General features: G+C 39.6%; 4 protein-coding genes and 1 long non-coding RNA gene across 16 annotated transcripts; 2 read left to right on the top strand and 3 right to left on the bottom strand.

The window, feature by feature from the left end:
• Positions 1-3553: 3553 nt before the first annotated feature.
• Positions 3554-121712, bottom strand: fastkd1 (FAST kinase domains 1). Of its 3 annotated transcripts, XM_035410006.1 has the most exons (15): positions 121447-121712; positions 98678-99189; positions 98430-98498; positions 98185-98310; positions 97637-98035; positions 88159-88269; positions 87942-88073; positions 87133-87619; positions 86312-86426; positions 51208-51336; positions 41340-41471; positions 41148-41261; positions 33858-33999; positions 22959-23073; positions 3554-5590 (listed from the first exon to the last, which is right to left on the bottom strand). In XM_035410006.1, exons 2-15 carry the CDS (start codon positions 99022-99024, stop codon positions 5498-5500), a joined length of 2511 nt encoding a protein of 836 aa, XP_035265897.1. In that variant the 5' UTR covers positions 99025-99189; positions 121447-121712; the 3' UTR covers positions 3554-5497. The 3 variants fall into 3 exon arrangements, with proteins under 3 accessions (XP_035265897.1, XP_035265898.1, XP_035265899.1); XM_035410007.1 differs by lacking the exon at positions 41148-41261; XM_035410008.1 differs by lacking the exon at positions 51208-51336.
• Positions 121713-128010: 6298 nt separating this feature from the next.
• On the bottom strand, positions 128011-139784 carry LOC118223457. 5 transcript variants are annotated; one of them, XM_035410017.1, is made up of 7 exons: positions 139652-139726; positions 131467-131628; positions 129326-129453; positions 129090-129150; positions 128495-128623; positions 128231-128338; positions 128021-128140 (listed from the first exon to the last, which is right to left on the bottom strand). In XM_035410017.1, exons 2-7 carry the CDS (start codon positions 131626-131628, stop codon positions 128057-128059), a joined length of 672 nt encoding a protein of 223 aa, XP_035265908.1. In that variant the 5' UTR covers positions 139652-139726; the 3' UTR covers positions 128021-128056. The 5 variants fall into 5 exon arrangements, 3 of the variants coding, with proteins under 3 accessions (XP_035265909.1, XP_035265908.1, XP_035265907.1); XM_035410016.1 differs by lacking the exon at positions 139652-139726 and adding an exon at positions 139017-139127; XM_035410018.1 differs by lacking the exons at positions 128231-128338; positions 139652-139726 and adding an exon at positions 139017-139127 and having other exon boundaries at positions 128011-128140.
• On the top strand, positions 137455-245173 carry ppig (peptidylprolyl isomerase G (cyclophilin G)). 6 transcript variants are annotated; one of them, XM_035410010.1, is made up of 14 exons: positions 137455-137651; positions 139695-139731; positions 151557-151636; positions 154150-154224; positions 164407-164514; positions 164605-164649; positions 178281-178368; positions 178525-178554; positions 179429-179568; positions 210804-210990; positions 211256-211429; positions 211553-211640; positions 226491-226633; positions 242544-245173. In XM_035410010.1, the coding sequence occupies exons 3-14, from the start codon at positions 151576-151578 to the stop codon at positions 243532-243534; spliced, it is 2130 nt and encodes a 709-aa protein (XP_035265901.1). In that variant the 5' UTR covers positions 137455-137651; positions 139695-139731; positions 151557-151575; the 3' UTR covers positions 243535-245173. The 6 variants fall into 6 exon arrangements, with proteins under 6 accessions (XP_035265901.1, XP_035265900.1, XP_035265906.1 ...); XM_035410009.1 differs by having other exon boundaries at positions 139695-139735; XM_035410013.1 differs by lacking the exon at positions 137455-137651 and adding an exon at positions 138077-139454.
• Positions 245174-248732: 3559 nt separating this feature from the next.
• On the top strand, positions 248733-255758 carry LOC118222325. The gene is made up of 3 exons (XR_004764267.1): positions 248733-249052; positions 249150-249496; positions 249735-255758. It is a non-coding gene; the product is annotated as an uncharacterized LOC118222325 (long non-coding RNA).
• Positions 255759-275792: 20034 nt separating this feature from the next.
• Positions 275793-279493, bottom strand: LOC118222772 (E3 ubiquitin-protein ligase ubr3-like). The gene is made up of 7 exons (XM_035408596.1): positions 279296-279493; positions 277781-277955; positions 277133-277266; positions 276800-276886; positions 276642-276690; positions 276123-276293; positions 275793-275797 (listed from the first exon to the last, which is right to left on the bottom strand). The coding sequence occupies exons 1-7, from the start codon at positions 279491-279493 to the stop codon at positions 275793-275795; spliced, it is 819 nt and encodes a 272-aa protein (XP_035264487.1).
• Positions 279494-288358: the final 8865 nt, after the last annotated feature.

Genomic DNA, 288358 nt, shown 5'->3' with positions numbered 1-288358 from the left:
CTCCAGGTTCAGAGGAAAACCACAAATAATGCATGCAGGGCAGGGTAATATCTACTACTAATTAATATTCAGAAAAGAGTAATCAAATTTTGGAAACATTTAAAAATGAGTGTCTCCTACTGCTATCATTACAAAGCTCTAAAGCCAAGAGGTGAATATAAAGAAAATTCCCCTTAGTCAACTGGTCCTGGGACTCACTGAAGTAACTACTAACACAACTAATAATAGACAGTCCCAGGACAGTTGAGAGAATATGACCAAACACAATTATAATTGAACAAAAAGAAAAATATTTGACCTATTAGAAATAAAGGAGATAAGGGGATCTGCCAGTAACCTGTAGTTAAATCCAGGGTCGAAAAAATTGGGCTGTGCCTAACTGATCCAGCAGCTCGTCCACCTGAGGCATAGGATAGGTATCAAATTCCGAAACTGCGTTTACCTTTCGGGAATCCACGCAGAAACCAACAGCCCCATCAGGATAAGGAACAAGCACGATAGGGCTACACCAGTCATTGTAGGATTCCTCAATTACTCCCATGTCCAGCATTTTGCCTAATTCTGCCTACACCAATTTCTTTTTGTGTTCAGGTAGTCGATATGGGCAACTTCAAACTACAGTGCGTATGTGGTGCTCTATAAGTTTTGTTCTTCCTGGTAGGGGGCAGAAGATGTCAGCAAATTCCTGTTGCAATCGAGCTACATTTGAGGCCAAAAGTTACACCTAGGATAAAAATATTCAAACTCAGTTTTTCATAACTCCACAAAGCGAATTGAGATGGTAGATCTGACGTGCCCCTCCCCTATCAGAACGAATAACCTCAGTCTACATCCCTGACACGCCGTGTGACCTCAAAACTTCCTTGCCATTTAGCGAGTAATTTGGATGCTGATGACGGGAGTAACACTAGGACTTTGTCTCCCGGTTTAAATGTTCCCAATCAAGCTCCCGTTGTATTTCCATCTCTGAAGTTCTTCAGCCTGGTGTGCAATTTTACCAAGTGAACGTAGCTTTTCTCGCAGGTCCAACACATATTGAATTTCGTTTTTACTTTGGTTTGGACCCTCCTCCCAAGTTTCTTTTAACAGGTCCAAAATTCCACTGGGCCTTCGCCCGTACAATAATTCAAAGGGGGAAAACCCTGTGGAGGCTTGGGGAACCTTTCTCACTGCAAACAACAGGGGGACAATTAGTTTGTCCCAATTTCATAAATCGGTGGAAATGAACTTACAAATCATTGTTTTCACGGTCTTATTGAAACGCTCTACCAGCCCGTCGGTTTGAGGGTGGTAGACGCTAGTTTGAATAGACCTGAGGTCCAACAATTTGCACAGTTCCTTTAGTGTCTGCGACATAAATGAAGTGCCTTGATCTGTGATAATCTGGATTTCCACACGGAATAAAAAATGAAATAGGGCCTCCGCAATAAACTTCCCCTTTCATACTCAGTGGTATGAGATACGTCTCTGCTGGAGCGGGGAAGGATGTGTGGCGCGCAGAGCATGGCTTCCAATGTTTACTTCCATCAGGGGACAATCTTTTCGAATGTGCCCCTTACGTCCGCAACGCCAACAACCCAGCCCCAATGTTTATGATGCACTAGTCTGACCTGAAACTGGAGAAAGGGGGTTAAAGAAGGGGGCCAAGGGTCATGTGGGTCGAGGTGAGGCTTTAGGGAAATGGCTTGGGGCAGGGGTTGAACGGGGAACTGGGCGAAAAGGGGAGGGGTGGGGAAGGTTTTTAAAAGGTCTGCTTCTTGGAAGTTTCCCCCCTGTGCCCTCTCCGACAGACAGATGGTTCTCTGCCAGCTGGATAGCCGCACTCAGGGAGGTTGGTTGGTGGCACCGGAGCCAGTCAGAGGTCCCTTTTAGGAGCCCCATTATGAACTGCTCCAGCGCCACTTGCTCCATGATTTCTTCAGGAGTGCAACACTCTGGTTGCAGCCAGCTTCGGCAGGAGTCGAGGAGCTGTTGAGCATAAGTGAAGGCTGCACCTCTCCCCACCCCTCCCTAGCCTATAGTTCAGCTCACTGTACCTAGTTAGGATAATATGATTATGTTAGTGTATCTGGCAGGATTGTTTTTGTCTGATTAGGTGTGATTAGATGTGATTCCAGTGCTAGTTTGTACTTGGTAGGATTCTTGCTTGCTGAACAAGCTTACTCTACAGGGTTGGAGTCCTGATCGATGTGGTCACTTCTGGCACTACGATCCTTACTTCACTCTAGTGTTTCTTTTGCACCTCTACATCATGAACCTATGCACTTGTTGTACGTCGCTCTGGATAAGAGCGTCTGCTAAATGCCTATAATGTAATGTAATGAAGGGCTGACCACTTCAGCAAGCAAAAGTTTGTGCAGCTTTTCCGGTGGCCCTCCGGCTTCAGTCCCACCGGAGGGTTGCATAATCAGCCAGTGCACCAGCCGGAATGTTGCGGGCAGCCATTTGCTCTTCCCCCGAGAGCAAAGTGAGAAGGCACAACGCCCATTCCTCCACCGGCCAGTTACACACCATGGCCGTCCTCTCAAAAAGATTGATAAATGCATCCAGGCCGTCCTCCTGTCCCATCTTCTCTAGTTTTAGGTTTGCCAGGAGGGGGGTCGGGGTGAGACTGGCTGTTCGCACTTTCAGCGACTCCGTCAGGACAGCTCGATCCGCAGTGTGCGATGCAGACATAGCTTGCATTGCTTCTTACTGATGTTCCTGCAGGCTGCGGAAAGCTTGGTGTTGCAACTCCTGCATCTGTGCTAGCTGCTTCGCCATCTGCACTAGCGGAGAGCTTTCCAGTCTTTGAGACTCCTCTGTCCTGGGTTTTGGCACCAAATATGTCACAAGCCTTGACCACCCTGGCAGGGACAGAAGAGCTGGACACAGGGAGATGCAGAAATTCCAGATATTACATTACATTTAGCATAGATAACTCTGGTGTTTTATTTGGAATAACGAGAGTGCGTAATTAGCCACAAACACAAACGGAAAAACCTTCACCTGTCAGTCTCACGGGATCTGGGCAAAAACAATAAACTAAAATAACAAAGACAAAATAAATGAAATCATACGGACGCTTTTCAGCCTCTTTTCTGCCTGTACATGCTCTCTCTCGCCATTGTGGGGGATCCCCGGTCTCAGACGCCTACTGTGAAAGAAGCACACTTTTATATCCTGGACTTATTTGTAACATCATCCAGGTGTGTGCCTACTTAACCAGTAAGCGTGGTCCTCCAATTACCCTGAATTCCTCTCGCAGACTGAGCCCTGCCACACGTCTTTACTGAACAGAGCAGGATTGGATGAGTTGTGGTTTCATTATGTTTTAAATACACATATTTCAATCATTTATCTCCCGATTCCAAATCGGCACAGGTGTGACTTGTATTAGGACTACTCACACATAGACATTGCCAAGCGACAAAACGGCAAGTTTATCTACATATAGAATTTAAATAGAACAAACATATAAAAGGGTATAGAACAGGTAAAATCAGGTTTCCACCTCACACATGATTAGTAAGTAACTGGCCAACAAATAAGTTAAAGCCTGCAGAAAATCAAGATTTGTTGAAAAAGGTTTATTCACTCTTCCCTACTGACATGACTACATAGACAAAATAAGAGTACAGTATATATAACATAGCAAAACCAAAAATCACCTAATCCCACATACATACCGTTTTTGGCAATAAATGAAAAAAATTGGTTGCTGGTTTAAAAACCCATGCACAGTATGATCTTTTCAACCAACAGTGTTTTGTCCAGTATATATTGCAAATATGAACGATTTATTTTGTTATTTTTCATTGTTACTATGCTGCACCTGTATTTCAACTGTCCTGCACGTTACGATTGTAACATCGGACGTTAAACATTTGTTTAAATTGTATACAAACCATTTGTGATCACATCTAAGTTAATGTGACTTCTTGTAGCTGACAAGTGCACACTCTTTGTAGTGCAATTTCACAGCTATTGAGTGAACTACTTGAAAGTAATTGAGTAAAAAGTGAAAATTGTCACAATTTTGCTGGTTCTCCCCAGTTCAAAATTTCTTCTTGACCACATGCGTTAATGACATTCTGTGATCAGTAATTTGAAATAAAGTATACAAGCCAAAAAATGTTAATTTTTTTCTCTTTATGTGAATATTAGCATTTTATGTAGAAAAATACTGGACAAAGCAATACATGTTCAAGCTGATTAACAAATCTTACTGGTAGAAATTTTACAAACAGCTCAATTATGTTGGTATGAACTAATACATACAATAATTCATAATGATCATTACTTGTTTAACTGAAAGGCTAATTATTTCTACATTTTCATTTTATGTTCAAATTATGTTCATTATATTTTACATTTATTATCCAAAAAAGCAATTACTACAAAATACTGCATTAATCATCAAACTGTTTATGAAGGAAATCTATCCATAATTTGTGCCAGTGCTGTAGCTATCATTTTAACTACAGTCAATCAAAATGAAAAGATTGTTCAAGTTCATTCTTCTCATTACAGATGGGTGTAAGAAAAAGAATGACACAGTACCCCAAGGACCACAATGCAGGCTGAAGAATAGCCATACACAATTAAAAATAGAAATAAATACAGGAATTAAAATAATCAAAAAAGAGACAATGAGCAATAAATGCAAAGTATTTTTTTCTGCTTCTGGGATTTATATGAATGTCAAATTAGACCGCATATGATCCATGAAAACCATTGATAGCCTTTTGAATAGGTTTACGCCATAAATGTGGTCTGAGCTGGCAGGCGGAAAATGACACAAATTGCATTGCACTGCAACATAGACTGACATATCCCCAGAAGGTCACCCCTCCCACTACGGCGCAGTGCAAGTCATGAAATTACCAAAGGGAACACCATTTTGACGGCTCTCAACACGCCATGGCCGGAAAATAGAGCCTATAATGTAATAACAGTGTATAACACGCTAAAGTTATTAGCCTACATTATGCGCTCAACACTTATTACATTGTAGGCAGATTATTACAAGAGTCTGACATTTTTATTATATTATGCACAGCTATTATGCACAGTTTTTACATCCCGGTGCTTCAGAAAATGTTATTTCTCATGCTTTATTTTAACAAACTTAAACTTGTGTTTAACTAAAATACTTTAGGACTAGGCTTAATCAATCTCTGAGAAACTGGATCATAATGCATTTTTTAAAAATAGACAAACATTTGTAAACTGCATTGTGTTCTCAACAGAATAGCCACGTGACTTCTGGAATATTTAACAATACATGTTTGTTATCCTTGTGGTTGAAAATAACAAGAAAGAGTATTTTATGACAAATATTTTATTTGCAGAGAAAAAACTACAGATATTGTCAGAATCAATATTTTAGAAACTAAGTCACCTCTGTCATCCATTGCAAAGAATACACAAAAATGATAATGATTCACCACAGGGATGCCAGGATTCACTTTCATAATTGTTACTGAATTCGATTTTTGTTGAGTTGATATACACATTAGGACAGCTCTGTAAAAATCTTCTTTCTCAAGTAATCCTTCCAGGCATCCTTGGTGGAGAGCTCCATTGAATTCCATTCAAAATGAGGAACCTGTTGAAATGACAGTCCCAATAGTCATTATTTTTACCAAGAAAAAATTCCCCCTGTACCATTAATTGCATTATATTGTTATTATTATTCTTATTTGTATGGTTATTGTGGTAGGAATACATAACAAATGTATTTTACAATGATAAATATTTTAGAATACTGCCATGGCAAAATCAGTCAAAATCATTTTAAAACAGATCCCATTAAGAATGTCATCGACATCTCAAACCTTGTCTAATAAGTCTTTGCAAAGAACCATGGCAGCCATGTTAATTCTTGGAATGGTGTTGAATTACAGCACATTACAGTTCATTTCAAGAACATAATGATGCCAACGTGCTCAAACAGAACACATACTCACACATGCACAGTATATATAGTGATGTGAAAAAGAAATTACACCCGTTCAATTTGATTGAATTACATATTAGTCTTCACCAAGAGTAGATTCATCTAATGTCATGTGACAAATAACACACGACATTCGTTTTTAACAGAAGATTCAACCAACAAAAAATTCACCCCGTGATTCAGTAACTTGTAGAAACCCCATTAGCAGCAATAACCTTAAGTAGTACTTAAAGGTCCAAGCAGTGAAGCTGCTGGAACCTTATTATTTTTGTGCTGGTTTTTATTATTATTAGGGGTCCAAGCAGCAAAGTTGTTGGAACTCTATTGTTTTTGCGCAGGTTTTTTTTTTTATTAATAATTTATTATTTATTTTTCTCCTGAAAAAACACTTATATCTCCCAAATGGTATGGTGAAAACTTTTGAAACTCGGTAGACATGTTAGGGATGTGTGTACTTGCGATTTATTAGAACATGGTAGCTATTAACCTAGTGGTGGTGCTATAGAGCACATTCAAATATTTAATTAAATAGTAAACCGTTTGACCTACAGTCACGCAACCAAGACTATTAGAAGCCTGTTCAAAAAGAAAAAAGATTATTTGGCCAATAAAATGCGGTGGCCTACATTTTCCGATATTTAAAAATTTCGCAAAGAAGAAATCTTCATATCATGAACCATCAATCCGGTCTGTGTCAGGTTCGATGTGAATCATGCTTCGAGAGTCGACTGGTCTCCCCCACCTCTGTGGTCCAGCCCCTCTTTCGTCATTGCCTCCACCCTGCTCACATCTGTCGCCACCTGCAGTTCCCCATCACCGCCACCCGGCCCCACCCATCTTCTGAGCCACATTATAAACCCTATAAAACTGACTGACATGTCGGTCACCAGTCAGCACCCTGAGCCGACCAGAGGAGGATGGGTCTCCCCCTTGAGCCTAGTTCCTTCCAAGGTTTCTTCCCATCTGCCACAGGGAGCTTTTCCTTGCCACTGTTGCCTTAGGCTTGCTCCTGTGGGGGTTTAGGCCAGGGTTGTCTGTAAAGCATATTGTGACAACTGCTGTAAAATATGCTATACAAATTAAATTTGATTGATTGATTGATCTTTGTACTAGTCCCTAGCTAAATTGTGAAGCCATCCACTGGAGATCAGTCGGAGACATCAGTCGCTGTTGTGTATGCTCTTCGCCTCTCAAGAAAAATAATATAAATATGTATAACATTATAAGATAATACGGACGTTTAATATGGACGTTTAACATTTTATGCCTATTTTCGATTATAGTTGATGTTTTATTTATTTATTATATTTTTTGGTAATAAAATAGACCTAAACACTAGACCTAAAGTTTCGGCTAGCTCAACTCCTAGCCAAGCGGTACCCTGGTCCATTACCTCTAGGGGAAAGCGCAGGGGCAAGCGCCTCTCTCTCCCCTCTCCACTAAAACACATCCTACTGGAGAACAGATTTAACATCTGGGACTTGCAGAAGTTCCCCTCTTTGGCTGGCCAGACCCAACTTTGCCCCAATTGTCTGTAGCCAGGCGTTCCCCATCGTCCACAGCCCGGCACTCCGAGCTGTCAAAAGGCACCGGCCCCTAGCCCAGCGCTGGCCACTGCCCATGGTCCGTTGCTCTGAGCCACTAGCTCGACCTGCCGATCACAAGGTTAGGGCTACGGCTAGCTCCCGGGGTCCATCTCCACCGCGGGAAACTAGGTCGCAATCCTCACCTCCTCCAAACGCTCATCATCGGTGACTCTATTATCAGGGACAATAAGTCGAATTCGGCAACGACTTATCAAACATTCGGTGCTACTGCAACCAACGTGTGAGATAAAAACAGAAACGCGTTGTTTTAGTTTCATTAGTAGATGACACACGACAACTATGCCGAAAACGGAGTTTCGCAGCCCCACCATTGTCGCTCTGGTCATTCATTTAACACGCACCCCCTCCCTGCAGTCTCATCTAAAAAACACCCCCCACCCTTGACATAATGGACAATATTGTCTATCTTGGCATTCATAAAAATATTCTTTCACCACTAAAAAATCGTATTCCGTCATAGCAACAAGATAAACCCGACAATAGCCCTAAGATATGCCTATACAGCAGTGAAAACGCTGCTCACTGAATAACGAAATAAACGAGAAAAAGTTATGATACCATGTCATTCTACAGTCAATATCTGGGACTAAATATTGAAGAAATATAAAAGCTTACTGTTGGTTTTACGTGTAGAGATGTCCCTTTTGAGACCACGTGGTCATATATTGTCTTGAACAATCCGTTTGGGAAATATACGCGTATCTGTGACGCCTGGGTATCTTACAAAATAGCTGTGCGTAATACCACACCTGTTGTTTACGGCGTCGTCACCCTTTTTAGTACAGTCTGGCTTGATTGACAATTCATTTATTCAGTAGGCGAGAGTATAAGCTTTCTAACGATGTATAACATGTCTAATTCTGCTTTTGGAATAGCGTTTTATAGGTCAGCGTAACAGAAAATATTCTTAGCATCGCATTCACTTACGCATTCACTCTGTTAGCATACAAATACGCTGCACCTAACGAAACGTGTTCAAGGATATTTCGTAATTTCTGGGAAAATACTATTATTGTTTAGCCAGCACTGTCTAGCGCTGGCTATCAAACTAAGTGTAAACGCTGTTATTACGGTTTTGATTACTACTAGACCAAGCAATCAGCACTCAGAACATACTGTAAGTACATCAAACCTAATAGCTGTTCCTCAACAGCCCATAGTGTCCCTACACTCTGTTACTTAACCTCTTAGCGCATTGCCCCTAGTGGTGGGCACGCCCGCGTGCCTAAATTACTAAACTCAAACATTCGGTGCTACTGCAACCAAAGTGTGAGATGAAAACAGAAACGCGTTGTTTCCGTTTCATTAGTAGACGATACATGACAACTATGCCGAAAACGGAGTTTCGCAGCCCCACCATTGTCGCTCCCGTCGTTCATTTAACACACACCCCCTCCCTGCAGTCTCATCTAAAAAACACCCCCCACCCTTGACATAATGGACAATATTGTCTATCTTGGCATTCATAAAAATATTCTTTCACCACTAAAAAATCGTATTCCGTCATAGCAACAAGATAAACCCGACAATAGCCCTAAGATATGCCTATACAGCAGTGAAAACGCTGCTCACTGAATAACGAAATAAACGAGAAAAAGTTTTTAAAAATGATACCATGTCATTCTACAGTCAATATCTGGGACTAAATATTGAATAAATATAAAACCTTACTGTTGGTTTTACGTGTAGAGATGTCCCTTTTGAGACTGCGTGGTCATATATTGTCTTGGACAATCCGTTTGGGAAATATAGGCGCATCTGTGACGCCTGGGTATCTTCCAAAATAGCTGTGCGTAACACCACACCTGTTGTTTACGGCGTCGTCGCCCTTTTTAGTACAGTCTGACTAGATTTACAATTCATTTATTCGGTAGGCGAGAGTATAAGCTTTCTAACGATGTATAACATGTCTAATTCTGCTTTCGGAATAGCGTTTTATAGGTCAGCGTAACAGAAAATATTCTTAGCATAGCATTCACTTACGCAATCTCACACTGTTAGCAGACAAATACGATGCACCTAACGAAACATGTTCAAGGATATTTCGTAATTTCTTGGAAAATACTATTATTATTGAGGACTTCTGAACATAGCTAAGCCATATGTTTGCTGATAGACCTAGCTGACATCGTTTTCTGGAGCAAAACAGAAGCGAATAGAACAATATAATTGATACTGTCTCTCTGTCTCTATCTACTGAACATAGAGGAGATTTCACCATTGCTATGTAAGTATTATCGTTCAAAATATTTCGGTTATATACGTTCTTTTTGAAATCGAGTATTTTTAAATAGGTTAGTGGTGTTATATAATGTAAATATTTCACACTGTAATGTAAGCGTTAGACGGAAGTGTAATAGTTTTTGTGAAGCATGCAACAGTGATGACGTCAGAGCTGGAACATTGCCAAAACGTGGTGGACGGGTGAAAATTGTTTTCATGTTGTCTCATCCCCATACAATAAAACATACGAGAGTACAGAGTATAGAAATACACACGAGTTAATTATTACACATTTAGGTACTGTACAGCATTGTGTGACAATGTTTTTGCATTATTTTTTTAATCTGATAGCAATGTTTCATCTTAAACCCTCATAAGGGGCTCATTTATATGCTTTATAATGGACAAAAAACATTTTATTCAATTTTGGAGAGATTTTGGATATGTTTCTGGACACCTAGCTATTTTAGACCACTGTACTGACTGAAAGCTTGTAATTCCCATTTGAAAATTATGCAACAGTGATTTTCTTGAGTCAAAACAGTTGATTTGTAGTGAAATACATGGATATGTTATGATTTACAGCAATGCATAATTTAGACATTTTGGATAGATTTGGAGATGCTGGGTACACTGCTTAGTTTTTGCTTCATACATCTATAGTAGTTCTACATATCCACCCTTAGATTTTATGAACTTGTGGTCAAGAAGTTTTTGACCTAGCACATGTATAGTTTAACCTCCTGCATATATTCAATCTCGCAGTATTTCATTGCGAACTTAAAAAGTGCAAATTTATTTTGGATTTTTTGTCAAAACAATTGCATTTGTGGCACTTTATTTCTTCCAAAATTATGAATATAAACTAATCTGTGTTAGTTTTGTAAATTGTACAAATGTCTTGCTTCATTTAAGCCATTTTTCAAGTCTCTGTGGTGTTCACGTCTGCAGTTATAAAGCTTTAAATAGGGTACCCCCTAAATGGGCAAGGATTGGCAAAATTTGGCTTGTTCCTTAAGAGGTTAAACCATTAAAGCGGCACTACTTAATGTAAGATCACTCTCAAATAAATCTTTCCTAATCAGTGACCTGATTATTAGTCATAAATTAGATTTTGTGTTCCTTACTGAAACTTGGCTTGATTTGAATAACAGAGCGGTTGTTCTTGCTGAATCAGCACCCCCAAATTTTAACTTCATTGATGCCCCCAGAGTTGATAAGAAAGGGGGAGGAGTAGCTGTTATTTTTTCAGATGTATTTCAATGTAGTCAGGTATCATTTGGAGACTTTTCATCGTTTGAATATCTTGCTGCTATACTGAAATGTTCCCCTCGTGTTTTACTCCTGATTGTATACAGACCGCCAAAATATTCTAGTAGTTTCTTCGATGGGTTTGCTGAACTACTGTCCATAATCTCCATGGAATATGACTGTCTATCTATATCAGGAGATTTTAACATCCATGTTGACAACCCCAACGATAACAATGCCAAAGAACTAAATAACTTACTTGACACCTTTGGACTGTCTCAACATGTTTCTGGGCCCACCCAAACCAAGTGCACACCTTAGATTTATTTATCACAAGGGGTTTTAAGTCATCATTTGTTACGGCTATTGTTGTTGCTCTGATCAAAAACAGTTAAAAAATGATATATCAATGAGAATACCACTGCACTGTTTATGGAAACTATTTCCCTGTCTCTAACCTCTGACTCAGCCTCTGTTAATGATCTCTTAGATAATTTCAATTCTAAAATTGTAAACGTTATTGATGTCATTGCTCCTGTTAGGGTGAAATCAACTTCTGGTAAGCAAAAAGCACTGTTGAGAAATGCTGCATCTGTAAAGATCCAGAAAAAAGAGTGCCGGAAAGCTGAACGTAAATGGTGAAAAACTAAGCTCCACATTCACTATGACATCTATAAAGACAGACTTGATTCCTACAATCTAGAATTGAAAAGTGCTAGACAATCATTTTTCTCTGACATCATTAACAAAAACTTTAATAATGCACACACTCTTTGCCAGTGTTGATAGGCTGACCAACCCCTCGGCACAAATAGCTCCTGAACTCCTATATGCCGATAAATGCAATGTGTGTACCTCCTTCTTTAGGGATAAAATTCAAAACATTAGACAATCTATCAATAGTTCCATGCCAAACAAAAATGTATCACCATTACATTCATACAAAAGTAACTTGATAAACATGACCCAGTTAATGCCATTGACTACAAAACTCTTGAGGAAACTGTACAACATCTTAACCCCTTAGCGCACATAACAAATCTGGCCATTCCTTGCCCATTTAGGGGGTATCCTATTTAAAGCTTTATAACTCCAGATGTGTACACCACAGAGACTTGGAAAATGGCTTAAATGAAGCAAGACATTTGTACCATTTACAATACTAGCTTAGATTACTTTATATTCATAATTTTGGCATAAATAAAGTGCCACAAATGCAATTGTCTAGGTGAAAAATCTAAAATAAATTTGCACTTTTTTTAGTTCGCAATGAAATACTGAGAGATTGAATATATACAGCAGGTTAAAGCATACCTGTCCTGGATCAAAAACTTCTTGACCACAACAGGGTTTCCGCCAGTGTATTGCAAGCCCGGCAGCCCGCCGGGCCTAAATTGACCCCCCGCCGGGCCTAAGCATCAGGGATTTTAAAAAAAATGTATTTTTAAGATGTTTTTTAAACTACAGGTACAGTGGGGCGGCTTGGTTGGAAAGCTCACCAGCGACATCTGTTGGTTAAAACATGAACGCACTATAGGAAAACAGCAGGTCTGTTCTTTACCCTCATTGTGCATAGAGTGACGTTCAACACTTATGCTTCCAACTATCCCAAGCTAACGGTACCTAGCAAGGCACCATTTCTTTAGTAGGCTAACTAACCTCGTTACAAACTGTGTTATCACTTCATCTCGTTGGTAAGTACATTCTTTTTACATTAACTTAAGCAGTGTGTAGGTAACGTTTAACTAGTAGCATGAATGTAACGTTCGATACATTGTAACATTACATGATTTATTAATCGCCATCTAAATAACGACTTCACTTGTTTATTAATAACGTTAGCTTGGTGACATTGATGTGTACGACAACGTGGTCATTTAGCTAACTTAGCTAGCTAGCCAAACAGTCAGTAACACAGATTCCAAGGCTGTACATTGTTGTAAGATTCAGTAGCCAATAAGTAGGCAGTGTTGTGCATATCCCGCTCTTACAGATCGTTTCCAGCCCAAACCACTGCAAAGACAGCAAACTTTTTTTTTTTGTCAGTGACATTTCCTTCTGACATCTACGACGGCAATCGCAAACACAACATTTGTTTTGCCTTTTTGTACAGCTATTTCCATGGATAAAATCACATTTATTATTATTATTTATTGGTAAAAACATTTAGTCTACTTCATATCCAGGGAGATAGCCAACTACCTGCACGTTACATGACATGTGTAGCCATGCAGTAATACGATCGCATTTCAGGCTAGAAAATAACCCGTTAATCCAGAGAAATTGCTGAGTTGTCTTAGAATCTTTATCGCAACAGAATGTATCAAGGCAGCCCGGATCAAATTTGTTGTGACAGCTGCCTCCAAAACAAACACCTGAGAGAGGCTGCCTGCGTGCGTGCCTCTCCAAGGCGCTACGTCATTGTTTTGCAATGTGCAGCTGTCGTAAAACATGCTGGCTTCGACAAGCGGAATCGATAAGCTCGGAGCCATACGATTCCAATGAATAGGACAACTTGGAACAGGTTTGCGATTCCCATCCCTATTTAAATGTGCCCAGCATTCCAAGGCTGTAAGAATCAGTAGCCAATCAGGACTTTTTTCAAGTTTTTTGTAGAGTGCAAAAACTTTGATATTATTTATTTTAATTTAATTTAATTTATTTTGTTGTTGTTGAAAACACAGCATTCCAAGTCTGTACATTGTTGTCAGATTATTTGTAACAGATTCTTTGTAAGACTATGCTATGCTGTAAATAGTTGTAGATTTTTTTAAATGTGTGTTGAATAAATGACTTGTATATAACAGCATTCACATTACGTAGTTATATTTTCAAATCTCCAGTCAGCTTTTAGCACTGACTTAATGTAGGGCCCTATGGAATCTGTGTTATAGCTTTTTTAAATTCTCAATTCCGCGATTCCATCCGTGATTCTGTTATCACAGAAAATATAGGGCCCTACCTTAATGCTGCCATCAGTCTGTCGCTGGCCCGCGCCGGCCCCCATCAAAAAAGACACTTGGCTGCCGGCCCACGCCAGGCCGCCGGCCTCCGTCAAAAGATACTTGCCACCGGGCCTAACAACTTTTCTGGGGGAAACCCTGCCACAAGTTCATAAAATCTAAGGGTGGATATGTAGAACTACTAAAGATCTGGATATGTAGAACTACTAAAGATCTATGAAGCAAAAACTAAGCTGTGTACCCGGCGTCTCCAAATCTACCCAAAATGTTCAAATTACGCATTGCTGTAAATCGCAACATATTCACGTATTTCACTACATATCAACTGTTTTTACTCAAGAAACTCACTGTTGCATCATTTCGAGTGGGAATTACAAGCTTTCCATCATTACAGTGGTGTAAAATAGCTAGGGGTCCAGAAACATATCCAAAATCTCTCCAATAATGAATATAATGCTTTTTGTCCACTGTAAAGCATATAAAGGAGCCCCTTATGATGGTTTAAGATGAAACATTGCTATCAGATTTTTAAAAAATGCAAAAATATTGTCACACAATGCTGTACAGTACCTAAATGTGTAATAATTAACTCTTGTATGTATTTCTATACTCTGTACTCTCGTATGTTTTCTTGTACGGCGATGGGAGGACATGAAAACAATTTTCAACCGTCCACCACGTTTTGGCAATGTTCAAACACTGTCGTCATCACTGTTGCATGCATCACAAAAACTACTGGACTACCAACTAATGCTTACATTACAGTGTGAAATATCCTCATTATAAAATACCACTAACCTATTTAAAGACACTCAATTTCAAAAATAACGTATATATAACCAAAATATTTTGAGTAGTAATACTTACATAGCAATGATGAAATCTTATTGTTTTCAGTAGATAGAGACCGAGACAGGAAATCAATGATATACAGTACTGTGCAAAAGTCTTAGGCACCTGTAAAAAAAAATGCTGTACAGCTAAGATGCTTTCAAAAATAATGAAATGAAAGGTTATATAATATAATATAAAGAGCAGTAAGTAGTTAGAAACTAAATAAAATCAATGTTTGGTGTGGCCACCCTTCGCCTTTCAAACTACATCAATTCTATTTGGTACACTTTCCTGCAGTTTTATAAGAAAATAGGCTGGTAGGTTGTTCCAAGCATTTTGGAGAACTTGCCACTGTTCTTCTGCAGATGTTGGCTGTTTCGCTTGCTTCTGGCTCTCCAGGTAATCCCAGAGACCCTTGATCAAGTTTTTATCTGAAAAGTAGTCTATTACTTAAAATTAGAGCCTGACCGATGCCAGATTTTTGGGTCCGATGCCGATCCCGATTTTGGAGAGTCCTAGCTCACCGATTACCGATGTTTTGACAGATATTTTGTCAAGAAGTGCAACATTTTCAAATCAATTTGAAAAACTTATATTTTATTAAAGTTTCTATATTTAAGAACATTTAACTTATAAGCAAACAAATAGAAATAAAAATAAACACACAAAGAACTTTTTAGATAAAAAAATGTAAAAGATGATATTAAATTAAATATATATATATTAACACCATCTTTAGGTGTGTGAAATCAAAATAACTCCACACCTTGCTTTTACTCCTTTCTTTTCCAGCCATCTATAAAAAAATAATTTAAAAAAATCAGTTTTCCAGTTTCAAACATGTATTTTTATGAATATTATTATTATTGTTGTTGTTGTTATTAATTTATTATTATTTCTTAGTATCTATTCTCAGTAAATTAATTATATTTTCTTATTTTATTCCTACTACATGATCTCAAAGAGTAAGACTTTATCTAGCGAGCTTCTCTGTCCATAAGAATTCGGTGGTGAAAATAACTACAATGCGCTCTGACGTGTGACTAGATGACACACTCGCTCGCAATAACACGTTGGCTATTGACACAGCATCATATAGTAGCTAATATCATTATCTCAAATAAAAAAACAAATGTGTGATGCATTCAATCACCATTTTATTTTGGCTGGTTATTTATTTGAGAATACAGTGATGTCCTCTGTAAATGTAGATCCTACGCTGCTTATGTGCTCACTGCCACTTCAGAAAGGCTTGCTAGCCAGCTAGCTTGCTAAAGTGAACCAAATATGTTAGCTAGCTCGCTCGCTTGATAATGAGGATTGATAAACATAGTGGTTGTATAAACGCATTTAATTAAAAACTTTCACTAAATATATATACCTTTATTGCGGCAATCGAATCTGTGCAGACAAGTCTTGCAGTGGAGAATACTGGATGAGGCACGAGTGACAAACGTCTTATTACAGAAGGAGCGCGTCAGCTGCTGCAGTTCACACTTGTATTAGAGCTCCCTCTACTGGATAATTCTAGTAAATAGCAATTACAACATTCGAACAGACAAGTACAGATAAATAATCAATGTTTTTTTTGTTTATTATACTTATTTAAAAATCGGGACACATCGGCTGCATAACTGCTGACCCCGATGTTGTCAAAAAAGTCAAATAATGGCCGATATATCGGCCAAACCGATACATTGGTTGGGCTCTACTTAAAATATAACATTATTTAACAAAATACAAAAATGTATCTGTAAAATTTCATTTTTTGTAAAATTCATGTTTGGAAATCTTTTCTACTGACACACTAATGCAGAAAACAAAAAATAAACATCTAAGACCAAATATATACTATATATTATATTTAAAAATCTAGGGTGCCTAAGACTTTTGCACAGTACTGTAGTTCTATCCGCTTCTGTCTTACACCAGAAAACGATGTCAGCTAGGTCTATCAGCAAACATATGGCTTAGCTATGCTCAGAAGTCCTCAATAATAATAGTATTTTCCAAGAAATTACGAAAAATCATTGACAATGTTTTGTTAGGTGCAGCGTCTTTTGCTTTTACTTTTTTTTACGTAAATGAATGCGATAACGAAACGTTCGATTACGCTGACCTATAAAACGCTATTCGAAAAGCAAAATTAGACATGCTATACATCGTTAGAAAGCTTATACTCTCACCTATTGAATAAATTAATTGTCAATCAAGCCAGACTGTACTAAAAAGAGCGACAATGCCGTGAACATCACAAATGCACGTATATTTCACAAACTAATTGTCCAAGACAATATATGACCACTCAGTCTCAAAAGAGACATCTCTATGCGTAAAACCACTGAAGCTGTCAAAAGTGCCATGAAATTGAGTTCGAATATTAGCTTTTGTAATTAGAGTTCGAATATATTCGAATATCATTTGCCTATAATTCACAAAAATAAGCTGCTTATTGTCGGGTGCAATATGCACGTAACGCTCCCTCTAAACTGGCCTGAGCATTATTTTCCACAAGCGGCCAGTAGAATAGAGGACTTCAGTGAACTTTCATACTAGGTTGCTACATCTGGGGCTTCATTTATAAAACGTATTTTAGATCAACTGTGTGGCGTGTACGTAGAAAATCACGTCAAAGTAGTGATTTATAAAATTTCAACATGACTCGATTTGACCGTGGAAACGGTTGTAGCTCTATGTCAGGTGTTCACTTAGCGTATTCACGCAAGTTAATTTTATAAATGAGCCCCCTGCAGTTTCTATAGCCAAATGCGCAAATGAATAAAGCACTTTCTCGTGGATGTAATTTGGCACAACTTTTTTATTTTATTAATCATTTATTAATCACAATGAAATGATTGTTTATAGGAAATCCCTGTTTATTTGTTAACACAAAAACTATTCAAACGGCTAATACCTGTAGCCTAAAACAACATAAATTACTTACTGTTTAGTTTGTTTAACTTCTTTCATCATCCAATTTTATCAAAATCTTCAGAACAGAAAGGAAACATAGCCTGCCATGGGAACATTATTTAGCCTAAATTGTTAGCTGACCAGATCTGTTGAACAAAGTGAAAAGAGAGACTGGCTTGCGAGGCTACCAGTAACGTTAGGTGTCCATGGAGCTGAAAGTATCACCGGAGATACTGGCAAGGAAAACCAGACGATCCACTTGTTCTGGGTCCAGGGCAGGACGTTTTTTGTTGACAGAGGAAGTAACGTTAGCACAGGAAATGAACCTTGCGTGCATGAACATGATTCGCCGCATAAAATTAAAGCCTCATGTTAATTACAAAATGCGGGATCCAAAACTAATATTCGAATGCTCAAATTTAGGTTTGAACTTTAAAAAAAAAAGATTTTAGAATAGTTTTCAAACTTCGAATATTTAGGGCTCCTTCAGACTGGAATAACTTACCTTCAAACATATGATCCTTGACTTCACTTCACATGTTTAAAAAAGGTTTGTCTTCTTATTTTCAGTTAAATTGTTCATGTTTCAGATGATGCTATACCCTATAATAATATACAATTTACAGTAGCTTATACTCAATACTGCTTATTCTTTATTAGGCTATATCTTTGCTGGGCAATTAGGCCTACTTGTTCACGGCCTCTTTGTGGCCATCAAGTGGTTTTTTACAACGGCTTGGCTGAATACTCGATTCTGATTGGTCCAAAGGGTGTGCATTATTTCTCAGTAAAGGGACACCTCAGGCCTTTTAACAGTTCTAAAATCAATGTGCTACAAAATCCAGCATTCTAAAGCAGTTAAAACAGCAACATTATTCTTTCGGTTTTCAATTGTTGTTACGTCCCCTCCCCTTTTCATTGTCCAATTTCGCAATTTATGGCAATGATGAATCACGGTTCTAGTTACTGGCTTCATTTAGGAATGCCAACAATCCGACAAAATACGGAATCGTCCCTTATTTTGACAGTCGAATAGGCGTTCCGTATTTAAGTAATGGCTACGGGACGCATTTTCATCCATACCGTTGTAAAGGATTGCGTTTGTAGTAACCGCTGTTATGAATACAATTCAATAGTTGGCTAGCTAGCTAGCTAGCCGGGATAACAAGCATGCTGTGAAACCACTCTGGCTTAAAACCCAGAATTTTAATATTGGCTAGGTGACAAGTGACGGCGAAACTATTATAAAGCTAACTGGCATCAAAACCCGGTTTCATGGAGTGTCATAGAAAAACACAATGTCTACACTGCGAGACTGCACCATTTTAAAAAGCAAGACAGAGCTAGGGAGATGAATTTGATTGAGTTATTGAGTTCATGCAGTTTTCTTAAATAATGTAATGACCAAAATTGGTGCTAATTGTATGGTATAAAACGAGGAGGAACTATTTTTCTTGATGGAATCGTTTTCATAGAATTAATGACCAAAGGTTTTTGATTAACAACGGTGCAAAAAGAACTACCAACCAGAGTTTTTGCATAACAACGGTCCAAATAGAACAACCAACCAAAGTTTTGCTTGACAACGGTAAAATAATATGTTCAAACGGCCGCGGAAGAATATTTCATTTTCAGCCGATTAAGTCGATAAATATCAATAAATATTAAAGTAACCATATATAGTTATTGTTGGTAACCCGTTGTATAAGTGGAATAAACCCCTCCGGGCTGTCCCATTATTGGAAAATAATGTACTTCGGGGCTGGTCACCACCCCCGTCGTACATTATTTTCCAATAACGGGACAGCACGTCATGGTTTATTCCTTACGTATTCACCAACGTACTCATTTATCTGATGTTTGGTGTAGATTGTCTTAGTAGCAGTGTGACTGTGGAATTGTTTATTGTTTTTGTCTCTCTTATTACTTTAATATATTTGATTTGTTTCTTGTCTTTTGCTTGTATTGTTTGGTAGGACCCCCTCGAAAACGAGATCTCAAGGGGTTTATCCTATTGAATAAACTTGTATCATCATTCGCATGAACACTGATTCCGGCAAAATTTCAATCCTAGTGTCACTGGATCTTAGTGCTGCTTTTGATACTGTCGACCATTCAATACTACTAGACAGACTGGAAAACTGGGTTGGACTCTCCGGCACGGTCTTAGATTGGTTCAGGTCCTATCTGCAAGACAGGGACTATTTTGTTTCCATTGGTAACTACATATCTGAGCGAACTAGCATGACGTGTGGGGTACCTCAAGGCTCAATTCTGGGACCTCTTTTATTCAACCTCTACATGCTCCCGCTTGGCCTCATTATGCAAAGAACAAAATCGCTTGCCATAACTATGCAGACAACACTCAATTATACATAGCTCTCTCATCAAGTGACTATAGACTCACTGCATCTATGCATTGACTAAATCTTTGGTGCTAAAAAAGAAAGGCTGAAAGTGGTGGCTCATCTTGATTCCCTTTCTTTAAAGTCCAAAAATCAAGTTAGAAATCTTGGTGTAACTTGTTGTCTTTTGGAAACCACGAGTCAGAAACTTTACGTCCTGCAAGAGTGGCCAAAGAAGGTTTTTTTTTTGCCACTATAGACTTTCTTCCATCCTATGAACCCACTAGACTTCTTAGGTCAGCAGGGACCGGGCTGCTAACTGTTCCTAGGATTAAAATAAAACATAGTGAAGCTGCATTCAGTTATTATGCTACACATAGCTGGAATAAACTTCCGGAAGATCTTAGATCTGCCCCAACTCTGGCTACTTTTAAAAACAGGCTAAAGACTTTTTGCCTTTAATTGCTACTAATAATGGCACTCTGATTTTCAAATGCACTCTGATTTTTATACTTTTACTTAATATTTTTTATGCTCCTTCCTTTGAATTGCCTCTGTGTATGAAATGTGCTATACAAATAAACTTGCCTTGTCTTGCAATAGCCAATATATCAGCAAATGGCTGAATGGTGAGCCAATCTAATTGACCCATATTGGGTGTGTCCATTAAAATCACTGTAATTAATTCCAGACATGGTTGTCGGCCTTGAAAAACATTCTGAATGGAACGGCAGGTTGTTCTTAACATGACAAAACCTGGATGGTGTTGCTAGCTTGAAAAACATGGCCGTTATTTAAAAAAAGGATATTTTGCATTATTACCCATTGTTCCATCTGAAAAAAATTGTTTTGAAAAAACTTATTCTCATGCAACTGTCAGCAAGGTGAGGATTCATTTGAAATGAGTTTAATTTTCTGAACCCAATAGTTTTAACCGTTAACACCCTCATTTGACGTCCGGCACTCTGAATACCGCATACAAGTGCATCAACGGGTAAAACACCTCACTTACCCAACATGTAAAATATATTTATTAGATTTAATTTGGTAATTATTATCAAAGATATGAATAGTCAATAGAGGAAACTTTGATCAACCTTTATCAAAATATACAGTGCCTTCAGAAAGTATTCAGACCCCTTCACTTTTTCCACATTTTGTTACGTTACAGCCTTATTATAAAATGGATTAAATTAATTTTTATTCTCATCAATCGGGTTCAAGTTCGGGCTCTGGCTGGGCCACTCAAGGACATTCACAGACTTGTCCCGAAGACAGTCCTGCATTGTCTTGGCTGTGTGCTTAGGGTCGTTGTCCTGTTGGAAGGTGAACCTTCGCCCCAGTCTGAGGTCCTAAGCGCTCTGGTGCAGGTTTTCATCGAGGATCTCTCTGTACTTTGCTCCATTTATTTTTCCCTTGATTCTGACTAGTCTCCCAGTCCCTGCCACTGAAAAACATTCCCACAGCATGATGCTGCCACCACCATGCTTCACCGTAGGGATCGTATTGGCCAGGTGATGAGCGATACCTGGTTTCCTCCAGACGTGACGCTTGGCATTGTGGCCAAAGAGTTCAATCTTGGTTTCATCAGACCAGAGAATCTTATTTCTCACAGTTTGAGAGTCCTTTAGGTACCTTTTGGCAAACTCCAAGTGGGCTGTCATGTGCCTTTCACTGAGGAGTGGCTTCCGTCTGGCCACTCTACCATAAAGGCCTGATTGGTGGAGTGCTGCAGAGATGGTTGTCCTTCTGGAAGTTTCTCCCATCTCCACAGAGGAACTCTGGGGCTCTGTCAGAGTGGCCATTGGGTTTTTGGTCACCTCCCTGACTAAGGCCCTTGTCCCCGATTTCTCAGTTTGGCCGGGCGGCCAGCTCTAGGAAGAGTCATGGTGGTTCCAAACTTCTTCCATTTAAGAACGATGGAGACCACTGTGTTCTTCGGGACCTTCAATGCTGCAGGCATTTTTTGGTACCCTTCCCCACATCTGTACCTCAACACAATATTGTCTCGGAGGTCTACGGACAATTCCTACTTCATGGCTTGGTTTTTGTTCTGACATGCACTGTCAACAGTGGGACCTTACATAGACCTTATATAACAGTACAAAATGTGAAAAAGTTCAATTGGGGTGAATACTTTCTGGGCTTGTATTTTTTCAGCAGATGTTTTTGTGGGAATATTTCCTTCAAGCTGGATAAATATGCCCCATCATTTTCACTGTTTATTTTTAACCATGTGCAACTTGTAAATAAAAACAGATTGAGTCACAGATATTCAAAATGATTAAGTCATTTTTAAGATTAATTAATAAATAAAAAAATGTTGTATCTAAGTGCTGCACTATTTTAACATTTTATTTTACATCCCTTTTGTATCTGCATTTAGGATTTTGCATGATTACACTTCATAAACTAAACTGATAAAAAAACAACTAAAATTTCATCTGGAACTGTGAGAATCTACAATGCAGGACACATCAGAGAAGAACAAGTATATTACAGCATCTTACAGAAGTTTAAAAAAATAAACTGAAGATGACTAGGCCGGAGGATTTCTTTAAAGGTCCATGCAACTGGATTAAAATTGTGGCTATATTCCCCAAAAGTGACAAGTGATTGTCAATATTTATCCTTAAGACATCATATGTAAACCATTCCTCATCGCTAGCTATGTTAGTGCCAGTTAGAGCAGTAACCTTACACTACCAGACAAAATGAAAGAAAGCAACATAAACTAGGCTATACTATCATGTAGTTAAACCTGAAGATTATTTCATGTGTAATAACGTTGTAACACTCAGCTACTGTACGCTAATATTAGACTCTATATCAGTCTGAAACTTTGAACATTGGCCAAGCATAAAGAGGTATGTCCACATACTTGTATAACAGAGTATCCCAGGATCTCCAGATGCCTCTTCCTCATCATTACTTCTCCCTTTACATGATGTGAGTTCTTGCAGAAGGATTTGGAATCCAAGAAGTCCACAGCAATGCTGCATGGATTGCAAAGGGAAAAATATTTTTTCTTTAAAATTATTTATTCAAACAAATTTGTGAGAAAATACACATGGCAGATTTGTTTGAACAGACAAACAATGAAACAATGAAAAATAGGCCAGTTTTACAGTGTTTTAAAGTATGTGAACGATACAGTGAAATGCATGGGCGTAACCACGCATTCTTTGGGGGGGTTGTGTCCCCCCCAATACTGAGGAAATACCAATCTGTCCCCCCCAATATACAGTAGAAAATGTTAAATGTCCTTTTATGAACCCTGTCAACAGATCTGCCTCTTGTTATTTCCTATTTATTTTCAGTTTATTTCCATTTGTTAAGGAAAACATAAATGTGTGACCCCCCCGCCCTCAAATTGTACACTTGGTTATGGCCATGTTTACAACGTACTTGTTGCACCGGCGGCAACTTTCACAAAATACTCCCAGCAGCAGCCTGATAGCAGGCGAGATGGGAAAGGTGTGACGTAGGCTAATTGACAACAGTGATAATAATGTAATGCCAAGCAATCTAACCCAAGTTAACTACCATGTTATTTTTAATAAAGCTACTTTTCTCAAAAATTGGCTTTTAAAAAGCTAGTATGCAGAGGTGGGTAACCCGGCTTCAAAAAGTAAAGACTGACCATGTATTAGCACCACCAACATGCACTAAACCAGCTGATTACAATAATTAGTTCTCCTACCATGGTGAATGGAGTTATGCTAATTAGAATCAGCTGGTTTAGTGCATGGTGGTGGAGCAAATACATGGTCAGTCTTTTTACTCTTTGAAGCCGGGTTACCCACTTCTGCTAGTATGTTCACGTATTACTGATTTTTCCCTAGGCCTTAAAGTACGGTGACCAGATTTCTGAAATGACAACCGGGGACATTTCCAGTTTGGCGGTCAATATTTAATTAAAATATCCAATGTTATTATCTATGAAATTAAAAAAGGGGGACAATTCCAGTTTCATGTATTTTGACCACGGTAACTGTTGTACTGTAATAAACTATGGCCGAGCTTTCCACAGCAGTTTTCTCTAAAACTAGCACGAGCAAGTAATTAGTAGAAGAGGAAGAGTGATATGAAGCTGCTATAGCAAGCAGCCCCGTCTGTTGGCCAAAACAAGCACAACGCGATTGAGACGTCAACTGGCAGCGGTCTTTCTTGCCACGTAAAATATTATTTCACTTTGCGCATTTAACGTTTAAAACGGAAACATTTCGGGGACAGCCCCCGTTTTTGGTGGCCTGTCCCCGGAAAACGGGGACGTTTGGTCACCCTATATTACTGTCTGTTTTCTTGTGCTACCCTCGTTAGCTAACTAGCTAGCAAGCATGATACAGGACAGTTCAGAGAAATCACTTTTCCTTCAAATGTGAATTCAAAATGGTAAATGCAGTCTGACTATGTTCTAAATGTGTGAATTTTCATATATAAATATAGAATTGTGGGAAATGCACTTAAAAAAAAAAAAAATTCTGGAGGAGGGCTCTCATTTGGACCCCCCCCAATGTCTATACCATGGTTACGCCCTTGGTGAAATGTATTATTTTTGCAGTATACTTAAGGGCTTTGCAATTTGAGATCAAAAGATGAATGAGACAATTCAGCTTTTATTTCATGATATTTACATATGTTTTACCATTTTACAGAAATGGCTGTTTTTGTGTTGAGTCTCCCCATTTTCAGCCGTGCAAAAGTAAGTTTGACTGACAGGTGTTAACTGTTGCTTGCGTGTTTCCATTTGAATGGATTGTTCACACAAAAGAGCAATGCGTGTCCAGTCTTGGTTTTAGCCTGTTATCATCTGTGGAGATTTTTGGAGTCAAAGACAAACACCATCATAAAGACCACAGGATTACCTATGGCTGAAAAAATGAATCTAAGTTGAGAGGACAGAAGGCTTAATTTAGAAGGATAGCATAGAAACTGGGTATATCAAGTACAGCAGTTTAGAAAGTCTTGAAAAGAAAGAAATCACCGGTGAACTCAGAAATAACACCACACAGGTCAGCCAAGGAAGACAACTGCAGCTGATGACAGACAAATCCTAAGAGCTGTGGAAAAAAAATCTGGTCAATGGTCAGGGACAGTAGAACAATGGTCGGGGACATAGGGACAGTAGTATCCAGAAAACAGTAGCGAAAATAACACAAGCCACTGTACACTTCAATGCAGTATTATAGAGGCTACACTGCAAGATGCAAACCTCTAATCAGCAGCAAGAATCAAAAGGCCAGATCAGAATTCGCCAAAAAATACAAAAGACAAACCAGAAAAGTTCTAGAACAAAGTTGTATGGACAGATGAGACTAAAATAAACCTTTCCCAAAGAAAGGGGGAAAGGAGGGAACAGCCCATGATCCAATACACTCCCCTCATCTGGGAAATATGGATGAGGTAGTGTCATTGCTTGGACATGGCTGTTTCTGAAACAGGCTCACTCGCCTTAATTGTTGTTGTAATGGAGGATGACAGCAGCAGCATGCATTTGGAAGTGTACAGGCAAAGTAATTCTTTTAAAGCGCTTCATTCTGCAGCAAAACAAGACCCCAAACACAGTGCCTATACAACCAAAGCATTCATCGATGGGAAAAAGTGGAAAGTTTTGGACTGTCCACTTCAGTCACCTGATTTAAATCCAACTGAGCATGCACTCCTCTTGACTTTCTGAAGAGGAGACTGAAGATCAGCTGAAAGCAGCTGCAGTGAAGGCCTGGAAAGGCATTTTCAAAGAAGATACCAAACAATTGGTGATGTCAGTGGGTCATAGACTTGGTGCACTTATTGAATTTAAGGACTATGCAACAAAATATTAGATTTGCTTTGATTTACTTCTAATTTTATCTGTCAGCTTAATTTTGCACAGCTGAAAATGGTGGGAATCAACACAAAAAGAGCCATGTCTGTAAAATGGTAAAACATATACATGTAACTTCCATGAACTTAAAGCTGATTGTTCTGTCTCATATTTGTCTTTTGATCTGAAAACAAAATGCCTTAGGTATACAGCAAAAATAACTAATTTCACTGTACTGTTCCCAAATATTTGGAGGGCATTGTAGCTCCTTTGATAATCATTAATAGTAGTCAACAGTTATAAAACATATAAAAATCAAATTACATTTAACTTGTGGCCATATAAGTACTCTCCATACATTTCTTAAACAAAAGAATAATGTTAATGCGGAGACACGTAAAATCCCCACTCGGTCACTAAGAAACACTCTAGGAATAACTTAAATTAATTAAATTAATTAAATTTAATTAATAATTAATTAATTTAATAAAATATGAAAAAATAAATAACATAATTTTAGGATGTGATCTCTTTTTCAGTATGCTTCTTCAATGACAATGGCCAACCCTACCACATCAGTAAAAGCCTGAGTAGTGCACTGGTCTCCACAACTTTGTTAAATACAGTATCGCTGTTCAAGGACATAAATATGTCTTTTTCAGTGGCACTTTACCGGGTTCCCTACCACAATGACCATAGACTCTAAGCCCTTAAAAACATTAATTTCTGTACCTTCTGACCCCATTTCAACAGACAGAATTCACGAACAATTTCACACATCTACAAAATAAAGCCCCAAACTTAGGGGATTTCGCAGTTTTTCCTTCCTCTCATCTCCCCATTGGCCTTTTTTTAAAAAATACACCAACCAATAAAAACATTGAATACACACATGAACATAGTTTGCACAATTTAAAACAGTTAAACTATGCACCTCTGACGTTTACTTCCCTCGTACAGGCCCGGCGCCAGCGGAGTACCGAAGAGGGGGGCGTTTGAAATACCGTAAGGGGGCGATGAAGTAACGCAAAGTATTCCCAGCTAGAAAAACATATGCAGCCCAATTGTGGCCCAGAATTTGCGTTTCGGAACATTTTGTCGGGCCGGAAACAAATGTGTTGCTACTACAACCAACTAAAACTATTTGTGAGCTACTTACAGATGGCAGAGTATTAAACAATCTTAATATGAAAATATATTACTAAATAAAATAAAAAGCAAAATACATCTTCAAACACTCGGCTCATCGATAGGCTATGAAGTCTGTCTTTCAATGGCTGGAGTAGCCACCATCACAAATATAAATGATACGTCTTAGATACACCAATTCAGCAGTTTTACCGTGATTACAGACAAGTTACAATGACACCGCCACTAAGTAATTCATTGTGCCTTCTTTACTAATATAACGCTCATTGTGACCCGTTGATTAACAGATGCATAATAATACGCTAGGTTAGAACAGCCTATACCGGTGACACAAACAATAACAATACAAATAATGCAATAACTAACTACGACCAATTATCTAGCCCTCAAAAGCATGGGGAATTATTTCACCCTACCTTTAACTACTCAATAGAGCTGCAGCCTTCTATTCGATGATTGGAACCTCCTCAGCAGTATCTCCTTCCATTCTTCTTTGAATTTTCTACTGAGGTCATTCTCAAATGCCAGCTGGATCAGATGGGCTTTCCGTCTATGCAACATGCTGCGCCTGTGCTCGCACATAGCAGATGAGGCCCCAAATGTCAGTGCGTGTTTGAACGCAGTCAGCACCACTGGCATGGCATCGAAAACGCTGGAGTAATTTGAAACAAGTAGGCCCAAAGTCGCTTTCTCGTCGTCCCTTGCAAAAACTGACGTGCAACGGTGAACTGTGACTCAACCATTTCAGCCCTTGTTAAATCTAGTAGTGGTTTCACTTTGCCGGCATCCAAAAAATTCTCACTGCCAGGGTCCAATGCATCCAAAGCTGCCATATACTTGCTATTACGTTCGCTGAGATGCACGGCCATTTCACCGAGAATAGAGTTGATAATGCCAAAAAACAGTCGCTTGCACTCCTGTTCAATGTTCACTTCGCGCTGACCAAGGCTCTCATCCACTATGTAGTCTTGTAGAGACTTGCTGGCCTGTCGCTGCCATTTTGGAGGAGCAGGAACCGCATCATCTGCACCTACACTGTTAGCCCACAGTTTCGCAAATTCAGCATCCGATCGTAAATTTTCAATGCAAGAGGCACTTTGAATGAGCCGAATTGCAGTCATTACATCCGTTTGTTCGGCTTGCAGCATCCTATTAGGTGGGTCCATCAGCCCCAATACTTTGTGCATCACACAGGCAAGAAATTAGGAAGTCCGTTCTGTGATGGCTGTGTGAAGTCCAACAGCTTCAATTTTCATATCAGCACTTGTTCTTGTGGTTCCGATTTCTTTCAGGAACTCCACAAGCGTGGTGTGTGATTTCAGCACTACGGACACCATGTCAAGATGTCCAGTCCACTGTTGATCCAGTAGCCTTTTAAGCTTCTCTCCATTATACTGTGCAGCTATAGAGGGCTTTCTCAGAAATTTATAAAGTGAATTGCACACGTCAAAAAATCCCCAACTGCACTCTGATGAAATAGCATGCACGACCACCAAATGTAATTGATGGTTAAAACAAAGAATGTAGGGCACTTCTCTGTTTAATTTATTTTGAATAAAGCCGTCTTTACACTGCTGAGCCGGTTTAAAATGCTGTAGCAGACCCGGGGTAGAATTAGTGATGATCAATTTCCACAGACGTTCTTTATCCACCTTTTGCCCAGTATGAACATCTTTACACTGCAGAGAAGAATTTGCGGGATTCGCTGTGGCTCGTACAGTTATGTATCTCGTGCACACTAAACAGTCTTTCTCGTGAATGATTGTTGTGTGATATTTTTGAAACAACTGCCTTGCAAAATGTTACCGCTGGTGTTTCTGGTTTTGCTAGCAAACTGTTCGAGAATAAAGTGGAGCTGGGTGTTAAATTAGCAATCAGAACAAGAATAATAAAACAAAAACAAAGGAGATTTCATCAAAAAAGGGCAAGGCTGAAGGACCATATGAGGAAGCGTAATAAAATAAGAACGCTAATCCATACTGCTGTATTCTTTTGTTTAGTTTTCTCCGGTTTGACATTTTACACTGAAATCAGACTTGGCTCTGCTCCACCTATACCCCTGATTAATGCTCTGTGTAAAGATGGCTTTATTCCGATCATTATAATATACTGATGAAATTGATGGCAATGTAAATAACGGTAACGTTAAGGCCAATTCAGATCAATGATTCGCAACGAGCCGAAACGGTTTTAGAATGTTGCAGAGAAAATTGCAGCGGTGTGAACTAGTTAGTTGCAGAGCGTCTGAAGCCGTTGCCTCAAAAGACCCACCTTGTCAAATCACCAAGTGCAGTTAGAACGTTTACAATCAGACGTCTTGGAATTTTGCAAGTTGCATCCACAGTCTCGTTGAGAATCATTGATCTGAACTGACCTTTAGTTAGCTACATTGCAACGTTGCAACAAGGTAGCATTGCATTTGAGAGACGTTTTGCGAGGTCGGTACCAGTCGGTAGCATTAGCTAGCGTTATTTCTAATTGTTAGCTGACATTAAATTGTATTAATTACATTAGCTAGTTACCTGATATGAGAGATGGATACTGTGCGCAACGTTGTCTAAACTAATGTTGCCTTTCTTGACATGATCCGGTAGCTAGCGTTAGCTGTTCAAATAGCTAGGCTATGTAATTTAGTAACGTTACATTGTCATCAAATGTAATACGAAATCTACATCAACAAATAATATGACCTCTCATGTTACACAAAAACTTTTTAGGGTTCCATAACCCCCCCCCCTTTCTCTGTTATTGTAACGCTAGCAGACACCGGAAAAACAGTACACCGCTCACACACAAGTGAGTTGAAGAGCGAGCCTGTTGCGTTAGCTTCGCCTACCCTCTCTGGCGGACCAACGACTGATGGGTGATGGAAAACGCGTCACTAACTATGCGCCGCTTGTGATTTTTCCCCTGGAATGTCGCCACAGACACCCAGTTCTTTAATCATAAATTATTATATTAATAATATAAATTAATATAATAATAGGCTCAATCACCATTGTGTTACCTAATTCGGCGATAGATAGTGACTTAACAGACATTTATTTTAATGAAAATCTTTGAGATTATTACTTTAACATATAAAACTCTAAATGGTATGGCCCCTGACTATCTTAGCGAGTTACTTATTCCTTACTCTCCTCCAAGGTTAGTTCATTCACAAGATGGTGGTTATGTTAAAATTCCATGTCTATCAATGGGCGGTAGGAGCCTTCTCTCATACAGCTCCTGTTTTATGGAGCAATCTCCATATGTATGTGCGGGCTTCAGACACACTCTCTGCCTTTAAGCGTAGGCTTAAAACTTACCTCTTTAGTCAGTCCTAAAGTTAGCCATTTCTATAGTCCTATAATCCTGTCAAATAGTCATTTATATTCATGGAGTCTATAAATTAAACACTGATGTCTGGACTCGGTAGGGACCTTAGCAATAAACTTGTCTTCTCTGTTTCTCTTTCTCTTTCCATGGGGCTCGCATCCCCTACCTTGCCCTGAGTCCAAAGACCACTCAAGCCTATTTCCTCAGACTGAATCCACAGGATCGCTCCAGTCCTGTCCTTCGCTCAATGGTCATGGACTGCTTCAGTCGTATTCCTCCCCTGCCCATGCCTTGATGCTGTCTGGAGCTCCAGATCCATCATCCAGCTCCTCTAAACTGCACTATTCTAACTATATAATTTGGTCTTCTACTATTCCTGTTAGCTTTCACCTCAGCTGTAACCTGTTCAACCCATTGTATTTGCTGCCTGCTACTTTACACCAGGCTGGCCAGTGGAGGATGGACTCCCCCTCTATAGCCGGGTTCCTCTCGAGATTTCTTTCCATTAGGGAGTTTTTTTTCTCCCCACTGGGAGTGTTTTACCTTATGTACCTGCTATTTAGGGGTCCAGGGCTGGTGTTTGCTCGGTTTCCTCTTTTTGCTCTGTCTCTTGCCTTGCTACTCTGTAATGTATCTTTGTGACATTTCTCTGTAAAAAGCGCTATACAAATAAAGTTGAATTGAATTGAACCAGTCTCTTTAGTGTAGTCGGGAACAACAACACTGGACACCAGCCCAAAGAACTTTGGGGAGGCCTCATAGTTTTTTTGCTCCAGTTTAGGACATCAGGATTTTATATGCCGTAGTTCCCTTCTGCTGCACAAACTCCAAATGAGATTCGCCGACTTTCCATTTTAAACGTTTGGAAATGCTGACAATATGCCTCTGGCACCAACTCGTAGCTCGGCAAAACCAATTTTTTTATTTCCCTGTAGTCAGCTGACTGCTCCGCATCTAAAGAATACACATCTTGCGCTTTTCCCATAAAAAGAACCTTGAATGAATAATGCCAATATACTTCAGGCCACTTTAGGCTATTGGCTACATTTTCAAAAGCGAGAAAAAAGACCTTGATTTAATTTTCAGTGAATTTAGTAACTAGTTTCATATTTTTAGCCACATTTAAACACTTCACCATTTGAGAGCTGGCGAGATTGCAGTTCTAACATTTTTAGTTCCAGTTCATAATTCAGTTGCATTTCTTCTTGTTCCAATGCAAGGCATTTTGCCTTAAACTCAATTTGAGCCTGTCTGTCCTCTTGCTCTGTGATCTGGCGCATTCTATCTTTTTTGACCTCCATCCTTTCCAGCTGCAGATGTGTAGCATTATCCAGTGGCTCCCTGCCTGAATCACCTTCAGTTTCCTTGACTGACAATTCCACAAGCTTGCCCTTGTTCATGTCAGCCTGGTAAGGTATATTTAGACGTTGCTACCATTTGCAACTCTGCTTTCTTTAGTTGACACCAGTCTCTGAGCCACAAAACACTTCCATTTCCGAGAAACACAGCCGGATTGAAGTCAGGGCTTATCCTGCTACAATATCCTCTGACTATAACCTGATGTAGGCTACACAAAATGAGTTAGGATTGCTAAATGCACAGGCAGAAAACTACCAAAATATTTCTTATTTCCGAACAGTACCTGCAATATTTTATAGGATGATGAAGACAGCTAGACAGAAATCAAGATTACTCGCTTATTCAGAGCGACTTCCAAAACCACCACAATACACAATATTACATGGCAAACAGTGAAATCAGTCAAAAAAAACAAAAACAGAAAAAATAAAAAGGAACATATCCCAGACAAGAGCCCCCAATTGTTACAAGCTGAATAAACCTGGCCAGCCACCTAGCTGCCTAGCTATAACCTGAAAGTTAGAACTATAATTAAAGCTAGATTCTTATGGCTTAAGATTTGTACCCTAACCTGGTGTATGTTGTGTGGTGAAAATTGTGTGCAGAAACTAAACAAAAGAAAACCGAAACAAAATGCAGATGTGCATGTAGGGCTGGACCAGTACTGCCTCCAGGCCGGCACTGTTCCGTCTTCTTTCTCCTTTCATTTATCAGATTTTTTGAAAATTAAAAGAAACAAATAACCAACTACGAAAAAAATTACGAAATTCACGCAATGGCGAGGCAGCGCACTGATGGAGAAGAGTTCCAGACACAGAAAAAATTGTTTTAATAAAAAATAGCTTATGAGGGGAGCGATGCCTCCAAAAGGCCATCAGGCCCACAAAACTGCCTGTAGGTCTCTAATTTCGTGACACTTTTTCCCCAAACAGCGCAATACAAAATAAACACAAAATGCCTCCTCAGGCTCTTTAAATTTTGCTGCCCAAATTCAATTATACTCCGCCCCTTTCTGTCGGATGGTCTTTTAAACTTTATGGTGAGGGGAGGGACTGCTGCACATTGTTAATGATGTAATGCATGCTAAATCAAAAAAACAAAATATAAACAAATATGTGTATGTTCGAAGTGAGTAGGTGACCCTATCCTAACAATCATGAAGTTATAGTAACAGTAAGTAAGATCGTGTTGGCAGATGCTAGTACATAACTATAGCAAGCAACAGATTATAAAGTTTGATTCACAAAACCAATAGTCAACATTAAATATACTGATAAAATGCACTTTTATCAGGTGAATGTCTTAAACCCAATTCGCACTGAATTAGAATTACCTGGGAACCTCAATGAGATTGGCAGAAGGAGCTAAATGTCCAATGGGGAGAATCATTGATTGTGGTACAGGAGCATTTGTGATGATGTAATTGGCAGGAAGTTGTTGTGTGAATGTGTGAAGATGTTAGTGAATTCTGCATGTTTACATGAGGTCAGAAGGTACAGAAGTTAATGTTCTTAAGGGCTGAGAGTCTGTGGTCATTGTGGTTATTTCTGTAGGAAACCCTGAAAAATGTCAAACTTTTGGTGCTGTATAGGTGTGGGGCATTCCCCGCCAAGGCATAACATGGCGGATGGCATACAAGCCATCTCAATCTCACTTTGTCCAGCGCAACAAGAAATGTTAGCAAACATAACTAGCAAAAGCTAACCTTAGTCAACTTCAGGCTGTTTCATTACAATAGGGAATGAAAAATATTGAAGACTGTTACCTGGTTAGCAATATAATTCAACAGTACACAATTTCAGCTTAGGTCTAGATCAATTTATGCAGTTGTATGGTCACCCACAAATGCATTTTTATTAGTTGGCTAACTCTTTTTTCCTTCTCTGTCACACAACTACCTGGAATACAATGAAATACAGAGGGCTGAGTGCATGCTTTTCCGTCCTGTTAAATATGCATTCTCTGCATTGATTGAGTGTTAACTACTGTTCGCATGCACACTGACACAAAATGAGAAAACATTTTTCTTTTTTTTCTCTTGTGAGTGGGTGGCCCATTTTTGATGTGGAATGAAAGAGTGAAATGCTCAGATTATTCATGACCTCATCCACTAGACCCATCCTGCTGGCATCATCCTGTCTTGCTTACCATTGTGCCCCCAGTGACAGTTCACACTTCTTCACCAGAGAGTCAGACTCCCACTGGACCTTCCACTCCTCCATGATATGCAGATCGTTTGGTTCCACATATGGAACTGGCCACTGGTGTCTGTCCAGCACACACTCAAAGTCTGTGGAGACAGGGATCATGTTATAGTCTGCACACATCCAGATTCCAGTCGCAAGATATGGAACACTGGTGCACACTACAAATCAGAACTTTTGTCTTATACTTCTTCAGGGCTGTTTTATGCAGAGTTAAAAAGAGAATGCCTGATGTTACATTTGTAATTAGTTATTTTATCTAATTGGAAAAAGTTGAGCTTTCTGGCAAACAGATTTGGAAGTGTACACCAGGCATTCAGTCGAACAAACCAAGCACTCATTGAAATTCATTGTACTGAAACTGGCCCTGACATGAAAAGTCCATAAGATTAATAAAATGGCCAACAGAACCTTGGTTTCCCTGGGACCCACTACAGGCAGCCATTTTAATGAAGGAATGTATAGAGAATAACAGCACTCAATGTAAGATAAGGTATCACCAGATATGGTATCATTTAAAGCAGGTATCTTATATAGGGCCACCAGTTTTTCACCACCTGCTTTCTCACACATACTTGTCCTCCAGCAAGAGCTTGATACCCTTTTTGACAAAGCCATATGTCAAACATTGATCTTAATTGCACCATGCCATGAAATGTGTAATCAATGTTAGTTTTATGTTTGTAGTGGGAAGCATTCACAAAAAAATGAGAGCTGTTAACTTCAACAGAAATTGTTCAATGATATAAATAAAACAAGTTTGCAGTAGGCATATAAAAAAATAATTTAACCTCTTAGCGTAATCCCCCTAGTAGTCGGCACGCAGGTGTGCCTAGATTAGGGCTGTCAAATTTACGCATTCATTTTGATTAATTAACTATAAAATGGGGAGTTATTTTTTTAACTCAAATTAACGCATATAATATTATTTAATGTGCCGATGTTACTGTAAGTTGCTGCATGTTGAATAACACTACCTATGTTGCCAAATAACCCAACCGTCGCATTTTTCCACACTGTCAGCCATTATGGGGTTCATACACTCTGACAAACTGGCCCTTCAGCTGGAGCGGTCGGTGTGGTTCTGAGCCTCTGAGAGCAGCACTAATTTTGTGAATTTACGTGAATTTACGAACGCACCCTCACCGTGCGTCGCACAATTCCAACGGGTGGTGTGTTAGTTGCACATGTAAATATTATGTTAAATAGTTAAACAAGCACGAAACCGTGCAGACCCACGACACACCTGTGCAAAGTGTCATGAGTAAAACTTGGCTAACTATATAGCTAGCTAGCTATGGCATGTCCTCACGTCTGTAACAGTATTTATTGTCCTCCGTGTGTCCATACATCTGTATCGGTGGTACGCGCTATGTAGGTTAACTAAAGTAGGCGAAACGCTAACATGTTAAAGCTGTGCTTAAAAATCTTGTGCCGTTCAAAGTGGTGATTTTGGGAGATGCACCTGCACATGCGGCCTATTAAATCATGTAATTAATTCGATTAAAAATTTTAATCTATTGACAGCGCTAGCCTAGATTGCTGAACTCAGACATGCATTACTCCTGCAACCAAAGTATGAGTTGAAAACAGAAACTCTGTGTTCTAATTTCATTAGTAGACGATACACGGCAACTATGCAGTTTCGCAGCGCCACCATTGTCGCGCTGGCCGTTCATTTAACAAGCACCCCCTCCATGCAGTCTCATCTGCAACTACACCCCCCACCCATAACATAATGGACAACATTGTCTATCTGGGCATTCATAGAAATATTCTTTCACAAATCGTATTCCGTCATAGCAACAAGATAAATCAAACAACAGCCCTAATATACGCCAATACAGCAATGAAAACACTGCTCATCGAATAACAAAATAAACAAGACAATTAAAAAAAGAATTATACCATGCCATTCTACAGTCAAAATCTGGGACTAAATATTGAATAAGTATACAACCTTACCATTGGTTTTACGCATAGAGATGTCCCTTTTGAGACTGAGTGGTCATATATTGGCTTGGATAATCCGTTTATGAAATATACGCGCATTTGTGATGCCTGGGTAGCTTCCAAAGTAGCTGTGCATAATGTTGTTTACAGAGTTGTCACCGTTTTCAGTACAGTATGGCTTGATCGACAATGAATCGATACAATAGGTGACAGAATAAGCTTTCTAATGATGTATAACAAGTTTACTTTTGGAATAGCGTTTTATGGCTCAGCATAACTGAAAGTTCTCTCATAATTGCATTCACTTATTATTACTTATTATTGAGGATTTCTGAGCATAGCTGAGCCATATGTTTTCTGATAGACCTAGCTGACATTGTTTTCTGGGGAAAGACAGAAGAGGAGAGAATGACTGGAATGATTTACTGTCTCTGTCTCTATCTACTTAACACAGATAACATGTCATCATCGCTATGCAAGTATTACTGCTCAAAATATTTCGGTTATATACCAGGGATGGGCATGAGTACTCGAGTACTCGATTTGGACATCAGTATTTGTTCAACGTATAGAGTAATCACTTTTTTTCTTTGCAAAAAAAACATATATACACTGTAAACGTAAATTTACCCTGTTCTATATTAAAAGTTTACTTTTTTTTTTTTTATGGGACGCAGCGATGTAACTATCTATGAATATCTGCACAGATCCATATAGCAAAAATGACAGATCTGCACAGCCACAGATAATGTTTTTTTAAGTAAAAAGAATGTTCAACGTTTTCAGTCAGACATCACTCGATTTAACGTTACAGGCAGAATGGCGACCAGGCATAAGAGTGATTGGGAGTTTGGAAGTATTTCAACAAAATAAATGAAATGAATGTGCAGTACAAGCTATGTAACATTAAACTTGCGTATCATAAAACAAATAGTTTGATGATCAACCATTTGCGCATTAAGCACTAGGAGAAAAAAGCGGAGACAGATGACAGGCAATCTTGCATCACCTCATTTGCTAACAGTGTTAGCACTGTTGTGCCATTGTGATGCCACCAGGCCCAGGGCAGAGAAGATTAGCTTAAACAAGGTTATGGTTAATTTATGTAAAGTTTTGTTGTTTTTGCTAGTATTATTATTTTTATTATTGATATTGTTTTAACTTGAACATGTATTCACGGCTCATGCTTCCCAATAGCCGTGTTAGAGTTTATTGGCTGTTGCCCAAAATTCCGTCATTTAAATATTAACTTTTTAATATTTTTTTCTTATTCATGTTAACTTTGAATTTCTGGTTTAATTGGATCTATCTGGGCTAATTGGAGCCTGGTTGTTCAATAAATGAATTTCAAATTGCACAAATTTTCCGTTGTTGGCCAGTTTACATAAATGTGAAAGCATTAGATAGTAATAGCCTAGATATTCTTACAGGGTATAGCCTAAAAAATGAACTGTTTAGCTATACAGGTCAAGGTGGCTGCAGATGAAAAAGTAAACCAGCCACAGCTTTTTTTTTACCAGCCAAATTATTGAATTATTGAAATTATTGCAACATCTTAATGTTTGTGGATATGGTTTTTATTTATGTAGGCTAATCTCTACAGTCTGTGCAGCGCAGAAAGGTAGGCTTATTGGGATTTTTAGACGTGTCATAAATTACCCACTTGAAATGAAACAGTCAGCCTAACATAAAACAAGTGATGATCACGTTGCGAATATGAGCACTGCTCATCTGTTTATTTTTTGTTTAGGCAATGACTGCAGATTAGAATCCAGATCACACAAATGTAACGGTACCCGTCCCGCGGTTATAATGTAGTGCACAAACTAAATTCAATAAGGTTGAGTCGAGTCGACAATATCAAACAGTTGGCGCGATGGCTATCTGTTTTTGAAATAAAGTAGGCTACATCAAAACAAATACGCAGTTAACATTTTACAAAAAAAAAAACAACCTCGATGGCAGGCAATATGAGCATTGACAGCGATATCATTTACACGGGTAAAATTCTCATGCAGATTCTCAATACATTGTTCAGTGAACAGTTTATTAATAAAACGTTTACATGCATAGGCTGACTTACACCCAACATACAGTATATTGTCAGCTGACAGAGTGAGCCAAAAGTTTGAGCCTAGCGTGAGCAGATTTGAGAAAGGCTGGTGGCGTGTAGTCTAGGCTAGCCTACTGTGCAGACACCAAATCAGAGCTGACGCGGCGCAATGAATCATATCGGTTTTTTAAAAATCTACCCGCATTTTTGCTTGGGTGTTCATTTCGGACCCTATTCTTACGTTAGAATTTTTTTTTTTTTGCAAGTACTCGAGTACTCTATAATAATTTTATGAACATCCCTATTATATACGTTATTTTTTAAATTGAGTGTCTTTAAATAGGTTAGTGGTATTATATAACGAGGATATTTCACACTGTAATGTGTTTGTTAGTAGCTTAGCAGTTTTTGTGTTTGATGCTCAAGATATGATGTGAATGTTGGAACATTTCCAAAACGTGGTGGACGGCTGAATATTGTTTTCATGTCATCCCATCCCCATACAAGAAAACATTACATACTCTAGAGTACACAAATAAGTACAAGAGTTCATTATTACACATTTAGGTACTGTACTGCATTGTGACAAAGTTTTTGCATAATTTTTAAATCCGATATTAATGTTTCATCGTAAACCTTCATAAGGGACAAAAAAATTTAATCAATTTTTGGAGAGATTTTGGATATGTTTCTGGACCTCTAGGAATTTTAGACCACTGTACTGATGGAAAGTTGATAACTCCCACTTGAAAATGATGTAACAGTGAGTTTATTGATTCAAAACAGTTGATTTGTAGTGAAATACGTAATTATGTTGTGATTTACAGCAATGCAACATTTTGTATAGATTTGGAGACACTGGGTACACTGCTTTTTTTTGCTTCATACATCTTTAGTAGCGCTACATATCCACCCTTAGATTTTTACCTTGTGGTCAAGGAGTTTTTGATCCAGGACATGTATAGTTTAACATGGGGTATATATGCAATCTCTCAGTACTTCATTGCAAACTAAAAACGAGCAAATTCTTTTTTAGATTTGCCTAGACAATTGCATTTGTGGCACTTTATTTCTTCCACAATTATGAATATAAACTAAGTTAGTATTGTAAATGGTACAAATGTCTTGCTTCGTTTTAGCCATTTTTCAAGTCTCTGTGGTATTCACATCTGGAGTTATAAAGCTTTAAATAGGGTACCCCCTAAATGGGCAATGATTGGCCAGATTTGGCATGTGCGCTAAGGGGTTAATAAAAGTGACAGTTCAAACAATGACAATGGCAGTTCAAAAGACAATTCATGTTATAAATGGCAACATAATTTTATAATGGTCAGTTCATCAGTACTTGCTGTGAAAGTCATTATGCATCATTTCGCTTTTTTGATCATTTAAAAAAAAAAATTTCTTCAGCCATATCCCAGAATTCAAGCAAGGGTATCATAGTGCCATATTCTTGTGCAAATAATCTGTAATTGCCCAGATTGGTTCAACACTTCTTTTGACAACCTGGAATTCAGTCTAGTAGAAGTGTTGTCACATTGATTCTGGACACTTGCTTTGTATCAGAAATCTATAATTTATGACCTGTGTACTACAGGGTTGAAATACATTGTTTCTCTCCAACTTAACAGAATATTTGGATGCATTGATGTTTCATTGTTTTGTCTCTGCTGTGTATCTGAGCCAAGCCATTGGACAATATTCATTTGGTTTTGATATCCCAACGTTCAAACAAAGGGATCATGTCAAACACACTTACCTTTTTCAGTGATAACAAAATGTACCTCCAAATTCTTATCCCTTAATGTCTTGATCTCTGCTAGCACAACAGAGCTCTTATAGCACAACTATCAGTGTTTGGTGTGATATCCATCTTAATTTCCACAAATCTGGGATAAAAAATGATTCACTTTGAATTGTACACTGTAACAGAATGCCAATTGCCCCATCTGATTTTACATGGTTCAGGGGGAAGTTTTATTGACCGAGAATAACCTTGCTCTGTAATTGCACTCCTAATTTGCTGTGCACAGCACATTTTTCGAGCTTAGGAAAAAAGTTTGAGTTTGGCTATGAGTTTATTATTTTTCATAAAGATTACTGGGCCTAACAATACTCGCCAATGCCACCATGTGAGCACTTCAAGTTTAATAGACCAAATTTGACAAAAAGCTTTTGTTCTGTGAATGTGTTTTTGGGCTTTTAACATTAACTCACAATCGGCCACATTCACAAAACTTTTCTTAAATTATTCTTACTTTTGTTCTTAAAAATATTTCTATGAAAAACCAATATGGGATTCACGACGCATGTGCAGACCACTGTTTTTGTGCATATCCCAAGTGTATGAGGTGATGAATGCTGACTGTTTGTAAATTTTATGCGCAATCCTGTTCATGTGACTAGCATTAGGAAACAGCCATGAGTACAGATAAGAAAAAATGATGAATGCCGAATTGTTCATGGAAACGTTCTTATACACAGTTTACGATCAAACATGATCGCTCGCATGTTTTGTGAATGCAGCCCATTGTTTGGCACAAATGCAATAAAAAAAATGCATTTAACCTTAAAATCGTAAAAGCATTTCTAGATGCCAACTGCAGCTAGTAATTCACAGCAGTATGGAGTAGTTTATCATAAAAAAAAATTTAAAACCAGCTATGGAGTATGTAAAAGTTGATGATTTGTTTGTCCCTACAGATATGCTGTCAGTTGCCTTAATCAGTCTTTGTTTCTATTACTGTCAAAGATGGAAAAGCCCTGCTGTTTATTTCATGCTTGTTCAGAATACACATTATTTAGGATTGTCCATATTTTGTTGTGGAATATTTGAACTGAAAAATGCATCTGTTAAATCTTAAGCCACTGCACTATACCCCTGCTGACAAGTGGAACTTGTTTATTTTAAATTGTTGGTAAATCTTCTTTGCATGATTTATTGTTAAACTGCAAGTTGTGTGTGCAAAATCTGTGTGCATTGTACTGTTGCATCCATTCACTCAAAGACATGCTTTTCATAGTGCATGCATTTTACGTTCCATCCATGTTCATTTTCCTTCATGGCACTGTCCCTATATAAGGTTAAACTAACAGTTAGATCACAATTAGCCACTGAATTGTACAGCAACCCATGGACAATTGAAATACAATTTTAAATCGCTGTGGGTCTTATGATAAGAGACAATGTGATGGCCCTGCTTATGAGCACACAACTGCTCAACTCACCTACTGTGTAGAAATAAGGAGTAAGCACAGCCATTCTGACATAGTTCATTCCTCCAAGAAGCTCTCCCAGCATTTTGTGGATCTGTTGTTGAACGGGACTAATGGAAATGGTGCCTGCAACACAGTGCATTTTAAATTGTACACATAGACCAGATTCATATACTCCCTGGGTACTCAACCTGGTGTACTCACCTTTTCGCTGCAGCTGCTGGCAGTAGCGTTCATGGAACCAGGGAACCTGGAACTCAGGGCACTCCAGACACACAGCCCTGTTCAGCTCCATCAGGCGCAAACGTATTCGCATGTTCAGCGCATCTGGCAGGGCTGTAAAGGGTGGGTGGGGGTGCAGAGACTTCACATGAGGGTTGAGTTGAGTAGGAGGTGGGATACTTTAATCAACATGCCACTCACCCTCACTTATTAGCAACTATTTTATACCCTTCAGGCGATGTAGTCTAACAGGACTACCTTAGCTGTCCAGTAATACTATATTAAGTGTGCAAAACAGCCACTAGCAAGCAGGCGCGTATATCACAGAAGTGCAGCGGCCAAGAGTGGCAGTGGCACTAAAGTCGACACCCTTAATATGCAATTAATCACTAAAAACTATGTTTAAGTGAAATGTTTGCATTTGTGAAGGTCTGAAAAGACAAGAAATGAAACTGATCAGCCCTAACGCTGACATCAGCCTGTTCCACATCAAAGTGCAAATACTGTTAGAGTACTGCTGTGTACAGTATATTGGTGTACACGCCATGCGTCAGCCAGAAAATAAAGCCCACAATGTCATTCTGCAATGCAATCTATTAATGTGAAAGCCAAATATATCTGATATTTCCATTGGTAATATGTTGTTTCCACCAGTTCGCTATACTGCGGAATTTGATGTTTATGCGGCTATACTATAAAGGTAAAAAACCGCAGACTTTGCTTTGATTATGACAAGAAATCTCAAGCCTGTCCATGGCCGTTTTTCTGTGGTGTAAAATGGTACATTTTAGTTTTATTTACAGAAATTGACACTACAGACAGAATCAATGCTCAAGTAGAACAGACAGACGTCAAATTTAAAAAACAAAACAGTCTAGCATAAATACACAAAGTCCATTCGCAGTAAAATAGGCTACATTTAAAAACGGGCCAAGTGGTGAGTTTACCTGTAGCTTTGCTTTCTTTTAAAATGTGCTTTTAAAGATAGAAGTTCTGGAAAAATGGAGTGGGCGTACCTTGGAGTAGGCAGAAGTGCTTCATTTTCTTCCAAGGATTAATTTGTGAATGAGGTTTAGTTTTATGTTTTATCCACAGCCTATACTTTTCCTTATTCGATTCTTGATTTCGAGGAAAGATCACATCCTTTGTCTTTGGACAATAAGAATCACTTCAGCAAGTTCTCCAAACGCACCGTTTGACCATAATCACAGTAAAGTAACAGCGAGCCAACAAACAAGAAAGCTTTACAGAGATCCACTGCCTAGTAATGGTTGCGAGGCAACTATTGGACGATCACCGCTCAAATGATGCATTTAGCAATGAGGAAAATTATGGGTGCTTAATGTTATTTATTAAAAAGTACAAAAAAGGGCCAATATAAAAAGGTTTTGGTAGCAGAAATGAGTTCTTTTGAATACAACAATAAATAAAAGACAAATGTATTTATTACTGCTTTTTATTTTATTGTCCTATTTAGATCAATGTAATATATTAAAGCCTAAATGTGAAGGATCACGGTAAACTCAGTGCAACGACGTTAACCCACGGGGACGTGCCAGACGACCAGTGATTGCCATTCTCCATGAAACTCAAATTCAAGTGGTTATTCGAGGTATTGCAGTTCAGTAAGCCTCTGGTGCCAAAAGGCTCATTTCACCATTGAAATCCATTTGTTACGCCTCTCCGCGTCAGGTGGGGGCGCTGGCCGTTTGGAGGCCTGTGTTTTCTTGTTTCAGATAATTGGAAGCACCTGTGGCGGTGCCCATAAAAGGAAGCCTGGAGTCGGCTTCTCAGGAGGGGGCTTTATTTTCTCCTCGCCGTTGGACCACAGCCATGTCTGGATTTCATCTTTTATGTTTTACAGTTATTTTGATATTTCGTATGGTGTTCTAATAAAAGTATTGATTATTATTGGGAAACCTTGGTGTCGGCATCGCTTATGTTAGCGGGTGTGGAGAGCAACCGTAACACCATTCAAAACAACAAATTTACCTGAGCCAAATTAAATTATTTAGGAGAGTACTTTCAAACTCTAAAATTTCTTCTCACTGAACTAACTCTCCAGGCACAAGTCCCACAGAAGATTTAATTCCAATTTTTTTCCCGCATGGTTTACACCACAGTGCACGCAACTGCTTCCACGGCCACACCCACGCACAAATGAGCATGAGGCCCTGACTGACTCATTAATGTTGAAAATAGTTGAGCTGTGAGAACTGCCTACACAGAACAGATGTATCAAAATGCATAGAATATTAAAACTTGACCTAAGATAGCATTAATCCACTATAATTATTTTTTTTATTTTTATTTTATTTTTATTTTTGATTTTATTGTTATTTTGATATTATTGCTATTAATATTACTAATATGCACATTGTTCATGGTGATTAATTATGATGAATAAATAAGTAATAAAGCTGGCATATGCGGCTCTTAAACTACAGTTGAGGCCAAAAGTTTACATACACCTAGGCTAAAGACATTCAAACTCAATTTTTCCCAGCTCCACACATTTCATGTTACCGTACATTTCCTGTGTTAAGTCAATTACATTACATTACATTCATTTGGCAGACGCTTTTATCCAAAGCGACGTACAAGAAGTGCATTTTCATGATCGTAGACAACTGCTGAACACGGGTTCAGTAAGGTACAATTACTTATTTTGTACAGCTATTTCTAGCTGAGAACAATGAACACTATCCTGGTCTAACATCTGCAAAGCCAAACTAGGCAGAAGATTAAGCTAGAGTATTAGGACAAATACAATTTACCAAGAAGTGCAGGGATGGGGCAACATGTAACAAGTGACAAGGAAAAAAGGGTTTTTTTTTTTTTTTTTTTTTTTTTTTTTTTTAATATATATACACAGCATGGTGGTGGTTATTCTAGGTATAGTCTGAAGAGATGAGTCTTCAGGCCACGGCGGAAGATGGATAGTGAGGGGGAGGTTCGGAGAGGGACGGGGAGTTCGTTCCACCACTGGGGAGCTAGGGTGGAGAAGCTCTGTGATCCCTTTGGGCGGGTGGGAGGGGTTACAAGACGCCCTGCTGCTGCAGAGCGGAGTGGTCGAGCAGGCACATAGAATTGAGTTACAAATTATAATCTATATTATTTCCATAAGAGGTCATTTCAAAATAATAGATGAGACAGATATAATCCTCCTTCCTCATAATGCCATCTATTTTCTGATGTGCACCAGTCCGTTTTCCAGCAAAACACCCCCACAACATGATGCTGTCACCCCCATGCTTCATAGTTGGTATGGTGTTCCCTCGGATTAAAAGCCTCACCCTTTTCCTCCATACATAGCGCTGATCATTATGGTCAAACAGTTCAATTTTTCACCGATCCTTGTGGGACTCCACTTCTAACAGCTCCCTGCTAAGATAATGTACCTCCTACTAATACTCTTTGTGTTCTACCCTGTAGCTAGTTCCGAATCCACTCTGAAATACATCCTCTAATTCCTACTGTCTTCATTTTACTAACAAGTCTCATGTGGTACCGTATCAAATGCCTTTTGGAAATCTAAGTAGATAATATCATACGCCTTGCTATAATCAAAACACATAGTAGCTTCTTCAAAGAATACCAAAAGTTTAATCTGACCAGAGAACAATCCTCCAAAAGGCTGTGTCTTCATCCTGGTGATCACCAGCAAACTTCAATCTGGCTTTTTTTATGCCAGTCTTGGAGTAGGGGCTTCTTCCTTGTGCAACAGTCTTTCAGGCCATGGTGATGTAGAATTCTCTTAATGGTGGATGTAGATACTTTGGTACCTGATGCCTCCAACTCCTTCACAATTTCCTTTGTTGTTGTCTTAGGGTTCAGTTGAACCTTTTAGACCAAAGTTTGTTTAGCCTTGGGAGTTCATTTGTGTCTCCTTCCTGAATGATGCAGTGTCTGTGTGGTCCCAAGATTTTTATATTTGCATACAATTGTTTGTACAGATGCTCATGGTACCTTCAGCTATTCAATTGCTCCTGAGGAGGAACCAGACTTGTGGAGGGCCACCATTATTTTTCTGAGGTCTTGGCTGAGTTGCTTGGATTTTCCCATGGTATCAAGGGCAAAAAGGCAGTGGCTGTAAAGGTAGGCCCTTAAATACAGCCACAGGTGCCAAGTAACTCCCAATTAACTCCTAATTATGACAATTGGCCAATCATAAGCTTCTAAAAAGGCATTACATCAATTTGGAATCTTGGAATGAAATGGAATCTTCCAGACCGTTTAAAAAAACAGTCAACTTGATGTAGTAAACTTTTGACCCACTGGAATTCTGATATAGTGAATTGAAGCTGAAATAAATCGGTCTCTAATTGAGTGTTTTAAAATTACCCCTGATGTGAACAAAATAGATGCCCTAATTAACTTGCCAAAAGAAATGTATGGTAACATGAAATGTGCGGAGTTGTGATAGAATGAGTTTGAATATCTTTAGCCAAGGTGTAAATGGTGTAAACTTTTGGCCTCAACTGTAAGATGCAATTATGCTGATTCCACCATTGCCATTTTTACTACATTACCGTTTTGATTGGACTACATTGCTACTTTGATATTGCTACTAATATCCTACTACCATTAAATATGTTATTAGTTGTAGCATTTCTGTCTTTGCATGATTATGGTGCTGATGATGAAGAGTAATAACGTATGAAAAATAAATAGGCCAACATAAATGAGAATTGCTATATTTAATTTGCACTTTTGCACAATTTTTTCAGATGATGCTATGGTGCTGATTAAGGTGAAGTGGTGATGATAATTTTTTTAAATTAAAATATAGTCTTTATTAAAATATAGTCTACATTCCATGGAACATTTGGTGCATGTAGCCTAGTCAACTTAATATACAGACCTATTTACATTGTGATTATGCAATGGTTTGTTTACCAGTAGCCTACTTATGCTAAAATATGTAGTTTATTAAACAATATAACCTACTTGTGCTAAATATGTATACAATTCTTGGTGGTGTCTTTTTACCCAAGAACATCTCCTTAAGGCCCGTTTCTTAATCCTCTATTTGAGACGTTTTTGCATCATTTTGGTAAAAACAATTACATAGATATAAGATGTGGCCTATTATTTTTTTATTAAAATATAGTCAGGGAGGGAAAAAACACACCTCCACAGGCACCATTTATGAAACAAGTTAACCAGAAACTTTCTGGGGTTTCTATTCATGCATGGACATGATTATAAATCACTTTTTGGCAGAAGCATCCAGGGGTATATACTGGCTGTTTGAAAACTTGGAAAAAATATGTGGCAAGACCTCGCTACAAATCGAGTAAGGATCCTGGACTTGCCAGCTTTCTAACGACTGTCTGTCTGAGCCTGCGCCTCAGGCCACTGAGCCCAGGTCTAAGTATTTTTACTCCTATCACTACAACTAACTTAGATTTAAAAGAAAACTCTTTTCACATAATCTGAATTTAGCCTACACAGTACGGTTTCATGCTTTGATCTATAGACAACGTGAACTTGTATTATTTATTTATTTTTGAAACTCGTCACTTGTTTTGCAAATTTAACACATGTTCGCTTTGTCAAAATCTATTTTCACTAAAAACTTTTTCAGGCAATGCAATGCTGTGTCGCCTACTCACAGCTTGCATAGCGAATTGACGGAACCAACTAACTCGCATTTCAATACACACTTACAATAGAATAGACGGATGGTGTTGCAAACAATAAAAAAGTTAAAACTTGCACTTTTACACAAAACTCCCTTTTTCATATGCGTTTCATAAACACTTTAAATAACACTCTCCCCTCACAGAACCTTTCACACTTTTAAAAAACCCGTTAAAAAAATAAAATGTCAAAACATGTGGTACGCACACACATGGACCATGAACCCCCAAAATAAACACAACAAAAAATGAACAAGTCATACATTTTTTTAAAAATTCATTAATACTTAACTGACCTTATTGACCTATTAGCCATCAATCAAATTTTGTTATTTGCCACCACCCATCATCTCTCTCTATCAGTATAGGGGTCTATGAAATCTAAGGGTTCAAAACCTCTCTGAAAATGAATAAAACACTGTCCATTAAGCATATAAAATTGCCCTCTTATGATGGTTTAAGATGAAACATTGATATCACATTGAAAAATGCTATGAGTTGAGTGTAACTGATTGTTGTCTGTCTCATACTAATCATAGGCTATGTGCGTAAAATGGTATTAGTTCATTCATAATGAGTTTCTGTGTAGGGATACCCAGCAACCTTGTTGAGAGAGCGTATCACTTATGAACCCTAATACTAATACTATAACGTCTGACTAGTCAATACATTCTACATTATGTACTGAATTGTATCGTGCTATATTGTGCCAGTATCCTATCCCTTTTTACAACCATACTTCTTAACTTATAATAACAATTATTGGTCATTAATTGTTTTTCCTGTTTTCCTCTCTCATGCTGATGGAATGATCCACCAACGAAGTCAAATAGAGACATTTGAATTAATAAGTGCCGGGGGTGAATTCCCTCTAAATAATTTTACGTGTTGAGGTTGATAAAGGGTGATCTCCATTTATTCTGGGTTCAGTATTCAGTGCTGTGCCATTAACAGGTTAGCTGAGAGTGACCCCCTAATTAAATCTGAAATATTAAATTTGAATTAATGTATATTATTTTATTAACTCGACTAAGTTCTATCAACCTCATGACACCATTTATGTCCCCTTGTTCTACTAACAGAACTGAACCTGAAGAATATCTTGTAGTTCACTTTGTAGATGAATTTAAAAGCCTCAATCAAATCACTCCTGAGTCTCCTTTTGCTCAGCTTGAAGAAGTTAAGCATCTTAAGTCTTTCCTCATAGCTTTTATCTTTCATACCAGGAATCAATTTAGTTGCTCTTCTTTGAACTTTTTCCAGAGCCTCAATATCTTTCTTGTAGTACAGTCCCCAGAACTGCACAAAATACTGTATGTATGGTCTAACAAATGTACTGTATAAGATAAGTATAACTTCCTGGGATTTATACTCAATACTTTTGGCTATATATCCCAGCATCCTGTTGACCTCTTTTACTGGTACAGCACAGTGCCTAGAATCAGTCTTTTTCAAAGCACATTCCAATTTTGTTCCTCCCATAATGTAATCTGCTTAATGTTTTATTTCCCACATGCAGAACTTTACATTTGGCTATAATAAATTTCATTTGCCAGGTTTCTGCCCACTTCTGGATTTTATTTAAATCTTCTTGGATTACTTTAGTATCTTCCAAACTATTAGCTGGGCCTCCCAGTTTTGTATCATCTGCAAATTTGACTAATGTACTTTCTATGTCCCAAATACCAAAAGGCTTGTCAGACAAGACCATCCCTTACGAAAACCATGCTGGCTATCCCTTAGGATGTTGCTATTTTCAAGAAATACTTCCAACCTGTCTGTAATGATAGATTCCAGTATTTAACATATAATGTAAGTTAAACTTACAGGCCTGTAGTGTCCTGGATCAGCACGCTCCTCTTTCTTATATATTGGTATTATATTACCACACTTCCAGTCCTCAGGTATTTCTCCAGTCTAAAAATACCTGCCAACGGTTTAAAAATGACCTCTGCTAACTCTCGGAGTACCCTAGGGTATATGCCACCAGGACCTGCTGCCTTGTTTGTCTTTAGTTTAAGTAATTCATGCAGTACTTCTTTATCCTTTATTTCAATATCTGATAAGACTTTGAGTACCGAATATGCCTTCCAGTCTATTAGTAACCTCTTCTCTAGTAAAACTCTCAACAAAATAACTATTCAAGGCATCAGCAATATCTTTATTCTTAGAAAGCAATGCTCTTCTTCATGTCTGATGCACCTGATATCCTCTTTGACTTTTTATTTTCCTACTACAGTATTGAAAGAAACGTTTAGGATTACTTTTTGCATCTACAGTAATTTGCCTTTCAAAGAGCCTCTTGGCTTCCCGTAGTTCTCTTTCAACCTTAGCACGCATATTAGCTACAACATTCAGCCCTATTACCCTCAGTGCTGTCATTTTTATATATCTTATACAGTTTTGTTTTGTTCCTCAAACTCTCCCATATGGCTTTGTTCATCCACTGGGGGGGAGAGCTTCTTCATTGTACTTTTCCTTACCTTTGGAATAAATTTATTTTGCGCCTCAAAATATCTCTTTTGTACATACCCCACTTTTCATTCACAGTCTTGCAGTTAAAAAGTTTCACCCAGTCAATATTACTTCAATTTTCTCACATCTTGTTGAAATTAAAATTTTAAATTTTGGCCATAGAGGCGGCCTTGCTAATTTGCCGTAATACTTCAAATCTAACTGCATAATGATTGCTAGTCCCAAGTGGCTCACCTCTATGCCACAAATTCTGCCCGGATTTCCCTCTTGTGGGCTGATTGACATACTGTGCCTAAAAAAGGTCATTTATAACATCTAAAAATTCTTAATCACTTTTTCCTTGACCTGTCATCATTTCCCAATTAATATCAGGGTAACTGAAGTCACCCATAATAATAGTCTCACAATCCTGACAAGCTTGTTTTATTTTTCCAATTGTTTTATTTTTCCATTTTTCCAATTGTCTGAAGCTGGCGACCGGTAACACACTCCTACCATAAGGCCCTTTTCATGTTTCCCTATGAGCCTTAACCAAATATCCTCACTAGGCACAATCTGGTCAATTTCTGGAATTTTCTGCACATTAAAATTTTCTTTTACATAGAGAGCTACCTCTTACTAGATCTATCATTCCTAATGAGTTTGTACCCTTTAATATTATATTCATCCCCATCCTCATCTCCAAGCCATGTCTCTGTAATCCCAACTATGTCATAAACCCCCCCCCCATTCATTGCAGCCACAAATTAAAAAAATGTATTTGTTATGCTTCTAGCATTTAAGCAAAGACATTTCAGATTATTACTTCTATACATCCTCCCCCGTTCCCTCATCCCCCACCGTCCCAAGCCACTCTTACTTCATTAGTGTTCACACTATTATAGGAAGGCCAGACAGCTTCCATCCTGGCAGTCTGCACTTCCCTACCTTTTTCACTTTCTGACCTCCCTGCCCCCAAGTCCCTAGTTTAAATAATCCTGTGCTACCTTAACCCCTTAAGGCACAAACCAAATCTAGCCAATCCTTGCCCATTTAGGGGGTACCCTATTTAAAGCTTTATAACTCCAGATGTGAACACCACAGAGACTTGAAAAATGGCTTAAATGAAGCAAGACATTTGTACAATTTACAATACTACCGCAGATTAGTTTATATTCATAATTTTGGAAGAAATAAAGTGCCACAAATGCAATTGTTTAAACAAAAAGCCCAAAATAATATCAAATACACACTTGAAGGCACAATACAATCCTGTAACACACTTTTTCAAATGCTCCTCACTCTTTCCACCACAAACAGGAAGTGCGTGACAGACACAACTAATCAAGCAGAGAGCAGCAGCAAAAACACATACAGTTCAGTAGGATATCCTTTGGCCAGGCCACTTATGTCTAAAGCACAGCTCTTAGGCGCCGGGAGTAAACGGCTGGTTTGCTTTTGAAGTACTGCCTTGATATGAAATCAGATTTTTACATTTATAATTGCCAAGAAATGCCCGCATGTATAGTCTCTGGAGACATACAATGATTGTACAAGCTGCTTTTTAGTTATATAGAGTGCATTTTCATGGCTTTAAACCACAAACAGTTTCAAATATTTTCAAACATGTTCTTAACAGGAATAAAATATTATAAAATGATTTAATCCTGTCATGCACATTCCTGTTGGTCATCTCAAAAGACTCACAGAGGAGCCAGTTATGATTCAGTTTAGAAAACTTATGAACTTACTCTCTAACTGGCAGTCTAGCTTTGTCAGGAAATCCACACTGAAAATTTCACGGATCAATGCCTCAGGGAAACAGTTAGCCACAGCCAGGGAATAGGCCAGCAGCACCAGCAGGTGGGGGTCGAAGGAGCCTGCAAAGAGTAAGAAACTTCTGTTGATGCCTTTCGTATCATATTAGAAAGAACACAACTCACCAAAACGGAACTACAATTAACCAAGGAAAAGCGGTTGGGCCTATCAAGTAGGGGTGCAATGGTTCACTAATAACTATGGTTTGATGTGTACCTTTGTTTTGAATCACATTTCAGGTTCGTTTTCAGTTCTTGTTGTATGAACAACTAAATAAGTTGAACTTGATGAATGAATGAGTGAAGTGGCATAACAGACATGAAGACATGCTGATGAAATTCCATCACAGTAATCCACATGTTGTGTTCAAGTAAAGATTTTAAGATGATTCTAAGGTTCGAAGGTTTATTGGCTTGATTTAGTTTACAAAATTAAGGGGTCTGCATCAGGCAAATGTGGCCGAAGCCCACCTAAGCCCAACGTCTTTATAACATAACATAGTATAGCATAACGTAACGTATAACATAACAGAACATAATGACAAGATATGTATATCCTTCTTGTAGTAGGGTCCCCAGAACTGCACACAATACCAGAAATGTGGTCTAACAAACATATTGTACGAGATAAGTATAACTTTCTTGGATATATACTATATTCAATATTTTGGCATATATCCCAGCATCCTGACAACCTTTTTACTGCTACAGCACATTGCCTAGAACGTCAAAGGCTTTGATCAACTATTACTCCCAATTATTTTAAAAATGAGCACATTCCAATTTTGTTTCTCCCATAAAGTAATCCTGCCAGGTTTCCACCCCCACCCACATCTGGATTTTAAAAAATCTTCTTGGATTACTTTAGTATCTTCCAAACTATTAGCTGGGCCTCCCAGTTTTGCATCATGTCCAAAATTGACTAATGTACTTTCTATGTCCCTGTAAAGGTCATTCATATAAATTAGGAAAAGTATGGGTCCCAGTACCGATCATTGTGGGACTCCACTTCCCACAGTTCCCAGCTCAGATAATATATTCCTACTACTCAGTGTTCCACCCTGAAGACAGGTCCCAATCCACTCTGAAATACCTCCTGCAATTCCTACTGTATTCATTTTGCTAACAAGTCTCGTGTGGTACCTTATCTAATGCTTTTCGGAAATCTAATTATATAATATCATAAAGAATATCAGAACGTTTGTCAGGCAAGAACTTCCCTTGCAAAAACCATGCTGGCTATCCCTTAGGATGTTGCTTTTTTCAAGAAATACTTCTACAGTAACTTTTCTAATGATAGATTCCAGTATTTTACATGTCATGCAAGTTAACCCCTTTGCGCAACCCCCTAGTGGCCACGACACTCGCTTCCTGAGATTGTTCAACTCAGACTTTCAGTGCTCCTGCAACCAAAATATGAGTTGAAAAACAACACACTGTGTTCTAGCTTTACAAGTAGACGATTCAGGACAACTATGCCAAAGGAGTTTCTGAGCATTCAGAAAAATATTTCCACCACTAAATATTCATATTCTGTCATAGCAACAAACTAAACCCAACAACATCACTAAAATATGCCAATGCAGCAGTGAGAATGCTGCTCACTAAATAATGGAATAAACAAGACAAGTTTTTCTAAAATTATACCATGTCATTCTACTGTCAATATCTAGGACTAAATACGGAATAAATATACAACCTTACCATTGGTTTTGCGCGTAGAGATGTCCCTTTCAAAACGAGTGGTCATATATTGTCTTGGATTAATAAATAGACAATTAGTCTATCCAATAGGTGACAGAATAAGCTTTCTAATGATGTAAAATATGTCTAATTGTATTATTGGAAAAGCATTTTATAGCTCAGCGTAATTGAAAGTTTTGTCTCATTAACAACACATTACGCATTCTGTCTGTGGTAGCAGTAAAATACACTTTACCCGCCTTAACATTATTGATGCATTTTGTCATTTCTTGGAAAATATTATTCTTGACAACTTCTGAGCATGGCTAAGGCATAAGTTTGCTGATAGACCAGGCTGATGTACTGTTTTCTGGACTAAGTCAGAAGAGGAGAACAGCAGCATTGATTGTGTCTATCTACTAAACAGAGATAAGTCAATAGTCAATATGTAAGTGTTACTGTTGAAAATATTTCGGTTATATACATTATTTCTGAAATTGATTGTCTTTAAATAAGTTAGTGGCATATCATAATGAGGATATTCCACACTGTAACATAAGCATTTGTTGGTAGCTAAGTGTTTGTGTTTCATGCACCGGATATGATGTGAAAGCTGGAACATCGCCAAAACATGGCGGATGGTTGAATATTGTTTTAATGTCATCCCATCCCCATACAAGAAAACATTACATTCTGTAGAGTACAGAAAAACATACGAAAGTTAATGATTACACATTTAGGTACTGTACCATGTTGTGTGACAATGTGTGACAAAATCTGATATCAATGTTTCATCTTAAACCTTTATAATGGACAAGCATTTTATTCATTTTTGGAGAGATTTTGGATACGTTTCTAGACCCCTAGACATTTTAGCTATTTTTACATATTTTGCTTCATAGATCTTTAGTAGTTCTGCATATCCACCCTTAGATTGTACGTACTTGTGGTCAAGTACATTCATTGCAAACTAAAAAAAAAAGCATATTCATGTTTGCTTTTCTGGCTAGACAATTGTATTTGTGGCACCATTTCTTCCTAAATTATGAATATAAACATCAAAGCTAGTAATAGTACAAATGTGATGGTTGATTTAAGCCATTTTTCAAAACTGTGATGCTCACATCTGGAGTTATAAAGCTTTAAATAAGGTACCCCCAAAATGAGCAAGGATTGGGCAGATTTGGAATGTGCGCGAAGGGGTATGCTAAATCTGCCCAATCTTTGCCCATTTAGGGGGTACCCTGTTTAAAGCTTTATAACTCCAGATGTGAACACCACAGAGACTTGAAAATGGCTTAAATGAAGCAAGACATTTCTACCATTTACAAAGTGCCACAAATGCAATTATCTAGGCAAAAAATCTAAATGTCTTGCTCTTTTTTAGTATGCAATGAAATACTGGGAGATTGCATATATACAGCAGGTTAAAGTATACATGTCCTAGAGCAAAAACACAAGTATGAAACACAAGTTCATAAAATCTAAGAGTGGACATGTAGAACTACTAAAGATCTATGAAGCAAAAACTAAGCAATGAACCCAGTGTCTCCAAATCTACCCAAAATGTCTAAATTATGCATTGCTGCAAATCACAACAAATTCACATATTTCACTACAAATCAACTGTTTTTACTCAAGAAACTCACTGTTGCATCATTTTCAAGTGGTAATTACAAATTTCTGTCAGTACAGTGGTCTAAAATAGTTAAGGGTCCAGAAACATATCCAAAATCTCTCCAAAAAGGAAAATAATGCCTTTTGTCCATTGTAAAGCATATAAATGAGCCCCTTATGAAGGTTTAAGCTGAAACATTGACATCAGATGTAAACATAATGCAAAAATATTGTCACACAATGCTCTACAGTACCTAAACGTGTAATAATTAACTCTTGTATGTATTTCTGTACTCTCGTATGTTTTCTTGTATGGGGATGGGACGAAATGAAAACGATTTTCAACCGTCCACCACGTTTTGGCAATGTTCCAACACTCTCGTCATCACTGTTGCATGCATCCCAAAAACTATTACACTACTAACTAACGCTTACATTAAAGTGCGAAATATCCACATTAAATAGGTTAGTGGTATTATATAAAGACACTCAATTTCAAAAATAATGTATATAACCAAATTATTTTGAGCAGTAATACTTACATAGCAATGATGAAATTTTATCTGTGTTCAGTAGATATAGACTGGGACAGTAAATCAATGACAGTTCTATCCACTTCTGTTTTGCTCCAGAAAATGATGTCAGATAGGTCTATCAGCAAATATATGGCTTATAGGGCTATGCCCAGAAGTCCTCGATTTCCAAGAAATTATGAAAAATCTTTGACGTTTCGTTAGGTGCAGCGTCTTTTACTGCTACCACAGACTGAATGCCTAAGTGAATGCGATAAGAACATTTTCGCTTACGCTGACCTATAAAATGCTATTCCAAAAGCAAAGTTGGACATGATATACATCGTTAGAAAGCTTATACTCTCACCTACTGAATATATGAATTGTCAATAAAGCCAGCCTGTACTAAAAAGGGCGACAACGCTGTAAACAACATGTGGTATTATGCACTGCTATTTTGGAAGGTACCCAGGCATCACAAATGCGCGTATATTTCACAAACGGATTATCCAAGACAATATGACTACTCAGTCTCAAAAGGGATATCTCTACGCGTAAAGCCAATGGTAAGGTTGTATATTTATTCAATATTTAGTCCCAGATATTGACTGTAGAATGACATGGTATCATTTTTTAAAACTTTTTCTCATTTATTTCGTTATTCAGTGAGCAGCATTTTCACTGCTGTATTGGCATATCTTAGGGCTATTGTCGGGTTTATCTTGTTGCTATGATGGAATACGATTTTTGAGTGGTGAAAGAATATTTTTATGAATGCACAGGTAGTCAATATTGTCCTTTATGTCATGGGTGGGGGGTGTAGTTGCAGATGAGATTGCAGGGAGGGGGTGTGTGTTAAATGAACGACCAGAGCAACAATGGTGGCGCTGCGAAACTCCATATTTGGCATAGTTGTCATGTATTGCCTACTAATGAAACTAAAATAAAGCGTTTCTGTTTTTAACTCGTACTTTGGTTGCAGTAGCACTGAACGTCTGAGTTCAGCAATCTCCACTAGGGGCTTTGCGCTAAGAGGTTAAGTAACAATCTCCCTATGTATGTGCAGGCTTCAGACACACTCTCTGTCTAAGTTTAGGCTTAAATCTTACCTCTTTACTCAATCCTATAATTAGCCATTCCCGTAGTCCTATATCCTGTTAAATAGTCAAGTACAATCATGGCGTTTGGTAAAAAAAAAAAAAAAAAAAACCCATTTCCTATCACTTGTTACATGTTGCCCCTTCCCTGCACTTCTTGGTAAATTGTATTCGTCCTAATACTGTAGCTTATTCTTCTGCCTAGCTTGGCTTTGCAGATGTTAGACCAGGATAGTGTTCTTTGTTCTCGGCTAGAAATAGCTTTACAAAATAAGTAATTGTACCTTACTGAACCCGTGTTCAGCAGTTGTCTACGATCATGAAAATGCACTTTTTGTACGTCGCTTTGGATAAAAGCGTCTGCTAAATGAATGTAATGTAATGTAATGTAATGAGTTTATGAAATTAAACATGACTGTCTGGGTTGGGTAGGGAGCTTAGCATCAAGTCTCAAGCTTGCTTTTACAAAGTGGACATGCTAGTTAGCATAGCTTCAAGGATCAAGATGGCCTTTACGGCTGTGACACACTAGATTGCTTAGCGTCTAGTGTCGAGCTTGTTTTTACGGAGCTGACATACTAATTAGCTTCGCCTCGTCAAGCTGGCTTTTAAAGAGATGACACACTAGGTAGCTTAGTGTAATAGTGGCATTACATAAACATACACTCACATAAATTTACTCTATGTTTTGAGAGCCTTTATAGTGCCTAATCTTATCTTCTGTTCCTTTTTTTGATTTCTCCTTCCATGGGGCAAAGACCGCTCTAGCCTGTTTCCTTTCCCTGAGTCCACGGGATTGCTCCAGATCTGTCCCTTACTCTGTGATCATGGACCACTTCAATCCTGTTCCTCCCCTGCCTATACCTTAGCCACGTTTCCACCAAAAGTAACCAGAACTTTTAGTCCCAGGAACTACTTTTCAAGGAACCAAAAGGTTCCTTCAGCCCATTGTTGTCTGCGTTTCCACCGCGGTCTAAAGTCCCGCGAAGATTAGGCAAATTAGCCCACTGACGTATGAAAAAGCGACGTTGTCGTCGGTCCATCTGTCCTATGATTTCTTCTGTAACCCCATACTACCACCAAAGTAGCCTACATTATTTTCTAATAACCGGGACAGACCGGAGGGGTTTATTCCACTTATATACAACGGGTTACCAACAATGATTATATATGGTTACTTTTGTATTTATTGATTTTTATCGATTTAATCACCTGAAACTTAAATATTCTTCCGCGGCCGTTTGGGCATATTTTACCGTTGTCAAGCAAAACTGTCTTTGGTAGTTGGACTTGGACCGTTGTTATGCAACAAATAGGATATAACAGGCCAATAGTCAGATTGTAACTGTTTTATATATCCTCTCAAACACATTCATTATGCTTTTATGCGAACATTCACTTTCATGTCTTGACATCCGAGGCGACAGAATGCATTCACATTCTACAAATAACTGGCAACAACAGCAGAAAACATGCACACGTCGTACAATTTGCTGTTGAATTGATTACTTTCTCATCGTCAATTCCATATAGGCTAATCGCAAAATGACAAGAATAGAACGAAAACTCGGACTTGCGTGAAAATTTGAATTAACAGTGGTACAGCCACCGTTTGCTTTCCTTCAAAGTTACTGCTAGCCGAGCAGCGAAGTGTGCCCTCCAGATGCGAACCATGCACCATAAATTTTAGTCCATAGTCTTCCTGGTCTTTTTGTGGAATTGAAGAATGGCAGAGTAAAATTATGGCAGTCTGAAAAAGCAAAAGGGATGATTACTAGAATTAACCTGTTATTTTACCCTGACAAAAAGTGCGGAAGGTGATTTCCAGTTTGCTTTTACTGTATCACCAATGTAAATTACACAGAACTACTGGATACCTCACATTCCTGTATCAAACGTTTTTAGTCAATTACAACGGGCTAACAAAGAAAATCCGGAAGAAAATATTCAGCAACCGAATTAAACCGTTTGAATGTTTTGGTATGTAATATGCTGTCCCAGCACGAATGCTTAACATTTTATAAAACTAATACTAAAGCAAGAAAAGAACAGAAGAGCACACATGTTATAATTCCAAGACGTTGGCAGGCTATAACCAAAAGTAGGCTACTGCGCCGCATAACATACAAGTTTGATTTCAAGTTATTATGAAAATAAATCGGTTTGCGGCTGCAGATTTTTTAAAATGGCGGTTGAAATAAAACACTGCGTGCCGTCGACCAATCAGAAATTTTCAGCGCTTGCGCCCCACCCCAAGAGTTCCGGTGCTTTTGGAAAGTACTACCCCCCGAGCAGGGACTTTTTTGGGGGTTCCCGGAACTTAATTTAGACCCTAGTTCCTGGGGTCGAAACGCGGCTCTTGATGCAGCCTGGGGCTATCACCTCAACCATAACCTGCTTAACCCATTTTATTTGCAGTGATAGATCCCTTATAGCATTTCTGCTACATTCCATTCTACCGCTACTTTATGCCATGCCGGACAGTGGAGGATGAGCTTCCCTTCTATAGCCGGGTTCCTCTCAAGATTTCTCCCCACTGGGATTTTTTTACCTCATGTCCTTGCTATTTGAGGGTTCAGGCCTGGTGTTTGCTTTGTCTCTTGTCATGCTACTCTGTAAAGCATCTTTGTGACAGTTCTCTGTAAAAAGCCCTATACAAATAAAATTGAATATAACTGAATTAATTATCTGAATGAATTTAATGCTGGTTTCACTGTAGATAAGACAATAAGATTTTTCATTTGGAACACAGCACTACAAGCTGCCTGCTTGACTACAGCAGTTTCATTGTAAATGACTGGGCTAATGAAACAATTAAGAGCAGAAGTTCACATTAAATCCAGAAAAAGATATGACCCCCCCCCCACCCCCCCGTGCCCACCCCTGATCACCACCATAAAAATACTGCTTTGCTCAGACCCATGTGCATTACTAATCCATACAGTTTTCTAACCAATAAAGCAAGTCTAAAATCAAAGTGCCTAATTTCTGTAAAAGAACATAAATGCAATTGAACACAGCAGCCATAATTTTTCACATAAACCATATGTTTACAGAACTTTAAAAGAGAACAGCGCACAGGACAAAGGAGATACCATTTAAGGGTTTTCATTTTTTCAAAATAGTGAAAATGATCTGCAGTGCAAAGGCCCAAAACAAAAATGTGGCATTCGGTCTGCCAGGGAAGTGGATTGGTCTCAGCAATGTCGGCTGGTGGAGAGAGCACCTAGGTTGCGTTAACTAATCCGCCCAGGTGTGTTTCTCTCCACATTTTGGGGGCCAAGATCGGGAGCACACACCGAGAGAGCGAGTTAGTTTGAGTTTTGTTTTGTCGAGCACAAAAAGAAATAAAACCTGCCGCTGAAAAGCAGGAAGAGCTGGTCAGCTGAAAAGCTGGAACCTGTGAGGGGGAAGGGTGAAGATGTTTATTTCATTTTGTGTTTGTGTGAGTCCACTCTCTCTCTCTCTCTCTCCATGGGGCAACCAACGGCACTCCTGGAACTGCCACATCTCCCTCCCAGGGGTGTCACGCTGGCATGTGACAAAAACCTTGTTCTTTGTGAGGAGATGAATGGCTTTAGAATTGTGCCTGTATGGCAATGTGGTCAACAGTTACAGCTGATTAAATATTGAACATTCAATTCATTGCTATAGTGACACCAAGTGGCCAATCAGTGCCAAACGTTCTCGCACACAACTCCACATAACCCTTTACAACAGTGGCAGTTATTTGAAATGGTCAATATACCAAAAATGAGCAAAGAATCAAAATGTAGAATAATAGCAATTAACCCTATCCACAGTGGGACCATCGATGTCCCAATTTTTATACTCAACCTGAGTCCTGCAGGCCACAGTGTCTACAGTATTTGCTCCAACAATGTACTACAGCACATGATTTCACTAATTATTTTGCCACCTTGGTCCAGGAAGCAGTGGTGGCTGCTGAGCTGAAAACTGATGGGGCAGAAAAGTTGCCCTAAAACTAATTATTGGTCTCAATCTGTTTTCAATAATTTCCTTTGATTAACAATACAACCATCAGATATAGCCAGTTCTCCCGAATTAGGCTATTAAGTGAGTAATAGAATTATTTTATTTGTATCTCAACCTTTTTATCCACATTTTATCAACATTATTTCTAATTGTGCATGCTGTCAGGGAAGAAGGGATTAAGTGAAATATGTTTGATTTTCTGAATTTAGCAGTTTTAACCAGTTAACACCCTTGTTTGACATTCGGCACTCTGAATACCGAACACAAGTGCATCAACAGTTAAAACCTCTAACTTATCGAACATATTAAATAAATTTTGTCACTAATTACTTTAGTCACATACATTAATTTGTTCATTGTTACTAAAGATATCAACAATTAAACTAAATCGCCAAATTTGTTGATAGGCAGAGCAATCTGTTGAATTGTCCTTTTCAAACGTACAACACAAAACCAAATTAAAATAAAGAAATTTTGGCAAATATTCACGTCTAATCTAAACACGACGTTCAACTACTTTAACTCCTTGAACCTGGATGATGCCTATTGGTGTCATAAAACACTCCCTTTAATCTCTGCTGAATAACTCTTACTTCTCAACGTAGGATGGTTTTCTTTTCTTTTTTTTGTTATGTAGTGGAGACGTGCGTCTTGCAAACATGTCAAAAATTGACCAACAATAAAACCAGATTTGCTTTTGAAATCCACAACTTTATTTCGCCTGTTTCCTCACCAACAGTACTAGCTGCTGAAAACACACACTGAGCACAGAGCACGTAGCACTAGTAGTTCTAATACTTCAGAAACATTTCAGAAATAAACTTTATTAGCAGAACTACCTCTTCATGGCATACTTCATTCTAATGATGAAGATGATTGTTTCTGCAAGGACGTTAGTGAAAGTGCACTTTCTGGGAATGGGGATGTTAATTTCCATGAAATTCATGCTATTCTAATAGGTTACGTGTTGTTTTTACAGTTTGTGTAATGAAATACAAAGGTTACTATGCGTACATTCTGCTACTATATTGATGATTATAACTACAGGAATATAACCATTGTTTTACAGGAATTACAAAGCCAACAGTTATTCTGAAACAGTTTGTAACATCGGAATTCTGTAGGCTGTTTGTCACCTGCATCAGTAGCTTGTAGACTAATCCTCCAATTTATGGCAAAAAAATATTTGTAAAGGTATTTATTGTTGTTTTATCTCATAGTTAAATATAATGTAGATTTATTATTGTTTGAATTGTTTCCAGTGTTATCAAAATAAAACGGTTCTATTTAACCATTTCAGTTCTCTAAAAATATTTCTGCCAGGTACTGTGCTGACATTTCTGTACATTATAAATCAATGGTATATCCTATTGACATGGCTCTATGTGGTGACTCCATAAAACCAATTAATGCAATGTAAGATGATATACCTGAGCTGACACTTTTGGTTTTGAAGACATACAGTAGAGATGTCACAATATACAGTGGTTACTGGTTTCAGATGACGCTTCTGCCGCGAGAGATCTCCCCGGCAGCGGCAAATTTGCATATATTTTCTTTGTATTTCTACAGGAACTACTTTTGTTCGCAAAACTACCACCAGGTGGCAAATGTGAGCACTCAAAACCATATCTGGCAGTTAACAATTCAACTGTGGCACTCACAAGCAAAGTAGAACAGTGTTATTGCCGCTTTTATTTTAACGGGAAAGGAGAGGAAAGGAAAATATATTTTAAAGATAAGCTGAAAATAGGGACATGCTTGTTACCCATAACATTTTTGTGTGTATTTGAGTGACATTTACGTCTATAAATGGTTATTCAACTAACTTTGTGGTCAGACTGAAACTAATAGTCAGATAATTTTGAGCGCAGTCTAAAGGCATCCATAGCCGCATTTCCACCTCAGGAACTTTCCCCAGGAACTAGGAACCTTTTGAGGAACTCAGTGCATTTCCACCACAGGAACCAGGGTCTAAATTAAGTTCCGGGGAATTCATTTTACCCCCAAAAAAGTCCCTGCTCGGGGGGTAGTACTTTCCAAAAGTTGGGGCGCAAGCACTGAATATTTCTGATTCGTTGACTACTCGCAGTATTTTATTTCAACCGCCATTTTAAAAAATCTGCGGCCGCAAACAGATTTATTTTCATAATAATAACTTGAATTCAAATTTGTATGTTATGCGGCGCAGTAGCCTACTTTTGGTTATAGCCTGCCAACGTCTTTGAACAGATGAGAAATTAAGACTGAGGATTATAACGTGTGCTCTTCTGTTCTTTTCTTGCTTAAGTATTCGTTTTATAAAATGTTAAGCATTCGTGCTGGGACAGCATATTAGGCTACGTACCGAAACATTCAAACAGTTTAATTTGGTTGCTGAATATTTTCTTCCGGATTTACTTTGTTAGTCCGTTATAATTGACTCAAAACGTTTGACACAGTTATGTGAGGTATGCGGTAGTTCTGTGTAATTTACATTGGGGATACAGTAAAAGCAAACTAGAAATCACCTTCCATACTTTTTGTCAGGATAAAATAACAGGTTAATTCTAGTAATCGTCCCTTTAGCTTTTTCAGACTGCGATTCTTCAATTCCACAAAAAGACCAGGAAGACTAGACATGGACTCTATTTATGGTGCATGGTTCGCATCTGGAGGGCACACTTCACTGCTCCGCTAGCATTAACTTTCAAAGAAAGCAAACGGTGGCTGTACCACTGCAATATTAATTCAAATTTTCACGCAAGTCCGAGTTTTCATTCTATTTATTCTTGTCATTTTGCGATTAGCCTATACTGGAAATGACGATAAGAGTCGAATTAATCAATTCGACAGCAAATTGTTTACGACGTGTGCATGTTTTCTGCTGTTACTACCAGTTATTTGTAGAATGTGAATGCATTCTGTCGCCTCGGATGTCAAGACATGAAAGTGAATGTTCGCATAAAAGCATAATGAATGTGTTTGAGAGGATATATAAAACAGTTACAATCTGTATATTGGCCTGTTATATCCTGTTTGTTGCACAACGGTCCAAGTCGAACTACCAACGAGAGCTTTGCTTGACAACGGTAAAATATGCCCATACGGCCGCGGAAAAATATTTCAATTTCAGGTGATTAAGTCGATAAAAAGTCGAAAAATCAATAAATACTAAAGTAACCATATATAGTCATTGTTGGTAACCCGTTGTATAAGTGGAATAAACCCCTCCGGCTGTCCCGGTTATTGGAAAATAATGTACTTCGGTGGTAGTATGGGGTTACAGAAGAAATCACAGGACAGATGGACAGACGACAACGTCGCTTTTACATACGTCAGTGGACTAATTTGCCTAATCTTCGCGGGTCTTCAGACTGCGGTGGAAACACAGACAACAATGGGCTGAAGGAACCTTTTAGTTCCTTGAAAAGTAGTTCCGGGGACTAAAAGTTTCGGGTGCTTTGGGTGGAAACGCGGCTCATGTTAGTTTCACTTAGGATATAGGGCAGAGTTTGTACAAATGTAACGCATCATAAATGTAACACGGTAAATAACTTTTTGTTCACCGCTGCTAGTTGTCATTTGAGAATTGTATGCACAATTCAGTCCTGTACCAAATTGTTAACATGTGATCTCATACGTTATGCGTCTTGGTAAATGCGCTTGTGCTAATAAAGACGATCTCTTTCTGGTTTACCGGCAACCAATGTGAGCAGAGTGTTTTATTGCCTCCGTTAAAATAAAAACATAATCGGTTTATCCCACACGAAAAATGGGTGCGCCAACAGGTTATGGGCCCAGACGGGATGTTGGAAACCGATGGAATAGGCTGTGCTTTGATGGAGATGAAAGACCATGCTAAATGAGCCCGCCACAGACGACGAGGAGGAGGACACCAAGGAAAATGAAGCAGCATATGCTGAGTTGATTCAGTTTTTAGATGACAAAAGACTATCCCTAGTTATGAGAGAAGCAGCAGATAATAGAAGAAAAGCTATTCAGATATTAAGGGACTATTATGCAGGTAAAGGAAAACACAGCGTAATGAAAGAGAGTGCCTCAACCCCGGACTGGAGGGGGAGAGAGAAGTATGTAGGCACAGACATTATATGCTATAACTGTGGTGAAAAGGGACATAAGGCCTGGGCATGTTCGAACGAACGTCAGAAAAGACCGACACAATTGTGTGGGTACTGCAAAAGCTCAACACACAAAGACTCATTTTGCAGGCGCAAAAATAGAGATAACGTGAAGCAAGTGGCTGACGAAGAGGGTGAGGAACACGCATATGCCTTCAAAGCAAGTGACTGTCAGCTAAATGACTTGAAACATAAGGGGCTTATGGTCGACACGGGAGCAACATCGCACATAATCACGGACATCCGAAAGTTCAAGAAATTCGACGACACATTCCAGCCAGAAAAACACTTCATGAGTTGGCCGACGGTACAAGGGAAAGCAGCCTGGCGCTGAAGAGGGGTGACGCTGAGGTGAGCCTAGTGAAAAGCGAGGGAAAGCGGGTGAAAACACTGCTGAAGAAAGCGCTGTATATTCCATCGTATCCACAAGACATCTTCTCCGTTAAAGCAGCGACAGCCAACGAATTAAAGACATTAAAGAATACAATAGACTTTATTACTTGAACACTGTAAATGATGAAACAGATGATGGTTGTAACGGCTGTTATGATATTCAAACTTAGCATGAAATCCTTGGTCACTGCAATTATGATGATGTTCCCAAGTAGCAGAATGTTGTAGAGGGAATGCAAATCAAAGGTAAAATTGATAAGTCTAAACTGAGTTATGAAATCTGCACACAAGGGAAATTTGTTCAGAGCAGGAACCGAGAACCAGATGCACTGGCAAAAGCAGCACTTGAACTAGTGCACACTGATTTGGCTGGTCCTATTGACCCAGTAGCTAAAGATGGGTTCTGATATGCTCTGGCATTTACTGATGATTACTCAGGTACAGTGTTTGTGTACTTCCTGAAAGCTAAGAGTGACACTGTGAAAGCTACTGAAAAGTTTCTGGCCGATGTAGCCCCTTTATGGGAGTGTGAAGTGTATTAGATCAGATAATGGCACAGAATTCACAGGACAGGAGTTTCAGTCATTGCTTAATAAGAGTAGCATAAGACATGAGTCCTCAGCGCCGTACTCGCCACATCAAAATGGCACGGGTGAGAGAAATTGGAAAACCCTGTTCGATATGGCAAGGTGTATGCTGTTAGAGAGCAACCTACCAAAGGAGTTGTGGACGTATGCTGTAATGACTGCTGCAGCAATACGCGGGACTAGTATTACCTGGGGACCTCTAGTAACTTGTAGTAATTGCGGAGGTCGTCTGTGATCTTAATCCCGTGCGAATCTGCCATGTCCGTAATTTGTAAGTAAAAATTCCACTGCAAATTACCTACCATATTTCGGCAAACACAGGTCATGTGATAATATTAGTCCCGTGCGAATCGGCATCTCGGTGATTTGGGGTTGTATTTTACTGTTGTTACTGAGCCTTGACATTTTCAATCATATCCGGGGGGATAATGTCAGTAAATTTGAGTAAAATAGACTTTGCTTATCCCATGCAAATGCGCCGCACGAAACACAGACGTGGGGGGGTAATTTCTAAATCATATGAGGTCCCCAGGTAATACTAGTCCCGTGCGAATAGGGCTTAAGTCTCCATTTTCACCGTAGCCTGACTTGTTTCTGATATAGCCTTGCTGCGCGATTGCTGTGGCCTTTGAGTTAGATTTCTGTAACAAAGTGTGATGTGCCGATACGCACCTGTCCTAATATCCAAGCTCTGCCACTGGGCAGTGGTTAAAGAAAACATGTTTTCACGTGTGTAGTGATAGGTTCCCAGTTTTATTTAGTATATATATATATATACATATATTATATTAGTATATTGTGTTTCCTCTTCATACCATTACTGTGTCTGTAGTTTGCATGCTGCTGTGTCTAGCCCCTCTGTAGTGTGTCTCAGTATAACACCTCTAGCGTCTGCAGCAAGGATGTCACACTCCTATGCTAAATGGCTGCGAGGGTTCCCAGGGAGGGACATGGCTGCGAGGGTTCCCAGGGAGGGACAAGACCATTTGTTTCCGGCCCGCCAATTAACTCAATCTTTTGATATGTATGACCGCAAACGGTATATCCAGACACCACACAGCGTGATCGGCAGAGACTTGCTTGGCGCACTGCCCGAATGTTCTGAGTTTGTCTCTCCATTGCGCATTGTAATAAACATCAAATTCTCTGAGGAGACATCATCAGCATGTTCTTCATCGTCCTGCATTTGACTCCACGGCGAAGGGCAAAATAATCTTAACAGTAGTGATTTTAAAAGGGTAATACCTCCCTTATCGCCTATATAACAAAAACGCTATTTTTCAGAAATACAACTATTGGAATTGATCCAGCTGTGTACTTTATTTCAAGAAAATAGTTTTGCAACATAGACTATTGTTTTATAATATGCATGTTGTTGTGGGAAGTAACAGAAGTAATAAAAACAGCCTTTTAGATGTTTAATGACCACATATTTGTGTAAAACCTATAGAAACATTTTTTATGTTCTATTTGCTCGAAGATTTGTAAGAAAGCAAGTGAAATCTCTGTTCACCCGGCAGGTTCTTTCTGTTTCGCAAATGAGTAATTAGAGGCGTAAATCGGACAGTCTGTCATCAAAGAAACTGATGAAGAGTGTTACATTAGGCCATCTATCGGTCATGGTCATTACGTAGGCTTAAGATCATGTCTGCAGTGTGGTATAAAGAATTTTAGTTTTACAAATGGGTGTTTTTTATTTTTATTTTTTAATTACGGTGAAAAGGAGACTTGTCTTTTCGATTCCCAGTTCCCAACCTGCTGCCAGTGTGAGATGATGCAAAACCCTGAGATCAAACTGATTTTTCAAAAAACAGAGTTTGACAGTTTATTTTTAATCCATAATAGCATAAATGCTACAGTATAATCAAATAATAATATATAAATCACTGACTTTCCAGAACATAAGAAAATAGTTGTTTCCTTTAATACGATGTTAAAAAATTAGCTGCTTCCCTCGGCAAGTAATAACTATCATTGGGGAGAAAGGATGTGTAGTTTTTGGCCAATCGTTTTCAGGAAAAGAAATTAAAAAGCAAGAAATTACTGGGTGTTCGATATTCATTTTGAAACATAAAATCGAAAAACAAGAATCAACTGACTGATATTAAACATACAATTACATAAACTGAACTAGCTCTTGATTTTAAAGTTTATGATATTATGTTCAGCTTTTATTATAACAAAAAGGTTAGATTTTTTATATAATTACCCAATTGACTTTGGTTCGTATTAAATCGTATTAAAGAAAACAGCTGTTATTTTCTGATAAGTAAGGTATTTATATGTTGCTATTTGAGTAGCATTTATGAAATAGTGAAAAATAAACCGTTTGTTTGCTGAAAAATCGCCAAAACGAGTTTGACATCCCTGTTAGGGTCTTAAGAGTTTTATGTTGCAAACTGTTGTAATAATTTTTTTAAAAGAGAGTTACCAGATCCATAGAAATATTTGAATGGCTTCTATGCTGATACCAGCCCAATATCAGCTGGTATTAGGGCTTTATTTTTCCCAAGTACTAATGTTATCTTAAAATCACAGAGCTAAACTCATTTTAAGATTGCGAATCACCCCGAAATGCAACGCGGTGTGACATGAAGTACAATGCAGGATAGTGGAAACTGTCCTTATGAGGAAATATTACACTCTGCTGCCCTCTACTGTCAGAACCCCGCATCTATTTCCTTCTGGCCGGCAGAACAACAGAACAAACGCGTCATCTGAAACCAGTGACCACTGTACTCAAGTGAAAACATTTCACTTACAGCAAGTAAAAATTCTTTTTTTTTATGCCTAAAATTGGGTCTACCAACTAATCCATATCATACCCAGGTCTAAACTTCGTATATGCAGATTGGGACAAGTCTTATCTATTGAGTAAACCTGTTTAATCAGTAAAAAAACAGGGTATTTAAAAAAAGTCACCATAGGGCTGGCTCAAGGAAATAAATACATACATGGGGAGGTAACAAAAGAAATTAATGAAAGAAAATGCCAAACCACAGCTTAAAAATAGTCACAGAAAACCAAGACCAAAGTCCAAAAACCAAAATACTGAATATTCCAAAAAGCCAAGGATGAAAATATAAAAATGCCAGGTGAGCTATAAGAAAAAAAATGTGAAAAACTTGTTTTCCTTTACAAATGCAGGAAGTAGACCCAGGCAGTTTAGTGTCGAACTCGAGGATGCATATCATTGCGCGACTTCTGATGTGGGCGTACCTGCAGACAATAACATTAGGTTGGTCGTAGAAATCATAGACACATATATATATATATATATATATATGTCTACGGTAGAAATAGTGTTGTATGACCACTAGCTAGCGAAACCAAAAATGTCTGAGGATGAAGGAGATTTTGTTTTTGATCAAGGGATTGTTGTGCCCTATTGATTCGAGCCGGAAGACACAGAAGAGCTGGCTAATTTGCAGGCTGATCGTGCGAGAGCGAGTCAGGAGCGGGCCGAAATTGAGGAACCACAGGCTATTCCCAGGACAAACGGCAACTGGTGGTAGACATCCTATGTATCACAGACAGACGCGATAGCGTTATCCAGCCCGCATAGAACCTACCTCGAGTGGTTTGAATAACGATGGGAAAACGGTGGGTACAGCTCCAGGCTTGACGGTTGCTTTAGTAGTCGGTGCCTTCAAAGTAGTCGCTGCATACCCTTAGCCCTCGTTTGCGAACTTCTTCGGCTGTTATGTTGGGGTGTCTGATTACATCCAGCCATGTCTGACACAAAGTTGCATCGCGTGGAAAACTATGAAAATGTGCTTTCAAGGCAAGTTTAACAGGGGCATTATAACAACCAGGTACAATGTACCTCATTATTACACCGATATCGCATCAAACAAAAGCTAGCAGACGTTAGTTTGTTCGATTTCAACGCTAAGTTAACGGAATGTTTTGCATCGCTTCTTCTCGATTTTGCTGTGAAATTAAATCGAAGAAAAAACCGTAAACCGTACTATTATCTGGACTTGCAAAAAATAGGTCTTTGTTTCTAACGTTTCTAAGTAGACTGCCTGGGTCTACTTCCTGCATTTGTAAAGGAAAACAACAAAACAGCGTAAAATAGTAACTTAATGAAATAACTAATCGAAAAATGAAAGGTAACACATTCATTAGAAGGACAATATCAGTCATGAGAAGAAGTGTTATAAAGTGTAATTCCCCTTGAATGTAATAATTATGTTTAAAATTAGAATTATCAATTAAATCACCGTATTCATTGATAGGTCAGTCTACAATGCACTGGTGGAATCAACCAACAAGTCAAAACAACCTCTATACCAGGTTAGAAGATTAAATAATTGAATTCAATAAGAAGCAGTCAATTATATTAATGAACAGAAAACATACATTCTTTATTGAATGCAGGCATACTACTTCTAAATTACACAACAGAAGACATTATACAAAACATTAAACAATTAATCTAGAAATACCAGAAAAGAGAGAGAGAGATGGATAACCCACTTCCAGTATAAGCACCACAGGATGAAAGGAAACCAGCTAAAAACAAATACAACCAAGGAACCACCACCAAAATAAAAAGAGGAAAACTCTTCTTCTTCCAGGCTCCAAAACCAAACACATCACAACCTTTTTCCTGTGGCAATCTTAAATACCTTAGCCAGCATGGCTTGAGGAGGTTTTGCCCTGATTGGGTGATGCCGAGTTAATGTTTAGGGGGGAAGGGAACGGGGGTCAGACTAATTTATGACAAGGACTGGCCTACCTAAAGATTGCATTCAAACTTAAAGTAATGGGAAATGTTAGGCATGTAGGCATGCAGGGTCTCCGACCCCTGATATGGTGTCCTGTGTCATCTGGCTTGTCTCTTCAGAGGTGAGACCCATAGATTGTCTGCCTAGATTAGGGATTTAAAATTTCCCCAATCACATTTCCTTTGATGCTTGTGACGGGGAGGCCAGGCCACATTCTTATTCACTGTTTCCCTCTCTTAGGCCAGAATCTAAACACTACATATCCTACAGGGTGAACACAGGCCACAGAAGTCCACAATGAAGTCCACAGAAGGCTCCAATTCTCTCTGCGCAGTGCCCAAGGTTCCCCAGGTTCAACAAAAGAAGGAGGCGGCTCCAGAGGGGGCGGTGCAGTATCCTGTTGGGGCTAGGCTGCCAAAATCCAGAGCCACCCCCAGTGGGGGGACGTGAGGTGTCTTCAACGGGGATGAAGCTGCAGATCTCTGTTGGCTGGGTTTTGCTCCTCATGTAATCCAACAAGAACCTTGCTCTTGCTGGCTCACTGACCTCCATCATGGCATCTATTATGTCCTGGAAAAGCTGCTGCACTGGTATTTCCAGATCTGAAGGCCATGCGAGGAAAGGGAGGCTGTCCCAGTCGCTCCACTTTTGTACCTTTGTGCATTGAGGTCCATGGCCACGGGGGTGTTTCTAGAGGTATTACATCAGCATGTTGGCTGCAAAAAAAAGCCAGACCCGAGTGGAAAATCGCCCGGACCTAAGTGGAAGATCTGTGCACATCCAAAGTTGTCTGGACCGGAACCCATCACAACCCCGACTTCAAGAAATTATTTCCAGAGTCTGCCACAAACCCTGGGACGCACTGATGAACTGATGCATCATATAATGGAATTCAGGACTGGCCTCCCTTTTCCAAATTCCACCTTGATCCCTAACCCACAACACAAATTAACCTTCATTAAATGGTAGTAGTCTTAACCTCTGTTTAGCCGTAGCAGAATTATAATTTCCTCTGATTAGAATTGTATATTATTCCTCATATTATGCAAATGATTGTTTTCAATTAGCCCACTCACGTATTCATTATCATAGGCAATAAATATATATCCTTTGTTTACAAACCATTGTCGTGTCCATGTTATTTCTCAAAGTTGGGCTCTTCAGATGTAAAGAATTGTGATTGGTTGTTGCACTCCATTGTTCTGAATAAACCCTGACCAAACCTCACTACATGGGCATTCATAAAAATATTATTTCACCACCAAATATTCAGTCATAGCAATAAGATAAACCCAACAATGGCCCTAAGATATGCCAGTACAGCAGTGAAAACGCTGCTCACTTAATGAAAAAGACAAATGTTTCTAAAATTATACCATGTCTATCTACTATCAATATCTGTAACTAAATATGGAATAAACATACAGCTTTACCATTGGTTTTATGTATATACGTCCCTTTCAAGACTGCGTAGTCATATATTGTCTTGGACAATCAGTTTGTGAAATATACACTCATTTGTGATGCCTGGGCACCTTCCAAGATAGCTGTGCGCAAAATCACACATTCTGTTCAGTGTTGTTGCCCGTTTTTGTACATTCAGGCTTGATTGATAATTATTGTATCTAGTAGGTGACAGTATGTCACTTTTGTTACTTTTAAAATAGCATTGTATAGCCCAGCGTGACCTAAAGTCTTGTCTCATCATTGCCGCCTTACACATTCACTTCGTGATCGCAATAAAATATACTGCAACTGGCACGATGTAATCGTTGAGTTCCGTCATTTTTTGGGAAATATTATTATTCTTGAGAACATCCAAGCATGATATATGTTTGCTGATAGCTGATATTGTTACTCTGGAGTAAGTCAGAAGAGGAGAGGAACAGCATTGATTATCAGGAGGAGGAGAATACCTACAAACACAGATAAGATTTCATCCTTGATATGAAAGTATTACTGCTAAAAATATTTTGGTTATATACTGTATACGCTAGTTTTGAAATGGAGTGTCTTTAAATAGGTTAGCGCTACTATATTAGGAGGATATTTGACGTGAAGCTGGAACATTGGTGGATGGTGGAATATTGTTTTAATATCATCCCATCCCCATGCAATAAAACAATAAACATACTATGGAGTGAATGTTTTGCATTCTGTTCTGATATCTGATATCAATGTTTCATTCAACACCATCATAAGGGGCACATTTATTTGCTTTATAATAGACAAAAATTATTTAATTCATTTTCGGAGACATTTTGGATATGTTTCTGGACACCTAGATATTTTTAGACCCTGTACTGACGGGAGATAGAAATTTCCACTGGGAAATGATGCAAGAGTTTTTTTTGAGTCAAGTCATGGTAGATACCCCCTGGCTCTCTGATGTTACTGGATAGTGTAGGCTGGAGAGAGCGGGGGTGGGGTTAAGTCCTTAGGGGAGGGCATGGCCAGATTGGAATGGGTGTCATGTTTATGGTATTTTTATGTGTGTTTATTAATGGGTTATTGTATGTGTTTGGAATAAGTGTCAGCTGAACTGGAGGAGATATTAAGGGTACCCTTATGTTCATTCATTCATTCATCACCCAAATGCAATAAATAGCTATTGGTCATGCCAGTGCATCAGTGATTGGCACCTCATCTTATCCTGTTAAACCCATCCTCCATTGTCAGATGTTTGTGTTCAGTATGTGTAGGTGTCCATGTGTGATTGGTCCTGATTAGTTTAAATGTAGGATTGTTTGATGGGGGAGAGGGCCGATGGACACAGTGGCTGCTTGTCTCTTGCGAGGACCAGTTGCTACCGGTTTTAATGCACCACATCTTTTTCTAATAAAGTGAATAAAAATTACAGTCGGTCTCCCTGGGCCCTACTCCCTACTGGAGCAGCCTGTGACAAGTCAAAACAGTTGATTTGGAGTAAAATACATGATTATGCTGTGATTCAAAGCAATGCACAATTTAGAGATCTGAAGACACCAAGGGACACTAGGGTACACTGCTTACTTTTTGCTTCAGATCTTTAGTAGTTCTTCATATCACCCTTAGATTTTGCACATTTGTGGTCAAGGAGTTTTTGATCCAGGACATGCATAGCATAACACACACACATATATATATATATATACACATATATTGCCATCTAAAAAAACAAGTTCATTTTTTTCATTTTGTGCCAAGATAATAGCATTTGCAAGACATAAGGATGACAGAAAGGGGAAAAAAGGGATGGAACATGAGTCATTGGCTTGTGGTTAAACAATTGGTGGCATGCTTCTCTAGGAGTCACTCTATTGCACAGGTTGAACTGTTCAGTTAGTTACATATGGAAACCCAGAACATACAGGAAACCAGAGAGGGGGGTGGAAAGGAGAGGAGGATCTTTCGCTAGCAGGACGATTCCCGACACGCTCATTTTAAATTGCAGATTAAAAGGGCGCTCTGAAGCTGTAAGGCTCCTGAAGGGAGGACAGTTTTCTCTAGCATAACTAGAATTGTGTGCAACACTAAACCTTGCAGCAAGGCCCCTCTGTCACCAGGCACCAAACCTCCCAAGGACAACCACAAGTTTGAAATATAGCCTATAGAGGGTATGCACGTGAAGTCACAGTAAGTGGAAGTCACTGCGGTTACACCCACTGAGTGGCAGAAAGACTACTGATTGGCAGCGTTAGCATTCAGCTTGAATGCCGCGAAAACAAAAAAACATCTAAATGGGAAAGCGCTGTTGTGCGATTGACTGTACAAATATATTCAACAAGAAATTGGAGCTATCTTTTTACAGACTGCCAAAAGCTAAAGAAAAGAGAAGCAAAAGGATTGCTGCAATTCGCAGAAACAACTGGAATCCAGGCACCGAAACGTGGATTTGCGGTTGTCATTTTGTGTCAGCCAGGTATGTTGGATTTTTGGGTAAAATCATACCTTAAGTTATGTACTGGATTGACTACTCATCAATTAAATATTTAGCATCTTTCATTTATATTCTGTGTAACTAAAGTTTTTGTCAGCATTTATTAAAAAACATCCATGATGATGAGCCTTGTGTTCTACAAACAAAGGGGGGATTTTTAGATATTGTTAGCTAGCCAAGCATATAAATGAAAGTATGATTTTATCCAAAAATCCAACATACCTGACACAAAATGACAACCACAAATCCATGTTTCAGTGCCTGGATTCCAGTTGTTTCTGAAAATTTCAGCGATCCATTTGCTTCCCTTTTCTTTAGCTTTCGGCAGTGTGTAAAAAGATAGCTCTGATTTCTTGTTGAATGTCCATGGACCACTGGTTCTTTGGTAAGTTTTAAGGATCACTTTCGAGTCCAAATGCCTTTAATTTAAGCAGATAATTGTTTGTTTTACTCGTGGTTTTGCAGTTTCCCCTACTAAAGGCAGCCATGTCGCAGCATGTTTTGCCACTCAGTCTGACTGGGTGGGCGTATTCCTGTGGGAAAGTGACGTAAATGCATACCCTCTATAAGCCTATAGCCGATAAGTGTGTCTGTGCACGTGCGCGTGTTTTTCTCCCTGTTTCGTGCATTTCTAAACTGGTGAGCTTGGCCTTCCTCCTTATGCTCCCCCTGCCATCCTGCCAGGGTGGAACTGGCTATGACACCATGCTGCCCAGGACTCCGAAAGCAACTGTAGGACAACTAAAATAAAATAAAATAAAAAAGAATTCCTTTCTTTTTTCTGTTCTCTCTTTTTCCCCTTTTCTCTCTCTGAGGACATAAAACACCATATCCCTTTGTAAACTCCCAAACGAGCCTGTATCTGTTAATTCCAACATTACAACCTTATCTACTACTTCCCCTCTGGATCTCTAGATCTCTCATGCCAGACGCCCATAACTCAGGAATCAAAGGTTATTGATAACACCGGGGGGCTTAAAATCTGTATACATACAGTGTTGTGCAAGTTCACACTTCACAAGAGCAAGCTCAAAGTTCAGTTCACACATTAAAATGAACTAGTTCACGTTCATAGTTCACAATTTTGAATTTTGAACGAAGTTCACAGTCCCAAATATGAACTAGTTCACGTTCATTTCTTCCGTTTTTTAAATTTTATTCGATTCTTTTTCAGTAGAACCTCCTCCTACCCATCCACCCCAAGCCCCCAATCATTGCCACTGCTCACTTCCCAAACTAAATTAATTACTGTATACTACTATAGAAACAAGGTTACTTTTAAAAGCCAAGAAAAAACTATGAGTATATGTTTTACCACTTAAACAATAGGTCATATTAAGCAGAATATTAAACTTAAACAAATGTCATATAGCCAAGTTGGTGTTTCTGTATTCTCTATCCCCTCACATGCGCGCCTCCCTGTCACCTACTAACTCTACGTGCCTAGATCCCCTTGTGTTTAAGTATACTGTATGTCTTGTCCGCACTGTCTTAGCTTTTAATATTTTAATACTTTAACAGATTGTGTTATATTACCTTAACCGCCTGTGTGTGAGAACCATCTATAATCATATTGTGTTTAGATCTAGAATAGTACCATCTGTCCTTCTTGTGTTACCCTAGTTATATGCTTTCATATATTGTGTGTCGTATTAGGTTTGTGTTTTATTGTGTAACTTCACTGTTGATTGCTGCTGCTTCATTTCATATTAAATTACTGTATTGGTAAACGCTGAGTTGTGGTTTCTCTCTCACGCTGACGGAATGATCCACTAGCCAAGTCGAATAGAGGTATTTGAATTCATATCTATAAATATATATATCGGGGGAAAATTCCACTCGAATATAAATTCAGTGTTACGGTTGATAAGGGTGAACTGCGGCTGCTCTGGGTTCAATATTCAGAGCGTTGAGCCGCCCACAGGGCAGTAATCCCTAAATGGTTATATTCATGATAATTAAATCTAGAGCGAGCATAAATTAATTCTTAAACAAATTGCAATTAATGATCAACCCACCCAATTTATCAATCTGACACAACTGATAGATTAAAGACTAAACAATTATTTCTGATTCAAAACCTGTTTAGACTAAGCGGCCACCAGGTGCTTATGTAGTATTTCATGTTAGTATAGACACAGCCAATCACTTCCTTTGTTAAATCTTACTCTATGCTTATTGTTAAAACATTTTTGCTTATAAAACTGCTTTCTTCAGTTCAGCCTTATCCACCTTGTTGTGTGTAAGTACCAGACTCTTTCTGAAGAAATAAATTCTATTTCTTATAATACACCATGTCGTGCCTGGTTATTCAAAGGAGGGTATTTTCTCTGCCCAACACTCCAAACATCAAAAATAAAACAGTGAGTCTGGAGGGAATAGGAGCGGCGTATAGAGTCAATAGAGAAAGACTGCTCACCGGGAAATTAGTAGGCTACTGATAATAAAGTGAAAAAGACGAGACTGAATGGGGGCAACGTGCGACAAAAAAAGAGAAAATCGCAGCTCTCTAATGGAATCACAAGATCAGAAGACGAAGAAAAATAAAACTCAACAGCAAAAGGAACAAAAAGGACCAAAAGCACCAGTAACTAGCTTGAGCTACCTTTATACCTTTTTTAAGCTTGTGGGTTTGTCTTGTCCCCGTTGGTTGCTCAGATTACTTCCTACCCCCCCCCCCCACTTATGAAGTAGAATATTGAAATTTATGTTATTGCTTCTTTCTGAATCCATACTAGCTAGCTACTAGCTACCACTGTATGTTGAAAAATGCTGAATGCGAGCATACCAAGAATGGCTAGTTAGGATTGCTCTTCTTATGCCTGTGTTCATTGATAACTGGATGTGATACTAGCCAAACACACACCAGCTTGGCGCCACTCAGGAGCTAGCAGTAATGTGAAATATGATGAAAATAAGTATTATGTTAAGTTATTTAAATGATTAGTAAATCCCTTAAGCCATTTCATAGTGTCAACGAGAGGGTCCACAAAAAGGTGGCACTGTTGATCCACTATGGCAATGAGAAGGCAACCCAATTGTGGTCTGGTTACTGTTTTATCTGATAAGAGTCTCCTGGTGCCAGATCTCAATTTGTGTCAATGTTTGCTTACATCCAAGAGATTTATCCGGTTCAAGTCTGGTGTATGGGTGTTAGAAAACAGATGCTTTGCAGAGCCTCACGCAGATTCTTTTTGGGGAAATTAGGGCTAGAATCAGGTTCCAACATTCCAAGTGTTAACAGCTCCACGTGAGAGGAAAGACAAAGGGGGGAGACAAGGACAGGCGCCTAAAAGGGTTAAACATAAACTATAATATATAATGTAATATATAATGTAATATAATAATATAATATATAATGCCATCAACTGCCCAACAATACATGTACTAGTCTGCTCTCATTACACAGTCATTTGTATGAGTAAGCAGATAGTGAATAGTTCCAATTAAGTTCCAGACTCGTAAAATGAAGTTCCAGTAGATCTTTAACTGGTATGATAAGTCATTGTAAAACTGCATAGAAATCACAGAAATAAAGTTTGTTACAAGCTTGTGTTCATGTGTTTCTTTTTTCATATACACTCACCGGCCACTTCATTAGGTACACCTGTTCAACTGCTCAATAACGTAAATATCTAATCAGCCAATCACGTGGCAGTAACTCAATGCATTTAGGCATGTAGACATGGTCAAGACGATCTACTGAAGTTCAAACCAAGCATCAGAATGAGGAAGAAAGGTGATTTAAGTGACTTTGAACGTGGCATGGTTGTTGGTGCCAGACGGGCTGGTTTGAGTATTTCAGAAGCTGCTGATCTACTGGGATTTTCACGCACAACCATCTCTAGGGTTTACAGAGAATGGTCCGAAAAAGAAAAAATATCTGGGCGAAAATGCCTTGTTGATGGCAGAGGTCAGAGGAGAATGGCCAGACTGGTTTGAGCTGATAGAAAGGCAGCAGTAACTCAAATAACCACTCGTTACTAATGAGGTATGCAGAAGAGCATCTCTGAACGCACACCACGTCAAAACTTGAAGCAGATGGGCTACAGCAGCAGAAGACCACACCGGGTGCCACTCACGTCAGGTAAGAACAGGAAAGTGAGGCTAAAATTCGCACAGGCTCACCAAAATTGGACAATAGAAGATTGGAAAAACGTTGCCTGGTCTGATGAGTCTCGATTTCTGCTGCGACATTCAGATGGGGATATTTTCTTGGCACACTTTGGGCCCCTTAGTACCAACTGAGCATCGTTTAAACGCCACAGCCTACCTGAGTATTGTTGATGACCATGTCCATCCCTTTATGACCACAGTGTACACATCTTCTAATGGCTACTTCCAGCAGCATAACGCGTCATGTCACAAAGCTCAAATCATCTCAAACTGGTTTCTTGAACATGACAATGAGTTCACTGTACTCAAATGGCCTCCACAGTCACCAGATCTCAATCCAATAAAGCACCTTTGGGATGTGGTGGAATGGGAGATTCGTATCATGGATGTGCAGCCGACAAATATGCAGCAACTGCATGATGCTATCGTGTCAATATGGACCAAAATCTCTGAGGAATGTTTCCAGCACCTTGCTGAATCTATGCCACGAAGAATTAAAGCCTGATTTATACTTCTGCGTTGAATCTACGCCGTAGGTACGGGGTAGCCGCATTCCCTACACCGTAGCCTGACGTGCACCTCCCCAGAAATGTAACTACACGTTGCGGCGACGCAGACTGCAACAACTGTGATTGGTCCGCTTGGTAGCACCGCATTTCCTCCTACACATTTCCAACTAGGTTTTGGCAGTGTATTGCAGAGGGACGCAGACAGACCAGCGCACAAGTATAAGTGCTCACAACGGCGTAGGCCACTTGCGTAGGCTACGGCGTAGGCTCTACGTAGATTCAACGCAGAAGTATAAATCAGGCTTAAGAAGGCAAAAGGGGGTCCAACCCGGTACTAGCAAGGTGTACCTAATAAAGCGGCCGGTGAGTGTATACACTACCGGTCAAAAGTTTTAGAACGCCCCCATTTTTCAAGTTTTACTGAAATTTAAGCAGTTCAAGTCTAGTAAATGACCTGAAATGGTGCTAAGGTAAGTGGTAAACTGCCAGAGGTTTAAAAAAAACGTTTACGTTACCCGAAACTGAAGAATAATGTAAATTTCAGAGTTATATAAAAAAAAGCCTTTTTAGGGAACAAGTAATGGGTTAACAACTCATAGCTTTTCTGCAGCAATGGAAGTAAATTAAGCCTTGAAAGTTGATGCAAACAATTCCTACAGGTGTCCCAACTTTTGTTGATTACTTACAAACCCTCTGTCTGTATAAAATCAGTGTTGGAACAGTCTGTGTTACTACACCCTCTGAAGCATTATTTGGACAATACTGCACTGCAGGAAGTAGTATATTGCTATCATAATGGTGAGAAAAAGGCAATTAACAAAGGAAGAATGACAGACCATTACAACCCTTAAAAGTGTAGGTCTTTCCTTTAGAGAAATTGCAAAGAAAGCCAACGTGTCAGTGAGTTCAGTTTCTTACACCATCAAAAGACACTTGGAAACTGGAGGAAACTGACAGGAAGAGGTCCGGCAGACCCAAAGCTACAACAGAATCAGAAGACAAGTTTCTTAGAGTCAACAGCTTGCGTGGTAGGCGGCTCACAGGACAACAGCTTCAAGCACAGCTTAACAGTGGTCGAAGTAAGCAAGTCTCAGTTTCAACTGTAAAGAGAAGACTTTGAGCTGCAGGTTTGGAAAGTCGAATGGAAGTACAAAAGCCATTGCTAAAATGGCAAAATAAGAAAAAGAGGCTTGCCTAGGCCATGAAGCACCAGCAGTGGACTACTGAAGAGTGGAAGAAGGTTTTATGGACCGATGAATCAAAATGTAAAATTTGATTCATCACGCACGGTTTTTGTACACCGTCGAGTAGGTGAAAGAATGGTTCCTCAGTGTATGACACCAACTGCCAAACATGGAGGAGGAATCGTGATGGTATGGGGCTCTTTTGCTGGGTTCAGAGTCCACGACTTGCACAGAGTGACTGGCACCCTGAACCAAAAGGGCTACCACAGCATTTTGCAGCGCCATGCAATACCCTCTGGTCTACGCCTAGTTGGTCAGGGGTTCATCCTACAGCAATATAATGACCAAAACCATGACTCCAGGCTATTTCAGAACTACCTTACAAGAAAAGAACAAGACGGTAGGCTTCAAATCATGGAATTGCGAGCACAGTCTCCAGACTTAAACCCCATCGAGCTGGTTTGGGATGAACTGGACAGAAGGGTGAAATCAAAGCAACCTACAAGTGCAACACATTTGTGGGAACTTCTGCAACAGTGTTGGGAAGAACTTTCTGAACAATATTTGACTTCCATTGTAGAAAGAATGCCACGAGTGTGTTCAGCTGTTGTATCTGCAAAAGGTGGCTACTTTGATGAGTTGAAAATTTATACTTAATTGTGTTAAACAGTACGGTTCCATGATTCTTTTTTCAATCTCCAATTGTTTATGTGTTCTATGATTTAATTTCAGAGTACATTGAGACAACTGCGTAAATTTCAATAAAAACTAGAAAAATGGAGGTGTTACAAAAAACCGAGATGGGAGTATACTAACTAAGTTTAAAACAATAATACATGGACAGTCTAAATTGTATTAGTTATAATGTTAAGGGTATAAGCAGTCCAATTAAGAGAAAAAATTTTTTTTAGTCAACTTAAAAAACTACATTGCTCTATAGCAATGATCCAGGAGACCCATTTGTCAGAAAAAGAATACTTAAAACTAAAAAGAGAATGGGTGGATCAGGTATATAGTGCTTCTTTTAGAAATGGGAGGAAAAGGGGAGTCGCCATCCCGTTAAATAAATCAGTCTACTTCAACCTTGAAAAAACAATTGATGAAAAAGAGGGTAGATATGTGATGGTAACAGGGACTATTGGAGGTACTAAAATAACAATGCTCAATCTATACGCCCCAAACAAAGACTGTACAGATTTCTTTAAGAACATAGCATCTTTATTAGCAGACAAAGCAGAGGGTACTATTTTGATAGGTGGAGACTTCAATTGTGTTCTGAGACAAATAGGCTCCCAGTGGAAGTAGGCTCTCTATCCAAAAAATCTACTACCCTTCTGGCAATGATGGGTGAACTGGGCTTGGTGGATATTTGGCGCCACTTACACCCAAGAGAAAAGGACTTTACTTTGATGTCGCAGGTGCATGGCAGTTACTCTAGGTTGGATATGTTTTTGTTATCTGGAACAGACATCTACAGGACTACTGAGTGTGATATAGAACCAATTACTATATCAGAGCACACCCCTGTCACCTTAAAGATAAAAATAGGACTAAGTAAACAGTTTAAATATTGGAGACTTAATGTCTCATTGTTAAATGACGAAGCCATCCAAAAAAAAATGCGTAAAGATTTAACAGAATATATTACCTCTAATGATAATGACACCGTTTCCCCCTCTATTCTCTGGAAGGGGGGAAAGTAGTGATGATATTTTTGCTATTTCTTCAAGATTAAAAAAGCAAAGGCTAGCCCAACAAGTTGAATTAGAAAGGGAAATTAAGAGATTAGAGACAGAGCATCAACAATCAAAAAATCAGAAAATATTGGGCCTATTAAAAGAAAATAGACAAAAATTAGATGATCTGTTAACTTACAAAGCAGAGGGAGCACTGCGATTCATAAATAGGACATACTACGAAATGGGTAACAGAGCAAGCCGCTTGCTGGCTTTCCAGCTGCGTAAAGCCCAATCCAACAGAGTAGAACACAAGATAAAATACCCAAATAGTGACCAGATGTTAACCCAACCAAAAGATATTGCAGAGGCATTTGCTACTTATTACAGAAAGTTGTATAAAGAGTAAGATGAGCCTCATAAAAAAGAAAAGATTGAATCCTTTTTTAATTCAATTAATCTGACTAGATTAACAGCAGATGAGGCCAATATAATGACGTCTCCTATTAAAAAAAAAAAAAAATCAAAGAAAGTATTCTCAAACTTAAAAATAATAAATCTCCAGGGGTAGATGGCTTCCCTGGAGAATATTATAAAATATTTGTAAATGAGTTAACCCCAGCTTTATGCAGAGTCTATAACTATGCCCTATGCCCAGAGGGGAATCCGCCTGGGTCATGGTCAGAGGCAGTAATAAGTGTTATACATAGACAATAAAGACCCAACTCAATGCATGTCTTATCGCCCAATCAGCCTCCTCTGTGTAGACAGGACCTCCATTGTAGCAAATAGAATACAAAAACATATCAATAAACTTGTAAAGCCAGATCAGACAGGGTTTATTAATAACCGACAGGGAGCTGACAATGTCAGAAGAGCCTTGAACTTACAATCAATTGCAATCAGGAGGGACACCCCGTCAATGCTTCTCAGGTTAGATGCTGAGAAGGCATTTGATAAACCCTATCAAATGCATTCTCAGCATCTAAGCTGAGAAGCATTGACGATTGGACCTTTTTAGAACAGACTCTCAGCTATATGGGCTTTAACAATACGTTTGTTAAGTGGATTAAAATGTTTTACAAAAACACTAGATCTAGAGTTAGGGTAAATGGACATTGCTCAGAATTTTTCCCACTGGGACATGGTACACGCCAGGGAGACGCTTTATCACCCTCCTAGTTCACACTCAGCATTGAATCACTGGCTGAATTAATAAGAACTAATCCCCTCATACAGGGAATAGCTGATGAAGGAAATGATCAACATAAATTAGCACTATTCGCAGATGACATTATAATTCTTAGAAAACCCCATTACCTCTGTCCCCGCCCTCCTACATGGCCTTAATGAGTATAGTGCAGTGTCAGGGTATAAGGTCAATACAAACAAATCTGAAGCCATGATGATAGTCAGGGACTGGCCTTCCCAATTAGATGACCTGGTCTCTTTCAGAAGACCCAAGCAAGGATTCGGATATCTTGGTGTTGTTCTTACACCTAAAACTACACAATTATTCTCCTCAAATTACAACAAATTGATTGAAGAAATTAAAAAGGACCTAAACAGATGGGATGTGCTGCCCCTGTCACTTTTTGGCAGGACAGAGTCAGTGAGAATGAATATTCTACCAAGAATACTTTTCTTATTTCAATCCTTTCCTGTCCTAGTACCAAAATCGACATTTAAGTTGTTAGAAAAACAAATATCAACATTTATCTGGCAAAACAGGAGACCAAGAATCCGGTTAAAATTATTGATGTCAACAAAAGAGAAAGGAGGTCTGGGTTTACCCAACTTAAAATTTTACTACTGGGTGGCCCAGCTCCGAGCAGTGGTGGCCTGGAGTGTCAAGGATTTAGAGACTGGATGGGTTTCTATTGAACAAAATTCCCTACCAGGAATATCACTATCTACTCTTCCATTTCTTAGTCGTCAGTCTCGTAAAAAAATTTTTATAAATAATATATGGATCAAACACACACTCAAGGTCTGGACCAAAAACAAGTAAAGGGAGTTTCTCCCATCCATGTGTGATAATGCTTATAAAAGATGGGCTGAGAGTGGGCTGAATACAATTAACCAATTGTTTGATGGGAATATATTTAAATCTTTTTAACAACTCCAAGATAAGTTTGCCTTACCCTCAAGTGACCTATATAGATATTTACAAATTAGACACTATATCACAAAAAATATAGACTGGGATAATATTAAAAGAAAACCAACTAATATAGAAACCCATTTTATACATCTGTTTGAACACCCCGCATCAACAAAAAAACAAATATCCCATATGTACAAAAAGCTAATGCTGGACACCTTCTGGATTCCTTCTGTACAACATCAGAAGGATTCGACCATACCTGACGACGCACTCTACCCAGCTGCTCGTCCAGGCTACGGTGACCTCTCGCCTTGATTACTGCAACTTTCTCCTTGCAAGCCTGCCAGCTTGTGCCATATAGCCACTACAGATGATTCAGAATGCCGCTGCCCGACTCATCTACAACCTTCCCAAATTCTCCCACGTCACTCCTCTGCTGCGATTACTCCACTGGCTACCGGTCGCTGCCAAGATCCGGTTCAAAGCCCTGACCCTTGCCTACACTGCAGCCAACAGGACAGCCCCCATCTACTTGCAGGACATGATTCGATCCTATGTGCCTGCTCGACCACTCCGCTCTTCGGCAGCAGGGCGCCTTGTAACCCCTCCCACCCGACCAAAGGGATCACAGAGCTTCTCCACCCTAGCTCCCCAGTGGTGGAACGAACTCCCCGTCCCTCTCCGAACCACCCCCTCATTACCCATCTTCTGCCGTGGTCTGAAGACTCATCTCTTCAGACTATACCTAGACTAACTACCACCACGCTGCACATTTCACTCTAAATCCACCCCCCCCCCCCACCCCCCCACCCCCCCTTCTATGACACTTGTTACATGTTGCCCCATCCCAGCACTTTTTGGTAATTTGTATTTGTCCTAATACTGTAGCTTATTCTTCTGCCTAGTTGGCTTTGCAGAGGTTAGGTCAGAATAGTGTTCACTGTGTGAACTAAACTGTGTTCTTGGCTAGAAATAGCTGTACAAAATCAGTATTGTATCTTATTGAACCTGTGTTTAGTAGTTGTCTATGACCATGAAATGCACTTTTTGTACGTTGCTTTGGATAAAAGCATCTGCCAAATAAATGTAATGTAATGTAATGACTCGTCAGATAACACTCTACATATCAAAGGACAATAGGAACTGGAGCTGAATACAATAGTGGACGATGACGACTGGGAAAACCTACGTTCTGGCTGTCACAGGGGGGTTGGGAGCCAGCTATGGAAAGAATCTGATTGGAAGGTTAAAATGAGGTTCTTTAGGACCCTACTGACAGTTAGTGTCTTTAAAAACAAATCTACTAAATGCTGGAGAAACTGTGGTATGGTCGGAGACCATGCTCATATATGTTGGGACTGCCCAAAAATACAGGCATTTTGGAAAAATGTCAAAGAAGAAATGGAGAAAATTCTGGAAATGGACATTCCCCTGGACCCACTATTGTTCTTATTGGAAGTATCGCCTGAACATCTGTTTACCACAGATTAGTGTTATATACTGCATATTTTGTTGATGGTTGCAAAAAAAATTATTACTATTAACTGGATGAAGCTTAACCCTCCCACAATTGTTCAATGGTTACAAAAAGTCAGACATGTTTACATGATGGAACACATGACTGCCCAGCTACAACTAAAACTGCCTATTTTTAAAAAGAGATGGACATCAGTTATACCTTAGTGATGTAGCATTTTTGTAGGTATATATATAGGTGGAAGTATGTGTGGTCTATCCCTTACAGTGTTATTTAATCTATATGTGCATGTATGTCAAGTGAAGCCCAACTTCAAGGTGACTTTGTTTTGCAACGTTAATTGCCTGTTAATGTGTGTTAATGGCAATAAAGTTAAAAAAAAAAAAAAAAAAAACCTGAGCTAAATTGGAGCTAACCTAGTCTATTTATGTCAAAACATCTCTCAACCTCAATTTCCACTAGATGTCTAGATTCCATCCAGATTCAAGCTTGTGCTCACTGGGTCACATCTACGAGTATGAATCCACTTTTTACTCCACATTGGCTCAGTCTATTCGCATGGAAGGGCATAAAAATTTAAATTGGTATCCTTGGCTTCGTTATTTGTACAGCTCACCACACAACAACTTCAACATTTTTATAATCTTGTAAACCCTCTGAGTGCAATTACTAACCCTACGGAGCACGACAGTTCATTTTCCCGCATTGTGGGGACATGGACTATTCTCGCACTGCCTGGATGATCATAGCTGGCCCCGCCCCTTCCATGTTGACTGACAGGCTGAGTCTTTTTGCTATAAATATGCAATTAAATAAATACGAGTGAAAATAAATATGCCTTGAAGTACATACGTGTAGAAATAAAACTCGATGAAATAAATAAGAGTGGAAATAAATGTCTTCAAATAAATGTGCATATAGCAATAAAAACATCATGAAATAGGAAGCATAAAATTAATTAAATATATTTAATTCATTGCTATTTCATTGCTTATTTATGTCATTATTAATAATTAATTAATTAATTAATTAATTAATTAATTAATTTAATTTGGTCACATATGGCCTTCCATTAAAAACAGCAATCACGATCTGACATAAACAAGGGGAAGCTTCTGTCGGTGGGAAAAATAATAGAGCAGAGCTTGGTAGGCTTAGTGATGATTTAAAATACTTAAAGCTCAAAATTAACTTAATGTAAAATTAAATGTGCATGTTCAATGACAACTGCTCTAGGAACAGTTCAATGAGCTACTGACCATTTTTCTGAAGCAGCTATACTGATTTTAATTCATATTAAAGAACACTTACTCAGGTGAGGAGAGAAGTGTTGAATGCATGTATTGAAGAACTCATCTCCACTTGGGGGATCATAGTTCAGCATTGTGAAGGGGAGCAGGGTGGCATATGTTGCTGAATAGTGCATCTGCAGAGAAATCATGAGCACACTATGGGAAAATCATTCCATTTACATAACATATGAAAACATGCCTTTGAGGGACACAACCTAACTGTCTTTAGAGATAAAATAAGAAACTAACATTAACAGGAGATGGTTTGTCCGAAGCAAGTAAACATTTCAGTCACAGACCCAGACGTATGTGAGTTTCAGTAAAACCAGTACAGTTACTGCCAATTAGAGGATCAGTGCAACTCTCAACGATGCCAACAGGTAACCAGTAGGCATTGTGTAAGTAGCAATGGGATGATTATATAAAAGTTGTCTTAGAGCCAAAATGGTCAGATATTCAGAGCTGAGGACACTCATTTCTACTGTCTGCAAACAAAATTAGGCCCACCTTCAGTGAGTTGAAGGTGACCTATTAGAAAATGTTGGTTATGTCTCAAAAAGTAGGCCGGCTTATCAATTAATGATTCTTAATTGTTTCACTGTGAGTTTGAATGGTTTTTCCTGAGTCCTGGAGGATTACCCCCATGATGTGGTTTGTAGGAACGTGAGAACACGGCATTTGCTCCATGATCCATCTGAAAAGGCTTGAGATCCCAAACGACCTCCACTCTATAGCCTGAAAATTGACTGCAACAGTAAACCAAACCCCTGCTTATGGTGATCTTACAGCATAAAACAAAAACAAGCCAATTACCCACCACTGCCTCACTATTCATGGTACCTTGTGGATGTTCTCCATGACAACAGCAGCGATGTGGTCCAGGACTGGCATGCACAAGTAGTTGGTCTTGGTCAAAAAGAGGGTCAGCTCAGGCACATTGGTCCAGGAGACCTGCCAGAGTAGCCTTTGGAGGGCAGCCATAGTTTCCTCCAGCAGCATCTCCTCAAACCACTCCCCCGACATGTACTTCAGCTCCTCCAGCAAGAGGTCCAGGTGGTCGGCCTTACGCAGACGCTCCAGCCCACAACAATTTAGAGTCTGAAGCAGTCGGACATACACACTGGGCGTGCTGTGGCGGCAAGAGGGGTCGTTGCGCATCCACTTGGCGATAGCCATTGTGAAAGTGTTGAGGTCACTCAGGTTGCATTGGGACAGCACAGCATCCACCCGTGATATAACAGTCTCATCTAGCCGCGAGCAGGGCAACAGAGACAGAACCCGTATCAGCGTAGTCACTTCATAGGGGAAGACGCTGACCTGCAGGTGACTGTGATCCCAGCAGCAGTACAATGTCAGACCCATGACAACAAAACAGATATTAATGATAACCCAACAGTGAAAAAGACCATAAACACTCAACATGATAAAATACATTAACTTGACACAACAGAGAAATACATTCTAATAGTGTTCCAGTCAAATGGCCAGCAAGATGCCTCGTCAGAACTTCCATAAAAGGCAGAACACCTTTTCAAACGGAGCAGATGGAGTAACACACTTCAAAATCTGAGGTTTCCTACTTTGGCTGTCATCAGGGTCTGGGTTCATAATTTTTGTGAGCCTGTGCCTTGTGAATTGACTCCACTCACCACATCATTATGTTCCTCAGCTTGGTGAACATCTCTGGATTCTGGTAGTGCAAACAAATCAGGGCCTGTGTGATCCTGGCTACCTCCATAGGCGTGTACATGTCCAGGTTCTTAAAGATTATTGACCCAATCCTAGAAAGAGAACACATAAGGGTGTGTGAGCCAAAGACCTTAGAACAAGGAGAGTGAGTTTAAGTAGTGAGATTAATCGACTTACTTATTGATCAGCTGCAGGTTCTTACTCTGAATCTCCTCCAGAGTCTCTGCTACAGCAAGGACCTGCTGGCCATTCAGCTTATCAGCTAATAACAGCGCAGCACTCTCCAAGCTGTGATAACAAATATTTACAATCAATACATTATCAGTGATTAAATAATCTCCTCTAAAGTTAAATTATTTTAACTATATAAATTATATTAATCTGTCAGGTCAGGGAAATCCTCAGTGAAACCAATCTTCCTCAATTGACTATTTTCTTAAAAGTAAATCAGCGACACCTAGTATATCCAGCAACCATATTCATCCTTTTGAAAGACGGTTCATTATTGGGGCACAGACTGTTGGAGCTTCAGTCTCAAAGACGGGTCAACTGGCAAGTGCTTCAATAGGAACAGTGAATAAAGTGACATCTGCATTTAGATCTATGGGAAAGATGTCAGTAAATAGGGTAGAAAATTGTGGTCGAAGGCACACATTCGATGACCGTGCTTGTGCAAGGAAAAACAGAAGAGCAACTCTTCTTCAGGTGACTGAGAATGTCAACGCAGAACGTGATCAGACTGTCAGCAATAACAGACCATCCACAACTACACAGAAGGATATTATAGCAGGGTTTCAGAGCAGAAACTCTTCATTACAAAGACGAATACACATTTGAGAGTTCAGTGGTGCAAAAACCATAGGAGTCATATGATGAGTCATCCTTCACCATATTCTTGCTAAGTGGGCAGGAGGGGTCACTGAATGCTTTGATGAGTATGAAAACGATGTGAATCATATGCTATGGCATTCAAAGTCTAGATCTCAACCAAACTGAACACCTATGGGAGATTTTGAACCGGCGTGTTAGACAGCGCTCTCCGCCACAATCATCAAAAAACAAAATGAGGGAATATCTTTTGGAAGAATGGAGTTCCAGAGACTTCTTGAATCTATGACAGGGCACATTAAAGCTGTTCCAGCAGCTTGCCCAATACCTTACCAAAACACTATGTTGTTTTTAGCTGCAACCGGCAGCTCTCTAGCTCTGTCCGTTGGTCGGTCGGTACACAAAAAGTGTTCCACCCCACAGCGGCCACAGTTTTCGCCCCAGGAGGCTGAAATTTGGCATGGACGTTGGTCATGACCGGAAGGTACAGCTGAGTAACTTTCAGGCCGAATGACGAAGAGGGGGCGTGGCGATGGCCGTAGCCTATTACAAAAATGTGCATAACTCCCGAATGGATTCACAGATTTGCACAATTTTTTGTGGAAATTTTGGTCATGAGCCAAAGAAGAGGTCACGTGTTTGTGTGAGGGTGTGTGAGGGGGCGTGGCGATGGGCGTGGCCTACCACAAAAAGGTGCATAACTCCCGAATGGATTCACAGATTTGCACAAAATTTTGTGGGAAGGTTTGTGTGAGTGCATGGATGCATGCACACATCGATGCATGCGCGTGTGCGGTCGCAGCTATCGCGGATTTGCTTGTTTCTTTAGTCACCCATCTGTACATCACATCTTTCAAAATGCACTTCACTCAGCTTTCAAGACCTGGTGCAGAAGTATTGCATCGATAAAGAACAATATCTACATTATTAATTCCCTAAAATCAGAAATAAATACTACCAATAATAGCCTTCTGCCACCTCTACTCCTACAACAAATTATCTCCATAACAGATTCAAAAAGACAGCTATCACAGTTATACAAAATTATTTCTAGAATTTTCCACTCCCCATCAATCAATGGGAAAAGCATCTATTATTCACCACTGATAAACTTCTGGACCCAGATTACACAAATGAGCTCATCCAATAAGATTCAGTAAATACAATGTTCAAAATGGGCTTCGCTGACACAGATTTCTGCACACATTGCTCCCTCAACACCCCAGACACTAATCCCATGTTCACACAGCAAGAAACTTGGTTGACCAGTTGCTGAAAGTCGATTAATTCTCTATTTCTGAGCGACCTCCAGTGTTATGGTTCCCTGACCTTGTGCCCTAGTGGCTGCTTGTGGTGTTGCAACATTTGTTTTGATTGTCTTCCTAATAGGAAATTGGTGTCACCTGGAAGGGGTCCTACTTAAGGGGCCCTCTGGCTGATGCTCTCTCTCTCTCTCTCCATTCAGAGGACAACCTGCAGTCTGGCTACACTGTGCATTTTTGTTCTTTTGTAGTGTTCTTTAATTAAAGATATTTTGGAATTGCGACTATTTTTGAGTGATCTCGTTTATGTTGCGACTGGCCAGGGGCTGATCGTAACATAATTGGGGGCTCGTCCGGGATCTGCTGATCCGGTATGTATTCTCTCTAGTTTGTATCTCGCTTGAGCACAGTTTTGATATTAAAGTTCTCCGCGTTTGCGTGGTGCGGTGGTAGGTTGAGTCAACTGAGTGTTATTGGTGCTACCATTATGTAATGGTTGTATTCGTAGCGCTAGTCACATAATGCTAGTGTAGCAATTTTGTGCATCGCTTGTAACTACTTTGTAAGCTTGTAAAATTTTGTAATATTTTTACATCGATGCCTTGATATTGGCTGCTTCATAGTGGTTGTTTGTGTGCGGTTGTCCCTGCGCTTGCGTTTTGTGCTGTAGCTGTAAAGCTGAATGGTTAGGCTACTTGTTGTGATACTGTTGATATTGTACTGTAACGCATTTTTCTTGTGCTTTGGTACTTTGATTAGGATAACAGTACTTGTTTTGCCTTCCTATAGCCTTTTGTGTAACCTGTGGTATTGGTAGTTTAGTGTTGATTGCTACACTATTACTGCTGTTGTGGTGCTGGGGCACTGTTCCAATTCTATTTTTTAGCCTCTTGATGCGTTAGAGTTTTCTTAGGTGAGTGGTTCTGATTGTGTTCTAGGATTCTTGACTGCATTTGTTTGGATTATATCTTAAGCTGTCTACTGTTGACATTCAGACGTTTTTTGATGATCCCTCTGAGGACCTGCTAGAGGAATTTACTAAAGAGCAGCTGTTTAAAATTGCAGAATATTACAAAATTGAGATTTCTAGTAGTGATAAACGACTTGGAGCCAACGTTGTTAACACTTTGAAGGCAATTCTAACTGACATGAGGGTGCTTAGAGCTAAACAGGAGTCCCCCTCGCGACTCACCGAGTCTGAGGTTACTTTGAAATTACAATTACTTGATTGGGAATTGGAAATGAAAAGGCTAGAATTAGCAGCAAAAGAGGCAGATTTGGAGATGAAGAGGTTAGATATTGAAGGCAAGAAGACTACCTTTCCTGTTGCATTTGAGGTAGGTAGGCATATTCGTATGGTTCCTCCGTTTTCAGAAAAAAGAGGTAGAGGGGTACTTTTCTCATTTTGAGAGAGTGGCCACCCCTTTAAAGTGGCCGAAGGATGTATGGACTTTGTTGCTGCAATGTGTCCTTACTGGTAAGGCCCAAGAGGCATATTCAACGTTATCATTTGAAGACAGTGCTGATTATGATTTAGTCCGGGCTGCCATCTTGCGTACATATGAACTGGTACCTGAAGCATACCGACAGAAGTTCAGACGCTATGCTAAGCAGGATAAACACACTTATGTGGAGTTTGCAAGGGAGAAGGGGCAGTTGTTTGATAGGTGGTGTCGATCTCAGAAGGTTGAGACTAGGGAACAACTCCGTGAGATGATGGTTCTGGAGGAGTTTAAGAATGGTCTACCTGAGGCCATTACCACTTATCTCAATGAACAAAAAGTAACCAACATGTCAGAAGCTGCCGTCCTTGCTGATGAATTTGTGTTAACCCATAAGATTGTGTTTGGGGAAAAACATCGTAATGAGGGCAAAGACAGACATCAAGGGGGTTTTCGTTCCGTAAAGCCCACTTCCACTGGCCCTGTGCCATCTGTGCCACTGGCTGATAAGTCTAGCCCTGTGGGTAAATATCCTGATGGAGTCTGTTTTTACTGCAAAAAGACAGGACATAGGATCTCCAATTGCTTTAGTCTCAGAAAAAAACAGCAGGGTGCTAAATCTGTTGGCCTGGTAGCTTCTTTGACTTCTTGTGACGTTGCTGAACCTGAATTCCATGTCTCACCATCCAAATGCTCCAGTACTCAAATGGATTACACACCATTTCTCATGAATGGCTCTGTGTCAATACCTGGGCAGGGTGGAAATGCACCAGTCTGTATCCTCAGAGACACAGGCGCTGCTCAGTCCTTCTTATTAGAAGGAGTTTTACCCCTGTCTGAACAGACCTCCACTGGCACTAGTGTTTTAATTTTAGGGCTTGAGATGGGCTTTGTTGACGTGCCCTTACATCGCGTTGATTTAATTTCTGACCTAGTGACTGGCAGTGTCGTAGTGGGAGTGCGACCGTTCCTCCCCGTGCCTGGTGTTACATTTATTTTGGGGAATGATCTGGCAGGTGGAAACGTTTGGAGACAATCTGACACTCCACCTGAAGTTGTCTCTGTGCCATTGGTGTGTGAGGGTCCAGATGAGTTGGAACAGAAATATCCTGATGTTTTCCCTACATGTGCTGTCACTCGTGCTATGGCAAAGCAACGTGATGCTAGTGACTTGCAGGACGAGGGTTTTTACGACCTTTGTGACACGTTTTTTGGGCACCCTGAAATGTCTGACTCACAGTCTGTCTCTCTACAGTCAAGACATCTAAAGACCTTGTTCCAGAGAAGGGTGATACTGTGAAAACCACCATTTGTGACATGCCACTATCTCGAGCACAATTAATCTCTGCTCAGAAGGCTGATCCAACCCTTGTGTCTCTGTTTGAGTCGGTGTCTCCTGATCAGGAGATTGATGCTGTGCCCCAAGGATATTTCCTTAGGGATGGAGTGTTGATGAGGACATGGAGGCCGCATGATGTTCCTGATGGGTGGAAGGTAATTTCTCAGATAGTAATTCCATCTAACTACAGAAACGAGGTTTTGAGTGTGGCTCACGATGGTTTGGCCGGACATCTAGGGATTAATAAAACATACAATCGCATCCTTCGGCATTTCTTTTGGCCCGGCTTAAAGCGGGATGTGGTGAAATTCTGTAAAACGTGTCATGTCGGTCAGGTTACCGGGAAACCTAACCAGACCATTCCTCCTGCACCCCTTTACCTAATCCCAGTAGTTGGAGAGCCCTTTGAGCATATAATTCTGGATTGTGTTGGGCCTCTTCCACGGTCAAAAGGGGGCCATCAGTACTTATTAACAATCATGTGTGCTGCTACTCGCTTCCCAGAGGCTGTCCTTCTGCGGAAGATAACTGCAAAAGCAGTCATAAAAGCATTAATCAAGTTCTTCTCTGTTTTCGGCCTCCCTAGGGTCATTCAAAGCGACCAGGGAACCAACTTCATGTCACGTGTTTTTGCCCAAGTCCTTCAACAGCTCCAAATCAAGCATCAGTCTCCAGTGCTTATCATGCTGAGAGCCAGGGGGCCTTAGAAAGGTTTCACCAAACCCTTAAGACTATGCTTCGTACTTACTGTTTGGAGCTCAGGAAGGATTGGGAAGAGGGCATTCCCTGGTTGGTTTTTGCATCCAGAGAGGTAGAGCAGGAGTCTTTAGGGTTCAGTTGAGGGACCAGTGGCTTAAGGAAACTCCTCAGCATAATTTGTTGGAGTACGTCAGCAAATTTCGCTCTCAATTACACCGAGCCAGTGACTTGGCCAAGCAGAACCTAGAAGTTGCTCAGGGGAAAATGAAACACTGGTTTGACCGTAAAGCCCAGGTCCGGAAGTTCGCCCCCGGTGATGAGGTGTTGGTTCTGCTGCCCATTGCTGGTTCTGCTCTGCAGGCACGGTACAGTGGTCCATACGTGGTGGAACGTAGGGTATCTGAACGTGACTATGTTATCATCACCCCTGATAGGCGACGGCCTACGCAACTGTGTCACGTCAACATGTTAAAGCCCTACCATGGGAGGGGACCTACTGCAAAGCCTGTATCACTCTCCGCTGTGCTCCCACATTTACCTTCGCCTTCCTTCACCTTCCCAGGGCTGACTGTTGCCTCGTCTCCACTCCTGGAGAGGAGTGTTGGGGATGTGACTGTTCATTCCCAGGGTAGGAATGTTGCATTGACCTCACTCTGGGAGGAGAACGAGGAGGGTGTGACTGCTCCATCTCGGTGTGTGATAGTCGCTTACAGAATTCTGAGATGTTTTCCTCTTTTCCTGATCATCTCCCTCACCTGTCAGGTGCTGAGAAGGCTGACATTGTCGCTCTAGTTCAGTCTTACCCTTCTCTTTTTCCTGATGTGCCCAGTTGTACATCTCTCATGGAGCAAGACATTGATGTAGGTTCTGCACTCCCCATTAAGCAACATGCGTATCGGGTCAACCCCTTGAAGCGTGAGCTCTTGAAAAAGGAGGTTGATTATATGTTGTCACATGATATTGCTGAACCGAGCTCAAGTCCATGGAGTTCTCCATGTTTGTTAGTAAACAAACCGGATGGATCGTATCGTTTCTGTACAGATTATCGAAGGATTAATTCGGTCACTAAACCTGATTGCTATCCCCTACCGCGAATGGACGATTGTGTCGATAGGGTGGGATCTGCCAGATTTGTCAGTAAATTCGATCTTCTGAAAGGCTACTGGCAGGTTCCATTGTCCGCTCACACTAGAGAGATATCTGCATTTGTTACGCTGGACTCTTTCCTCCAGTACAAGGTAATGCCATTTGGCATGAGAAATGCGCCTGCAACCTTCCAGCGTCTTATTAACTACGTTTTGTCTGGTCTTTCCAACTGTGAGGCATATCTGGATGATGTGGTGGTTTTTAGCTCCTCGTGGTCCACACATTTGGGTCCTATACGGGAGCTTTTTGACCGTGATAAAGACAACGTTCTAGCTGATGCGTTGTCGAGGGTGTAGGGCGACTCCCTCTTTTTGGGTCTCTTGTCCTCTCTCCATCTCCTGGTCGCTCTCTATGCCTTGCTTCTCCCTTCTGTTTCAACTTTCCCAGGCGCCGGGGTCGTTGGACGTGTTGGGATGGAGATACGGGTCGGTGAGTGGGCACTGGTTGGTGGGTAGTAGTAGGGTCTGAGTCCCTGTATATGTATGTTTAGTTGTATAATAGTGTATTATATATTTTGCCTGTGATTTGTGACTGTTTTGGTGGCGACTGGTGTCACCATTTGGTGGTGGGGGTGTTATGGTTCCCTGACCTTGTGCCCTAGTGGCTGCTTGTGGTGTTGCAACATTTGTTTTGATTGCCTTCCTAATAGGAAATTGGTGTCACCTGGAAGGGGTCCTACTTAAGGGGCCCTCTGGCTGATGCTCTCTCTCTCTCTCTCTCCATTCAGAGGACAACCTGCAGTCTGGCTACACTGCACATTTTTGTTCTTTTGTAGTGTTCTTTAATTAAAGATATTTTTGAATTGCGACTATTTTGCGTGATTCTCGTTTATGTTGCGACTGGCCAGGGGCTGATTGTAACATCCAGCAACCCGAGCAACTGGGAAACTACCAGTCTGCAGCCAAACAGAATTTAGGGCTTCCAATTACTCCAACTGAAATAATACCATTTTGTGAATTATTGCTCAGTGAGGAAAATTGGAGGAACAACTTATCATTAGGTTTTTTTTTTTTTTTTTTTTTTTTTTAAGAGTACAAGGGACAAGTTTCTAAAATAATGACACTTGGATGGCAGTTTTAACTTGCTTGCTAGCGAGCTAGTTGGAGAAATAGAGAGATCGTTAACTAGTGAGAGAGAAAAGTGGAGAGATCACTAGCTAGCTAATGAGAGGGATAGAGAGGTCGCTAGCTAGGTGGCTAACTAGTGAGTGAGATGGAGAGATACATGGCTAGTGTGATAGCAGTAACAAATATTTTTCAGTGTCCTGACATAACCACAAAAACTGAAGTGGATGATATGTGGTTTTATGGCAAATACACAGTACGTCGTTTTTGATAATGCCGTTATTTCTCTTCAACAATATGTAGCTACAATATGTAGACCACTAAGCAGATACAACGGGACGCCCCGGCCCCTCCCTCAGCCTTGTATACTTGAGCAACCCATCAACTGAGTTGCTCGCTGTGTGAACGCAGGGTTATATTCAGGCCTCAGCCCAGACAATGGCTAGATTTTCTTGAAGACCACATATCACCGTAAAAAATGACAGTCCTTGAAAAAACGAATTAAAAATTTCAAAACAACTTGGGCACCTTACCGAAGTAACTTACCCATACAAGTTTGCCAGTGAATTAATGCCACTACCCTGCCTGACCACACACAGATGCACACACTCATGCACACATTCATACACAAAAAAGCACATACACAAGCAATCACTAACTATAGTTAGATTCACAAGTCCACATAACAACACCAGTTAAGATAACAATAATTTAGTTTTTTTTTCCTATAAACCACTAATATTTATCATTTATTTATTTTTTCTGCCATTATTATCATTGTTATTACTGTTATTATTAACTGTTCATAATCACTATTCATTATCCTAATGTTCTGCCTTCACTTTCTTAAACATATTTCCCAATTTTGTAAGGTTTTATTATTTTTTCCAAAAATTTATCTAATGTCCCCTGTACCCAATGTAATCTAACTGTATGTTTGTCGAGCTGTTTGTCTGGTTGATGCCACTTTACCTTTTAGTTGATTTGTCTGATTGTCTGTATTGTCTACCTATTATTTCACTCCTCACTAGGTTTGGGGGAAGGAGGGTTTATTGCCATTTAATGTATTTACTATTTTTGCCTCATTTTTGTGTGTTTTGGTTACTGTAGTTTCTTTTCTTTTTTCTTTTCCTTTTTACTTTTTTATTTGTGTGGGGTTGAGCAGCTTCACTTGGTGTGACAAATAAGATTGTCCACAACAACAACAAAAAACTAAACAATACAGACCAAAGTTGGTATGAAAGATACTTGGATTAGGTCTGCCGTCCATGACAAAGAACATAGTACTACGATAAATCTTGGCAGAAAAACAATTACTTTTCTGATAAAACTCAGTTCAAACAGACTGCCTTCTACCACTGTCACTGAAATAGCTCCCCATCCCACTCCCACATTCACACCCTTGAGAATAGCTGTAAGCAGGCATACAAAGCCCCTCTTCCCACAACTGGAGTGAGCTTTGATATACAGCTATATTTCGTTTTCTACAAGTATGACAGCCTTGCAAATTGTACAATTCTTTATTTCTAGAAATAAATAACAAAATTTGGCTTTTTGAGGTAATAACATCCCTGACCCTTGGATTACATCAAAATAACAATAAATACATGTCTATATTCATTATGACATTTTATAAAACACTTAAATGTAAAGGTGATTGCATGTCCAGATGACATTAAATTATTTCCCAGCACGAGTTACATCTAGAAAACTCAGTTTTCAGTGAATTTCATATCAGTGAAATTATCTGGATGGATATAGTTCTCTGGATAAGGGGAAATGTACCTTAATTTCATTTTTGGGTGAACTACCCCTTTAAGACACAGCATTGTTTTTTTTGTTTTGTTTTTTAAATAGAGAAAAAAAACTATTTACCCCTCTCTGGCCTCCTGTTTAGCCATTGGTCCAAGAGCAGCAAAGAGCTTGGTGAAGGACACTGGATCGGTGCAGCAGTCTACCAGCTTAATCAGCCTCTGCTTGGCGGCCAAGCGGAAGTCAGAGTTGTTAAACTGCAGGGACTGGTACAGCCCTAGAATGATACTGATGTTCTCAGCATCCAGATGGGACACATTGTGCAGAAAAATGGAATTGCACTTCTCCAGCAGTGGGCGGCAAATGTGCTTGACGTTGCGTAGGAACTGGACCACCCTCCTGGGGCTGTTGAATTGAGAGGAGCCCGAAGCATCAAGGAGGGTGTCTGCCCTCTTGACAAGGGCATCACGCAGTTGTGGTGACACCAGAGCAGACACACTTATCATCAAGGTGGAAAGGACCCTAAATAAATAACCAAGGGATTAAACAGACAAAAATGTTAAAGGGACTGACCTTGATTCAATCAGCAATTTTAAACGTTTGCCATCTTGCATATTGTCCTCAGAGGAACATATCCACATTTGTCAGCTTGCTGTCATTTTCATGCATACCTCACATCTTGTATGGTGTCAACTTTTTGACTTAAAATCTCTGTGATCTGGCCCATAAGTGGACTGTGCTGAAGATGCTGATCATTTAAGCAAATGGCAAACTTAGACAGTGCTGGCATCTGGAGGCTGCATTTAAAAAAGGAAAGAGGATAAAGGCTTACAGTACAAAAAATATACACACAAATGACTCTGAAATACAGATTCTGTGCAATTAAAAAAAATAGTTTTTATAAGCCAGGGCTCACCTGTGTAACCTAAGCCATGCCTCAGCGACTAGCTGCTGGACAAGAGTGTCGTGAGGTTCAACATTGAGCCTTGGGGAGAACAAATAGGTAACTATTCTTCATCGCATGAAATTCAACCAAAGGAATCATTATTGCAGTTAAAGACAATGAATGAGATAACGTAATTCCAAACTGTCTTTCAAAGCACACACATTGAGGCAACACTTCAGTTACCCCACTGAAGATGCTCGGTTATTTTCCTGCCATACCGAAGGACATTGTAGAGCACGTCCACTACAGTCATGTCATCCATGAGAGTAATCTTGTTTTCAGCCAGCACACGGAGAGTGATGAACTGTGGGTGACTCCTGATGAACTCCACTGTACGCAGTATCTGAGGCTTCTCCTTTTGGAACTTCCACAACAAGTCCAGAGCATATGCCACATGACTGATCGACAGCTTAGTCTTGTTCTTGCTGACCACATCAAACACCTGGTCCTCAACAGAGCACACACGAAGCAGCTCAAGTACCTGGTCCTGGTTTGCTAGCCAACTATGGAGCTGCCTGGCTGGCTTGGAGCAACTTCGCACAGCCAAGAGTCGAAACATGGCCATGGTGTAACCTTCAGGACTCAGGGGAAGGCTGGGAAGATGTGTATGCAAGTCTGCGTTTTCAAGAAAAGACACACTCAAACCTGCCTCCAGAGTTTCAAATCCGGAGAGGATATGTTTGAAAACGACAAATTCCTGTAGGCATCTGTTAGAGGGGAGGATGTGCACCTATAGACACAAAACAAATTACACAATTTAAACAGTTACTGCCAGAGACACAGAAACCGATCATGTACAGATAAGCAGTATTCAGATAGGGTTTAAAAGAGTATACTGCAGGGTTTAAAATCTTCATACCAACACCACCTGAGAGAACATACCTCAATGTGGTTTTGTGTCTCATGGTTCACTCTACCTGCTCTATCACTGCTCGATCACCAAAACAGCAACTTAGACTAACACTTAAGTAGGCCATATTGTGGAAGAAGAAAGAGAACTTGAAGGAGAAAGAAAAAGAGGAGGAGGTGGTTTTAGGATTGGTAGCACTAGCATTATCAGTATACCATAACATTACAGTGTCGTTAGACCTGTCCAAAACCAAATGAATGACAACTAGCTGACAATTTCAAACTTTTACAGCTGGTTTATATAATTATACTTAACCCTTGGGTTTTGTTTGGGTCAAATTTATCAATTTTAAATAGGAATGCACCAATATGAAAATTTTAGATTTTCCGATTCCCGATTCCAATTATTTCAGTGGTTCAGTTTTATGAACAACTATTTAAAATCTTGCCATTCTAATAAACACAAATTTTAATTACATGACTTTAAAGTAATAATCTCGAAGATTTTCATAAAAATTAATGTCTGTTAAGTCACTATCTATCACCAAATTAGGTAACACAATAGTGATTGAGCCTATTATTATATTCATTTATATTATTATTATGATAATTTATTATTAAAGAACTGGGTGTCTGTGGCGACATTCCCAGGAAAAAATCACAAGCGGTGCACAGTTAATGACGCGTCTTCCATCACCCATCAGTAGTTAGTCCGCCAGAGAGGGTAGGCGAAGCGAACACAACAGGCTCGCTCTTCAACTCACTTGTGTGTGAGCGGCGTACTGTTTTTTTTTCTGGTGTCTCCTAGCGTTACAATAACAGAGAAGGGGGGTGGGGGTTATGGAACCCTAAAAGGTTTTTGTGTAACATCAGAGGTCATATTATTTGTTGATGTAGATTTCATATTACATTTGATGACAACGCAACGTTGCTAAATTACATAATTGCACAGCTAATGCTATCTACCGGACCATGTCAAGAAAGACAACATTAGTTTAGACAACATTGCGCACAGCAGCCATCTCTCATATCAGGTAACGTTGCGTTAGCTAGCTAGCTAATGTAATTAACATAATCTAATGTCAGCTAACAATTACAAAAAACGCTAGCTGACGCTACCAACCTCGCAAACCATCTCTCGAATGCAACGCTACCTTGTTGCAACATTGCAATGTCGCTAAATGTTATTTACATTGCCATCAATATACTATAATGATCGGAATAAAGCAGTCTTTACACAGAGCATTAACCCCAAAGTATAGGTGGAGCAGAGCCAGGTCTGATTTCTCTGTAAAGATGTCAAGCTGGAGAAAACTAAATTTAAAAAATACGGCAGTATGGATTAGCGTTGTTATTATTTTATTACGCTTCCTCATATGTTCCTTCAGATGCCCTTTTTTTGATGAAATCTCCTTTGTTTTTGTTTTATTCTTCTTGTTCTGATTGCCAATTTAACACCCAGCTCAGCTTTATTCTCAAACAGTTTAGCTAGCAAAACCAAAAACACCAGGGGTAACATTTTGCAAGGCAGTTGTTTCAAAATATCACACAAAAATCATTCATGAGAAAGACAATGTTTATTGTGCACAAGATACATAACTGCACGAGCCACAGCGAATCCTGCGGATTCTTCTCTGCAGTGTAAAGATGTTCATACTGGGCAAAAGGTGGATAAAGAACATTTGTGGAAATTGATCATCACTAATTCTACCCCAGGTCTGCTACAGCATTTTAACCTGGCTCGGCAGTGTAAAGACAGCTTAGTTAGCCTAATGTTAGACAATGAATGAGTATGTACATAACGTTACTTTTATAACAACCATTTTTTATTCAGTAAATAGTAGGCTAAGTGTTATAGTTACCATGGCCCAGGTGCCAACTGACTGACGTCACACAGGCGACACTGTCTGACATAGGTTGGGAAGTGAGGTCCAAAAACACACCTGCAATTACCGCTTTTCGCCATTGGTACAGCCAAAGAGAACGAAGCAGAGATCTTCGAGATTGTAACTTTAAAGTAATGCAAAAAAAAACATTTATTTATGACATTAATTCACATTCATCCAACTGAAAGTGCATTCCTGAAAAATCAGCGTTTCCCCCAAATTTTTTTCCTGGCCTGGTGGTACGCACTGAAAAACCCCTAAACAGGCGCGACATGTTGGGTGGTGTATTGACATGGTAGGATGGTGCAGCAGGCCGTCTGCAATTAACATTTGCTTTCAAATTTCTGTTTGTCCTCCATATTCAAGACTTAAAATGATCACAAGAAAAGGATAACTCAATACACTGGAATTATTGCATAAAAACATGCTGTGTAACCTTGGCTAGGGAGGTCAGACCTGTTTTGGCGATCTTTCAGAAAACATATTTTGACAGTTAATTTAAATTTTTTAATTTTTTGCATTATTTCATAAATGCTACAGTATAGTCAAATAACAACATATAAATCGCCAACTTGCCAGAACTGTCGCTTCCTGAAATACGATTTTAAAAATGAACCGCTTCCCTCTGCATGCAATCAGTCTTGGAGGGAAACGCATCATCACCTGTGCGACTTTTATAGTGGGTTTATCTGTTTTCCTTCAACAACATGAACCAATATTTTGTGGTATTTGTACAGTAAAACAAATATACTGTACACATTTACTGGTATGTATTGTTACGGGATGCGTCATTTTATGAAGTGCACTCTCAAAATGCAATACCTGCCAAAATGTCTCAATTTTAAACACAGCGGCCCCGTGGCTTCAAAATTCCATTCTAGTTGGGGACTGGAATCAAAAAAAAAAATAAAAGAAAAAAAAAACACCAATTCGTAAAACTAAAATCATTTGTACCAGACTGTAGACACGATCATGGAGAAAAAATATATAAATATTGTTGTTCAAAAACATGTTTTCCTGGTGACCTAGCCACTAGAGGGTTGGCGCATGTCTCCTTTTCACCCTAATTACAAAAACCACCCATTTGTAAAACTAAAATGCTTTATGCCACACTGTAGACAAGATTTTGACGAAGAAATACATGTAAGGATCCTGTTGTTCAAACAAGTTTGTATAATTCCTGATTTCTAAGTTAAAAAGTAACATCGGTGAACTATCAGTGCACTTTTGAAACAATTTAATTGTTCTAACTACTCCAATTTTGTATATTTCCTTGTTAAATGACCTGTTAAAGTGAGTCCAGATGCCAATTTTGTTTTATGTTTGTGCATGGAACTCCCATTGCAAGCAGAGTGTTCGACCTCCCTACCTCTGCCACATTAAAATTAATAATTAAGACTCCACAATTGCACAAAGAGCATCTCTAATAATGTTACAAACGTGACAATATTTTTAGAACATTCAGTAAAAATATATTACATCAAATTAATTTATTTTAGATTAAATTAACCGCTTAGCGCACATGCCAAATCTTGCCAATCCTTCCCATTTAGGGGGTACCCTATTTAAAGCCTTATAACTCCAGATGTGAACACCACAGAGACTTGAAAAATGGCTTAAATGAAGCAGGATATTTGTACAATTTACAATACTAACGCAACGTTTAAATTCATAATTTTGGAAGAAATAAAGTGCCACAAATGCAATTGTTGCACTTTTTTAGTTTGCAATGAAATACTGAGAGATTGCATAGGCTATATACAGCAGGTTAGACTGTACATGTGCTGGATCAAAAACTTCTTGACCACAAGTTCATAAAATCTAAGGGTGGATATGTAGAACTACTATAGATTTATGAAGCAAAAACTAAGCAGTGTACCCTGCGTCTCCAAATCTATACAAAATGTCTAAATTATGCATTGCGGTAAATGACAACATATTCACGTATTTCACTGTAAATCAACTGTTTTGTCTCAAGAAACCCACTGTTGCATCATTTTCAAGTGGGAATTACAAGCTTTCCATCAGTACAGTGGTCTAAAATATCTAGGGGTCCAGAAACATATCCAGAATCTCTCCAAAAATGAATAAAATGCTTTTTGTCCATTATAAAGCATATACATGAGCCCCTTACGAAGTTGTAAGATGGAACATTGCTATCAGGTTAAAAAATAATGCAAAAATAAATTGTCACACAATGCGGTACTGTAGCTAAATGTGTAATAATTAACTCTTGTATGTATTTCTATACTCTGTACTCTCGTATGTTTTCTTGTATGGGGATGGGACAACATGAAAACAATTTTCAACCGTCCACCACGTTTTGGCAATGCTCCAACTCTCACGTCATCACTGTTGCATGCTTCACAAAAACTATTACACTACTAACTAACGCTTAGGCTACATTACAGTGTAAAATATCCACATTATATAATACCACTAACCTATTTAAAGACACTCAATTTAAAAAATAACGTACATAACCGAAGTATTTTGAGAAATAATACTTACATAGCAATGATGAAATCTTATCTGTTTTCAGTATAGAGACAGAGACAGGAAATCAGTGATATAGCCTAGTTCTATCCGCTCCTGTTTTACACCAGAAAACGATGTCAGCTTGGTCTATCAGCAAACATTTGATTTAGCTATGCTCAGAAGTCCTCAATAATAATTGTATTTTCCAAGAAATTCCGAAAAATAGTGGACAACGTTTCGTTAGCAGCATCTTTGTTTTACTGCTACCACAGAGTGAATGCGTAATTGAATGCGATAAGAAAATTTCCGCTTACGCTGACCCATAAAACGCTATTCCAAAAGCAAAATTAGACATTATACATCGTTAGAAAGCTTATACTCTCACCTACTAAATAAATGAATTGTTAATCAAGCCAGACTGTACTAAAAAGGGCGACAACGCCGTAAACAACAGGTGTGGTATTACGCACAGCTATTTTGGAAGATGCCCAGGCGTCACAAATGCTCGTATATTTCACAAAGGGATTATCCAAGACAATGTATGACCACTCAGACTCAAAAGGGACATCTCTACGCGTAAAACCAACAGTAAGGTTGTATGTTTATTCAATATTTAGTCCCAGATATTGACTGTAGAATGACATGGTATCATTTTTAAAAACTTTCTCGTTTATTTCATTATTCAGTGAGCAGCGTTTTCTCTGCTGTATTGGCATATCTTAGGGCTATTGTCAGGTTTATCTTCTTGCTATGACGGAATACGATTTTTTAGTGGTGAAATAATATTTGTATGAATGCCAAGATAGACAATATCGTCCATTATGTAATGGGTGGGGGGTGTAGTTGTAGATGAGACTGCAGGGAGGGGGTTCATGTTAAATGAACGACCAGAGCGACAATGGTGGTGCTGCAAAACTCCGTATTCGGCATAGTTGTCATGTATCGTCTACTAATGAAACTAAAACAACGCATTTCTGTTTTTAACTCATACTTTGGTTGCAGTAGCACCGAATGCCTGAGTTCAGTAATCTCGGCATGCCGGCGTGCCAACCACTAGGGGCTTTGCGCTAAGAGGTTTAGAAAGCATGTATTCACTTAGCAAATCAATAAACACATTTATAGGGAGGTCGAATGTTCTGCCTGCAATGTAATCACAATGGGAGTTCTACACACAAACATAAAACAAAAGTGGAATTTTGGCTCACTTTAACAAGTCATTTAGCAAGGTAATTCAAAAAAATCTGAAGTGCACTGACAGTTCAGCGATGTTAAGTTTTTACTTTAGAAGTCAGAAATTATGCAAACTGTTTACGAGCATTTGTATCTGCACAGAACGCTTCACCAAAATCAGTGGGGTCATTATAAAAAATCTAACCACATTGAATTACTCATTTCACCACAAGAAAAACTCACTGTGAAATGTTATTATTTGTTGATCCGTTCATATATTTAGGTGTCTTAAAAACGTTACAGCTGCCAGCATCCTGAGGGATTGTTATTTAAACTGTAGCCAACCCCTGTCTTGACATCATCCTGATTGTTCAATTCCGATTCGTCCAATTTATGCTGGGGAAGAGGCCCTATGAAATGTTTCCTGACATGGCTAGACAGCTAAATCTTTTTGAGGTCTTATCTACAGTGTGGTAGTATGCAACAGTTAGCCATGACCTCCTGCCAGTGTAGATGTTTTCTGGTGGCTAAGTCACTGGGAAAACTTGTTTGAACAACAATATTTTTACATGTATTTATTCACCAAGATCTGGTATACGGTGTGGAATAAAGCATTTTAGTTTTACGAATGGGTGTTTCTTGTAATTACGGTGAAAAGGAGACATGGGCCACCTTCTGGAATCGTAATCCCCAGCAGCTAGAATAGCAAGCTACAGCTAGCCATGACCTGCTGCCGGTGTACATGTTTTCTGGTAGCTAAGTCACTCAAGTACCACTCACTACAGCCTGTGGGAAGGGGCGGGGTCGGATATTAGGAGTCAGGGGGGCAGGAAGATCAGGGGGGCAATGACAGAAGACAAGACATGGATCTCTAAGTCACTCACACTGGGTGTCTGCTAGATGCTTGCCATTCTTTGCAAGCTACGTTTGATGAGAAGCGATTTTAACAACCTTAACATCAAATTCATCTTCTTAATTTATTACATATAATTTAACACACGTGCTGGCTAGCATGCCTTCAATGTGAAATCATTTCTGTTTTCAACTTATGGTTTGGTTGCAGGAGCAATGAATGTCTGAGTTGAGCAATCTAGGCATGCTGGCGTGCAGACCACTATGGGGTGTGCGCTAAGTGGTTAAACAGTCTGGAAGATAGGGTTGGGTTGGTTTCCGGTTTTGCCGGTCCGGTCCGGTGTACTAGCTTAAACCGGTTTGATTTTATGTGAACTGACTGAACTGGCATTTTTCATTATGAGACGTTCTGGCAAATTAAAAAGTAGCCTACATCCTCTGCCGACAGCGCTAAATCTAACTTGTATTGCATTAGTAATAAGCAATATGACAACGTGATTAACATAATATTATGTTTGTTTATAAACGGAGCCACTAGCGTCTGAGTGCAAAATTTAAAAAAAGATTGACAGGCCGTGCGTAAGGAGATCAAATTTCAGTAGACCAATCACAGGTGGGTGGGGGGGAAGATGATGCGCACAGCGCACGGTGTGTTGTCCAGGAGGTTCATGTGTTTTTTGGGGTGACGAGACGAGACATGGCAGAGTTAGTGCCAAAGAAAAGGAAGTGTGCCAATATGGCAACATTTTGGATTTGAAGCCGACGAAAGAGGTGCCGCTACACTCTCATTCATGGGCTCTCATTATGTGCAAGGAGGCCCAGAAACCTGACTGAGTTACACTAGTTCTGTCAGGAGGAATGGGCAAAAATTCCAGCAAAGTATTGTGAGAAGCTTGTGGAAGGCTACCCTAAGGGTTTGATTCAAGCGAAGCAATTAAAAGGCAAGGCGACCAAATACTAACAAAACAAATTTTTGACCCACTGAAAATCTGATATAGTACATAAAAGCCAGTGTGTTGTAGTACTCGAGACCGGTCTTGGTCTCGAGACCGGTCTCGAGACCATATTATGATGGTCTTGGTCTTGTCATTTTTACTCGGTCTTGTCTTGGAGAGAGAGGACTCGGAATTTTAGGTCGAGACTGGCCGAGACCACAACTACAGTGACACATTACCTGCCTGAACTTTATTTTATTTTTATTTTTTATTTTTCTGTGATTAGATGTAAAACTTCCCTCTTCAGTTGCAACCAATAACTTGGCTTATTTTATGTATCGCAGGCACCCACCCCTCCTCCCTGCACGCAGGAGACAGCGAGAGCTGTGAGTGTTACCATCCAAGGACGTGCACAAGGCCGGGCTAAAGTTGCCCGAGCAACAGCCCATTTGCCCTCTTTGGCTGAGCTGCCCCTCTGGAGGGGGAAAATTTTTTATTTTTTATTTTTGCTGTTGTGGCTGTGTCACGCCAATTTTTATCTGGGCTGCAAAAATGGTCCGGGTGACGCAATGACATTCTAAAAAAGCTGATTTATCCATTGTGACGTCGTTAACGTTTCGTTACAGCATCTGTCTCTGTTGCGATAAAGATTCTAAGACAAGTCAGCAATTTCTCTTGTTAAACGGGTTATTTTCCAGCCTGAATTGCAATCGTATTAGTAAACAGTTACACATGTGATCTAACTTTCAAGTAGTTGGCTACCTCCCTGGATATGAAGTAAATGTTTTTACCAATAAATAATAATAAATGTAATTTTATCCACAGAAATAGCTATACAAAAAAGGCAAAATAAATGTTGTGGTCGCGATCGCCGTCGTAGACGTCAGAAGGAAATGTCACTAACTAAAAAAAGAGTTGGCTCTTTCTCTTTTCCAGCAGAATAAACACCCCGAAGTGAAGCACAACATTACCTACTGATCGTAGATAAGATGGCTGTGAGGTTGCTTTCCATTGAGCTGCATACTCCTGTATTACTGAAAATGCTGTAGAGGCATACCGGCGTATGAGTGCTGTGTGCATTGTGTTGATGGTAGCGTAGCGCTGGCTAGCGCTAGAAGCTAGCTAATTGTTAAATACTCTACTTAGCTACACCACTATATCAATACATATTATATGTATTGATATAGTGGTATAGATTTTGGGGGGGGGGGGACAGGGGATATGTCCCCCTCAATATTTAGAAGACGCCAATAAAAAATATGAAAGAAGCATTTTTCAGTGGCCCACAAGGTCATTTATCAATATCGCTTAACATTTCCAAAAACATATTTGATTTGAACCCTCCGAAGACGAGCGTACCGCCCTCTTCTGGAGGGTCTAACGAGTTTTAACGCTAGAGCGAAGATATGGGTATCATATGAAACTAGAGACCTAGAGGAATCTGGACATGCCAGCCATTTCATGTTACTGGGAAAGTGAAATTACGCTCCAAAGTCGCGACATTTTGACAAGGAAAAAAATTGGTAAGCTGCAATTTAAATATCGTCATTTATATACTGAACCACAGAATCACCATAAAGTCACAATTTGGGTCTACAAATATGCAGCACAGAAACAACCACGCATACAGACCCGTGTCACTATACTCTGGCCCCCGACATAAAATACATTTTTCAAAGTGGCCTTCCTGGCAATAAAGTTGAGTATCCTGCTATACATTATGATTAAGATTGCTCTTTTGATGTGATTGATGTGATTGATGTTCATATTACAATCATATAGATTATTCCTCCGTGTACTTCAGGTTCTTGGAGTACAAGGCAGGGCAACGGACAGATGTCGTCACATCTCAGCCAACTGAAAAAAATTTAATCTAGTAAAAATCTGTATTTTGGTTGATTAGAGACTTACCTTTCAACAGTGTTGAGGAAACTACTCTAAAACTAGTTTACCAAACTACGAGCTACTTCACAATGGAAAAATAGTTAATCTAAATCTCAACTTTTCACCATTACAGACATTGTGCTAAAATATTTTTGTTAAATTGTTGTTATATTCTGTTCTATTGTTAAATTATTATTTTTTTACTACAGGCCAACAGTAAACAAATTTAAATTTAAACTTGTTTCAAAATTTTGTTGAAAATTGAAATTTCAAATAAATATATATGTTTAATATAACTACTATAAACTAATGTTTATTAACAGCACCCTCTCACATACAAATCCAGGGTTCCTGCACCCCCTCGGTCTCGGTCTCGCCCCCCCTTGGTCTTGGTCTCGGTCTCCCCCCCTCAGTCTTGGTCTTGGATTAGGTGGTCTCGACTACAACACTAATAAAAGCTGAAATAAATCTCTCTCTTAGCTATTATTTTGAAATGACCTCTTATGGAAATAAAGTAGATACATTTTATTTGTTAAGTCAATTAGGGTATGGTAACATCAAATGTGTGGAGTTGTGAAAAATTGAGTTTGAATGTCTTTAACTTAGGTGTATGTAAACTTTTGGCCTCAACTGTAAATAATGCATTTTCAGAATACACCTTTCATTAAACGTCGCATCCCATAACAATACATACCAGTAAATCCGTACAGTATATTAGTTTCATCATATGAATACCACAATGTATTGGTTCATGTTCTTGAAGAAAAACATATAACCTCACCCAAAATGTTGCACAGGTGATGATGCGTTTCCCTGTGGTGACAGGGATTATATGCCGAGGGAAGCGGATAATTTTTTAAATTGTATTAAAGCAAACAACTGTTATATTCTGGCAAATTAGGTATGTATATGTTGTTATTTGATAATACTGTAGCATTGACATTATGCATGAAGGATAAACTGTCAAAATATGTTTTCTGAAAGATCGCAAAAGAGTTTGACCTCCCTAACATTAGTGATACCGGTTAAGTTTTTGGCTGGACCACAACAGCGGGGCCAGCCCTACAAACGCGACTGTCTGTGACTGAATGACTGAGTGATCTGACTGAGTGATGAAGTTACACCATTGGTCGGCCGGATGAAGTGTGTTAGGTCCAGCCATATATTAGGGCTGAGTCCCAAACTGCAAACTTCCATGCTCCACACTACCGTGCACCAGAATATGCACTCCAGGCAATGCTTGGGACTACGCACTCCGAACCATGGAAGTGCAGTAGCACGGTGAAACAGGGTGTTTCTCAATACCAAGAATACAAAGAACAGACTTGTGTTCTTGGAAAGAACGTTCTTGCTAGTCAAGCTCGGCAAGCTCACAAGGACAGAGAACACCGTTATATGTATTTGAGATACCATGCGTGCTTGTGACGTGTGGTTACGCCGACAGTCACTGTCCTCGGTGTATTCTAGTTTCTTTCAAAGGCTGCTTTACATTGGTTTGGGATATAGTTTTATTTAAATTGTAAACTAGCGTTAATTGTAGGGTACTTAAAATATTAAAGTGAACAAAACGTCTCTTTTATCCTCTGTTCTCTAGCTAGTTAATACATGTCGGTTGCTTAATTCACAATTGCTTTCTATAGCGACAAAAATCTACCTAGCACTTTCAGCAACAAGGGCAGGCTTGGATAAACCGAAGCAGCCAAACAAGCGTCAACAAATTAGCCGAGCCATTCCAATCATTTAAAATTGCTCTGTACCAGCGAACAACTACAAGTCAGCGTTTGCTACAGCACAACTCCACTTGCCTCTGTTGATGCACCCCCTACAACAGAGGCTAGCTACAAGCCGATTCTTATTCACAGAAGCTGTATTTAAAATAAGTTAAAATGCAGCTATTTTTAACACCTATTTCTCGCCTCATTTTCATTTGTGGAAGATTTTAAATGAAAACTAAAAAAGTTTAATTCGGCTCGGCTAACACGTAATAGGCTACTATCCTCTGGCTATGAGTTGGTCTCTAAGGTAACAGATTAAACTGAATTAGAGCCAAATTAAATGTTTATAGTTATATGTTTTATGGTTAAAATGAGCTGAAATTCAGTTATTATAACATATATTTCTTGCATCATTTTCATTCTTAGAAGGGTTTTTGTAACATTTATTAGTGAGATGAGAAAACAAAAAAAAAATTGTGACCGTTCAGTGGTCTCGTCTGCCATCGCGCAATGAATGCTGGGATATGTGTTGTCAAGTTCATACAAGTTACCAACCGATGCATCCTCGGTAAAATGGGCGTGTCAAGAACACTTCCGGGAATTTTAACCATTCTTGGCGAAATGCGAACTTGAGTATTGGAACAGTACTTGGGCCGCAAAAAATGACGTTTCACAAGGACACAAGAACACAAGTACAGACAAGAACGCGTATTGAGAAACAGCCAAAGTTAAATTCGGATTCACTTCGTGACGACATCTGACCCATAACCTTTAACCTTTGCCCGTAACTATCGGTTAAATTCTGGTAATAAACCTGAGGGGAATAACGTGAGAGTGAGAGGACATATTATCGACCATCTGAAATGCTCTCGTATTTATTTCACATTTATTCAACCAGACTGGACGCTGTAAAAATTACACATAACTGTCTAAATGGAAAAAAAACCCAACTTAATACATATGCATTTTAGTTATACTGATACGACCACTTTTACAATATCAACTTTTAGACTAATTAATTCCTTAATCGCAACCATTAAGTACATTGGTGCAAATGTCGCTTCACAGTTTCCAACTGTTTCCCTAATGGCTATTTTGCTTCCTGTGACTTGGGTTACAACTGTGAATATGTAATGGATCGCTACAAATGCTAGGACGGACCAGGCTTTTTCATATTATCGTGAAATACACAAGACAGGACACTTCTACAATATAGCAGTATTTAAAAAAAAAAAAAAATTTTAGTTGTAGTAGTATTTTTTATTCAGTCATCACACACAATACAATATATATAAACAGTCTAGACAGTATAAACAAGTCAACAATCTATGTATTAGGTAGTGACTGAAAAGGCACAGGCAGAAGCATAATGCCTATATATGCCTATCCTACATTCTTATCAATTTAAGCTACCCTCCAAAAATAAAACATAATAAAATAAAAATCATTCACAATTGTAACCCTCAAAAATAGCTTTATAAACCATTCTTTTGAAAACCAAAAGCGAGTTACACATTCTTACATTTATATTAGCATTATTCCATAATTTAACCCCAACAATAGAAATACATCTCCTTTTCATCCCTTTTTTAGCTTTTTGTACAGTAAACTTACAAACATCTCTCAAATCATATTTGCACTCCTGTATTGAAAAAAACCTGTACACAATCTGGGAGTGACTTTGTTTTAGCTCTAAACATAATTTGCATTATTTTATAATATACCAAATCATTAAATTTCATAACATGGGATTTTATAAACATTTGATTAGTGTGATCATCGTAACCAGCCTTATTAATAATACGTTTGGCTCGTTTTTGTAGTAAGACTATTGAATTTATAGTCGTTCTAAAGGTCGACCCCCACAATTCCACACAGTAAGATATAGGCCTATAGGAAGTATAAGTGAGCAATAAATTATATACAAGGCCTTATAATTTAATATATCCCTAGATTTATACAGGATTGCTATTGACTTTGAAATCTTTCCTTTAATATAGTCAATATGTTGTTTCCATGTTAATTTATGATCAATCACAACCCCTAAGAATTTTGTCTCAAAAACTCTTTCAATTTCAACATCACAGATTTTTAATTCAATTTTTAATTCCCCATCAATTTCTTTTTGATTACCAAAAACCATAAATTTTGTTTTCTTAATATTGAGAGACAATTTATTAACATCAAACCAAGTTTTGAGAATTTCCAGCTTCCTTTCAATAGCATACAAAAGTTCCTTTAAATTTTTCCCAGAGCAAAATAGATTTGTATCGTCTGCAAAAATTACTAATTTTAACATTTCAGTAACATTGCAAACATCATTAATATAAAGTAAAAAAATGTTGGACCAATCACTGATCCCTGGGGTATCCCACAGGTGACCTTCCTAAATCCTGACACAGTCTCATTAATTTGCATACATTGCTGTCTATTTTCCAAGTAGCTTTCCAGCCAAGAGTAAGCTATACCTCTTATTCCATACTTCTCCAATTTTCTCAATAATTGGCTGTGATCTATAGTATCAAAAGCCTTCTGTAGGTCAATATAAATACCAATAGAACACTCATCATTTTCAACTGCCTTTGTTATTTCTTCTACCATCTCTATGACTGCATATGTAGTAGTTCTATTTTCCCTAAATCCATACTGGTGTTCACTCAATAATTCATATTTACCAATGAAGAGATCCAATTGTTTCACAAATAATAGTAATTTCTCTAATATTTTTGAAAATTGAGGAAGAAGGGACACCGGTCTATAATTATCCATGTAGTGCTTATCTCCATTTTTAAATATTGGTATTACCTTTGCTGATTTCATATTATTAGGAAAAACACCTCTTTGAAAAGACAGATTACATATATAGGTCAGAGGTCTTACAATAAAATCAATTACTTCTTTAATAATTACCATGTCAATGGAATTTATATCAGTTGATGTTTGTTTGATCAGTTGTTTTTGAATTTTCTTACAATTTCAATTATATCCGTTTCATTTACCCCATTATAGTAAAGACAAGTTCCATTAATCTCTATGGGGTGGTCGACACACGTCCCCTTAGCAAATAAAGCTAGCACTGGGCAAACTCTGACATATTTGCCGGCACAGAAAACAAGATCAGGTTAAAACCTAGTATATGGCTGGACCTGAAGGCTAATTTATGCTTCGGAGACAAATTGTTGTGCGACATGTCGTGAGGCACGACACACTTTTAGAGGGTCGGCAATGGGTGTCGCGTACCTTCTGATTTTTGTAAGGTTGCAGACGCCGTCATAAGTGTCGCGCAGTTGTGATTGGATGGCTGAAATGAAGGCAAAAAGGTTGCCGTGGCGACGTTGCTAGTTTACTACTTACTTGTTTTTATGAATGAAGACTGTTTTGCATTGCTAGCTAGCTAGCAAAATGGACGGGTTTGCTGGACAAGCAAGTATTCGCCCTCAATCTCCCTTGTTCTGTTGAGTGGGCGTACTGACCACCTTCTTCTCCTCTCCCTTCTTCGTCTCAACAAAACTAAATTAAAAATGTAAACAAATCTCTGCTGGGCTTGGCATCTGGTTGCTATAGTAACAATGGGCACTGTCGCTGAACTATAAATGCAAAACGTTGTGCGACAAAGTTCTATCGGCCAACGACACTGTTGTATGACACTGTCTCCGAAGCATAAATTAGCCTTGACACACGTGATCCGGCCGACCACTTGTGTAACTTCATCACTCACTCATTCAGTCACTTACTCAGTCATAGACATTCACGTTTGTAGGGCTGGCCCCGCTGTTGTGGTCCAGCCAAAAATCGCGAAAGTACTGAAAAAATTACCTCCGGAGGATAACAAGGACGGTTTTTTTTTCTACATAACTAGGTACAGGTTGTTACCTATATTTTGCCTATTTTATATAGACTACAGTTTCAAATATTTTATATTAGTGCGCTGTTTTACTATCATCCTGTGATTTTACATTATTTCTTATTTTATTTTTTACTTTGTTTTATTGTGCCTTCTGTGAAACACTTTGAGATCATCTCTGTATGATGTGAAAGCGCTATATAAACATTTATTATTATTAATAATAATAATAATAATAATAATTCTGCTTACATTTTCCCGTCTACCGAACGAACCCGGTCGATAGATGCTCACACTCTATATATCTAAGTAGTAGGCTATATATTACTGAAATATTATGATCTAATAAATTAATAATAAATTTTATTTATAAAGCACTTTTCAAGCAGTATCTCAAAGTGCTGTACATATTGTGAGGTCAATACACAACAAAACAGTAGTACACTTTTTAAAAGAAAGAAAAATAATCTAGAAATGATCTAGACTAACCAGTAAATATCAGCGAGCTAGCCACTTCAATTGAATTCTCCTTTTTGCTGTCAGAAGAGCAGTGGAAGTTAACGATAGCTTGGAAAATATTCATTGCAGTTTGGATAGCTTTCAGTTAACTGTCAACCCCATAATAAAGTTGCCATTTCACTGTAAACAGTAGTGTCTGTTTTTTCATTATTTTCGCGCTGTATACCAACTGTGCGCAAACAACTGGGTACTCAGGCAACAGATATGGAGCCTGTCATGCTTGTGGTGGCTACTCCATAGGCGGGGGGTGTATTTTAAATTAAATGAAAAGAAAATGGGCAGTGGCGAGGATAAGACGGCAGTTTATAATTCAAAATGGGACTCGACAATCAGCACCGATGTAGTCAATAGAGCTCGCTATGCTCGTTAAAGTACATATCTTTAAACTAAAAAAAACAACTGATACTTTACATATTGTGTTATTCATTAACACTGTACCACTTTATTTATATACAAACTCCTCACTGTGTACCATTTTCCTATGACATGATTTCAGTTTCTAATCCGAGAGAGGCAACGACCGCACTAGACTACTGTCATCCGTCATTGCAGTTTTCTCTAAAGGAATTATGGGATTTTTCCCAGTTGGAGAATGCACGGACGCACGCTTCAAATTTTGATCAAACAGAGTGCGCATTCCGGGTACTTTATCCATGCTCCGCACTACCGAGCTTCGGTTTGGACTCGCACTCCAAGATGCTCGCTATGCACACTGGAAGTATGCGGTTTGGGACTCAGCCTAGGTTTTGACCTGGTCTTGTTTAGTGAAGTCAGCTAACGCAAATAAACCCTGGGTATTTTAGCTAAGCTTCCTTCGTAGTATACCCCCATGGGATAAAGTTGGTTTTATATGGAATATTTGGATTCCAGCTTCAATAGCTCACAAACGAAACGTTAAATAATCAAACAAATCACAAATTCTGAATGCGGGCATAAAATACTACAAGCTACAACCTTCGTATTTACCAAAGTCTTTCCTATATTCATATATTTGAATGAACTTCGACAGAATTTAGCTATCTTCAGCTTCTTGCACTTCCGGAGATTTAAGGGACCATCGAGGAAGTTCACCGCCGGAAATGTATACCAGAATCAAATCAATTATACCTTTACCTTTACAGTCATCCAGATGTTTCAGGATTTCAAAAAATGTCAAAAAATGTAGAAGCAGTCATTTTAAACACACTATAAAAAGTTTTATACTTTATAATAAACATCTCTACATTTGTTGAGTCAGTTCCCCATCTTTATAGTAGAAAAGTGAAAAAAGATTATAGATTATTTTAAATTGATGTTGTTCAATCACTTGTGATTATCATATGTTTTTGTGCAATAAATGGTTAATATATTTTTTAATGTTTACTTACATTGTTTTACTCAATAACATGACTTTGTTTCCTGAATGACATTAGACTTTTTGGTAAATCATTTTTGACATAATATTCATCCGTCCATCCATCATCTATATCCGCTTACCCTGAGTAGGGTCGCAGGGGGTGCTGAAGCCTATCCAAGCGTGCATTGGGCGAGAGGCAGGAATACACCCTGGACAGGCTGCCAATCTATCGCGAGGCACACACCATTCACTCACACACTCATACCTATGGGCAATTTCAGAGTCTACAATTAGCCTACCTGCATGTCTTTGGACTGTGGGAGGAAACCGGAGTACCTGGAGGAAACCCACACGGACACGGGGAGAACATGCAAACTCCACACAGAAAGGCTCCAAGCCGAGATTTGAATCCTCGACTTTACTGCTGTGAGGTGACAGTTGTACTTACTGTACCACCGTGCCTGATATAATATTTACTACATTAAAACACATCTAGATTCAAGGACTTAAAAATTGAGGAAGAGTTAAACCCCAGACAAACATTAAACACCATTTTTTATCCTTTCAGCTGTATGTGAGGATTGAGTAAATATAGGAGGGTGATCAGTCTGGCCAACTCGATTCCTTCTGCATTAACATTTCTTTAACCTGCTTTTACCCTCACTAATAATTGTCTACTACTTCTCAATTATTGCTTTTGCACCATATCTACCCGCCGTTCACCGAACGTATACACTGAATTATGACATACCGTCTGCACGTTCAGTTATTAACCGGCTACAATATTGCAAAGCCATATGGATTCAACGGGAGCTCTTCTGTGCTTACTGGCCTGTGTTCTTCTTTAAAACCACGGACAGGTTTGCTAATGCTATTTCACGCATTGCATAGCTATGTCATGGTGCTGCACTAACAAAGTCACAGACTGGTAAACCTCCGGTTGAAGGATTGAATCCCGCCTCGCCCTCAGGCAGATAATTTCCCCTTTTACACCAACATTTTCTTACGCTTATATTTGCTTTACCAAAACTCACTCTCGGCCACCCATATGCATTTCATGACGGCAAATGTATTCCTTTTATTAAAAAGTTACACCAGTTCACCACTGTGTCATTTCTACTAACTATATTTCTCCACTTCAATGTGTTCCATGAGACAATTCGAAATATTTGACACTTTGATCTGACACAAAGTTTGCATGACATTGTAAAATGGTAAGATTACAAAACACAGGGCCAAGTGACTTGAATGAATTGAGGAAATATTGGGTAGCATTGCTTTGGAATACATCTTATTTAATTTGGGTGAGGCAAGACAGCCTATATTGTTTGTAGTACCGTAACTTGGCGTCATTTTGATACCAATACTTTTAATGGCAGGCCTGGATTTTGGCAGTCTGAATGAATGAGTTATAGACGGTGTATGTCTTGTATGTGTGAGTAACTTGGCATTTTTGTATGTTGAAAACTTGTTTTTTATGAGATAAATATACCTAAAGGCTATATGTATGAAGTTGGTTTTTCACATTTAGACAGTTTATTATGTGTATTTTTACAGGACTTACATTTTAATAGGTAACAATGTCCAGTTCTCTCTTATAAATTACGAAGTAAATACAATAGCGGTTCAGGTGGTCAATAAGGTGCTCTCGCTCTAACGTTACTTTCGCTAGAGAGGGGCTCAAGGTTCTTAGCTATGCCCCAAAGTTTTGTAGGGAAAGAAATGCCTTCTAGTTCTAAAAATGTTCTAAAAAAACCCAAAATGTCTAAAGTATGCATTGCTGTAAATCACAACAAATTCACGTATTTCACTACAAATCAACTGTTTTTACTCAAGAAACTCACTGTTGCATCATTTTCAAGTGGTAATTACAAGCTTTCCGTCAGTACAGTGGTCTAACATATCTAGGGGTCGAGAAACATATCAAAAATCTCTCCAAAATTAAATAAAATGCTTTTTGTCCATTATAAAGCATATAAATGAGCCCCTTATGAAGGTTTAAGATGAAACATTGCTATCAGATTAAAAAAATAATGCAAAGATATTGTCACACAATGCAGTGCAGTACCTAAATATGTATTTTAACTCTCGTATGTATTTCTATACTCTGTACTCTCGTATGTTTTCTCGTATGGGGATGAGACGACATGAAAACAATTTTCAACCATCCACCACATTTTGGCAGTGTTCCAACTCTCACGTCATCACTGTTGCATGCTTCACAAAAACTATTACACTCCTAACTAACGCTTACATTACAGTGTGACATATCCACATTATACAATACCACTAACCTATTTAAATGGTGGCGCTGTGAAACTCCATATTCGGCATAGTTGCCGCGTATCGTCTACTAATGAAACTAAAACAACGCGTTTCTGTTTTTAACGCATACTTTGGTCGCAGTAGCACTGAATGTCTGAGTTCAGTAATCTGGGCATGCCGGCATGCCGACCACTAGGGGGCTTGCCCGAAGGGGTTAATAGATCAGAAACGTAATGTCCACAAGGGTTGACCTCTTTTTCGAATTCACGGTTTATTAAAAACCTGGTTTATTAACAACCTTTAAGTTGAAGCCTGTTCAACATATTAATAAGCATAGGCCTATAGTGCAACAACACTAAACAATAGAAAAATATATTAAATATATTTCAAAAATTGTCAACTGTACAATTGTAAACTAAATAATCTTTAAACAAGTCTTTCACTTTTAAATAGATCTAAAAACAACACATTTTAATAACAATACAGCATCTTCCTATAATAAAATATTTCCAAATTAGTACACCTATTGCTACTGAAGTGAACTGAATCAAAGCTTGCCCTGTATCAACGAGGATGAATGCACAAGCAAACGTCACTTGACTTCGCTACCTTAGTTGCTTCTGCCATCTAGCGAAGATTCTACCAAATTACACCTTTCATCCTCTCAATCAGTAATGCGGGAGACACGTTGCCCTGCGTTTTACATTTGACCTAAAAGTACCGAACGTCGGAAAATTCTAATACCAAACCGTTTTTTTTTTTGTTTTGTTTTTTTTTTAAGTACCAAAAAAGTGCTGAAGTTTCGGTATACCATGCAACACTACGTCAGACACGTATTCCAATCCATTGCTCAGCTTAGCAGAGAATGCACATTTCAGAGCGCCTCAGAGACAGATAGAATAAGAATACATTTTTCAAATAATAAATACGACATTGAAAAAAACATGCTACCTGCGTGCTGCCCGCAGAGTACTGTATTATTTATTTTGACATTGGCAGACGACAGCCTAAATTGCGTCTTTTGTTTATATTCAATATTAGTAATTGCAGCGAGAAACTGCAGCTGTAGACACAAGAAATTGTCATATTATGGTAGCAATGGAACGTAGCGGACTATATGCTATATTTACCGTCATTGTTTTATTATAACAGCATGTTTTTGCGCGTTTGCAGAGAAACTCAAATACAATCGATAAAAATAGTTCAGCTATTTCTCAGCATAATGATGGACAGGGGTGGGACGATATGAAAACAATTTTCAACCATCCATCATGTTTTGGCAACCTTCCAACACTGTCATCATCACTGTTGCATGCATCACAAAAACAATTACACTACTAACTAATGCTTACATTACAGTGTGAAGTATCCACATTATAGAATACCACTAACCTATGTAAAAACACTCATTTTCATGTCTCGTTTATTTCGTTATTCAGTGAGTAGCGTTTTCACTGCTGTATTGGCATATATCTTAGGGCTATTGTCGGGTTTATCTTGTTGCTGTGACGGAACACGATTTTTGAGTGGTGAAAGAATATTTTTATGAATGCAGATAGATCACATTGTCCATTATGAAGGTCAGACCCTCCCCTCAGTGATAAAAACTAGACCCGACGGTGTCGGATTACTTAGCTGCGTTGCCATGGATGTCTCCTAGCTGCTTGCTGTAAAGGCCTTCACTATGTCGTAACACTTAGATCCCGGCGTGTATGTAGAGCTGCAGCACTTCCACTAAAAATTGTTATGGCGGACATAGGTAGTCTCAATTGCAAAGTTGTAGAGCACATTCAGATGCACAGGTCGATGAAGTTTTGTGTTTATCTGAATTATGGTGTGGGAGTAATGGCCTTTTAAGCATGACCCTTTGTTATAGCTCCACCATCTGGCCGACATAGGTGATGTGTACTACCTGAGTAGTGGGGGGCCATAGGAACCCACCTAGAAAATTTGGGTGGTCTAGGACTTATGGTTGCTGAGCCTCAGACACTTTTAGCGGAGAAAGCTCCCGCGCCGCAACTAAAAAGTCAAAATGGCGGGCAAACAATATGGCAGACATAGGTGGTCCCAATAGGTGGTCTGAGCCTCAGACACTTTTAGCAGAGAAAAATAAGAATAATAATCCTAACAAATACAATAGGGTTCCACCAGCTTCACTGCTTGGACCCCTAATAATAATAATCCTAATAGATCCAATAGGGTTCCACGAGCTTCGCTGCTTGGACCCCTAATAATAATAATCCTAACAGATACAATAGGGTTCCACCAGCTTCGCAGCTTGGACCCCTAATAATCCTAACAGATACAATAGGGTTCCACCAGCTTCGCTGCTTGGACCCCTAATTAAAACATGGCAAGATTTCCAAAGCTAAAAGCTGTAATGTTGTCAATGGGATGCAATGCAATGGGGTGCTGATTTTAATGCATCCCATTGAACAATTGATAAAAATTATACAAAATTAATACCAGCTTATTAAAAAAAAGTAATCAACAGATGCAAAACGTCCAAACCTAAAAGCTGTAGTATGGTCATCATAAGTTTACTCCACCGTCCAAGAAAGTAGTATACACGTTGATCGATGGCTTTGACATCTTGCAAGTTTCTTGCCGCTGTACTTTGTAGACGGCTCCTAAACACACGGTGCGCCGACGGATTTCCACAAAGATCAATGTAATTTTGTCGAAAAAGCGGTTGAAGTTGACTGCCTATGTTGCCAGGGTTAACCATTTGGCGTTAGTATCTTATTCTGACGTTTCGTTCGACAGCTATTGAAGCAGGAAGTCCGAATATCCCAATATAAAACCAACGTTACCAGGTTGTTTTACCACATATACATGTGATCAAAATGTATTTGATCACATGCATATAACAAGTAGTGTCCTGTAAGCTCATATGGGCTGGGCACCCTATAGGGTGTAAGACACTGAAATAAAATAAACAAACAAACCAGGCGTTAGTGCTATTTATTTGTTTGAGCACTATCTAGTACCCCGTGAACGGAATAACACTATTCGTAGTAGCAAATTCGTTTGTTATTCAGAGAGCCTGCTAGCTAGATACAAAAGTTTTGTACTGGCACCAACCAGTTATCTAGATAGTTTGGTTAGCAAATCGTTTTGGAGTTATTCTGATAGTTTGTTTTATACTCGGGTTAAGCTATCGTTATTTTTGCTGCAGTCTATAGTTAGACATTAATGCACAAAGTAATTTTATGAATAACGCGGGTTTATCGCAACTGGTAGGTAATACTTACAACTGCAATGTCTGGCAGTACGGATGGTTTGTCTCAGTAAATGTTGGTCATCCTCTGGATACTCGCTAGCTAATTACGGAGAGGAAATAGCTTGGTAACGGCTGTCTAGCTAGTTCTAGTCAAGGCTTAGAATGGTAGCCAGTTCTTTGTTAAAGAGTAAATGCTCGTTCTCGAACAACTCGTTCTTTCTGCACGAATCATTTACGTGAACTAAATGAACTTCAAGCTCTGCGAAGCTGGCAATTGGTGCTGGCGGCAATTGGAGACTTCCGGTTATGGTATTTCAAAATAAAAGCTTCTTAAATGAAACGGTGTAAAAGTGTAATTGTGTCGTTTTTCTTCTTATAGCTAATACACTTGGACTTGCACATAGTATGCTCATATATTTAGAAGATTATACCGTAATTCATGTGAAATGAGGCTCCCAGCAATTGTTGCAGGTGTTTTAGTGTAGCCCGAGCATGCATTGCTATACATTCTCAGTTCAGTACCAAATGAAAGGGACTATAGGCCTACATTTAATCTAGCAACATTTGCTGGGAACGTGATTTCATAGAAATGACTGTACAATCTTAAAGATATGGATCTGTAGATGAAATGTACAACCCCTAACATTTTGTAACAATTTTTAGTAATCAGGTGTGCAAATGAGCTGGTACTGAACTGACAGTGTTTGCAATGCATGCACGAGTTACATTAAAACAATATCAACAATTGCTGGGACCTGACCGCATATCACACCTTGCTGGCCTTTCCACAGGTGACTTTCTGGCCGCCTTCGAAGGAATTAAACCTCAGAAGAAAATTAAATAATCTCAGTTCGACGATGGGAAAAGAAGAGAAGGGTCCACAAGAGAACCTGCCTGCAGAAAGCTGGGCAACCTCCACCAGGAGCTTATAGAGGAACATATGCCACGTTCCAGACACATCGGGAACATGGAATTACCCAGTTCCAATTAGGAAAAATGCACTGGAACGCCCTTCCATCTCGGAAATTCCAAGTCGGGAACTGGAGAAAATTTTTAGGCCCCGAGATTCCGACATACCGTCATTTGACGTCACATCCAACCTGGCTGACTACACAGTAAATGGTAAATAAAATAACTGTAACATGTTTTGAAGCTTTTGAGCTTTTCTGCATGGAATGTATTTAGATTAATTAGTATAGGCATCTGCTGGTGGGTTGAACTCATAAAATTACTAGTTAGTAACTTGCTTTTTTAAAGCACATAACAGCTTCGACATTCACCCATGGCGGAAGAAACTGTCGGGTTGGCCTACAAAAATATGTCATCTACGATGTAACCACTGGGACGCTCCAAGTTCATAAATCCGACCTCCCAAGTTGGAGCTATGAGTTTCTGAGTTTGTCTGGAACGCAGCAATAGAGTTTAGTGGGACCAGAAGCACGTGAGCCAAATGTGAAGAACAGGGGCTGCGTCCGAATTGTCTTTTTTGCTTAGGAAGGTTCCTAACTGAGTGAAATGACCCAGAAGTATCTAAGTGGCAGCCATGATAAGAGCTGTTTGAATTCTCTAAATGCTAAGGAAAGGTGCTTCAATGCTTCCTTTCTTATCTCCTTTAGCACAGGGGACACTGGATCATCCTTTATTAAAAGAAAGGAGATAATTCCAACCCACAATTGCTTGCAGCAGCAACATTTAAAGCGACGCGCCATTCAGCTGTTCACGAAAACAAACGATCAACATGACTGAGTTGTGTGGTGGTTTTTAAGCTATTATATGCATAGGCTTATAATCAGATCATAATCAGCATATTAATCATAACACAGTAATCTGTCTTTCGAGAAAAAGGGATGTGAGGAAGGGATATTTAGCCAGATGATGTTTTTAATTCAACGTGTTTGAACCGTAATGATGATATGTACAGTAGTAGATTTGTAGGCCTAACATGTTATGCTTATCTTGCATAAATCTTGCGATTTTTTTTCATACAATCCTACTAATTGGGATTCATGTCGATAAATATGAGTGGACAGGAGGGTGAGCATGAGAAACCATTCTCAATGTGACAACCATTTTGTTTCACTTTTGTGACTGGTAGCCTATATTCCTTTTTTTATTTCAATTCCAACCTTGGGAATGAAGTAATATTTTTCACCGGGTTGTCCACGTTTATATAGTCTGCATGAAACAACATGGAAGAACGCATGGGGCAAAGTATCTAAGATGCGCTTTTAGTAGTCCATCTTCAAAACATTGTAGTTTCACCACGGCAGACCCATGTCAATAACATCCGCCGTCGCATAATTACGTAGCCTAATGTAATGGTGCATTGGGTCGGTCCTTGTCAACTCGGTTATTTCCAAGTTTACCACCACGAAGTTGCACTCAAACGGCCGACCAAGTGGTAAATACCAGTAGTAAACTCGGGCAAGTTCCATGATACCCGAGTTTACGAGTTGTGACGTTTCACTGACCTCACCTTGCCTTCAACACATGGTCAACAACTGGAAATTTATTCTGATACTGTTTCATCTATGAATATAAGATGTTAAAATGATCTTTCAATGTGATCAACTTTAATATATATTTTTTCTATACAATGTATTGTAACATTGAAATATGATCAATAATTTTATTTATTTTTTTTAAACTGGAAATTTATCATGTGACCAACAGTGGGTGATCTCATTGATCCACCTCCTTTACATCCCTAGGGGACATACGTATTGTTCATGTGATAAATTTATCAATTGCCATGACCGCCGAAACGCAAACACCTCGTCAATACGACTTGGTCACGTGATAAATTTCCGACTTTACGAGTTGACGAGTACCGTCCAAATGCACCATAAGTGCAGTCGGATTCTCTTAGCACCGTGCTTGTCTTTTTAAATGCGGCACCTTGCCGCAGGGTTGTGCGGCGGTGTGGGCATGTCACTGCATGGCCCATTTGTGTGACGTCGTGTTGTGAACTTAAACCCCCCCCCATTTCCTGTCCGCTAACTCAAAAAAAAAAATAAAATAAAAATAAATAAATGGACACAAACGCAAACCGAAGGAAGCTTCTTGTTATCGTTATTTTGCAGCGTAGACTGCCAGCCAGACGCAGACGTTGAAGCTGGGTACACGAAATAAACCAAGCGAGGACACAACTGGGAGAGTATCATCGTTTGGTCAATGAACTCCATAGTGCAGAGAACATCCTGGTGGAGCAGCCCACTCCACAGAAAGCTGCTCGTCCTTCGGTCGGGGTGGCCAACTGCGAGGAGGAGGTCCGTTGGGCACGGCCACCCCCTCGCGGGCAGCGAGCAACGGGACGGGAGGGCCACTGCTACCACTGCAACAAACCGGGGGACGAAGCACACGACTGTCCAGCGCCGGCGCCCAAACCTCCCCCCAGCGGGAAACAAGTCTGGGATGGCCCAGTCAGGAATCCGCCGCCCTGGGACCCAACCCTCCTCAGTCAGGCGCAGACCCCTGCGCCCAAACCCAGTCCAGCCCTGCCCACCAGAGCAAAAGTTCCAGCCGGGGGCGGGCCGGCTGGGCAAACCCAGCGGTTTGTACCTCCACTGCTGGTTGGACGGGCAACCCTGCCAGGCCCTGGTCAACACAGGGGCCACCATCTCTCTGGTGTGGCCGGGGACGCTCCCGAAGACCATGGGCCCACTACCCAGCACTTGGGCGCCGACTACCACTTAGCTACTGTCAGTAACAGGCGAGAAGTTGGACATGTGAGGCCGGAAGCCGGTCCACGTGAGAGCTGGCGACCGAGAGGAGGTGCACGAGTTCTGGTTAGCTGACATCCAGGACTCGTGCATCATTGGCCTGGATCTTCTGACCCGCTGGGGTGCCAGTGTCGATGTGTCAGGGCCCACCATCTCCCTCGGCACAGAGACTGTGGCTCTCCAGAGGAAGAGGAAGACAGCCTGAAGAGCCCACCGCCGAGCAGCTACAGCCCAGCTGCGCATCACGCCTCCTCAGCCCACCATCACCGAACGCAGCTTGCCTGCCCCTCATCGCCCTGCCCCTTTACTGCCACAGCCCACTTCACCTTCCATCGAGACGGCGAGCGCCGTCCATGAGCTGTGGCAACGCAGCTGCGGCGGCCTCGACCCCCACCAATGTCACTTGCTTAAACGCTTGTTAGACGACAATGCTGACCACTTCACTGCACACGATGAGGAGTGCACGCAGACAGGGTTAGTGCAACATGCCATTGACACTGGCAAAGCTGCCCCCATTCGTCTGCTCCCTCACCGGTTGTCGCTAGCTAAGCGGCGAGTGGCCGAGGAAAAGGTAAAGGAGATGGCCGCTGCCGGCGTAATAGAGCCATCAAGTAGCCTGTGGGCGGCCCCGGCCGTCCTAGTCCAAAATAAAAGTGGGGGGTGGAGGTTCTGTCTGGACCATAGGCGTCTCAATGCAGTCACGCAGAAAGACTTTTATTGTCTGAAAAATTTATTGACTTTATATTTCCTCATGCAGTAGCCACTGGGGTAAGGCTTCACTCATAGAGGCGAGTTGTTGCCCCTTGCGTTATACTCAGTGAGAACACCGCACCGTTTAAAGTCACTCCACACCGCTGGGGTGTGAATAATTACGAATCATTACGAAGCAGCTATTAACCAGGGCTGGAATCTCGCCCAGACCTCCGTCCCGCGGCTACGCCATGGATGTATAAATAGAAGGGCTATGTGAGATCACAACACAAAACAAAAAGTTTAAAGTGTTTAAAGTGGCTTTAGTTTATCTAGCTATGCAAAAGAAGAAAAAAAGGCGAAGGAGATGGTACGTTCGCCCTCTAAATCAGAGTAGGATGGAGAATGGAGAGTTTTGTCTGTACATTCGGCAAGTGCGGAGTTTAGACGAGGGTGTCCACTTTCTCTTATTTCTCTTATGTGTGCTAGGCATTTTGATGACTTGCTGAAATGAGTAGCACCATATCTTTGGTAGCACCATTCATCAAACATGCGGGAACTCACAGAATTCCCATCTCTACAGAAGAGAGATTGGCGTTGACTCTCCGTACATTAGCATGTGAAGTCTGCCGTCTGAACTCTCAATTGTGACGTAACCAACCATGTGATATTTGGACCAATAGCTGAGAGGGGGAGGTCGGAGAACAAGAGAGAAGTTTTCCAAAAGTTCTCCCTGGAGGCTGTCGCACACTGCACCGTACAAGCCCACAACACCGCATATTTTTGTTCTTCAGTTGTTCTCATTGCTTTGTTTTGCTGTTTCTTACGAAGTATGCTGCCTACTTTAGTGCTCCATACTACATTACATTACATTTATTTGGCAGACGCTTTTATCCAAAGTGACGTACAAAAAGTGCGTTTCATGGTCATGGACAACTACAAAACACAGGTTCAATAAGATACAATACTTATTTTGTACAGCTATTTCTAGCCAAGAACACAGTTTAGTTCACACAGTGAACACTATTCTGACCTAACCTCTGCAAAGCCAACTAGGCAGAAGAACAAGCTACAGTATTAAGACAAATACAAATGATCAAAAAGTGCTGGGATGGGGGAACATGTAACGAGTGTCATGAAGGTGGGGGTGGGGGTGGATTTAGAATGAAATACACAGAGTGGTGGTAGTTAGTCCAGGTATAGTCTGAAGAGATGAGTCTTCAGAACATGGCGGAAGATGGGTAGTGAGGGAGAGGTTCGAAGAGGGACAGGGAGTTCATTCCACCACTGGGGAGCTAGGGTGGAGAAGCTCTGTGATCCCTTTGCTCGGGTGGGAGGGGATACAAGCCCCCCTGCTGCTGCAGAGAGGAGTGGCCGAGCAGGGATATAGGATCGAATCATGTCCTGCAAGTAGATAGGGGCTGTCCTGTTGGCTGCAGTGTAGGCGAGGGTCAGGGCTTTGAACCGGATCCTGGCAGCAACCGGTAGCCAGTGGAGTGATCGCAGCAGAGGAGAATTTGGGAAGGTTGTAGATGTAGATGCTAATTATAAGCCACGCGTAATGCTGGCTTCATGGGTTTTAATGTATACATTATATATAATGCATATTTTAATGACTGTTTAGTTAAATATACATGTATTCACTGTAGCCTTACAGTAGGCCTATAATTCGTTTTAGAAGTGTCTCGGTATGCTGCGACCCTGAGACATCCCTGCCTGCCCTCGCATCTACGATACCATTTGTTTACCTCAAGGGAGTTGTCATCTCTTCTCTGGAGACACTCTCACACCTGCTTGTGTGCATTTACGATATTCCAGTCTGGTGTTTCTCATGTAGTACAACTTTAATGAGTTGATACAATTTAAGTCTTCCTCTCTAATGAGGATGTTTTTTCATTAAACTCATTCTAATCTTACCGAAGTCTCCCGAGTATAAATCTCACTCCTGGATTAGATGCACTAACGCTTATTGAATATACGCTTTCTTGTAAAGCAGATAACGATTGACCACATTCAAACTTTGAGACATAACTGTGGACACTTAAATACCAGATGTAGTCATACACCAAAGATTCACAATTCCTCATGAAATTTTGCAGCAATGAGACATGACAAAATTTGAATAGGCTTTAAAAAATGAAACAAAAACCACTTATTCCAATAGATTTTTATTTAATCAAACATCCAAATAAATAATACTAAATAAATACAATCAAATTTCTTCAGCCATTAATGGTGAAATTCACTGGCCATGGCATATTTTGCCCAATAGCAGCTGAAGCACTCATTCTTTTCCAAGATCCTGATGATGACCTTTAAAAACAGAAAACACATGTCACTAGCCACTTATTGTTTATCATGTAACCAATATCAGTCAGCAATAACTCAGCATTCACATCTTACCTCTTGAAGTATTACAACAAAGAAGTAGTCCATCATGCTGAATTCACCTCTGTCAATTTTTTTGTCTTGTCCGGTAGGAGATTCTATCAGCTTCATAAGCTCAACAGTCTAAAGATTTAATACATTTACATATTTAAACAATCTGACATAACTTCTTTTGTATTGTACTTTTCAAAACCCCGGTTACAAGTGCTTTACATTTAGATAATATTAAAGAAAAATGTTAAGCCTCACAAGAACAGAACAAATGTCAGATTAATTTACCTGGTTCTCATCAAAATGAAGCATATTTGGCTTCAATCTCAGTTTCAGATTCAGGGATGCCGTGGGATTCTCCCACAGGCACATCCTGTTGGACCTCTTGATGCCTGTTTTTAATTGCTCATGCAAGCTCTGGAATTGAAGTGAGAATAAGATTTATATTCATCAGAGTCAAAACATTTTATAACAATATACAAGGAAGTTCCTTTTCTATAAAGCAATGGCATGCCAACACATTTTATTCTTCACTCATTGCACATTCCATACTGTATAGAGAACACAAGACATACAGTGGACAGAGACTATTTAGACTTGACAATACAGAAAGAAATAGTCAAAAATTTGTAGAATGGTCTATGTCTATGACATGGCTGTATAGAGGTAGCCAGGGTCAGATAGAATATTAATCCATTGTTCCAGGGTTAATGGCATTACTAGGGAAAATGCAAAGACAGCCTATTGACATTATACATATGCAGTACTTATGTGTATATATTTAGTATATTAAGTGCAGATGTCCAATGTAAACATGGTCCAATTTTTATTAATTGTTGATTTATTTTTGACACAAGGGTTCATGTTTAAGAATAGGAATCACCTTTATTTCATCTGCGGATAACAGACCCTGGATGCCATGCGTGTGCAGCAATTCAATGGCTCTGAAACAAGAGAACATTGACCTTTGTTGTTCCAATATAAAAAATTCTTATACAATATAAAACCACCTAGACATTCCACAGACCTTCCCAATTCTCTCTCTCTTTCTCTCACACCCACACACACACAATCCCTGTGCAAGCTCTGAATGGCATATATGAATGTATACATGGTCACCTATTGCAGGCGTCGCTAGCTTCACGTCCACAACAGAATGTCCCATCCCTCAAATGAGGATAGGATGGACCAGCACAGTCTGTGTGGGGCCACCCTTCACAGTTGTAGCATTGCACCCATTCAGTGATCTGCAAGTCAGGATACAGCAGCCAGACAAAAGATAAAAACAGTCACTATATTTACATGCAGGCTTGAATCGGACTATCAGTATAAGGAGACTAAAAAGGAGTTGCTCGTTTGTACCCAGTGAACAAAATAGGCTAATTTTTGATATTAGCAGCAAGGCCTCTGGTGGAATGAGCCACAAAGTCCTTGTTGAGGGGATGGACAGAAACACTGGTGGATGAGGGGGCAAAAGGAGATGGGTGGAGGGGAAGTTGTGGAGGGGGGCCACAGGGTTTTTGGTGATTTGCTCTGAGTGGGGGAGGTAGGTATGTGCTCTGACGAGGATTGTCCTAGCTAACATGCAGGAAGTGGTCAGGTATTAGCAAACTGCAAACAGAGAATGCATATCAGGCCAGTGCTATATGTACCATAATTAAACCACCAGTGCAAGCCCAGTGTATACTGATTTATTTATAAATCAATGACAAACTATGTTCTACAGCATATCCACCAATTTACCAACCCAGATATAATTTCTGATTAACAATGTTGTACATTTTAAGCCCTCATAAAATGCCAGTAGTACGGATTCTGATGTAGTCAGCTGAAAGGAACTTCTTAGCTTACAAAGGAGATGATGGAGTAGAATGGGCACATCCAATTTGTTCAGGTGCAGGGCATAAACAATATGTAGAGGAGAAAAGAAAGTGTCTCATGTTTGAACAGACTAGGCAGAATTTGTGTCATTTCAAATAGATTGGAATATGGGTTTAACATCATTACATTACATTACATTATAGGCATTTAGCAGACGCTCTTATCCAGAGCGACGTACAACAAGTGCATAGGTTTCATGATGTAGAGGCGCAAAAGAAACACTAGAGTGAAGTAAGGATCGTAGTGCCAGAAGTGACCACATCGATCAGGACTCCAACCCTGTAGAGTAAGCTTGTTCAGCAAGCAAGAATCCTACCAAGTACAAACTAGCACTGGAATCACACCTAATCATACAAAAACAATCCTGCCAGATACACTAACATAATCAAATTATCCTAGCTAGATACAGTGAGCTGAACTATAGGTTAGAGAGGGGTGGGGAGAGGTGCAGCCTGAAGAGATGAGTCTTCAGTCTGCGTTTGAAAGTGGTGAGATTCTCTGCTGTTCTGACCGTCACGGGGAGGTCATTCCACCAGCGAGGGGCCAGGACAGACAGCAGACGGGAGCGGGAAGTGCAGACGCGAAGAGGGGGAGGTGCCAAGCGTCCAGAGGTGGCAGAACGGAGAGGTCTGGCTGGTGTGTAGGGTCTGATGATCCTCTGAATGTACCCTGGTGCTGACCCCTTAGCTGCCTGGTATGCAAGCACCAAGGACTTAAATTTGATGCGAGCCATAACAGGCAGCCAGTGGAGGTCAGTGAGCAGGGGGGTGACATGGGAATGTCTGGGGAGGTTGTAGACCAGACGCGCTGCAGCATTCTGGATGAGCTGCAGGGGTCTGATGGCGGATGCTGGCAGACCAGCCAGTAGCGAGTTGCAGTAGTCCAAGCGGGACAGGACCATCGCTTGAACCAGGAGCTGGGTTGCGTAGGTGGTGAGGAAGGGGCGGATTCTCCGGATGTTGTACAGGAAGAACCTGCACGTTCGACTCACCGCCGTGATGTTCTGGGAGAGGGACAGTCTGTTGTCCATCACCACTCCAAGGTTTTTTGCGGTGGGTGATGATGACACCACAGTGTCCCCCAGGGAAATAGAAAAGTCGAGAAGGTTAGAGGATGGAGCAGGGATGAAGATCATCTCCGTCTTGCCTGGGTTCAGCTTAAGATGGTGGTTATCCATCCAGCTCTGGATGTCCCTCAGGCAAGCAGAGATGCGAGCAGAGACCCGAGTGTCAGAGGGCGGGAAGGAGAGAAAGAGTTGGGTGTCATCGGCATAACAATGATAGGACAACCCATGGGCAGAGATTACAGGACCAAGAGATTGGGTGTACAGGGAGAATAGGAGGGGACCAAGGACAGAGCCCTGGGGAACATCAGCATACCTTTGAAATGCACTGTTTTGCATGTGTGTCCACGCGTCTCTGAATATTTGCCTTCTTAGTTGGTTTGAAGGTTGGGCACAGCAGGCAGTGGAATAAGTGTCCACAGCACGAGTTGCATTCTTTAATTGTTGGAGAGCCAGCATTTGATATGGATATATGCATCTAAAACAGATATAGATTTAAATATTACTTTTTCAGTAACATTTATGTGTTCCAGATTGTAATTACAAGGACAGTGATCATAATATCACTTCACAGCAAGGGGCTTAATAATTTGTTTAGATAGTAAAAATATGCTTGCTAGCTTTTAAGTTTGGATTAAAACCAAGGACGTGCACAAGGCCAGGCTAAAGTTGCCCGAGCAACAGCCCATTTGCCCTCTTTGGCTGAGCTGCCCCTCTGGAGGAAAAAAAGAAAAATTGTTTTATTTTTGCTGTTGTGGCTGCATAAATACGAGTAGCCCATAATTGCTAAAGTTGGACCAAATTAAATTGCCATATCATCCAAACCTTTATTACTTTTGATAGGTAGATGGGGCGGCCCAGAGCCGTAAAAAAAAAAAAAACCTGACGCAAAACGATGCCCTATGCCCTCTGTCATGTGACACTGTAGCATCCAAACTTGGTATTGTTGACATTGTGTGAGGGCTCCGGGTGAGTCTTTTGAAGTTGTGGAAATGATTAACGATGAATGGTATAACCAATGGGATTCCCTATGAATAAAAATCTCCACATATGCTTCTGACCTTTTTTCAGATTAGAGCAACAGCCCCTCAAAATGTCTGCGCACGTCCCTGATTAAAACCAATGATTCCTAACCAGGGGTCGTTTGTTCCGTTTTTCTTTATTCATTTCGTTCTTTTCCCGTCATCGAACTCTACTCCAATGAACTGTATAAAAACAGTTTGTTTGGGTTACGTGAGTTCGTGGTGTAGAGGTTATGTGAATTCCGGTCCTTCCAGTAGTTTATTGGGTCGGCTTGTGATTTCTAAATTTGGTAGTTAGTTCATTTGGCTAACTACAACTATAAACCATCAGAAGCTGTGTTTTTCGCTGGTTTTCCAAAATCGTTTCCTTGTCTTTTCTTTGGTTAGATAATAGGCTAATTGTTTTGAGAGGGGGGCTAGTTTAGACCATTTGTTTATGGCCATGGCCATGGAGGGAATGGGGAGTGGGAGAAAGGCAAAAAGAATGGAGAAAAAGCCGGGAATAAAAGAATGGCTTCAAGAGAGAGACCCGATATATCAGAAGAAGGGGAGGGGAATAAGATTAGGAAAACTACAATCATCTGAGAATTTAAAGTTTTGTTTAAACTGAAGGATCAAAATGGAACAAGGGGATTTAGAGCACTTAGCCCCTTAAAAGTAGCGGACTCGTTGAAAAGTGTCGGTGAAGGAATAGAATTCTATCTACTGGAATGCTAATGGTGATCTGCAAAAGTGCTGATCAGCAAAAGAAAACTTTGAAGATAGGAAAGATGGCTGGGAAGAAAGTAGAAGCAATCATTCCAGGTGGGAGGGAGGGAGCCATGGGTGTTATCTATGGAGTTTGTGCCGATATATCCGAGACAGAGATAAAGGAGAATATCAAGGGAGGAGAAGTGAAGGAAGTGAAGCGATTTCAAGTGCAGAATGGTGGAAATCCTGATGCGCCTGTCTTGATTACTTTTGCGGGTGATAGAGTTTTCTTGGGATGTTTGTCTTTTCAAGTGAGGAAATATGAGAGGCCTCCGCTTAGGTGTTTTAAATGTCAAAGATATGGGCACGTTGCAGCAGCATATCGCAGAAATTGAAGATGTGCTAAATGTGGGGGGGAGCATGATCTGATGAATTGTAAATTGATTGTTCCAAAGTGTTGTAACTGCGGAGGCAGTCATATGGCATCTTTTTGGAGATGTTCTCATTTTGAAAGGGCAAGACAAGTCCAGGATGTTAAAGATCACTATAGGATTTCATATGCAGTGGCTCTAAAGAGAGTAGTAGATCGAAGGGATCATGCAAGCAGTTCTCAGGTGTCCCCACCTCCACCCCCACCTGACATTATTAGATCGGTGGCTGAGGCAGCAGGGAGGTTCTTGGGAATGGGAAAGTTTGGCTCCGAAGTCCTGCATGAGTTCATGGGGGAAGCAAAAGAGTCCTGCATCGCAGGAGGAGTATGAGGAGGAAGGAGGGGATATTGAGGTTGACTTCCGGGATGATGTTGAGGATGTTTAGTTTAAATTTCATATTCTACATTTTGCAATGGAATGCAAGGAGCTTAATTGCAAATGGACAAGAATTTAAGAGGTTTGTTGCTGTTTTTCAGGATAAGCCAGGCTTGTTGTGTGTACAAAACCATGTTTAGATTTTGTTATCCCAGGATATTAGATAGAAATGGGGGCGGGCGTGCTATGTTTATCAAAGCAGGAGTACAGTACAAATTAGTTGATATATGTTCAAATCTTGCGTGTGTTATTGCTGAGATATGGAGTTCACAAGGTAGAATTACAGTGATCAATTTATACAATCCATGCAAGCCGTTATCCCTGTTGGAGCTGGATGAAATTATGGGAAAAGTCAGATCTCCGGTTATTTGGGTTGGAGATTTCAACGCTCATAATCCTTTATGGGGAAGTGAACAGAGGGATGGGAATGGAGTAGTCGTAGAGGAATTTTTGGACAGACATGGTTTGATAGTTATTAATGATGGAAGGCCCACTAGATTTCAGATAGGTAAGGAAAAACTTTCTTGTATTGATTTAACTATTGCCTCAGCAGGATTGGCTAGGGTTAGGGAGTGGGATTTATTGGCTAGATACACTATTGGTAGCTATCATTTCCCTATACTGAGTGGGTTTGGTAGAACTTTAATTGAAGAAGTTGAATCAAGGCCTAAAGTATTCGATTTTGCTCATGCTCATCGGGAAAAGTTTGAGGAGGAGACAGCAGCTGCAGTGGGAGAAGTAAACAGTGATGGGTCTATTGACTCTTTCAATAGTTCACTATGTTCAATAACACTTGACGTGGCATCAAACTCAATTCCTATAAGGGAGAGCCCAAAAGACTGCTTAATTGTCCCTTGGTGGAATAAAGATTGTGATTTTGCTGTTAGAAGTAGAAACAAGGCCTATCAAAAATTGAGGAAATACCAAACACAATTTCATGCAATAGATTATAAATGGTTAAGAGCAGGTGCAAGGAAGGTTATTAAGGAAGCCAAAAGAAACTGCTGGAGGAAGTACTGTGGTACAATATGTCCTGATACTCCTCTTAAACAGTTATGGTCAAGAGTTCATAGAATGTCAGGTAAATATGTTAGGTATATAATGCCAGTCTTAAATGGGGTATTTGAGGCTGTAAGCAATAGAGAGAAAGCATGTATGTGTGTCAAAGTGTTTCAAGCTGTTCATAACTCCACCGCGCTGGGAGAAGAAGGGTTGAGGAAGAGAGGTGAGGTGTTAGGGAAAGAACAATGGAAGCTTAACCATAGTGAAGTGAATTGTGATCCGATAAATATATTCTTTTCACGCAAAGAACTGCAAGATGCAATTCAGGCTGGGGCAAATACCCAGGCAGAGATAGATTGTGTTATGAGTTGTTCAAACATTTAAATTATGTTGTGTTGGATGAGATATTAACTTTATTTAATATGGTGTGGGAGACGGGTAGTCTACCAGCAGGGTGGAAGCATGCAGTGGTGGTTCCAATTCTGAAGCCAGGAAAAAATGCATCAAGCCCAGATTCATATTGTCCTATAGCTCTGACATCAGTATTGTGTAAAATTATGGAACGTATAGTAACCAATAGACTTGTTTATTTTCTAGAAACTAGAGGTATTTTGTAGAATTCCAGAATGGTTTCAGAATTGGAAGAGGCACATTGGATTCAGTGGCTGTTCTGGATCTGGATATTTAAAAAAGCCATGGCCAACAAGGAGGCTGTAGTTTGTGTATTTTTAGATATTGAGAAGGCCTATGATTTAATGCGGAAAGAGGGGTTATTAATTCAATTTCAGAATGTTTAACTGGATTAAGGGCTTTCTTAAAGAAAGAACAATTCAAGTGAGGGTTGGAGGAGCTCGCTCTGAATTTGTGAACATAGAAAACGGTACTCCCCAAGGATCAGTTATTAGTCCAGTTTTATTCAATATTATGATTAATGATATTTTTCAAAATGTAGGGCAAGGATTTGGTTTGTCCCTTTTTGCAGATGATGGTGCCCTCTGGAGGAGAGGTAGAAATATTGAGTTCTTATTTAAGAAAATTCAGAAAGGGTTAAATCAAGTTGAAGAGTGGGCAAATAAGTGGGGCTTTAAAATTTCAGCCTCTAAGAGTAAGTATATGGTTTTTGGTTTAAAAAAAAAAAAAAAAAATTCCTGATATAGGGCTGTCTATGTATGGGGCCTCACTGGAGAGAGTCAAAGAATTTAAATTCCTTGGAGTTTGGTTCAATGGAAAACTTACCTGGAAAGTTCATATTGAAAAAGTGGTTAGTAAATGCGAAAAAGTGTTAAATGTTCTCCAAAATGTTCTATATCAAGCAATGATTAGATCAGTGTTAGATTATGGTTGTTTTATTTTTTGATCTGCTGAAAGTGTGTATTAAAGAAACTAGATTCCATTCAATCAAGGGCCTTAAGAATTTGCTGTGGGGCTTTTAGAACAACACCTATCCCTGCTTTACTGGTGGAAATGGGAGTCTCCTCTGAGGTTAAGGCGTGGAAAGTTAGGGTTACACTATTGGATGAAGCTAAATGGATTCAACCTGAGTCTCTCAGCCAAATGTCTTCTCAAAGAAAACTGGGAGTTTTCTGAAGGGGGGAAAAAAGAAAATTTTCTGTTATGTGTTAAAGAGCTGGCTGGAAGATTAGGATTTGGTATGGAGGAAGTGATTGGTGCATTTCGGTCAACCGTGCCATTTTGGTTTCTCCCTGAGCCTAATGTTGACATGACATTATTAGACAGATTACAGCAGGAAGATGACAGCAGTTCAGATCTTGAAGTTGAGGATTATATAAAGCAGTAATGGGGGGCATATGTACAGATTTTTACTGATGGGTCAAAGGATCCAAAAAGTGGGAAAGCAGGGTGTGGAGTATATGTGGTGGATCCTCAAATTCAGCAAGGCTTACGAATAACAAATGGGGTATCAGTCTTTGCCACTGAACTACTGGCAATAATTTGGGCCTCATGGTGGGTAGAACAACTAAAACCAAACAAAGCTGTTATCTGTTCTGATTCAGCTGCTGCCTTGCTGGCTTTGAGGAGTGGGACATCTAGAGCTCGGAATGATCTTGTTAATGAAACTCTGGTATGCCTATACAGAATTGAGAAAATGGGCTGTGAGGTTGGGTTCGTGTGAGTCCCAGGGCATTCAGAAGTTGAGGGAAATTAAATTGTTGACATGACTCTCTTCAAAAAGAGTATATTGATGTCAAGGTGTTATTGGGCAGACCAGAATACTACAGTATGATCAGGATGGGGCTTGAAAAGGATTGGCAAGAGGAACGGAAGAACGAAGAGGGGGAGACTTTATTTTTCAATTCAAGAGTCTGTAAAAAGGAAAAGTGTGTATATGGGGGGTGACAGAAGAGATGTGGTAAAATTGACTCGAATGAGGTTTCGGCACTGTGGGCTGGCTAGTTGCTTGAGAATAGTCGATAAACACCCAGATGGTTTATGTGAGTGTGGCAGTCCAGAGACTTTTCAGCATGTTATGTTTACATGTGAAACATACAAAGCAGAAAGAGAACAACCGTTTAAAGAATTAGCTGATTTGGGGATTTCTTCTTTTAGTTTTAAATCTTTGTTTTGTCGGGGAAAGAACCATCAAGCTGTTGAAAGAATAATTTTGTCTTTTCTCCATAATACTGGCCTGTACCCTCGGATATAGGACTATAATGAACTGGATTTTTTTATTGAACGGTGGAGGGCAGTAATACGCCTTAGCGTCTAGACAACCGGAAATCCATTAGAAGAAGAAGAAGTTTATTGGGCCCGTCACATGGAGGTCACGTGCTTCCGGTCCCCAGCGTGGAGGTCCTCCTGGTGGAAGTTGCCCAGTCTGCTGCAGCTAGACCCTTCTCGGTTTTAACCGGGGAATGCATTCATTACGTTTCTCACAGCGCCATCTTTACAATACAGCCAAGGAAAACTCTTATTCCCCTTATCTCTCTCGGTTTTGAAGAGTGACCTAAGGAACCTCTGAGGTAGCCATACGTTATCTTCTTTTCAATGTTCAAGTATAGTATGTTTGTGAGGCGAAGATGTGTGCTAGTCAAGCTAACTTTGCTTGACTAGTTGTTGGAGACGCCGCAAAGACTGAATGAATTGTGTTGTGGCGAAGCGAACAAAGAATTATAGCTATATTACAAGATTAAGGGAAACATTACATTTCAAAACGGACTGTATATCGGTCCATCACAGAACGAAGACTAATCTCTTAACTAGCGAGCATAACGCTAGTCTAGTAAGGGCCCGATTTAAAAAAAAAAAAAAGAACGTATAAGGCATAATGCGATAAAAAAAGACACTTGTCTAAATTAGCTAGTTTAGTGGTATTATCCGCGTGTCCACGATTGATGACGAACTAGCTAGGTTCAGTTGTTTTCCCAGACTGGCGCTTAGGCCATTTGTCATTTTGCGTCGTAAATTGTGTTAGGTCTGTATAAAATTCCGCTTCGAGTGCGATAAATATCTACGGAGAAAATGTGGAGTAGCTAGACTATGTGCGTAGTCTAACGTTATTTAGTTGAATCTGCTAGGTTAAGTGAAAAAGATGGCTAGAAGGCAAGTTATCGCGACAGTGTAGACTAAACTAGACTAGCATAAAGCAGCAAAGCAAACAAGTAACGTTGATGCTTAACATATCCCATGCGGGCGAGGCTTACTTATGGAAGATTTTCAGTGAGCCTATTAAATGAAATCGCTACAGCGGCACAGTGAAATGTACATAGTACCTCTTGCATTTGGTCCGTGTACGTTGGGGATATTTTGATTTTCTTTTCAAAAACGAACTCACGTTATTTCGTTTTTTTATATAAAACGAATTAACCGATAAATGGCGTGTTTATTCCATTTCTAAAGTTTCCCACCGGTAGTTGATTCAGATTTCAAACCGTAATTCATGTTTTACATGTACATTTGTATACGTTTTGTGTGTACGCGTGGAACTAAAAAACAACTAGCCTACCCAAAAAAGAGTTTTTAAGGGTGAAATGCGTTTTTGTCCAACCAGGAAGTAGCAATCAGCGCGATTCGTGATAGGTCACTCCCAGAGTGGAGGAAAAAACAGTATTTCCAAAAAAATTGACTATATTGTGAGCAAAATAGTACATTTGTGACAGGTTTGGAGATAATACCATTGATTCCCATTCAAATCTCAGAATGCTAAATAGCTTCAGAATACTAAATCGTTCTCGCGGACACAAACCAACGGAGTCGGCTATCTCCATCTTTGACATAATTACAGTGGTCCTGAAGGCCAAGACAAACTAACAAATCAGAGAACGCAAATACAATTCATAAAACACATGAACAACACGTGGCCTCATTTACAAAATGTTTATACGCACCGTCGCACGGATATGATCCTAAATTCCTATGCAATGCCGTTGCACTGCAGGCTCAACGAATATGTTTTTCCGACCTGAGTATATGGAGATGTATAGGCTATTAGGCTTGACCATGCGCACGTCGGTTTTACTTTTGTGATAAGCACTGTGAGACGCAATGTTGTGTACCATTAAATAGGCTATTGCAGCCGTACGCGTAAGGTTCGGGGGAGACGGTGTGACATGTCACCCCCCAGTATTTTCATATACTGTATACTTGTTGCAGACTCGGTAGTATACTTGTCAGACTTGACGTTGGACTACGCAAGACTAGGTGGTCCTGCGGTGTCTCCCCCTTGAAGTGGAAATTTTACTATGTTGATTAAGGAAGCCCTGAAAGCAAGGTGAAAAATTGCTTTAAATGTCGCCCAAAAACCAAGATTATCTCCTACATACAAGGTACTGGAAAGTCGGTATAAATTTAACGTAACGTTAAAGTTCGTGTAGCGTGCTCAATATCTGTAGTGGCAGATTTTCAGTCGGTTTCGTTTTCTAATTAAGCCACTTCTCTCAACGTGGGCAGTAGAAGGGTTCTGACTTGTATCCATAGGCTATACATGCTAACTTATCAACAAGCTATGATGCAGGCTACTCACTCAGGACTCCAGGAATAATGTTGATGTCCTTTTATTTTTTCAGGTTCAGCAATCATCAATCCAACAGGATCCGTGACTCGGTAGGTAAGTACATCATTCTTTGTCTAACAGTCTTGGTTTTCAGTAACAGAACAGGCTAGGATGACGGTCAAAAAGTTGTATGCTTCTGTACTGCACGCACCTTGTCTCATCACTGAATCAACAATTTTAGGTTCTATGGAAAAATACTAAATTATATTATACAAAATATAGAAATCTATTCAAAATATATTTTCACTGGTATTGACTCTTACAATAATTTTTGTACACTGCTGCTCAGTAGCCATTTCAGGTTCTTACACACACACAATTCAGTCTTCTACTGTGTGACAAAAGAACGGAGAAATTCAAGAACCTTCGTGGGAAAGTTGGGCGAGATAAGTAAAAATCTGTTACAGAAGTAATTTCTGGATATAAGCCATTATTCTAATTCACAATACATCAAAACATTCATCATTTATGCTGCAAAGTTTTGGAATTTAGAGTGGCACTTAAGGTGTTACCATAATTTTTGTTATGCTAGGGAAAATTCTCCCTTCCAGATGCATTACACAACAGCCAAAATTTGACCAAAGTATTGCTTCATTGACTCACTTGGCAAAGACAACCTAATAATGATAGAAATGTATGCTTGGGTCCGATTATTCTCCGAGACAAATGGTATATCCTAGAATGCATTGCCGTTCTTAGTAAATCTACACCCAAAAATGTCTTGGCCAAGTATTAGCCTACATATATCACATGCAGCTAAACTGCTTTGAAAAAATCACTATTCTAGCTTTGAATGCTGTGGGCAACATGTCACAAATGAAATTGTAGGCTTCACAGTCAACAACAAAATGGTCTTATGATAACTGTCCAGCGGGTGTCGCATTGTGAAGTGTTCACCATTTGATTGTATGAAATCATGTACAGAAGGGAATTTTCTCCCATGAGATGTAATGTAAATTAGGGGGGTTGCATTCTAATCTGTTGTAATATGTCATCTGAGGTGTATAACAAGCCATTTAATAATAATAGCCTACACATTGTTTTCAAATTGTCTGATGAACTGTGGCTCATTGTGACAAGGCCATTTATAGTGTTGTTTTTAACATTTCTGCAATTTAAAGTAATAAATAAGGCAGTCGATATTTTTATAGAGGCATTCGGCCGTAATACTGTACATTACGTTAACTAGCTAGCTAGATAAGTACTTATGAAAAAGTTACGGGACCTAGCTAGAGTGAAATGCAGTGAGACGTTGAGGTTAGCTAGCTAAATAAATTACTAGGTTTCACAAGCTAGCTATCGATCTGTCTTACTGACTAGCCCCAGCCTGCTAGCTAGACATAGAACAGTTGTAGCTGGCTAACCTTTTAGAACGATACAAACATTTGGTGGCAGTAGACTGTAACATAAGTAATTATATCTAGCTAGCAGGCTAGCCACGACTTTTGACTGGTTTAAATCCTGCTGTCAAGAAGGGTGTACTCTCAGCCATTCTGTGTTATGGGAGCTAGCTACTACTAGCTACTGTTGTTTAAAGGAGACACACAAGTGACTTCAAAAATAAATAGAAATGTGATCGGTAACGATTGATTGTAGTCTAACAGGTGCTTTCTAAAGCCATAAATTACCTATGGTTCCTAGCTATTCTTAGCCAGCGTGACTCTGATCTCAAGCAAAATGCATCGTTGCAAAAAGCGATTGCAGACAGGAACAGCTAGCTAACATAATTCACTTGATTTATCTGCTTGCTTTGTCCTGAATGCCTGTGTGATGCATAGAAAGCAAAAGATTTAATCAACATTACGTTAAATTTTTTAATTCAAAAGGAAACATGCAGTATGCTTTATGTTTCTGGCTGTGCATATAAACAATGTGTAGTAGTAAAATAAGAACATATCACCTATACTGCAGTATTGGCTCGTTTTCATTGTTTACAGGAAAAAGAACAATGTGGGCAAAGACAACCTTTCGATACGATACAATGCGATACTGTAATATTGTACCCTGAATTCTGGTACGGACATAATCTAAGCAGAACAAGCTGGAAATTATTCAATATGCCATTATGCTGATAAATGTACCCCATCACTTAAAAACCACCCCAGTCAGTTGTGCTTCATGTCTGTGTTTTTTATCATGAAATGCATGCTAAGAGATTACAAATTCACTGAAATGAATGTTTGTACTTAGAAAAGCGGTGAGCAGTAGCCTACAATTAAAAAGGAACCCTGAAGCGAATTCAAAAACAGCGGTATTCTACAAAAAGCTGTAGCCACTGACATGATGGTTGGTTTATCACAGCACACAGGCAAATTTTTTGTGCTTACTGAGCACATTTAACTCTGAGTTAGCCAAGAAGTAATAAATAAATGGGTAAAACAAAAAATTACATAAAATCTTGATAAATTGGGCTTATTTATAATATTCACACAATCGTCATCCATGTTCATCATTTTCATCACCACTTCACCTTAATCAGCATCATTTGAAACATAATTTAAGAGCAAATTAAATATAGCTGTTCTCATTTTTAAATTTATGTAGGCCTATTTATTTTTCGTATGTAATTATGCTATCATCAGCACCATCATCATACAAAGACAGAAATACTACAACTAATGACATTTTAATGATATTAGGCTATTAGTAGCAATGTCAAAATGAGATTGTACTCAAACTAATATTGTGAAATCAGCATAATAGAATCTTAAGCCGCATTTCCACCGCAGGAACTTTACCCCGGAACTAGGTACCTTCTGAGGAACTCGGTGCGTTTCCACCGCAGGAACTAGGGTCTAAATTTAGTTCCGAGGGCTTTATTTTACCCCCCAAAAAGTTCCTGCTCGGGGGGTAGTACTTTCCGAAAGTACAGGAACCTTTTGGGTGGAGCTTGCAGTGCTGAACATTTCTGATTGGTCGAGTACTCGCAGCATTTTTGTTTATTTTCAGCCGCCATGTTTAAAAATATGCAGCCGCAAACCAATTTATTTTCATAATAACTTCAAATCAAACTTGTATGTTATGCAGCGCAGTAGCCTAGTTTTGGTTATAGCCTGCCAACGTCTTGGAATTATAACGTGTGCTCTTCTGTTCTTTTCTTGCTTTAGTATTCGTTTTATACATTTTTTGTATAAAAAGCATTCGTGCTGGGACAGCATATTACGTACCAAAACATTCAAACGGATTAATTCGGTTGCTGAATATTTTCTTCCGGATTTTCTTTGTTAGCCCGTTGTAATTGACTCAAAACGTTTGATACAGTTATGTGAGGTATGCGGTAGTTCTGCGTAATTCACATTGGTGATACAGTAAAAGCAAACTAGAAATCACCTTCCGCACTTTTTGTCAGGGTAAAATAACAGGTTAATTCTAGTAATCGTCCCTTTAGCTCTTTCAGACTGCCGTAATTTTACTCTGCCATTCTTCAATTCCACAAAAAGACCAGGAAGACTATGGACTAATTTATGGTGCATGGTTCTCGGCTAGCAGTAACTTCAAAGGAAAGCAAAAGGTGGCTGTACCACTACTAATTTAAATTTTCACGCAAGTCCGAGTTTTCGTTCTATTCTTGTCATTTTGCGATTAGCGTATATGGAATTGACGATGAGAAAGTAATCAAACAGCAAATTGTTTACAACGTGTGCATGTCTTCTGCTGTTGTTGCCAGTTATACATATAAATGTGAATGCATTCTGTCGCTTCGGATGTCAAGACATGAAAGCGAATGTTCACATAAAAACATAATGAATGTGTTTGAGAGGATATACAAAACATTTACAATCTGACTATTGGCCTGTTATATCCTATTTGTTGCATCATAACGGTCCAAGTTTAACTACCAACGACATTTTTGCTTGACAACGGTAAAATATGCCCAAACGGCTGCAGAAGAATATTTCAATTCCAGGTGATTAAATCGATAAAAATCAATAAATACGAAAGTAACCATATACAGTCATTGTTGGTAGCCCGTTGTAAATAGGCTAAGTGGAATAAACCCCTCTGGGCTGTCCCGGTTATTAGAAAATAATGTAGGCTACTTCGGTGGTAGTATGGGGTTACAGAAGAAATTATAGGACAGATGGACGGACGACAACGTCGCTTTTTCATACGTCAGTGGGCTAATTTGCCTAATCTTCGCGGGACTTTAGACCGCGGTGGAAACGCAGACAACCATGGGCTGAAGGAACCTTTTAGTTCCTTGAAAAGTAGTTCCTGGGACTAAAAGTTCTGGGTAATTTTGGTGGAAACGCGGCTTTAATTTCAGAGTCACATTCACTTAACTTTATTAGCTACTAATTATTTATTTATTTGTCATGAGACATCATCATAAACAATGGACACAATTAAATTATGCCGGGTAACATTACTATTAGTAATATTAATATATTAAAATAACAATATAATCAAAACAATAATGGCGGTGGATTCTTGTTATCCTAGGTCATGGTTTACTACTCCCTCGTATTCTGATATATTAGTTCTCACTTCAACCCTTTTCTGCATTGATGAGTCAATAACAGCCTCAATTTTGTTCATCGTGTGTTTGTGTAAGCAGTTACAAGCTCTGTGACAAAACTATGCAGACCAAATTGGAATGAAATAAATCTTATATCTTCTTCTGTGGGACTCGGTGCCTGGAGGGACTCGGTGCCTGGAGCATAATTAGTTCAATGTGAAGAAATTTTAGAGATAAAAATTATTGAATTTGGCCAGGGTAAATTTTGAATGGACTTCAATGGGGAAATTTGCTTTTTGACACCAGAGGCTTACTAAATTGCAATACCACGAGTAACCACTGGAGTTTATGAGCTTCATGGAGAATGGCAATCCCTGGTCCCCTGGTAGGAACCAATGAAAATACTGGGGCTGGTGCATGTCACTCTGTCTCCCCCCCCAAACATATGCGTATGGCTGCAATATCCTATTTAATGGGACACAACATTGTCTCTCATACCTCTTTTCCACCAACGCGAACCTAGTTCTGGGTTGGTGCTAGTGCCGGTTCGCAGTTGGTTCAACTTGCGAACCTTCTAAGAACCGGTTTGCTTTTCCACAGGCTTGAGAGCCACGTCATTACGTCACTGTATACGTCTCTACTTTCCCAGTAACATCGTTACCTATTAAAATGTATGTCCTACAGATAATAAATTGTCTAAGTGTAAAAAAACAAACTTCATACATATACATTTAGTTAACGGCAATGAGTGTGCTGTGAAGTTTAGGTAGCAAACAACTAGGCTGAATCCTTCTGACATAATGTACGTAGCAACTATACGCTCATATCGCCTAGTTTCACTCACTGTGACCAAGCGGAATCGATAACGATTCAGAAAATATATAACTTTTAAAGATTTAATTTAATCGTCTCCTGGGATTTTTGCCGTTTATTGAGGGTGTGATAGAAAATTTTGATGCTGCTGATAATCGAATGTTTTTCACATTTACTGTTCGATTGAGCAAGTAGCCTACCATACAAAGTACATTTTTATGGGTTAGCGCTGTCAGATTGCACTAGTTACTTCACATTAACCTTGTACGGCGATCAGTAAAGGCTAACAGCACAGTACCACTTAATTCTTGTCACCACTGTAATGAACTAAATAAAGGCGACAAACTACCTTTTCTGTGAGAAATAATTGTTGAGCTCACGCACATACACTGCTGGCGACATTCTAAAGCTCCGTTTTGCCCTAACGGCTATTTTGCATCCTGCGACTTGGGTTACAACAATGAATATGTACAGATTCCTAGACATGCTGATAGTGACCACCCTTTCTCATATAACCTCAAATACGCAAGACAGGACACTTAAATGGTATGCTAGCAAATTTATGTCAAGTTCCATTCATTATGGAACCAGTTTTCCTGGCCGAGAAGCGAAGAACTGGTTCGCAATTAGGCATTGGCTCCGAACCGGCCCTCGCAATGCCTTGGTGGAAAAGGGGCAACAGTGCGTAACACAAAAGTAATCAGACACATGCATGGTCAAGCCTAACAGGGCGTTCACACAGCGAGCAACTTGGTTGATGGGTTGCTCAAGTTTACAAGGCTGAGGGAGGGACCGGGGCTTCCCGTTGTATCCTCTTAGTGGTCTCGTGCAACTACATGTTATTGAAGAGAAATAACGGTGCCATCAAAGACGTATATTTGCCATATAGCCACACATAATCTCCTTTTGTTTCTATAGTTATGTCAAACACTGATAATATTTGTTATTGCTATCTCGTTAGCCATATCTCTCTCACTAGTTAGCTGCCTAGGTAGCGATCTCTCTATCTTTCTCTCTAGCTGGCTAGTAAGCAAGTTGAAACTGCCGTCCAAGCGTCATTTTAAGACGCTTGTCCCTGTACTCTTTTTTTAAAACGTAAGACCAGGGGCAGTTGTACCATAATGATAAGTTGTTTGCCCCGAAACTCTGATTGGCTATTGACCAATGTTGACAGGCGATGCCCGCAAAAAGTTAAACTGTGGGAAACTTTCTTCAGGCGATATTGGTTGCTCAGTCACCCAGTTGCTCGTGTTGCCGACTGTGGTCAAGCCAGCCGCCACTTCGGAAATTACAGTCAAGCCAGTCGCCTGGTTATTTTTCCCTGTGCGTACACGTGCGTTATTATGGTAATGAGGTTTTTCCACTTGGAAGGACTGAAAAATGCTTAGACAAAACGCGGTTTGCCGTCGCTTTCAAAACAATACACAATTTATCGTTCTAAACGCCAAATCAATTCACTGTGGAATTTCAGAATAAAAGCCTTTAAAATATATTATACACTAAAACAAGATGTTCTACTCAGAAAATTATTTAAAAAATTATTACTTCAGACACATTCTATTCTAGAGCACTCCAGGTAGCTGCACAAAAAGTTCCAGAACGATTCACTTTGGAATTTCAGAATAAAGGCCCTCCATATATATTATACACCAACAAAGGATATTCTACTCAGAATAATGTGAAAAGGAAACTGTCTGTTTCCAATCACTAATTCCACTTCTGACACATTTTATGAGGACCGCGGGTAGCTGCACAAAAATTGAATTGAAACAAATTCCTGAAGAACTCTCGACATTTTTCTCTCGTAGATGGCCAAGGCGACTGGTTTAGTTTCTGGTTTGCAACCTCTACTTCTTCTACTCTGTTTATTACAGCCATGCGTAGTGTAGCCTGTACCGCCAACTTCTGACGAAACTACGCTTTGCGTAACCTAGTTTATTTGCTCCAAACCAGTTGATGGAAACGCGCCGATTTTTTTATGAAATCTATTTTCTGTTGTTGTTAAAGACCTGTGAATATGCCTTTTTTGTTCACTTGAGATTTGAAGTGTGTTTAAATAGAAATCGATAAACGGAAATGACATTTTTCATGTTAAAACATGCTGAATAAAGCATCTTCACTTACTTTGTCTGAGTTAAATGGCCTTTATTTTAAAATACCATTGAGTGTTCTCTTGAAGATGTTTTTGTGTGCTTACCTGACATGTTCAATAATGTAAATGAACTGGAATTAGTGATTGAATACAGTTTTACAATTTACAAAGTTTACTTTTCATAATATTGTGATCATTACATCTAGTGTTAGTATATATGACATTTGAAGGGCTTTTATTTTGAAATTCCTCCCTGAATTTGTCTAAAAATTTTAATGCAGCCTCCTGACATGTTCCACAGTGTGTCTGAAGTGCAACTGGTGATTGGAAACAGACCGTTTCTTTTTTATAATATTGTGGGTAGAACATTTTTTAGTGTGTAGTATATTTATTCTGAAATTCCACAGTGAATCATTCTGGGACTTTTTGTGCAGCTACCTGGGGTCCTCTAGAATGTGTCAGAAGTGGAATTAGTGATTGGAAACGGACAGTATTCTTTTAATAATGTTCTGAGTAGCACATCTTGTTTTAGTGCATCATTTTTTTAAAAGGGCTTTTATTGCGAAATTCCACAGTGAAACATTTATGCAGCTACCTGGGGTCCTCTAGAATGTGTCAGAAGTGGAATTAGTGATTGGAAACAGGCAGTTTTCTTTTAATAATTTTCTGAATAGAACATCTTGTTTTAGTGCATCATTTTTTTAAAAGGGCCTTTATTGTGAAATTCCACAGTGACAGCTTCTGGAAGTGTTTGAGCAGCTACCTGGGGTCTTCTAGAATTCTCCCGAGTCATAACCTCCTTGGTGAGCCAGTGAAATTGATTTGCCGTTTAGAATGATAAATAGTGTATTTTTTCATTTCACTTTCTGAATCAAACCCGAATATTATTAGTCGACTGTAAAGTAAATGAAAGCGACGGCAAACCGCGTTTTGTCGACGGATTATTCAGTTCATTATCGTAATAACGCAAGTGTACGCCTAGAAGGAAATAACGTGGCGGCTGGCTTGACTGTGATTTCCGAAGTGGCAGTTGGCTTGACCGCAGTTGTTGCCGGGTGTCGCTCAGATCCATAGAGAATGAATGGACTTCAGGCAATTCAATTGACGAGTTGCTCGCTGTGTGAACGCACCGTAATAACCTATACTTCTCCATATTCTCACATCGGAAAAAATTTGTTGAGCCTGCAGTACAGTGACATTGCATATGCAACGCATAAGAATGTTTACCCATCATTTCAAGTTTTTATAAATCTCAGTTTGTGCGTAGAGATCCATGTGAGATCAAGACTATTGAATTTAAGATCATATCAGTGCGTATGAACATTTTAAAATGATCTGATTTGTTACTGTGCCTTGCCCTTAAGGACTAGAGCCCAACCGATGCCAGATTTTTGGGTCCGATGCCGATCCCGATTTTGGAGAGTCCTAGCCCACCGATTACCGATGTTTTGACCGATATTTTGTCAAAAGTGCAACATTTTCAAATCAATTTGAAAAACTTATATTTTATCAAAGTTTCTATATTTGAGAACATTTAACTTAAAAACAAATAAAAATAAACACACAAAGAACTTTTTGATAGATAAAAAAATGTAAAAGATATTAAATTAAATTAAATTAAAAAAAAAAATATATATAAACACCATCTTCAAGTGGTGTGAATTCAAAATAACTCCACACGTTGCTTTGCTACTCCTTTCTTTTCCAGCCATCTATAAAAAAATTTATTTAAAAAAATCAGTTTTCCAGTTTCAAACATGTATTTTTATGAATATTATTATTGTTGTTGTTGTTATTCATTTATTATTTCTTAGTATCTATTCTCAGTAAATTAATTATATTTTCTTATTTTATTCCTACTACATGATCTCAAAGAGTAAGACTATCTAGCGGGGCTAGTGAGTGAATCAACTTTAACGTTAGATGAAACTAAATTGACTGGATGAAATACGCGCTAAGTGTTGGTTGATTCACTTCTCCAACAGCAATCCTTCTCTCATGTTATCACGACAAAGCTAGATAACATGGCCTAAAGTGATCCACGTTAGAAGTGTTATATCGGCGTTTTTACTGTCTGGTTAGCTTGCTACGATGACGCGTGGCTAGATGACACACTCGCTTGCAATAACGCGTTGGCTATTGACACAGCATCATATAGTAGCTAATATCATTATCTCAGATAAAAAAACAAATGTGTGATGCATTCAATCACCATTTTATTTCGACTGGTTATTTATTTGAGAATACAGCGATGTCCTCTGGAAATGTAGATCCTACGCTGCTTATGTGCTCACTGCCACTTCATAAAGGCTTGCTAGCCAGCTAGCTTGCTAAAGTGAACCAAATATGTTAGCTAGCTCGCTGGCTTGAGAATGATGATTGATAAACATAGTGGTCGTATAAACGCATTTAATTAAAAACTTTCACTAAATATACATAGGCTACCTAATTGAATCTGTGCAGACAAGTCTTGCAGTGGGGAATATTGGATGAGGCACGAGTGACAAACGTCTTATTACAGAAGTAGCGCGTCAACTGCTGCAGTTCACACTTGTATTAGAGCTCCCTCTACTGGATAATTCTAGTAAATAGCAATTACAACGTTCGAACAGACAAGTACAGATAAATAATCAATGTTTTTTTTGTTTATTATACTTATTTGAAAATCGGGACACATCGGCTGCATAACTGCCGATCCCAATGTTGTCAAATAATGGCCGATATATCGGCCAAACCGATATATCGGTCAGGCTCTATTCAGGACCACTGTAGTTATGTCAAAGATGGTTCAGTAGGCGGATGCAAGATAGCCGACTCCATTGGTTTGTATCCGCGAGAACTGCATAATTATGCTGCAGGATGCAATTTGGTATTCTGGTATTTGAATTGGAATCAATGGGATTCTTTCCAACCTTGTCACAAATGTATTATTTTGCTCAAAATGAAAATGTATTATTTTGCTCTAGTAATATATTTTGCTTCGTTGTTGCATAGTTGTCTTTTAGTTTCATGCACACATACAAAACATTTGCAGAATAGACACGGAAAACATGAATTACGGTTTTAAATCTGAAGCAACTACCGGTGGGAAAATTTAGAAACTGAATAAACACGCTGTTTATTGGTTATTTCGTTTTGTATTAAAACCTACAAAATTAAATGCAAAAAAAAAAATAGTTAAATGCAAAACCCTGGATGCATATCCGCGCAAAAATTCTAATGAAAATGAAAATTGGCAATGAGATTTCGTTTTCACTCGATGTGAGCAGAAACCAAAGCTCACTTTGGGTTATCATTTTCAAGTTAATGTGATACTCCTTCAGACAATTTTTAACCCATTTAAGCCCGCAGACAACTGAAGTTGCCAAAGTCACTGCCATTCTTTTTCCATCTGTGAATTTTTTTGTGTGCAAATGATTAGCCGATATGTCAGAAATCTCTGGGAAAAATCTGGGCATTAATGGGTTAAATGTAAATGCTAAGTCCATTTCGTATTCAATTTTTCTCGACCTGTCTGACATAGCCCTTTCATACTTTAAATGAAAAACCATATTTGAAGTAGAGATGGTGATTTAAAATTATTTCACAGATGGACGGATTGCATGATGTGCTCAATTCCAAATCAGTTCTTAGCAAGATAGAATCTATCTTTTGAACGCATCTTGGCCGGGTGGCACCACTGGTTATTTAGAAAATGCATTAGCGCTTAACAGTGCACATCAGTACTCTAGTTATTCCATCCTAATGAAGTCTTAATGTTTAGTGTCAAGAAATGCCATCAGATACGAGACAAATAATTTTTTTTTCAACTCACAAATGTTGTGGCCCACCAAACCAATACACAACAGCTTGGCTCAATTCTGTTTGGCGAGGACATGCATATTATTTTTCCTTATATACCCAACTATGGGGTAGCGGCTGCAAAAGTTCAATCACTGTTCTAAATGAATGCGTGTCGGCTTGATGCATAGACATGCATATTTAACTATACAGGCAAACCAAACCAAACTGAAATGTGCTTTTTGAATCCACTTATCAAATGCTGAAAATTCTGTCGCTCGAATTAGAGGCTGAGTTTTCCAATGCTGTGATTTTACCTTCATTTTGTGTTACTTTGGCTTGTAATTTCACAAATGATGTGTGTGATTTATTAATTGTTTTTTGCTCTTCTGCTGAAACCGCTTTGGTAATAAAAAAAACTTTTGTATGTCACTTTAGATAAAAGCGTCAAAAGCTTCTTTTAGCTGTTCAGTCAAAATGGAATGAATAGGCCTGCAAGAGGCTAAGGTTTGTTTAACTCCGCTAAGCAGGTTAAACAGTCTCTTTTGGGGGTGGAATTGTATTGATCAGATGATCTAATGACAAAATACAAGAATAAGAAATGAAAAAATTAGAGTAGTTTTTTTTGTTTATCGGCTTCCTTTTTTTGAATTATAATACACTACATGAAATGGTGATTGTGCGGCTGATCCATTGTGATTTTTTAACATTTTTTAAACTTTTTGTTTCAGGGAGGTGGTTTGAGAGACTATGGGGGTGAAGGTACTGCGCCCTCGGTGTTTCTTTGACATAAGCATCAACAACGTCTGTGGTAAGAAAATTTGTTAATTTTGTGTAGATTTCGCACATACCAATAATATTTTTTTCTCATTGGAAAGACGTCTGTGGACATCCTTGTAAATCCGAGAATGTCTTTGCCATGTGGTAATGCTGTCTTCCCTAGTTCTTAACTTTTTCAAAGAAATCATGTCAGTATGCTGAAGGAGGGCAGTGATACAGCCTGCACTCAGTGGCTACTTTATTATTTACACCTCTGTAGTGCTGGGTAGGACCCACTTTGGCTCCAGAACTGCCTCAGTTCTTCGTAAAATGTATTTGACAAGGTGCTGGAAGCATTCCTTTGGGATTTTGGTCTGTGTTGTCTCGATAGCATCACGCAATTCCGGCAGATTTTTGAGGCACACATTCATGCTGCAAACCTCCCCTTCCCCTTCTATTGGATTGAGATATGTAGGCCATTGGAGTAAACTGAAATCACTGTCATGTTTGTGGAACCAGTTGAGATGATGCATACTTTGTGACGTGGCACATTATCCTGCTGGAAGTATCCATTTGAGAAAGGGTAGACTGTGCACATAAAAGGATGCACATGATCAGCATCAATGCTGATGTGTACTGTGACATTCAAATGAGACTCAGGTGGTATTAAGAGGCATAATGTGTGCCAAGAAAACATGCTAACCATTTGAACACATCCACCAGCCTGCACTGTTGACAGGATGGGTCCATGGATTTATGCTCTTTACGCCAAATTCTGACCCTGCCATTTGCATGTTGCAGCAGAAATCGAGCTTCATCAGTCATCTTCAATCATCCAGTTTTAGTAATCACATGTCCATTGTAACCTCATCTTCCTGATCGTTGCTGACAGGAGTGGAACCCAGTGTGGTCTACTGCTGTAGCCCATCCACGTCAAGGTTCCAAACATTCTGCATTCAGAGGTCTTTCTGCAGAGGGCTGTTATTTGAGTATTTGTGATCTTTCTGCTACAGGTTGTGGCTGGGGCAGGGTTCTAAATTTGCTGCATTTCAGTTTAAACTGACACACAGCCCGAACTATCACTAAGATGTACTTTTGAATACACTGTGGCAAAAACAGCCAAAGAGTGGACTTCAAAAGCGAATACCGTCGCCTATTAAAGAGCACAAATCACAGAAAAGTGCTATAGGATGGGTAGTGCAGAGCGGACAACCTCAAATGCTTTGATTGGATTCAACGTACTAAGTTGTTACTAAATCTTTTAAAAAGATACTACAGAAAACAGGCAAAATAATTAATTAATATGTTTCAAACACAGAAAAAGAAAGCTGTCCTTTCATTCAGAACAGGAACACTGCTGTTCATGATTTCTTGCCTAGTTTTATTGCACCTGTTCTTCGTGAAAACTCTCATTTGTGTTTGCTGAGAAGTAGATGTGGTCGGGCTCGAGCTGATAGTGCGGCTGCTACACAGCTCGTCACTCTCATTCAGTGTCTGGTTCTGCATGGTTCCAGTGCTTTTGGGAGTATGTTAGTTGCATTTGTTGAAAAGTTTGCATTTGACATTATTTTCTAAAATATGCTCGATGCGGGTCCAACTTTTTCTCTTCTCTTCTTTGCATTTCAAGGAATGTCAGTTCGATTTCTGCCACATGTACACACAGATGCCCGTGCTATCACTCTACAGCTGATCAATGGACATTTTTCCAGTGTCCATATCATAACCTCACTCAGCTGTCAAAACTGACATCACATCTGCACTAATATGTTTAAACAGAAGCCTATGACAATCAGTGTTAATAGGACACTAGAAGGAAATGGTTAAAAATCATTTCTGTAATGTATCAAAAACAAAAAATGCATTTCATTGTTTAGAGATTTTCCTAATATTTTAGCTTTTTTTCACTTTTAGCTGTTAAATGTTTAGAAATCACACCCCCAACTGGGACAACTCTAACCAGGCTCCTCTGACCACCCTCATTAACAAGCTGTTTTTACTCACATAACTGCTGCTCACTGAATGTTTTTTGTTTATTGCACTATACTCTGTAAGCTCTAGAGCAGGAATCATCAACTCTGGCCCTCGAATCCAAATCCAGCCCTGGTTTTCTTTTCTCCTGGGTAATTAGTGCTACTGATTGGCCAGACTGCCTTCACACCTGACTCCCAGGCAAAGGGGGGGTGGAAAACCCGTAGTTCTCGGCCCTTGAGGACCGTGAGTTGCTGATCCCTGCTCTAGAGAATGGAGGGCAGCTGTTTCGGAGATGCTGGAGCCATGTCTGGCACCAATAATCATACCATGGTCAAAGGTGCTAAGGTCACAGTCCAGCCTATTTCTAATGTTTTGTTGAACAACTACTAAACCTCTTCACCATGTCTACATGCTGTATATATTGAGTTACGACCACATGATTCCCATTTTGGAGGAGGAGGCTATTTGTGTTTGTGTGTACCTATTAAAGTGTCCACTGAGTGTACTTTAAACCCTTCCATGATTACATCTCACACAGGCATATCCTTTTTTTTGGTGCATGTAATTTCTTATCTCCATGCTGTTCTTTTTTAGTGGGGAGAGTTGTTGTTGAGCTGTTCTCAGATGTGTGTCCAAAGACATGTGAAAACTTTCGCTGCCTCTGCACAGGTAATTCTATATGCATTGTCCCAGTTTTTAAATGTTTGCTTTACCCCCTACTAATGTTACATAACCTAACATATGTTGTTATGTTGAAGCCATTGTATGTTTTTATCCACTGTATGTTTTTTTATTTTGTTTTTAGTTATGTCAGTAAATTATACAATATAGACAAAAATATACCCAGGTTCTTCAGAGAGACAACTAAGTAGACACTGGTGCACTCACATAAAATAAAGCGTATTAAATAAAGACTAGCATTTCGACTTGGCGTCTTCCTCCCGCCGTTTGGAAGTTACGTGCATGGAACACCACTATGTTCACAGCTTCAGGTTGTGGCCTAGGTCCCATGGGACCAAACGCAATTGTTGTGTAGCAAGATGTTTACTCTTGACATGTGTTCGAGCGGGCTGTCAGAATCAAGTTTGCGGGATAATAAATGGCATTTAATATAATACAGTGTAAAACGGTATAAATTAGAACATTACTTATCCAAGCATGTAAAGATACAATCGTCTAGTTTGTGAATAGAATTTATTTAATCTGATCTAAAACAGTTTAATTTCCCACTGCTAACTATGATGTGTTGCTTGGCCACCAGTTTGTCTCTGTTATGTGACCTGCAGGGATTTGAACTTATATTTCAATGGTCATCCTCCAGGGGTCTGCATAGGTACTCCAACAGCACAGTCAAGTGACGAATCATACAACTGTGTATATAATTAAGAATTTATAAAAAGAATTAGATGTGATCTATTAATGCAAAACCATTGTGACACAATGTGGTACTTGTGTCTAAATGTGCAATCTTTAATTGTTGTATGTTTTTCTGTACTCCACAGTATGTAATGTATTGTATTGTATGAGGATGGAACAACATTAAAACCATCTTTAGCCGTTCACTGGAACGTTTTGGCGATGTTCCAGCCTCACGTCAGATCCGGTGCATGAAACAAAATCACGACTGAGCTACCACGAACGCTTATGCTATAGTGTGAAATATACTCAATTTAAAATAGCACTAACCTATTTAAAGACACTCAGTTTAAAAAATAACATATATTATGGAGAGAGTCAGGACAAAGTGAACATGTATAGATATTTAAATGCTGTGAAAAGCATGTCTTTAAGCTATGTTTTGAGTTTTTCAGCACTTAGCGCAGAAATAGATCAGTTAAAGCAGTTGAATACACAGTTAATTCAGTTCACTTGGTTTGTAGGACCTGAATCAGTCACTGATCTTAAGCAAAAAAAGAAAAACCAGCAGACTGTGGCTCTGGGACCAGGATTGAGTATAGTTTGCAGTAAAAATAAAAATGAATCCATATAAGCCAGGTTTTTGTTTTAGCCCAGCACTAAGACACCTGATTTTACTTAAGGTCTTGATTGAAGATTAATTAGTTAAATCATGTGTTTATTTTCTTTTATGCTTTGTCAAATAAAATATGTTTCAATAACGGCAATAAAAAGGGAGGCCAGTCCTTAATTCCGTTAGGTGATGCATCAGCTCAGCAGTTGTTCCAAGGGTACTGCAGGTGTGCGTAAGCTCCTGGAAGGCTTCTTTGCCAAAGTTGGGGTCGCGACAGGTTCCAGTCAAGACGACTTGGGATGTGCACAAATCACTTGGGTCCGGCCGCAAAGGGAGATATGGCGGAAATGGTATTAAAACAAGTCCCATGCAGCTTGCCACATTATGACCCACCCTGAAAGTCCTTTCCGATGCACGACTTGTCGCAGGCATACACAGGCTACAAAAACATAAGTCAGTCGCTTGTGCATCCCAGCACTGTTCCAAATCATAAGTCAATCTCTATGTTGTGATAGACCCCTTGCAGCATTTATGCTACATTCCATTCTACTGCTGCTTTACACCAGGAGGATGGCCAGTGGAGGATGGGCTCCCCCTCTATAGCTGGGTTCCTCTTGAGATTTCTTCCTATTTGGGGAGTTTTTTCTTGCCACTGTTTGAGGGTTTTCTCCCCACTAGGAATTTTTTACCTCATGTATTTGCTATTTGGGGGTTCAGGCCTGGTGTTTGCTCTGTTTTCTGTTTCTTGTCTTGCTACTCTGTAAAGTGTCTTTGTGACAATTCTCTGTAAAAAGCGTACAATTAAAATTGAATTGGATTGAACTGAACAAGTATTTCTTGGCTAGATGACTGATGTGGTCGCAGTAGCAGTCCTCTTTTGCAGACATTTTACAGGAAGCAACAACTTAAAATTATAATGTTATAAAACACTGGACTATGACGTGGCCAAATATAATGTCATATAATTTTAATTAATACTATAACATTAGCTTGCAAAGTTTGGCCTTATAATTACCTGTGGATAGTATGGGTACTGTGCTTTAAGAGGTTTGTTTTTTGGTAAAATGAGTGCATATATTGTTTTTACTAGCTTTATGCTAACTCACTCTCTATATGTTTGTATTAGATAACAATCAACTGTTTGTTTTTGATTGGGGGTGAGAGTGTAGTATATTGGATAAGGAGCTAATCTTGTAACCTAAAGGTCACAGGCTCGATTCCTGGGTGGGGCATTGCCGTTGTACACTTGAGCAAGGTATCCTGCATTGCTTTAGTGTATGTATATATATATATATATATATATATATAGCTATATAAATGGATGCAATGTAGATGCTATGTAAAAATTTGTGTAAGTCGCTCTGGATGAGTGTCTGCTAAATGCCTGTAATGTAATGGATTAACCTCATAGCTGACTTTCCTCATTGGTTAGTTTTTCGCACCAGTCAGCTACCTAAACTTTTGATAATGTTAGCTAGGTAGCACTTGTTGGAACATTTCTTTCTTGCCTGCCACACTTTACCACGATGTGAATGCTATGGCAAATACGACATGGCCTTGTCATAGTGGTATTCAAGTTAATAACAGTATAACCAGTTCGCCCCCCCCCCCCCCCCAATCTGAGGTTTTATTGATTTTTCTGATGTTTGCGGAGATGTAACTGCACCGCCTGCTCTGGTCAATATTTGGCTTTGTCTTATTGTGATATGTTGACTTCCTTTGGATAGCACTTTTACACTTGCACAAATATGTACTTATTCACATAGTCTTGCCTGTTACTAGCCTGTAAATAAAAAATATTTGAAAAAACGCTTTGACCAGCAGTTTTCATCAGAAAAAGACTAACTTTGTTTAGCTACCAAGCCAACGTTAGTTCCCATCGAGGTATCTTTATGTAACATCAACTAACTAGCTTCGCTGGCTAACGTTGTCATAAAATGTTTCCTGACCGTGAAAGCTTTATTACTTGTTTACATTTTTGACAGATGTGGCTAGTAGGTAAATCTATCGCTGTTTCCATCGCAGCACTTTCGACACAAGCAATTTGAAGCGCTATCCTAAAATTTATTTTTACCGTGAAAAGTGCCTGACCCGCAACCGTAGTAATGTTAACACGGCAGCACAATTACATCGAGAAATACCATCTTCGGGGGAAAAAAATGCTATATTCTGTAGATGCATTTAACCTACCATGCATAAAAACATAAAAATGCTTGTCAGTCACCCACTTCTATTTATAATTCCATCATAGCGCGGAGTGTTTAGAACCATAAAGCCACCTCTCCATTTTTTTTTTTTTTTTGGTCAGCGCATCACCGTTATTTTTACATTCATTCTGATATGGCACCTAAATGCCTTTTTACGTTCATTCGGCTTTTGCTCCGCAAAATCACTTAGGCGCTGCGCCTAAGCCTTTCTATGGTAGGGAAAACCCTGACTGTGCATTCAAAGCATCAGATTTAACTTTGCTTTATCTGTCTTCACACACAAACACTCACGAAAACACGCACACATGCCTTCTGGCTTTTTGTGTTCATTTTGTGTTCACAGAACCACTGAGCTATTGTGTTTTTCCTCCCTCACTATTTTGCTATTCCTGGGCATTGAGTTAGAACTGGGATGAGAACATTGAGTTAAACACGGAATTGTGTGTGAAATAAGTAACATTAGCAGGCCATAGGTCTAGCATAGCTAGCTAATACACTTGTAAAGTGATTGACTTTTTCATGAAGTTATCCGTAGCCTATCCAAATATTAGCTTCTTTATTTTTTCAAATACAGCAATATGTATTTATGGTCATGGCTATGGATAACTGGTACTACCTTCACTGACCTCTGTTCTGTAGTTGCTTTAACGACCTACTGTATGCAGCTATTGTGTATTGCTTTTGATAAAAGCATCTGCTAAAAAAGATGTAATTTTATATTACATTGGTATATTTCTGAGGTAGAGTTAGAAATAATACATTGAAAGTTTAGCAAATATTAATTTAGCGTCATTTTCTATAATTTAATGGACGCACTACAGATGTCATGTGATTAGAATGTTTACAAAGCTATTGATTAGCAACTATGTGTCTTTATTAAAGAAGTTGGCTACATGTAGCTAGATAGCATGCGTACTGTATTTAATTCCCGATTGAAGTAAATACAGCTGCATCCAGCACTTTTACTCTTACAGAGGCTCCCATGCCAAATGGTTATTGATTTCCAAGTGAATAGATATTTGGCATTATTTTTTGGCATTTTAAAAAAGCATTTTGTTGCCTGGAAGCCCATACATTCATACATGCATACATACACAATTTTAGGGGAAACACTGAATATGGAAAATGAAGTGTCAATTGTTTTGTATCTGACAGGGAAATGAAAACCAACTCTTAAATTACAAATAAACAATGAACTATTTTTTCCTTTTGATTTACAGACATAATTGTAGCTGACCATTGGTTTGTTTTTATTGGCCGATGGGTGATTGCAGTATTATTGCCCGGTAATGGTTGATCAATCGGTGAATCCCTAATTTAAACCACATAAAGGCTTGCCCAGTGGCACCAACTGATTTTTCTAGCCTAAGGAGGAGAATATGGTGGTCTGTGGCATCAAAGACATCACTGAGGTCAAGCAGGACAAGAACAGAGATATAGCCACAATCAAGGGAGGGAAACCGATCATTCAATATTCAGGCAAGGGATGTCTGTGTACTATGATGCTTTTTAAAACTGGACTGAAGCCTCTCATACACATTCTAGTCCTGTAAGAAAGAATACCGTTGTTGTGCTACACATTTCTCAAGAATCTTCGATAGAAATGGGAGTTTTGAAATGGGTCTATAATTAGCCAGGTCTGTCGAATCCAAATTTGATCTCTTGAGCCATGGCTTGATTTCTGCCTTTTTAAAAGATATGGGAACATAGCTGGCTAACAGTGAAGAAGTAATTATATGAAGAATTTGTTTGCCAATAACAGGCACTAGCTCTTTCAGTAGCTTTGTGAGTATGGGGTCAAGAGTGAAGGTGGATTATTTGGAAGAAGAAACTAGTTTGAGTAGTTCATTCGAAAGTAAGGGAGTAAAGGCTTCAAGTTCTGTGTGTCTAGGGGGCTGGTGTGTGATATCAATATTCCTATTATTCTACTTTAAAAGAAAGCCAAGAAAGAAAGTAATTACTGCTACAAGAAGCTTGAGGTTTAGTTGCTGCATGATTTTTAGTTAGATCACCAACTGTCTTGAATAGAAACTGGGGATTCTCTTGTGTAAGCTTTGAAATGTAAGTAGACATTGCATTGGTGAGAGAATGCTTATAGGCACCAAGACTGTCTTTCACGGCCAGGTGGTATACCAGCAGTGGAATGCCACTTGCGTTCCTGTTGATGAGATTCTGTTTAAGAGTCCTCATATAGTCAGTGTACCCGGGGGGCAAGGTCACTAACTGTCAGAAACCCTTTGTAAACCAAACAGTGGAAGTATCTGAGCAGCGAAGGAACGCGTGTCGTCTTACCCCGTGGTACTGGAATGGGATTAATTTAATGTTATGTCGATTATCTGACTAAATAGTGTTTTAACCTTTCCTCTGTGCTAACAGTTATGCATAGACAAAGGAGAGACTGCTGTCCATCAGTCGTGTGTCTCTATACGGATCGGCATCTGATTTTGTAGACGCAGACATGTCTGGCTTGTGTAGCCTGCATAAATACAATTGTGTATCCTCATAAAACACTAGTGAATAGGTTACTATGAGGTGCAGATATCCTGAGTTCTATGTGTATGTTAGGACCTGAAACTGCTAGGTGTGCAGTGTTATGGGTTAACGAGGAATGCTAGGTTAAAATCAAAGTAGCTTATTGTTCAGTGTATTCAGTAATAATGACAATGTACAGTAGTGCAAAATCTGAGTGTTGAAATGGCTATAAGCATGTGATGCATAGGAGACTGTTGACGAGTCTACTCAAACCATTGAACTTCACTCCTTCCATACAAAGAAAAACCCCAAGTCATTAAATAAAGACACAATCATTGTTATGGCGAACCCAAGTTATACATAATGCTGATCCAGTCGGATGTTTTCACACTTGCTGACTCAACAGACGCTGTCTGTTTTCTTTTGGAGGTCTGATAAGGAGAACACTTCTGTATGCCGCCTTACAAGAGCCTGGATGCGAGCTTCCAATTCGGAGATCTTTTCTGCTAATTTAGCGTTAGATATACATTTATTACAAATAACATTACCACTAACGGCAAAAGACACATAACTAAACAGATTGCACTCGCAGCAAAGGACAGGTGAAGAGGAGGGAGAGCACAGGGAAGCAGGCATGATTACGTTTACTCAACTTTTGTGTGAAGTGCTGGAATTAGATGGCAAAATGCCAGACTGCTTGGTTTGTTGGATCAGGGTGTGGTTCATTTCAGAAAAGGACAGAGAATCTGCAATATATAAGAACTGGTGAGAGATAACTAGTATATTTTGAAATATTTTCAATAGTTGTACTTTATTCTTGTTACTGACTATTAACTATACTAGCAAGTACAACATAATGCTGACATTAGCTAACTGCTATGAGAAGATAGCTTGTTATATATTTAAAATCTATGGTTGGGATCAATATGCTAAATATATAGATTTTTATATTTTTGTGTGCAACTGTTAACCCCTTCATGCAAGCCCCCTAGTGGCCTGCACTCCGGTGTGCCTAGATTTCTCAGCTCAGACATTCATTGCTTCTGCAACTGTGAGTTGAAAACACAAACTCTGTGTTCTAGTTTTATTAGCAGACAATAGACGACAACTATGCTGAATACAGTCGCACCAGTCGTTTGTTTAACAAGCACCCCCTCCCTGCAGTCTAATCTGCAACTACACCCCCCACCCATGACTCAGTGGACAATAATGTCTATGTGGGCATTAATAAAAATATTCTTTCACCACAAAAAAATCGTATTTCGTCACAACAAGATAAACCCAACAATAGCCCTATATATGCCAATACAGCAGTGAAAATGCTGCTCACTGAATAATGAAATAAGACAATTTTTTCTAAAATGATACCATTTCATTCTGTCAATATCTGGGACTGAATATGGAACAAATATATAACCTTACCATTGCTTTTATGTGTAGAGATGTCCCTTTCGAGGCTGAGTGGTCAAATATTGTCTTGGACAATCAATTTGTGAAATATAGGCTCATTTACAACCAAATTGTACAAATAAATACACACCATATCTTGCGCCGTGGGCTATGCGTGCAAATTGTACTCACTCACTCATGGACGACTTTTGAGGGAGGTTTGGTGGGACGCATGTGCAGGTGGTGCTTCGTTTAGTAGGACGCATGCGCAGGTGGTACGGCAACATTTTTAAGCACAGCTTTATCGCCTAACGTTACTTTAGCTAACCCTAACATGTTCGCATTTTGCCCACTTTAGCTAACCTAGTTAGCGCGTACGGATGCTATCATGCACGCATGAGTAGGAGCTAAGGACACATAGCTACAACCACCGATACATATGTTTGGACACACGGAGGACAACAAATAACGTTACAGAGGTGAGGATGTGCCATAGCTAGCTAGCTGTATAGTCCGGAGGGCAAAATGGAGCTTTAGAATGTCGCCAGCAGTGTATGCGTGTGAGCTCCACAACACATTTCTCATAGAAAAGGTAGTTTGTAGCTTTTTTTTTTTAGTTCATTACAGTGGTGGTAGAAATGACAAGAAGTAAGTGGTACTGTGCTGTTAGCCTTTATTGATCGCCGTACAAGGATTCTCAAAATCCATTTAAACCATTCACAAATGACCTGGGACTTTGAAGTTATAAGGCAGGATGTATCAAGTCTCCAGTGAAAATATTGACCTGGCTATATAGAATTCTGAGAAAACCAACTGCCATATATGAGCGCGTAAAATCAACCAAAGAATATAGTTCGCCAAGTTGCATCGTGGGTCTGGACGGTTTCGTGCTTGTTTTTTGTTTGTTTGCTTGCCCTATTTCTCTTTACTTAGGCTTCAAAAAACCCTTAGGCAGCCCACCCAAGACATTAATCAACCTGTGGATCCACATATGTAAATGATGTGGCTTCAGTATGTAATTGATGTGACTTCAAACTGACGCTTAAGAGCAAAGACGTTTCGTTTTCCTAATACCAGGGTTCGTACGGTCATGAAAAACCTGGAAAAGTCATTGAAATTTAAAATGCAATTTCCAGGCCCTGGAAAAGTTATGGAAAATAATATTTTTTGAAAAGTAATGGAAATATAGCTAAAGTTGCATCAAACATAATTACTAATTAATCCAATCATAAAAATAGTATGTATAGTAATACATACTATTTAGTAATAGTAAATTGGCACGTAACCTTCGTGGTATTTTGGTGGTGTGAGAAGTTAATTCGGTCTGGCTCAATCTGTTTACAGGAACGCCCAACAGGCACGCTTCTGCTAATGTAGCAGTTAGTAAACGTCGGCCCTACTGTGCCGACAATATGCCAGGGAAGTGCAGTTCAATAATATATCAGGGCTCGAAATTGACTTTTTTAGGCTACTTGGTAGCACTGGTGCTCCCAACTTCAAAAAGTTAGGAGCACCAACAATTTATGCAATAGATTTTTTATTGATAAAAAACGACAATATAACAGTACGGTTTACAAGTAACAGTTAAACTGTCACGCCTGAAATGTGTCGACCCTTCAAGGAATTGCGTGTTATGCATTCAAATGACAAAGCGCTTCTCGTCACATTAATACCGCTAATTAAATCAACCGCCAGTAAACTGCATCGGAGAAATTAGCTGTTTCAAACGGGTCGCTACACAAAACACTACGTTAACGTTTCAAAAAAAATGCCGTAATCGTTCGCTTCAAATTTTCAGCTTTCGATAACGCTAATAAATTGAACATAAACTTTTGTCTTCAGGTAATATTAGTTAACGCGTTAGCTCTCTGTGTCGCGTGACAGTGGAGTGCAGCGAAAGGGAGTGATTGCAGGCTAATATTAACCCATTTAAAATCAGCATTAAAGGTAAGAATGTCAAGCTTACAACTGGTTAGAAGGGTCACCGTCAGCTCACAAGGCACATACTGAGTGTACTAACTAGCGAATGTACAGAGAAAGAGACGTTCGACTGGAAAAATAAAAAAAAGGTCGCACCAGAACAATTATTTGCACTCGCACAAATGCTCACAATTATATTTCGAGGTCGCACAGATTAAATTTCGGGAGCATATGCGACCAAAATGGTCGCAATTTCGAGCCCTGTTTGAGACATTGACAAAAATGTTAAACTATTCGAATTCAAATATGAGAGAATGTATCTAAGTGTGTCTGTCTGGTGTTTATTTGTTTTAGAGAGGCACCATGTTTCAGATGCAGACCTAATTTTACTTATAAATTAAATAATTAATAATTTTAAATCATCCCGCTGAGAAAGTCATTTGTTTTGGTCATGGAAATTCAGTTGAAGGTTGTGGAGAAGTCATGGAAAAGTCATTGAAAATCATTGGTGAAAAAGTGTATGAACCCTGTAATACACATTGCCTCAATTTCCCCCGTCCTCGTATATTTTCCTCACATCCTTTCCAATTGTCGTCTCTTGGAGGGCACTAAGGGGAGAGGAATGGACAGCAAAAATAAGCCCATTGATTTTTCTCAGTAGGAATATTCCAGAAAGTTGATTGGTGGGGCTTCAAAGCAAAACCCCTGGTTTGTGCCTAATGTGCTGAAATGAATATCTGTTACTTCTAGTTGGTGCTATAATTAGTTGAATTCACGCTGTCCTATTAAACTCCATTGTGCCTGCACTGGCAATATCAACATACTGTCTTTGTGATAATGCTGATATGAGCTTTGATCGTCCCTATATTGATTGAGTTTTTTTTTCTTGCGTAGGAGAGAAAGGAGTTGGGAAAGGCACCCAAAAACCACTACATTATAAAGGGTGCTTATTCCACAGAATTGTAAAGGACTTCATGATTCAAGGAGGAGATTTCAGTGAAGGTAAGATCTGTCACAGTGTTTGCTGTTCATATTGTTCATAAGCATTGCACTTCTGCCTGAATGTTGAATGTGCATTCTATGTTTTTCTAGGTAATGGCAGGGGAGGGGAATCCATTTATGGAGGATTCTTTGAAGGTAGGTTTCCTTTTTTTTTTTTTTTTTTTTTCTTCCATGTATTGGGACGGCAGGTATGCCATCCTGCCAAGTTATGGCTTGGTGGGGAGCCATGCCCCATACTTATGCAGCACTGAGAGTTTGGGACTTTTCAGGGTCATTGTGGTTATTTCCTACAGAAATAACCACAATGACCACAGACTCTCAGCCCTTAAAAACATTGATTTCCTTACCTTCTGACCCCATGTCAACAGACGTAATTCAAAAACAATTTCAAACGTCCACACAATAAAGCCCCAAACTCAGGGGCTTTTGCATTTTTTCATTCTTCTTTGTCCTGCCTGATTACATCATCACAAATGCTCCAGGCCCACAAAGAATATGTCTCCCCATTGAACATTTAGGTACATCAGCCAATAAAAACATTGGATACAGACACACTATCTACTGCCCTAGCAGCTCACTGGGTAGCATGTTTGCATTTGGAGCTTTTTGAATGAGTGTCAGACCCGGGTTCAAATCCCTTCATGGACTAAAGCAAAACTCTAACTCATTACACTGGCTTGCAGGCTAACTAAAAATAAAACATTTAAACTATTGCTCTTGAATCTGTAAAATCTTTGCGGGAAACTCATTTATATTTCTGAAATCCTAATAAAATACACCCATACTTTAGACAGTTACGCTTCTGGCATTTTCACCTAGTTTAACATTAGTTACCTTGCCAACGAGAGGGGCGACATAGCTCAGGAGGTAAGAGCGATTGTCTGGCTGTCGGAGGGTTGCCGGTTCAAACCCCGCTCTGGGCGTGTCGAAGTGTCCTTGAACAAGACACCTAACCCCTAACTGCTCTGGCGAATGAGAGGCATCAATTGTAAAGCGCTTTGGATAAAAGCGCTATATAAATGCAGTCCATTTACCAGTCCATTAGGACAGACCAAGTGTATAATGTTAGTACAGATACCAGTGCCTTCGTTGCTATTTGATCCTGAAGGTAACGTTTACAGTCGTATAGAAACTATCATAAGATAATGACTTCTAAGTCAAAAACGGTTCACATTCATTGCTGCGCCTGTGCTGATAAGTTCTTTTTCACTGGTCTACTATAGCTACTCTGCTATGCCACATTAGTTAGCCCTATAGATCCTCTACCGACATACAAATAATACGTCTGTCGTGTACAAGAGCCCATTAAAAACACTTTCATTTAAAATATGACATGCATATTTTTGTCATCCATGCCTGTGTATTTCTTTCAGAATTGAGGCTGTGTGTTTGCATGCATTCATGTGTATGCATAGCCTACATTTATATATGAATTACTATTATCACTTACTCATAACACACACAGCAAAAAAGATATGATCTGATGAAAATACATTTTAAATGTACAAAAATGCCAAGTTACTCGCATGTACAAAGCACTGTCTATAAGTCATTAATTCAAACTGGCAAAATCTAGGCCTTGAAACAATTTAGGAAACATTGAGTAGCATCACTTTTGGAATTCAGCTTGTTTAATTTATGTAAGGTAAGATAGACAATATTGTTTCTTAATACTTGGCTTTATTTTGATATCAATACTTTTAATGGCAGGCCTAGATTTTACCCGTTTGCAGTAATGGCTTATAGACAGTGCTTTGTACGTGTGAGTAACTGAATTTTTGTATGCTGAAAACGTGTTTTTCATCAGATTCAAATGTCACTACCCTACCTGCCAAGGTATATTAAAAAAGTTCAGGAGTTCTATTAAAAAGTGAAAATATATAAAGAAATCTCCTCCCCAAACTGCCCCCCTTCCTGACCCTACACCATTGTGTTACCTAAATACCTACAAAGATGGGCAAATGGATCAAATAACAGGCAGATAAACCAAAAATCAACTGTTTATAACACCATTAAGATGAAAGAAAACACTCAGTACGTTTACATGCACAGTTGAAATCGAGCTATAGTAATAGCTTGATTTGGCCAAAGATGAGATTTAATTGGATTATTGTCGTTGTCCCAATGTACATGACTCAGAATCAAATTATTGACCGAGGTGTGTCTGACTAAGGCTTCTTATAGCCTAAATCCTGCTTCCTCCAATTTTGTCGCAACTTTTTTGAATAGTTTGTCATTCTGTGTTTTTCGTCCATCCATGTATTTTAGGATATTTAACTTTTTTAGTTGCGATAGCATGAAGTTAGTCTCCTTGTCCGTCAAGAAATGCGTTTTTTTTTCAAAAAGGACCTTTAGAATGTCGCCAGCAGTGTATGTGCGTGAGCTTGACAATGCATTTCTCACAGAAAAGGTTGTTTGTTGCCTTTTTTAGTTTATTACAGTGGTGATGTAAGTGACAATAATTAAGTGGTACTGTGCTGTTAGCCTTTATTGATCGCCATACAAGGCTAATGTGAAGTACAATCGGACAGCACTAACCCATAAAAATGTACTTTGGATGACAGGCTACTTGCTCAATCGAACGGTAAATGTGAAAAACATTCGATTATAGTCAGCGGCACCAAAATTTTCAGTCACACCCTCAATAAACGGCAAAAGTCCCAGTAGAAGATTGAATTAAATCTTTTAAAGTTATATATTTTCTGAAACGTTATCGATTCCGCTTGGCCACCGTGTGCGTGAAGTTGCTATGTAAATTACGGAACATGCGCAGAACGCCTAGGCCAATTATACTCCGATTGAAGCGTATACATGCCGTAGTAAATCGACCCCGAACTGCATTATCTAGGTATGTTAGTCCGACTTTGAAAAATTCAACTTCGTACTATTTCAGTCCGACTATGATGTTTACATGAGTTTTAAAAGTCCAGTTTTAGCCGGACTAATACAATAAATCAACTTTTTCAAACATCATGTAAACCCACTGACTGGTGAGCTCAGTTATTGGAAAGAGCCAAGATCTCTGCAGTTGATGACTGAAGAATTCTCACCATAATTAAGAAAACCCTCAAACACCAGACCGACAGACCAGAACACTCTTCAGATGGTGGGCATGGATATGCTGTCCATAAAAGACTACAGAAACCAAACTCCAGAGGCTGCACAGTAAGCAGAAAGAAGAAGCAGGATGGCCAGGTTACAGTTTGCTAAGAATTACCTGAAAGAACATGGAAAAAGGTCTTGCGGACCGATGAGACCAAGATGCACTTGTATCAGTGTGGAGGCCAAAAGGAACTACCCAAGGTCCAAAACACCCCCACTCCCCTCATCTGTGAAACATGGTGGTGGGGATATTATGGTTTGGGCATGTATGACTGCCACTGGTACCGGCTCACTTGTCTTCATTAAAGTTGTAACTGCTGATAGTAGTAACGGATTGAATTAAAGCCGCAAGCGGTGTTGGGAGGGGTCCAAGCATTGGCACCATCGCGCCCCCTATTGAGCGATTTTAAAATGGCTTTGTCCTCATGATCATATACCTTCACCCAACAAATCTACTGAATATCATGATGATTGTATAAAAAATCCCAACACTTAGATGGGATGTCGTAACACATATATGGCCCGGCGTGTATGTACAGTTGCAGCGGTTCCATGCCGCAACTAAAAAAGGTGTCACACTAGTGTTGTCATGATACCAAAATTTTGATACCAATACCAGGTTTAGTATCACGATAATTGATACTGAAATGATACTGATTCAATACTCGGTACCTAACAATACTGAAATTACCTTAATAGATCAGAAACGTAATGTCCACAAGGGATGACCTCATTTTCGAATTCACAGTTTATTAAAAACCTGGTTTATTAACAACCTTTAAGTCGAAGCCTGTTCAACATATCAATAAGCATAGGACTATAGTGTTACAACACTAAACCATAGAAAACTATATTAAATATATTTCAAAAATTAAACAATTGTAAAGTAAATTATCTTTAAACAGGTCTTTCACTTTAAAATATATCTAAAAACAGCATATTTCAATAACAATACAGCATCTTCCTATAATAAAATATTTACAAATTAGAACAGCTATTGCTACTGAAGTGAACTGAGTCTAAGCTTGCGCTGTATCAACCATGAAGAATGCACAAGCGCAGGTCACCTCACTTGCCAACCTTAGTTGCTACTGCCATCTAGCGAAGATTCTGACGAATGACACTTTTCATCCTCTCAATCGGTAATGCGGGAGACACATGTCCCTGGCTTTTACATTTGACGCAAAACTACCGAATGTCAGAAAATTCTAATACCGAACCGTTTCTTTTTTTTTTTTTTTTTTTTTTTAAGTACGGAAAAAGTGCTGAAGTGTCGGCGTACTGTGCAACACTACATCAGACACAAACCTATACAAATCCATGGCTCAGCTTAGCAGAGAATGCACATTTCGGAGCGCCTCAGAGACAGAATAATAACACACAAATACACATTTCAAAGAATAAATACGACATTGAGAAAAAACTAAACAAAAGACGAAATATGAACTCGCGACCTGCGTGCTGCTCGCAGAATAGCCTACCATATTATTTATTTAGACACTGGCATATAAGAAAATTTGACCGATAAAACGCTATTCCAAAAGCAAAATCAGACATGTTATACATCGTTAGAAAGCTTATACTCTCACCTACTGAATAAATGAATTGTCAATCAAGCCAAATTGTACTAAAAAGGGCGACAACGCCGTAAGCAACAGGTGTGGTATTACGCACAGCTATTTTTGAAGGTAGCCGACCCAGGCGTCACATATGCGCCTATATTTCACAAACGGATTGTCCAAGACAATATATGACCACTCATTCGCAAAAGGGACATCTCTACGCGTAAACCCGATGGTAAGATTGTATATTTATTAAATGCATAGTCCCAGATATTGACTGTATGACATGGTATAATTTTAAAAAACGTTGTCTCGTTTATTTCATTATTCAGTGAGCAGCGTTTTGACTGCTGTATTGGCATATTTTAGGGATAATGTCTGGTTTATCTTGTTGCTACAGAATATCACATTACATTACATTACAGGCATTTGGCAGACGCTCTTATCCAGAGCGACGTACAACAAAGTGTATAAGCATAACCAGGAACAAGTGTGTCGAAAACCCTAGAGGGCAGTAGCCTACCGTTCCAAGTGCAGGGAACAACCGCATAGTTCAACTTGGACCCTGTAGGTTAAACTGATTAACACTAACACAAACAAGAACAGCAACAACGCAGTATATGCAAAAATACAAGCAATAGTTAAGACGAGTGCATTAACTAAGTCACCTACGAAACAGCTAACTAGTTACAACCCTAACCTTACAGTCAATTTAGAGATTAAATTGAGAATACGATCAGCATAATGACTGATTTAAAGACTAAACAAACTCACCCGATATTGTCTTCAAATGGATCCATGCCAAAGAAAAGTAATGATTCATCCTCTCAAAAAGCTTTTACTAACAAAAACAAAAAACTAAATATCAACTCGCCACCCCTGCTACCTGCGCTCGGAGTACCGTATTATTTATTTAGAAATTGGCAGACTACAGCATAAATTGCGTCTTTTGTTAATATTCAATATTAGAAATTGCAGCGAGAAACTGCAGCTGTAGACAGAAGATAGTTTGTTATGGTAGCAACGGAACGAAGCGGACTATACATGTATTGCCATCATGTTTTATTATACCAGCGTGTTTTCGCGCGTTTGCACAAACTCAAAACCTACCAATAAAATGGTTTAGCTATTTCTCACCATAATGACTGATTTAAAGACTGAACGAACTCACCCGATATTGTCTTCAAATGGATCCATGCCAAAGAAAAGTAATTATTCATCCTCTCAAAAAGCTTTTACTAACAAACCTTTAATAGCCTAGCATGCACTCTGGCTGGCACTGTCTTCCATTGCTTCCCCGACGTTCAGACCCTCGCCTCACTGATAAAAACTAGACCCTACAGTGTCGGATTACTTGCGTCGCCATGGATGTCGCTTGCCGTAAAGAAGTTTCCTAGATGTCGTAACACTTAGATTTGGAGCTCAAGCCCTTTCGCACCCCAACTAATAAAGAAGTCCAAATGGCGGGCAAACAATATGGCGGACATAGGTGGTCCCAATGGCAAAGTTGTAGAGCACATTCAGATGCATCGGTCGATGAAGTTTTGTGTTGATCTAACTGATGGTGTGGGAGTTATGGCCTTTTACGCAAAACCCTTTGTTATAGCGCCACCATCTGGCCAACATAGGTGCTTTTTAGTGCCTGAGTAGTGGGGGGCCATAGGAACCCACCTACCAAGTTTGGTTGGTCTACAACTTATGTTTGCTGAGCCTCAGACACTTTTAGCGGAGAAAAATAATAAGAATAATAATAATCCTAACAGATACAACAGGGTTCCACCAGCTTCGCTGCTTGGACCCCTAATTATGAAGTGTACAGTAGCATCTTTTCTGCTCAAGTTCAACCACATCACTTTAAACTCACTGGACTGAGCTTCATTGCTTGCATTTATTATTTTGGCCCTGACGTGACCTGTGTAATTGATTGCTCCCATTACCCTGTTTAATTTTTATACTTAGTGTGAATCGTAATTTCCAAAGTAGGAACCACAATAAAACGACTTTCTGTCCTGCCTTTCTTCACAGACTGCTTATGTTGGGTACAAAAGTGACAACGCATCCTTTCAAGAGTGGTCAGAATTGTATTTTTTAAATTGTAAATACAATTATAAATGTCGTTTGGCTTCACCAGTGCAAGTGCTTCAAAATATCAGAGACATCAATGAAAATAATGAATAATAATGACCAAAAGCATAAAAGAGTCTACCAGTTTAACTAGCTAAAATAGCATTTTAAATGCTGCTCTGTGTAATTGGGATATTTAGGAGTTTCATTATCTAATGAAGATTTGCAAACTGTAGTTATGAGTAACTTACTGTCCTCCTCGCGGCCATCAAACTAGTTGTGGGCGTTACGGTTCTGTTCAGGGCACAAATCATTTGACTCGGTCCCCCAAAAGGATTCATTCACCGATTTGTTCATCAGTTCCCTCATTGCTCTCATTCAGACACCCACAAACACAAACAAGAGTCTGTGACTGTTGTGACGTGACTGTTTCCGACTTCAGACTCATTCTCTCACTCGTTCACTGACGAGAATGAGAGTCATCATGCACTGACTGAAAACTGTAGGTGGCTGTAGAGAGCACCCAATTTGGTCGTGCAGGCTTATTCTTGACCTCGTTGACTGAAAAACTGCTCAGATATACAGTGCCTTCTGGAAGTATTCAGACCCCTTCACTTTTTCCATATTTTGTTACGTTACAGCCTTATTATGAAATGGATTAAATTCCCATCCATCTACACACAATACCCCATAATGACAAAGTGAAAACAGGTTTTTAGAAAATTTTGCAGATGTATTAAAAATAAAAAACATATTACATTTACATAAGTAATCAGACTCAATACTTTTCTGAGGCACCTTTGGCAGTGATTACAGCCTCGACTCTTCTTGACGCTACAAGCTTGGCACACCTGTATTTGTGGTATTTTTCCCATTCTTCTCTGCAGGTCCTCTCAAGCTCTGTCAGGTTGGATAGGGAGCATTGCTGTACAGCTATTTTCAGGTCTCTCCAGAGATGTTTGATCGGGTTCAAGTTCACAGGCTTGTCCTGAAGCCACTCCTGCATTGTCCTGGCTGTGTGCTTAGGGTCGTTGTCCTGTTGGAAGGTGAACCTTTGCCCCAGTCTGAGGTCCAGAGTGTTCTGGCGCAGGTTTTCATTAAGGATCTCTTTGCTCCATTCATCTTTCCCTCGATCCTGACTAGTCTCCCAGTTCCTGCCACTGAAAAACATCCCCACAGCATGATGCTGCCACCACCATGCTTCACCGTAAGGTGATGAGCGGTGCCTGGTTTCCTCCAGACGTGATGCTTGGCATTGTGACCAAAGAGTTCAATCTTGGTTTCATCAGACCAGAGAATCTTGTTTCTCATAGTCTGAGAGTCCTTTAGGTGGCTTCCATCTGGCCACTCTACCATAAATGCCTGATCGTTAGAGTGCTGCCGAGATGGTTGCCCTTCTGGAAGGCTCTCCCATCTCCACAGAGAAACTCTGGAGCTCTGTCAGAGTGGGCATCGGGTTCTTGGTCACCTCCCTGACCAAGGCCCTTCTCCCCTGATTGCTCAGTTTGGCTGGATGGCCAGCTCTAGGAAGAGTCCTGGTAGTTTCAAACTTCTTCCTTTTAAGAATGATGGAGGCCACTGTGATCTTTTAGGGACCTTCAATGCTGTAGAATTTTTTTTTACCTCGACACAATCCTGTTTCGGAGGTGTATGGACAATTCCTTCGACTTCATGGCTTGGTTTTTGCTCTGTCATGCACTGTCAACTGTGGGTCCTTATCAGTCAGTCAATCAGCCTTTATTTATAGAGCACATTTCATACAAATTTGCAACACTGTGCTGAACACAAAAATGAAAATAAAAAACTAAAAAATCAGGTGATACATAAGTTAATAAAAGATAAGATAAAAAATAAATTAATAAAACGATTTAAGAAGATTAAAATGATTACAAAAGAATATGGATGCCCTAACTAAAAGCAATGCTAAAAAGGTAAGTCTTGAGATTATTTTTGAAAGTATCTGGGGAAAAGGCTGGGGCCACAGAAACTGAATACCTCCTCACTTTTCTTGGCCCCAATCCTTGGAACAGTCAGAAGGCCAGTACCAGAGGACCTCAGGGATCTGCTGGGCACATACCTTAAAAGCATATCTGCTGAATAGGGAGGTGCAATACCATTAAGTGATTTAAAAACCAATAAGAGAATTATAAAATCTATTCTAAAACATACAGGGAGCCAGTGCAGGGTTTGTAGTACGGGGGTGATATGATCCCGTTTCTTTAATTTGGTTAAAACTGGCAGCAGCATTTTGTATCAGTTGAAGTCTGTTTATTTGTTTTTTGGGAAGACCGGTTAACAGAGCATTACAGTAGTCTAGTCAGCTAAAGACAAAGCTATGTACCAACCTCCCTGCATCTTGCTGCCTTAAGAAAGGTCTCACCTTAGCTATATTTCTGAGATGGAAACAGGCAGACTTTGTGACACTGCTGATATGAGAATTAAAATTTAGATCAGAGTCTATAATGACACCCAGATTATTTTCCTCTGTTTTTGTCTGTGAAGCCAAAGTGCCCAGCCTTGAATGAACTAAATTTATTTTTGATTTGGGACCGACTAGTAGAACTTCAGTCTTATTCTCATTTAATTTTAGAAAATTACTGTTCATCCAATCATTAATGTCAGTGAGGCAGTTTGTTAAAGTGGACTTGGGTCGTTTGGCTTCGCAGACAAATAGAGCTGAGTGTCGTCAGCGTAGGAATGAAAATTCACCCTGTGCCTGCGAATAATATCTCCGAGAGGCAGCATATACAGAGAGAACTGGAGGGGTCCCAAGATGTTGCCTTGTGGGATGCCACAATCCATACTAACATGCTCAGAGAAGTGATCATCCAACTTTATAGTGAACTGTCTCCCAGTAATATATGTATAAAACCAATTTAAAACATTGCCTGAGAGTCCGACCCAATTTTCAAGCCTATCAATCAAAATACCATGGTCTATTGTATCGAATGCAGCGCTTAGATCTAAAAGAATAAAAATGGACACATTATTCAAATCAATACTAACTCTCAAGTCATTTATGACTTTCACTAATGCTGTCTCTGTGCTGTGGTGGGCTCTGAAACCTCATTTAAATTTTTCTAGGATGCTGTTTCCATTAAGATACTAATTAATTTGCTTAAAGACCACTTTTTCCAATACTTTACTTAAAAAAGGTAAATTTGAGATGGGCCAAAAGTTGTTAAAATCAGAGCTGTCGAGATTAGGCTTTTTTTAAAGCAACGGCCTCACAACTGCAGTCTTAAAAGCGTTTGGAAAAATGCCAGATTTTAAGGACAGATTTATAATGAGTAGTATATTCTTCAGCAGACAGTCAAAATTGTCTTTAAGAAATCTAGAGGGAATTGGATCAAAAGAACTAGTGGTTGGCTTCAGCTGTGAAACAGTCCTGTTGAGTTCATTTTCACTAGTCATTGTGAAGCAGTGGATACTAGACTTTAGGGTCCGTTTGGTGGGCAGCAACTGTACTCCTTTGTGGACCTTATCTTGACAATTTTGTCCTTAAAATATAAGGAAAATTCCTCACATTTTGAAGCGGAGGCTTGGCTGGGGCAAGCTGGGCTTTCATCTGGATTTAATAGGCTGTCAATGGTTTTAAACAGCATCCTAGGGTTATGCGCATTGTCAGTGATGAGCTTTGAAAAATTAGTTTTTCTCGCAACACGCACAGCTCTGTTGTATGCAATAAGATATTCTCTAAAGATATCCAGGTGTACAGTTTACAGTTTACAGTACAGTTTACTTTTCCTCCATTTACGTTCTGCCCTTCTGCAGACTCTTTTTAGTTCATAAATATCATTTGTTTTCCAAGGCACATGTCTTTTCTTAAGCATTTTCTTTTCTGTGATAGGAGCGATAGTATCGATTGAGTCTTTAAGCATCCTGTTAAACTGCTCAACAAGATTGTGTACTCTGGAGCACATGCTAAGAAACATAGTGCACACTAGATCTGAGAATTTGGCACCTGTGGATACATCTAGGAAGTGCTTCTTAATGGTGCGTGCTTATCTCTTATCTCTTATCTCTCACCTGAGAGAGTACGGCATCAAAATAAATACAGAAATGGTCTGAAAAAACAACATTGGTAACTGCAGATAAGTTGATGTCGACCCCCTTGGAAATAACCAGATCTAATGTGTGTCCATGTTTATGCATTGGTAAGTTTACATTTCGGACAAGGTTAAATGTGTCAAGTAGGTTTAAAAACTCTGTTGCATTTGAGTCGTTGCTCTTATCTACATGTAGGTTAAAATCGCCAATTAAAAGTATTTTGTCGTATCTAGTGACTACAATGGATAAAATATCAGAGTTCAGGTAAAAAGTTTGCGCAGTGTTTTGGTGGACAATAGACTGTTATGGCAAGCACTGGCACAGCGGCTCTAATTTCTAATGCTAGAAACGCGATGGAGGAGAAATTCCCAAGGTCGATTTTGTGGCAATTTAAAATCTGGTGGGCAACCTTCAATTAGGCTTGCTACATTTGCAGACGACAACCATGTTTCTGTGAGACAACTTGCTATCCGAGATCATATCTTTGATAATAAAATTTTTGTTAGACAAAGATCTAACATTTAGCAGACTTACGTTAAGCTTATTTGCTCCCTTCGAGTTATCTGGCGGATGTGTTGCAGTAGTGATAGGGACAATAATGTGATTGCAGACATTTGCATAACGAGACGGTCTAATAATGCCACCTATTGGCCCACTACGGTAGCCTAATAAGACAGGAATGGGGAGTGGGTTGGCATGAAACCCGGGATTCAAAGTAGGACCTCCTGGCCTATAGGAGGAGCCAGTGAGATTCTCAATGGGTCCCAGCTCGGTAGAATTTGAGGAACCGGTATAACATTGGCAGGGACCCTGGGGGTATCAGTTGATATGGATGTTGTGCCGGTGGTTGCTGTTTTGTCGGTGACGGTGGTATCAGCACTTAGCTCAGCTAAGGTCTTTCTCAGCCGACCAGAGATAAAGCTGAGGGGGGAGGAGGGGGGGAGAGAGGGGAGGGATGATTGGGGAGAGGAGGGGGCATGGTTGCTGGGCAGTGGAGCAGTTCGATAGTGGATGGTATCATTCAGTTTACCTAAGGTCCTTCTCAGATTCCGGGGAGTGACGTTGGCATGGCTGCTAGGCAGTGGATGGTGGTTGGTATCAGAAATTACATCACTCTGCTCACACAGGGTCTTTCTCAGCCGCCCAGAGATGTTCCTGAGGGGGAGGAGGGGGGAGAGGGAATATTCGGGAGAGCAGGGGAAAGACTTGGGGGTCCGGGGAATCCGCTGGTTTTCGTTGGTCCCACTCTGGGCATGGTTGCAGGTGTGTGCCTTTCTAAATCATGTCCAATTGAATTTACCACAGGTGGACTCCAATCAAGTTGTAGAAAGATCTAAAGTATGATCTGTGGAAACAGGATACACTTGAGCTCAATTTTGAGTGTCATAACAAAGGGTCTCAGTACTTATGGAAATGTGATATTTCAGTTTTTTAACACAAAGCGTTGGTTATAACAATAAAATCTATTGGCTATTTTATTAAAAGAGCACCAAATTTAGCAGTGTAGGACAATTTTTATTTAATGTGCAGTTTGCTGGTGCAGAATCCATTGGGAAATGCATACTGAAAACATACTCTTTCATTAACGTAGCATTTAGGCTAAATTATATCAATCAAAGAGTCGAGCTAAGCCATTGGCATTTAATTTTAGCCCACTCAGGCAAGTGTTCGTTATTGCAATATGAAGACGTTAGGGGGAGGGAGAGTGTTACAGTTGCAGCTACAGTGTAGCTCATCGCGGACCCGGTTCCTTCCCAGATTTTTTCCTCAGAGTTTCGACCATTTTCAGTTGAGGAACTGTTGCTTTTGGCCACACCATCGGGAGGGGCTCAGTGAGCATGCCTCACCCAAGAGGATCAGTGCTGTCCTTGGCTAATGGCTACTACAGAGTCCAATAGTGAAAATTGTTAAATCAGAGTATAGCATGGGCATGTCCTTACTTTATTACATTTTGTTACCAATAGCTACTATATCACAATCATAAGCTATTGTGGAGATAAAAAAGTGGCTATTGTTTGTAATCATTCTGTTAGCTGTTTTGGCAGGTAGGCTATTACAAGGATGAACAGTGTTTATTTGTAGCTGTCTGACGGTAATGCATTTGACACATTTAAATGGATTAAATTCACATTTAAATGGTGCATTAGATATGTTCGTAATAACCACAGAATTGCTGGAAATAAAATGTTTGGTACTTTTTCATTCATTCATTCATTCATTCATTCATTCATTCATTCATTCATTCATTCATTCATTCATTCATTCATTCATTCATTCATTCATTCATTCATTCATTCATTCATTCATTCATTCTAATTTTTTTTTTTTACTTAACACTTACTGATTATAAATGGGTGTCTACCTTTGGTGCCTTCTTCTGTGGTGATACCACATTTTTGTATTCCTGAGATTACGCTGATGTTCTCCGTACCAGGGGTGTTGCCACCACAAATTTTGGCTGCCATATTGGGCCACACCACTCCCGAAAATCCTATGTTATAATACTATATTTTGTAATGTTTCCTGGAGAGCCCCTGTGAGTCAGGGCCCTTGGAATCATCCTCCCTCAATATAGAAATCCTGCTTAAACTAATGTTTGTAACTCTGGATAAGTGTGTCAGCTTAGTGAACGTATTGAAATATAATTAACTTTCATTGTTTTGATTTATGGACATAGCAAGAGCAACAGCCAATAAATAAGATAGTGATGGCCCGGTCCCCTTGTGTAGCGTAAACTTCTGTCATGTGCTGTTGTTAGTTGTGACTATTGGCAAATGTGAGTTTTATAGCACCTTTATCCATTAAATATATTTTTGAAAATGTGTTTTTGCAAATACAAATTTCTAGTTTGCTGTGTTGAATGCATTTCTACATGTGATGATTCATTTGGTTTCATTGGTAGGTTTCTATAACTTGTATCAGTCTTTCAGAAATTGGTCTCATGGATTTTGGAAAGAAACCTGACACATTTTTACATTTCTTCCATAGATGAGAGTTTCTCGGTCAAACACAACAAGGAATATCTTCTGTCTATGGCAAACAGAGGCAAAGATACAAATGGGTCACAGTTTTTCATGTAAGTAAGAATGCTAGAAGTTGTTTTTCTTATGTATTTTCAGTGTTTCATGCATTTCAACTGAAATACTTTGGGTAAACCGATTTTGTTCTTATCTTCTTTGCTTCTTTCTGTGGTTCAACCTCCTATGGTTTTCGGATCTTTTTGGATGAATAGAACAACAAAACCTACTCCTCATCTGGATGGGTAAGTAATCCAAAAAGCTAAGTTAAGTTTTTCTGTCTGCATGGCACAATTTGACTATGTTCTTTATGGAGATGCAAATTTTAAATAATTACTTTGGTCAACAATCGTTGACGTTAACAAATAAATAATCGGTTGTCGCTAAAGTAAATTCCATTCCATTTCAAGTAACTATAGATTGACGCAAGAGGCAGTACTTTTCACATCTCCAGGCTTTGTGATCTGATTTTTTTTCACCCACATTCAGAATGCATTAGACCAAAACATCTACCGCAACATGAACGCGCACGTCTTAAATTTAGACTAAAAGGCAACGTAATGAACACAGCTCTGATAATTTAATCTCTTCCTTCTCCCTGCTCCTCTTAAATTGTTTATTAAAACAGTACAGATATAGCCCAAAGATATAATCTTCATGTGTGTAATAATAAAAGAAACACATTTTGTCGCAGGTACAAAACATTACTGTAACCCACTGGTCATTATTTCAGCTCAGGAACTGGGCACAAGGTTACATAGCGGTAAACATCTTATTAAGGTTAGGTTAACATATAGAGCTTCATCTAGAAGGTAATTTGAGTCATTACATTTCTCTGAAAGGGGTGCAACGTTAAGTGAACCAAAATGAAATTAATCTTTTTCATTTTTAAGCTTGATGGACGTGATTGTGTAATGAAGAATAGTCTTTGATTAATCCATTACATTGCTATTCCTGTATCTCAATAACATAGTTGGTATTACTGCAAATGTGCGGCCCATCTTGCTAGTTAAGTGATAGCTTTTAAAATGACGTGTGTTCTTGTCTTTTTAATATTTTTACTACATGATTTTAACCTGAATTCTTATCGTGATTTTGATGCATCAATGTATGTTCTAGAGTCCATGTGGTTTTTGGTCAAGTGATCTCTGGCCAGGAAGTGATTAAGACCATTGAAATTCAGAAGACAGATGCCAGCAGTAGGCCATATGCTGAAGTCAAGGTTCTCAACTGTGGAGAACTTATTCCAAAATCTAAAGGTTTGTGTTTGCTCTGTTTTGATGTTATTTTGAATATTTGTGATTTTATAATGTTATTTTGAGCCTGGTGCTCAGTCTCTAATGCCATACCACTAACAACTTAACAATGACTAGAGATGGGCGTGAGTGCTTAATGCAAGTTCTGCTTAAGCTGTATATAGTATTCAAAAAATATATAAATACATTTTAGAATCTGTCAACGATAACAATTTTTATTAAATTATTATCTGTGTTCAGGATAAATGTTAAACCTTTTGAATGCACAAGGGCAACAATACACTTTTTGAATGCACAACGGCGAGTGGAGATACACACTACATAAATGAACAGGATGACTTTGCCAACAAATATATATAATAATTCTAAGAGCTCGTTCTTCAGATTAGGGAGGTTATCCGAGAGAAGTTTTAACTTTTCATTGAAAGTTGGAAACAGGACATAAAATGTTAAGGCTTCACTATGCTTCAAACAAACTGGTTTGTACGACTTGTTGTCAACGTCGGACAGTGTTGTTATTCATAACTTTACCAAAGTAGCTAAACTCAGCGATGGGTCGAGAAGGTGTCTGTCATCAAGAGGGGATGGGATTATAACAGGAATTAGCCATAGTAAGTTAGTTGTGTTTGCTGCTAGCAAACTCTGTAACTTCTGGGTGTCTTTCTAATTGCGATGTGAAGAATCATCAGTGGTTGCGTTAATGCAAATAAAGCCAAAATGCACTGCGTTCTATGAACACAGATATTTCAAGGTCTTTTAACCCCTTCATGCACATGCCAAATCTGGTCAATCCTTGACCATTTAAAGGAGTAACATGGTGGTTGAATGTGACACTTGCCAGTTGTCTTTCGGCAACAACAAAACAAATGTGCATAATTTTTTTATAATTCAGTCATTTAAATGTATTTTAAAACATATTTTTCTAAGCCTAAATTCCCCACTATAAAAGTTCACCTGAACTGTCCGGGCGTGGTAATGAGAACTGTCAGTTAGCTATGATTGACAGACCGTGCCCCGTTACCATAGCTACCTCCATGATACGAGCTTATCTTGGGACACTGAATTTTCACAAGCTAGCTAACTTAGTATATAAAGTATCCACAGCTAAGGACGTGGACTTATATCCAATAATAATTTTTGCTAGCTAGCTAGCTAGCCAGCCAAGTTAAGATAAAACCTTATGAAAGCAAACTAGCTTGCTAACGTTATCGATAACATTACATTATGAAAGCAAACTACATAGCTAGCTAACGTTCGCTAGCTAGCTATAAATGAATACGACCAACCAGAGATTGTCTAATAGTCCTTAAAAGGCACTCTAATAAGTGAACCTAACGTTAGTCAAATATTTGCCTTATCTTGCCTGTAAGCCAGCGGCACAAACTATGGGTCACGAGTTATCCATTTAGAATGAGCTATCACAGCAATCTGACTGACTGTAGGGATGGTAAAACGTAGTTTTAGAATGTCACCAGCAGTGTATGCGCGTGAGCTCGATAATACATTTCTCACAGAAAAGGTAGTTTGTCGCCTTTTTTTTAGTTTATTACAGTGGTGATAGAAGTGACAGTAATTAAATGGTGCTGTGCTGTTAGCCTTTACTGATCGCCGTACAAGGTTAATGTGAAGTAGCTAGCACAATCGGACAGTACTAACCCATAAAAATGTACTTTGAATGATACTTGCTCAATCGAACCGTAAATCTGAAAAACATTTGATTATAGTCAGCTGCACCGAAATTTTCTTTCACACCCTCAATAAACGACACAAGTCCCAGCAGAATATTGAATTAAACCTTTTAAAGTTATATATTTTCTTGTAGCAGGACGGTGTGTCCAGTCAGATTTCTTTACGGGGCGTGGAAAGGGGAGTGGTTACTGTACTCGTGACGCACTAAGTTGATAACATTCTCAAACGCCTGAAATTAGGACGATAAATTTAAAACGCATATTTCTCAAAAAATAAAGAACGGACATAATACTTTACTCATCATGTTTCTTCAATGCCTCTTGTGCAAATAGCACATAAAACCGAGAAAGTGTGAAAACCACCACGTTACTCCTTTAAGGGGTACCTTATTTAAAGCTTTATAGCTCCAGATGTGAGCATCACAGAGACTTGAAAGGTGGCTTGAATTAAGCATTTGTACCATTTACAATACTAACTTAGATTAGTTTATATTAATAATTTAGGAAGAAATAAAGACAAATGCAATTGTCTAGGAAAAAAATCAAAAATTAATTTACTCTTTTTTATTTTGCAAAGGAATACTGAGAGTTCCCATATATAAAACAGGTTAAACTACATGTCCTGGATCAAAAACTCCTTGACCACAAATGTGTAAATTCCTATGGGTGGATTTTTGTAACTACTAAAGGTCTATGAAGCAGAAAGTAAGCACTGTACCCAAATTTATCCAAATTGTCTAAATTGTGCATTGCTGGAAATCACAACATAATCATGTAGCCTATTTCACAACAAATCAACTGTTTTGACTCAAAACTCATTGTTGCATCATTTTCAAGTGGGAATTACATGCTGTCCGTCAGTACAGTGGTCTAAAATATCTAGGGTTCGGGTTAGAGAAACATATCCAAATGCTCTCCAAAAATGATTAAAATGCTTTTTTCTATAATGCATATAAATGTGCCCCTTATGAAGGTTTACGATGAAACCTTGATATCAGATAAAAAAATAATGCAAAAACATGGTCACACAATATGCTACAGTACCTAAATGTGGAATCATTAGCTCTAGTATGTTTTTCTGTACTCTACAGTATGTAATGTTTTCTTGTATGGGGATGGGACGACATTAAAACAATATTCAACCATCTACCACATTTTGCCGATGTTCCAGCTTTCACTTCATATCCAGTGCATGAAACACAAACACTACTGAGCTACCAAGGAGCACTTACATTACAGTGTGAAATGTCCTCATTATAAAATACCACTAACCTATTTAAAGACACTTAATTTCAAAAATAACGTATATAACCAAAATATTTTGAGCAGTAATACTTACATAGCGATGATGAAATGTTATGTGTTCAGTAGATTGAGGCAGCGGCAGAAGCTGTCATTCTCCTCTTCTGTCTTACTATGTCAGCTTGGTCTATCAGCGAACAAATGGCTTAGCTTTGCTCAGAAGTCCTTAATAATAATAATAATAATAATAATAATATTTTCCAAGAAATTATGCAGTGTCTTTTACTGCTACCTCAGAGTGAATGCATAAGGTGGCAATGATGATTCACAACTTTCGGTTTCGACTGGGCTATAAAACGCTGTTCCAACAGTAAAATTAGACATATTATACATCGTTAAAAAGCTTATACTGTCACCTTTTGAATAAATTAATCGTCAATCGAGCATGATTGTACTAAAAATTGTACTACACCGTAAACAACGTGTGGTATTACGCACAGCTACTTTGGATGGTACCCAGGCGCAGGGGCGTAGGTTTCATTTGAACATTGGGAGGGACCACAAACAGTAAATTTTCTCTGTGATGATAATAGAGGGGGACACTAATAATATACCATCCAATCAATTTTTTCAACATTTTGAGCAGGGTAGGTATGAGGTAGCTTGGTTGTTTTGAGAGGGTGCTAGCTAACAAATATAGCAAATAATATGACCGTAAAACTCAGTACCCCTTCCTTAGCCATGCAGCCTGACTGATGTGCACACAGGTGGTTTTCAGAGTTGGGACTTGGGCCCTATTCCTCATAACTGCATTGAATAAAACCAGGAACAGTGTTTTTTTAAAATTTTATTTCATGTTCCAGATTTGGGGGCTTTCTGGGTTTTACTCAGTTTTTCACATGGCACAGTTAGCCAGCTACAAGGAATAGGGCCCTACACCAACACAAAAATGAGATGGTTCACACTCAGGAAGGACAAGGACTTTTTAACTAATTCCACTGTAATCGGAACAAGTCCAGAAATCAGACACAAAGACATCAACAGAAAGTGTTCAACATATAGAACCAGAGAGCAGCATATTTATCTAATATCATCAATTCATATTGATATTGGTTCAATAAAGTAATTTACATTTTATGTAGACAATCATAAAATTATTCACCTACACAAATCAAATATAAAATTTTAATTTAATGCATCGCATGAGATGTTTATCATTCAAATAGCTTTTTTTTGTTGCTAGTGTTATTTTTCTTTGTTAAATTGGCATATGTTTTGCCTCAATTTATTACCACGCTCTTAGCTACTGCTGTTATAGTCTGATATAAATGTGTTGTGCAAGCTAACCTGCCATATGCATAGTCAGGACAAGAGGACAGCCATAACATCTACACCCGTTAAATGCTGTCCCTTTCCTTTATTATTCACACATTAGTAAAAATGCATTTCTTTTGTCAACTAATACTGGTTACGATATGTATGTTTGTGTACAGTGTATAGACGCTTTCAACGGTAACAACATAAACAAACGTTACTGCGCATGTGCGTTGTTCTGGCCCTAACTTAACTTCCGGCAGACTTCCGCAAACAATCAATAGCAACAGAGTCCCTCTAGACTATTTCTGATAACAAGCAAAATAAATAACAAGTAAATTGCGTTAGCTAGCTAGTTAAAACTATGTCTAACCAGTATTATTTGGGCTTACCAGTCGAAGAAAAGAACCGTTACTTGGCCAAACTCAAATGCGATAACGTTACACTACCAGAAAAACATTACAGAAACAGATAGTGTTGACAGTATTGCACCTTGCTGAGCATCATACATTCCTTGCATAATCCATAACTATTCTGGTTACATGCACATTCCTGTGTAAAAAGTGCACTCTTTCTATGACGTTGCTTAAAAACTATGATTATATGAGACACAAACTGGGGCTAGTGGGGCAGCATGTGTAGCCAATGCAATTACTGTAGGTTATTTAGTATAGCATGCATTGATGGAAAAACATTGTGGCTCTAGTTTGGGTTATCTTGCTAGGTTACCACAACAAAAATGATCAGGCAATGTAACGCTGTCAAGTCACTGGAAACGGGTATCATGACGTTCAAAACGTAGCTAAAGCGTATCTACTAGCATTGATCTAACGTTACTGTGTATAATGTATACAATGTTAGCTACGTTTAGCTAGCTAGCTAGCTACAATCAGTTTAGTTGGCTAATTGTTCATAACTATTGAAGGCTTGTTACTGGTCAGCTAGCTAGCTATCGCTTATCATGAGTTTGCCTGAAACAAAGTCAGTAGAGTGAGGGCACCTATTCGACCACCTTCGTTTGACAAACAGGAAAACGTAAACTGATTTGCAACTATATATGAAATAGACAAAATATCGGTAACAACCTGTACCTAGTTATGTGGGAAAAATGTCCTTGTTATCCTCCCGTGGTTATTTTTCCAGTATTTTCACGATTTTTTTTCTGTGCCAGCAAATAAGTCAGAGGTGGTCCAGTGCTAGCTTTTGGTTGCTAAGGGGACGTTTATCGACCACCCCATATAAATGAATAGAACTTCATAAATTTGCTAGCATACTGTATAAGTGTCCTTCCTATCTTGCATATTTGAGGTTAATATGAGAAAGGGTGGTCGCTATCAGCACGTCCAGGAATACGTACATATTTAGTTGTAACCCAAGTCGCAGGATCGTCTGCGCCATTGGCTTTAATGGATCGCGATGACATAATTACACGCGTGTTGCTTGTCTTAAAGTTGATATAGTAAATAAGGCTGTATTAGTATTACTAAATGTGTATGTATGAAGTTGACTTTTTAAAAAATATAGTTTATTATGTGTATTTTTACAGGACTTACATTTTAATAGGTATATATCCGATGTCCACGGTTATTTCTCAAAAATACGAAGTAACAATGGGCAAGCACCAGCTATAATAATCGCAGGGATTCAAGCAATTCGTTTCACAATTCCCTAGTTGGGGTTACAAAGTTAAATTATGCATTTTTACAAATTTTCGAAATGGCATTTGTTCCAGGTTGCACCCCACAGCACAACAACCTGAGCCCAACGTCAGTCTGCTCATCAGTTTAACTTTCACTCCGTTTGTAATCGGTGCCATATTAGCCAGTAAACACGAACCCAATAATAAACAAACATAGAGCGGAAGTTAACTTAGGGCCAAGCACATAACCTTGGCAACGCGCGTGCATCAGATGAAAGCGTCTATAAACAAATGTGTAAAATATTGGTAAAAATGTGTTGTGTCCTAGGTTTGTGTTAAAGAAAACTGACAAGCATGTAACTTGGGCTCATTTTACATTACATTACATTTATTTGGCAGATGCTTTTATCCAAAGTGACGTACAAAAAGTGCATTTCATGGTCATAGACAACTGCTAAACACAGGTTCAGTAAGGTACAATACTTATTTTGTACAGCTATTTCTAACCAAGAACACAGTTTAGTTCACACAGTGAACACTATTCAGACCTAACCTCTGCAAAGCCAACTAGGCAGAAGAATAAGCTACAGTATTAGGACAAATACAAATTACCAAAAAGTTCTGGGATGGGGCAACATGTAACAAGTGTCATGAAAAGGGGGGGGGGGATATACAGCATGGTGGTGGTTAGTCTAGGTATAGTCTGAAGAGATTAGTCTTCAGGCCACAGCGGAAGATGGGTAGTGAGGGGGAGGTTCGGAGAGGGACGGGGAGTTCGTTCCACCACTGGGGAGCTAGGGTGGAGAAGCTCTGTGATCCCTTTGGGTGGGTGGGAGGGGTTACAAGGCGCCCTGCTGCTGCAGAGCGGAGTGGTCGAGCAGGCACATAGAATCGAGTCATGTCCTGCAAGTAGATGGGGGCTGTCCTGTTGGCAGCAGTATAGGCAAGGGTCAGGGCTTTGAACTGGATCCTGGCAGCGACCGGTAGCCAGTGGAGTGATCGCAGCAGGGGAGTAACGTGGGAGAATTTGGGAAGGTTGTAGATGAGTCGGGCATTCTGAATCATCTGTAGTGGCTGTATGGCACAAGCTGGCAGGCTTACAAGGAGAGAGTTGCAGTAATCAAGGCGAGAGGTCACCGTAGCCTGGACGAGCAGCTACGATTATGGACAATCTCTCCCCTGGATCCCCCTTAGGCAATGACTAGTCAATCTTATTAAAAAATGTGAATTTCAAAATGTCTGTAAAGACTATAATTGTTTTAACCCATATTTATTCTTGTCTTCAAATTATGACTCTAATGTTGACTTGTATGACAACCAGTCAAGTATACCTTACAATGCTTACTCCTATGGGCCCACTGCATGCGATTATTATTCAGAAAACCAGTTCAACTCTTTTCTCAACTTTTTGTAAAGAGACAAACATCTTCTCCACTCTCCATTTTAGCATATGAAGCCTTTCCAAAAATTGACAATTTCCATCATTTTCTCTCATCTTTAAATCATGACTTTTCAACAATATTTTGTATGAACATCAATACGGAAAGAATCATTCTACATACATGACTCTTCACCAGCTTCGAGAAAAGATTACATCTGCTCTTGAAAAAAGAATATATTAAAATATTTTTAGACTTGTCAAAAGCTTTTGACATGGTGACTTATGAGATTTTTCTTTCAAAATTCAAATTTAATTATTTTTGAGAACAAGTTGAGAACAAATATTGCACAGAAAGAGACAACATTTTTATTAATGATAATGAAATCAATCTAGTTTCATCAGCAACATTTATGTGTATACGTGTATGTGTACGTATGTATGTATGTATGTACGTGTACGAATGTAGGTACGGTATGTGTATGTATATATTTATGTATGTGTGTATAGGTATGCATGTATGTGTATGTGTGTATATGTACATAGTTGTTAATATCGCTTTCCCCAATGTAGCAGATTAATCTATATTTCTGGGGGGGTCGGCTGTAAGCCCCTTGGATTTTTAGACTCCTCCAGCACATCAATGTTTCTTTTTTAAAGCACTTTTTATTGTAACTGTCTCATATTTGTTTAAATAAATAAAAAATACTAGCCAGCTTGCTTAAAAATGAATTTTAAAATGAAGTGTATATTTAGATGATCCGCTCTGCATATACCAGGGATCAATAAAACATAGAACAGCTGCCACATGTTTGTTAAGCATAACCTCCACCCTCTGTCCTTAACCTGATTATCTACACTGTTTTGTTACTTTCATCATGTGTACGTTGTGTAGTTTACATCATGTGTACACACACACATGCATACTAAGCCAATAGGCAACTTAGCTCAATAGAGAGCATCTAGGTGTTGACCTTTATTCATGCATTTGAGCAACCATATTGGCTGGCGCGTGCTCCCTTGTGGATTTTGGGAAGACTCTAACTTAAACGTCTTCCCAAATCCACAAGACGGCACGCATCAACCAAAAGAGCAGGCTATAATCTCAAAGTTACACATGTTGAGAGTCATGAAACAGTATAGATAATCAGGTTAAGAACAGAGTGTGGAGGTTTTGCTAAACGAACATGTGGCAGCTGTTTCAAGGAAACCTAGTGTAAAGAACATTGTTTCTGGGTGTTTTTTCTCCTGTTCAGCCTAGGCAAAGTAACCAAAAGTATGCTTACGCCTGTCACTGCAGGCAGTAAATTGCTGGCAGATGAACTTCCTATTAAAAAGGTCAAAGTTGTCCTCGTGGACATAGCAGATGGCGATGTCATGGTTGATCGCAGCCACGTCTTATGCCTCCTGCGGGCGCTGAAGCTTCTCTCAGCTTCACAGGAGAAAACGGGTACTACCAACAGCAACCTGATCAAACAAACCTCAAAGTTCTACAGGGAGCCCTCTAAGTATCTCTGCTGCCTCTGCACTGGAGGTGAATGTGTACTTCATCTGGAACATGGGTAACTGTACTTTAAGACACTCTCTGTTAAGCTCTGGGTATTGGTCTATAATGGCACCATCAAGCTCTCCAGTGAGGAGAGCGTTCTCCAGTTTCTCAAGGATGGTTAGACCATCCTGGTCAAAGCGGTCTCTGAATTGTGTGTCAGCCATATCTAGAACTTTATAATACTCTGCTCTGTAGTGTTCCACTAGAGATTTGGCTGTATGAGCATCTGCTGCACCAGTATGACGGCTGGGTGGCTGTCTGGAGCGTGGCATTTCAATGGGATCGACTTTTAAGGAATCAACCATGCCTGTTGCCTTCTCAAACAAGGTTTGGAAGCTTTCCTCATTTCTTTTCCCTTGAAGAGAGGATCGGACACAACCAACAACAGCTTGCATGCCTGAGATAGTTTGCGTTTTCTTCTGAAGCGATATGTTCAGACATTCAGCTCTCCGATGACTGCTGATGCAAGGAAAAGTCCCAACACCGTTTTCCCTTTTCCGAACCTCTCTAGCAGACCATTCGCAGTGGAGGCTGTATTTGATGCACAAGTAGCCATTTCCTTTAAGCTAGCTAAAAACGCCTCATATTGATTCAGCACAGATGTGATTGCTGGTTTCCGTACAGTCCATCTGGTTGCGCACAGAGGTTTCAATGTGGTGTTAAAGGCACGCTCTGACCTGGCAATCCCTTCAAACATTACTTTGAACTTCCCTGACTGCCAAAACAGAACACCTAATTGGTGGACCCAATGTAAAGAGTCTTGAATCAGAGGAGAGGCTGAGCATGCTGCCACAATGAACATAGAGGGCTAGTGGTTGCTGCTTCCTTAGAAGTGCCTATGCGCCATTATATTTTCCTGCCATATTGGACGCTCCATCGTAACTCTGCCCTCGCAATCCAGAAAGTGGTAGATTAAGTCTCAACAACACATCAATGGCAATTTTGGTGATGATCTGGCTTGTTGTTTCAGACACTCCATAAAGACCAATGAATTGTTCATGTGGTACGAAGTCATGGTCAATAAACTGTAAACAAATGGACTCTTGTTCGTTACTAGAGATGTCCTGTGTACCATCTATTATGATTGAGAATTGTAGGAGTAGAAGGGACCTGATTGTGTTTGCTATGTCTCGAATTATGGCATTGCTCATTAAGTTAAGAATTTCATTCTGTGCTTGGGGGCTAGAATAATCTTGCCTACGCTCTGTCAACCATTTTGCAAGGATGGAATCATCCTCCAACCTGAGTCTCAAAAGTTGGTACAGATTCCCACTGTCCCCATCATGACCTCTTAAGGCTTGGCCTTGTCTTGCCAAATACTGCACCGTTACAACAACTTTCAGAAGACAATGCCTTGCCTCCTCCTGTTGTTTTCCGCAAGCACTGGATAATTGTGTGTACACTGAGTTAGATTCCTGTACACACCCTGTAACAGCTTGGCAGTGAGCCTTACTACTTGCATGGAATTAAAATTTCTTAGTAACTTCCCGTTACTAAGGCCTAAACTGATAAAAGCAGTGTCTGCTTTTTTAGCAAAGGGTGACTTCCTTTTTGAAAATGCCTTGACCTTTTATCCCCAATGGCTTAAAAAAGGCAATTTTCGCCTGTTTTGCACTACTCTTTTGTAAAGTCTTATAACTTTGCAGTAAGACACTACAGAGCCATGGTTGATGGCTTGATTTGAAGGGTACATGTGTACCATCAAGGCTCAACTTCACAACCTATGAAATATGTGAGTAAATATTCATGGTACATACATAATATGCAAAAAAATATTTTTAAAAAACAAATCACTTTATACTTTCCTTGGTTTAATGTTTATTTCACAAAATCCACATCAGCTAGGGGGTAAATTATTATATACATATTGTATATTGATCCCCAACATGTTTACCACCTGGGGAAAAAAAATTGGCGCAGATGTCTAAGTAATCGAAAGTTACAAGAGCTTTCCCACAACTAGGCTTTTTTGAAGTCTGGCCCTTTAAATTTAGACCCCTTGAAATTTAGTCAACCTGCAGTGACCTGCATTCAAGACGTCATAGCTCAGCCGAGCTTTAGAGCAGAAGGATAGTTCAGGCCTCGTTTGAAAGCCAAGACTCTGCTCTGATTCGTCAAACAGTCTGATCGACATGCAAATTAACCTATCGCTGCTCAGGTAACTCTATTTGTTTACACCTCCTGATGTCGTAGGAAAAGATTGGTGCTTGTAAATGTCAGTCTTGTAATGCAATGCAAAACTCATTGGCAGAGAAGCAGGAATTTACTATACAAAATTGTGGCGTGTTTGTCGGATATCATTTTATATGTTATGGATTCATGATGTATAGTTTTGTTGTAGTCGGTACCGCCTTTACCACTAGGCGGCCGAAACTATGTCATTTCCTCCTGTCACTTCGTCAATTCTTACTCTTTGCTAAAATCATACCTGCTGCGTCTGATGTGTCACTGCTCTGTCCCTTTCATTGATGCTGACCTGTGGCTGAGGCTCCTAGGACAAATGTATCGCAAAATTACCTCATTAAATTATCTTCACAAGTTAGCTAAGTTAGCCAAACGCAATAATTGAGGGAACCCACTCTGACTATTGAAATCTCTCCCTGCCTGCTGCATGCACGTACCTCTTCGTCTCCTCTCCCTCCTTCAGTTTTTCTCCTTTTTTCCATCACAAAATACTGTAGAAAACTCATCTTGCCATAAAAAAAAAGATAACTGCATTTGAAATGGTGTGGCTGACAGTTATCGATAATGTTCCAAAAACACAGCTTTCCTAGGTATCGATACCCAGCGTTAGCTTATGTAAACTGTTAATGTTTGCTAACGTTAGTTATCTGCTATCGATAACTAACGTTAGCTAGCCTAAGTTAGCTAATGATGAACTTACATTCTGTGATTCTGGGTTGAGAGATTAGTTGAGAATTGTTTGTGGTCACTAACTAGCTATTAATTTTAGCTAACTAGCTATTAAATTACAAATTAGCTAGAGCGATGTAACTAGCTAGCTAGCGAACTTGTTAAAAAATCAAGACTCAGAAAATACAGCTAGTTAGTTAATGTTAGCTACTCCTTCTAACCGGGAAAGGGTGCCAGTCACATCAATTTTTGCACTCGAATAGCTAGCAGGCAACACCATACAACTGGCAATGCAGCTAATGTTAAAAAGAGATATCGATAGCTAAAACAAACTTGTAATTTTACAAGATGTGTCCATAACGTTATAGGAAACATTGGCTAAAACACTGCAACATGGGGAGGCATGTTAACCCCTTAGCGCACATGCTATTCCTTGCCCATTTAGGGGGTACCCTATTTAAAGCCTTATAACTCCAGATGTAAACACCACAGAGACTTGAAAAATGGCTTAAATGAAGCAAGACATTTGTACAATTTACAATACTAACGCAGGTTAGTTTATATTCATAATTTTGGAAGAAATAAAGTGCCAGAAATGCAAAAAATAAAAAATGAGTTTGCACTTTTTAAGTTTGCAATGAAATACTGAGAGATTGCATATATACAGCAGGTTAAACTATACATGTGCTGGATCAAAAACTTCTTGACCACAAGTTCATAAAATCTAAGGGTGGATATGTAGAACTACTATAGATTTATGATGCAAAAACTAAGCAGTGTACCCAGCATCTCCAAATCTATCCAAAATGTCTAAATTATGCATTGCTGTAAATCACAACATAATCATGTATTTCACTACAAATCAACTGTTTTGTCTCAAGAAACTCACTGTTTCATCATTTTCAAGCGGGAATTACAAGCTTTCCGTCACTACAGTGGTCTAAAATATCTAGGGGTCCAGAAACATATCCAAAATCTCTCCAAAAATGAATAAAATGCTTTTTGTCCATTATAAAGCATATAAATGAGCCCCTTATGAAGGTTTAAGATGGAACATTGCTATCAGATTAAAAAATAATGCAAATATATTGTCACACAATGCGGTACAGTACCTAAATGTGTAATAATTAACTCTTGTATGTATTTCTATACTCTGTACTCTCGTATGATTTCTTGTATGGGGATGGGACGACATGAAAACAATTTTCAACCGCCCACCACGTTTTGGCAATGTTCCAACTCTTACGTCATCACTGTTGCATGTTTCACAAAAACTATTACAGTCCTAACTAACGCTTACATTACAGTGTAAAATATCCACATTATATAATACCACAAACCTATTTAAAGGCACTCAATTTCAAAAATAACATATATAACCGAAGTATTTTGAGCAGTAATATACTTACATAGCAATGAATGAACTCTTATCTATGTTCAGCAGATGGAGACAGAGACAGCAAATAAATGATACTGTTCTATTCGCTTCTGTTTTGCTCCAGAAAACGATGTCAGCTAGGTCTATCAGCAAACATATGGCTTAGCTATGCTCAGAAGTGCTCAATAATAATATTATTTTCCAAGAATTTACGAAAAATCGTTGACAACGTTTTGTTAGCAGCGTCTTCAGCAAGCTCGGGGTTGGATTGATTACATTTTGTTGGTCTGTATCCAGGATTTTAGTTGTTAGCTCTTGCAACTTGGCCTTATGGCTTTTATTGGAATATGCTGAATAGGAAATAATTTTCCCACGCAGATATGCTTTGAGTGATTCCCATAGTAATGAAGATGTTTTTATTGATCGCAATAAAGTCATCAGTTGAGGATGAGATAAAGGCGTTGAATTCATCGTCAGACAACAGCAGAGGATTAAACCTCCAGGGTGATGAAAAGCAGGGCCGGGTCAAAAATTTTATGTTTACACTTGATCCATGATCTGAAATGACAATCAAATAATATTTAGAGGAGGTCACTTTAGGAATAAGAGAACTGTCTACAAAAAACAGTCAATGCGGGAATATGACTGGTGTACATGTGAAAAAAAGGAGAATTCCTTAGCTTGTAGGTTATAAAATCTCTAGGGATCGACAAAACTGTTCTTGAGCATAAATTCCGAAATTGATTTGGACGTGGAGGACTGGGTCAGAGTTTGGGGGTTCGAGCGGTCTGAAGTGGGATCAATGACACAGTTCATATCACTGCCCAGTATCAAAAGGTGAGTGTTTAAGAAAGGGAGGTTACCAAACAATCTATCTGTGAAATCTGGGTCATCAAAATTCAGAGCGTATATATTCACCAACAATACAGGGTTGTGGTATAGAATGCCTTCAATAATCAAATATCTGCCATTCTTATTGGCTATAATCTTAGAAGCGGACTTTTCTATTAACCAAAATTGCTACCCCTCTAGCTTTAAAATTTAAAGTTGAGTGAAAAACATCACCCACCCATTTGATCTCTATCACGTAAATGTGTTTCCTGTATGAATACTATGTCAGCATTTAAACTTTTTAGATGAGAGAATACCTTTGACCGCTTAACCGGACTGTTCATACCTTTAACATTACAGCTAAAGAACCTGATGCAAGATCCAGTGTCCGAATTTTGTGAATTAGTGTTGGTCATCTAAGCTGTCACTTGAATAGGAAATGAAAGAAGGGAAAAGCAAGCCACCGAGTCCCCCCAAAAAAGGGAAAGAAGGGAAGGGAAAATGTGGGATAGTGAGGGAAAAAAGAGAAGATGGAAACAGAAAAAAAATAAAAATAAAATAAATACAGAGACATACCCCAACACCAACAACAACAGCAGCCCGCCCAAACCCTCCCCCCACATGCATATCAAGTGTCCCCATCCCCAAACGATAGGAACAGCAGTGCAGACTCCGACAGGAGCCATCCTCCACCACTGAGCTAGTGCAGGGAAATGGAAATTCATACCAAGTGCAAATGTGCTGGCGTAGTGCAAGTAATGCGGCCAGAGTGCTATTTGCCATTAAGCATATCAATATCACTTGGGATGAAGGAGACATGGAATCTTTTAGTCCTCCAAACAGGTGGTGTTACAAGGGTGTTGAACCTACAAAAGAATGGTCTATTTCACATTAAAAGAATCAAGTTGTTGTAATCCTAAATAAAACATTAGCTTAATGGAATTGACACTGTGTAAACAGTGTGAAACATTTTGGCACAAGTGGCCTATAATAAAAGTGATTTAGCTAATATAATATGTGAAAATAGCTCACCATAATACCAAATATGATTTAAAAAATGATAAATAGTACAAATAATACTGAAACACGGAGGGAAAATATAGGCTGAGGTATCTTAACCTGTATTATAGCAAAAATCTGTATTAACATAAGCAAAACGTCAGGTGTAACAGAAACATTGACAAAAACAATGTAAAGCCCTGGCCCATGTGTAGCCAGGGAAATGTAATAAACTATATCAATACAGTAAACAAGTGGGTTTAACCCTCTGGGGTCTAAGGGTAAAATGAGGCACACTGGTGATTGTGCGATGCTCTGACATTTGTGTAAATTTCATCAACTTTATATACAGTGATTCCAAAGTGCTTCATATCTTTGTTTTCAGCACAAACTCAGCTACAATAATATGGCAGTAAGTAGGTCATAATCATGTGTGGATTGTAAACTGCTCTAAAAACACACAAACTGTAAACAGTAGTTTTGAACATGCACAGGAATGTTGTAATAAAACACACTAAACCATTGTGACTAAGACTTTTGGTCACTGAAATGTGTTCATCAAGGTCTTGGGTATCAAAAGATGACAAACTATTTTAGCAAATCCAATGAGAAATATAAAATAAATTTCTAAAAGTTAGTGTTGTGACTACTATTTTTCAACACCAGGTGAGAATGGGAGGGCAAATGGCCTTTCTGTAATGAATATGCATTGGATAGGACGACCTGCCAGCTAAGTAGGCTATTCACACCTGGCCGCATGCCTCCCCACCACTAAGACAAAGACTGAGTGAGCCATTTAGAAGACAGAAACAATGACATCTTTTGATTTTCAGAACATTTATTGAAGCAAACTATACGCATGGAAGATGAGATGAGACTTGTGTACTCTTGCAACGCTTGTGTGGTCTCTTAGCTAGTGGTGAACTAGGCTGTGTTTCCTGATCAGCATCTCTGTAAATATGATAAAAACAAAATTGTTAGGAAATGTGACATCAAATCAAACTTTATTTATATAGCACATTTCCTTCAACAGGTGAAAATTAAATGTGCTTTACAAAAAAGGAGCAAACCACTAACTAATGAAAACAAAACTTAGGAAATGTGACATGGTTACATCATATACAAACAAAGAACCAAACAAACACAACCAGACGCAGAGAGGTAGCCTATAATTTTGAGAAGCAATGGTTAGAATCGTTCGTAGTGTGGGAATTTACAAGCGCGCATATTAGTGAATATTCCTACAAACACACAGAGAATGTAATACAGCACACATTTACATATAATGCAAGCTATCAACAAAACCACATTAGCTAAACTAAATAAACATTGATATTCCAGCTCAACTACACGCAACTCATCAATAACAATGGCTCAATCTGAAGTAGGCTATGTCTGTTTAGCTAAGTGGTTATTATATTGCTATTTCCCGAATTTACTTACAGTATGCTAATATCGATTGTGCCAGGACATCAGTTTTAGAATCCTAGCCATGCCACGGGCTATTTATTACCAATATGATCGAAAAACATAGTCTACCTGATACTTATAACACAACCAGACGCAGAGAGCCTAGCCTATAATTTTGAGATGCAATAGTTCGAATCGTTCGTAGTGTGGGAATTTACAAACGCGCATATTGCTGGATATTCCTACAAACACACAGATACGTTGCAATACAGTACACATATTTACCAATATGATCATAAGAAATATACTTACGCATGAAGTTGATCCTCAGCTGGATCAGTTCGCTGTTCGAAATAACACCGCTCTTCATCAGTGTCGGCTTCCGGACGGACCATTTTCCAAAATTAAATGAAATGTTCACCTCAAAAGAAGTGAATTAGGCGACACTTTGACATTCTATCCCGCTTTCGCAGACTTGGCATTTCTCACATGGATCTCGCATCACCCCTCCTTTAGTCTCCTCCTATGGAGAGTAATTATACTGTTGTTAACATGTGAATGCGATTTGGGCGGACTTCCTGCTGAGCGAAATTCACATAGTAATGAGTAAAGTTTAACGAAGCATACATGGTCTAATTAATCAAATGTAAAACTTTTAAAACAATTCATATTATTTGCCAATGGGCGCACTGGAAAGTCGCGATTCTAAGGTTTCTGTCAATGTTTTTGTTGCGTCTGTATGATAACAGCACGTGAAGTTAATCATCCAAATAGAAACGAAAGTTAATTTCATCTTGTCGAGCTCCGCCGGCGGAGCTCTCGACCCCAGAGGGTTAAGTGAAATAAGTAATAAATAAGAGAAACACAATGCTGAGTGTATCAGTACTGTTCTCATAAACAGCCAATGCCCTGGTGAGAATGGTAAAAACAAAGCGTCTTATGGTATGCTGTGTTGATCAACTCACCGGGTGACGTGGATCAAACTTGAAAAATATGGAGCTGAAACTAGCATCACATAAAGCAACTGTGCAGTTTCTTTATTTGGTTATCGTCCTGATGAATGTCTTGGCCTCCTCTGGTGACGTGAAGTCCCGTTGCACATCTCCGTAGGTGATGTGCAACCGGGCTGGGTAAAGAAGACCGAACCTGACTCCCTCGATATCACGTAACTGACGACGGACATCGTCGAAGGCAGCGCGGGCCCGTGCCATCTTGGCGGTGTGGTCTGGAAAGACGAAGATGGTCAGGTTTTGCAACTTTCTCTGTTCTCTGTAACTCTCTCGCCTTCCTGAGGATATTGGCGCAGTCCGTGTAATAGTGCAGCTTTGCCACTATAGCGCGGGGCGGTCACCGGTTTTGGGTTTAGGCACCGGAGCCCGGTGGGCTCTGTCCACGAGTGGCTCCTTCTCGAGTGTGAAAGCCTCCATCAGAAGTATAGACACGCTGGCAGTGGATGAGGAGGCAGGGTCGTCCTCTGGGACACCAATAATCCGGATTCTGATGGCGAGATCTGGACTCCAAATCCTCACATTTGTTTTCCAGCTTGACCAATTCTTTAGACAAATGTTCCACTTTGGTTTGAAGAGTAACAATGTCATCAGTGCAGGTAGACAGAGACTGCTCCATTTCTGTTATGGTGCCCTTGAGTCCCGCGAAATCTGATTGCATAGTGGATATTCTGCCAGACAGTTCAGTTTTAATAAACAAGAGATTATCGCCCAAAGCTGCTTGCAGCTCAGCTTTAAATATTAAATATTACTGCGAAGTTCCGTTTTGAGCACGGTAACATCTGTAGTGGGAGGCAGCATGCCGCTAGCCTCTGGCGGTGAAGCGGAGCCACTATGGGGCGGGGAGACACCGTGTGCTGCAGGCCGCAGGTGTGACTGAGACGTTTCCTCCTTTATTAACCTTAGGCAGCATTTTACTGATCGAAAACCAAAGTAACTATGTTAAATGAGTTACATAAAACTTAAGCCGTAAAAAGGGAACAAAAAGTGCCTAATGGCGTGCCTAAGTGCCTAAGAGAAATAGACTCTGCAGGAGCTCCCTAACGTGTGACTTACGCCATGTTTTGCTGAGCTGGAAGTCCCGACTATTACTAATACTAAGGATTTTATTGTCTATCTCAACTCCTGCACTAACTATTTATCCTTCACTTACGATCACGCTAAGGATAAAATTAACTTCCTTTACCTCACCATCTATAACAGGGGTATTCAATTAAAGTTCAAAGAGGTCCAGTCACTCAGATTTACTCCCCAGCAAAGGTCCAAACCGTCATAATGTCTAACTTGATTCAGGGGCCTATATTGTAGTTGTTTTATGACTATCAAATGAAATAAACCAACGTTTCAACAATATTTATTGTCAATTTTCAAAGTACTTTCCTCATGCAGACACATTGAACGGGATTTAAAATATATAAGTAGCCTAATCATAAATAAAAGTATCACAATGAGTTTCTCATTTCAAGTAAAGGAAATCAAGACTGAATTTTCTGAATAAAATATCTTTAAAAAGTTCCTCTTTTTGAAAAAGTGCTTAATTTGAACAAGCAAATTATAACCGTCAATCAGTCAATCAAATTTTATTTGTATAGCTTATTTTACAGCAGTTGTCACAATACGCTTTACAGACAACCCTGGCCTAAACCCCCACAGGAGCAAGCCTAAGGCAACAGTGGCAAGGAAAAACTCCCTGTGGCAGATGGGAAGAAACTTTGGAAGGAACCAGGCTCAAGGGGGAAACCCATCCTCCTCAGGTTGGCTCAGGGTGCTGATTGGTGACCAACATGTCAGTCAGTTTTATAGGGTTTATGATGTGGCTCAGATGATGGGTGGGGCCGGGTGGCGGTGATGGGGAGGAGCAGGTGGCAACAGATGTGTGCAGGGTAGAGGCAATGACGAAAGAGGGGCTGGACCGCAGAGGTTGGGGAGACCAGACGACTCTGGTCTCCCCCACAATATTATAACCCAGCTTTAATGTCCCTTTTTCTCTTTCTTTTTCCCCTTTCTCCTACTTCACCTCTCTTTCTTGTTTAGTGAGATAAATTGGCTTAATTCTAACACATAACAATATTATAACACAGCTTTAATGTCCCTTTTTCTCTTTCTTTTCCTTTTTTGTCCCACTTGCCACTCTTTCCCTTTTCTCCTACTTCACCTCTCTTCCTTGTTTAGTGAGAGAAATGAACTTTTGCTCCTGCCAGTAGTTTGAATCTAGGCTGGAATGGAGTCAGTGCCATTCTCATGCACATATGTAGGTGCTCATTGGTGAGTCTGGAACGATATTTCGTTTTAATGATGTTCATAGTGGAGAAAGCTGATTCACAACTGTATGTGGAGCCAAAAGTGGTCAAGGTGTGTGGTGCTACTTTGTTAGACCAGGGAAAATAGTCTCACACACAGTCTGTAGCCAGAAAGTGGCAGGGTCAGTTACTCCAAAATACTCTCTTAGTGCAACATTTGCTTGCAGATCAATCATTTCCATCTGGAGAGGTCCAGCATGCGCCCACTTGAAGGCCTGTGTCACCTCCTTTGAAAATCCCCTGACATCTGAGTATGTATGAGGTCAGGGTTGTACTCTTTCGTCCCTGCCACAGCTCCTCTCTCTTTTCCTACCATGGCAGGGGCTCCATCTGTGGTGACTGAGACCACTTGTTTCAGATCTATCCCCCTCTTTCCCGGCATCGCTTTTATGGCCAGGTATATGTCCTCTCCTCTTGTATGTGTCACAAGTGGTGTTACACCTAACATCCTCACAGAATTCTTTCTTTTCTTTGTGGAAAAATCTAACACACCAAAAGCTGGGCATTATCAGTTACATCTGTAGATTCATCAACAGCTAAGGCTATGCATGGTGCACTCTGAGTAGCTGCATCAAGCTGTGCTAGTACATCCTCTGTTAATATTTCAGTCTTTTTTTTTGCTGTTGAAGCTGACATTGGGATTTGCTTGATTTTTTCACACAACTGATCTTTTTGTTTACCCTCAAGTAATGTTTCTGTAACAGCATTCATGCACTCCTTATGTTGACCCAGAATCCATGCTACTTTTAGTGAACATTCATTTCACGTTGCTGGGCCGTGAATGAATGGGAGAGGATTCGGGTGGACCGATCATACTGGGCTCTGAGTTTGTTTATTTTTTGTGCCCTCACCTCTGACTTCTGTGGGTGTGTTTGCTCAAAAGAGCTGTGCCTTGTTTCGTAGTGGCGTTTCACATTGCCTCTTTTTATAATTGCCACATCCTCGGAACATATGAGGCAGACTGGTTTGGAACTCGCTGTGGGAAGAATGAAGACGTATTGGTCTGTCCATTCATCCTTGAACGCTCGATTTTCTCGGTCAACTTTTCTCATTTTTGAGCACACCATTCTGTCATCTCTCCGCTCGCTCCTGCTTTCGTTTCTCTTTCTGACTATGTAGCGAGGCTTTCGAAAATGAGTGTCTCTACACACGGTAAACAATCACTTTGATTGGCTGAGTTGCATGAGGTGACTTAAATAACGCATGTGATTGGTCTGGGGCTTCCCAGCTCCAGCGCCATACAAGCTGCACAAGCTGCACCCGTTAAACGCTCCGTCAACATTATTGTTAATTTCTCAATTTATCAGAAATGTCTCGTGGTCTGGATAGAACCATCATTCGGTCCGGACCCGGACCTAGGTCCGCTAATTAGTGAAGCCTGATCTATAAAGAGGGAGATAATACACTTGCTACAATGATCTACCGTAAACCGATGAGCAGAAATACACTCCTGAAAGCAGACATTAATCATCCTATACGTCTGATACGCAATATTCCGGTGGGTCAGTTCTCGAGGCTACGACGCAATTGCAGCACGGATGTAGAATTTGAACTAAAATCTAAAGAAATGAAAGTTTGTTTCCTAAATAGAGGTTAGTCTAAAACTGATATAGACACAGCCTGTCAAAGTGTGATGCACTCTAACAGGCACAGCCTATTGGCTAAGAAACAACGCATCAGTGACTGTCCCCGCCTTTGCTTCTCCACAGAATTTTCACCTCTGGCAGGGAAAGTGAATAATGTGATTCTAAAACATTGGCGAGTACTTCAAAGTGACCCAATTATGAGAAATGTTTGCTCTAATCCTCACCTCATCATATTCAAGAGGTCTTCTACTATTAACGATCGGGTCGTTCATACCCTTATGGATAAACCCACGAAGCCGAGTTGGATGCCAACCCCTCTCCCCAGTTTTTACAGGTGTGGGCACTGTGTTCATTGTGCAAACTCCAATGACACAAAATATTTCACCCATCCTCGCTCCCATCCTCCCAACTCCTTTTTCTCCTACGCAAAAAAAAAAAACTCAATCAATACAGGGACGATCAAAGTTCATATCAACATTATCACAAAGACAGTATGTTGATATTGCCAGTGCAGGCACAATGGAGTTTAATAGGACAGCGTGAATTCAACTAATTATAGCACCAACTATAAGTACCAGATATTCATTTCAGCACATTAGGCACAAACCAGGGGTTTTGCCTTGAAGCCCCACCAATCAACTTTCTGCAATATTCCTACTGAGAAAAATCTATGGGCTTATTTTTGCTGTCTATTCCTCTCTCCTTAGTGCCCTCCAAGTGAGGACAATCGGAAAGGATGTGAGGAAAATATACGAGGACGAGTGAAATTGAGGCAATGTGTATTAGGCAAACGAAACGTCTTTGCTCTTTTAAGCGTCAGTTTGAAACCACATCAATTACATATGTGGATCCACAGGTCGATTAATTATACACAGGATTTTTCCTGCATTGAAATGTCTTGGGTGGGCTGCCTAAGGGTTTTTTGAAGCCTAAGTAAAGAGAAATAGGGCAAGCAAACAAACAAAAAACAATCACGAAACTGTCCAGACCCACGACGCAACTTGGCGAACTATATTTTTTGGTTGATTTTACGCGCTCATATATGGCAGTTGGTTTTCTCAGAATTCTATATAGCCAGGTCAATATTTTCACTGGAGACTTGATACATCCTGCCTTATAACTTCAAAGTCCCAGGTAATTTGTGAATGGTTTAAATGGATTTTGAGAATCCTTGTACGGCGATCAATAAAGGCTAACAGCACAGTACCACTTACTTCTTGTCATTTCTACCACCACTAATGAACTAAAAAAAAAAAAGCTACAAACTACCTTTTCTATGAGAAATGTGTTGTGGAGCTCACACGCATACACTGCTGGCGACATTCTAAAGCTCCATTTTTCCCTCCGGACTATACAGCTAGCTAGCTATGGCACGTCCTCACCTCTGTAACATTATTTGTTGTCCTCCGTGTGTCCATACATATGTATCGGTGGTTGTAGCTGTGTGTCCTTAGCTCCTACTCATGCGTGCAGGATAGCATCCGTACGCGCTAACTAGGTTAACTAAAGTAGGTGATCCGTACGCGCAAACTAGGTTAGCTAAAGTGGGCAAAATGCGAACATGTTAGGGTTAGCTAAAGTAACGTTAGGTGATAAAGCTGTGCTAAAAAATGTTGTGCCGTACCACCAAACCTCCCTCAAAGGTCGTCTGTGAGTGAGTACAATTTGCACGCATAGCCCACGGCGCAAGATATGGTGTGTATTTATTGGTACAATTTGGTTGTAAATGAGCCTATATTTCACAAATTGATTGTCCAAGACAATATTTGACCACTCAGCCTCGAAAGGGACCTCTCTACACATGAAACCAATGGTAAGGTTATATATTTGTTCCATATTTAGTCCCAGATATTGACAGTAGAATGAAATGGTATCATTTTAGAAAAAATTGTCATCTTTCATTATTCAGTGAGCAGCGTTTTCACTCTTGTATTGGCATATATTAGGGCTATTGTTGGGTTTATCTTGTTGCTATGATGGAATACGATTTTTTTGTGGTGAAAGAATATTTTTATGAATGCCCAGATAGACACTATTGTCCAGTGTGTCATGGGTGGGGGGTGTAGTTGCAGATTAGACTGCAGGGAGGGGGTGCTTGTTAAATGAACGACCGGCGTAAATACTTCGTATTCGGCATAGTTGTCCTATATCATCTACTAATGAAACTAGAACCAGAGTTTCTGTTTTGAACTCATTGTTTTGTTGCAGGAGCAATGAATGTCTGAGTTGAGCAATCTAGGCACGCCGACGTGCAACCCACTAGGGGGCTTGTGCAAATTGGCTACAGCGAACAATGACCCAGACTTTAACCACAAGAAAATAATTACTCCTGTTTCTTTGAGCTAATTGTCTTTTGGTATCTGACATCAGTTGTGTTGTTTACTGATGTAGGGAACATGCCGCTACTTCTCATAGTGGGGCACCAATCTGTAGAAGATATACATCAATATCCTCACAGGTGGCGCCAGCATATAATAATCAGTCTCATAAAATAAGTACACAAACTATTAATTGGCTATTTAAATTAATAATTAAATTAATTATTATTCAAATTACACATTAATAGTCAGTCTCAAACGAATCATAACATCATACATTCAGCTAATACTAAATTAATATAAATGATTTAGCGAAGAGGCGAAGGTATTCTATAAAGTTCTTTGGATTAGCAGCGGCTGACTCAATTCATCACAAGAGTAATATAAATACAGATAACCGTGTAAATATAATAGTTTATTGAACACAAAGTACCGAAAAGGGCAAAGCACAATTCTCTACAATGATGTATAACAAACTATGTGAGTGCACTTGCGTGTAGGTGTTGTGTGTGTGTGTGCGTGTGCGTGTATGTGAGTGAGGAGTGTTGGATGCTCTCCCACATGGGGGGTTGTGTACCGCGGTACCGCGGACACGTGTTCACTGAGAGCAAAGGAACAAGATGGAGTAGAATGGAGAGTTTTTTTAATCTAGACAAAGCTAGTGAAAAAACAATGACGTATGAAGCGTACCAAACAGATGCAGGGTAACTTAATAGATATCTCTGTGTGTTTTTCGAGATCATGCCATGTTATGCAGGGTTTCCCCCAGAAAAGTTGTTAGGCCCGTGGCAAGTATCTTTTGACAGGGGCCGGCGGCCGAGTGTCTTTTTTGACAGGGTCCCGGAGCGGGCCAGTGACAGACTGATGGCAGCATTAAGGTAGGGCCCTATAGTTTCTGTGATAACAGAATCACGGACGGAATCGCGGAATTGAGAATTTAAAAAAGTTATAACACAGATTCCATAGGGCCCTACATTAAGTCAGTGCTAAAAGCTGACTGGAAATTTGAAAATATGACTAGGTAATGTGAATGTTGTTATAAATAAGTCATTTATTCAACACACATTTACAGCATAGCAGTCTTACAAAGAATCTGACAACAATGTACACTCAATGTACACTCCCTTTGCTGCAACAACAGCTTCCACTGTGTTTTCAACAACAACAAAAGAAATTAAATTAAAATAAATATCAAAGTTTTTGCACTCTACAAAAAACTTGTATTCAAGTCCTGATTGGCTACTGAATCTTACAACAAGCCTTGGAATGCTGGGCACATTTAAACATTTGAAAAACTGTCTAAGGTTTTTTGGCTTTTACAGTAGGCTACCTTTCCTCCTTGACATTATCCCTAAATGTCACAAAGGAAGTATCTGTGTTACTGACTGGCTAGCTATCTAAGTTAGCTACATGACCACGTTGTCATAAAATGTTTCCCGACTGGTAAAACTGCCTGACTTGTTTACATTTTGGACAGATGTGGCTCCTGAGTAAATCTATCATTGTTTCCGTCGCAGCACTTTAGACACAAGCAATATCGAAAAAATCCTGAAATTTCTTCTTACCGTGAAGAGTGCTTGACCCTCAACCGTAGCGTTTTTTCCACAAAGATGGTATTTCTAGATATAGCCTAATTTTGCCACTGTGTAACACATTTCTACAGTTGCTGGTCAGGCACTCTTCACCGTAAGAAGAAATTTAACGATTTTTCCAATATTACTTGTGTCGAAAGTGCTGCGACGGAAACAATGATAGATTTACTCTCGGAACGCTTCGGAGCACCTCGTTCCTTGAACAGCCGGTAGCCGAGGGTATACGTGCCTAGCTCTGTTGCAGGCCTTGCAAACTCTTCCTGGCATGTGGAATCACACGAGAGGGAGACGGGAGAAGGGTGGTGAGTCCAGGGAAAGGAAAATGGAACAGAGAGAGCGACACAACGGCAACCTCTGTTCTGTTGAAGGCTGTGTGTTTCAAATTTACAATAGGCCAATACTGTAACAGGAGAGCTGTGGTAGGGGATGTGGTTAAATGAGTCACTTTGAGGTGGAAATGTGGGCTTTGTAGTTCTGTGTCTTTAGTAGGCCATGGTACCTACACGGATCATAATATGTACACAGCTAGTGGTAGCTTTGTGTGATTCTAAGAGAAAGTGCTCAATTTAAAAGTCCAAAATGAGATGTCACGCTCTATCTAGCAACATGAATAAAATAAAGCGGAAATCACTAGGGTTTTTTGATGTGATTCACCTATGTGGCAAAAATTAGTTTTGATCAGAATGTTAAAACATTATTTGTACACTATATGGCCAAAAGTTATGTGGACACCCAAACACACCCATATGTGCTTGTTGAACATGTCATTCCAAAACCATGGACATCAATACGGCGTTGGTCTCCCTTTGCTGCAACAACAGCTTCCACTCTTCTGGGAAGGCTTTCCATTAGATTTTGGAACATGGCTGTGGGGATTCACTTCCATTCAGCTGCAAGAGCATTAGTGAGGTTGAGCACTGATGTTGGGCGATAAGGCCTAGCTCACAGTCGGCATTCCAATTCATCCTAAAGGTGTTTGATGGGGTTGATGTCAGGGCTCTGTGGAGACAAGTCAAGTTCTTCCACACCAAACTTGGCAAACCATTTCTTTATGGAACTTGCTTTGTGCTCAGGAGCATTGTCATGCTGAAACAGGAAAGGACCTTCCCCAAACCGTTGCTTGATTTTATACACCTGTTAACAATGGGTGTGGCTGAAGTAGCCGAGCCCACTAATTAGAAGAGGTGCCCACATACTTTTAGCCATGTAGTGTATCTTTATTTCATCTCGCTAATCCCACTATTTCATCCCGCTACTGTTACAAGTGTGTGACAGAGAGCTCTGTCACCAGCCGCGGCCGCACTCATACGTAAGGCATACTCTATCCACAAACACTTCACTGCATTTAACTAGATGGCATGTCACGTTCTGTGAGTGCACGCCCAGGATTCGCGGCTAACTCTTCAACCCTTACAATATCTCACACACACAATCCAGTTTCTCCATTGAAACAACTTTATTTACTTATCTGTTTTATGTCTGGTCGTGCGCTCTTTGTTTGTACTCTGTGTACGTCCGGGAACTTCCGTATAATGGGAATTTCCGCGTTACAGGTGGCTTGCGGGACCAAGCCGAGTGTACGGCTCCAGGTGATATCACTTTTTCTGCCACGTATTGGAAAAATGGTGGGTGTTGAAACAAACCATCGCGCCTTTAGTGGAGAAGCTATAAATGATTTAAACTGCTGATTGTAACATACTTAAGCCTACTTTTTAAATCAGCAGTGGTTATATAATTGTCCAGTGACTTTGTGTAGGCACTTATTGATTGGGGAATTGATTGTTTATTAATGGGCCACCCCCAGTCATGGTAGGGTCCAAGAGGGTGGGGTTTCTGTTTTAAAAAGGGAGCCTCAGTCCTCAGGAAGAGGTGGTTGGTGTTGGTGACTAGAGAAGGTAGCTTTAGACATGAAAGATTGTCAAGAGGTAAATATTCAAAACACACTGAACACACTCACTCTTTCATTGACGCTATTCATGTGAGTGGTGTAGTTCTGCTTCTTTTGATGTTTATTGGCAGTTGGAAAACAAATTTTGAGAATTTGCAGATCAGCTGAAACCCTGCTCATTGCACACCTGTCCAATTGCTGCGGAAAGTGGGTGTAGACTACTTGAGTAATACATTTTTGACTTTGTGTGAATTAATTAGAAAACTTAGGCTGTTTTTCTCATATTGAGGACATTTCTGAAGTAGAGCTTTGTTTTATAAAAAGCAGGCAATGTTGGTTTCTCCTTGCAGAAACTGATTGCCAGCCTATTTTTTATCATAATTGATGATGATGCATGCTAAATCTGACATCTGTACATCCGAATGCCATAAATTCTCAAGTAAGTTGGGTGTTTTCGTAACATGCTGAGCTGTAGCCAAAAAAAACAAAAACCAAATAACCTAGCTAGGTAACATCCACAAGATTTGAAAGCTTGCTGCTGACAGCTGGTACCCAAGTTTGATTTCAGCTAATGTTAGCCTATACTGTAACGTCACAAAGAAATTAGAGAAAAGATTAAATATTGTCTAGGGACATCTCTTAGGCTGTCCTTATAGCCACCTAACCGTTAACTGTTTGAAATTTATATATCATAAACCTTCAAAACTACTGAGTTAGCTATCTTGCTCCCAAAAGTAGCTAAACCTGTAAGGGTCCACTTTCAGAGTGAAATTTTCCTGTAGGCCAATGTTACTATCATACAGTATGTTATATTATTTCAGCATGTTCGGACAAATAATTTTTTATGATATCGAAGCTTGATTGTTTTGTGTGGCTTTTCCTTTCAGATATCTTGGATATAACTGTAAAGGGTTTTTATTTATTTGTCTCCTATTATCAGCAGCATACTGTTGCACAAACTGCCTGTAGTAGGTCAAATATTTTTATTCTCTAAATGCAGTAGTGTATAGCCCAGGGGTGCCCGTTACATTGATTGCGATCGACCAGTTGATCGCAGATGCCATGTGGTAGATTACGTGTCATTTTTAAAAAACCATCAGTTAAAATTCAGATTCTTCCCATTTTCATCCCTTTTCCCTATAGCTTCTTCCTGACAGACCTCTGTTGAGAACTTTGTTATATTAAGCATGGCCATTCATGATGGTCACGTAAATTGTAAACAGTTCAATTTTTGTTTTGACCAGAGAACACTCCTCCAAAAGGCTAGGTCTTCATCCTAGTGATCACTGGAAACTTCATTCTAGCTTTTTTATGATTTTATGAACAGTTTTGCCATAATAATGAGTGCTATATATGGAGGAAAAAGGGTGAGGCTTTTAAATTTAAGAATACCATCGCAACTGTGAAGCATCATGTTGTGAGGGTGTTTAACTGGAAAAGGGACTGGTGCACTTCAGAAAATAGTTGGCATCATGAGGAAGGAGGATTATCTAGAAATACTGAAGCTACACCTCAAGACATCAGCTAGGAAGTAAAAACTTGGTCGCAACTGGGACTTCCAGCAGGACAATGATCCTAAGCATACCTCTAAAGTTGTAACAAAATGGCTTAAAGTCAATAAAGTGAAAATATTGGAGGGCTTGGAGTGGCCATCACAAAGCTCTGACCTGAATCCCTTAGAAAATTTGTGGACTGAACATGTCCGAGCAAGGAGGCCCACAAACCTGACTGAGTTACACCAGTTCTGTCAGGAGGAATGGGCAAAAATTATTGTGAGAAGCTTATTGAAGGCTACCCCAAGCGTTTAATTCAAGTTAAGCAATCTAAAAGCAATGCTACCAAATACTAACAAAGTGTATGTAAATGTTTGACCCACTGAAAAACCGATATAGTACATAAAAGCTGAAATAAATCTCTCTTAGCTATTATTTTGAAATGACCTTTTATGGAAATAAAGTAGATACCCTATTTGACTTAACAAAGAAAATGTATGGTAACAAGAAATGTGTGGAGTTGTGAAAAATTGTGTTTGAATGTCTTTCGCCTAGGTATATGTAAACTTTTGGCCTCAACTGTAGATATGAGATAGTGAAATGGGACGTTCAGTTTGCTATTTATGTATTAGAAATGATACATTACGGTACTAAAAGTATGAATTAGAAATGATGTCCTACCTAATAATAGACTGTCTCAAATAAAGGCCTGGTTCTCTTTTCTGTTGAGGTAAATATAGGCCAGGTTCTCTCTTCTATTCTAATGAACATGGTGGCATTATGAATTTGGGCCTGTAAAGAAACACTGGGCCTCATTCACCAATATCTTCCTAAGTTTTTTCTTAAATTTGTTCTTGAGAAAGGTCCTAAGAAGAGTCTACATCAGATTCATGATGTGTTCTTAAACCACAGAATTGTTCGCACCCGTGTTCTTATAATGATGAATCCCATTGTCTTCGTAAGTTGAAAGCGCTTGCCAGTTGTTCCTAATTAACATTAGGTAACAGCCCCGCAAATCCCCATAAAAGGCCATGAGACTGCAGGGCCGTGTGCATACACACAAATCACACACAGAAATTGAAAAGTTGAGAGAGAAGTCAAGAATGCCCAAACGAAAATCTAAAGACGGTGGAGCACCGGAGTCCAAACGTAAGAAAAACTTAAGTAGTTCTGAGGTGGAGGTACTGCTGCAGGAAGTGAACAGCAAATGACCTGTCATATTTAGTAGTGTCAAGAGTGGATATAAAATAACGCACACAAAAAAGAAATGCATGGGATGCTATTACTCGTTCAATGAACCCTGTATCCGGAGAAGGTCGCACAACAGATGAAGAAAAAAAAAAAAATGGTTTGATGTCAAATCTGAGGCAAAAAAAAAATGCTGGTGGGAGTGGGCACAAGGAATTGCGTGTTATGCATTCAAACGTCAAAGCGCTTCTCGTCACATTAATACCGCTAATTAAATCAACCGGCAGTAAACGGCATCGGAGAAACTAGCTGTTTAAACCCGTCGCTGCACAAAAAATTTCTTGCCAGTCATTTTGGTGTCACCCCCCTCTGATGGTGTCACCCGGTGCGGTCCGCACCCCCCTAGTGACGCCTCTGAATGTCCATGTGTTTAAAAAGTGTTACCTATGTGCTTAGTTTGTATTCAGAATTTAAACATTTGCTTAGACCTAGTATAGACCTAACATTGCATAATTGAAACCTCCAAAAATAAAAGGTCACTACAATGGTTTGATTTTTATAATTTATTTACAGATGAACTCCCGCTGAGGCAACCACCATCTGAGGTGGAACCTGGCACCTTAATGCTTTGTAAAATAATTAAAATAATGATAAAAATATTATTGTAATTTAAATCCTATAATAGTATACAACTGTAGAATTGAAGAAAACGCAATAACCAGTTATTTTGCACAAACATGTCAGCACTCAAATGTGCGTAAGTGTGCTCTTGAGTGTGCGTAGATTCTGTTCTTACCTAAGAATAAATCCCAAATAAGAAAACATTGGTGAATGTCAGAATCTTCGTGAAAACTGCGTAAGTGGGTTTTAAGAAGAAAATTCTTCTTAAGAACGGTTGGTGAATGAGGCCCATTGTTTTAATTTTTATCAAACGGCAGCTTGAATGTGTTTTTCTCAAATTATTATTCTCGGATGTGATTCCATGGTGATACCATGAGGGTGGCAGTGTAGTATAATGGGTATGGAACTGGTCTTGTAACCTATAGGTCACAGGTTTGATTTCCAGGTAGGACACTGCCGTTGTACCCTTGAGCAAGGTACTTAACCTGCATTGCTTCAGTATATATCCAACTGTATAAATGGATGCAATCTAAAAAGTTGTGTGAGTCACTCTGGAGAAGAGTGTATGCTAAATGCCTGTAATGTAATGTAAGGTAACATGGTGAGTAGTGATAGTGATGTTTTTCCTAACCATGACAGGTTATGTCTAGGCCAGCGGTACGTAAGAACATAGACATTTGAGAGTAATGGCATCCTTAAATGTACCATTTTTTGGGCTCATATTGCCGTTTACAGTGGGATTCAAGGAATACCAAACCCAAGTAGGTATTTAGCTATGCAAAATTTATGTGGCCTGATTCCCGGGTACTCATCCTTATAAAAATAGCTGTGGCTGGGATGTTTAGGTGGACACTTAACAAGCAAATTAAATTGCATATAATTAAGGTTCACGGGTCTTGATTTGTTATTTGATTTATCCTCACCATATAACTTGTGATTTTTAATGGATGGATATTTTTTGCAGCAAAAAAGAAGAGGCACAGGTCGTCCACCTCACCCTCCAGAGAGAGCTCCAGTGAGTCTGATTCATCGGTGGACTCCTCCAGTTCAGATGGGGAGCTGGAGAAGGAATCCAAGAAGTGCAAAAGGAAGCACAAGAAAGAGTCCAAGAAGAAGAGGAGAGATCGAAAACCAGTTATTGATGATGACGGGTTTGTATTCCCTGGCTTTGTGTGGTGTAGTGCTGAAGAATCTGGATTTGTGAGCCAAAAGCAGGCTTAGTTGCCTGACCCGAATTACTTCAGTGAATATCCCGCATAAAAACTATTAACATGTCAGATGCCTATCTGTTATGCTGGACAAAAACTGGGTTATGTCAATGTTGGACAATGCAATTGTAAAATCAGGGCACTCCTGGTGAATTATACAGAGTGTCAATATCAATTGACACTGTCTCCTCATCTGTGATGTTCACAGCTCTCAGGAAGATGACAGTGGTGAGGAGAAGGGAGAGACCCAACTTGTGTCCACTGTGCGGCCTGAGGAGATCCCTCCCATTCCAGAGAACAAGTTTCTTATGAGGCGAAGTCCCCAGCTGCAGCAAAAATCTGAAACTGGAAAGGAAAAAGAAAAGGAGAAACTGAGGGTCAGGTGAGTTCCAAAAAGCCAACTCATTTTTGAATGTGTCCTGTGTTCCACCTATATTTTTTTGTGTGTTTTTTCCCTTCTCTTTATGGTAGCACTCTGTTTAACTCTCCGTTCTCCTTTTGGTAGCACGGTGTTTAACTCTCAGCAGTCATCGTATCAAAGAAGACTGTTGGTGACGCGTTCTGGCAGGAAGATTAAAGGAAGAGGGCCAAGAGTAAGCATTGCCGTTCGACCAGAATTAAACAATTGTTAGTTACCTGTTGGTCTACTTGGGTGTGTGTATGTGTTTGTTTTTTGTTTTCCTCAGGGAGATTGGTTACAAACCACTGCCAGAACCTGTTTGTTCACTTTAAGTGTGGTCTACTTGTTAACATTGCAACGGATGTACATGAAATCTGCTCTTCGGCAGTCTTCAATGGGGTTGTGGTTTAGCCTTTGAAATTGCAACCCCTCATTTCCTGTCGGAAAGTTAATTTGATAGTTGGTTTGATATTACTTTGGTTTTGACATATTTTTGATTAGTCCAGACAGGGTTAATGTGCAGTGAAGGATGTTTTTAATACTTGGGTCATTCCAGAAGTAATGGGACCCTTTTTAACCTTGACCTCTGAGATCGTTCTGATATTTGACACCCACAGTGTAACTTTGTTGCAGTGACCATCGGCATACTTCTCAGAAAAAAAATACCCCTAAATAGGGTTGGATCGGTTTCCAGTTTTTCTGGTCGTGGTCTGGTGCACGAGCTTAAACCAGTTTGATTTTATGCGAACCGACTGAACCGGCATTTGTCATTATGAGACGTTCTGGCAAATTAAAAAGTAGCCTACATCAGCAACCTGTGCCGACGGCGCTAAATCCAACTTGTATTGCATTAGCAATAAGCAATATGACAACGTGATTAACATAATATTATGTTTGTTTATAAACGGAGCCACTAGTGTCTGAGAGCCAAAAAAAAAAGATTGACAGGCCATGTGCAATTTAGTGCCGAGGCCAGCAACAAGGGGATCAAATTTCAGTAGACCAATCAAAGGTGGGTTGGGGGAAGATGTGGCACGGCACAAGGTATGTTGTTTACTAGAAAGTTCATGTGTGTTTTGGGGTAACGAGACATGGCAGAGTTAGTGTCAAAGAAAACGAAAACTGCGCCAATATGGCAACATTTTGGATTCGAAGCTGACGAAAGAGGTGCTGCTACACTCTCATTCATGGGCTTTCGTTATATTCTGTCACGCCAATGACATTCTAAAACAGTTGTTATACCCATTGTGACATATTTACAGTTTCGTTGCAGCGTCCGTTGCTATGCCGACGAAGCCAGCCATGCTACATTCTTTGGTGATACAGATTCTAATTCTAAGACAACTCAGCAGTTTCTATGGTTTAATGGGTTATTTTCCAGCCTGAAATGCGATTGCATTAGTAAATGGCTACACATGTCATCTAACTTGCAAGTTAGTTAGCTATCTCCCTGGATATGAATTATTTTTTTAACAGAAAATAATAATAAATGCGATTTTATCCACGGAAATGGCAATACAAAAAGGGAAAATAAATGTTGTGGTTGCGATCGCTGTCGAATTGATCTACAAAATGTCTTGTTTGAATGCGTCATGGGTGTCAAATATCAGAAATATGCGAGAGGTCAAGACTACAAAGGGTTTGGAAAAGACCCATTTTCGGAATCTTTTGACGATCCACCAGCTTTACTGTAACAAGTAGGGGGGCCAGGGCTGTCACTTTTTTTTCCCCGTGATTGCTTAGGTGAACTAAGAAGCCCAGTTCATGTGTGGGCCATGCTGCCTGTAGACTATACGTTCAAAATGGGAGAGCCAAGAAAAAGTACAACTCCACCACATCTCAGGAGTGCCATTTCTAAATATTGCAAATTCTGAGCCATTGGAGACAAAATGATAACCAAGGAGAAAGTTGCCTGCATGCAGCAACTGCCTTTCTAACTCTAAAGCAGGGGTATCCAATCTTATTCGAAAAGAGCTGGTGTGGGTGTAGGTTTTTGTTCTTGCCGAGCACTATGACACCTGATTCTACTTATCAAGGTAGTAGTAGTAGTAATTTATTTCGGTCCTTATTAACAATTTTCCAAACCAAAAAGAATTCACATAGAAATTAATAAATAAAATGTATTAAATAACATAAGGTCTTGATTGAACACCATTATTAGTTGAATCAGATATCGTAATGCTGAGCTGAAACAAACACCTGCTCCCACACCGGCCCTTTTCAGATAAGATTGGACACCCCTGCTCTAAAGTGTACTAGTGTTTCCTCTCCAAAGGACATTAGTTAGTTCAGTTTAGTTGAATAAAAACATGCCTTAATTTTTAATTTAAAGGGGCAGGGGCAGTTCACCTAGAAATTAAATAAAGCCGTTTCCACGTATCTTTACTTCATCGAGATAGTTTTGCGGAGATTTGAGCAGATATCCACTGTAGCGCACCTTGATACAACGGACCTCAACGGTGCCAACATTTTGTGGCATTCAAAGAGCCAAAAATGTGCCGCAGCATCTTTTTCCACATATAATGACACGAGTAGTCAAGTTTCAACCAAAGCACAGAAAAAACATTTGTTTAGAAACATTTTTTGGAAATACAAACATTACCTATACACTTCAACCGTTTACAGTTAGCTAGCCACTACGTCCTTATTAGCTTGTCTTCTCTTATAGCATTCATCTTATGAAGTTGTCTGCCCAGGGCCATATACATATTCGAATGAATTTCATTGTGGAACACACAACTGCAGCAGGTATCTCCTTTCCTGGCTCTGAATTCCAAGTCGGGCTGGGTATTGGCAATGATCTCCAGATTCAATTTGATTTGATTCACTAGGTGTTGATTCAATTTTGATTCATGATACGTCAATTATAGATGCCAGTGTTACTTAAATATGGAAGAGGGTCTCAGAGAAGTAATGCAGCAAACTGCAAAGGCTGCCTTATATAATTATTATATGGTCCATTGCTAAAAGGTTTATGTTAAATGTTGTCAGTTGGGCCCAAAGCATTACATTCAATTACTCTTAAACAAATGTAAATAGAAAGGTGCCATACGCACTCTGCATATACGGTTGGCTGCAGTTCCTATGCAAAAATATTTTTTTCATTTGTACAAAATCAATAGTGCAAAAATGTGCTAGACAGAGCTAGTGAAAACACTTTCTTCAGTATTCAGAAAGATGCAACACATGGTTCATGAAGTAAAAATCTACTCATGGAGATACTCAGAATAAATGTTTCTCAGAACTGAACTAGAAAGCCAGCCTAAGTTGCCAAGGCTTGGTTTGGGTTCTCCTGGCTTCATGTGAAGCAAAGTTGCTGGAAATTGTATTTGTTCAGATTATTAGTGGTTCAGACCCAAGGGGCTTAACCACTATTGTTTTTTTGAGTTTATTATTTTTTATTTTCTTATTTTTTCTCCTCAAGTTTGCTCAGTTTCCCATGAGGTGGTACATGCCAAGGATTTCAATCTTGGCAGCAAGGTTCATAATTAGGGAGGGTACCCACATATGCTGTATGTCCCCAATGGCCCGCATGGTGGCACTATAATTAAAGGTCAGCTTTTCACCCCTTTCAAGTACCATAACTCCCACGTGCTTTGTCCAGTTCATTCAATACTTTTTACACAATTTCTAGAGTAACCTGTACAACCCTGCACCTTTCAATTTAAAGTCGCCATATTGGATATTTAGCTAATTTACATATGATGTGAAACTGTTAATACACAGGTTACTTAATACACTTTGTAACTATAAACCAGGATAAAAAGGATAGTAGCTATGAACCCATGAATTTGAGATTGGGCATAGTCTCAAACAAAACAACCCAGATTTTGGCCTGTCTTCACCCACTTCATAAATTTAAAAGATGCAAATTGTGGTGAAGAGAGAGGACAGAGGTGGTAATTGTAATTTTATTATAATGTCAGCAAAGTTTTGAATCGTTATTTTCTACAGAACAGCAAAGGTATTTTGGCAAAATAAACCAAATAGGATTCGAGTTCTGTCCTTGTGTGGCTACAGAGTAGTCAAGCAAATGACAGAACTGTAGCATTGCCTGACATCATCATCAACATATCTTATTTACTCCCCTTGAACCAAGTTGACTAATGTATGATTCATAACCATACAAACTAGACTAACCTCAACTAACTGAACAGTTTCACTTTGAACATAATCAGACTGTTTCACTTTGAACATTGCACTGCAATAGTAATCTTACTAAAATCTGAAAATACTGATATTAGTAGAGACTAATGTTACAATTGAAAAAGCTGTATACAACTATAAAACAAAACAACAAACTAAATACTAACGTTACAACTAGCTGCCAACTACTGAACTGCTTAAATGCCAAATATAGTGCAAAAGAACAATATGGAAAATGGAACTGGGAAAGACTAAAATGGATTTCTAGCTAAACCTAAGATATAGCAAAAAAAAGATACTTGGCTTTAGAACTCTAAAAACATGATTTATTGTTTATTAACCCTTTAACCCCTTTGTGCACATGCCAAATCTACCTAATCTTTGCCTATGTAGGGCGTACCTTATTTAATGCTTTATAACTCCAGGTGTAAGCATCACAGAGGCTTGAAAAATGGCTTAAATGAAGCAGGACATTTGTACCATTTACAATACTAACTAATTAGGTTAGTTTATATTCATAATTTTGGAAGAAATAGTGCCACAAATGCAATTGTTTAGGCAAAAAACAACTTAATCACAAGTGCATAAAATCTAAGGGTGGATATACTGCTAACTGCTAAAGATCTATGAAGCAAAAAGTACGCAGTGTACCCAGTGTCTCCAAATCTATCCAAAATTTCTAAATTATGCATTGCTGTAAATCACAACATTATCATGTATTTCACTACAAATCAACTGATTTGACTCGAGAAACTCACTTTTGCATCATTTTCAAGTGGTTATTACAGATTTTCCATCAGTAGAGTGGTCTAAAATATCTAGGGGTCCAGAAACATATCGAAATCTCTCCAAAAATGAATAAAATGCTTTTTGTCCATTATAAAGCATATAAATGTGCCCCTTATGAAGGTGTAACATGAAACATTGATATCAGATTAAAATATAATGCAAAAACATTGTCACGGAATGTGGTACAGTACCTAAATGTGTAATAATGAACTCTTGTATGTATTTCTGTACCCTGCAGTACGTAATGTTTTCTTGCAGATGGGACGACATGAAAACAATTTTCAACCGTCCACCACGTTTGGCAGTGTTTCAACTCTCACGTCCTAACTGTTGCATGCATCACAAAAAGTGCTAAACTAACAATGAATGCTTACATTACAGTGTGAAATATCCTCATTATAAAATACCACTAACCTATTTAAAGACACTCAATTTCAAAAATAACGCATATAACCAAAATATTTTGAGCAGTAATACTTACATAGCGATGATGAAATCTTATCTGTGTTCAGTAGATAGAGACAGAGACCAATGAGTAAACCAATGATGTAGTTCTCTCCGCGTCTGTCTTACTCCAGAAAACAATGTCTGCTAGGTCTATCAGCAAACATATGATTTAGCTATCCTCAGAACTCCTCAATAATAATATTTTCCAAGAAATTACGAAAAAGCGTTGATAACGTTTCGTCAGATGCAGTGTCTTTTACTGCTACCACAGAGTGAATGTGTAAGTGAATGCGATGATGAGAACTTTTGGTTATGATAGCAACAAGATAAACCCAACAATAGCCCTAAGATATGCCAATACAGCAGTGAAAACTCTGCTCACTGAATAAAGCCGCGTTTCCACCGCAGGAACTTTACCCCGGAACTAGGAACCTTTTGAGGAACTCAGTACATTTCCACCGCAGGAACTAGGGTCTAAATTTAGTTCCGGGGGCTTTATTTTACCCCCAAAAAAGTTCCTGCTCGGGGGGTAGTACTTTCCGAAAGTACAGCAACCTTTTGGGTGGAGCTTGCAGTGCTGTACATTTCTGAATTTTTTTGTGTTTATTTTCAACCGCCATGTTTAAAAATATGCAGGCGCAAACCGATTTATTTTCATAATAACTTCAAATCAAACTTGTATGTTATGCGGCGCAGTAGCCTAGTTTTGGTTATAGCCTGCCAACGTCTTGGAATTATAACGTGTGCTCTTCTGTTCTTTTCTTGCTTTAGTATTCGTTTTATAAAATGCTAAGCATTCGTGCTGGGACAGCATATTACGTACCAAAACATTCAAACGGATTAATTCAGTTGCTGAATATTTTCTTCCGGATTTTCTTTGTTAGCCCGTTGTAATTGACTCAAAACGTTTGATACAGTTATGTGAGGTATGCGGTAGTTCTGCGTAATTCACATTGGTGATACAGTAAAAGCAAACTGGAAATCACCTTCCGCACTTTTTGTCAGGGTAAAATAACAGGTTAATTCTAGTAATCGTCCCTTTAGCTTTTTCAGACTGCCGTAATTTTACTCTGCCATTCTTCAATTCCACAAAAAGACCAGGAAGACTATGGACTAATTTAGTCCGAGTTTTCGTTCTATTCTTTTGCGATTAGCCTATATGGAATTGACGATGAGAAAGTAATCAAACAGCAAATTGTTTACAACGTGTGCATGTTTTCTGCTGTTGTTGCCAGTTATATTGGAAATGTGAATGCATTCTGTCACTTCGGATGTCAAGACATGAAAGCGAATGTTCGCATAAAAACATAATGAATGTGTTTGAGAGGATATATAAAACAGTTACAATCTGACTATTGGCCTGTTATATCCTATTTGTTGCATAACAACGGTCCAAGTTCAACTACCAACGACAGTTTTGCTTGACAGCGGTAAAATATGCCCAAACGGCTGCAGAAGAACATTTAAATTCCAGGTGATTAAATCGATAAAAATCAATAAATACAAAAGTAACCATGTATAGTCATTGTTGGTAACCCGTTGTATATAAGTGGAATAAACCCCTCCGGGCTGTCCCGGTTATTATAAAACAATGTAGGCTACTTCGGTGGTAGTATGGGGTTACAGAAGAAATCATAGGACAGATGGACCGACGACAACGTCGCTTTTTCATACGTCAGTGGGCTAATTTGCCTAATAGGCCTATTTCACATTTCCGGGTATGTAAACCGGATGTAGGGGTCTCTCATTTCCGGTTATCTTAACAGCCACCAAAACAATGGCAGAGACGAAGAGCTTTTTTGTTTTGTAGCATTCCCCTGTGTACCAATTCGAAAAATAATTTATTTGCCCTTTCACAGCTTTCCCACAGACGTACTCCAAAATAAGAAAAAAACTTGCTAGGTAGCATGACTGTCATAATGTTGCAAACTAACATAAACTAACCCATTACGATAGCTAGCTAGTTAACTACTGCTTTGTGAATAAGATTACACTCGATATTAAACTTTTCTCCTCACATACATTTGGGTCTAAATGTCTGAGTCCCCTACCAACTCCATTGTTTTTTATTTTATTTTTTATCATTCATTGAGAACTAACGCAGTTTCAGTCATGTGGTACTTGTTACTCAAGAATGTCATAAAATCACTTAGCTAGCTATATTTTATGTTATGATTAACAAATTGCGTTTTAGCCAGCTAGCTTGTTAGCAAGCACATATTTGGATATTCAGTGTTGAAACTGCAGATGCACGTTTATTTTAGTTGTTAATTGCAATTACAAAATGTATTGACGGACATCGCAACAAGCCTACTTAAGATATATCAGCTGATTTAAAAATTTGTGGGTAGTTTTTATCAGCGATGAAAACAAACTGCTCGGTAGTGAACTGAACACCGGCATTACACAGGCGATTTGACAAGCAATATAAATCTTTATTAGAACAAGTACAGCACAAACAACATCTCACAAAATAGTAACGGTAGTACAAAACTTAGTTCAGAGATATTTCAATTCGGTATAATATAAGTAATTTTGTGGAGCCTAACACATTGTACTTACATAGCTTTGCTTCCCCTGCTGACCGTCATCGTTAACAGAATCGCTTTTCCTCACAGCTGTCAGGCTCCCTATTCATTCATTTTCGGGACAACCGAGAGGAACAGAGACGCTGTTAGCGGACAGCAGATGCTGCTTCACGCTACAAAAACACAATGGAGTCACCTCCAGAAAATAATTAATGTTATGTCGAAGTGAAATATCTCTTTAATCGGCTAACTTGCTGTGGTTAGCATGCTAGCTATTTATCTTTCTGGCGAACCAGAGCTAACGTTATACTTACCTTCATAACCGAATATAAACTTCTCAAAAAATAATTTATAGCCCTTGTCTAGTTTAGACCGCTTAACGTTCACTGGCAATGCTTCGACAATGCAGATAACATCGGACATAGTGAACTTTGGCAGAGCTATTAGGGACTGTGAGAACACGTCGCTGTTTAGGCTCAATTTTTCGCTGTCAGAAATAGACTTGCGTCTGTAGCAACGGTAACCGGAAACAAAGTATCCCTACATCCGGTTTTGGTCGTCATCTTGTGAAATAGGCCTATCTTCGCGGGACTTTAGACCAATGTCTCTATCTACAATGGGCTGAAGGAACCTTTTAGTTCCTTGAAAAGTAGTTCCTGGGACTAAAAGTTCCGGGTACTTTTGGTGGAAACGCGGCTTTAGACAATCCGTTTGTGAAAAATACGCTTATTTGTGATGCCTGGGTACCTTCCAAAATATCTGTGCATAATACCACACATGTTGTTCATGGTGTTGTCATCCTTTGTAGTACAGTCTGGCTTGATCGCCAATTAATCTATCCAATAGGTGACAGAATAAGCTTTCTAACGATGCATAATATGTAAAATTTTACTTTTGGAATAGCATTTTATAGCTCAGCGTAACCAAAAGTTTTGTCTGCATTACGCATTAATTCTCTCGTTGTGAAATTTTATTGATGACTGCTGAAAAATATTTTGTTTGTATATGTTATTTTTTAAATTGATAGGTTACTGGTATTTTATGATGAGGGTACAGTTGAGGCCAAAAGTTTACATACACCTAGGCTAAAGATATTCAAACTCAGTTTTTCACACATTTCATGTTACCATACATTTCTTTTGGCAAGTCAATTTGGGCATCTACTTTGTTCACATCAGAGGTAATTTTAAAACAATCGATTAGAGACAGACAGTTGACTCTCTCTTTAAACAGTCTGGAAGATTTCTGACATTGATGTAATGACTTTTTAGAGATTCTGATTTGGTCATTTGTCATAATTAGGAGTTAACTGGCACCTGTGGCTGTATTTAACTGAAGACAAGAACAAAGAAACTGGTGAAGGAGTTGGAGGCATCAGGTACCAAAGTATCTACATCCACTATTAAGAGAATCCTACATTGCCATCGCCTAAAAGGCTGTCCCGCAAGGAAGACACCCCTACTCCAAGAAAGGTATAAAAAAGCCAGAATGAAGTTTGCAGGTAATCACTAAGACGAAGAACTAGCCTTTTGGAGGAGTGTTCTCTGGTCAGATTAAACAAAAATGTAACTGTTTGGCTATAATGATCAGCGCTATGTATGGATGGAAAAGGGTGAGGCTTTTAAACCGAAGAACACCATCCCAACTGTGAAGCATAGGGGTGGCAGCATCATGTTGTGGGGGTGTTTTGCTGGAAAAGGGACTGATGCACTTCAGAAAATAGAGGGCATCATGAAGGAGGATTATCTAGAAATACTGAAGCCACATCTCAAGACATCAGCTAGAAAGTTAAAACTTTGTTGCAATTAGGTCTTCCAGCAGTACAGTGGTCCTAAGCATACCTCCAAAGTTGTAACAAAATGTCTTAAAGACAACAAAGTGAAAGTATTGAAGTGGCCATCACAAAGCCCTGACCTGAATCCCATAGAAAATTTGTGGACTGAACTGAAAAAGCGTATCTGAGCAAGGAGGCCGTCAAACCTGACTGAGTTATACCAGTTCTATCTTGGAGTAGGGGCTTCTTCCTTGCGCGACAGCCTTTTAGGCGATGGCAATGTAGGATTCTCTTAATGGTGGATGTTGATACTTTGGTACCTGATGCCTCCAACTCCCTCACCAGTTCAAATTAAACAATAGGAGCGTGCTGCGTGGGTCCACAATCATGCCGAACGAGAATCAGGTGCTCTTTGGAATGGGCTAGTTAAATAGCAATAAACGGGTTTAAGTTCCTTTCCTTTGTAGAAAAACACATGAAGAGTAGGCTACTGTAGGAGAACTTTAAGTTTTTTTTTTGAGTTTTTCTACAAAGGAAAGGAACTTAAACTCGTTTATTGCTCTTTCACCAGTTCCTTTGTTGTTGTCTTGGGGTTCAGTTGAACCTTTCAGACCAAATTTTGTTCAGCCCTGGGAGTTGATTTGTGCCTCCTTCCTGAACACTGCAGTGTCTGTGTGGTCCCAAGATTTTTATATTTGCATATAATTGTTTGTACAGATGCTTGTGGTACCTTCAGTTGTTTGTAAATTGCTGGTATGGAGGAACCGGACTTGTGGAGGTCCACAATTTTTGTGGAGGTCTTGGCTGAGTTGCTTGTATTTTCCCATGATATCAAGGGCAAAAAGGCAGTGGCTCTAAAGATAGGCCCTTAAATACAGCCACAGGTGGCAGTTAACTCCTAATTATGACAATTAACTAATCATGTGCTTCTAAAAAGTCATTACATCAATTTCCTGAATCTTCCAGACTGTTTAAAGAGACAGTCGACCTAGTGTATGTAAACTTTTGACCCACTGGAATTCTGATATAGTGATTTAAAGTTGAAATAAATCTGTTTCTAATCAATTGTTTTAAAATTACCTCCGATGTGAACAAAGTAGATGCCCAAATTGACTTGCCAAAAGAAATGTATGGTAACATGAAATGTGTGGAGTTGTGAAACTGAGTTTGAATATCTTTAGCCTAGGTGTATGTAAACTTTTGGCCTCAACTGTACAACTACTAATTACTAATTATATATATTTTTTTTTTTGCCTTGATTAGTGTACAAGCTACTGAAGCAGGTGACAAACAGCCGAACAGTTTTACTGAAATTACAGCTTTGTAGTGGCTGTAAAACAATCATTGTATTCCTATAGTAATAACTGTCGATGTAGTTATGGAATGAATGTATAGGAACGTTTGTATTTCATTGCGCAAACCATAAAGACGACACGTTACCTATTAGAATAGTGTGAATTCATCAGTTTCAGTTTCACTTTCAATTTCGTAAGTTGCACGTCATCCTTCATGGAAATATTCCGAACCCCAGAAAGTGCACTTTCACCTCCTAAACCATTATCTTCATCAATAGAATGAAGTATGGCATGAAGTGGTATTAGAACTACAGTGCTATGTGCTTTGTGTGTGTTTTCAGCAGCTAGTACTGTTGCTGAGAAAACTGAAACAAAATATAGCTAAATGCAGTCATGGCAAATCTGGTTTTATTGTTTGTCAACATGAGGTATATGAGAAGTCTTCACTACATAACAAAATAAAAACGATCCTATGTTCAGAAATAAGAGGGTTATTCAACAGAGATTTTTGACTCTGGCTAATTAGTATCATCTGGGTTCAAGGCGTTAAGACGGTATGTGTTACAACCTGGTCTAGGGTCAGACCGTAACAGAACGTATGATAAAGGAAATGAGTGGGGAATGGGTAAGGGAAATGTACTGCAAGCCGATGAGTAAGTCCGGTTCGTGTCTGCCTGTCCAGAATTACTGTAACTAAAACCTGACTAGTCTTGAATGGTTTGCTGGGCACAGGGCAGCTTTGAATGCTGAGCTTCAAGGCAATCGGTCCGCAGTCTGAGAACCAGTTGTTTGAATAGTGTTAGTAGGTACCTACTGCATGATTTGATTGGGGGTGGGTTTTTAAAGATTGAGATCTTTTAAAAGGAATGATGTTTTCTGTATCGAGTGGACTCCATGACATGCTGCATGCCTTCGAAAATAATTTTTTTGGGTAAAATTATTGGGGGGGGGGGGGGGGCAATTTTAACTGTTTCCAGTATTTGGAGATGAGGGGGGGTCATGTCCTACTTCATAATATTGAGCCTGTTGAAAAAGTTGCCTACTGCACAGCCTCAACTAAGTATGCTCCTTCCATTACATTTATTTAGCAGATGCTTTTAACGATGTACAAAAGTGCATATCAAGTTATTGGAACAACTACAAAATACAGATTCGATACGGTACAATACTCATTTTGTACATAGCCAAGAACACAGTCCAGTTCATGCAGTGAACATTATTCTGACCTAGCCTATGCTAATTCAAACTAGGGGGAAGTAAAGCTACAACATTAGGATGATAATATAAATTACAGTAAGTGCTGGAATAGAGGTACATATAACATGAGTGGCATGAAAAAGGGGAATTCAAGTAAAATGATTCACAGAGTGGTACGGCAGTTAGTCCAGGTTTAGTCTGAAGAGATGCGTCTTCAGACCACGGCAGAAGATGGGTAGTGAGGGAGAGGTTCGAAGAGGGACAGGGAGTTCACTCCACCACTGGGGACCTAGGGTGGAGAAGCTTCATGATAGGGATGAGTGAGAACTCTTTACCTGGATGGGAGGGGGTGCAATGCGTCCTGCTACTGCCAAGCAGAGTGATCGAACAGGCGTATAGAATTCAATCATGTCCTGTAAGTAGACGGGGGCCGTCCTGTTGGCTGCAGTGTAGGCGAGGGTCAGGACTTTGAACCTGATCCTGGCAACGACCAGTAGCCAGTGGAGTGACCTCAGCAGAGAAGTGACGTGGAAGAACTTTGAGGGGGAAGATTGAAGATGAGTCGGGCAGCAGCATTTTGAATAATCTGTAGTGGCTGTATGGCACAAGCCGGCAGGCTTGCAAGGAGAGAGTTGCAGTAATCAAGATGGGAGGTCACCATAGCCTGGACAGGCAGCTGGGTGGAGTGCATAGTCAGGTATGGTCAAATCCTCCTGATGTTGTACAGGAGGAATCTGCAGGACTGTGATGTTGCCTTGATGTGCTTTTTGAGGTCCAGTTTGGTCATCCAGGTTGCAGAGTGCGAGGCAGTCACTGTGGTGCCATCAACCGTGGTTGACAGCTCACGTAGTAGGGAGGTCTTGTATGGGAAGAACAGCAGCTTAGTTTTGTTGAGGTTGAGCTTCAGGTGGTGTAAGATAGAGGGGGGGAAGAGAAGAAGAGTTGTGTGTCGTCTGCATAACAGTGATAGGTGAAGCTATGTGAATTAATAACTGAACCATGAGATTTGGTGTATATGGAGAGCAGCAGAGGATCCAGTAGTACTCCCGTAACAAGGGGATGAGGGGCAGAGGCAGACCCCATCCAGGTGACCTGGTAGGACCAATCTGCCAGATAGGAAGCAAACCAAGACAGGGCAGTCCCAGAAATGCCCATCTCAGTCAAGATGGAGAGGAGTAGATTGTGGTTGATCGTGTCGAATGCTGCTAACAGGTCTAGGAGGATCAGGACAGAGGAGAGGCGTGAGGCTCTTGCAGTGGCGAGTGCCTCTGTCACAGCCAGGATGACAGTCTTTGTTGAGTGCCTGGATCGGAAGCCAGACTGGTGTGGGTCTAGCAGGTTGTTCTGATGGAGAAAAGAGGAGGTTAGTTATTTTAGCACTGCTCGCTCAAGGGTTTTTGACATAAAAGGTAGAAGCGATACGGGTCGATAGTTCATTACATCAGAGGGTCTGGGGTGGGTTTCTTAAGAAGTGGGGTAACGTGAGCCATCTTAAAATCAGAGGGAACATAGCCAGAGGCAAGGGAGGTATTAACAATAGAGGACAGCTAGGGAAGGATCTCGCTGGATATAGGCTGGAGGACTGTTGATGAGATGGGGTCAAGTGGACAGGTAGTTGCGCGATGGGAGGTTGAAGTCTCTCAGTAGAATAGCAGGAGTGCCATCCTCAGGGAGGGAGCTCAGGATAATGTCCAGCTCATCCAGGAAGCCGATTGGACCTGGAGGATGGTACAGAACAACAATATGGAGTTTTGTAGGATGAGTTACAGTAACTGCATGAAATTCAAAGAAGGAGGGATTAAAGTTAGGACTAGGGAGGACACAGAATTTCCAGGACAGGGAAATGAGCAAACCAGTGCCCCCCCTCGGCCAGAGGCCCTGGGGCTGTGCGAGAAGGAGTATCCCGCAGACAGTGCAGCTGGAGTGGCGGTGTCATCGGGTGTGATCCAGGGTCTTTGAGAGCCAGGAAGTGAAGAGACTTCATCTTGGCAAAGGCAGTAATGAAGTCAGATTTCTGGACAGCTGACTGACAATTCCATAGTCCACCCACCACAGTGAGTTCCTGAGATGAGGATGGGGGTGGGTAGACCAGGTTAGATGGGTTGCACCTGTGGTAGATGGGCCGTCTGGAGCATGTCAATGAGCACAAAGGAATCAGGGTTAGACACATGCCAAACTGAGGAAGAGGCTGCGAGTTATAAATACAGGGTGGCAATTACCTAATTGCATTGAGCTTGTACCCCCAGGTGAAACTACTCGAAATTAACAAGACAGTACAGTGCTATTTAAAACAGTAACACGTGATTATGCACAACTGTGTTCTCTAACAACCGCTGAAACAAAATTAAGCAGAGAAACGCTTATCTGAAAACGCGGAGATTAGTAGCCGACGACACGATCAGATGCACACTTCCCTTGAACAATGGGTGTGTTCTTTAGTTCTGCATTGCTTCTTTCTGAGTAAACTACATGGGGAAGTGTAGTATAATAGTTGGGGAACCTCAGAAGGTTGTGGGTTCAGTTCCCAGCTGGGGTGCTACTGTTGTATTCTTGAGCTATTACTTAACCTTAATTGCTTCAGTGAAGTGTCCAAGTGTAAAAATGGATTTATTATATGTGAAAACCTACCATGTGCAAGTTGCTCTGGTGAAGAGCATCTGCTAATCTCTCTTGTTCGGGGTCTAGTTTGATAAATTCTGTATAATTGCACATGAATGGTAAAATGAAGATATACCAGTAGTGTCATTACTTTAGAGGAGCCTCTCTGTTTGATTGAGGGGTAATACCATTTCAAGGGCTGGTTAATGGATGAAAACCAGAAATGCTAGCTTAGTGAGGCTTTTGAACTGTGGATGTGCTTTTCCCAGCGCTACAGGACTCCGTCACGCTCCAGATCCAGATCAAGGGACCGTTTTTGGCGCAGTGAGACCCCTCCACACTGGCGCCAAGAGATGCAGAGGGCCCAGAGGATGAGGGCCCCATGTGGAGAGCGCTGGATCAAAGGAGACAAGTAAGTCAACTCTCTTACACAGTTCCCTACCTGAAAGATCTATTAACCTGCTGGAAAATATGTATTTATGTATGTTACTATAGCTACGTCACATTATAAAAAACAATGTTGGCGCTGCACCCCACAGTACTGCTGTTGTAGAGGTCACTGGAGTAATAAATGCCTAAGAATGTAATAAGGAGTCAAAAAACCACAAATGTTATACGTAGCAGACCACCAATGTAATAAAGGTGACAAATGTAATACTGAGTTCAACACAAATGTAATTAAGGTCACAAATGTAATAAAGGGTGAGCCACAATTATAATAGGTGGTATTGTTCGAAAGTGGTCTTTGACAAAGATAATGGGTATTAAATCGTCAGTTGAGCCATAAATGTAATTAAAGGTATACTATGTAGGATTTTGCCGCCCTTCTAGACTCTGCGTTTGTAAACAAAGTATTCTCCTCCTCCATTCTCAACCCAACCTACACCTCTGTTAAGGACACAACCTTGAGTGCTACATGCAAAATGTCAAGTGAAGACGTGATAGATATTGAAAATAGCTTTTTTTAGCCATGTGAATGATTCCATATAGATGGTAACAGTAATTAGGCAGTGTTATAACGATCGTTACACTGAGTGCACCCATAGTTTGTGGGAACATTGTACTGTAGTTAGCTAGTGCCATTGCAGCTAATCAGTGTTTTTCCTTGTTCAGTATTTTGGGGGGTATTTCACAAAAACGGATTACTGGGTTCGCTGGATAACTACACCATGTAAAACCCAGAACCTTCCCAGATTTGGAACATCAACTGAAGTAAAAAGAGCTGTTCCAGGTTATAGTTAGCGCAGTTATCCAGCTAACTTTGTAATCCGGGTTCATGAAAAACACCCTGGACAGTTAGAATTTGGATGTAAACATGGAACTCCCATGCAGCAAATCCCACAGATCAAACTCTAAAGGAACTAAGAGAGACCAAATTTCAACTTGACAGTATTCTCAACAAAAAACACAGTTCTTACTACAAAGACTCCGTTATAATCACTTTGAATACAACAATAAATCTGGAAAATATTTAGCAAACCAACTAGAACATATTATAGCAAATTATATACAGCTGACAAAGATAAACACGTAATTGAAATAGACTCTTTCCTAAATAATATAACACTACCAAAATTGAACATAGACCAGGCTAAAACCTTGGATGCCCCATTAACAACAGCTGAACTTGAAAAAGCAGTCAGACATCTCTCAAACAATAAAGCACCAGGATCTGATGGCTACCCCGGTGAGTTCTGTAAACACTTTTGGCAGACAATCTCACCACTGTTCACCAGAATGGCAACAGAAATAAAAAAACTCATCATCCATCCCACCACATATGAACACAGCTTTAATCACAGTATTACTCAAGCCAAATAAAGATCCAACCCTATGTGCAAGCTACCGCCCTCTATCTCTAATCAACACAGATCTCAAAATTATCAGCAAGGCATTAACATTCAGAATCGAATCAGTTATTTCATCTCTCATTCACCCAGATCAAACAGGTTTTATAAAAGGAAGACACTCCTCAAACAACACATGCCACCTCTTCAATTTGATGAATATCTCCAAACAAAACAATATAAACACAGCCATTTTATCTCTTGACGCAGAAAAAGCCTTTGACAGGGTCAATTGGACATTTCTCTTTGCAGTGTTGGGAAAATTTGGTTTTGGAGAAATGTTCATGAATTGGATCAGAACACTCTACAACTCATCCAGGGCTGCAGTCACCAATAATGGCATTACCTCACAAGCTTTCACACTCTACAGAGGCACCAGACAAGGATGTCCACTCTCTCCATCATTATTCACATTATTTATAGAACCACTGGCCGCCGCAATACGACAAAATGACAATATCACTGGTATCACAACCCTCAATACAACCCGCAATATCAGTCTCTATGCAGATGATGTATTGTTATTCCTTCAGAATCCAACCAAATCAATCCGTATAGCTATTAAACTCATTGACACATACTCTAATATATCCAATTATTCCATAAAAAACTGGAACAAATCAACAATCCTACCAGTTTGCGGGAATGGCTGGAATGCTGCATCTCAGAACCCCTCTCTCCCTCTCACCACAGGAAACATCACATACCTTGGCATACATATTTCCCCCAAGCTGTCAGAGTTATTCCATCTCAATTTCACACCACTACTAAAAACAATAGAAGATGACTTAAACTGCTGGATGACATTATCCATCTCTATCATTGGACGTATTGCAACAATTAAAATGACAATATTACCAAAAATTAATTATTTATTCACAATGATTCCAACCCAACCCACTACCCTGGAAAAATAAGAAACCAAGAATAAAACTGACAACTTTACAAAAAGACAAACTCATGGGGGACTAGACGCCCCCAACTTTCACCATTACTACCTAGAAAATCAGTTACAGTATTTCAGCAAATGGATCCATCCAAACCGCTACCATAGCACATGGGTCGACACAGAACAAGCTGAATGCAAAGGCATATGCACAGACCTACCGTTCTTTAACAACACAATAAAACATCACAATTGCTTAAAAACACTAATTGCTACAACTCTGACAGCTTGGTGGAAAGTTAATAAAATCACAAATTTCACCATGAAACCTAGTGCACATACACCCATATCGCACAACACGGACTTTCTAGTAAACAAATCACCAATAACAGGCACTAAGTGGAAAGAAAACGGCATCACACATCTGCACCACTCTTCAAAAATAACATACTACTTGGCTTCCAAGAATTGGTGCAGAAGTACGGCATTGGGGCGACATAGAAAAATATAGGGGCGACATAGCTCAGGAGGTAAGACCGATTGTCTGGCAGTCGGAGGGTTGCCGGTTCAAACCCCGCCCTGGGCATGTCGAAGTGTCCTTGAGCAAGACACCTAACCCCTAACCCCTAACTGCTCTGGCGAATGAGAGGCATCAATTGTAAAGCGCTTTGGATAAAAGCGCTATATAAATGCAGTCCATTTACCATTGGGAAAGAACAATATCTAAAGTACCACCAACTGAAAAATGCAATCAAGACAAAAATCAATATCTCCAACAATCCCCTTCAACCACCACCACTTATAGAACACATCAATATAATTGAAAGTTCAAAGAAACCTTTCTCCAAACTATATAGACTACTATCTCCCACAGACAACACTATCTCTCTTCCTACCCATAACTGGGAAAAAGACCTCAATATCAGTACCAATGCCGACTTTTGGACCAATTTGTGTAAAAACATATATATATATATATATACATATATAACAACAATATGTTTAATAATACTAATATACAACTAATTCAATACAAAATCAACCACAGAGCACATATCACTCAACACAAGATGTACAAAATGGGATTCACAGACATATGCACTGACTGCACACTCCACACAGCTGACAACTACTTTCGCGCCATGTGGCAGTGCCCTCCAGTCAATCAGTTCTGGCAAGAAATCATTGCCAACATATCACTACTTCTGGGATGCAGCCTCCCACTATCCCCATCACTGTGCTTACTTGGAGACTCATCAATAATCGACACTTCCAACCAAAACACAACTCCAATACTTGTAGTCCTAAGTATCACCAAGAAAACAATCCTACTAAACTGGAAAAACAGAGATCAACTTTCCATCTCACAGTGGTTAAACCTGCTAACAGAACATATATCAATGGAACAAATCTCAGCCTCAATCAGAAAACAAACTGAAAAATTTAATAAAAAATTCTCACCACTCCTAAAATCTCTACAGTTGCCTAAGGCCACACACGCACACCCACACACACACCCTCTTAACCCCACTACTACTCTATCTACATACACATGCGCACCCACAATGGATTTTTTTCCCATTATTATTAGGGGTCCAAGCAGCGAAGCTGGTGGAACCCTATTGTATTTGTTAGGATTATTATTTTTTATTTTATTTTTTTTCCGCTAAAAGTGTCTGAGGCTCAGCAACCATAAGTCCTAGAGCAACCAAATTTGGCAGGTGGGTTCCTATGGCCCCCCACTACTCAGGCACTAAAAATCACCCATGTCGGCCAGATGGTGGCGCTATAACAAAGGGTCATGCGTAATAGGCCATAACTCCCACACCGTAGGTTAAATCAACCCAAAACTTCATGGACCTATCTGCATCTGAACCAGAGACTGTAAAAAATATGGACAAAGCTACTGTGACGTCACCCATTGACTCTCCGTGGGTCTCTAAAACACGTTTTGAAGCTCAATGGCGGGCGTGGCCATGTTGTCGATTTGGAGCCAAAACCATAGAGTTAAGCGGCTCTGTGATTTTTACAATGTGATTGACAGTCCGGTGCGGAAAAGCCCATCAACCTGAACGAACGATTGCAGAACGAACCTGAGGCTAGCTGATTGTCTGCCGTTATGTTTTAAAATATATTATCAGATGTTCACGGAGTTTAATTTCCATCCGTGACGGTACTGTGTCATGTAATCACGTTATATGTATGACATAAAAAATACAATTATGTTCAGTTATCTTCAATTTATGTTTCTCAGCAAAACGAATATGCTTAGCTAGCATATCAGCTTGCCAGTGAGCTAGGTAGGCTATCCGTGGTTAGCTCACGCATTAGCAATATGAACCACAGGGGAAGAACATTGACTACACTGATGGTCAATCAATCAGAGATGTGTAGGCTACTGGTGATTTGACTAGGCTAATTTTCTAAACTGTCTAAACTGTCTGGTAGACCTGCTGTTAACCGAGCAAGTTATCGTCGTAGGTTTTCGCCACAGTCAGTTAATGAGCCAGTAACTGCTACTAGCTACTCCATCGCCGTTTGTGGTGTTCACTTGCTGGGTGACGCTAGCTGACCGATCGTTCGCAAATCACTTCCTACCGAATAAAAATTAACACTGGCAGCGGTGATTAACAAATCTACCAAGTATTTTAATAACTGATCTGCAGGCGTGTAAATATGACAACGCACTTTGTACAGCAAGTTTTCCACCTGGTGCATGAAGACAAAAATAATGTAGCCTACATTGAATTTCTAATTATTATTAGGCTATTATTTTTTTTCTTGTAAATCATCAAAACCAATGGAGAAAAGCCAATATACGCAAGGAGCCCCCAGGACCGATTCTGAGAACCACTGTCTTAAATGCCTAGCTTGTCGGTCTCTTAAATGCTAAAAACATGTTCCTTTCTAAATGCGAAGATGGTTAATTTCGTTAAATTCTGTGTGTGTGATTTCATCGTGTGTTGTATGTTATTCAGCAGATGATTGTATTATTGTATGTTATTCAGCAGATGAACCTTGAGACTCTTAATTCGCTTCATGAAACTGAAAAAGTGTTTATCCCAAAATCGGGATTATAGTTATCTCTCTTGCAGGAATGTTGTAAAGCGCTTGTCTCTGAGTTTTGTAATGCACTTGTTGTAAGTCGCTCTGGATAAGAGCGTCTGCTAAGAACCTATAATGTAATGTAATGTAATGTAGTAGCTTTGTCACATGCGTGAAGCATGGCCCAGGTAGACATTTACGGAATGTACACGACTGACAAGCCGTCAAACACGTCTGACAGATTGAATGTTTGCCGGTTAAGGTTAGCTAGCTAGTCAAATGGCTTGGTAGCCGAAGTTGCGAACTGTTTTAGCATAGGCTACTGGACTACCAAATATAGCAAGCTGATTACGCTTTCTGCCAACTAATTATTTGGTTAAGTAGGCTAAAGGAAATAGTAAAAATGACTCGGCTACCGCAAAACTTCAGAGGAGGATTATTTTATGGTCGTCTAGTGCAGCTGTAAATAGCACACGCCATAATGAAATCACCACGAAATGGGATGCCTGCATTTTCTGACTTCGCACCGTGGCCGGAGCCGCAATGTCAAGGCCAAGAAGCGCCACCGCCCACCCCAGTGACCATAGACTGTAGCCCCTATTGTAGCTCAGTCCTCCGCAGTAATCCGGAAGTGACGCAAGCTGTACCTCATTGGTCCAGAACAAATATTGGCACTGTGCCCAAATGACGCAATAAATCATGAAATCGACCCATGGACAGTCATAAGACGAATGAAATACACCTATTATGACTATTTGTTCCTGTGAGAAAAAATTATTGACTTTGTATTTTGATCACATTTGTACCGTAGACTTACATGGAAACCGGATATGAAAACACCTATACTGGAGCCATCCGTAGTGGGCAACCAGGAAATGAGCTTCAAAAATGAAGTCTGGAGTCCTTTTGACATTTTTGTTGGGGCGTGGAAGCTTTCTCCACTAAAATGTCTGCGGCTCATCAACCATAAGTTGTAGACCAACCAAATTTGGTAGTTGGGTTCCTATGGCCCCCCACTACTCAGGAACTAAAAATCACCTATGTCGGCCAGATGGTGGCGCTATAACAAAAGGTCATATTTTAAAAGGTCATAACTCCCACACCGTAAGTCAGATCAACACAAAACGTCATCGACCGATGCATCTAAATGTGCTCTACAACTTTGCCTTTGGGACCACGTATGTCCGCCATTTGGACTTTTTTATTAGGTGGGGTGCGGAAGAGCTGGAGCTCCAAATCTAAGTGTTACGACATCTAGTAAACTACTTTACGGCAAGCAACATCCATGGCGACGCAAGTAATCCGACACTGTAAGGTCTAGTTTTTATCAGTGAGGGGAGGGTCTGAACGTCGGGGAAGCAATGGAAGACAGTGCCAGCCAGAGTGCATGCTAGGCTATTAAAGGTTTGTTAGTAAAAGCTTTTTGAGAGGATGAATACTTCTCTTTGGCATGGATCCATTTGAAGACAATATCGGGTGAGTTTGTTTAGTCTTTAAATCCGTCATTATGCTGAGAGAAATCGTATTCTCAATTTAATCTCGAAATTCACTGTAAGCTTAGGGTTGTAACTAGGTAGCTGTTTCGTAGGTGACTTAGTTAATGCACTCGTCTTAACTATTGCTTGTATTTTTGCATAGACTGTGTTAGTGTTAATCAGTTTAACCTACAGGGTCCAAGTTGAACTATGCGGTTGTTCCCTGCACTTGGAACGGTACTTCTCTCTAGGGTTTTCGACACACTTGTTCCTCATTATGATTATACACTTTGTTGTACGTCGCTCTGGATAAGAGCGTCTGCCAAATGCCTGTAATGTAATGTAATTTTTCGTAGCAACAAGATACACCCGACATTAGCCCTAAAATATGCTAATAGCAGTGAAAACGCTGCTCACTGAATAACGAAAAAAACGAGACAAATTTTCTTGTTAAATTATATCATGTCATTCTACAGTCAATATCTGGGACTAAACATTGAATAAATATACAATCTTACCGTTGGTTTTACGCGTAGATGTCCCTTTTGCGAATGAGTGGTCATATATTGTCTTGCACAATCCATTTGTGAAAAATAAGCGCATATGTGACGCCTGGGTCAGCTATCTTCAATAATAGCTGTGCGTAATACCACACCTGTTGCTTACGGCGTTGTCGCCCTTTTCAGTGCAATTTGGCTTGATTGACAATTCATTTATTCAGTAGGTGAGAGTATAAGCTTTCTAACGATGTATAACATGTATGATTTTGCTTTTGGAATAGCGTTTTATAGGTCAGCGAAACCAAAATTTTTCTTATCTGCCTATGTCTAAATAAATTAAACGGTAGGCTACTTTGCGCCCAGTACGCAGATCGCGAGTTGATATTTGTCTTTTTTTTCTCGTTTTTTCTCAATGTCATATTTATTATTTGAAATGTGTATTTATGTGTTATTATTCTATCTGTCTCTGTGGCGCTCTGAAATGTGCATTCTCTGCTAAGCTGAGCAATGGATTGGAATATGTGTCTGATGTAGAGTTGCACGGTATACCAAAACTTCAGCACTTTCTCGGTACTTAAAAAAAAAAAAAAAAAAAAGCCAGGGGTTTTGAAGGGGGAGGGGAGTTGGTGGAGGGATTTGAAGTGGTTTCACCCTGTTTTGTAATAACTGTAGAATGGAAATAAATAAATTTTATTAATTAAAAAAAAAAAGGCTTAGCCTGCACACAGGAGAGTTTACATGCACATTTTAACAGGTTGTAACAGTTATGGCCTTCGGGACCATTTCAATTACTGTACATGTTAGCTGCATGGGAACTCTCCATGGCCTTGGTTACTTCTCTTAATTTCACAGGACAAATTGCCTGTCATACAGACGTAGAGGGGGTTAATGCCATACTAAACTGTGCTCTGATCTGCTCTGTCACCATATAATGTAGAATATGATGTAAATACCATTGAATTACTATACACTGTAAACCAAGTCCACCAGGAAAATCATTGAAGCCAAGCGGTTTAAACCGAAAAAAATGCAGTTTTTTGACTTGTTGCGGACAGTCACTGGATTATAAAATACCGTAATGATCAAACTTATTTCTTGGTGGTTTTACCGACCAAGACTGGGTTTTCTGCATCAAAGTGCAAAGAGTGTATGCTTTACAACGGTGTAGGTGTTACAGCAGTGCACCTTGAATCAGTGACCGATGAAAGCAATAATTTACGAGTGCTATTTTTAGACGTCTGCATCTAATTGGGGGTTTAAGAAATTAAGAGCCCTCGTATGGTCAATATACTCAAATGCTCAATAACTTTAGTACTTTTTAATGGGGCAACTACATCAAGGGTTTTACGTACCGCAGTAGGCACTCCCTCTTCCAGATCATTGAAGACAAGGAGGTAACTGAAATGTCTTAATCAGAATATTCTGGTAGTGCATCAATAAAGTTTATAGCAGTGGTAGAAGTAATAGTGTGACCTGTGTGCATGTTGCAGGTGCAGGTGCAGATGTTATGGGATGGGCTAATAGTAGATGCAGTGTTATAAGAAAATGGTCAGACAGGATAGGATTATGTGGATGAATTACAGCATCATTAATATCAACACCATAACTTAAGACCGTAGAAAAGTATTTGATTTTTTAAAAGTCTTCTACATTCTTAGCTGCGACCGCAGCTCAATAGCTCTGTTCCACCCACCCCGTAGCGGCCAGTTTTATAATTTGGCATGGACGTTGGTCATGACCAAAGGTAGAGCTGAGTAACTTTCAAGGCCTATTGACCAAGAGGGGGCGTGGCGATGGCCGTGGCCTATCACAAAAAATCACATAACTCCCGAATGGATTCACAGATTTGCACAAGATTTTGTGGAAAGGTTGTTAATGAGCCAAAGAAGAGGTCACGTGTTTGTGTGAGGGTGCGTCAGGGGGCGTGGGGATAGGCGTGGCCTATCACAAAAAGGCATATAACTCCCGAATGGATTCACAGATTTGCACAAGATTTTGTGGAAAGGTTGGTCATGAACCAAAGAAGAGGTCACGTGTTTGTGTGAGGGTGTGTGCGTGGATGCATGCACACATGGATGCATGCGTGTGTGCGGTAGCAGCTATTGCAGATTTGCGCTTGTTTTTTAAATGAGGATTTTCACAGTAGATCAATGTAAATAAATTTAAAAAAACTTATTACTATTGTTATTGACCACCTGGAACAAATCTGTATGAAATCATAAAGACAGTTCATTGAACCCTCTATGGCAGTGGTGTCAAACTCGTTGCCATGGAGGGCCGTGTGTATGCAGGTTTTCATTCCAGCCTCAGATCTTGATTATATAATTAGTTAAATTATTTGCTGAATTAGGGATGCAGGTTTGTGCACAATGGTGACCCGACGTCTATGGTCTATGGTAAATAAAAATTTTCTTATATTCTGTGCTTCAATGCAGTTAAACGCATATGGCTGAATGAGTAATTGGACTCAATTAAGGCAGCATTAATTGGTTGGAATGAAAACCTGCATACACACGGCCCTCCATGGCAACGAGTTTGACACCACTGCTCTATGGTATGTTGTCCTCTAGGTTACAGCATGTTTTCTCCTTTTTCACACAATAAACATGGTCAATCATAATGCAATACTTCATATTGAATGGGAGACTGAAGAAGCATCCCTTTTTTCTAAAGGTTTTCCATGAATTATGCAGGACTTATAACATGGCCACAACAGTCTATGATTAAAATATTCTAAAAGAACAGACCTTAAAACCTTGCAGTTTCAGTTAAAGATGTAGTAAGATGTAAGTGTTTGATTTAAAAAATAAAAAAAATTTTATGTTCCACCCCCTCCCCTCCCCTCCACATTCCTGCCCTCCAAACACATGCACATGTGCTGTCTGATATCTGGGTACTGGAGAGAGGACATATGTTGACTTGTTCTGTTATAATCAGTCAGAAGTCGCTATGGGCAGTTTCAAATGAATCACTGTGTAGAATATCGTGGCTTTCTTAATCGGTAAGTCTTAATGCCAAATTCAGAGTGAAAAATATTATTTCAAAGCTTTTAAACATAAGGTGCACCACCAGTATTTCACATGATTTGGAAGCTAATTTAAGCCAGCTCATTGTCACCAATTATGTAATCATCTTAGCTGCTTTCATGATCATTGAACGGTGGAATGGGTTTCATCTGATTTTGCATTAAAAATGTCTTTGCTTTCATTATCTGTATGTCTAAGATTAAAAGGTAGTTCCAAATTTCTACGTCATTTGCTGGTCTAGCTTTTGCACTGTCTGCAATAACATTATCTGTACTCTGCTCTTATCTTTGTAGCCCCCCCCCTGCCCAACCCTGTCAGCACTGGCAGCGCTGTGATCAGGCAACATGATTGACAGGCAGGCAGGCAGGGCAGGGAGCTGTGCGGTGAAGTTTGGAGTGGCTGATTTCATAGCCTGGGGCAGAGAGACTGAGAGCAAAAGTGTTCTACACGGGTTAAATTGGGGGTGGACGCAGGTGGACGGCGTCCACCCACCTTTGGTAAATAAATAATTTTGACCGGCAGTTTTACAAATAACTATAACAATCCAGTCCATTTTTCGTATGCTGCAGTCCATGTGTTCCCTCTAGCCAGTTACTCGCTCAACCAATCAAAAATCCGAAGAAAAAAAACTCAGGAGAAACAGTCGTTTATATAGACAGGCACAGAAAAAAAATATTGTTGATTGTCTTGATCGTTTGGAAGCGAACGCGGTAGGTAATTTCATTAACATGTAATTTCATCTATGCAACATGTTAAAGAGAGATGAATAAACTGCCCCCACGAATGCCAGCTATTATTAACAGCAACTTTGATTGCTTAAGCAAAATCATCAGGTCGCTGATCAGCAGCTAAGATAGGATTGAATATTTACCACATACATAACGTTTTATTCAGCGGCGACTGGTGACTGGTAAGCTGAAAATTGGTGTGGCGCAAAACTTTCCGTAATTTTCCTTTATTATCAAGCGTGCCAACGATCGGACTTATCAAATGGCAAGTAGCCTAACACACATCGTCTTCATACCGTGTTAGGGGGATTAAATCATAAATTCAATTTATCCGTTAAAAATCTGTTTTAACCACCAAGTAGTCTACACTTAACAAACAAGATACACCAGTCTGTTATCTACCGTGTTAGCTTTCAGAATAATCAGCAAAAACAAAACCTGCACTTCAATTTTGTTTACAATCTACGCATTGCAGATATTTTCCATGAATGCCAGTGTTTAGAAAGAAGTGCATGTATCTGCAAATAATGTTGATTAGAAATGTGCACAATTTCGTACTGCAAATGAAAATAAATGTAGGCTATAAGGCCTAGGCTACTCGATAAAACTGCCTGTTTGGGGAGAACTGGCTATATATGATGGTATTGAGTGGCCTATTTTGTGGATTAATTGTATTGATAATCACTGCTTAGTGATTAAAACGGATTTTTCAAAATCGCATTTATCATTTTATCTCCCTAACACAATGCGAAGAAGCTGTGTGTCCCTTTCCAGTTGATTAGATGTTTGCATGCTTGTTAATCACTGAAAATTTATTAAAACAGTTTGAGATCAATGATTAGTTTAAAGGAAAGTTTTGCGCCCCACCAATTTTCAGCTCACCAGTTGCTGCTGGTTTTATTTTGTTTCAGTTTGACAGTTTAAGAAAGATGGATATAGGATGAAGAAAGGGAGGACAAAAGAGGAGGATGACAGATTATTTTCATGGGTAAAAAAAATTCTCAGCATTAATGACACTCAATAAACTTGAAATATTTTATGTAAAAGCTTGCATCAATAGTATACATTCTTTTTAAAACATAGTTTTCCTTAATTACAATTATGTGCTCAATACATTAAAGACATAACTATTTTGAGCTGAGACATTGGTTTGTACCTTTTTTCACCCACCTCCCAAATCCCAATTTAACCCCTGGTTCTACAATAAATTTACGTGTGCTGCTCCTTTAAAATGTTCACAGTTTGAAGCATGTTTATATGCATTTTCACTTATTTTATGCTGAACTTAACCTAAAGGTGTATACCTTGCAGTGCATCTGTACACATAATTTTGAACGTTAATGCAACCTTGGGCAAACTGGCTCACCAAGAGGAGTAAGAAGCATGCACCAACATCAACTGCCATCACTGGCTAAAATGAAGCAAAAGGAAACTAATAATTTCATAAAATTAGTGAAACAAAATCATATAGATGTTCCATTTTCACAACGGATCTATGTAAATAAAATAAAAAAGATTAGCACTGTTATTGACTGCCAGTAATGCATTGAAACAATTATAAATGCTGTTAAATTAACCCTCCATGGTGTAGTTGCCTCTTCTGTTACACATAAAATAAACGTGGTCAATCATAATTCCTTACTTAATATTGAAGGGACGACACTACAGTAACACCCCTTTCTTCAAAGCTATTCCATCAAGCACACAACACCGCCAGTTGTACATAATAAATTCTAAATATGTTCTAAAAGAATAGATTTAAACCATTGTAGCTTCAGTTAATAATGATTCAAAAGTCATGTTTAGACTCATTTTAAATTATTTTGTTTAAAAAATAAGTTCTATAATGCATACCTAAGAGGGTTAAAGTTTTGGTTTACTTCTTCGTAAATAGAGATTTACCTATACATATCGCTTAGGAGGGAAAATTGAACTTGACCTAAAGGTGTACCTTGCAATATGCCTGCACACGTAACTTAGAATGGCAATTTTTATGAGAACTTGGGCAAACTTGGTACGCCAATAAGAGTAATAAAGAAAGCGCAAGACAGTTAATTCATATGTTGCAAAAATTGCAATTCTCAAATGATTTGACGGAGTTTTAGTCTTGGGGACATGTAAACGATCTGTTGAAGAAAACACCAAACGGGATCATTGATTTGAGAATTGAATGTCAAAACAATATGATTTAAAACACATCTCAACTGCACCAAGCAATGTTCTCTGCTTAACCAGTTTCTGATTAATGATCTCAAAGGCCTGTGCTGTGGTGTGGTTTCAGTCCTGAGTACCAGATCGAATGGATTGGTTCTTGGCTGGGAAAGGTATTCCATCATTTTTGCACTGCCCTTTTAATGAAATAATATGAGAACAGGATGTTTAAACAATGCTCACATGTTATGAACCATATGTTATGGCATACCTAACCAGAAGCCAAAGGTCCCTGGTTGCCCAGTTACGAACCGGTATCCTTCCTCTGGCTATTGAGGTAGGCAGATTTAGTGATGTAATTGAAGAAAAAAGACTGTCTGTTATGTGATCTGGGTGAAATCGAAAATGAATCCCACTTTATGCTGTACTGTACATATTATGATGATCTAAGAGCACCAATTTTCCATGAAATGTCTGTACGAAATCCTGAAGTGTTTTGGGGGGGGGGGGTTAGGGTGATGAAAAATTGGAATGGCTATTTAAGTTTGACGTTTTTAAAACAAGAAAGGGAAACAAGAAGATACATTTTCCATGTTTAACAAGTATTTGCATATCTTTACTTGCAGGGTTTACATCAATGAAGAAAATCTTGAAATATATGGTAGCATGTAAGATTTTTTGCCCAGTCTCATAAATAGGAGGAGGAAGTAGGGTGGGCAGGATCTTGAGAGCAATATCACCCTTTGTATCTGGGGAAAAAATGTAATTCTTTTTTTTTGTTTTTATTTTTTGTCTGTGGTCTGCCAGCACCATTTCTCCACTCACAAATATCTGGACTAAAGAGCATATTACAGCATGTTAATAAACAGGGTAAATACTGGTAGATAAGTTACCCACATTTTTGTTCACGAAAACATAATTTGTCATTTCCATGGAAACATGTTCAGTATGGTAACTAGACGGCTATCTGCATTAGAAAGGCTGTAAATTTGCAGTTGGAGAGGTTCAGCACTTTCTTAACATCACATCGGAGAAGAACTATAAAAAGTAGCCAGCATTTGCTCATTTAAAAGTCCAAATTCAATTCAATTCACTAATGTAATGTAAGCAGTGAATGTAGGTACCTCACGAATGAATAGAGCCAACCTAATGACGGGTTCACATCCAGTGCACATTGTCTTTCTGCCATTTTGAATTTTTTTCGAAACCTACTTTAACAAACTCGGGCCATTTGGCCCACCGTCACCACATCAGGCTAGAAAGAATCTCTGGAGTCTGAACCTCAGTAATTATCAAAAAATGGTTGACTTTTCAAAACAATATGGCCGCCGCATGTCAATCAATTATTGTGGGCGTGACTATTTTTTACTGGAATAGCTGTAACTCATGAATGCTATGTCCGATCCTCACAAAATTTGGTGAGAACAGTCCGTGATTCTGTGGAGGCATACACGTTTTGGTGCCTGTTCACCCATAGGAGCAAAATATAAGAGCGAAACACTATAAGAGCAAAATAAGTTTAAATGCCTATAAAACCTATTTAAAATTTTTTTTAAAAAACTCTTAAATCGTTTGAACAATCAGGCTGAAATTTTGTACACTACATCTCTATAAAAGTCCTCTTTCGATCCACATCTTTGCCTCAAGAAACAACATTGACAGCTATTTTGTTTTTTGGATCATGCTTTGGATCTTGGCCAGTTCCTTCTGGCCATCCACAATTTGCCCTTCCCCTGACACACTTTGATCTGTCCACAAGACCGTTTGCTGGAGTTTTGCCGGCTCCTTTAAGTACTTTCTGCTTTTGTGGTTGCAGTGTAGCCTCTGTAGTTCCGTTCGTGAAGTCTTCTGCGGGCAGTAGTCATTGGCACATCCATGCCTGCATTCTGAAGAGTGTTTCTGCATTTTCTTCATTGTGGTGATCATTCTTTAGTCTTCAACTTTAAATGTCTTTCTTGGCCAACTAGGCCCTTTGCAATTAATGAGCTCACCAGTGCTCTCTTTCTCCAACATCTGATATAGGTATGCCTAAGGTTTAGTCTATGTCTCTGACTGGACTGGAGCCCTGTAGCACTATAACTTAAAGCTGACTTATACCTGCACTAAGGAAACAGTCACACATCTGACTAATCAGAAATACCTGTTAAGCTATTTGTCCCAAACATTATAGTGCCCTGAAATGGGGGTTATGTAAAAATGTGCTGAAATTTCTATATGGTGAAACCAAAATGTGTAAACATACCCTTTAATAAAAATTGAGAATCTGTACTTTAACCACATGTGAATTGTGGAGTACAGAGTCAAATCAAGAAAAAATATGCCTTAGTCCTAATCATTATGGAGGCCACTGTACATGTGCAGGTTAATTCCTGTCAATCAAGTAGCTCATCGTGTCATCATGGTGGTCTTATTTTTTAAACTCCATCTTGAAAGATTGTCTACATTGTTGTATCCATGCTTCCCTTGCCTGAAGGTCCCATAGTCTATTGCAAAGGCTGATTTTGGCTTGGTGGTATTGTATAACAGTACAAATGACTGCTTTTGCTGAATGCAACTAAATTGTGAAAAATATTTGATTTAATCCTTACGAACACATCAACCTATGTTTGGTGTATTACTATCTGAGTGAACATGTAATAAGTTGTGGATTATTTGTATTTGCAGGAGTGATTCAATGGAGGGAAAGAATGAAATCACCAAGTCCTCAACAAGAGGGAGTGAGAGCAAATGGGACATCTCAGATGGCCCCAATCTAAACTGGGACAAAGAAAGAAGGAGCCATCCGCACAGGTCTACGAGCAAAGAGAGGAATGACCAGAAGGCTGACAAGGACAAGAAACATGACAAACACAAAGCCAAGAAAAAGGACAAATCCCACAGTCGTAGCAGGAGCAAAGGAAGGGGTTGCAAGTCACACAGCAGAGAGAGGGATCACAAGTACAGCAAGGGTGAGGAAAAGAGGGATATCTCAATGAGCAAGTTTAGAAACCATGCCAAAGGGAAGGAAACCTCTGAATTGGGGACAAAAGAGAGGGAGAAGAGCAAAAGCATAGAAAGGACAAAGGGAGCTGAGGCAGAGGCAAAGGAAAAGAAGGAAAGGAGGGGCAGGAACAGGGATAAGTCCAGGGCTAAGTCCAGGAGTATGGAGAGGGACTCCAACAAGGACCAACAGAAGTGGCCCGGCAGCAGGAGCAGAGAGTGGGGCAAGCAGGGCTTATCCTGGGATAGAGACCGAGATCGGGAGCAGAGCCTGCGTCCCTGGGACAGGGAGAACCGGAGGAGAGGGAGGTCCAAGAGCCAGGACAGAAAGAGGAGTCCAAACAAGGGCAAGAGTAGAGACTCACGGAAGGGATGGAGGTCCAGGAGCATGAGTGGCAATGACCAAGACAACAGTCACAATAAGGACAGCTCCTCTCACATGAAGAGCCGAGCAGACAAGGAGGAGCACAGAAGGAAGATATCTAAGAGCTGTAGTAGCAGCAGGAGCAGCATCAGCTCTGTCAGTGGTGCAGAGCACAGGGGCAGGAACAAGGGCAGTCAAAGTGGTAGCCCCATTTTGAAGAAAACAGACAGTAGCAGAGATGGGGAACACTCTCACAAGGCCAAGGAGAAGAGGTTGTCTGCTTCCCAGGAGAAGAATCAAAAGTTAGAGTGAAGAGAGGGAGAATTCAGAGCAAGGAAAAGAAATGCGACTCCAGCCCAAGTACTGATGAGATGGCTTAACATTGGTTTTAATATTGAATAACATTTCTTGACGCATGGTATGTCCTGCAACCTCTGGACTCTCTTCAGTGCAATGGAATTTCTTCAGGCTGTTGACGTGTTTTAAGCATCTTTAAGAAGTGACATCAGTCAGCTGTTCAAAGAATCGGCAGTCATGTTTATACTACCGAAGTTTTATTAAAACTTTAGAATAGTGTGCAATCTTGTTTTGTGTGCCTGGTATGACACTTCAGATTGGTGTCCTTTTTTTCTTTTTTTATTACTTTATCCTAAATATAAGTTGCAGAAATGTACAGCTCAATAGTTAGCTTCTGAAATTCTTTCAAGAGCCTCCTTTAAAGTGACTTGAGGACTTGCGCATTTTTTTTTTGCTGTATTTGTAGTAGTGATCATCATCTTGTCTGAAATGTATCATCTCTTTCTCCCAAGGGTTTTTTTTGTTAGCCATTCAAACATCATGCTCAAGACATAGAGTTGGGCAATATATCACAACAATAATCATAATATTTTTAAGCATAACACCAATTGAGGTAGATAAGCTTTCTTCTGTCTTTATTTCTTATTTCATACTTGATTCAGTAGTAAACATCCACACTTCAGAGACCACATGAAATTTTTCCAGGGAAAAAACATCACCACTGATATATACTCACCGGCCACTTCATTAGGTGACAAGAGTGGCACCCGGTGTGGTCTTCTGTTGCCATTATTTTTAATTATTATTTTTGTGATATGTCGCCCAATAGTTATTCCCCCCCCCCTTTCTTCAAAAATGTTTTTATTGAATGGACAGGTTTGTGTCAAAACGGCAGAATTGGTGTATAATGCTTTTTGCTTTAAGGGTTTAATTCCGCACAGTGATATTTGTACATCATCATTGTGGCTCTCAGAAGTCTGCACAGCTGGGCAATTTCAAAGCTTGAAATGGCAACAGCATTAGATTTGATGGCATATATAAGGTATCCTTTGGTAGGCAGTTGTCATACTTATGTGGCAGATAGGATGGCTGCCAGAATTGTAACATTTTAATTCACTTGTATAACCCATTTCATTCATTCAAGTAGTTTTCATTTGATTTAGAGGTTCTGGAATTGGAAAAGCAATTAAAGTTTTTGGGCGAGAAAGTAGAATTGTAAGGACAGAAATGTGTAGGATACTCAGAAATTTTGTTGCCCTTGGATTTTCTTTACATTCATTTTACTAAGGAGTTAAGTGCATGGCCATATTTTGGACCACTTTTCCCATATGTAATTTTTATGTTGGCAACAGAATCATTGCATTCAAGAAAAACCACACCAAATCTTTCTGGAATATAGTGTTTAGTGAAACCTTTAATTTGGAAAATTTAATCTTAACCTGTTTAATGCCATCCTTATCCAGTTTGTGAAGTGGGCTTTTAATTTCAGTCCCTGAATGTTTAATCATTTTCCATTCAAGGATTGCTCTTTATTGGGGTTGTTGGTAAAATCATAAAGGTTATATAAATGTGAAGTCCTAGCTTTATTTAAAAAATCTAACAATACCTGTAGTGTGATCTGTTATAAAATAAAAATCTAAATGCACCTCTTCAATGCAATTTTTTTTATTGCATTATATTTTGTTTATCCTTTCACAGTTATTGGAGCAAATGCAGATAACTGAAAGTATATTTACGCTACAACACTGATGTGACCCAAATCTGACACAAATTGGATTTTATTATTTAAACACCAGAAATACAGGGTATCAGATTTTTTTAGATTGGATGCAGCCTTCAAACACTCAAATTCAAACATATGCAGAATTTGACCTCCTAGCATAATCCCTCCTCGTGGTCGGCATGCCGGCGTGCCTAGATTGCTCAACTCAGACATTCATTGCTCCTGCAACCAAAGTATGAGTTGAAAAAAAAAAAATCTCTGTGTTCTAGTTTCATTAGTAGACGATACACGGTAACTATGCCGAATATGGAGTTTTGCAGCGCTACCATTTTCGCGCTGGCCATTTATTTAACAAGCATCCCCTCCGTAGGACCCCTAATAATAATAATAATACCAACGAAAACAATAGGGTTCCTATTTCGTAGGACCCCTAATAATAATAATACCAACAAAAACAATAGGGTTCCTATTTTGTAGGACCCCTAATAATAATACTAACAAAAACAATAGGGTTCCTATTGCAAGCAGCAATGCGGGGTCCTACGAACACGTCCAAGCCGGGTAGATACTAGGCGAAGGAGAAGAGTCCAAGCCGCATAGATTTCAGGATTTTGGACAAACTTACTTCCTACTTCGTAGGACCCCTAATTGGGATGGCAGGTATGCCATCCCGCCAAGTTACGCCTTGGCGGGGGCATGCCCCATACCTATACAGCACCGAGAGTTTGGCACTTTTCTTCTTCTTCTCATTCTTCTTCTCATTCTTATTTTTCCTGCCGCCTATCCCACTAATAACATGTCTCCCCATTGGACATTTTACCGACACCCGCCAAATCTTCACCTACATGACCCAATGAAAAACTTGCATACACACGCAAAATACCCATACCTTTTTACTCATTTTCAGTACGAACAGCTAGTCCGCCTGTGGCCTAGTGGGTAAGCTTACAGTCTTGGGAACACAGGGTCTGAGGTTCAAGCCTAGCTAGGAACGGGTTTCTTTAACCTGCTTTTACCCTCACTAATAATTGTCTACTACTTCTCAATTATTGCTTTTTCACCATATCTACCCGCCGTTCACCGAACGTATACACTGAATTATGACGTACCGTCTGCACGTTCAGTTATTAACCGGCTACAATATTGCAAAGCCATATGGATTCAACGGGAGCTCTTCTGTGCTTACTGGCCTGTGTTCTTTAAAACCACGGACAGGTTTGCTAATGATATTTCACGCATTGCATAGCTATGTCATGGTGCTGCACTAACAAAGTCACAGACTGGTAAACCTCCGGTTGAAGGATTGAATCCCGCCTCGTCCTCAGGCAGATAATTTTCTCTTTTACACTAACGTTCTCTTACGCTTATATTTGCTTTACCAAAACTCACTCATGGCCACCCATATGCATTTCATGATGGCAAATGTATTCCTTTTATTAAAAAGTTACACCAGTTCACAGCTGTGCCATTTCTACTAACTACATTTCTTCACTTGGCTACTGTACAAAACCTTCTTATCAGCAAACGCCACATTTCTACATTCATGTTACCTCGCCCTGTTCTCTATCTAGCCACATACAAACAATTAGGCTACTACGTATGTACGTTCTGCAACTCCCCATTAAAACATTACATTTAAAAACATGATTCACTCATAATTATAACTACTAGTACTGAACATGAAAAAAACAGCAGTGCAATAGATTTCACACGTTACTTAACCCTCCACTTTAACAGCTGGCGCTTTATGGCGACAGTTATATATACCGTTCGATAAGGAATATAAGCTCGCTCATGGTCACTCCATTTACTTCGCACTGTGACTTGAAAGAATTGACGAAATATTGGGTAGCATTGCTTTGAAATACATCTTATGTCATTTCAGTGAGGCAAGATAGCCTATATTGTTTGTAGTACCGTAACTTGGCGTCATTTTGATATCAATACTTTTGAGTAACTTGGCATTTTTGTACGTTGAAAATGTGTTTTTTATGAAATAATACTAACAAAAACAATAGGGTTCCTACTTCGTAGGACCCCTAATTAATGATTTCACATTTAGGTACTGTACCACAGTGATAATGTTTTTGCATTGTTTTTTAACACCAGGTGCGGCGGACCATTCCGTGGGATTGAAATAACTTAAGGCGCAGCCTGGGTCATATGACACGAGTCTTCAAACGGGAAATGTTCAAATTGTTCGCTAGGTAGCACTAAAGCTGGAAGTATACTCAGTAGGAAGAAAGAACTTCAGGATTGAGAACCACTGGCAAACATGTCCACGAACACTGTTGTCGTTATACTCAGTGAGAACACCGCACCGTTTAAAGTCACTCCACACTGCTGGGGGGTGAATAATTACGAGGCAGCTATTAATCAGGGCTGGAATCTCGCCCAGACCTTCGTCTCGCGGCTACGCGAGATCACAACACAAAAAGTTTAAAGTGTTTAGTTGATCTAGCTATGCAAAAGAATAAAAAAAGGCGAAGGAGATGGTATGTTCACCCTCTAAATCAGAGTAGGACGGAGAATGGAGAGTTTTGTCTGTTCATTCGGCAAATGCAGACTTTAAACGAGGGGGTCCACTTTCTCTTATTTCCGAATGTGTGCCAGGCGTTTTGATGACTTGCTGAAACGAGTAGCACCATTCATCAAACGTGCGGGAACTCACAGAATTCCCATCTCTACAGAAGAGAGATTGGCATTGACTCTCCGTACATTAGCATTTGAAGTCTGCCCTCTGAACTCTCAACCTCTCAAAAAGAAAGACATTTTCTAAACGTTCTCCCTGGAGCCGTCGAACACTGCACTGTGAGAACACACAACACCGCGTCTTTTTGTTCTTCAGTTGTTCTCATTGCGTCTTTTTGCTCAAAAAGTTCTACTTCTTTTCAGGCAGACAGATCGTTTTCAAGGATTGATTTTCTTTTTGCATCTAAAGACCTATTTCATAATATACGTAATATTTGTGAAATACCAGTCACTTGGTCTGATCATGAACCTAAGTAGTTATCTATCCTATACTTTCTGTCAAAATGATTGATTTATGACCCCCCTGTCAGTTTGATTGACAGATCAGTTTGAGTGACATGACCGTTTGAGTGGCAGGTCTGTTTGTCAGTGAGAGATTTATGACACCACCCCCCAGTTATTGTTTCAAGGATCCGTTTGTCAATGGGGGTGTTTTTGTTAGATGTCTTTATTCAGACTTTACAAACATTTCCTCGTAGTTGACATTCTTAACGACACCTCGCCAATCTGTTTTTGAAAGGAGACAACCGTTTTTCAGCGGGGGCCTTTGTTAGATCTTTTATTCAGACTTTTCAAACATTTCCCATAGTATGATGTGCTTAATGACACCACCCCCTGTCGGTGTTTAAAAGGAGACATCTGTTTGTCAGTGAGATTTATGACATTATACATTTGTATAACACTATATATATTTGCGTGTTGCCCGGACATGTCGGTGATGTGTCGGTGACAGCTGATGACCGAGACGTGTTTAGTTGTAAATATATTTAACCTGTAGGGTCTGTATAAAACTGACCCGGGTACCGCGTGGTTATTTACCGAGTTGACCTGTTGACAAGCGCATCTTAAGAAGACTACGATGGATTCTTTCACTTTGAGTGAGTTGATTTGTTTGTTCTTACAGATTTTGTTTTATTTATAATTACATTTTGTGTTGCTGCATTTAGCTTTATGTCCACTTTTGTTTTTTGTTTAACAGGCAGACTGTATATTTGATAGGTGCTGCTGAATGCGATACCATTAACGCAATCGTCAAAATTGAAGGATTCGACTCTCTCAGTTAGTATGGTCTAATCATCTGTGTCTATGAAAGAAAATAACATTTTGGCCGTCGTTATTTCGCTATTAATTAAACCTGTTTTATCATACCTTTCAGTGTATGGTGATATTATTACGCCTATATTGTGTGACCAAAGTGTACCCGAACAGTCGGCACTTGGTAAGCACAACCCTATTTTTTTCAAGAATATCCATTTCTGTGATAAACTGTATTGCTAATGCTGGCGAATGCGGTTTTAGTAGGTCTGCAAGATCTGGTTGAATCCATCACACCGCCGGGGTTCAAACAACCGCTGCGAGGGGTGTCAAGGAAGTTTTCAGGCCGATCATCGGAAAGGCCTGTTGGAGAGGGTTCCAAGCGGAAAGACCCCGTGCATAAGACGACAGACGCGGAGGTCGGTGTTTCGGCAAAGCGTTAAAATTTGTTTATGGACAACGTCATAGGTGAGATCTAAATCTAAAAGGCTATAGGCTAATCATCATTCCTTAAAAGATGTATTGTGTGTGATGGTGACATCAGGCGGGGGAAATTACAGATTACGACAAAAATATTTGTGAATACTACATTTCATTTTGGCAAATCCTACACACTGCGACCTTAATGCCAATGTATAGGCTACTGAATGAAAAAGAGAAATCTAGATCGATAGTACTGAACTAACCACAATATTTATTATTACAGAATTGCAGATTTTTACACAGAGGATACCGTGCTAGGAGACCCCGGACTGTTTGAAGAGTGCGAACAGACACCCCAAACTGCGGCCGTCGATTTGGATTGCGTTGAAGCCTGGTCGGACACGCAAATCAAATTCTGGGATGAAGCTGACTTTAAGGATCTGCCAACAGACTCGAATAAGAACAAAGATATAGTCCTACCGGCGCCTACTGTGGTGAGGAATCGGTGTACGGCAACCGCATCACAGTGCGGAATTATTGAAGATTTTGTGGACGATTCTGAAGCTGTTGGATTATGCAACAACCAAGAACCTGCTGAAGATTCTCGTCAAGGGTATGACTGTTTATGTTTTGATATAGTCAATGATCTATGTTACCAGCGAACTCCACCATTATCCAGATCGGTTTGACAGAAACGTGTCTGTTTTTGAGAGGCAGTGCAAGACTGTTGAAAAGTTGGCTGAGAATATTGTTGAGATAAAGAATGTTGTATTGAATGAGGTTGGTTGATGACAATCTGAGATGGGAGCGTAGATACCAGGAGTTGACTACAACGTTGAATAATCAGACAGATTAGCCTATCCGTGAAGTTTTTTCATTGTGTAAAGTGGATTGGGGTGCTTTTTCAGAGGATTTAAGCCGACTTTCGAACATTTCCCGTAGGCCTAGTTGATGTTCCACGCCGGTCTCTTTTAACGAGACCAACTTGTGTGCATGCAGCTGTGAATATTATAGGTTTTTATGCTTTTTTATTTTCTTTTATGCAACCACTTTTGTCAGAACGCATTTAATTTCATTAAAAACTAAAAGGTTAAACAATTGTTGTGACTAACAGACAAAATAGATACCACAATGTCACAGCCAACCAAACGTAGGAGGCTTGATACCACAGATGACGAATGCGAACACGCTATGGTTATTGCGGAGTTTAATGACACTCTGCATACCATTAACGCGCTGTTAGATGTTGAGGATAGTGCCCAAGACAATGACATATTAACAGACGGTCTCATGAATGATGTTTCTATGTACCGTATGTCTGATGATATCGCCAGTTTCAACAACACAGTACACGCTCTGCAAAATGGAGGCGGTCGCACCGATGTGTCATCTAATCGTGGTTTAGACAGTGTAGATGTAAAAAGGTTGGCAAGAGTGGGTGGTGTGGTCGGAGTTTTCTCAAACCTTAGCTGGGGAAAACGGCATTTTGAACATTACCTTGAGAGGCTCCAGCCTAGCTACAGATGTGAACGCAATGTTGTCTCCAGAAAATGGTTACGGAGTTGAGCGTTTCTTGTATGCCATTGAAAGAGTTATGCAGAGCAACACGCAAACCATGGTTGATGACAACTTGGAGCTAACAGTTTCTATTACACGGAGTAAGAACGGTGGTGTGTATAGAAAGCTACGCGACCTTGCGCACAATGAAGTGGTTAGCAAAAACAGGATGAATTTATTTTGTCCTTCTAACATTTCAAACAACCTGTGTTTCACAATCTATCTCGCACATTATCTAGACCCTCAAGCACCCGCCAACACACTAGAGAAGGTTGCAGCAGACATGCACACACGCATCGGTTATACAATACAACAGAAAATAGGGTTTAAAGATATTTCAAGGTTTGAGGGTGCACTAAAATAGTTGTATTCTATAGATCGGGTTCAAACATGTTGCAGAAATATCATACAAGAGACACACCACATAGTAGGACGGTGTTCTTGTATCTTCACGACGGTCATTATTATGTGATACGGAATCTTAAGGCATTCCTAGGCGAGCCATGTGTTTGTCAGTTTTGCTATGTAGGATTTAGTAATTGTCGAGACCACAGCTGTAAGTTCAGTTGTGATGTGTACAATGACTCCGAATGTTACAAGAAACCTAAAAAGCCAAAATATTGCAATGATTGTTCAAGGTATTGCAAATCAGGCTTTTGTTTTGATAAACACAAACAGTCTGTTTCCACAGGTGAGTCAGGAGCGTTAGTGGTACCATGCGATGTTACAAAGTATTGTAAGAAATGTAACAGACGCTACCATGTTAGTGTGAAAAACCCAAAAGCGCACAAATGTGTTATGGGGCGTTGTATTAATTGCAGCGAAAATTTGTTACCAGATGCAGAACATAATTGTTACATAAAACCTACCGCTTTAAAAAAAACAGACACCAATTATATTTTCTTTGATTTTGAGACCCGGTTTGAGAATGGCAAACACAGCGCCAACTTTGTCTGTGCCATCACATTTAACGACGAAGAGTTTACAGCTGAAGGGGGTGACTGTATTGAAAAACTTTTGAGCAAGTTTAGATCCCCCAAGTATAGAGGTTATACATAGCTAGCGCACAATGCCGCGGGGTTTGACAATTTTATTCTCCTGGAACATTTTTCCAAAGAGGGCATTACACCTAAAATCACCATGATGGGGTGTAGGCTGATTTCTATGTACGACGATACAGCGATACATAAATAGCTACTCATTCATCCCTATGCGTCTTGCTAAAATATCCGCTGCACTGAGCACTGTGGAGAAAGGGCATTTCCCACACAAATTTAACAAGCAGGAAAATGACAGCTACCGCGTTCCTTACCCCAATAAACATTACTATGGTTATAAGACCATGTCGGATAAGGACAAGGCCGAATTTGACAAGTGGTACAACGAAGTTGCTGACGGTGTTTTTGACTTCCAGAAAGAACTGTACACCTATGGTAGAAACGATGTCGTCCTGCTAAGAGAGGTTTGCTTAAAATACCGCGACAAATTTATAGAATGTACAAGTCTTGACCCGTTTAACCACACCACGCTGGCGTCCTGCTGTATGGCTGTCTACAAGACACGTTTTCTCCCCAAAGACACACTGGCCCTGACACATAACAGCGCTTACGTTAACCAACACAAAGCATATTCAAACATTTCCATTGAATGGTTAGAATTTGTCAAGGAAAGCAGAAATGTACATATGCACCACGCTCTGACCCACGGTGAGATGATGGTGGGTAAATATTATGTTGACGGCTATTACGAATAAGACAGCGAGAGAATAGCTCTTGAATTTAATGGTTGTATGCATCATGGTCACGCGTGCTGTTATAACCCAAACCACACTCATCCGTTGTCCAAGATACCATATGGGGTTTTAAGAAAGCGTTTTAATGACAAACTGGAAACTCTTACAAAGACATATGGGTTGAAGGTTGAAGTTATGTGGGAATGCGCGTGGAAGCGTGCTAAACAAAACAATCGAATTTATGGCTACATACACACACCCGGCACGATTGAAACCTAGAGACAGCCTCTTTGGCGGTAGGTTAAATGCTTACAAGTTGTACTACAAAGCTAAAGAGGGGGAGAAAATCAGGTATTTGGATTTCACAAGTTTATACCCATATTGTCAGGCTAGGAAAAGCTATCCCATAGGTCACCCTCAGATAATTTTCAAGGACTTTGAACCTCTCGAAAACTATTACGGCTTGGTCAAAGCAACGGTGCAACCGCCGCGAGGGCTACTCCACCCCGTCCTACCTTATCGTTGTAATGGGAAACTAATGTTCACTCTCTGTCGAACATGCACCGAACAGGAAAATCAGATTACACCCTGTCACCACAACGGTGAAGAAAGGTCGATTTCAGGATGCTGGGTTAGCATCGAGCTGATGAAAGCTGTTGAGAAGGGTTACGCTGTAGTCACTATAGACGAGGTTTGGCATTTCCCCCAAAGCTCAGACACGCTAGTTTCTGACTATTTGAAAACTTTTCTCCAGTACAAGTGGGAGGCTAGCGGTTACCCAGAGCAAGCAATGTCAGAGGCCAACAAGAGAGCCTATATTGATGACTATTTCTAAAAGGAGAATATTGGGTTGAGTCCTGATGAAATATGCGTGAATCAAGCTCGTAGATACATCAACAAACTTCTCCTTAACAGCCTCTGGGGTTGCTTCTCAATGAGGGAAAATTTACCCGTTGCAGAAATGTTGATGTCACCCACTTTTCGTTTGTCTCGGAAGATGTGGCGTTGATTCAGTGGCATCATGCTGATGGATATGGTGGGCACACTCGCGACATAAACGTGTTTCTCGGTGCTTTCACAACGGCGCATGCACGATTGCAATTGTATAATCTTATGGATAAACTGGGCGATAGATTGTTGTACAGCGACACAGACAGCGTTGTCTTTGTTTCTAAGGATGGTGACTGGGAACCACCCCTAGGACCGTATCGAGGAGATCTGATGGATGAAATAGGCTGTGGGGATTACATCAATTTTGCTCGGGCGGTCCAAAGACATACGGGTATCGGACGGCACGTGGGAAAACGTGTATGAAAGCAAATGGGATTACACTGAATTCCAAAAATTCAAAGGCAATCAAATTAAACACACTGATTGGTCTTGTTGACCACTATGTTGTGAATAGAGACAGCAATCAACACATACTTGCGCACACTGACAACATTGTGAGGGACAAAAAGCAACTCACACTGAAAAACAAATCAGTCGTTAAGCGTTTTAAAGTTGTGTACAACAAACGCGTCCTTCTGATTTCTCGACATTGCCTTATGGGTACCAATAGCGGTATGGATAGGTCTATTCAGGGGTTGAGAGACGTCAAATTTTGACTTTAGACTTCAACACCCTTTCTCTTGTGTAATAAGCGGACCTTCAAACTCGGGAAAAACATTTTTTTGTGAAGATGTTTATTGCCAATGCTGACAATGTGATTTCTGATAAAATTGAAAACATTGTGTGCATTTATGACTGCTGGCACAACCGCTTTACGACGAGTTAATGAAGATGAGACATCAAGTTCGTTGAAGGGATACCTGGCACTCTAGATGACGACAACCTCCTACCTGTGGCTAAGAATAATTTATTAATTTTTGACGATGTGATGAAAGACGCAATAATAACCATCATGTTGAAATTTTTTTTACGCAATATGTACATCACCGCATCCTCAGTGCCATCTACCTGGTACAGAATTTGTTTTTTCAGGGGTAAAACTAGCAGAACAATCAGCAACCCCAGAGACGACAATCAAATAAATGTACTGGCCAGGCAAATGTACCCTGGAAATACGAAGTATTTTATGGTATGTTTTAAAAACGCCACAGAAAAGCCTTACAGATATCTCCTGATTGATTATAAAACCAAAACACAGGACGCATATTGTCTCAGAACAGATTTGCTTTCAGCATATCCGTCTGTTTATGCCCAGAAAAAAGAGTTGAGACACCGATATGTTGGCTAGGATTCATAGGAACTTACCGCTTTTGAAACTGTTACTTAATGCTAAACCTGCACAGAGACGACTCATTTTGCAATCGGCGTCAAACGAGTTAATACTGACCCTGTGCGAAGTGGCTTTTAACATTCTCAGGGGTACCATACCACTTACAAATTCACAATATAAAAATTTGGAAAAGAAGAAAACAGTGATAAAGTTTATTGCGGATAAAAATATTGGTGTATGTAGGAAAAAATGAGCTATTAATCAAAGTGGGGCTTTCCTTCTCCCACTCTTAAGTGTGGCAGTTCCGTTTATCAGTAGTCTAATTGCATCACGACAGAGTTAATCTGATGGAGTATGCTGAGAAAATGTATTTAGTCCCCCAACGACAGTTGGATAGATTAAGGGATAACAATGCCCCCATACCTCTAAGACGGACTGCGGAAAACGACTTGGACGCCGCTATAAAGAATGTTTTGAGTAGAGATGATTTGGACCCGCACAAGAAAGCCAAACAATACACATCATTATTGCATAGATACTTGTCATTGGTTAAGCAGGGGGAACTTGAAACTAATACTTTAACTCTGGCTGTACCGACACCTTCTGTAAAGAATGATGCAGAGCAGACTTTACCAGGAACACAAGCCGCCGCTGTCGGTGTGGAGGGGGATAATGTGTTTAACCCCTTAGCGCACAAGCCAAATCATGCCAGTCCTTGCCCATTTAGGGGGTACCCTATTTAAAGCTTTATAACTCCAGATTTGAACACCACTTGAGACTTGAAAAATGGCTTAAATGAAACAAGACATTTGTACAATTTACAATACTAACGCAGATTAATTTATATTCATAATTTCGGAAGAAATAAAGTGCCACAAATGCAATTGTTTTGACAAAGAATCAAAAATAAATTTGCACTTTTTAAGTTTGCAATGAAATACTGAGAGATTGCATATATACAGGAGGTTAAACTATACATTTGCTAGATCAAAAACTTCTTGACCACAAGTTCATAAAATCTAAGGGTGGATATGTAGAACTACTATGGATGTATGAAGCAAAAACTAAGCAGTGTACCCAGCGTCTCCAAATCTATCCAAAATATCTAAATTATGCATTGCTGTAAATCACAACACATTCATGTATTTCACTACAAATCAACTGTTTTGACGCAAGAAAATCACTGTTGCATAATTTTCAAGTGGGAATTACAAGCTTTCAGTCAGTACAGTGGTCTAAAATAGCTAGGGGTCCAGAAACATACCCAAAATCTCTCCAAAATTGAATAAAATGCTTTTTGTTCATTATAAAGCATATGAGCCCCTTATGAAGGTTTAAGATGAAACATTGCTATCAGATTAAAAAAATAATGCAAAAATATCGTCACACAATGCGGTACAGTACCTAAATGTGTAATAATTAGGCCTAACTTGTGTGTATTTCTATACTCTGTACTCTCGTATGTTTTCTTGTATGGGGATGGGACAACATGAAAACAATTTTCAACTGTCCACCACGTTTTGGCAATGTTCCAACTCACGTCATCACTGTTGCATGCTTCACAAAAACTATTACACTACCATCTAACGCTTACATTACAGTGTGAAATATCCACATTATATAACACCACTAACATATTTAAAGATACTCAATTTCAAAAATAATGTAACCAAAATATTGTGAGCAGTAATACTTACATAGCAATGATGAAATCTCATCTAGGCTATGTTCAGTCGATGGAGACAGAGACAGTGTCAATGATACTGTTCTATTCGCTTCTGTTTTGCTCCAGAAAACAATGTCAGCTAGGTCTATCAGCAAACATATGGCTTTGCTATGTTCAGAAGTCTTCAATAATAATAGTATTTTCCAAGAAATTACGAAATATCGTTGACCACGTTTCGTTAGGTGCAGCGTATTTTTCTGCTAACAGAGTGAATGCATAAGTGAATGCAATGCGAAGAATATTTCCTGTTACGCTGACCTATAAAACGCTATTCCAAAAGTAGAATTAGACATGTTATACATCGTTAGAAAGTTTATACTCTCGCCTACTGAATAAATGAATTGTCAATCAAGCCCGACTGTACTAAAAAGGGCGACGACGCCATAAACAACAGGTGTGGTATTACGCACAGCTATTTTGGAAGATACCCAGGCGTCACAAATGCACGTATATTTCCCCAATGGATTGTCCAAGACACACTATATGACCACGCAGTCTCAAAAGAGACATCTCTACACGTAAAACCAACAGTAAGGATGTATATTTATTCAATATTTAGTCCCAGATATTGACTGTAGAATGACATGGTATCATTTTTAAAAACTTTTTCTCGTTAATTTCGTTATTCAGTGAGGCATATCTTAGGGTTATTGTCGGGTTTATCTTGTTGCTATGACAGAATATGATTTTTTAGTGGTGAAAGAATATTTTTATGAATGCCAAGATAGACAATATTGTCCATTATGTCAATGGGTGGGGGGTGTTTTGTAGATGAGATTTTGGACACAGCCTCCTGGCTCACCTTTTGAAATGTACTGTTACGAAATGTGTAGCATTTTCTGTCTTTTGTTTTTATTATTTATTAATTTTTTAAAAATTTTATTTATTTTTTACTGTGAAATGCGTTTTCATTTTCTTTCTATGAAATGTGTTTTTATTCTTTCTATGAAATGTGTTTTTATTCTCACTGAAATGTGTTTTGTATATTTCAACATTGTTAATAAATGAAATTTTGACTTGTATAATTTCGTTTGTCTTGTTTATTCTTCATCATCCTCACAGTACATTAAAGTTACAGTCTTGAAGATTTACATTTCGTTCTCTTTGGCGGTACCAATGGCGAGAAGCGGTAATTGCATGTGTGTTTTTGGACCTCACTTCCCATAGACCCAACCGGATCCAACCAGTGTCGCCTGTGTGATGTCAGTCAGTTGGCACCTGTGCCACGCCAACTATTACACTTATTATTTACTGAATAAAAAATGGTTGTTATACAAGTAACGTTATGTACATACTCATTCATTGTCTGACATTAGGCTAACTTAAGCTGTCTTTACACTGCCGAGCCGGGTTAAAATGCTGCAGCAGACCTGGGGTAGAATTAGTGATGATCAATTTCCACAAACGTTCTTTATCCACCTTTTGCTCGGTATGAACATCTTTACATTGCAGTGTGGCTCGTGCAATTATGTAGCTCATGCACAATGAACAGTCTTTTTCATGAATGATTGTTGTGTGATATTTCTGGAACAACTGCCTTGTTTCTGGTTTTGCTAGCTAAACTGTTCGAGAATAAAGCTGAGCTGGGTGTTAAATTAGCAATCCGAATAAGAAGAATAAAACAAAAACAATGGAGATTTCATCAAAAAAGGGCATCAAGGCTGAAGGAACATATGAGGAAGCGTAATAAAATAACAACGCTAATCCATACTGCCGTATTCTTTTATTTAGTTTTCTCCAGCTTGGCATCTTTACACAGAAATCAGACCCGGCTCTGCTCCACCTATACCCCGGCTTTATTCCAATCAATATATTGATGAACTTGATGGCAATGTAAAGAACGGTAACTTTAAGGCCAGTTCAGATGAATGATTCGCAATGAGACTAAATGGTTTTAGAATGTTGCAGAGAAAATTGCAGTGGTGTGAACTAGTTAGTTGCAGAGCGTCTGAAGCCTTTACCTGGGGTCTCAAAAGACCCACCTTGTCAAATCGCCAAGTGCAGTTTTAGAACGTTTACAATCAGATGTCTTGGAATTTAGCAGGTTGCATCCAGTTTCGTTGCGAATCATAGATCTGAACTGGCCTTTAGTTAGCTACGTTTCAACAAGGTAGCCTTGCATTCGAGAGACGGTTTGCGAGGTCGGTACCGGTTGGTAGCGTTAGCTAGCGTTTTTTCTAATTGTTAGCTGACATTAGATTGTGTTAATTACATTAGCTAGCTAGCTAGCTAATGCAACGTTACCTGATATGAGAGATGGATACTGTGCGCAACGTTGTCTAAACTAATGTTGCCTTTATTGACATAGTCCGGTAGTTAGCGTTAGCTGTGCAAATAGCTAGGCTATGTAATTTAGTAACGTTACATTGTCATCAAATGTAATACGAAATCTACATCAACAAATAATATTATCTCTCATGTTACACAAAATCTTATTAGGGTTCCATAACCCCCCACCCCCACCCCTTCTCTGTTATTGTAACACTAGCAGACACCGGAAAAACAGTACGCCGCTCACACACAAGTGAGTTGAAGAGCAAGCCTGTTGCGTCCGCCTACCCTCTCTGGCAGACCAACCACTGATGGGTGATGGAAAACGCGTCACTAGCTATGCGCCGCTTGTGATTTTTTTCCCAGGAATGTCGCCACAGACACCCAGTTCTCATAAATAATATCATCCTAAATATTATCATAAATAATAATAATAATAATATAAATTAATATAATAGGCTCAATCACCATTGTGTTACCTAATTCAGCGATAGATAGTGATTTAACAGGCATTTATTTTAATGAAAATCTTTGAGATTATTACTTTAAAGTTTATGAACATTTTCCCCATCTGTACATGTTGAACACAGTTAAAAAATATTAGAATTACACACAAAGAGTTGCAATGTTTTCACAAATTGCGAGACTATGTTATCATTTTTAACCAAATTATCAGAGTATTTAGACATTACATCTTCATAGTTTAATCCTCTTGACATGTGATGGAGGAAAAAAACGCAGTGTTCACCACAAGTGATCGACATAAGGTCTTAAACCTGTTTGTTTGAGAATTGTAGTCTTGAACACGAAGTTCTTAAAAACGTATAGATGGATGGTGGAAACAATTTGTGGTTTGGCTTGTTTCCAAAACTATCAAAAAAACACCCGATACGATCCTCGGTTATGTAGACGGCTAGCCAGTGTTCCCCAGGGAGATCCGAGCTGTGTGTATTAATTATTACCGATGAAGGTAGTTTCTGCACAGGTCTTTCAGGTAACTGGTCGCTCGCTAACACACCAAGAAAATGCGTATTTGCAGAAATTTTGTCCATAATGGCTGTTAGTTGAACAGTATTCATTGGCTCACTAGTAATCCACCAGGACCTGTCTACAGATTGATACTTCAATTATGCTATCAAATACAGCATAAACTATCAGATTGATAGTATGTGGCAGTGGCTGTCTGAAGTGAGTTTCCAACCGTAGATTTCCAGCCTAGAGATAAATGTTCACCAAATTCTTCGTCGGGTGTGAGGTTAAATGCATAGAGTGTGTAGCCGTTCAAAAAGTCTTCTCGGTCAATAGCTAGGGCTCTATTTTTAAGATGTCTTCCTGAGGCGAGTGCTAACTGGTAAAACTCACGTACGGCTGACCCCGTCAGATATTGGGGCTGCAGGGGTTTAGCTGGATATTGTTGTCCATCCACGTAGACTGCTAAGAATTCTAGATCATAGTGTTTGAATGCAAAGGGGTTCTTATTGTAAGCACCCGTAAATGCATCATTGTCGGACATACCTATCACAATAGATTTTGGTAGTGTTCCTAAAAACAAATTCTCCTGATTGGACACACGTGTCCCAGCAGGTATGGAAAATGTTTTTAGATACACTCTATCAATTGGATATTTTGCAGTAGCTGAGAGTAATGTTTGAGCGTGACCTAGTCTTACAGCAGGGGATACAGGAACTTTTTTTAACAAATAAGGATGCTGTAAGAATGCTTATTTTGTATGCCACGGCGTCACTGCGCATTAGGCATAATTCACCCTTTGATCGGGTCATTCGTATTTTAATATCAACGCCATTTAACATCAATTTTTCTTGAAAAAATATATTGCTGTGGATTGGTGTCAACAATTCCACCACCCTACTGGCATTTGTAAAAGATGCTCTCTTTGTCAGACCATTATTATCGCCAGCGGGGTCTGCTGCATCCATATGTCTGGCTGTATCCTTGTAAAAAAGCCCAGCAGAGAAAAGTGATTCCAGGGTGTGTCTATCATAGTTCATTAAACATTCAATGATACTACGGTATGGGTAAGTGTTCGAGCTCTGTGAGACCAGTCTGTCGCCCAACGAAACATCAACCTGGGAAAAAATAGTAGCCCCAGGATAGTTTATCAACCCGACAGGCGCACCGTCGGCGATGGCTGTCCCATCAGGTCTTGTGATTTTGAGTCGTATGTACAACAGCGTATTGTTTAGATCAATATAGTCTTCACCATTCCCTGTGATGAAAAACTCCAACGGCGCTGTGTCAGATATTGCTGATATAGGTGGTACTTCTACATGTGTTTTTTTATATCATTGTTTGTGTCAATGGAATTGTGAACAAGTCCAACTCTGACTTTCTTACAAATTGCTTTGTTTCTCTTTGCATGTGGTTCGCGCCTCGCCCCCGGGGGTCTTTTCACAGATCTGTGTGACATCACAAGCAGGCCTGAACCTCCTTTGTTCTTGTTACCGGTTGCGGTTGTCATGATGTTGCTGACCACTTCGCTAACAATGTTTTTAGCAGCGGTCTTGAGATGGGGTTTTGCCATGTTGAACCCTTTTTTCAATAGCGGCACGGCCATTCGAAAAAGTCTGCGAAAAATTCCACCGAGCCCTGACCCATACATTACAATGCTGCCCACATATCTGGGAAACACCCCACCGGCCTGGTTTTGATAAGTCACATAACGCTGCTGTAGTGGTAAAAATAGGTTAAGTTTCTGTCATTTTGTTTCTTATGTTCCATTAAACGTTTCCCTCTTTTTTCCACTTAATTGGGAGTTGGGTGCAGTTGTCTGACGCGTGTTATAATGAAAATAAAAATGCATTATTGTTCTTGTTCTTGTTGAATTTATTTACAAAATAAATGAACATAAAACTGCAATAATAAACAAAAAATTAAAGTCCATTTAAAGTTTTCCAGATTCCACAGGTCCCCTTGTTGTGCAAAACACGGTCAATGACCGTTTCCGCTCGCACCCGTCTACTCCCGCTGTCCCGCGTCAAATATATCTTAAATATAATTTATTCCCCCTTCTCCTATAGAGGGACACACTCATAAAATAATTAATGCACACTAAACAATAAATAACAAATGCATAATAAATTCCATTATAATTTCAACTTAAATGTAGAACAGAATAAATAAATGTCATAATACTTTTTTGGGGTTCTTATTATAAACCGACATAATGGATCCTTCAGTTGCGGATCCCGAGCGTACGGGTTAAACGGTTTCATCGTTTTTAAAATCGGAGCTTTTGTCTCGCAGGCCTAAAATGAAGCTTCGCAACAACTTTGCCGTACTTGAATGGCACGTTGAAGTTTTGATCCGTTTTTACCTCTATAGTGATGTCACTGATGTGTGTTTTAGACATGGGTATGTAGTGCACCTTGTCGTATCTAGTAGCGACAATGGCCCTCATTTATCAATCTAACGTAGAAATCAGCGCAGATCCGAGCGCAGAAATCATCTTACGACAGGGTTCACGTGTGATTCATGAAACGTTCGTATCTCGCCAATCACAGCGTAAGAATGATCGGGCGTTGATAAATGTGGCGGCGTAAAACAATCGTCATTTAAATATCACGCCCCTATATATTTTCGGTTTAGAGGCCTCGCCCCTAGAGTTTACGACGTGGAGAAGCGTAATACGGCCAAGAAGAGAAATTTCTCTGACCTAGAAATAGAATCTGAACCAATTAGTTCTATTTGGCAGCCTGAAAAGTGACATAGAAGGAAGTCAGAAAAATGCAGTATGGAAGGAAATCACTGCTGCAGTCAAAAGCGCTGCCGTAGACATCAAACTCCAGCTGTGGTTGGAATATTTAATTTATACATCCGTAATATATATATATATATATATCGTAATTCTTTAGGCTACATTTAGGTGAAGAAAAAAATGGTCAGACCTCGCCAACAAAACTCGATACCAAAAAGCGTGTTGCAGCCCGTAGGCGCAGCACCCAGCTGACTGGAGGAGGCCAGCTGGATTCCAGCCTTGCATTAACACAGACTGAGGAGCGAGTGTCCGCGCTTATCGGGTCTGCTTCCATTTCAGGCATAACAGGTGGCGGAGGAGACACAGAATGTGTCCGAGCTGGATAATGGTAAAAATGTAATAGCCTAGGGCTACTAGTATTTAAATAATTACACGGTTGCAGGGTTAATTTATTTCTTCATTTTAATTATGTTTTAATGATGTTATAAACATGCTTTCATTTCGTTCGTTTCATTTTCATCTTACAGGCGCATAGAGGTCTTCTAACAGAGCCAGATCTGCCATTGCCGAGATTTGATGACTGTCAAAGCTCTTGTTTAAATAGGTGACTGAATAAGCATCTAACCTAATTGCTTGTAATTATGTCAGTAGTAGCGTAGCCTAACAAGTAGGCTCAAAAAGAAAGATAAATTAATCTCATAGCCTACACCAAAAAACTGTTAACCCCGTTTTTTGCAAACAATTTGAAAATAACTATTTATGTTAGGGATATGACACAGTCGATGTAGACCTTTACAAAATAGAATATTTTGCCATAGGCTACATATTTTTAAGTGATGAATATGTGGCTGCATATGCTTAGATGCCAGTCAGAATATGGTCTAATAACAATTCTCTGACTCAGCCAGATTTACTATGCTGCACCGCAAGTCCACGCTGACATAAAAACTTGCGTACACGAGTTGAGACTTGACGTGAGATTTGATCGTAGCCTCCGCTCACCTCCAAATTGATAAATGCCGAGCTTTGTGTGGAAATGATCGTACGCCCCATTTTCTGTCGTATGTTCGTTTCGTAAATGAGGGCTAATCTCTTTGTCTTCCCCTGATATATGTACGCATCTCAACAACGGTACAAAGTAGTCGTCCACAACTTGATGCTCAATTATATCGGTGTTCACGAAAAGTGTGTAGAACCCGCCATATATGTCCGCAGGGTTCGGTGCTTAAACTCTGTCCGGAAGCCTTTCAGACGTCTTTGGCGATTCAGAAGGGTCAAAAACATTCTTTACATTTAGCCCCAGGATTATTGAGAGTTTTCCGTAGAACTTTAGAATGATGTCATGCCTTGTCTGTATGTATATTTTGTTTTTTACAGAGTCATAACCAAACTTTACATGGTGCGGAACTATGTGTTGATTAATCTCATCAACTATCGATGCAATGCTCGGGTAAAACCCAGCGCTCAGCTTGCATCCGGTTGACTTGATTTTTTATCAACGAGGATAAAAAGATCCATCTACATCGCAAAAAGTCTCCCGCGTTCTTGGATACTGGAATTCGACTAACTCGACTTGCCAATCGCCTTTTAGTATTAATGGTCTGGATAGTTTTGTTCTGTACTTTGATATCTCATTGTCAGGATACACTGAGCGAGACGAATTACAAGGCAACGTTATGTAAAATCCGTCATCACCCATGGTGTTGTTCACCCCGAAATGAAACACAGTGTGAAAAAACACAAATTAAAAAGGTTCTAAATGTTAACCACTTCTTCTTCACAAACCCAACTGTTGAATTTTGAAGGCCAACCAAGCCATTTTACCAAAACCATAATCTTTTCCCCATTTTTTTCTTTCTGAAATCTTCTCAACTTTGAAACTTTTATCCCTACCTACTTAGATTTTTTGCAACTCTTCCTCATAAAAACATCCATCTATTATTTCCCCGTCATAATCTTTCAACTTGTAGACTGGCTGTGCCCGTGGAATGCGTTCTGATATGATGAAAAACTTGTGGGTGTAATTTTGCTCGTATCCCTTTGTAAAGGGACCCCTTACTTTGGAAATTCGCACAACATCGCCTGTATTATATTTAAACACAACATTCTTATCTTTTCCATCCTTCAGCCCATACAAGGTTTTAAATACATTATTTTTATTTTCTCAGGATACGTCCGTGGGTCTCATTTTGATACTCCGACTGTTGTTGTAGGAGGTAATTAAATCTTGCAAGACATCAGTATATCGTTTGGAATTGACTGCTGTTAGATACCGCCACATTCTACCCTTAATAGTCCTATTGAAGCATTCAACAACGCTAGCTTTTAGCTCGCTGCCTGTGGCAAAATGGTGAATATTGTATTTGACAGTTACATTCCTAAAATATTTGTTAAAAAACTTTCCACGGTCAGTCTGCAGTTTTTGAGGTATTCTTCCTTCCTCCAGTATGGATTTGAATGCTTTTGCTACTTCCGCTCCTGTTTTGTTTTTTAAAACACGTGTCCATGCATATTTGCTAAATACATCTATACAAGTCAACATATATTTGAAGTTGTCATTTTCCTTTGTGTACATAGTCATATCAACCAGGTCAGCTTGAAATTGAATGTCGATACCGTGCACTATCACTCTGTTTCTCTTATAGTTAATGCGTGCAGGCTTGTGAAGCGTATAGGCATCCTCTCCAGCTAACCACTCAGAAACTTGTTTGTCAGACATGCGCACCCCTGTGTCTTTGAACACGGCCTCTTTTAAACGCTTTTCACCACCAAAAGAACCCTCGTTAGAGGGTGTGAAGTAAACAGATTTCAGAAGATCTGTCATGATACCAGCTCACCAAATACCTGAACAAATAATGGCATTATTTGCTTGATTCACATCTTTTATTTTCAACAAGATTGTAAACTCACATTGTGTCAAGGTAGTCTAAAAATTTAAGACATACGTCAACATTTCTCTCAAGCAGGAAATCGACAAGTATTTCTACTACTTTACACACATTTACTGACTCTTTTTTAGACAGCTTTGTTACACAGACATCCGTTATGTATGTACAAAGACCGGTGATGTGTCCTATGCCGAAACCTCTTCGACACGACTCCATGGAGTCTAAAAGATCGCTCACAGTCACATGACATGGTAAATGGTAAATGGACTGCATTTATATGGCGCTTTTATCCAAAGCGCTTCACAATTGATGCCTCTCATTCACCCATTCATACGCACTCACACACCAACGGTGAAAGGCTGCCATGCAAGGTACCAATCAGCTCGTCGGGAGCAATTAGGGGTTAGGGTTAGGTGTCTTGCTCAGGGACACTTCGACAAGCCCAGGGTGGGGGATCGAACCGGCAACCCTCCAACTGCCAGACAACCGCTCTTACCTCCTGAGCTATGTCGCCCCACATGGTTTGACAGCATTTGCACACATGCGCAAACGATCATCCCACTCTTTAGACATTTTCCTGGCTAACATCATTTGTTTTTTAAGATTGTTCAATCGCCGAACATCCACCGCATTCTTAGTGTTAAAATTGTCAACCTCATCAGCTATAATTCTATATAACAATGCTGTTAAAATTTTGCACGTTGTTTAACAAGATCTTTTGATCTTGCAGATTTTTTGCGGGTGTGGATGTAGTCCATATGTGCCCAGAAGTTTTGTCAAGGCCTGTAGTAATTCCGGCTTGAAAAGTCTCTGTTTTATTTCCTCACTGTTTGTTTGAAAAAAGTATGCGTTAGGTTCAAAGACACATGAATGCTGTAACTGGCTTGGGTGATCCACTTCACAGCCGAAACAACATTGCCGCAACTTTACACCAATCATGTGTTCTAATATGACACCAACAGCCACCTTTATGAGTCTGAAGCCCAGCGGTGCTATACGTCCAACCACGTCTTCTCCAGGGGTTGTAGAGGTGTCACTATCGTAACCTACCGAAGGCAATGTTGTTAACGATTCAGTTTACTCAGACCTCTGCGTGTATGTCAAAGAAACATAACTTTCAGGTTGTGTATGGTCTTCTCGACATCATTTTCTTTATGCCCCCTTACAAATGTGTATTCACCACTGTACATCATCGTAATCATCAGGATCCTTTTCAAGACGATTAGGAAATATGTAGTAGCCTTTTTGCAGTGTTGCGCTATTCCACGCGGCACTGTACACACGGTCCAAACCAGGGACTTCAAGGTCTCTACAAACTTTGTTTCTAAACAAACTCCAGTCTTTAGCAGGGAATAAAAAGTGAAACATGTCATCTTCAAATGTTTCCCAGCCAGATTCAACGGCGTATAGTTTCACAGATTGTGTAACTTTGTCAAAAACATATCCACCAACACGTCCATCAGACAACATCCATTCGTATTCCTCAGCATCCTTAACATTTTGAAGAAATCGGATCAAACTCTCAGATTTTCTCTTTTTTGGCACAAAAGTAATTTCGTCATCCGCAATAGTATTGGAAATGGGTGTAAGAGATACCCTCTTCACACTCTTTGTTGCCTCTGATGTTGCCATTTTAGTATCACAGATCTGGGCGTCCCTAGTTCGAATCTGGGGCAACTCTCTACCAGTTAGGAGTATTTCATGAGCCAAGGGCTGGCTGGCTATCTCCCTTGAAACAATGACTGGGGGTGGTGTCATAAATCTCTCACTGACAAACAGACCTGCCACTCAAACTGACCTTTCAGTCAAACATATGGCAGTCAAAAACTGACCTGTCAATCAAACTGTCATGTCACTCAGACTGACAGGGGGGTCATAATTCAATCATTTTGACAGAAAGTATAGGATAGATACTACTAACCTATTTACTGTGCGGTCACCATAAGGGCTCCCCCATCCAGAGCTCACAGATGCCGCTTTAACCCCTCTCTGCTGTGCAAGGAAACTTACAAGTCTCAATTTGCGACCAATCTCCGTGTCTTTTTAGAATTCAACAAGGACTCAGTTTCAGATTTGAGGATTCTATGGGAATCAGTGAAGCAGTTTATAAGTAGTAATACCACTCTGTATGTGTCAGCTCACAATAAAGAATGCACAGCTAAATTGGAAGAACTGGAACGTAAGTATGCTGCTTTAGGTGCTACTTTGCAACATAACGACATCGATTCTGTGTCTCTTCAAAAAGAGCTGGTCAAAAAAGAAATTAATTATTTTCTCAGGCACCGCTCCGAATTTCTTATGCATAGAACTAGGTAGACATACTATTTAATTCTGCTAGACCAAGTCACTTGTTGGCCATGAGGCTCCAGACCAGTGAACATTTTGCCAACATTTGGCATTAAGTCTAAAGATTTTAACTGTTTTAACTGAGCCTAAGAGTGTCAACTCGACCTTTACATCTTTTTATGAGGATCTGTACAGTTCAGAGATCGACTTTGACAATCCGTCTTGTAAAAGTATTTTAAATAACATTCATATGGAGCATCTCTCTGATCACAATTCTGAAAATCTTAATGCGGCCATTACAATACATGAAATTGAGAAGGCGGGGAAGGATATGCGTCAGGGTAAATCTCAAGGCCCAGAGGGGATACCACCCGAGTTTTACGTTGCTTTTTGGCCTGTATTCGACCCTTTGCTGGCAGACATGATACAGTTTTCGATTAAGATGGGTTCTTTTTTGAGAGATGTCAATTGTGCTTTAATATCTCTGCTTCTAAAAAAAGGCAAAGATCCCACAGAGTGTGCTAATTATAGACCCATTTCACTTCTAAATGCGGACTTAAAGATTTATGCCAAAGTTTTGGCACAGCGCCTCCCGGGTCACATGATACAGCTGGTGCGCAGTGATCAAACTGGCTTTATAAAATCTAGACTGGCTTCAGATAATATAAGGAGGCAGCTGCACGTCATACACAGCACCCCAAATCTAACTTCTCCAGCTGCAGTCACGTCGTTAGACGCCATGAAGGCTTTTGACCGCCTAGAGTGGCCTTATTTATGGTCAGTGCTTGAGACAATAATTACATTTGATTCACCTGTGCTAAATTATAAATTAGACTCACCTGTGATAAACTGTCAGTGCCCACATGATTTGAATTAGCCAATGAATGATGACTTTAATGCTTAAAAAAGCCACTTGTTATTCCCTGTTCTGTTTTCACAATGGTGAAGACAAGGGAGCTGTCTGAGAGCATCAGAAGTGCTATTATCACCAAACACAAGACTTCTAAAGGGTACAAGGCCATCTCCAAAGACCTTTGTATCCCTGTTTCAACAGTGCGCAAATGTTATTAAGAAGTTTGCTAAGCATGCAACTGTCAAGAACCTTCCTGGACATGGGGGGAAGAGGAAAATCGATAAGAGAAGTCTTCGGAGGTTGGTGCGAACTGTGGAAAAACACCAGGTAAAACGACCAAAGAGCTGGAGGCTGACCTGGAATAATCTGGAGTCATGGTTTCAATGCGTACCATACGCCGCACACTAAACCAAGAAGGGCTTTATGGGCGAAGGCCAAGGAGGACCCCACTGCTGAAAAAAACATAAAAAGGAATGACTGATCTTTGCCAAAGAGTACCTGGGCAACCCACAAACCTTCTGGGCAAATGTTCTGTGGACAGACAAAACCAAAATAGAGCTTTTTGGCAATGCACACCAGCAATTTCATAAAAATTTTATAAAAAGCTTATAAGAAAAAGAACACCCTACCTACAGTTAAGCATGGTGGAGGATCCATAATGTTGTGGGGCTGCTTTGCTGCCTCTGGTACTGGAGGCCTTGACCGTAACAAAGGAATCATGAAATAAGAGGATTACCAAGGAATTTTAGAGCTAAATGTGCTACCCAGTGTAAGAAAACTAGGTTTGGGTCGAAGATCATGGGTTCTCCAGCACGATAAAGACCCAAAGCACACATCCAAAAGCACTCAAGAATGGTTGAAAAGGAAAAAATTAACTGTTTTAAACTGGCCAGCAATGAGTCCTGATCTCAATCCTATTGAAAATCTTTGGAGAGAGCTGAAATTTTCCATTGGGGGAAGGAATCCTCCAAACATTCAAGAGCTTGAACAAATTGCAATTGAAAAGTGGGAGAAACTACAAGCTGACAGGTGCAAGAAGCTTATAGATGGCTACAAGAAACGTCTGGAGGCAGTCATCGTTGCCAAAGGGTGTGCAACCAAATATTAAGGAAGGGTGCCTTTATTACTGTCCAGGTCATATTTTCTATTTCTTCTTTAAAATTACTACATGTAAATTGAAAAATAATGTTTTTTTGTTGAATTACTTTGGACATTCTATTAAAATATTCTGATGATACAAACTTGGGACATTTCCATTTATTTCTGAAGATATTGTACAGGTTATACAAAAAGTTCAAGGGCACCAATAATGGTGACCAGAACTGTAATACTCTCAATAAAATCAGCTTTGATCTGGGTAGATGGTTTAATCTCCCCAATTCACTTCGCAGTCGAATCTTCATTATTAAAATGAATATTTTACCTCGTATTAATTTTGTTAGCACAATGCTACCCCTTCCTCCACCTCCTCAGTTCTGGAGTAAGCTCCAATCGAAGGTGACCAAATTCTTATGGCGAGGCAAGCGACCACGCATTAAACTCAACTATACAGCAGGAAAGGCAGGCTGGGGGTCTGTCTCTCCAAAACTTTAAACATTACAACTGGGCTTTTACACTCAGACCCCTGCTGACCTGGTTTCACACCGATGCACAGGTGTCGTGCCGTTTCTTGGAGGAGAGTTTGGTGTCTCCTTACTCCCTCCAAGATCTTTTATATTTAAACCTGCCCACAACTCTGTGTTGTCGTAGCTTTGGCCCTATTATCTCTCATTTGCTTTCTGTATGGAGATCGATGGAGCTGTGTGGCTACTCTCGTGTGGAACTCAAAATCCCCATTATTTAATAACACTAATCTACTGATAGGAGACCAACCTATCCAGTTCTCACAGTGGAGGGAGAGAGGCATCCGTGTACTCAGAGATATTAATGCAGATGAAGGTTTATGTTCTTTTCAGGACCTATGTTCAAAATTAAATTTACCGCGCTCCTCTCTTTTCTTTTATTTGCAATTACGTTCGGCTCTCAAGGCCAGTGGAGTTCCATGGCAAAGTCCTCTTCCATCACATCCACTTCATAAAATTGTACATTGCACCAGAGGCACAAGCGGCCTAGTTTCTAGACTTTATCTGTTTATCTCTGGGCATGCTCACAGGCCCCTGGCATTAGACACTCTATGGAGAGCTGACTTCCCAGATCTGGACCCAACATTTGATTTGTTCTGGGAGTGTCCTCCAGCGGCCAGATTCTGGCGAATGATTGCATCCAATCTCTCCATGCTTTTTGAGAATACAGTACCCTATTCACCTTTTATATTTTTGTTAAATGATTTATCCAGCTTGAACCTGACACTGCCCCAAAAACGAGCTGGACTGACAGCAGCAAAAAAAACTGGTGGCTACCCGTTGGAAACCTCCTCATACTCTTTCTTTTCAAGCTTGGATCTTAACTTATCTTGATATAGCATATCTGGAGCTTTCGACAGCCCGTATGCACGGGGCCAAGGAATCAGTGGCTGAACTGTGGAGTTCCATTTCTAAGAAACTCAAAACACTACTGTAGTACCCTCATGTCGGGATGGGTGGCCTGGATTCTGTGTGGGTGGGTGGGGTAGGATGGGAGGGAGGGTTTTGTTTTGCCCTTATTATTACTGTTGTGCCTTTCTTTTCTTTACTTTCTTTTTCTTTTCTCTTTTTATGATATGAGCCTTTTGATGATGTATTGCTGATGCTGATGATTATATCAAAATCAATAAAAAATTTGATCGTAAAAAAAAAAGTTCTACTTCTTACGAAGTATACTGCCTACTTTATTAGACACAAACTGACAAAGGTTGCCAGCCCATTGTCCTAATTAAATATAAATTTGCGAGATTTTAGACTGTCAGAGTAAGCTATGTTTTAGTTATGGCTCGGCATTCTAGCCAACACATTGTTACAATCTAAATGTATTTAGAATAAATTGATAGGCTAAATCCCAAATTTTAAGACCAGTATGTCTGTATGAAATGAATGAGTCATGAAAAGATAACAATAAACAGAGGTCAAATCTGTTTTGGTGATCTTTCAAAAAACATTTTTAAAAATTATTATTCTTCATACATAATGTCATAAATGCTACAGTATAATCAAATAACAACATATAAATCGCCAATTTGCCAGAATATAACTCTAGTTTCCTATATACGATTTAAAAAATTAGCCGCTTCCCTCCACATGTAATCACTCCCAGATAGCCAACGGATCTGGCCCAAGGCTGTTTTTAAGTCGGTGCCTGCGGCACACAGTCGCAGTCGTAAACAGACTCGAGTCCTGATCCATTACATTACATTACATTACATTACAGGCATTTAGCAGACGCTCTTATCCAGAGCGACTTACACAACTTTTTTACATAGCATTTTACATTGTATCCATTTATACCATTTATACAGCTGGATATATACTGAAGCAATTTCGGTTAAGTACCTTGCTCAAGGGTACAACGGCAGTGTCCTACCCGGGAATCGAACCTGCGACCTTTCGTCTAGTCCTTTTAGTCTAGTTCCTTACCCACTGTGCTACACTCCGTCCCCTGATCCGGTGGAGTGTCGCCTTTTGACTCATTAAAAAAACTAACCCGGGAAACGACGTCCAGTGCGGCATTCTAATTGTATTACAACAGAGTTCTATGACTCACTCGTTCCTGCACCGGTTTAGACATGGCAACCGACTGTCTATTTAAGCAGAGTTGTATTATGCCACGGGTGTCCAGTCTCTGAAAAGGGCGGGTTTGGGTGCAGGTCTTTTTCCTTTATTCCAGCACTGTGACACCTGATTCGATGGATTCTTCAAGACATATGATAGGCTAAGTCGATTCCGGTACCCTAGTTTATTTATTTTTTAAACCTACTCGCACACCAGCCCCTTTCAGATAAATAATGGACACCCCTATATTATAAAATGTGCCAGTTAGAGGGGTGAAAACCAACTAATTGGTCATCGCTCATTTTGGCATAAAAACCATTGCAGTAAAAAGCCATGCGTTGTGTCACAAAACGCTTGCAAGTATCTATGGAAGGCTATTAGAGCAAATAACGAGACGTTAATGTCATGTTCACAGGACATTCAAATGCGTATTAACACATAGAGTTTGGTCGTGTTAACACGTAATATTTTTACGCATTAACACAACAAGAATCGACATATTAACGTGCATTTTCTGGTTGTGGCCAATGAGGGACCTTGAATCAAGGCAGTCATACATATTCATGAGGAGGGTTGCATCAATGATGTCGAACAACAATGCAAGGGAGCACGTCATGCATAAATTACTGATGTGGCCATCTATGCACATGCTACGCACTCATTACAGGCACCCTGCAGGGACCTATGCATACCGTAAAGGAAATGACATGTATGAAACGTAAGCCAGAGGTGTGATTTAGAAGAAGCCAATTTAAACTTTCATCGGGGGACGGTGTTTCAGAAGCAGAAGAAACCAACACTGGCCCTTTTCAGATACAGTTGGACATCCCTGTTTTAGAGAAACAGTATTTTGTAATTATTATCCCCGCCTGGAGGGGATTATGCGTTTGGTCATGTGCAGGGGTTAAATTGGAATTTGGGAGGTGGGTGGACCCTGAGATCCAGTGGGAGGTGGGTGAAAAAAGGTACAAACCAATGAATGTCTCAGCTCAAAATAATTGTATCTTTAATGTATTGTGCACATAATTGTAATTAAGGAAAACAATGTTTTAAAAAGAATGTATACTATTGATGCAAGCTTTTACATAAAATATTTCAAGTTTATTGAGTGTCATTAATGCTGAGAATTTTTTTACCCAAGAAAATAATCGGTCATCCTCCTCTTTTGTCCTCCCTTTCTTCCTCCTTTATCCATCTTTCTTTAACTGGTGAGGCGCAAAACTTTCCTTTAAACTAATCATTGATCTCAAACTGTTTTTATTCATTTTCAGTAATTAACAAGCATACAAACATCTGACTAATCAATTGGAAATGGACACAGCTTCTTTGCATTGTTTTAGGGAGATTAGCCTAAATGATAAATGTGATTTAGAAAAATCAGTTTAAATTACTAAGCACTGGCGGAATCTTTCCCTGATTTTCCTTGAGTATCAATACAATTAATCCAAAAAATAGGCTACTCAATACTATCATATATAGCCAGCTCTAGCTAAATAGGCAGTTTTAGCAAGTAGCCTAGGCTTTATAGCCTACATTTATTGTCATTTGCAGTACGAATTGTGCACATTTCTAATCAACATTATTTGCGGATACATGCACTTCTTTCTCCGCACTCGTATTCATGGCAAATATCTGCAATGCGTAGATTGTAAACAAAATTGAAGTGCAGGTTTTGTTTTTGCTGGTTATTCTGAAAGCTAACACGGTAGATAACACACTGGTGTATCTTGTTTGTTAAGTGTAGTCTACTTGGTGATTAAAACGGTTTTTTAACAGATAAATTGAATTTATGATTTAATCCCCCTAACACAGTATGAAGACGCTGTGTGTTAGGCTACTTGCCATTTGATTAGTCCGATCGTTGGCACGCTTGATAATAAAGGAAAATTACTAATGAAAACAGGTTGAGATCAATGATTAGTTTAAAGGAAAGTTTTGCGCCCCACCGATTTTCAGCTCACCAGTCGCTGCTGAATAAAACGTTATGTATGTGGGAAATATTCAATCCTAGCTTAGCTGCTGACCCAGCAACCTGCTGATTTTGCTTAAGCAATCAAAGTTGCCGTTAATAATAGCCGGCGTTCGTGGGGGCTGTTTATTCATCTCTCTTTAAAATGTTGCACAGGATGAAGTTACATGTTAATGAAATTACCTACTGCATCTGCTTCCAAACAATCAAGACAATCAGCGATATTTTTTATTTCTGTGCCTGTCTATATAAATGACTGTTCCTCCTGAGTTTTTTTTTTTTTTTTTCGGATTTTTGATTGGTTGAGCGAGTAACTGGCTAGAGGGAACACGTGGACTGGATCATACGAAAAATGGACTGGATTGTCATAGTTATTTGTAAAACTGCCGGTCAAAATTATTTATTTATTTACCAAAGGTGGGTGGACGCCGTCCACCACTAATTTAACCCTGGTTGCGCATGTGTGCGTGTATCTGTCCGCAGTTAATCTTGCATACTTCATGAGCATTTTGTGATCCGGAAGGAGACTATCCAAGTCCAGCCCTTGGCATTTCACCGCCTGAGGGAAATCACCAGTGATTTAGTTCTATTCAGAGACATAATCTTGAGTCATTTTTATTAATCTATGCTTCCAGTTTTGCTTGGAAAATGTAGGATTATTTGACCAAGAACATACTTATCTGTGTATTTCTACACCAAACCACTCCACAGAATGTGTTCTTCTTGTGGTTACAGTAAAATTTTCTAAGAAGCAGGCAGCAGATGTGGTCATGTGTCCCCTGAAACCTCAATAACCCAAAACCCGACCCAGGACTGAGGCAGGACTGGGTACAAATTTGTGGGTCTCTCATATATAGTGGAGAGAACCCATGAACACCGGACCACTTTTCATTTTATTTAACAAAAGAAAACTTCCCTGGTTGCATTTACTGTTTTCTTTCTCATTTTAGTGAGACTAAGATGCACCATGGTCATGACAACAGTTCATACAGTACTTGTTGTCAGCCAATTGCAAATCAACAAACTACAAGCTTAGCTCAGTTCACACAATCCTTAGCGAGATTAAGCGTTAAATGCAATAAAGATAGAACCTTTCATAAAATGTAAATCAGGACAGCACAGCAAGCACTACAGCAAGCACCATAATTATTCAATTACTGTGAGCCAGTTTGCCATTACTCATGCTAATTGGCAATTGACATCTTGCAGGCTTCACAACAAAAGGGCATCCACTCAACAGGAGCCCATAGAAACCATCCTCCCCAACTGAGTTTTTGAACATGATAAACACAGTTCAGAACAGCTAAACAGTGTCACCTCTCAAGTGCCATATTTATGACATCTTTACAGTGATAATCTAAAAGTAGGCCTATGTCCAGTTATTTGTATATTAGACACTCAAGCACTGAATTATTTGTCGGCAGGTGCCTCTTACATGGGTCAGACTAGATACAGAACGCAGAGGAAAATGTCTGGTCATGTGCGGGGCTGTTCAGAATCAAGTTTTGTTACCAGGGGGTCAATTCAGGTTTGGGTCCATTTCCATTCATTTATGCACATCAGGCTCATGTAAGGAACCCATGGGTCTAAGCTGAAGACAATGAACCTATGTAGACCTCTGGTCACCTGTACTGACCTTGCTCAGGAACATGGCATAGTAATGGTGGAGAGGCAGATTGGCCAAGTCCAGCTCATGGCGCGACCACCTCTCGTGCACCGCCCGTAGCTGACCTGCCTTCCCGGCCAGGTCCAGCTCCTCAGCGTCCCAGCTGAAGATCGCTTCCTTCCCCTCCGTGGTCATCTCCCGCTCCCTGTCTTTGGCCTGGAGGATCTGTCCGAAGCCCTGCCGGGAACACCTCAGCTGCCCCTCCTCCAGTGTGCCTCCTGGCTGGCCCTCCTGTGCCTCTTCCTTGTGCCGGAGCGGCCCCACGTTGGGCGCCACTGTGGCAAACACGCCTGCCACAGGCCACCAAAGTGGCTTTCCACAGGGCCCTCCAGCACAGAGACACAGGGAGATGATGTTCAAGCAGTCCAGATTTATTTACAAGGGTTTGGCGAGATGTTACCGCCAAGGAGCAGATATAAAACACTGTCATGACAGACACAGGCTCCCTTGTGTGGGTGGGGATGGCAGATTTAACCTGTGCGCACTGATTACCTCACTACGCACAGGTGCAGCCACCCCTGTTCCTGGGCCCAATTAGCCTGGCCAATTATCCAATTCATAACCAATTATCTAACTAGCCAGGTCTAATTAGCTTGACCCAGGGCAGGTGTGGCTGCTTAAACCAGCCATCCCCACACCACACAGATGAAATGCCACTTGATTGGGAGTTGGCTGAAAAGAAAATGACAAAACAAGTTTTGCTTGTGTGACATTTCATATGACTGCAAATGGTTATATAAACACCTTATGTAAACACCTGTTCATATGTAATAAGATGTACCTCATCCACAAAGCCAATTGAATCAAACCACAGTTGCAAGGCCTCCAGACAATACCGCACTACCGTTTTTGTGTACTCCTGTGTTTCCTACACAAAAAGCAAATGTTAAATCACAGTTAGCGACAATTTCTTTTTTTTTTAAACAATGAACAAACACACAGGCTCTTCATGTAGCAGCTAAGTTGTAAACATCCAAACTACTCTAATTTAAAGGAGATAAAGTAAACTACAAAAATCAATGAACAAAACACATTGTTCAGCAAACAATCTGCATGATTTGGGGTAGAGACAATTGAAATGGTTCTGTAAATGGAAATGGGTGGGTGGTCTTACTTTGACTTTGCACTGGGTTATGAGCCCCCACATGGGCTGGGCACAGGCCTCCAGCTCTGCTGCAAAAGCTGCATAGTAAGTCTGGGACTCAAACTCCACATGTTCATTCAGCTCCCTCTTGTTCAAGTTCATACCTAAAACAGCCAGTACACAACACCACTAAGGCCAGATCAGGGTGGTTACTTCATTGTGATGACCACATAATATCCAAACCCTTGCCAATTGATCAAGATGAACTAATTAAGATAAATAGAAAAACTTCAAGTGTAAAGGGAGCTGACAAATTCAGTACTGCAGAGCAATCAATCAGCTAAGCTCAATAAAAGGAACATGTGGCATACTTAAACTTCACCTTTTTAAACTGCCTATATGTTATTTATATGATAATGGGGGATGTGGAGATGAGTAGTGTGTGAATGACATTTCTGCTGCCTGAAGACTTCTCTGGCACGCTTGTCTTCTGTCTTCTTCAGCTACCATTTTAAAATGAATGGTGCCACAGAAAATATTTGCACACCTCTAAAAAATGGCTGGTTTGTTTTGCGTGGCTGTCAAATCCATGGATTTGTACAAAGGCACAGCTCAGACATGTGGGCTTCAGTAAAGTGGGGGTTGATCAGAGTAAGGCAAATTCCCAGGAATACTTACCTTGGAAGAAGGACACAAAGCTCATCCACAGCATGAGCAAGGAGTGGTCCTCCAAGAACTTCTTTGCTACACTTTGGTGTGAGAGAATATTAATAAAATCGCTAACTAAAGGCCAGTATGTGTTGTTTTTCAGTAGAGCCTCTGCACAGTTTACCACCACATGGTGGCTCTTCATCTGAAAAAAAGAGAAAGGGGGCTGTGCTACACAGTTGTACATAAAAGCAGTGATGAGAGAAGGAGGTTTTGAAAGCCTAAAACAGATTAAGTAATGTTATTAAGTGGCATGTTAATTTGAGTCCATCATAGTGTTTTCTCAGGGAGAGTAAAGTACTCTGAATGAATGAAGTCATTAACTGCCAGCTTCTGCTAGTTCAGTCCATTATGGGGCTCACAAAGCCACTCTGCCATCACACAGAATTGGAATGAGTAGCTACTGCCTGGTGGCAAATTTCTTTCGCCAGTGTGAGAATACTTGTCAAAAACCGTATGCTAAAAGATTCCCACTGCTTGTAACTTTTTTTTCTCAGTGGGTCAAGAATGAGACTATTCCAACTGAGAATGTATAAGGAGAGCAAACTGGCCAGGATTGTGACTGATGACTCACTCTCTAATTACCATACGTGCCAAAACTCCTGATTTTCCCAGGAGACTCCCAAATTCATTGCGCTCACGCAGTGTCTTCCCAGGGTCAACATTCAGCCAAATTTTCCTGTTTTAGGACAAATTTAAATACACTGTATTTTTTAATTTGTTATATCACAACCTCTATATGCAGCATGTAGGCCCTATGACTCAAATTCTCCCGTTTCCACCTGGATGACAACAGATATTTCTCACACGTGCAACCAACCTGCTACCAACCCGGCGAAAGTGTTGCTACGCCAAATAGTAGCGTAGCAACACTTTCGCCAGCTGTTGCCACAAAACAAAGCTTCCAGTTATATAGTTATGCTCAGCTAGCAAATTAAAACAGTCCTATTATAGCTTTTATGCCTTTTATACACATTTGTCTTTCTGTTAAACATGATGTTGGTATGTCTGTCACTTGCACCTCTGCAACAGAGAGCACAGGAGTGACTTCCTCATTCTTTACTTGTCTTTCCATGATACATGTTTGTAACATAGAGGAATTTTTTATATTTTAATGCTTGTAATGATCAGAACAGGCTAGCCAGTTAGCTTTAGTGCTGTCATTCCAGAAATTAAAACATGACAATAATAAGTTTGTCACTTCTGTGAATAAATTATTTCACTGTATTCCAACTGTACATTAACCTTTGTGTTCAGTTTGGTTTAAATAACACATTACACTCTTTGTCTAAAGAGGGACAGGCAGCTGGCAGGGATCCAAAAGACTTCAGATGATCAGTAATACCTGGGTCCCAGAGCAACTCACAATTAGCAGGTGTGTTTCGGTCTTCATTTGCTTCCAGGCATACATTGTTTTTGTCCAGGAGTTCAGAAGTCTAAAGGGGAAAGTCTGTATATTGGGAAAATGTCTGTGTCGTGCACCACCCACAGCTCATCTTGAAGTTCACTTTTGATAAGGCAACTCTCCATCATGTAGAGGAGGACTGTGACCATAATGTCCAGCAGTTGGCACTCCTCTGTCATGTGGCGCGCCAGCTCCTCATTGCTGAACAGCTGCACACTGATATGTACTATGCGGTTGGACATAGTGTCTGATTCATTGCTTTTCATCAGCGTTTTCATGATGAATGCATAATGTTGAACAAATGTTTTGGTGAAGGCAATCTGGAAACAAGGAAGCATGTGCTATAACTTGACGGAATTCAGTTAAAATGTGTTTACTAACAACAAAACTCATTTAGAGCATTACTTCAAATAGACGCTTGCTAAAAATGGAGGTCTCAAGCTGCTGGGAGGCTGATGTGCTTATTTTGAGCTGCATATCAAGTTTTGTTCTTTGACTCATGTCTGTGCAGGCCTGACACGACGATTATTGCCACACCCCAGTGTTATTCAAGTTATGGGTTGCGGGGGAGGATGTCAGAATGTATAAGTTTCTTATTTTGTGTTTCTTCATAATTACAAAGACAGAAATCTAAAATGCTATTCATTTAATGTTGCTGAGCACAGGACATCCTTAGGAGTGTTTGGTTTTCATGCAGTAGATATTAAAATTAAACATTCAGGACTAGTATACATTCAACAATGTGAAAATTATAACATGCATTTCTGTAACAGCAATACTGCATAAAGAAGCGCATGCTATCATTTTCAAGTCAGTATGCATTTCAGCAGGTAAACTTGCAAACATATCTTATAGTCTTGATCTGGCAACATGTTCAGTAAAAATGTAACCATCCATATGGAAACTCATACTTTATGGTCCAAAACAGCAACTCCTCTAAAAAGCATTTATGTTTCAGAGTATCCATTATGGTTGGATCTGGAGAAAGAGTAAACAAATCAATTGGGAGTTGGGAGTGGAAAGAGGTCAAAGGGCTTGCAATTGTTGAAATAATCCTCCATGTTAAAGAGTAACTAAAAACAGTTTGCTGATACACTTTAAGAAAGGCTTTAAAATGATTTAAAAAATTAACTGGGCTTGCTTTGATCAATCTTTTTTTTTTTTTGCTCAAATGAAGTCTTAATTAAAGACTTCAATAAAATTATACATTCAGTACTAATCAATCTATCAATCAACTTTATTGTTCCAGATGGTAACATCGCATAGACGGGTTACAACAACACACAAAGACAATCATAAAACTAGAAATACTGCCTCGCCATTGTATGCCTCCACCAACCAGTAGCCAGTGCTCTGTTTTTTGCGGTGATGTGCTGGGGTGCAATGTCATCACTTCATCATGTTATCCTATTAGACATTTCTGTGAAACTTTTCATAATTAGCGTATGAATTCTTGAGTTATGGCCAAAAATGTGTTTTGTGAGGTCACAGTGACCTTGACCTTTGACCTCAAGTGGGCATGTGTGCCAAATGTGAAGAAATTCCCTCAAGGCAAAAACGTGTTTTGTATTCCCTCAAGGCAAAAATGGGTTTCGTGAGGTCACAGTGACCTTGACCTTTGACCACCAAAATCTAATCAGTTCATCCTTGAGTCCAAATGGACGTTTGTGCCAAATTTGAAGAAATTCCCTCAAGGCGTTCCTGAGATATCGCGTTCACGAGAGAATGGGACAGACGTGAGGTCACAGTGACCTTTATCTTTGAACTTTGACCACCGACATCTAATCAGTTCATCATTGAGTCCAAGTGGATGTTTATGCCAAATTTTAAGAAATTCCCTCAAGGCGTTCCTGAGGTATTGCGTTCACAAGAGAATAGGACGGACGTGAGGTCACAGTGGTGTGCTGTGGCTGTGCCGTCACGGAGGCATAAAAACAGGCATGTACAAGTCAAATGAAATATAATTTAACCACTTAAAACCCAGGAATTATTGTAAGAATCCCCTGTCTTAAATAAACCATTATCTCCAAAAGTATGCACAGTACAGACATGGTTCAAAGTTTGACATAAAAATTACATTTGTACCAAAATGACCAAACCGTGATCCTACAGAGGTCTCTCATAGTAAACATGCGGGACATATACATTTTGTAAAACAATAAAGAAATCCAAAAATCACTTTGTATTGGGATGGCAGGTATGCAAGTATGCCATCCCGCCAAGTTACGCCTTGGCGGGGCGGCATGCCCCATACGTATACAGCACAGTGTTTGCCACTTTTCAGGGTTTCCTATTACAGAAATAACCACAATGCCCACAGACTCTCAGCCCTTTAAAACATTCATTTCTGTACCTTCTGACCCCATTTCTACAGACAGAATTTAGAAACAACTTCACACGCCCGCACAATTTCTCCTTCTTCTTATTTTTCCTGCCAGATTACATCACCTTAATGCTGCAAGCCCAGAAACAATGTCTCCCCATTGGACACCAGCCAATCCTTAACCTGCACCAGACAATCAAAATGTCACATACACACGCAAAATGGACTTATATTTTTTCCCCAAGAAAATTTCCAGTCTTGACAGCTAGTCAGTTTGTGGCTCAGTGGTAATGTTGCTGTCTATGGATTGTCATGGGGTCAAATCCCTCCTGGGGCAAATCTTTCATTTCTTATACATGCTTATTTGCTCACTAATATTTGTATATTACTTTTCAACTATTGCTTTTGCACCATATCTACCCGGTCTTTCACCGAACGTATAGACCGTATTATGACATAACATCTACATGTTCAGTTAACCGGCTACAATATAGCCAGGCCATACGGATACAACCGGAGCTCAGCTGTGCTTACTAGCCTGTCTTCTTTAAAACCACAGGCACATTTAACCAAGACAGTGGCGCACTGGTAACGTCACTGACTGGAAAGCACAAGGTTGGACGATCGAATCCTGAATCGCCCTCAGGCAAATCTTTAATTTCTTACTCTAACATTTTCTTACACTTACTAACTAATAATTGTCTATTGCTTTTGAACTATTGCTTTTGCACTTATCAGAATATCAGAATCTTCAATGAAAATGATTAGCAAAAGTCACTCATAAGCAGCCATATGCATTTCCTGACGGCACATTTATTGACTTTCTTAAAAAGTTACACCAGCTGACCACTGTGGCATTTCTAGTTTAAAATATAATTTCTAACTATATTTCTTTACCTGGCTACTTTAGAAAACGTTCTTATCAGCAAACGCCATGTTTCTACATTCATGCTACCTCGCCCTGTTGTCCATCTACCCACAGACAAACAATTAGTACGTATGTACTGTCTGCAACACCCCATTAAAAACATTCAATTTAAAAACATGACTTATTTATAATTATAACTAGTAGTCTATGTGAGAAAAGTACATTTGTATAACAGTTTTCCTATGTAATTTCACATTCCTTGAACAACTACATATGCCATCAGGGCGGCAGTGTGGTATAATGGGTAAGGAACTGGTCTTGTGACCTAAAGGTCTCAGGTTCGATTCCTGGGTAGGACACTGCCGTTGTACCCTTGAGCAAGGTACTTAACCTGCATTGCTTTAGTATATATCCAGCTGTATAAATGGATGCAATGTAAATTCTTAAAAATTGTGTAAGTCGCTCTGCATAAGAGCATCTGCTAAATGCCTGCAATGTCTGTTTTATATACTGTTCAATAAGGAAACTCATCTCGCTCATGGTCACTACTTTTTCTTTGCACTAGTCTGTGATCATGTCAAACTTCACCTACATGCCTATTCTGCTGAAAACATATTGTTTCAATACCTCAATTGCATCATTTGTCGTCATTTCTCTCGTTATACTGTTATTTTCTGATATGCAAAGATTGCTGGGAAATACGTATGTGCTGCTATTCTCCACTGTCAAGTGTTCCTATTTGTCACAACTGTTACCTAGTTCTCCTTCTCGAATTCTCACGTAAGGTCAGTGATCTAGCTAAGGAAAATACCGAAGAGGAGTCCTATCTACAACTTATCAAAATGCCTTATAAACACTAAAAGTGTATCTCAGACGAAATAACAGAAAATGGAGCAGGACAGAAGGGTACACAAGCTGTGACCTAGGGAGCTCAAATGAAACGAGCTTGCTGATAATTTTGTCAATGAAGGCTCATTGGATGGCTATCAAATCAGTGAGTACATACACTGGGGGGATTTCTGTTGCGTTTCTGATGGTGCAAGCCTATATTATACTTACGCCACCGCACCCTTTGTTACAGGCATTATTTTACATATATAGAAAAGTGAAAGTACTAAACATGCTGGACATGTAGTGGAGGCAGAAACACTGGAGGTATTCAAGGCCCGGCTTGATAAAAGCTAGATAGTATCTAACACTGTAAGTAAACTAAGCATTAAGTACAGTTTAGTGGTAGGAATAGACGAGCAGTGTTGGGCTGAATGACCTGTTTGTGTTTGTGTTGTGTTTTGTCGCGTTGCATTTAACAGTAACATGTTGATCAGACTGTACAAATTCACACAAGGACAGCCATAATCCACAACCGTTTCTTAAAGGGTTACTTCGCATTTTTATACCCAGTACCACTGCGCTACACATGACGAATTATGTGCTTTGCTCTCGCAAAATCTCGCTCTGCCTCCCAATCAAACCAGTCTACATCCGGAACTGCTGATGCTGTATGCGTGTTTGCATGTACAGTATGTATGTGTACGCATACTTCTCATAGTCTACATTTATAGGCATTACTCTTATCACTTTCTCATAACTAACACTTAGCATAAAGAAATGATATCTGAAAAAAACAGGTTTTCAATGTAAAAAAAAATACTCACACATACAAAGCACTACAAGTCATTAACACTTCCAAAATCTAGGCTTGCCATTAAAAGGACTGTTATCAAAATTACACCAAGTTACAATAAAAAATATTGGCTACCTTAGCTAACACAAATTAAACATGCTGTATTCCAAAGCAATGTTGCCACTCAATGCTTCCTACATTCTGTCAAGTAAGTTGGCCCTGTGTTTTTTCATCTTACCATGTGAAGAGAATGTGGTCATTCAAACTTTTCAGTGTCAAATCAAAGTATCACATAAATAAATGGCCTCATGGAAGAACACAGCATTTAACTGAATGTTCTCAACAGCTGAGGAACACTTACACACCACAAAGGATAACCTTATCTTCTTTTTATCTTTCCATGGGGCTCCCGCCCCTTATCTCACCCTGAGTTCAAAGACCGCTCCAGCCCGTTTCCTCTGCCTGAATCCACGGGATTGCTCCAGTCCTGTCCTTTGCTCCATGGTCATGCATTGCTTCAGCCATGTTCCTACCTTGCCTTGCCTCAATGCTGTCTGGACCACCAGATCCATCACCTGGCTCCTCTAAACTGCACTATTCTGAACTATACCATTTGATCTTCTATTGTTCTGGTTAGCTGTCACCTCAGCTGTAACCTGCTTAACTCATTTTATTTGCAGTCAGCTACTTTACACCAGGCTGGCCAGTGGAGGATGGGCTCTCCCTCTATAGCTGGGTTCCTCTCGAGTTCTCTCCCCACTGGGAGTTCTTTACCTTATGTACTTGCTATTTGGGGAGTCTCTTGCCTTGCTACTGTGTAAAGTGTCTTTGTGACAGTTCTCTGTAAAAAGCACTATAAAAATAAAACTGAACTGAATTGAAATTGGAATATTGTCATATTTCACTCCCAGAAGATAATTCTATTGAGGGTCGGTACCCCCTGGATCCTCACAATACAAATATTCTTTATTAGGTCTTATTCTTTCTTTATTCATTCACTCTTTTTTCAGTCAAAAGGTGTCCTTCTGGAAAATATCAATGAATAAAACATGTTCATAATAGTTACTTGTTACACACATTAAATTCACTTAGAAACTTGGTTTTACCTTGCTCATTGCTCTGACATACTTCTTGCAGTAGTAGCTCTCTAATTATCTCCGCCAGGTGAGAGTGTGTGTGTGTTTCACACACAATCGGTCAACGACAAGTATTTTATTTGAATTAATTTCCATCATTGTCCATTGAAATATATTGAGTGCGAACTCCTTACTCCTCATAACCAGCCGGTAGGGGCCGCAAGTGAACAACTACTTGGAATGAAAGACCAGCAATGTAAAATATCAATTTCAACGTTAAAATGCCGACAAAATAATCCGCCAACTAATGAGGTACGTTAATGTTTGAATCTGTGGCAATTATTTTGTTGGAATTTTCACGTTGAAATTGCTATTTTACATCGCTGGTCTTTTGGAATTGTTCCTGTCCAGATTTGAAATGAAAGTGCCAGACAATAATGTCTACGTTAGCTCTGTCTAAAGGCCAGTTCAAATCAATGATTCGAAACGAGACTGGATGCAACTTGCAAAATTTCAAGATGTCTGATTGTAAACGTGCTGAAACTGCACTTGGCGATTTGACAAGGTGGGTCTTTTGAGACCCCAGGCAACAGCTTCAGACACTCTGCAACTAACCAGTTCACACCGCTGCAATTTTCTCTGCAACGTTCTAAAATCGTTTTGTCTCATTGTGAATCATTGATCTGAACTTAGCCTAACACGTCATGGCTGATATGAATGAAATTAGTTAACATGTCACCACCGTCACTTCACTGAATCGGCGTTGTTGGGATTTTCAGTGGCACATGGTAAAAACTTGTAATATTGTATTTGTCTGGTTGCATTGATTGTGTAGCCTCTATTGTTGCATCAGCAAAGCTAACACGCCTGGTTGAGAGCTGCACTCTACTGAGTGCACTCTTCTAGTTGATATTGATATTGAATTTGAACTGGATAATTCGGCTGGGAACAGCAACTGCCAAAAAGCTATTCTACTAGCTCTAAGCTGGATAGAAGAAGTCAAACCAATCAAAGTACATTAAATATAATGAATAAGCATGCTACGGGTAGATGTGAACATTGTGCACTACAGGAAATGGTGGAGCATGTATTTTTATACTGTCCTAGATATCAACAAGAGAGACAAACACTTAAAATTACACTCCAAAGGAATCACATGACACTAGGTATTAGAGAAATGTTGCAGAGGAGTTCAGGTGATGTAGGGTACAGGGCTATTTTCAGATTTTTAGAAAACACAGGAATTAATAGGATAATGCAAGGATAATGCGACCAAAAATCTGTCAAGTGCGACTAAACATTTTCATTGGTCGCACCGGTGCGCCTGACATTTAGCAGGTCTGTCTCTGTGTGGATGTATGTAGCGTTATTTTTTTCCCACACGCATTCTGCAAAGACCCGCCCCTACTCTGCCTCTGATTGGCTCTGACCATGATATTCTTCTTCGCTGAATGCGGATGGGGAAAAAAATAATACATCATTAATGAGGAAAATATTAATTACATTCTCTAAAATGTGAACATATTTTAAGCTCGATTTTTCGACAGGCACGAATTAGCAGACTAGACTCTCATTGCGCCAATTGCGGCATCCATTTGTCTTAAGCAGCAATGGAGGAAAAAAAGATCCAAGACAAAATTAAAAAACAAGAATTAAAAAAAAAAAAAGGAAATGCAGAAAAGTTCTGTGTGGGAGCGATTTAGTGAAATACTTAACCATGACGAGTCAAGTGCTGGGTATGTCATTTGCAACAGCTGCGAAATAATGAGAAATAAAGGTAAAGTGTGATTGGGTATTAGGGCCACATTGAGGGAAAACAAATTTGAGATTTCGAGAATAAGGTCGTCATATTACGAGAATAAAGTCGTAATTTTAGGCTACGTGGGGAAATATCAGAAGAGCAGCCTGCCGCCTGCGTTAAAATGAGGAACGTGGAGCATCTTGTGAAGTTATACTTTAGTATAGGTTTCACAAATAACAAGATGCTTAATCTTTTAGCACATCAGCACCACATTATCATAAGTAACAGGACTTTGAAAAGATTGTGCAAGAAACTTTTCTATTCCGAAAAAAGAACCACACAGACTTGGAGGAAATTGCAGGCTCAGGCTGCCATTAGACTGTCCTCTCGCCCGTTTTGTTGGTTGCTGGTAATATATTTTCCTAAAAATTGTTTTTTTCCTCGAAATTTTACGATTTTATTCACGTAATATTATGATTTTTCTTCTTGAAATATTATGACTTTATATTATTCTCATTAAATTATGACTTTATTCTCGTACTATTATGACTTTTTTTCTCAATTACGACTTTATTCTTGTAATATTACGACCTTATTCTCGAAATCTCAGATTTTTCCCCCCTCAATGTGGCCCTAATACTCCGTCGTAGGGGTGCGGGTCTCTAAATTGGAGAAAATAATTAGTTCGGGTGGGTGGCGTTGATTTAAATAAGAAAAAACATTTACCTGCACCTTTATTCCTGTTTACAATAATTTACATAATGTGTTAAGAAATTACCAATGTGTATGGGAACTGACAAAAAAAGGTAACGCTTAAAATGTATTATTGTGGCGCCAAAAGGCACAGAGAAAAATTTTGGGCGCACCTAAATTATTTGCTGGTGCACCTAAATCAAAAAGTTAGGCGCACCAATGCAACCAATGAAAAAAGTTAGTCTGGAGCCCTGTAATGTAATGTAATGGTATAATAACCGTTCTGATCCACACTCTAACACCCCTATTAGACAAGAATGGAACAACCCGTTGGCTGTGAGACGTCTTAAGGTGTAGAAAATTGACCTGACGTGTTAACGTGCTTGTTTTTGTTGTGTTAATGCATAAAACTATTACGTGTTAACACGACCAAACTCTACGTGTTAACACGCATTTTGATGTCCTGTTAACACGACACTAACATCTCATTATTTGCTTTAATCGCCTTCCATAATATGGTATCTATGCCTAAGCAGACATAACAACTGAACAAACATGACGCTTCATGTGACATATATATACACTCCCAGAAATAAAGGTACACAAGGGTACAAATTCTGTACAAGTACAAAACTGTACCTATAAAGGAACTAGTGACAAGCGATTGTACCTTTCTAGGTACTGAATTACAGTGACAAGCAATTACAATTGCTTGTCACTGTGGCAGTACCCCATGAAGGTACAGAACTGTACCTTTACCAGAAAAAAAGGTACCATTTAGTACCTAGAAAGGTACAATCGCTTGTCACTGGTACCTT

This window comes from Anguilla anguilla, chromosome 3, assembly GCF_013347855.1.
Source record: "Anguilla anguilla isolate fAngAng1 chromosome 3, fAngAng1.pri, whole genome shotgun sequence".
In the NCBI taxonomy this organism is placed as follows: Eukaryota; Metazoa; Chordata; class Actinopteri; order Anguilliformes; family Anguillidae; genus Anguilla; species Anguilla anguilla.
Note: the sequence above shows the minus strand (reverse complement) of the source record. Positions and strands in the feature narration are given on the sequence as shown.

Coding starts and splice junctions, on each gene's coding strand:
- fastkd1 (XM_035410006.1), bottom strand. CDS start 99,024: ATGGCCATGTTTCGACTCTTGGCTGTGCGAAGTTGCTCCAAGCCAGCC. Junction 98,311..98,429: donor GCATGGCTTAGGTTACACAG/GTGAGCCCTGGC, acceptor TTTTAAATGCAG/CCTCCAGATGCCAGCACTGT. Junction 88,270..97,636: donor AAACAGGAGGCCAGAGAGGG/GTAAATAGTTTT, acceptor TTGTTATCACAG/CTTGGAGAGTGCTGCGCTGT.
- LOC118223457 (XM_035410017.1), bottom strand. CDS start 131,628: ATGCATATATCCATATCAAATGCTGGCTCTCCAACAATTAAAGAATGC. Junction 129,454..131,466: donor CAAAACAGTGCATTTCAAAG/GTATGCTGATGT, acceptor CCTGACTTGCAG/ATCACTGAATGGGTGCAATG. Junction 128,624..129,089: donor TATCCGCAGATGAAATAAAG/GTGATTCCTATT, acceptor CTTCAATTCCAG/AGCTTGCATGAGCAATTAAA.
- ppig (XM_035410010.1), top strand. CDS start 151,576: ATGGGGGTGAAGGTACTGCGCCCTCGGTGTTTCTTTGACATAAGCATC. Junction 178,369..178,524: donor AATGGGTCACAGTTTTTCAT/GTAAGTAAGAAT, acceptor TTGGATGAATAG/AACAACAAAACCTACTCCTC. Junction 178,555..179,428: donor CCTACTCCTCATCTGGATGG/GTAAGTAATCCA, acceptor TGTATGTTCTAG/AGTCCATGTGGTTTTTGGTC.
- LOC118222772 (XM_035408596.1), bottom strand. CDS start 279,493: ATGAAAACGCTGATGAAAAGCAATGAATCAGACACTATGTCCAACCGC. Junction 277,267..277,780: donor CTTTGTGTCCTTCTTCCAAG/GTAAGTATTCCT, acceptor TGGCTGTTTTAG/GTATGAACTTGAACAAGAGG. Junction 276,887..277,132: donor TAACCCAGTGCAAAGTCAAA/GTAAGACCACCC, acceptor CTTTTTGTGTAG/GAAACACAGGAGTACACAAA.